Genomic DNA, 288358 nt, shown 5'->3' with positions numbered 1-288358 from the left:
GACATCCCAATCTATTAAACAGACATCTCCATATAGAAAAGAGACATCACAATCCAGCAAAGAGAAATCTCCATCCAGCAAAGAGACATCCCAATATATTCAGCAAACAGACATTTCAATCCAGCAGAGACATCCCATATATTCAGCAAATAGATATCCCAAATCCAACAAAAGACATCCCCTTACAGCAAAGATACATCCCCATATAGCAAAGGGGCTCCCCATATAGCAAATAAACAGCCCAATTCAGCGAAAAAACAATTCCATCCAGCAAAGAGACAGCCCGATTCAACAATGACACAGTCACAGCACAAGCCCACATCCAGCATCATTGTCGATCAATTTACCATTGTGATGTCTAACAACTTGTCTCCAGACCAGTCCATAATGAGCACTGAGCATTCCTGCAGGCAGCACCCCCACACCTGTAGGCACTCAGCCCCCCTCTCATCTGTACACACTCAGCCTTCCTCACACCTGTACACACTCAGGCCCCTCCTATACCTCAAACCCATTACATCTGTACACAATTAGTCCCCCCCACACACACCTGTACACACCCAGCCTTCCCAAACATCTGTAAATACACACACAAAGCTCTGGCCCCCCCATTCACAAACAGCCCCTCCCTTCACTTGTATACACAGCCCCTACTTGTAAAGGAGATCTTCCTAGTCCCAGCTCTTGTTTTCACAAAGCTGATACATGTCACTAAGACACAGAATGGAGTTGGAGCACAGGCCAACACAGTCTAGTATTCATTAAGCACAGGCAGCACACAGACAAGTAGTGCCCATACAGAAGGCATCCAGAGGTGGCAGTAAAAAGCCTAATGTGAGCAAAATCACAGAAGCAGCAGCTGTCGAGTGCTGACCCTTCTGTTGTGAATACATAGAGAAAGATAGGGCAGCCATGCTCCTCTGGTCCAGGCCCCCTTCGGTGTCTGGGCCCCTCAGGACACCCAGGCCCCTCCTGATGCCCGGGCCCCCTACGTGTGTATTATCTGTAGCCCCCACACCACCCCCACCCGATGGCAGCCCTATTTGTGTGAACCCAGGGTGGCAAGGATCTACACTCTTGGGGCATGTCATCAAGCCACTTGGGACTCACAGGAGAATGCTTTTGAAAATGGCGTAACATCACTTGTGACTTTGCTCTGTACTCCTGTCAATACATTCACTGTTAGCACAAGTACACACAACTGAGTTTGACTAGACTTCTCTCTCTCTCATCTGAGCGCTACTATACAGGGTACTACAGGAGCCTATTATCAGGGAAAATTCACATACTAGTTCTATTTTTTCATGACTACACAAACCCAATAACAGTGTTTTATAGGTCTATTCAGAGTTAAGTTTTCATGCTCTTTTGCTAAGAGAAGCATATATTTGGCATGATAAATCTGCAAGAAAACATCTGCATCTTGGTGATAGAAGCTATGAATAAAGGCTTTACAACATTTATTTTAAAACTGTAATATGCAGCGCTGTACCAAAATGAATTTTTAATCTTTTTTTCACACAAATAGTGCTTTCTTTGGTTGTATTTAATTGCTACTAGTTTTTTTTTATGTTTTGCTATATAAATAAAAAAATACAAAAAAGAAAGCTTTTCTTAGCTTCTGTTTTAAAAACTTTCAAATAAATAACCTTTCTTTATAAATTTAGCCAAAAATGTATACTGTTACATTTCTTTGTTAAAAATAATAACCCAAATTGGTGCATATTATATATATATATATATATATATATATATATATGTGTATATACAATATATAGCCTCCATGGATATGCCTCCCCAGACCATCACTGACACACCACCAAAATGGTCATGCTGAACGGTGTTACAGGCAGCATAATGTTCTCCATGGCTTCTCCAGACCCTTTCATGTTTGTCACATGTGTTCAGGGTGAACCTGCTCTCATCTGTGAAGAGCACAGGGCACCAGTAGCGGACCTGCCAATTTTGGTGTTCAATGGCAAATGCCAATAGAGCTCTATGGTGCTGGGCAGTGAGCACAGGGCTCACTAGAGGACGTCGGGGGCTCTCAGGCCACCCTCATGAAGTCTTTTTCTGATTGTTGGTCAGAGACATTCATACCAGTGGCCTGTTGGAGGTCATTTTGTAGGGCTCTGGCAGTGCTCATCCTGTTCCTCCTTGCACAAAGGAGCAGATACCGGTCCTGCTGATGGGTTAAGGACCTTCTACGGCCCTGTCCAGTTCTCCTAGAGTATCTGCCTGCCTTCTGGAATCTCCTCCATGCTCTTGAGACCCTGCAAACCTTCTAGCAATGGCACGCATTGATGTGCCATCCTGGAGGAGTTGAACTGCCTGTGCAACCTCTGTAGGGTCCGGGTGTCGCCTAATGCTACCAGTAGTGACACTGACCTACTTGGTGAACTTGTGAAAAAAAGTCAGAGAAGATGAGTAGGAAAAAAATGTCAGTGGCCTCCACCTGTAAAACCATTCCTGTTTTGGGGGGTCATTGTTGCCCATCTAGTGCACCTGTTGTTAATTTCATTAACACCAATGCACCTGTAACTGATTAACAATGTCCTCTGCTACTTAACTGACCAGATCAATATCCCAGGAGTTTAATTGACTTGATGCCATTCTCTGATTAAAAAGTGTTCCTTTAATTTTTTTTGAGCAGTGTATATATAGGTCTTGAGAAAGATGGACTGAGCTTCATCAAAACGTTGACAATAGAAACACTGCTGTTTTTGATCTTCCTCCTTTGCAAGACTGCAGGCTGGATGAACAATGGCTAGAGGGTCTCTTCATCACCACTGATCTTGTCTTCAGGTCTTTGACACAAAGACAGATGACACATCACAATCATCCTCAGGGGCCTCTGCAATTGAACTGCAACATTCGTATGGAGGCATCTTTAACAATAACTATATATACCCGGGTAATTACACCAGGTCTCCTATCGGGCCCTTTGCTGATAATACCTGTTTCTACATTGTGTGTACAGTATGTATTTTTATTAGTCTTTTATTATATGAATCTTGTATTATTTCTATACAGGTGTGCATTTATATGCATTTGGTTAATGTACTGGTTGCAGTACTTAATTAGATAACTTATTAATTTTCCAGAAAGGGAATCCCCTTTGCTCACAGAAACCCTGTCCTGGTTGGAGGCACTGCCAACTTTATTATCAAACCCACTCTTTCACTTAGCAAAGGTTTTGATTCTCTTATTAACCTACAGGTGTAGAGCAATATCCTGTTTGATGAGGTCATTTTTTATAACCCCCGCCCCCCCAAAGAGGGTTACACTTGCTAAGCTTTGTTTTAGCAACCACAGTATGGCAGCTGTATGTGTCGCAATATGTATGTTTGGCAGTAAAGAAATACATCCAATGCACAGTATTATTCAGATTATGGTTAAGGCAGTGAACTCCACAGAAACAATTGGGTTTGAGGTAGAAAAACTAGATTTATAGGGTATTCCTTAAAAATTAGACAGAGAAGTGGTCTAAAAAAATCATTAAGGTTGTGACAGAGATCAGAAATTTTTTTTTGGGTTTAATTAAATCTATGAGTTCCTGTACCCAACAGACGGTGGGAGATGAGGTTCATCTCAGTTGGAGGCATAGACAGTACAGTGTCCTGCAGCTGGAAAAAGCTAGACTTGTCAGCATCAGGTGTTTAAGGTTTGGTTGAAAGGACAATTACGTCAGAAAAGAACAGAGGAGCTCATGGCTGCTGGTCTTGCTGAAAGATGCATTGAACAGCTGAGACAGCTAATTCTGTAGAGGCTGTGCTTTGTTTTCTGTGCTACTGTGACTTGTAGTTCTGCATTGTCTGTGTGTATTTATGGACACTAGGACTTTCCTCTACCCTCTGCTCTTCCATCAACTATTGCCTGTGTGGTCTTCAAGCTGCGGCCAGGACGCACAGCCCTCCAAGGACCCATGATGAGTTGGTGAAGGACCTCTGCCCTTTGAACCTCCTTCTCTATGCCACTCTGCCAAGACTTCCTCTGCTGGGGCAACTTCTGGCTGGTGAGTCCCTAAATTGCTGCCCTGTGTCCCTCGAATTTAATTTACCAATTTGTGGCCAGCTACTCACTGGGCCCGGATTATTGCTCTTTGACTCTGGACTAAGCTTTGTTGTACTAGAGTGCCACCCTGTGCCAAGGACTAAGCCCCTGTTGTGCTGGATCCCTGTTCATTCCTGCTGTGTGTCCAGTTCCTTGTGCGGATTAACTCTTTGCCTGCCAGAACTCTGCCATCTCTGTTGTGTGCCCAGCCTGTGCTATGGACTTAACATTTTGTCTGACAGAGTTCTGCTATCCCTGCTTTGTGCCCAGTTTGTGATACGGACTTAACCTTTTGTCTGACGGAGTTCTGCTATCCCTGCTGTGTGCCCAGCCTGTGTTACGGATTTAACCTTTTGTCTGATGGAATTCTGCTATCCCTGCTGTGTGCCCAGCCTGTGCTATGGACTTGACCATTTGTCCACCGGAGTTCTGCTATCCTTGTAGTGTTCAGCCCTGTGTTATGAATTTAAACCTTTGCCCACCAGAACCAGCTATCCCTGCTGTGTGCCAGCCCGTATTGCAGACTTATCCCTTTGCCTACCAGAACTCTGCTATCCCTGCCACGTGCCCACTCCCTACCTTTCAATAAAAGCCTTGTGTGTACTCTTGTACTCCACGTGTGTTCTGTTCCACCCACACCTCCATCACAAAGTTATTTTGTAACTCAGTATTTTACCAGTTTACCAGAAACTTTATATTTCTATTACTAACAAACTTTCTATTTTTAGAAATTTAGAGTTTTGTGACATTGCCACTAAGGTTTCTTTGCAAAAAATACATGATGGAAAATCTGGAGCCCTGAGACAAATACTGCTTACTTTGTTACCAACAGATGGCAGTAGCACAATATTTTCAGTTTTATGCTGTCCCTGAGAATGTGGCATTCTGATTTCACTGTGCCAGACACTTAAATATGGGTTTTAATAAAGGATTTCTGTAAACTAATTTTGTACCTCTGAGCAAGACTGTTATTTTGTTATACATTTGTGTATGTTGAACAAATGTGTATAAATTGATCTCTGCTCTGTTCCTGACTTCTGAGGGTCTTTTTGGATCTGGATGCTCGGCACAAGATGGTAAAAAGTTGCCATTAACAGTTACAGAGATATAGCGCCCCTGTAAGGGACCGCCTGGCGGTACCACTAGCGCTCCACTGATTAGGCGCTCCCAGGGCACGGAGTCTAAGCCCCAGGGTACTTGTTCACCAGAGCCCCTGATGGTGGGGATGGACTTGGAGTACCCGGAGACCAGGTCGTGGCTCCTGAGTGCGCCTGTCAGTGGTAGGGGTATTCGCCAGGGGCTCCCACAGGGAAGAGCCTGATGTGAGGAGGTCGGGAGACCCCGGTGGGATGGATGGATGGATGGATGAGCAGGTGCAAGGTCAGACAAGCCGGGTCGGTAACAGTGGGGTCGGTGCGGTACAAAGCAGCGGGCAGAGAATAGTCGGGTCACACGCCAGGTCAGCAACAGGAGGTCAGATCTAGTAAAGGGCATCCAGGAGAGAGGTCAGGCAAGCCAGGGGTCAGAGTAGGAGAATACAGCAAGGGTCAGGTCCAATCCGGGTCAGCAACTTACAGGAAACAGGATCACAGATACAGGTATGAAGAAGAGACCAGAAGGCACTGAATGACAGCTCAGGGCCGTTTCAATATCGCGCCCTGCGCTGTCATTGGTGCCCTGCACGCGACCGCGGTTCCTACTGCGCATGCGCAAGCCTGAATGCCGCGGTCGGCCAAGAACTGGTGCCCGCGTCCCTGCAGAGAGCGGTGCACTGCGCCTGCGCTGGGACCAGCGCCGCGGGGATCCCTGACAGCCCCTCTGACTCGCCTGAAGACAGGATAATACCTTAAAAGGCAGGGAGTTTGCTGGCATCTACCCCAGGGCTGAGTTCATTGCTAAAAAGTGGAGATTAGAACAGAAATTGGGTGCCAGTCACTGCAGGTCTTTTAAAAAGCTTTAATGTTAAACTTGAAAGGAAGTGGAAGGAGAGGGTTAAGGGTGTCAGATGCCATTCAGATCACTTACACACTCCTTAGATCCAGAATTCCAGCTTCACATTGTCAGAACCTTTAAGCTGATCCAGCAACACTGCAAACACGTTTTCAAAGTCTAACACATCCTGCAAGCAAGTCACCAGGCCCTTCTGAGTGACCAGACTTCATCTTTGTCTCTCTCCAGCATGGGGCCTCCCCTGGATCTACTCACCTTGGCTTGGCTTCCTCCACTCTGAGCAGGACAGCCTCAGGACCAGTTCAAAGCAGGTAGGCCTAGACAGGGCCTCATACAGAGCTCTCTCCAGCTTTACCTCCTCAGGCCTTGGCCTGAGGCAAGAGAGCAAGCAAAGGCTGGTCCGTGATATTTATATCTTTTCTCAGCATGCACCAGCAGCATAGGACCTCCTATTGGGGTGACTTAAAGAAATATGAATATTCATAACTCAATATATGTATGCATTCTCATACTATGACCTGTGGTACCAGTGACACCTACTGATGACAGTGAGTAATGCACAACCTGAGTTTTGGGGAAAGCCAAATGAAAAAACTGTACAATCAGTCTGAGCTAACTACAGCCCAGCCCAGCCAAAGACAAAATTTGCATAGTAGCCCCAGTTTAAGACCAGGAGCTACATAGAAAAACAACATACTTTATAAAAAGATTTGCGTAATTACTCTTTCTCAGCAAAGCATTGCTGTCAGATAGGGCAGTGAACAGTATAGCTTCTACTGACTCAATCAGCATCAAATGTCTGGTTTATGAAATCATCTACAGCATAGCAGCATACTTCCAAGTTTTAGATATTCTAATAAGAAAACAAATATATATACTGTACTGATATATATATATATATATTTAATTAGAGTATAGCATCAAGTCAATTAAACTACTTGGATATTGATCTGGTCAGTTAAGTAGCAGAAGGGGTTTTTAATCAGTTTCAGCTGCAATGGTGTTAATAAAATTAACAACAGGTGCACTAGATGGGCAACAATGATATGACCCCCAAAACAGGAATGGTTTTACAGGTGGAGGCCACTTACATTTTTTTCCCTACTCATCTTTTCTGACTGTTTTTCACTAGTTTTGCATTTGGCTAGGGTCAGTGTCACTACTGATAGCATGAGGAGATACCTAGACCCTAGAGAGGTTGCACAGGCAGTCCCAACTCTTCCAAAATGGCACATCAGGAGACAGGCAGTTACTCTAGGAGAGCCGGACAGGGCCGTAGAAGGTCCTTAACCTATCAGCAGGACCGGTATCTGCTCCTTTGTGCAAGGAGGAACAGGATGAACACTGACAGAGCCCTACAAAATGACCTCCAGCAGGCCTCTGGTGTGAATGTCTCTGACCAAACAATCAGAAACAGACTTCATGAGGGTGGCCTGAGGGCCCAACATCCTCTAGTGGGCCCTGTGCCCACTGCCCAGCACCATAGAGCTCTATTGGCATTTGCCATTGAACACCAGAATTGGCAGGTCCACCACTGGCGCCCTGTGCTTTTCACAGATGAGTGCAGGTTCACCCTGAGCACATGTGAGAGATGTGAAAGGGTCTGGAGAAGCCGTGGAGAACATTATGCTGCCTGTAACATCATTCAGCATGACCGTTTTGGTGGTGGGTGAGTGATGGTCTGGGTAGGCATAACCATGGAAGGACTAGACAATGGCACCCTGACTGCCATTAGGTATCGTATTGAAATCCTTGGATCCATTGTCAGACCCTACGCTGGTGCAGTGGGTTCTGGGTTCCTCCTGGTGGAGGATGAAGGAATTTATACCATTGAATGGCCCCCACGCTCGCCTTATCTAAATCCAATAGAATACCTCTGTGATAACATGTTTCAGTCCATCCGAGGATGCCAAGTTGCACCTCAGACTGTCCAGGAGCTCAGTGATGCCCTAGTCCAGATCTGGGAGGAAATACCCCAGGACACCATCCGTCGTCTCATTAGGAGCATTCACCAATGTTGTCAGGCATGCATACAAGCACGTGTGGGCAATACAAACTACTGATTACCATTCTGAGTTGCTGTAATGAAATTTCAGCAAAATGGACTTACCTGCTGCATCATTTTTTTCACTTTGATTTTCGGGGTGTTTTTTAATTCAGTCTTCTGCAAGTTGATAATTTTAATTTCCATCAAACGATGGGACATCCTTAGGTTCCTAACACATTGCCCAGTCCATATCAGTATAGGTATCCAGCATGATATTTTTTCCCTATTGAGATCTGATGTGTTTTAAAAGTGTTCCTTTAATTTTTTGAGCAATATATATATATATATATATATATATATATATATATATGTATAAATATATGGCTTTTTTCAGTGGGAACATGGGGGAAAGCAGTTCCTGCACCTCCAGCACTGGATGTATGTGATGGCAAGGGGTGATGGGGTGTGCTGGGGGGTGTTGTTACTTGCTGCTAGGTGATCTATTGTTGCTGGAGGGGATCTATTTTCGAGTGGGGGTCTATTGTTGCTGGTGGAGGATCTGTTGATGCTACGGGGGTCTTACATTTCTGAGAGATCATTTGTTGCTGGTGGGATCTATTGTTGCGGGGGGGGGGAGGGGGGTAAGGGGCGGAGACAAGGGTGACTCAAAAGGGGGGAGTTCCTGCACCTATTCCTATGCCCTGTATATATATGTATTTTAGACCAGGTGTAGTCACTAGCAGCTATTACTTACATCAGCCAAGCAGGCCCTATTCCAAAATATAATTTAACCCCATGCTAAATTACAAATGCTAGCAGCTTCCAATAAAGCTGCAAGTCCTGCTGCTGTTCAGTAAATAAAAAGGGGTAAATGATAACCCAACAAATGTCCATTATCGCAACACAAAATTGCTTTAAAGTTGGACCATCAAGAGGCATGACCATGTGCACCACTGACCAGCAGTGCAGTCCTTCAATATAGCTTATCCAAAATAAGCTTCATCCTCTCATTTGCTTAAAGTGATATTAAAGGCTATTTTTTTTTTTTTTATAACAAACCTGTCATACTTAACTGCTCTGTGCTGTTTTGCACAGAGCAGCCCTGATCCTCCTCTTCTCAGGTCCCCACCAGAGCTCCTGGCCCCTCCCTCCTTGCAGAGCCCCGTACCCAAGCAGACTCCCTCCCAAGCTGCTGCTCTGTCCATTCAGACACAGACTGTGGTTCAGCCCTGTCCCCGCTCTCTCCTCTTGAATGCATGAAAGTAAAAAAACACTGAGCCTTTACAACCACTTTACTAGGAACATTACAGGAGTTGAACATTTATATCAATAAAAGTATTGCACAAATGGAATGCCTAAAGGATGAAGTAGGGACCCAGGAATGAACATGAGGCAAAGTTGTATTGACATTGCTGAGTTTGCTCAGTGCTAACAAGCAGATACCAATTGTAAAGGCACCTTTGCAATATATACTATATGGCCAAATGTGGACACCCATCCAAATTATTGAGTTTTCAGTTTGAGGGTACAGTTAATGCTACAGCATGTAATGACATTTTAGACAGCTGTGCACTTCCATCCTTGTGACAACAGGAAGACCGTTTTCTGATAAAGCAAGCCTATGCCCTTGTGCAAAAAGACAGGTTCATATACAAAAAGTTTGAGTTTTATATGGAGGGAGTCCAGGTACATAGCCCTAACCTCAACCCTACTGAACACCTTTGGGATGACTCAAAATGGCAATTACAAGCCAGGACTTTTCGTCCAACAGTCACTGACCTCACAAATATTTTTCTTGCTAACAGGCAAAATCTCCCAGAGATGCACCCCAAATCTTGTGGAAAGCTGTAGGGTGGGGGGGGCATTTGGATGGGATGTCCAACAAGCTCACATGCGTGTTATGGTTTAGTATCCACAAATGTCTGGTGTACTTGGAAAGTGATTAACATCCAATGGGGGTTGATTAATTATAGATGTAGTAACGTGCTTTTAACAAAGTGAATATTAACTTTGAAAAGAGAATGTTCACTAAGCTTAGTAAATTTGGAGAAGCTGTATTCATTCTGAGTACCCAGTCATGGACAAGATAATCTAAGATTTTTTTTTCTTGAACATGAGTGGATGGTTGAAGTAAGCATAGGCTCACCTTATTTACTATGCTTTACAAAGTACATGGCCTCTACTCTTTTAGCAAATAAGCCCAACTGTCTTAACCTCCCTGGCGGTATTCCCGAGTGTAGCCTGGGGTAAAGTTTCAGTACCACAAGCGTTAACCCCGAGCTACACTTAGGCTTACCATACAGCGCTCCTCCGTGATCCCTCGATCACTTACCTTGTCCTTCGCTCCCGCAATGTCCCTCCTGCAGTGTCCCCAGCAATGTAATCCAGCGGATGCCGGCATCAGTCATCTGGGTTACATTCCCTGCAAGCGTTGGGACGTACGGGGGACAGAACGGCGGGAGATTTGAAAATGACAAAAAGTGACATTCACTAAAATCACATAGTAAAACATTACTATATCAAACCATTTCACATACATTTTGTCCCTAGTGCTTTGTCCTGTGCCCTGCCTGCATTTTTACTGTTCTTTCTACCTGGAAACTGAGAAACGTCCATGGTGTCCAAAAAGTGTTCCTTTAGGTCAAAAGCAGTTTTAGACCAACTAGAGAACAGCAATAGTAAATTAGAACTACTTGCAGAATTGAGTGATAATGATTCGTGGGGAAATTCGTCATCAGACACTGAAAACGATTTTGCTCAGTGATGTGCGAACTTGGTGCTATATTTCAAATTTCAGTGTTTTTGGTTTGATTTTATTATTGAATTAAATTTATTATTATTGTATTATTATTTTTTATGAATATTTATTAAATTATAATTTATGATTTCGTGTTTCAAGTTTTATCCTACCCAGGATGTTTACTAGACTCTTGTTCGGACAGATATCAGGGAGTTATTCTTAAAAATTACAGGACTACAATAAAAAAAATCCATATTTCCATGCAAAAAATGTACTGCTTTGAGCACAGAAATATGGACATAATCAGACAGCTAGGGAGGTTGAAAAATCATTTGTGTTTAGGGAAAGTCCTCAATCTACATTGTCACTGAGTGTCCGTGCCTTCCCCACCCCCCTTTGCCTGTCCCTCTGCTGTATCCCTTCACCTCTCCCTCCCCCTTGCAGATTCCTCCTGTCCTGCCAGCCTACATCAAAGGGCTGTGCAGAATGGGAGAAAACGCCCCCTGTGGTGCGATTAGCACCTTTCGGGCCCCCCACCAAGAATCCCCAGCAAAGGGCTGCCAAGGTGTTCCGTGCATCCCCTGGCGGGCACGGCACGGGCACAAGGCTTTCCCGCGCTCTGCGCACACCGGAGACAGAGGCCACGCTCCCTCAACGCGGCCCGACATCCCGACACTGGGCCGGCCGATGTCAGGGCAACCCGGAAGCATCCCGCGTGGCTTTAGAAAGGTCGAAGCGGGACCAGGCCGGTCTCTTCCTCCTGTGCCGCTGCTGGAGTTACAAGCCGCTGGGAGGCCCACATGGGGGGACCGGGCCTCCTCAGCCATCCCCGCTGAGCACTCTGCAGGTGACTCCTCCAAAGGTCAGAACCATCCCAGGCACAGACCCCGCACAGCCAAGACCCTGCCGAGCCCCTGTAAGCCTGCGGTGTCCCTACCTGCTGAAGCCCGCTGTGTCCCTACCGGCTGATTGTTGGGTCCCTGGGAAGCCGCCCCTGTCTGCTGATTGCTGGGCCACTGGGAAGCTGCCCTGTCTGCTGATCGCTGGGGCCCTAGGAAGCTGCCCTTGTCTGCTGATCGCTGGGCCCCTGGGAAGCCGCCCTGTCTGCTGATCTCTGGGGCCCTGGGAAACCACCCTGTCTGCTGATTGCTGGGTCCCCGGGAAGCCGCCCCTGTCTGCTGATTGCTGGGGGCCCTGGGAAGCTGCCCTGTCTGTTGATCGCTGGGGGCCCTGGGAAGCCGCCCTGTCTGCTGATTGCTGGGTCCCTGGGAAGCCGCCCTGTCTGCTGACTGCTTTGTCCCTGGAAGCTGTCTGCTGCTGAGTGACTGCAAGCCGGCAATCGTGAGTGTCCCTGGAAGCCGCCTGCTGCTGGGTATCTGCAAGCTGGCTATCGTGAGCGGCCATGGAAGCTGCCTGCTGCTGAGTGCCTGCAAGCCACCTACCGTGAGTGTCCCTGAAAGCTGCCTGCTGCTGAGTGTCTGCAAGCCGCCTACCGTGAGTGTCCCTACAAGCCGCATGTTGCGGAGTGCCCTAGACTGCCCCTATTGTGTGCCCAGACCATGTTTGTAATGAACTGCCCCTATTGTGCGCTCAGACCACCCCTGTCATGAACTGCCCCTATTATGCGTGCAGACCACCCTCGTCATGAACTGCCCCTATTGTGTGGTCAGACCACCCCTGTCATGAACTGCCCTATTGTGCACTCAGACCACCCTTGTCATGAACTGTCCTTTTTGTGCGCTCAGACCACCCTTGTTTGAACTGCCCTATGGCGTGCCCGGAGTGTAGCTACTTGGACTGCCCCCCTGAGGGCTTGAGCTATCGCTACCTGAACCAGATCCTATCGCCAAAGTCCCGCTGAGTCCCCGTTAGCCTTATGTTGTCCCTAGTAAGCTGTGTGGGAGCTGTGCTGAGGCCAGGCCCCACAGTCAAAGTCCCATTGAGTCCCCGTGAGCCTGATGTTTTTCCTAGTAAGCTGTGTGGGAGCTGTGCTGAGGCCAGGCCCCACAGCCAAAGTCCCGTTGAGTCCCCGTGAGCCTGATGTTGTCCCTAGTAAGCTGTGTGGGAGCTGTTCTGAGGCCAGACCCCACAGCCAAAGTCCCGTTCAGTCCCCGTGAGCCTGATGTTGTCCCTAGTAAGCTGTGTGGGAGCTGTGCTGAGGCCAGGCCCCACAGCCAAAGTCCCGTTGAGTCCCCGTGAGCCTGATGTTGTCCCTAGAAAGCTGTGTGAGGGTTGTGCTGAGGTCAGACCCCATCGCCAAGGTCCCGTTCAGTCCCCGTGAGCCCACTTACCGTGGGTGTCCCTGCAAGCCGCATGTTGCGGAGTGCCATGAACTGTCCTGATTGAGTGCCTTTCATAGTTCAATAAAGCTTTGTGTGTTTACCATCTTCTTTGTGTGTTCTGTCCTGCCTACGCTTCCGTCACATACATGTACTATTAAAAAGAAAGTAATTTAAAATAGATTGTACTGCGATTGTAATGTCTTTGGCTATATTTGGAGATGCATACTCAGATAACTTGTATACAGCATTTAAATAGGTGTAGAAGGATAAAATAAAAACAAAGATTGAGACAACAGTAAAAATCTATCTTGGAAACAATGCATTTTTACATTGTAAGTAGTTGAGCATAGATCTGTCAGAAACCATTAATTAGTTTTGTCATAACACGAAAAAGTGCAAAGCATTAAACTAAAAAGTACAGGTGACCAACCAGCCCAGACAAGCTCATAGCCTTTTTTGCAGTTTTAGGCATGGTTTGATTTTTTTTCTCTTTTTCACTCACTGCTCAATGAAACATTGCACAGTCTTTTCAAATATAATATGCACAAAAATTTAATTTTTTTTTTTAATAACAAACCTGTCATACTTAAATGTTCTGTGCTTTAGGCTCTTTAAATAAGGGAAATATATAAACAAAATCCTCCTGCGCTTAAAGGAAGTAAACCTGAAAAATATAGCAGCTGACACTCTAAACTGATACCTTAACAGTGATATAAAAAATTATTCTTAAAACTACTGCAGCGCTTAACCTAAATATACCTCAAAATAAAACCTGACTACTGGGTTGAAATATATGAATATATAATAAAAGTGCATACAGTGCCCAAACCAATGTGACCTATGGTCACCTAAGTGACCTAATTATAGTGAAATCCAACGATACAAATGTGAAATCACTCTTATAGATCAATGATGTTGCAACCTATAATATAATAACATGGATCCCTATACACAGGGGATATAGAACAAAAGTGAAAAGTGCCAAATGTGACCACACAAGCAAATCACATACAAAACACAAACGTAGATCTCTAATTGTCCATGAATGTACACAAATTAGTGCTTCAAACAACAACAAAAACCATGCAACGTGAAGATGGTGATGATATCCGTGAAAGTGTCAGCACACTTTATCCACAGTGGCTAAATTGCCCCCTCACCTCCTTTAGGCGACCCAATGGGCCACTTCACTTTCAGGATCACTCCCGGATCCTACTCCAATCCTGGCTGGTATTATTTCAACTGTAGTTCCTCTCCCAGGTACTATATCAGATACTCCAGGCCTCTCAGGAAAGGTGTGTCTGTTAAATATGTTTCTCACCAATATTCATGGTGAGAAAAAAAGAGATCCTCCATAGTGTAGTATTTTAGTAAATACACCTTCTTTATTATAGTAAAATAAATGCCCACTCACGTTTTTATAGAGAGCAAAAACCGCACTGATATCCTCATGCTTGGGTGTACTGCATGGGTTAGGGGTTTTCAGGGTGTTCAAAGATGGCGTCCAACGCCAGAAGTGCTTCACAGTGCACCGGAAGCTGCGTCACGGCGTACCTATGAGTTTCGTCACTAAACCTCGTGACTTCCTTGGGGTATCGCCATTGGACCGCAACTTACTCTATTTATAGGGAGCCTAATGATTGACGCTAAAGATAACACACCACCGCTCCATAAGACTGAAGGCAGCGGCCATATTTTTGTAGTCCGAATGACGTAGGCCATATGCAAGGAGCTCAAGTTAACCCACTAATCATAATGTAGAAAAAAATGACATTATGCATGAAGATAAAAATATATCTCAACAATCACCATAATACCTGGTCACCCTTAACCATAATGAACCCACTAGTAAAGGAGGAAAAGCCCTAATATAATCATAAAAATAAATATATATGAAAATTAAGTAAAAAACCTTTATTAATATTACATAATAATAGGGCTTCACTAATGACCAAAAAAAATGTATAAATAAAAATAAAACAATATATAAATAAAAAATAAAAAAGGACTATGACAGGGGAGAACCTACTATAAATAGGTAAAAAGCAATTCAATATAAATATTGGAATAAATGTATAAAAAGAAATGTATTTAATTAGGATCTACTAACCCCACTCATGAAATATACCCTCACATTTACAACAGATCACTATACAATATTAAAAATAAATATATAGTAATAACAAATATATAAAAGTAACTTGATAATTTAGAATATATACGCATAATATATAGAAAATATATAAAACATATCAAATATCATAAAAAACAGCCAAATAAAATAATCCATTAAAAATCACTAATAAAACAATTAAGGTCGAACTCTACATTCAACCCTTTAGGAACCTGTGTTCCCATATGGTAAATCCATCTGGACTCCACCTTACTTAATTTTATTACTGCCTCTCCAGTGTCGCTTGAATTTCTCTATAACCCAGAATTTCATCATAGAGGGGTCTTTATTATGGTGTGTGGCAAAATGTGTGGATACACTGTGTTTAGGGAATCCTTTTCTAATGTTTTGAACATGCTCCCTTAATCTTTTCCATAATGGCCTCTTGGTTCTTCCTATATATTGGAGGCCACATTCAAACTCCAAACAATACACCACCCCCTCCGTCCTAAAGGAGATAAAATCTTTAATATCATATTCTTGACCAGTGGTATTGGCAACAAAACTCTTATGTTTAATATTCTGTCTTCTTGTGGCTAAGCATGTGTAGCAATTTTTACACGGAAAAAAAACATTATCTTTCAAAAACGTGGTAGTGTTTCTAATAGGGGGGTCTAATAAATTTTTAACTACCCTTGATCTAATAGTGGGTGCCTTTCTATAAATAAGGGGGCACCCTGATGCTGCATCCCCTTGTAAATGAGTAACCTACCCATTCACTAAAGGGTTACATTAAAAAAAAAATGATGACGCCAGACTTTTCGAAAATTCCTGTATTGAATAAAAAAACAAACAACTGGTTTTGACAAGTCCTTTATTTAAAAAAAAAAGTTTTAAAAAATGGTTCTGTCTTTGTGATCCATCGTCAGTCACGGCGTCCAACGTTGTCACGATGATGCCGACTCACCGGAATATAATTTAAAAAAACCTACGCCTGCCGACCCATTTGCACCTCAGATGTAAACAATTGGGCGTCACTGCTAGCGCCGCCCAATAGTGCTGTGATTGGCCAATCACAATGCACTGTGAGAGTGCAGTGCATTGTGGGGCGCGGCAGGCAAACAGCCCGCCGAACGCCCTTACCATTCATGTGTTTGACAAACACATGAACGGCCAATGTTCGAGACAAACTTATGTTTGACATGAACATCAAGCCCATCCCTAATTTTCACCTGATGATCTAGCCATTAACCTCCCTAGCGGACTGATTATGTCCATATTTCTTTGCTCAAAGCGGTACATTTTTTTTCATGGAAATATGTATTTTTTTTATTGTAGGCCTGTAATTTTTAGGAATAACTCACTGAAATCTGTCCGAACAAGAGTCTAGTAAACATCCCGGGTAGGATAAACCTTGAAACACGAAATCATAAATTATAATTTGATAAATAATCATAAAAAATAATAATATAATAATAATAAATTTAATTCAATAATATAATCAAAAAATATAGCTCCAAGTTCGCACATCACTGAGCAAAATTGCAAAATCATTTTCAGTGTTGGATGACGAATTTTCCCACGAATCATTATCACTCAATTCTGCAAGTGGTTCTAATTTACTATCGCTGTTCTCTAGCTGGTCTAAAACCGCTTTTGACCTAAAGGGACGCTTTTTGGACACCATGGACGTTTCTCAGTTTCCAGGCAGAAAGAACAGTAAAAATTAAGGAAGGGCACAGGACAAAGCACTCGGGACAAAATGTATGTGAAATGGTTTGATATAGTAATGTTTTACTATGTGATTTTAGTGAATGCTACTTTTTGTCATTTTCAAATTTCCCGCCATTCCGTCCCCCGTACGTCCCGACACTTGCAGGGGATGGAACCCAGATGACAGATGCCGGCATCCGCCGGATTACATTGCCGGGGACACTGCAGGAGGGACATCGTGGGAGCGCAGGACAAGGTAAGTGACCGAGAGATTGCGGAGTGTAGGCACTATAATACAGGAGGTGTGTTACTGGCCAAATCACCAGCTGAAAACAGGGAGAAATCCTAAAAAAAGGAAAACTAGCAGCCATCACATCTAATGATTGGTAAGCTGTAATATATTACATTTTTGGTTTAACACTTGCCCTCCTGAGGATTTACCCCCCTTTCTGACCAGGCCTTTTTTGCTATTCGGTGCTGCACTATTTCAATTGGTAATTTCGTAGTCATGCAATGCTGTACCCAAACAAAATGTATTTCTTTTTTTTGGCAGCACTGATGGGTGGCACTGCTGAGTAGCACTGCTGGGCACAGGTGGGTGGCACTGCTGGGCACAGGTGGGTGGCACTGCAAGGCACAGGTGGGTGGCACTGCTGGGCACAGGTGGATGGCACTGCAGGGCACAGATGGGTGGCACTGATGGGCACAGGTGGATGTCACTGCTGGGCACAGGTGGATGGCACTGCAGGGCACAAGTGGGCAGCACTGATGGGCACAGGTGGGCAGCATTGATGGGTACAGGTGGGCAACATTTATGGGTACAGGTAGGTGGCACTGATGGGCACAGGTGGGTGGCACTGCAGGGCACAGATGGGTGGCACTGATGGGCACAGGTGGATGGCACTGCAGGGCACAAGTGGGTAGCACTGATGGGCACAGGTGGGTATCATTGATGGGTACAGGTGGGCAGCATTGATGGGTACAGGTAGGTGGCACTGATGGGCACAGATGGGTAGCACAGGTGGGCAGCACTGATGATCAGTGACGATCACTTCTCTGACAATTGCCGGTTATCGGCGGTCCTGTAAAAAAAAACAATCTTCATCACCCCCCACAAGTAGTACAGTGTCACCATGGTGACACTGTACTGCTAGGGTGACAGAATGTAAAAAAAAAACAAATAATAATATAAACAATTTTTTAAAAATGTATTATAATTTTGGTTATAAACTAATTTGTTTGTTTGTTTTTTTACTAAAAAGATAACGGAATAAAATTTGGTCAAGATTTATGATGAAATACTATGTATTTGCAAAATTTTATAAAAAAAACACTTTTATTAAAAATTTTTGGACATTTTCATTTACATAGCAAAAAAAATAAAAATCCCCGTGGTGAATAAATACCACTTAAATAAAGCTTTATCTGTCTCAAAAAAATGCTAAAAAATTCATATGGGTACAGTGTTGCATGACCGCGCATTTGTCATTCAAAGTGTGATAGCACTGAAAGCTGAAAATTGGCCTGGACAGGAAGGGGGTAAAAGTGTCCGGACTGAAGTGGTTAAAAGCCTGAAGGTGCTTATTGGATTTTGGGGTCCTGTACTTAGCTAGACTGCCAAAACGTCTCTCACATGTGGTACCCTCATACTCAGGAGAAGTAGCAGAATGTATTTTGGGGAGTAATTCCACATATCTCCAAGATATGCACATTCCTCACCCCAGACACCACCAAACAACTCGTACACTCCCTCATCATCTCACGCCTGAACTATTGCAATTCCCTTCTCACTGGCCTACCCAAACGAACGCTATCCCCACTCCAGTCGATCCTAAACTCAGAGGCTAGACTCATTCACCTCACCAACCGCTCCACATCTGCCTCCCCCCTCTGCCAATCCCTTCACTGGCTCCCGAATGCCCAATGCATCAAATTCAAACTGCTAACTCTGACCTACAAAGCCATTCACAATGCCGCCCCAAACTACATAACTGACCTGATACTCAAATACTACCCTACCCGTGCCCTCGGCTCCTCACAGGACCTCCTGCTCTCTAGCTCCCTGGTCTCCTCCTCCCACGCCCAATTGCAGGACTTCTCTAGGACTTCCCCCATCCTCTGGAACTCCCTACCCCAATCCATCAGACTGTCACCTACCCTCCTCACCTTCAGGCGCACCCTGAAAACCCTCCTCTTCAGGGAAGCCTACCCAAACCTCACCTAACACCTGACCTCACCTAACAACTAACCTCATCCACTCCTCCCACCACTCCATCCCCCACAGCCATTTCCTTCTGTACCACCTTCCCCTCCCTCCTAGATTGTAAGCTCAAAAGAGCAGGACCCTCGAACCCCTCGTGTATTGTATTGTTACTGTCTTGTCTCATGTTCTGTCCCCCTTGCTACTGTACAGCACTGAGCATACCCTTTGGCGCTATATAAATATTGTATGATAATAATAATATACCCATGGCATGTGTGAGCAATAAATCATTTAAGTGACAATTACAGTATATGTAAAAAAATTTATTTTTTTTTTGTCATTTTCCAAAAACGTGTGGTAAAAAATAAATTCTTCTATTGACAAAGCATGCCTCTCAGCAAATAGTTTGGAGTGTCAAATTTCCAAAAAGGGGTCATTTTGGGGGGTGGGGGCATTTTATGCCGAGCATTAGAAGTTTATGCCACACATCACTCACTCTTCTAATCACCTGAAGATCAAGCCTTTTTCTGACTCTTTTTGTTCACATGAAAAAAAATTTGTATTCTTTGCTAGGAAATTACTTTGAACCCCCAAACATTATATATTTTTTTAAAGCAGACACCCTAGTGAATAAAATGATGGGTGCTGCAATTTGTTATGTCACATAGTACTCGCACAGCGATTTTAATACATATTTTGAGGATAATGATCATCAAGAATGTAGAAAAAAATTAGATTGTGTCATCACATGCACAGATATATGCATATGAATGCGCATATGAAAATGCATTAAATTCATTTCAAATGCATCAATGCATAAAAACCTCATATTTCAGAAATGCCCACAAAATATATGTATATATTTAGAAAATGCAAAGAGCGTAAAACATAAAAAGCGTGTGAGGTGATTTTTAAAAATGTGCCTGCAGTTATTATTGTCTTTGTTTAATTTTGTTACTTTACTTTACTTTGTACTGTAGGCTGACAGTCAACTCTTAAGTGCTCAGTAGTAACCATGCTTGTGCCTCACACTTTCTAGCAGAGATCCAGAGGTTTGGATTTATTAAAGATTATGGCTGATGAAGAGATTGTACATTTATAATAAATCACAAAGCCAGAGCTGTTGCTGTATTGTTGTTGGCACGCTGCCAATGGGCATCCCACCATTAATGCAATGGCACTAGCAGCCAATATGTTAAAGTACGCACAACCTGGGCTAAGATAACAATAATACTGAAGTGTGGGCAATGCTAGTACCTGTGTAAGGCTTTAAGTCATTACAAAAATCCCTATGGAGTCCCTTGGGGCTAAGGATATATACACAGGATCTTGAATTCTCTTCAAAAATAAACCCTGACTCTTCTGGTGCTAAGTAGTAAGCACCTTCCTTTGTCATTTAAAGTTAAATGCCAGAACCATGGGTACTAAGATCTCTGGCATTTGAAACTTTAATGATGGGAAAGCTTAGCATCAGGAGGTGGTGGGGTTTAAACTCAGCTTGGAGAGAAATCAAGACCTTGTGTTTAGTCTGAGCCAAGGATCCAAGAGTCTCTTCAGTGCTAACTTTTAACACACTTGAGGATCATTGTTACCTGAGGCAAATTTTAGGCCAGGCCAGGCCAGGCAGTATTAAGTGCTGTTAGCTCATTATTGTTATGACAGAGTTAAAGTGTTACTAAATCCAGGACCCTGCATTCACTATGTCTGTTCTCCCACAGTACACAGAACATGGAAGTGCAATTATTTTAGTAAATATAAACTGCTAAAGACCTTTTCTCATCAGAAGTATATAGCAGTCTTGTGACTACTATCCGTGTCCAGCAGAGCACTGGTTAAAGCTTGTGGGAAGAGTTTTCTTTTTGCTCTAGGTGGATGCAGAACCCCTGACCTCTGTGCGTACAGTTCTGATTGGCCCTGTGCTGATCACATGCACTCTCCCAAGAAATAAAAAACTTCTCTAGAAGTACACACCAATCTGAGCATGTGCAGAGTAAGTCCACACGATATGTCTTATCAAGATATAGGAGGGGGGCACTGGAAGAAGGGGAGAATCAGAGAAGTCAGGATCAAACAGCATTTTTATACAATCCAGAGGATTAACCCTTTAGGTTCCACACCAACCATTGTTGGAGTAGTTGGACATACCGACATTGTCTATGTAATCAAAATAGATACACAGTGTATCACAAATTAGACAAAACATGAAAACAGGAATCAAGTTGCTTTTGAAAAACACACCTTATAAAAAGAGTTGAGTAATATGGTCCAGGGTTTGATTCTTGGATTGTTCATTGAATTCTTCTTTTAATCTGCAAAACCCATGTAGCATTTACCTGTGCAGGAGCCACTGGCCATGATGGGTTCTCTATTCTGTTATGACTACTAAAGCTGCTTGGTCCCCACTGACACACCTGGTTGTAGGTTGGAGGCTGCTCTCCCCTGAGTAACTTAGTGTTTGTATGCTAGTTTAAAGATACTGTATTATATAAATGAGCACCAACCTGTAAGCCAAACATATATGTAACTGTAGCAATGTTAAACAAAAAATTATAACTGGTGGAAACAGGTTTAAAGTATTGGCATCAAATAATCCAAGAAAATAAAGCCCTCATTTGTGCACTATGCATACTGCCTCAATAATGGGTGTTTGTGACTAAGAGAAACCCCCAGAAGTGCCTGCAAAGTACCTGGCGCATAATTGTCAATGATGATCGTGTTTCATTGGGGCCCTTCTCTAGGTGGTGCACATGTAGCTGTCTCTCAGAGTGTGCAGTGAATGGCTAGTGGGCTGCTAAAGAAGAGTGAGTCTCACCCTACCTAGTAGACGGGTCCAATCCAGATCACTTGGTGGTCTTCAGTCCTCTGAAGTCAGGTCCCATATAGCTCAGTTTCTCTGCTCGGATCCTCACAAGACTCACAGGTCTTAGCCCTCTTGTATCTCAGTTCTCACAAAGAGGTCCTCACCATCAGATTTCTCACAAGACTCAGTCTGTCTGGTCCTAGCTCAGTAAACCATATCTCTGTGGTGCAGTCCTCAGGTTCCCTTGGTCATTGCAAAGGCACCCGATCTCTGCACAGGCTCTGTCTTGTTTGACGCTGTGCACAGACCCCAGCAACAGGTCTGTACTTTCCCATTCCCTGTGCTGATCTGCCCATAGCTCTGGCAATTTGCCCAGGAAAATACTGTGCTCTTCTCATTCTTGTGGCAGGGAATCATGGGAGTCCACAGCTCATTAGCCCCCATTCACTTGTATTGATCTGTGTTCCCGGGGGATTACATGTCCCAGTGTCCACTGTGGCAAGTCCAAGTCCTCTCCCCCTTGCTGCTGACTTGCCTCGCTGCTTTTAGGAGGGAGGGGGTGAGCTGGAAGGGATGAAACAAGCTGGCATACACAGTTCAGAATGGCCCAATCTCCACACACAGTTCAGCAGCACACCCGGTGGGGGTGGTAAAAAACAGCTATACCTGGCTACACCTGAATGTAGCTGTAATCCCCACTGACTTCTGTTGGGGGCAAATCTTGATACTAAATTCTGGTAATTTTCAAGAACAGGTAAGCTAGTCACAGAAAAGGCATGGGGAACTGAAGCACATATAACAAAGCAAAAAATGTTTTTAAAAATACTGTACAGTGGGGAGAATGTCAGTTTAAAGAGAAATTGAGGGGGACATGGAAAAAAACATCAGTCCTGCAAATAGCATGCTTGGGATATACCTTTAAGTTGTATGTGGTGTTACACAGTACAAATTTATTTTTACAGTGTCATTGTATTCTGGCATCACATATTTTGGATGTGTAATTGATTTAAATATGGCTGCAGCACTCCAAACTAATTTCAACTTGGCACAATTTTATTAGGAAGTTTTTGCCTTAATTGACTCTAGGAAAAGGTTACTCTGAATGAAAATAAAGCTAAAGCCCTGTACTCCGTACAAGTTGGTCAGTGGCCAGTTTAATAGTATAGTTTGTTAGGTTTTTTTTTCAGTACCACACTGCACTGTAAGTATAATAAAATTTCAATACAAAGTACACAAAAACACTTCAAAGCCTTTATTCCTCATTCCCCCAAAACCCTTTCCATTCCCAGCATGCACACGAAAGTCAGAGCAAGCACAGTTAGATCCAAACTTGTCTTCAGGCCGAACTGAGAGCTAATCCCTATTACTCACTGGCTGGACAAATTGTTAGCAGCCTGCTTAGGCTTCAATATAAAAAGGTGAGACAATGCAGGATTAATCTTGAAATAGTAATTAGCATGTATTTAAGACACAATAGCTACAAATATTGTACAATGGCTGGACAGAATGTAAGCAGCTTGGTAAGAGATGAGTCAGGTTTTATCTTCATACAAGGTATATGGGAATTTTACAAAAATTGTGAGCCTTAGATTGGGAAGGAGAAGGACATAGAGTAGCTTGTGAAGTATGCCACACTAAAATGGAAGCGATGGTCTAATAAAAGCACTGTGGCCAAATACACAGATGGAAATAAAACATGGACAGAGGTAATGTGCAAAAAAAGGCAGCCTGGCAGGATATTAAGGGGGGTTGATGAGTGTGCCACATGTCTCCCCTAGCAAAGCACCCTATCTTCATGTTGATGAGGAGTAGATACTCTCTCACCATCCCAGCCCAGTGGTTTAGGGGATCTGTGGAAATCTTTAAGCCCCCTTTATGAATATTTACATAGTCCCCTACTCATTCACAAAAACAAGTGTAACGTGTAAATAAAGACACAGAGTTTTAACAAGTTCTTTATTGAAAAATAAAATAATCCATAAAAGACCTAGGATGGAAATTCATTATCAGTCATATTGTCCAGCAAAGAAGATTCATGTCAATCACAATGAATGATGCCCGCCAGCTTGTCAAAAGAAAACCATTGGACATTTCAATCTCATCAATGCACTTGCAGTAATTGACAGCTCTGGTCACCGCTGCTATATGTAAACAGAGGGTCAGGGTATACTTAGTGATGTCATAGTACAAATATGGCCAGTGTGGTCAGTGATGCCAGTGCTCTCCTTGCTTATTTATTATATGGCTGGGAATTCCCAGCCAACAAATTTATTAGACTAGGTGGCATTACTGTCTGTTAAGGACACGGAAGGTGCCAGCTTCCACTGTTTCCTTTACAACCATTGACAGAGGAAGCTCTCATATACAGTGGGGATCGAACGTTTGGGCACCCCAGCTAAAAATTTGTATTAATGTGCATAAAGAAGCCAAGGAAAGATGGAAAAATCTCCAAAAGGCATCAAATTACAGATTAGACATTCTTATAATATGTCAACAAAAGTTAGATTTTATTTCCATCATTTACACTCTCAAAATACCAGAAAACAAAAAAATGGCATCTGCAAAAGTTTGGGCACCCTGCAGAATTTATAGCATGCACTGCCCCCTTTGCAAAGCTGAGACCTGCCAGTGTCATAGATTGTTCTCAGTCATTGTCTGGGAAATCCAGGTTATGTCAATCTCAAAGGTTTTAAATGCCCAGACTCATCTGACCTTGCCCCAACAATCAGCACCATGGGTTCTTCTAAGCAGTTTTCTAGAAAACTGAAACTGAAAATAGTTGACGCTCACAAAGCTGGAGAAGGCTATAAGAAGATAGCAAAGCGTTTTCAGATGTCAATATCCTCTGTTCGGAATGTAATTAAGAAATGGCAGTCATCAGGAACAGTGGAAGTTAAAGCAAGATCTGGAACACCAAGAAAAATATCAGACAGAACAGCTCGCAGGATTGTGAGAAAAACAATTCAAAACCCACGTTTGACTGCACGATCCCTCCAGAAAGATCTGGCAGACACTGGAGTTGTGGTACACTATTCCACTATAAAGAGATACTTGTACAAATATGGTCTTCATGGAAGAGTCATCAGAAGAAAACCTCTTCTACGTCCTCACCACAAAAATCATCGTTTGAACTTTGCAAATAAACATATAGACAAGCCTGATGCATTTTGGAAACAAGTTCTGTGAGGTTAAAATTGAACTTTTTGGCCGGAAAGATGAAAAAATCTCCAAAAGGCATCAAATTACAGATTAGACATTCTTATAATATGTCAACAAAAGTTAGATTTTATTTCCATCATTTACACTTTCAAAATAACAGAAAACAAAAAAATGGCGTCTGCAAAAGTTTGGGCACCCTGCAGAGTTAATATCTTGTACTGCCCCCTTTGCAATGCTGAGACCTGCCAGTGTCATGGATTGTTCTCAATCATCGTCTGGGAAGACCAGATGATGTCAATCTCAAAGGTTTTAAATGCCCAGACTGATCTGACCTTGCCCCAACAATCAGCACCATGGGTTCTTCTAAGCAGTTGTCTAGAAAACTGAAACTGAAAATAGTTGACGCTCACAAAGCTGGAGAAGGCTATAAGAAGATAGCAAAGCGTTTTCAGATGTCAGTATCCTCTGTTCGGAATGTAATTAAGAAATGGCAGTCATCAGGAACAGTGGAAGTTAAAGCAAGATCTGGAAGACCAAGAAAAATATCAGACAGAACAGCTCGCAGGATTGTGAGAAAAACAATTCAAAACCCACGTTTGACTGCACGATCCCTCCAGAAAGATCTGGCAGACACTGGAGTTGTGGTACACTATTCCACTATAAAGAGATACTTGTACAAATATGGTCTTCATGGAAGATTCATCCGAAGAAAACCTCTTCTACATCCTCACCACATAAATCATCGTTTGAACTTTGCAAATGAACATATAGACAAGCTTGATGCATTTTGGAAACAAGTTCTGTGGACCGATGAGGTTAAAATTGAACTTTTTGGCCAGTATGAGCAAAGGTACGTTTGGAGAAGAAGGGGCACAGAATTGAATGAAAAGAACCTCTGTCCAACTGTTAAGCATGGGGTTGGATCAATCATGCTTTGGGGTTGTGTTGCAGCCAGTGGCACAGGGAACATCTCACGAGTAGAAGGAAAAATGGATTCAATAAAATTTCAGCAAATTTTGGATGGTAACTTGATGCCATCTGTGAAAGAGCTGAAGTTAAAGAGAGGATGGCTTCTACAAATGGATAATGATCCTAAACACACCTCGAAATCCACGGGGGATTACATCAAGAGGCGTAAACTGAAGGTTTTGCCATGGCCTTCACAATCTCCTGACCTCAACATAATTGAAAATCTATGGATAGACCTTAAAAGAGCAGTGCGTGACAGACAGCCCAGAAATCTCAAAGAACTGGAAGACTTTTGTAAGGAAGAATGGGCAAAGATACCTCAAACAAGAATTGAAAGACTCTTGGCTGGCTACAAAAAGCATTTACAAGCTGTGATACTTGCCAAAGGGGGCAGTACAAGATATTAACTCTGCAGGGTGCCCAAACTTTTGCAGACGCCATTTTTTTGTTTTCTGTTATTTTGAAAGTGTAAATGATGGAAATAAAATCTAACTTTTGTTGACATATTATAAGAATGTCTAATCTGTAATTTGATGCCTTTTGGAGATTTTTCCATCTTTCCTTGGCTTCTTTATGCACATTAATACAAATTTTTAGCTGGGGTGCTCAAACTTTCGATCCCCACTGTATAGTATTGATAGAAAATATACTACTATATATGATGTTCAGCTCCTGTAGAATGAGCTAAAAGTCCAGTGTTTGGATGGAAACTTGAACAAGCAAAGATAGGTCTGAATCACAGAGCTAATTTCTATTGAACAGTGGCCAGACAAATTGTAAGCAGCTTGGTTGCTTCAATCTAAGAGGGGGAGACAATGCAGGTTTTATCTTGAAATAGAGATTAGAGTGTATTATTTGAGAGACAGTAGCCACAAGTATTGTACAATGGCTTCACAGTATGGAAGCAGCGTGGTAAAGCCGCAAAGTAAGAGGGACAGATGAGGCAGATTTCTTGTTGGAATAAACATAAAAGTGTATTATTTGGGCAAAAAATATTGTTCAGTTTCTAAATGAGGTAGGTTTATGTTTAATCCTTTTTATTGACTTTTCCAAGGTTTACAAACATCAAAGAAGACGTACATACAAGGAGAATATGGCTATGCATACAGAAAGGTATGTATCAATATTAAAGATTAGTATAACAAAAACAGACATTTAAATTAGAAAACCAGAGCTGATCTCAGCTATCATATGGCAATGCAGATACATTTACTGGGATAAAATATTTGTATACTGTAGTCACTTTAGAAAGTATGATGACTGGAAAGACCTATTATCACTATATGTAAAATAATCACTTTCTTGTAGGTATTTTGATATGTATAAATTATATGTCATAAATTCAAGAGTATGTCATTATACCACATCTAGTTTCAACTAGGATTAAGAAATTAAGTGAAAAAAAGAAAGAAGACGGGGGGGGGGGGGGTAAGAGTAAAGGAAATAAGAGAAAAAAACAAAGAGGAGAAGGAAGAAGAGGAAAAGAATGAGAGGAAAAAAAGGGAAGGGGGTGAAAGGAAGGTGGTAGAGACAACAAATCATATAACATACTGAAAAATATAACAATACTCTGGAGCCAGATAGCACCCACAGAATTGCCTCAGCAATGAAAGGAGTGCTGGCTAAATAGGGATTATTGAGCTGTATATCTCATAGGAATTACAGACAGTCAGATGAGTATCTGGAAATATTCCACTCTATCTAAGTAGTTTTAAAGGCCTCTTATTTACCATTTCCTAAGGTCATGCGTTCCATCGCACAGATGGAGACCAGTTCACATGTCCATTTCACTCAAGGAGGAGTATTCGGCCTATGACAAGGTCTTCTGATGATGGTACTTGCAGCATTTGAAAAATGGAAGAGCAGTCCTCTTTTAATTTGTTTGAAAGTCCCTGGTATTATGAATAGGACAGTGGGTTGAGGGGTATTTGGAATTATATCACGACCAAGCTTATAGTAAAGTCTTAAGATTTTGCCCATATAGGTGAAAATCAATGGGCGCCAGATATGTACAACCCCTGGTAAAAAGTATGGAATCTTCACTTTTAGAAAATGTTAATTTAATTGTTTATTTGTGTAGAAAAAAAACTAATCACAGACATGCCTCAAAACTATTCTCCTTTAACACTCAAACCTTCTGGCTTTAAGAAACACTTAAAAATAAAAAAGAAAGAAAACTGTAGTCAGTTGCAGCTGTTTTTGCAGATCAAGCAGAGGAAAAAATATGGAATCACTCAATTCTGAGGAAAATATTATGGAATAATGAAAAAAAAACACTACAGTATACCACTAGTCACTTTGATCCAGTCAACCACAAATTAATGATTGCTTTTCTTTAGCCCACTGTAACTTTGTTTTTGTTCTGTTTAGGTGTTAATGATGGTTTTCATTTGGTTATTCTGTATTTCCTTTAGGCAAAGTCTTACAGTTCGGTCACAGACATTGACTGCAGTTAGTTGATGCAAAAATGAATACACCCCACAACAAAAACTACTACATCTAGTATTTTGTATGACCTCCGTGATTTGTAAGAACTGCACCAAGTCTTCTAGGCATGGAATGAACAAGTTGGCGACATATTGCAACAATAATCTTTTTCCATTCTTCAAGAACGACCTCTTTTAGAGCCTGGATGCTGGATGGAGAGTGATGCTCAATTTGTCTCCTCCTCTCTCCATAGATGTTCAGTTGGGTTCATATCAGAAGACATACTTGGCCAGTGAATAATTTTCACCCTGCTCTTCTTCAGAAATGCAACAGTGGCCTTAGATGTGTGTTTTGGATCATTGTCATGTTGTAAAGTGCAGGACGACCAAGGATACAGAGTGATGGTAGCATCATCTCTTAGAAATATAGAGCTGTACATCTGTGAATTCATGATACCATCAATGAAATGCATCTCCCCGACACCAGCAGCCCCACAGAAGGACACTGCCACCACCATGTTTCACTGTAGGCACCATGCATTTTTCTTCGTATTCCTCACCTTTGCAATGCCATGCAGTTTTGAAGCCATCAGTTTGAAACACATTTATCTTGGTCTCATCACTCTAGAGTACAAAGTCCCAGGAGTTGTCTTCTTTTTCAGCATGGCCTCTGGCAAATTCTAGGTGGGCTTTTTTGTGCATGATCTTTAGGAGAGGCTTCCTTCATGGACAATACCCATGTATGCCATATTGTGTCACAGGGAACAATAACCCCAGTTTGGCTTTCTACTTCTTTAACTAACTGCAGTGAACTTGCATGGCAATTTTCTTCAACCCTTCTCATCAGAAGACACTCCTGTCGATTTGTTAACTTCCATGGATGGTCTGGACATTTCTGTGAGACGGTTGCAGTTTCATATTTGTTAAATACTGCAGTATTCTGACTGATAAGTAAAGCTTTTCTGATCTTATTTTAGCCTTAACCTTTCTTGTGTAAAGAAATTATTTTCTTTTTTAGCAGTGTGACATTTCTCTACCATGTGGTGTCATTGCTGACAGCATGAAAAGGTAAGGGTTTTTCTTTGTTAATTAACATCTTTTTATAATTAACTGTCTGCTGGACACGTGTGTAATGAATATTTAGACTCACCTGCAGTTGAATTCTTCTTAATTGGGATTTTGTTGTCTAAAATTTAGCTTTGCTCCTAAGACTTTCATTGGGGTGTGTTCATTCTTGCAACATGGTCTTGAATGAATTTGTTAGGAAAAATACTCCTTCGTGTGTGCAAATTAACAAATCTTGTTTGCAATTAATGGCCCGCATTTTTGTCCCACAGAAAATGTGGATTCTGACAGGAAAGTAAAGGTTTTCTGACAAATCTGTTGGGGTGTACTCATTTGTGCTGAGCGCTGTGTGTGTGTATATACAGTATATATGTACACACACACACTATATTGGCAAAAGTATTGAGTCACCCCTCCAAACTGTTGGATTCACCTCCATGGCCACAGGTGTATAAAATCAAGCACCTAGGCATGCAGACTGCTTCTACAAACATTTGAGAAAGAATGGGTCTCTCTCAGGAGCTCAGTGAATTCAAACATGGTACTGTGATGGGTTGCCACCTGTGCAATAAGTCCCTCAATGAAATGTCTTTGCTACTAAATATTCCATGATCAACTATTAGTGGTATTATAACAAAGCGGAAGCAACTGGGAACAACAGTAGCTCAGCCACAAAGTGGTAGGCCATGTAAAATGACAGAGTGGGGTTATCGCATGCTGAAGTGCACAGTGCACAGAAGTCACCAACGGTCTGCAGAGTCAATAGCTAAAGACCTCCAAACTTAATTTGGCCTTCATATTAGCACAACAACAGTGTGTAGAAAGCTTCATGGAATGGGTTTCCATGGCCGAGAAGCTGCATCCAAGCCTTACATCACCAAGTGCAATGCAAATTGTCAGATGCAGTGGTGTAAAAGCACACCACCACTGGACTTTAGAGCAGTGGAGACGTGTTCTTTGGAGTTACGAATCACGCTTCTTTGTCTAGCAATCCGGTGGATGTGTCTGGGTTTGGTGGTTGCCAGGAGAACGGTACATAGCTGACTGCATTGTGCCAAGTGTAAAGTTTGGTGGAGGGGGAATTATGGTGTGGGATTGTTTTTAAGAGTTTGGGCTTGGCCCCTTAGTTCCAGTGAAGGGAACTCTTAAGGTGTCAGCATTTGACTTTTTGAACAATTTCATGATCCCAACATTGTGGGAACAGTTTGGGGATTGTCCCTTCCTGTTCCAACATGACTGTGCACCTGTGCACAAAGCAAGGCCAATAAAGATATGGATAAGTGAGTTTGGGGTGGAGGAGAACTTGACTGGCCTGCACAGAGTCCTGACCTCAACCCAACAGAACACCTTCGGGATGAATTAGAGCGGAGACTTCGAGCCAAGCCTTCTCGTCCTGCATCAGTGCTGGACCTCACAAATGTGCTTCTGGAAGAATGGTCAAACATTTCCCATAGCCACATTCCTAAACCTTGTGGACAGCCTTCCCAAAAGGGTTAAAGATGTTATAGCTGCAAAGGGTGGGCCAACTCAATACTGAACCTTACAGACTAAGACTGGGATGCCATTAAAGTTCATGTGCATGTAAAAGGCAATCTATAGCTAAATCTACAGCCATTAACAACTTACAAATTGGCAAACAGTGGCAAAACATGTTTTACAGCATAACCTGTGATCCTCTTTTCAGTACCACATTGTATTGTAGACAATCTAATAAAATGTCAAAACCGAGTGCACCAAAACGTCTCAAAACCACAGATGAGGCAGTTGTTATATCAAATGTAAACATTTCAGTACCATGTTGCAAAGACAACAGCCAAATATATAACACAGTGGCTTCAGAGTATGTAAGCTGCCTGACTGGGCACAGGACAGCAATGTAAGAAGGAGATATGGGTTTTATCAATCAGAAACAAATACAGTGTGTTATTTCAAAGACAACAGCTAGAAATATTGTTTAAAACAGCCACACATTATATAAATCTTTGTATTTTGCCACTACATTAGAGAAAGTGCTGAGGAATATTTTATTGTGAAAAAATATGTTGTTTATTATGTCACAATCAACAGCCAGAAGTATTGCATGCATACATTGCGCAACATTCTTAAGGGCACAATGGAAGAGGAAGAGACTAGGCAGGTTTTAACATGAAATTATAATTAGAGTGTACCTTTTCAGAGCTAAAAGCCTGGTAAGATAGAACTTATTTTCAAGACAGTGAGGTTGAATTACTAAAACTGGAGAGTGCAAAATCTGGTGCAGCTGTGTATGGTAGTCAATCAGCTTCTAACTTCAGCTTGTTCTATTAGGCTTTGACAAAAAAAACTGGAAGCTGATTGATTTCTATACAGAGCTGCACCAGAGCTGCACTCTCCAGTTTTAAATACATCAATCCCAGTGTGTAATACTTTTTGCTAAGATGCAGTATCAGAGAGAGAGCAGGCTGCTTTCATAAGTAGTAAACAAATAATTTTTTTTCTGAAACTGAAGACTGAAAAATTGCACATATTTGCAGCAACATTTGCGAAACCTTTTTAATAGTCTACTATTTCAGGGGGCAGGAAAAAAGACAGAAAAAAATGTTCAGATTTGCAGCACACACTTTAAACCTTTACTGAATAGGCCACAAATTCTGAGGGGGAGAACCAGCATATTGCATCCAGAAATAAAAAAAGTGTTTTTTTTTTCAGAGATTAAGATGGAAAAATTTCACACATGTTCACCACAGCTATTTTTTTTTTTTGCACAGGCTAAAATCTCACAGCAAGTAGCTTGAACGTGGAAATAAAAATAAATGTATTTGCTTTAATTAAAAATAGTAAAATTGTACAGATTTTCAGCACACCTTTTAAGCCTTTTTGGATTGGCTGCTATTTCTGATGGAGATAGCAGGCAGATTTATAATAATTGTACAGATTTGCTGCCCATAATCTCCCCTATTTAATGGCATGCAATTTATAAGAGAGATATATGCAGATTGCATTAAATATTGTCCTTTTTAGAAATTTGAAGACAGAAACATTTTACAGTTTTTAAACCTATTTTGATATTTTAGAGGGATAGAGCAGACTAATTTTAAAATTGTACAAATTTTCTGGACATATCTCATCTGTAATATTGGGATGCAATTTCATAGGGAGAGAGCAGGCAGTTTTCAGCCCAAAATTTGAAAGTAGACTGTATGTTTTTCTGAGACAAGATATAAAAATTGTACAGATTGCTCAGATGCTGCACATCATTTCACCCTCCTGCAGGATGTGACTGATGCTGTGCTCGAATACTTCCTTCAATTCATCCATGTCAGTTTGCAGGTAAAAGATTAGCTGTGGGATAGGAGTAAAAACAGGGTGCTTTTGCATCTGTAGATGACATTATGCTACACTGTGCCTGATTGAAAGAATAGAAATATCTGGTTAATTACTTCATCACTCTTTCCCTTGCTCTGTCTGTATACATACCCACTTCCAGAAAAGAAAGATGTGCTGTTAAAGGTACCCTCCAACTACTACTTTTGTCTGTGGATACAAAACCTGCTAATAGCTGCAAGGTAACAACTTTTGCCTCTCCCTTTAGGCCTCCTAGACATGATGGAAATAGGTGATTCTCTTGTTTTGTAATCCCTTTTGGCAAGAGATGGATAGGAATGGGGTGCTTTGATGCACTTGACTTTGTGGTGCCTTTGTGAACTTAACAGGACTACAACAGTATGCAGTGCTGTGCTGATAACAAAGAGCAGTGTTTTTTTATTGTAGCCTTGCTATCGAATCCTGCCATTGGTCATTTGCATGATTGTATATTGCAATGATCTCTATTTTCTTGATTTGTATTTTTTGTTATATGATATGTTTATTATACCTTGTTTTTGCTGTAGCGCAGCGTGTGGCTTGTTTGTGCTTTGATACCTACTGCATTGCTTATGATGACTTATTGCATTACTTTTTCTCTGTTTTTATTCCTCTTTCTTTATGGCCTCCATCTGCTTCCTATTGTCCTTCTTTCCCACTTTTCCCCCTTCTCTATCCCCCTCTGTTCTCCTTGGTTATTATCTCTGGTATCAGAGCTTTGCTGTCCCCATTTTGTGTGCACAAACTGTTGCTTACCAAAACACATTTCCAAAAGACAGAGTGGAAAAAACAGCTATTTTTTCAGAGTAGAAACGGGCAGGAATCTGCAGCAATATTTGTTAAAATCCCTGCAATTACATTGATCACCCAGAGGAGTTATTTTTCTCAACAAATGTGGAATTACTCTTTAAAGGAACCTGTTCACTGCTAAACTATTTTCAAAATGAAAGATGCATTTTGCTTTAATACTTTTTGATTGACTCCCTAAAGGAATAGAGGCAGTTCCCTTAGCCAAGATGGTATTCACTAAGTTATAAATATGGTTAATCTGTGTGTATATTTAATACCCAATCATGTGCAAGGGGAATTAAAACTAAAATGTTTCTTGCAAATGTTTAATCGCTTGATTTCAGTGAATATTTAAATTGCTAAGAGAACAGTCCAATTCAGATTAGTGTCAGAACTCCTTATCTGTTTCTCGCTACAAGTCAGTGATTCAAGATGCATTGAAACTAATGGACCATTATCACATTTCTAAATGAAGGAGCCAGCAATATTTCTTTGAGTACAGGTTTCATTTAAGCGTAAATGATACATAAACTTTTTTCTTAGATATGAACAGAATGGAATTAGAACCACTGTCAGGTTTGTATTGCTGTCTATACCCCTGTTAGGGAGATATACTTTCTCTAATTGTCCTGATCATCAATGTCCATGGGAATGAACGCAATGGCAAACACAAAATGTTGAATTTCCACCAGAACAGGTATAAAGGGGAAATCTTTCAATGGAGACACTTATGAGGTGACTACCCTCATTCAGTCACACTTTATGCTGATGACAGGAAGTGAAGGGAAATCACTCTAATGAGACACAGATTACAAACATTGGTAACATTGGAATTGGTTGTAACCCTCCCATTGTTTCCAAAATGGAAAAAAAAATGTTTGGGCTTTAGATACAGTGCTGTGATAAAATATTTGCGCCGTTCCTGATTTTGATTTTTTTCTTTTTTGCATATGTGTCACACTTCAGTGATTCAGATCAAAAAAAATATATTAATACACAAAGATATCCTGAGTAAATACAAAATGCAGTTTTTAAATGATGATTTAATTTATTAAGGGAAAAAAACTGTCCAAACCTGCCTGGCCCTATGTGAAAAAGTAATTGCTCCCTAAAACTAATCACTGGTTGTGCCACCCTTGGTTGCAACAACTGCAATCCAGCATTTGCTATAACTGGCAAGGAGTCATTCACATCACTGTGGAGAAATTTTGTCCCACTCTTCTTTAAGTCGGCCACATTGGATGGTTTCCATGCATGAACAGCCTGTTTAAGGTCATTCCACAGCATCTCAATCGGATGTAAGTCTGGATTTTGACTAGGCCACTCCAAAACATTAATTTAGTTTTTTTATGAGCCATGCAGTGGTGGACCTGCTTTCGGATCACGTTCCTGCTACATAATCCAAGTGCATAAGCTTGAGGTCATGAACTGATGGCCAGAAGTTCTCCTTCAGGATTTTATAGTAGAGCACAGAATTCATGATTCCATCAATTAAAGCAAGTCGTCCAGGTCCTGAAGCTGCAAGGCAGCCCCAGACCATCACATTACCACCACCATGTTTGACTGTTGGTATGATGTTCTTTGTATAAAATGCTGTGTTAGTTTTATACTAGATGTAATGAGACACACAGCTTCCACAAAGTTTAACTTTTGTCTCATTAGTCCACAGAACATTTGCCCAAAAGTCTTGGGGATAATCAAGATGTTTTTGACAAATGTGAGACAAGCTTTTGTGCTCTTTTTGGTCATCAGTGTCTTTCACCATGGATGCTATTTTTGCCCAGTCTCTTTCTTACTGTTGAATCATGAACACTGACCTTAAAACTCTTCCCAACTGCCCTATTGCAGAACTACTGCTACAGGGCTGCCCAAAATCACGTATATATACTTTATTTTGTGCTTCCGGCTAGGGGGCGTGCGCATCGCCCTACCCATGCCACCATTGGCGGCTACAGCTGTCAATCACTGGGTCCCGGCCAGAGATTCCCCGCTGGCACCCTGACAGGGGAGAGGTCTCTCCTCTTGTTAGCACCAGCATGCTGCTTTGTATTACTCTGCATAGCAGAGCAACACAAAGCAGCACATTTACATTGTAAAGCATACACAGACAAAATAGTAAAACAGCACACAACAAACAGTTAACCCTTTGATCCCCCCAGACATTAACTTCTTCCTGCCCAGTGTCATTAGGACAGTGTCAGTGGTTTTCTTTAGCACTGATCACTGTATTAGTGTCACTGGGAATGTCAGTGGCAATTAGTTAGTTTCCACCCAGTGTCAGAATGCCTGCCACAGTCCCGCTGTTGTGTTATAAGTCACTGATCGCCGCCATTACTAGTATAAAAAAAAAAAATTCCAGTACATATTTCTGCCATTTGTAGATGCTATAACTTTCACGTAAACCAATTAATTTACAGGTATTGGGATTTTTTTTTAGCAAAGACATGTAGCAGAATACATTTTGGCCTAAATTTATGACGAAATTGGATTTTTTACTTTTTTCTTTTACTGGATATGTTTTATAGCAAAAAGTAAAAAAATAAAGATTTTTTTCTGAAATTTTCGGTCTTTTTTTGTTTATAACAAAATATAAAAAACACAGAGGCAACCAAATACCACCAAAAGAATGCTCCATTTGTGGGATCATTTGTGGGAAACAACGGACATATATTTCATTTGGGTGCAGCGTTGCATGACCGCACAATTCTCAGTTAAAGTAATGCAGTGCCGTATTGCAAAAAATGGCCTGGTCAGGAAGGGGAATAAATCCTCTGGAGGGTAAGTGGTTAACTGAGGTAAGTGAGGCCTACAGTTCTTTAGATGTTGTTTTGGGTTCTTTTATGAGCTCCTGGATAAGTCCTTATTGTGCTCTTTGAGTAAATTTTGTGGGCCGACCACTCCTGGGGGGTTCACCGGTGATTCAAATTTTCTCAATTTGTGGATAATGATTCTTACCAAGGTTCGCTGGAGACCCAAAGCCTTAGAAGTGGCTTTGTAACCCTTTCTAGACTGAAACATGTCAATTACTTTGTTTCTCCTCTGTTCTTGAATTTCTTTAGTTTGCTGCATTATGTGTTACTTTTTTAGATCTTTTAGAGTGCTTCACTTTGCCAGAAAGCTTCTATTTAAGTGATTTTTTGGATTCAACAAGTCTGGCAATAATCAAACCTGGGTGTGACAAAAAGGGGTAATTTTGGGGGGGCGTTGTTATCTTGGCATTTTGTATTAGAAGCTTATGCCACATATCACCCACTATTCTAACCACTTTTCTGACACTTTTTGTTCACATGAAAAAAATTCAGTATTTTTTGCTAGAAAACTACTTTGAACCCCCAAACATTATATATTTTTTTAAAGCAGAGGTCCTAGAGAATAAAATTGTGAGTGTTTCAATTTTTTATGTCACATAGTACTTGCACAGTGTATATTTTTTTGAAATAATAGACTTTTTTTTAATTTTAATCCACAAAAGCACAATACATTGGCCAATTGTTTGGTAAAATAAAAAAGATGATGTTATGCTGAGTAAATAGATACCAAAAATGATATGCTTTAAAACCGTGCATGCTTCGTGCAATGACAACAAACCACATACATTTTTAATACCCATAGGTGACGATTTAAAAGCCTTTACAGGTTACCACTTTAGATTTACACAGGAGGTCTAGTGCTAGAATTACTGTCCTCGATCTAATATTCGCGGTGATACCTCACATGCATGGTGCAACTGCTGCTTACATACTGGTATGGGGCCGAGGCCTGTGAACATCATTGCGCGTGAGCGCGGGGGGGACAAGGGTACTTTTTTATTATTTATTTTGTTTGTTTTTTTACACTGTCCATTTCATTATTTTTATCACTTTTTTTGTTATAACAGGAATGGATATATCCCCTGTGATATTAATAGGCAGTGACAGGTATTCTTTTCTGAGAAATCTGGGGTCTATTAGACTCTAGATAACTCCACTGCCCTTAAATCATTTGATCACCCCAAGATCAGTGTGATCAGATGCTTTCCCAATGTAAAAATAGCGCTGTTTATATCTAGTGAAACCAAAGTGATGAAATGCTCGTAGCTTTCGGTTTCTTAGACTATAGAGATGATTGGAGCCATTCCGGTCTCCAGTCAGCTCTATGGTCAGCTGGTGGAATTGGTGCCTGCATTCTCAGGTTCCCCAATGGGATGGGACAGCCCAAAAAAGCAGTGGAAGGCAGTGGGGGGGGGGGGCATCTCCTCCAGCTGCTTGTAAAAGCAATCCCGTGGCTAATTAGCTGCTAAGATTGCTTTTTCATGAAAGCCGACAAAAATTTATACCAGGATGATGCCTGTAGCTGCAGGCATCATCCTGGTATAACCAGTCAAAGACCAGTGATGTACCAGTATGTTGCTATTCCTTGTTGGGTATATATGTTGTTCTTTTTTTATGCAACCTGTGGGTTGCATAATATATGCCAGTAAAAGTGTGTGGTATGCCCACTATTAGAATATACCGCCCTGCATTAGCACATTCCTAATGTTGGGCATACATGAAATATTCTTTTTTTTCATTCAGCCCGTGGGTCTATTGATGTGGATGAAGAAATCTCTGCCAAAAAACGCGAAAAAATGATATGCCGAAGCATAAGTGAGATCCACCCAATGACCACCCCAGGCCCCCATGCTTGGGCATATATATTCTTTTTTTAACTGCAGATGAGAAATCTCATCCAGGAATGCTGCACGCATTGACGTATATTTTGAGAGCACACCCTGTTGCTGTCAAAATAAACTGGTCGGTGTTGAATGGACTTCCTGCAAAGAAAACAACAAGAAAACTAAATGGCCTTCCTGAAAAGAAAACAACAATGGTTGACGATAAAACACAGTAACAATATTACATTAACTCAACTAAACAACAACTTTTTTATTGAAATCTGTGTCCAAAAAAATATGAAAAATATATATGCCAAAGTATAGGAGCGATACACCCACTGGCCACCCAAGCCCCCATGCTTTGGCATATATATTCTTTTTTTAATTGTGGGTGATAAATATCATCCAGCAGTGCTGTACACACTGATGTATATTCTGAGAGCACACCCTGTTGCTGTCAGAATAAACAGATCAGAATGGTGTTCCTGCAAAGAAAACAACAGTGATTAACAATAAAAGACAGTAAAAACAGAATTATAACTCAATAAAATGACAACTATTTTTGGCTTTTTTTTTACTTTAATTTTTTTAAACTTTTTTTTCAAATTTGTAAAGTTTACAGATTTTAGGGTCTCTCAAAATGCGATAGCCAGTTTCCTGACTACCTAACATCTTTCGAGACCAGGGGCGGACTGACAACTCATGGGGCCCCCGGGCAATAGGGGATCATGGGGCCCCTGTGTCCTTGCCCAAACTCAAAAAAGCCTATGAAAAAGGTACCAGGGGCATCTCATGGGGCCCCCTACTGACCCTACAGTGCCCGAGTTTCCAAATGGTCAGTCCGCCCCTGTTCGAGACTCTGTATAAATGTGTACTCTAGACTGTGCCATGATGTACCCTATACTAATACTCCACTAGCGTGTGGTAACAACAGAAGCAGTTCTTGAGGCAGAGACCAGGTTGACTAGGACAGGAGGGACAAACAAAAGCTGGTGTCCTGTCTAATTCTGTATCTGCTACAGACACATCTCTTTTGGGTGACTTATGGGTTGGTACCAGGAATGGCAACAGGAAAATGCCTCTCATGCAGCCTGCTCACTGCATCTGGGTTGGGGGTTTGGGCCACAGCACCTTCTGGATACAAAAGGGCCGTGGTGATCTCTTACTGAAATTTTAGAAAGGATTCACTTCGTCCAGTTACTTTGTAAAGAACAAATGTCTTGTAGAGCCAACAGAACTAAATATACAGACACTTTTTTATACCAGTGTCCGGCTTTATGGGAAAATAAGTATAGCTTCATCATGTGGTTGTTGAAGTCCACCATGTTAAGGTTATAGTCGTGGACCAGAGGGGCTTCTCAACAACTCCTGCTGCCGTGGAAATTTGGACTGTCATGTCTGCATGAATGGAAGACAGGATGAAAACATCCTGTCCATCCTTCCACTTCACTGCAAGCAATCCATCATATTTCCAGCAGGCTTTTATTATTATTATTATTATTATTATACAGTATTTATATAGCGCCAACAGTTTGCTCAGCGCTGTACATTACAATGGGAGACAATACATGAGACAGTACAATAACAATACAGTGTGATACACGAGGGGTTCGAGGGCCCTGCTCCTTTGAGTTTACAATCTAGGAGGGAGGGGATAGTGGTAAGGGAGGAAAATCTGTGGGAGATGGAGTGGTAGGAAGAGTGGAGGAGATCGGCAGTTAGCAGAGGGTGGGGTAGGCTTCCCTAAAGAGGTGGGTTTTTAGGGTGCGCCTAAAGGAGAGGAGAATGGATGATAGTCTGATGGATTAGGGTAGGGAGTTCCAGAGGATGGGTGATGCCCTGGAGAAGTCCTGGAGGCGGGCATGGGAGGAGGAGATCAGGGAACTAGAAAGAAGGAGGTCTTGTGAAGAGCGGAGGGTGCGTTTTGGGTGGTATTTGGATATTAGGTCAGTGATGTAGTTTGGGGCAGAATTATGGACAGCTTTGTACGTCAGTGTTAGCAGTTTGAATTTGATCCGTTGGGCAATCGGAAGCCAGTGGAGGGATTGGCAGAGGGGGTGGCGGAAATGGAGCGGTTGGTAAGGTGGATGAGTCTGGCTGCCCTATTCAGGATCGACTGAAGTGGGGATAGCCTGTGGTGAGGCAGGCCAGTGAGGAAGGAGTTGCAGTAATCGAGTCGTGATATGATGAGGGAGTGGATAAGCTGCTTAATAGTTTCTGGGGTTAGGAACGGGCGTATTTTGGCAATGTTGCAGAGGTGGAGTCTGTATGAGTTTGTTAGCGATTGGACTTGGGGCTGGAAGGAAAGATTGGAGTCTAGTATGACACCAAGTACTCTGGCTTGCGGGGTGGGCTTGATGGTGGCATGGTTGGACGTGATTGAGAAGTCAGTGGGGGGGGGGGGGGGTGCACAGGCTGGGGGGAAGACTAGGAGCTCGGTTTTGGAGAGGTTCAGTTTAAGGAAGTGGAGCGACATCCAATCTGATATGTCGTTCAGTAGGCTGGTGATTCGGGCAGAGACTGAAGGGGTGAGGCCAAGGGGTGAGAGATAGATTTGCATGTCGTCAGCATAGAGGTGGTAGTTGAAGCCGTGAGAGTGTATCAGTTGGCCAAGGGAGGAGGTGTAGATGGAGAAGAGAAGGGGCCCGAGGACAGAGCCTTGAGGGACCCCAACAGAGAGGGGGAGTCGGGGGCAGGTGGTAGTGTTATAGGTAACGCTGAAGGAGCGTTGTGATAGGTAAAATGAGAGCCAGGAGAGAGCGGAGTCTCTGAGGCCAAGGGAGTGTAGTTTCTTGAGGAGGATGGGGTGGTCGAATGTGTCGAACGCTGCGGAGAGATCGAGGAGTAGGAGCACTGAATAGTGGCCATTAGCTTTGGCGGTTAGCAGGTCGTTTATGAGTTTGAGTAAGGCAGTTTCGGTGGAGTGTAGGGGACGGAAGCCAGACTGTAGGGGGTCGTGGAGGTTGTTGTCCTTGAGGTGGGAGCTTAGGCGAGTATAGACTAATCGGTCAAGGAGTTTGGATGTAAATGGCAGCAGGGAGATGGGCCTAAGGTTGTTCGGGTCGGTGGGGTCCAAGGAGGGCTTTTTAAGTATGGGAGTGATGTGTGCGTGCTTCAGAGGGGAAGGGAATGCGCCAGGAGAGAGGGAGAGATTAAAGATGTGGGTGAGGGAGCGTAGGATGGAGGAGGAGGGAGATCGTAGGAGTTGTGAGGGGACAGGGTCGAGGGGGCAGGTGGTGAGGCGGGCTTCAGAGAAGATCTTAGTGACCTCCTCAGTGGTGGTGCGGTCGAAGGAGTGGAGTGTTGAGGGGGCTACTGTGTGAGGGATGTTTGATGGGGTTAGATGGATGTTAGATGGGGTGGAGGTCTGAACAGTGGTAAGGTCAAGGGGGAGGGTTGTTGAGGGGGTTGCTGTGTGAGAGGAGGTAGGTGGGGTGGAGGTCTGAGCAGCAGACCCTGCGAATAGTGTCAATCTTGTTTTTGAAGTGATTGGCAATCTCGAAGGCGGTGAGTGAGGTACTGGGTGGAGGTGGGGGCGGAGAGAGTAGATAGTTGAAAGCTGAGAAGAGTCGGAGAGGATTGGAGGAGAGGGTATTGATGAGGGTCAGAAAGTAGGCTTGTTTGGCAGCATGGAGGGAGGAGGTGTAGGTGTGGAAGGCAGATTTATAGCGGGTGAACGCTAGTTGGGATCTGGTTTTGCGCCATAGTCGCTCCAGCGCACGACTGCGTCGTTTGAGAGTTTTGGTATGATCAGTCTGCCAGGGCTGGAGCTGGCGGGGTCTGATACTTTGTGTGGTTAAATGCGCTAGCGAGTCTAGAGGTGATCACAGCAAGTTGTTATAGGCAGTCGTGGCCAGGTCGAGGCAGGACAGGGGAAGGATGCTGTCGTAAAGTTGATCAGCTGCGGAGTGGAAGGGGGCAGGGTTTAGGTTGCGGAGGTTCCGGCTGGTAATAGTTTGACATTTGGGGGGGTAGGCGTTTGAGGACGAGGAGACAGAGAAGGTGATAAGGTTGTAGTCAGAGAGAGGGAAGGGGGTGTTAGTGAGGTTGTGGGGGGCGCAGAGATGGGAGAAGAGGAGGTCCAGGATGTTCCTGTCGGAGTACGTGGTGGATTGTATGCACTGAGTGAGTGCAAAAGAGGAGGTTAAGTGGAGGAATTGAGATGTAGCCAGGTTATTGATGTTAACAGGGATGTTGAAGTCTCCAAGGATGATGGTTGGTAGCTCGGAAGAGAGAAAGAAGGGTAGCCAGGTGGAAAAGTCATCAAGGATGCGGGATACGGGTCCAGGAGGCCGGTAGATCACAGCAATCCTCAGGGGGGTTGGAGAGAAAAGTCGGATGCAGTGGGCCTCGAAGAAGGAGAAGGATAGAGAGGGGGGGTTTGGGAGGACTCGGAAGGTGCTCAGTGGTGACAGGAGCAGACCAACCCCACCACTTTTTCGACCATTGGGTCTGGGTAAGTGGGTCCAGATGAGACCTCCATAGGAGAGTTCTGCAGGGGAGGTGGAGTTAGTGGCTTGGATCCAGGTTTCCGTGATCGCTAGGAGGTTGAGGGAGCGGGAAACAAAGATGGCGGTGAGCTTGTTGCAAACCGATCGGGTGCTCAGAAGTGCAAATGAAAACGGGGTGGTTTTGGGGAGCAGAGGGACAGGTACTAGGTTGAGGGGGTTGCGGCAGGACGTGGAAGTGGGAGGGTGCCTTGTGGGTGGGCGAGGTGGTGGAGGGCCAGGGTTCGGGGAGATGTCCCCGGCGGTTAGGAGAAAGGTGGCATGGGAGCGGAATGAGCAAGAGCGTGTGAGTCTACCAGTGGAGGTGTTCGGGTCAGCGGGAGAGTGGAGCATTAAGAGGAGGTGGTGGGCGCCGTAGAGGGGAGAAGGAAGCAGTGAGGGCACAACGAACAGATGTTTGGGAGGAGCAGAGCGATATAGAGAAGAGATTTTGGGAATGGAGGAGAGGAGTATGAGGAGGAGGAGTGGGAGAGGCATTTTAGGGAGGTAAACGGAGTGGCGGACAAGTGTGGTGGGAAGCTTGGTTGCAGATAGTCTAGCGTGCAGTGGCGTATCTCGTCGCTGTCTCTTCAGGTAGCTAGAGTTCTCGTGACTAGGAGCAGGATGGGTAGAGTTCAGGTCGATAGGTTGTAGCCGGGGGGTAATCAAGCTGCAAGTATCAGTTTGTGAAAGTCTGGTTTGAGGGGTGAGGTTTGGTTTGCGGAGATGAAGGGTGGTCGTCAGCAGCGGAGGTGTTTTCCAGGTGGTGGAGATGAAGGGTGGTCGTCAGCAGCGGAGGTGTTTTCTATGTGGTGGAGATGGGGGGTAGGGAAGGTTGTGAGAGGTGGGCATCAGATGTGGGTGATGGGCGTAGTAAGGCTGGGGGATCGCAGAACCAGCAGTCGGACCTTCTCCCGCACTGTGTTCCCGGGGGTCATCAGGAGGGTTTCAGGTCTGGGCAGGTCAGGTTGCACTGTGGTGGGTGATGGTAGGCTTCACCAGGTTGAGGCCGTCCGTTGAGCTCAGCGGTCCGGGCAGGGTTGCGTCTTGGGCGGTAATGATGGGCCTTACCAGGCGAGATCATCTGCTGAGCTCAGTGGTGTGGGAAGCGCTCGCTTCAGGACAGCCTTACGGATGTGGATGGGGGTGTGCTGGTGGGGCTCCTTTAGGCCAGGAGCATGCTCCCTTTGGGTTGTCCAGGGGGGGGGGCGTGGTAGGCCGCAGTAGGCCCTGCCAGGCCAGGTGCTTGGGTGCTGAGGTAGGCCTCGGCCTAGGTGGTGCGGGTCCCAGTTGCTTCACGGCAGGGTCGGGGGGACTTCCGGTGCCCTCACCCAGCCCTCAAACTACCTGGGTGGTAGGGTTGTGAGGTTGGGGCTGGGCGGTGCGATTGGCCTGATGGTCAGGTGGCTGGTGTGGCTTCGGGCCCAGTTGTGGTGCGGCCTGAGTAGGATGTGCGGCCTGGATATGGGCTGCAGTGGGCGGTGGGAGGCAGTAGGGTTGTGGGCTGGGGGCTTATTTGGTTGCCCCTGTGTTCAATAGTCCCTGGTGGGTAGTGGTTTGCAGTCCCTGGTGGGTAGTGGTTTGCAGGTGCCCCTGTTAGTGTCCCTGGTGGCTAGTGGAGTGACAGCGGCTGGGCTGGACCCTGCAGCGGCTGGGCTGGGCCCTGCAGCAGCGGGCGCCGCTGTAGTGGAGTCGGGGGCGGAGCAGCAGGGAGGCTCAGCTGGCCGCTTCCCCAGTGTGGCCGACGTACCTGGGCTCAGAGTGGCTGAGGAGGGCCGGGGTGGAGGCGGATCGGCATGGACCACGTGGACAGACGGATGCCGCGGACGGATGGCCGGGATCGTTCCGCCGGATTGTTGGATCATCCGCTGTGGAGGGCACGGCACTGCCGGAGGACTCCCTCTGCTCTAGGTGGGTGAAGGTGGCTGGGCTTTCAGGGGATGGCGGGTGGGAGCACAGAGGCAACCGGAGCATGTGGTTATGCGGCTGCTCCGGTCGCCATCTTGGGATATTTATGGCTTTCTCCCCCTTTCTAAGTCGGGTATTTACAAGCTGTTGGGGAAGCCCCAGTAATTAGGTCACACAGTGCCACATGATCCAATTCCAAGATTGTACAAATGTCTAAATAGTGGCATGCTTGTATAAAATTTGTCCACATATAAGTGGTACCCCATATGGAAAAAGGGAGACACCAAGTCCCAAACTACCTTGCCACTGCTCCCCATGTACTGTATTCTGGGCATCTGAAGGGCTCCACTTGACAATATTTTCCCTCTTAAGTCCGAAAATTACATGTATAGTTGCACTCTCACAGGTTTTATACATTTTGTCCCCGTATCTGGCAAGCTTGCTGGGGAGAAACTGTTTGAATGCATGGCGGCAAGCAAAATGAATGAGGAACTCATCAATGTAGATGTTTTGCTGGATTGTATACACATCTGCAAATTTCTAGTTAAGGTGATTTTCAAAGGGGCCGAATTTTGTGCAGCCTATCATATTCAGGTTCACCCCAAGGACAACAGAGTGTATTGTCATTGAAATGCATAAATCACATTATATTCTCATATCTATGCTTGGCCATGGCAGCAGAGACTAAGGGCGTATGATGAATTGAATCTGTAGACCAATATGACTGCAACTCACTCTTTTTAGTAAATGCCCATGTTGGGGTTATTCCCCAAAAAAACATTAAATTTGGAAACTATAATAGGTTTCCATGCAAATGGTCTGGCAAGGTTTAAATTTCGATTGGCAGCGATATATTGCTTTGGTCCACAATCCAATTATACAAATCATCTGTGAAAAACAGCTCCAAAAAATCAAGGGGAGTAGTTACATTTGCTGTTTCCACCTGGGTTGAGAAGTGAATAAGGGAATTACGGGTGTTGTACAATTTGTGGACTGCCAATCAAGATTTGCAACCACATCTGGAAGGACACTATGGACTCTATGGGCCTGTGTGTGAATTCTTGGTGGCTGCAAGATACTACTTGTGCTAGCCACTGCACCAGCTTGTACTGCACTTATGGGACTTGCCAAGTCACCAAGTGATACTGCAGTGCCAGTATGTAAAAGACCAGGATGTACTAGGCCGCTGGTGCTCGCCAGTTCACCAAAAGGTAGTGTGGCACTAATACTGGCACACTGCTGCATATGAGAATCTTCATTCAATTCTAACACCTCAACAACCTGGGAATGGGGTCGGGTACGTCTGACCTTAGCAGGGACGTCTACTCCATCATCTGAGCTGTCTGTCAGGGTGCCGCTGCTGTCTACAGGTTCATATTCTGAGACAGATTCTTTCTTCCCCTGCACTCTCATCTGACATACTCAGAATCCTGAAGACCTCTTTACTAGAGTACCTTTTGTTGGACAATTTGGCCACTAAATTTATAGGTACCTAGTGCGATTCACGGGAAAACTAACACCTGGCTGTCAGAGACTGCTTGAACCGCTACAAAAAAAATGTACCTGCTAGTGCTAGCAGAGATCAGGCCTGATCTTGCTAACACTGCAGTTTGTGTGCGATGTATCAAGTGACAGTGATCTACTGACACTGCACTTGGGCGGAGGCAAGGGGGAATTAAGTGTAGGGGCTAAACGCAGGTGCTAGCAGGTGTCGGGGCTGATTCTACTAACACTGCATTTTTGTGAATGTTAGTATAGTTCTGATCTGATCAAAGATATTGATCCGTTCAGACACTATACTAGCAATGGAGGTTTATAGTGTGTAGATGAGCGTGTTCTTGGAAATCAAAGGGTTAAATGTGATGGTAATGTAGTGGTGGGCAATCTGATGCTATCTGGGAGGGATGCTAACTGACGCTAATGCTATCTGCCGTCACCCATGACACTAATACAGTGATCAGTAAAAAAATTTGTACACTGTACTAATGAAACTGGTGACAGAGCAGAGAAAGATTTAATTGGGGAGTGATCAGGGGGTTAAATGTGACCTAGCTGTGCTTTTACTATGCCAGTGTAGTGCTTTGACTCACATGGATCTGCTTTCTTCTCTCTCTGGAACGGAATGTGCTCCAAGGAGAGAAGATGCGTACGTGTGCGACCCCCGGCCAGTGAACACGGCGGGAGCGCAGATCATATATGTATACGTGATTTTGTGCAAGGCGGTCGCCCTGTAGCAGTAAAGCTACAGGAGGTGGTTACCAAGTGGTGAAGTTCACCCAAAACTGTTTTTCTTTTTAGTTATGTATAACTTGGGGAAGGATTTGAACCCTTATTAGATTATTGTTGCTTTCTATAGTTTCGTTCTGAGAGATTTTTTCTTATTTACTTTTCCAATGCCAATAACTACAGCAGACAGTGAGAGAAAACAGTAACACATAAATGAACATGTATTTTTAATTAGTAGGGAAAGGCTTGAACTACTTTCTACATCTTTTTATTGCCTTCTAGGTCTCTGTCTCTGATTTTATCGTAACCAAAATAGTAATTGAGAGTAAATCTCATTAGCAAAGCTCCAGAAAGCAGTAAACAGGAGTGTGGAAATTTTTTTAAAAACTACTTGTCCAAGGACTAAGTTGGTGCTCTAATCTACTTGCCCTGATAAACAAAAAAATGTCTAAACAAAGCCGTATTTAAATATGAGGAGAGTTTATGAATGTTTGGGGCTTTTAAAAATGAAAGGGGCTTTATGGACACTAAAACATTTAATGTTTTTAACATTGTGCTGTTTATCGCCTCCCCCCTTCCCGGACTGTCTCTAGCACCTCACCTGGTGACAAGCAGGGAAGGGAGAGACCTTGCAAAATGATAAGCACCGATTGGGTGCTCATCATGGAAGGGGAGTGCTGGGCTCTCTTAACATTAAGATCTCAGCGTATCTGCTGAGCAAGTGAATAAGGTGCCCCAATGAGAGAAAAAAAAATTATTCCCTTAGTTTACCCTCGCACATGGAAACACTTGGGTGCCAAATCAGCCTCTGGTGTCCGCTCTGTTAAAGGATAAGTTATTTTTATAAAAATAAATAAATGTACATTTTTTGCAGTTAAAAAAATGCACATTTAATTTAATTTTTTAGGAGCCTGTAAAGCATTGCATCATCGATCAGAGGATCGCTGGTGCCATGCAGGGCTCCTGCAGACTGTCTGCCCATACTTTGAAGAACAGGAAGAATCAATGAACTACCACAGTGCTCAACAACTTGTGGTAGTTTATTGAGAACTACAAGCTGTCAGCCACAAAGGATGTCGGTATTCATAGTTGATTCATTCACAGAACTCTGTGAATGTATGATGCGGCCATGTGGGTGGAGCCCAGCACATCCACGCTCCTGTAAAAAAGTGACAGCTGGTATGGGGAGCTTCTCCATGTACTGCTGTCACACAGAAGGCAGCAGATCGCTGAGCAACCGGCAGGAGCAGAAACATGTTACATGTTCTACCCTAAAATGGGTGGAACATGTAACATGTTCCCGAAGGTGAATTTATCCTTTATCCCTTTTGCTGCTGGGGCCATTTTTGCATTTTGTGTACACATATAAACAATCATTTTAGGCCAGACGATTACTGGCATGATATGGGTTCTCTGCCAGTTCCAGTTATTAATTCCTTGTTTTTTAATCCCTTGTGTCCAGAGGAAGTGCATCCTCAAATTAGTATTCTACTCCTGTGTGCCAAATGCTTCTAGCTGTAATTAATGTGCCCCCTTCACCCTCCTCCAGCCAAAAGGTCCCCAAATTCAATTAATGTATTCTCCCCCCTGTTTACAGCTACAAATTCAATTATTGTGTTTCCTTTCCTGTCCATCCTGTCTCGTGCCCAAATGTAGTACATCCCCAAGCAATGCCTTACTTTTTGTGCCAGAGGAAGTGCAATTAGTGCCTTTCTTTCCAAATGTTCCCTAATTCAATCAAGACATCCCCTCCATTGTCATCCAAATGTCCACAAACTCAATCAAGCCATCCCATCCATTGTCATCCTGCTAATGACCCCCCTCCACCTCTCCTCCTGCCCCGTGGTTTAAGAGGTCAGTGCTGGTCTCTCCCGACCATCCATTCTGCTGTGCAGCCACTGAGGGATCCCAGCTGCAACGGGACCAGGGGCGGACTGACCATTTGGAAACTCGGGCACTGCCTGAGGGCCCGGGGTCAGTAGGGGGCCCCATGAGATGCCCCTGGTACTTTTTTCAAAGGATTTTTTGAGTTTGGGCAAGGACACAGGGGCCCCATGATCCCCTATTGCCCGGGAGCCCCATGAGTTGTCAGTCCGCCCCTGGGCGGGACTCCAGTGGCCAGACTCTGCCTGAGCCCCATTGGAGTAAAGGGGACCCCAGAAGCCACATCAGCTCTGCCTGAGACGCCGCCAGCTCTGCCTGAGACTTTCACATCAGCTCTGCCTAAAACTTTCACATCAGCTCTGCCCGAGACGCTGCCAGCTCTGCCTGAGACTACCACATCAGCTCTGCGTGAGTGTATGCTTCCCCTGTGTTATCCGAACTGTTTATGAACTGCCTCCTACCTCCCTGTTGGATTGCAAACTGCTGTAGAGACTTTAACTTTGCCCCCCTGGGGCTGGATTACAAAGTATTTTGGGCTCTCTCTCTGCACTACTTCCCATTGAGTGACTGTTGTCTGTTTTAATAATGCTTTAAGTGTTTGCCATCTGCCTTGTGTGTTCTGTCCTGCCTACCCTCCATCACAGTTACGTAATCCCCCTAAAACATTGTATATTTTCTAACAGCAGACACCCCAGAGAATAAAATATTTGTAGTTAAAATTTTTCCGTCACACATTATTAACACAAAAGTCTAGGAAATGCAAAATTTCAGTAAAAATCACACTTAAAATCATTTTAGGGCACAAACAGCCAATAAATTGCCCATTTTTTTGGTAAATATAAGAGATGAGGTTGTACCAAGTAAATAGATGCCCACATGTCAATTCTTAATTTGTGTGCGCTCATGAAACGGCGACAAACTTTAGTACTGTAACGGGGTTTGCTCGGCAGCAGGTGTGTATGACCCCCTGGGTGAGTTCACAACACAAAACAGGCACAGCAAAACAGTAGTTTTGGTGAAAAAACAAAGGTACAGTTTATTTACACTATTTACATAAGAAAAAATATCAAAACAAATAGAAACATGAAAATAAATCCTTGCCAACTTCGCCACTTCCTATACATAAAGCTTCTCTTGCTATCCACTAGGTGCAGCCTTGTGCTACACCCAGTCCCTATCTCCCTGTTATTCAGAGGCTAGGCACACAGGCATTTGTCTTACTGCACAGACAGATATGATGCTCCCCAGTCTACTCAGGCACAGAACTGGTTCCAGGATGAAGCAACTCACTAAGAAGTCTGGGATGTTTTATAGAGGCCCTAATGAGCCCACTACCTTCAGCTGAGCTCATTACCTCACTGCTTAACCATTAGCCACCCGGCCTATAGCCGTTTGGCGGCCGCAAAAATGCTGTAGCTTTCCGGGGTGTACACCATTTGGCGTCCTCCCGCGCATGTGCAGTTCGCGCGGTTGCTGAGCCACGCAGCGGCGCGATCTGTCACCGGCCGTGTACCTCGGACACGGCCGATGACAGATCTGAGTACCGGCCCCCGTTGCCAGTACCATGTGACCTGCTGTGACCAATCACAGCAGGTCACATGACAGTTGTATACAATGGATGGCTTCATTCATGCCATCCATTGTATACTAGTGCCTAGCTGTGAATGGTCACAGCAGGTCACATGCACATGTCCTGTGAATAGCTGTGGCCAAATCACAGCTAAGCACAAAAAAAACCCCCAAAAAAAACCTGAATGAATCGATGTCATTCAGGTAAATGCTTGCTTATAGCAAAGTAATTCTTTGCTATAAGCAAATTGTGTAAAAAAAAAAATACTGATCACTTCCCCAAAGTAGTACAATGTTACTATGGTAACATTGTACTACTTTGGTCATAGTAAAATATGAAAAAAAAATCTTAAAAAAAATTAAAAAAAATGTAATAAAAAATTAAAAATAATAAAAAAATAAATAAAAAAAAAATATTTTTTTTTTTCATACTGTCACCAGTCAGTGTCCCTGTCATTTAGGGGATATCTGTACTGTTCTGACATTCTTGGACCTCAAGAAATTAGATTGGCTGTCAGTACTTCAGGACTGATCAATATTCAGATCTATACCATAGTTTGTGAACTCTATAACTTTCCTACAAACTAAATAATACATCCTAATTTGGGTTATTTTCACCAAAGACATGTAGCAGAATACATCTTGGCCTAAATTTATGAAGAACAATTATTTATTTGTAAACTTTTATAACAGAAACAAAGAAAAACGTGTGTTTTTTTCAAAATTTTGGGACTTTTTTTGTTAATTTAGCAAAAAATAAAAACTCCAGCAGGGATTAAATACCACCAAAAGAAAGCTCTAGTTGTGTGTAGAAAATGCTAAAATTTTAGTTTGGGTACAATGTTGTATGACCGCGCAATTGTCATTCAAAGTGTGAGAGCGCTGAAACTGGCCTGGGCAGGAAGGTGTAAAATTGCCCAGTATTGAAATGGTTGAGGGCTCAGCACTTCCCCCTAGTGGAACAAATCCACATAGAGCCTAAATCTCGGACAACCTGCCTACTGTCACAGTACCCTATATTTTTTTTTAGGCAATACTTTTAAAGCCTCCTATAGGTTATCAGTTTAATGGTACAGCAGAGGTCTGGTACTAGAATCTTTGCTCTCATTCTGGCGTGCGTGGCAATATGTAACACATGAATCGCAATAGATGTTTTCATGCGTAGGTACCCCGACATGTGCGTTTACATTCGTATGTGCGTATATGTGGCGGTGCCTCAAATTTTTCATTTTGGGGGGGGGGGGTTATGTGCTTGGGTGGAATTTGAATTTTTTTATGATTACATTTTTTTTTTTTTTACCTTTTACTTAACTTTTTGTTGTCATCACATAGGGGATAAAATGTCCCCTATGTGATTCATTTTGGTGACACATTCTCTATATTGAGACATCCAGTGTCCAAAAGACCACTTTTATGTGCTCCATTATGTGCACAGCGCACTGCATTACATTCTTTCCCGGCCAGTATGTCTATGGGGGGGAGTCAAGAGGGGGAGGAGAGCGGTCGTGTGTCTGCTCAACTCCTTCTCCCTGTTGCACTTGCAATACTTATCCCGGGCCTGCAGATGGGCAAGTGGAGTCCAGGGTACATGAGGGAGGGGGGGGGGCGCACGCAGGGGCCCAAAAAAAAGCAAACCTGCTGCTTATCCGCAGCAGGGCTAAACGAAAAGAAACACCTGCCTGGCATCCGGAACTACTGTACATGTCCCGTGAGTCAGACAATACAAATTGCGCACCCCTGAGTAAGTCATAACAAGGATTCTAATCCACCCCCTTGCATCCAAATTAAAATAAATTTTTGGCAGAACATACACTTTAAAGTGATATGAAACCCTGTCATAGAGCTAGTCCCTCCCACCCCTCGGTTCCTGCTTGCCACCTCCCCCAGCATCCTCTCACTCTGCTGCTGCCAGGAGTCTGCCCCCCTGCTGAGGAGGCATCCTGCTACTCTGGCTGAGCACCAGCAAGACTACCCCCCTGCTGGACCTGCATGGGGATTCGCCGCATTCAGGCTCCCCTCCTGTCGCCCCCCTCCCTGTCTCCACAGGCACAGAGCTCTCCCGTATTCCATGCCCGCCAGAGACAAAGACCGCGCTCCCAGTGCGGGCCCAAAATTGAGGGGGCGGGGCCCGTTGCCATGGTAAGCCAATGCCAAGTGCAATGAGAACACACCTGGCGGGCCCCCGGTCTTGTTCATTGCTGGTTGCTCCCCCTTTCCTGCTGTTGAGGAAGGTCTGTGCTGCAGCCAGGCCTCCACTGACACCCCCTTTTTCACCAGCCTTCTTCACTGCAAGCTAGCTACAGACCTCCCAGCCCTCATCCCCTTCCAGGCTCTCCCCTGCTAGCTGCTGAGTGAGTTAATCCCACTGTGCCCGTATCTCTGCCTGCGTGGACTTAACCCTCTGTGCCCTGATCTGCATCCAGTGATTGGATTAACCCCGTGGTTCCTGGATCTCTGCCCTGTGTGGACTTAACGCAATTCTGCCTGAAACTCTTGCCCCTGCAGTGCCCCACCGCTCTGTCCTATTGAAGCCGGTGGACTATCGGCCCCCTGTTTTCTCATACTACCATCCTGAGAACCCTACTGTGTCACTGTGTCGTGTGTTGTTCTGTGGACTAGCTGTTTGATCATCTGTAAACCTACGAAACTCCCCAATAAACGCCCGCATGTCTGGTTCCGTGTGATCTGTTTTCATGTGCTCTTTCTCCGCTCCTAGTTCATTACAACTGGTTGGCAGCAGCGGGACGAGAGCGCTCGAGATGGGAGTCTGCATACAATGGACACAGAAGCCCCAGAATATCGACACTGGATAGTGAGCAGCTTACAAGGAAAGGCCAGAATATTGTGCCTCAAATACAGGAAACTTAATAAGATCAACTGATCCAGATGCTGGAGGAAGCCAGCCAACGGCAACGGGAAGGATCGGGCACGGATATGGGTCAAGCAGTCTCGAGGGAAGACTGACCAGAGCTTCATGGTACAAGCAGCAAGAGCCCTTGGGCTATATGGTATGAGGAAGAGATGGCCATTCTTGGAAAGGATGCTGCCACAGAAAGGAAGCTTGCGTCCATTGAAAAGCCTCAAATAAAGACAAAAAGAGCGGGAAGCCGCAAAGAACCAAGCAGCTGCTCCTGTGCCTGTCCCTGTGGCATGGGAGGCCCGGAGAATATCCAGGAAGGACTTTAAGCCCTACCAAAAACACATCGGAAATGTGGAAGGGTTCTTCAAGGACTTTGACTATCAATGCAAACTGTAGGAGGTCCCACCTACAGACTGGACTCACCATGTGGTAGGGCTATTTGATGGGGGGGCTGCATGTGGCCTACCGAATGATGGACCCCCTCAAGAAGCAGAACTATGAGCAGATAAAAAGGCTGTACTGGACTACTACGCTGTATCATCAGAGTCATATTGGGCCCAGTTCCGGACTAGTCCTAGAGACCTCCTTCAAGATGTTTGTGCACAAGTTGTCCTTAGCATGTCGCCGTTCACTGGAAGGGGAGAAGGCAACCTCCCCTGAGCAGATCATCTAGGCCATCCTAAAGGAACAGTTCCTTTTCAAGTGCTCGACAGTGGGTGCGGGAACGGAAACCTGTCACCCTTGAAGAAGTTGCAGCCTTAGCGGATGAGGCACTCCTAATTAACCCACAATGGAAGAAGCCCTGCACTGGTACCCTACATGCCTCCCCATTGCTGGATGGGCCCCCAAATAGTGCCAGCACCCCTGCTCCCACCTCGCCCAGCCACCTTGCAGCGGGTCCCCAGACCGGCCTTAGATAGGCATTGTTTTGGCTCTGGGCACACTGGTCACTATCAGGTCAGCTGCCCCTCCAAGAAACAGCCTCTCGGACCTAGCTTGCCCAAACCAGTACACTATGTGGATCTGTACCAGGCTCCCGAAGACCAACCTCCACCCCCTCCAGACTGGAGTTCCAATCCCACGGACATGGACACCCCTCCAGGACTCTTTGGCCTACAGCCTGTGGGAGCTCCTACCCCGAGTCTCCAAGGAAAGCACCTGCAAGAGGTCACTGTGGATGGACAAAAGATGGTGGGATTCCAAGATTTAGGGGCCTTCCTCACCATTGTGGGCCCCTGAGTGGTTTACCCTGACACTTTCCAGCCTGGCCCTGGGATAGTGATCCAACTAGCCAGGGGCACCATAGGCTTCAACACTCTTGCTACTGTCAATCTGGACTATGGCTTGGGGACTAAATGCTGCAATGTGGGAGTAATGGGAGGACTGACTGGGGATGTACTTCTTGGGAATGGTGTGGGTGATCTTCAGTGTCACTTTGTTGAAGCCGTCACGTGAAGTCAAGCCCACCAGGAAACCACTAAGAGGAAGGAGGCACCCCAGCATGTGGACGGAACTCTGCTACCTGCGGTGAGTGACTCATCCTCGACTGCTGACAATACTGGGGTGACATGGGATCAGGACAAGTTTCAATGGGACTTAGCCACCGACCCTACTCTGACAAGCTTCTGGGCCTGGGTAGGGCTGACCAGTCCTGGAATTGGTAAAAGAAAATGGGTTGCTGTACCGAGTTCTGGAGAACGTTGCCGAGGGGGGGGGCCCAGACGTGGATAAAAAGCTGATAGTGTCCCAACAATACCCAACTGCTGCACCTTGCCCACGACATGGCTGGGCATCAGGGAAAGCTACAGACAGAAAAGAGGTTGACCCAGGCCTTCTATTGGCCTGGGATGTCCCAATTGGTAGCTCGCTACTGTCGCACCTGTGATTCCTGTAAGCGACATGAGAGAATTGGTGGCCTTCAGGCCCCTAAACAGCCCTTCCCCATTGAAGAGCCGTTCCAATGAGTAGCTATTGACATTCTGGGACCCTTAGCTTTCCTGAGCAAATCTGGAAGGCAGTACATCCTGACCATCGTAGACTATGCTACTTGTTATCCCAAAGCAGTATCCCTGTCCAGCATCACAGTACCCAAAGTTGCAGAAGCCATGGTTACCGTCTTCACATGAGTGGGCTTCCCCACCGAAATCCTATCAGCTCAGGGACTCAGTTCATGTTGGACCTTAGATATAATATAAACTCTAAATATCCCTACGAAAAGTATCACTCTCACCCTTGAAAGTGTAAACAAAATATAAATAATATCTTTTCGATACTCCCTCAAACACGAACTTTACAACCCCCACCAGTGCAAAACATGTAACAGCAAATGTCCACATATAAGTCCAAAATAAAGTGCTTTTCCATAAATAGTGCTTTTTCAAACGTTGAGGACTACTCCACTTTGCTGAATTTCAATCCAGGAACCTCAAATCAGGATACCTCAAAAAAATATAAACTCAATATAGTGTATTATCATTACAACAAAAAAACACTCGTGAAAACTAAAAGTGATTCCTCCTGGACTCCCACCCGTGATAAATCAACACTCCAAAATGTGATAAAGTGCAACACTCCACACCAGTGTTACCATCCAGATAAACTAAATACCATTACCCTCTCATGAAAAGGACGTACAATACAATTTCAAACCGGAAGGAGCGGCTCGGCCATCTTGAATACTGGAGTTCAGCTATATGGACTGTGGGAGAGGATGGACGCTGGCATTCTTTATGTAAGCTATGAATAAATTTGTGAAATCCTTTTATATACTTCATTGAGTCTTGTATTATCTGCCCCTTTTGAGGAACGGGGAAGGTGGATTGGAAGCAATAAGAAGCTTCCGAAGAAGGGGAAACTTTGGACTGCCTGGAAGGAGTTTTGCTTGGTCTGCATTGGAAGAGGGTAATAGTATTTATATCACAAGAGAGATGGCACTATCTCATTTGGATGCATGTGATTTTTCATGAGAGGGTAATGGTATTTAGTTTATCTGGATGGTAACACTGGTGTGGAGTGTTGCACTTTATCATATTTTGGAGTGTTGATTTATCACGGGTGGGAGTCCAGGAGGAATCACTTTTAGTTTTCACGAGTGTTTTTTTGTTGTAATGATAATACACTATATTGAGTTTATATTTTTTTGAGGTATCCTGATTTGAGGTTCCTGGATTGAAATTCAGCAAAGTGGAGTAGTCCTCAACGTTTGAAAAAGCACTATTTATGGAAAAGCACTTTATTTTGGACTTATATGTGGACATTTGCTGTTACATGTTTTGCACTGGTGGGGGTTGTAAAGTTCGTGTTTGAGGGAGTATCGAAAAGATATTATTTATATCATGTTGGACCTTGTTCAGTCCCTCTGGCAGACCTATGGCCATACAGACCACCCCCTATCACTCCTAGACAAATGGACTGTGTGAACGCTTCAACAGGACCCTGAAGGCCTTGCTATGGGCCTTTCTGAACAAAGAGCCAGACTGGGAAAGATACCTGCCCCACCTCCTCTTTGCCTACCAGGACATACTCCAGGAATCTACTGGATTTTCTCCCTTTGAACTGCTGTATGGGAGGAAGGTCCATGGCCCCCTGACCCTTCTGAAAGAATACTGGGAGGGTCAACTACCGAATCCTGGGGTCCCTGTGGTGCCCTATATCCTGGAACTGTGGGAAAGGATGGGACAACTAGCCGGCCTTGCAGCTGACCATCTCCAAGCAGCCCAAGCGCAGAAAAAGACATGATATGACCACAAGGCCTGCACCCAGGAGTTTACCAAGAACCAACAGGTCCTCATGATTGTCCTAAATTCTCAGAACAAACTTCAATCCCCATGGGAGGGACCCTTCCAGGTCATTAAAAAGGTGAATGACACTAACTATGTTTTTGGACTAGATGATCGGGGGAGGCGGCAAAAAACAGTGCATGTCAATATGATCAAGGAGTACCATGACTGAAACCCCCCTGTCATGGCTGTCTGCCCGATATCATCCAAGGATGATGAAGAGGCCATGCCAGATCTCCTGGAAGCAGTGCGCCATCCAACTGACATATACCAGGTCCCCCTGAGCCTGCAGCTTAACCCAAGACAACAGAGGGCCATGTATGCTGTCATGGGCCAGCACAGTTTAGTTTTTTCTGCCCGGCCTGGAAAGACCACTATCACCATGCACCATGTGGAGACCCGGCCCCTCCAACAAGCTCCACATCATGTCCCCGAAGCCGTTAAGAACATTATGAAAGAGGAACTGAATGAAATGCTGGATCTGGGAATTATTCAACCCTCTCAAAGTCCATGGGCTTCCCCTGTTGTTTTTGTCCCAAAGAAATACAGCAGCATCCTATTTTGTGTAGACTACTCAACGATCACACAGTTAGTGATGCCTACCCAATGCCCTGTATCGATGATGTACTGGATCATCTGGCTAGAGCCTGCTATGTCACTACCCTGGACTTAAGCAAGAGCTACTGGCAAATCCCCTTATCCGCAGAGGGTCGGGAGCACTCCGTCTTCATCACCCCCTTCAGCCTGTTCGAGTTTCTCAACATGCCCTTTGAAATTAAGAATGCCCCTTCCAGTGCACGGTGGATGAGATGCTGCAGGGCTGTCATGACTTTGCCTGTGCCTACCTTGATGACATCGCCATCTTCAGCAAAACCTGGGAAGACCACCTGCAGCATGTAGGCCTTGTCCTGGACTGAATTGCAGGGGCCAGCCTCACCATCCGACCAGACAAGTGCCAGATGGGGATAGCGGAGCTTCAATATTTAGGACACCTGGTGGAAGGGGGTAAACTGTGCCAAGAACCGGCTAAAATAGAAGCCATTAGGGAATGGCCCATCCCCCAGACTAAGAAGCAGGTTATGACTTTTCTCGACACTGCTATCTATTATTGCAAATTTGTTCCTTATTTCAGCACGATTGCAAAGCCCTTCATGGACCTCACCAAGAAGGCCATGCCCCGTAATGTAACCTGGACCCCGGCCTGCCAGACTGCTTTTGACCTGCTGAAAGAGACCCTTTCCCATGATAATGTTCTGGCAGTACCCAACTACCAGCGAAGATTCCTCGTGCAAACCGGCGCCTCTACTTATGGGCTGGGGGTCATCCTCAACCAGGTAAATGAGGAGGAGTACCCTGTGGCCTTCCTTAACCAGAAACTACTGGACTGGGAAGTCACCTATGCCACCATAGAGAAGGAGTGCCTGGCCATAGTGTGTGCATTGAAAAAACTTCAACCCTATTTGTATGGCCGGGCGTTCACCATTCTCACAGACCATAACCCCCTCACCTGGCTGAATCGGGTCTCAGGGGATAACAGCCACCTCTTACAATGGAGCCTAGCCTTACAACCATATAACTTTACTATCCAGTACCGATGGGGAAGCCAGCATCAGAATTTGGATGGGCTGTCTCGTCAGCAAGACCCCCAGTAAAGAAATGCGGTCCATAAGTTCCTCTACAGGAACCTGTTGAGGCTCCCCTGGCAGAACTTGTAGAATGGAGGGGTTGTCACAGAGCTAGTCCCCCCACCCCCCGATTCCTGCTTGCCACCCCCCCAGTATCCCCTCACTCTGCTGCCACCAGGAGTCTGCCCCCCTGCTGAGGAGGCATCCTGCTCCTCTGGCCGAGCGCCAGCAAGTCTGCCCCCCTGCTGGGCCTGCATGTGGATTTGCCACATGCAGGCCCCCCTCCTGTCAACCCCCCTTCCTTGCTCTCCAGCGCTCTGTGCCCACCAGAGACAAAGGCCGCGCTCCCAGTATGGAGCCAACGTTGAGGGGGGGGCGGGCCCATTGCCATGGTAAGGGAGGGTGCGGCCCGTTGCCATGGTAACCTGACGCCAAGTCTCGGGTTACCACGGCAACGAGAATGCACCCGGCTCCGCATATAATGCCGGAACAGGCCCCCGGTCTCGTTCGTTGCTGGTTGCTCCCCCCTGCCTGCTGTTGAGGAAGGTCTGTGCTCCCCAAGGGATTTGCCACCAAGTACTAAGTCATGTTTTGTGAAGGAGATCAAATACTTATTTCCCTCATGAACATGCAAATCAGTGCATAATTTGTTAGACATGCATGTCTTTTGATTTTTTTGTTGCTATTCTGTCTCTCAGTGTTACAATACACCTACCATTCGATTTTTAGACTGATCATTTCTTTATAAGTGGGCAAACATTCAAAATCAGCAGGGGATCAAATTCTTATTTCTTTCACTGTATAGTGAATGCAGGGTCCTGGGTTTAGTAACACTTTAACACTACTTCCCCAAGACAGTAATTAAGGGTAAACCTTGCTAACAAAACCCCACATAGTAGTAAAACATGACTGAGGTTACATTCAAAATTAAAACAACATTTTGGCAGAACATACACTTTAAGCGTCTGGTTTCCTCCATTTGAATTTTTAGTAAACAGACATTTATGGACATTTGGTGTAGTTACTGGAATCATTGTCATTATTCACATGGACTATTTGTATGTTTTGTTTACCTCAAATGGCATTAGCTGTTTTCTTAAGTGATGCATTATCCCCGAGTTTACTTAATGCTTACCCACTGACTCCAGTATACAAACAATAATCTCAGTGTCTAAAAATCTCGTAGAGTACACTGGACAATGGAAAACTTCTAAACTCTTTGTAAATGTTATTCTGGTCACTTATCTGAATCCAGATAGAAATATGCATTGCAATGTAGTATCCAGTGACAGAAATAATGGCTGCATTTTGCATGAAAGATATGACAGCAGGCAGCGCGGGCCAGGTCTAATAATTGTAACTTCTGAATTTCTAAAACTCTTTCAGACATGCAGCCAAGAGGTTACATATTCCCCAAAGAGTCAGCCTGGAAAGTCAAGCTCATATTGCAGCAGTAGCTTGTTTTCTCCACCCATTCCAGCTCTCGGTCTATTTAACACAGCACAGCTTATGTTTCCTGGCTTTCAGTTCAGAGCTGTGAGAGTTCACAACCTGCACTTACTCCTCTCAGAATGAATCGCATTGTGCTGCTTGCCTTGGTTCTTACATTACTGGCCACATTGGTCACTACAGCCAGGTATCCGTACCAACAGGTCTTGCAGCACAGCCGGATTCGAGGCAGACAGCATGGGTAAGAACCTTTTTTTTTTTTTTTCTTTTTCTTATTTGCTTAGTATTTTCTGATTTTCTAGAAAAATGTATGTTTAAAGTTCTAACAATAAAATGCAATTTTATATCATGTGGTTTTTATTCTCTTGTGCCGGTAAGTGGATTTTAATTTTGCTAGCGTTGATGAATGAAAGTATACATCTTCGTATCATAAATAGGTGTATTACAGTGGTTATTCGCATTTCAGTGAAACTCTATCACTTTTAGGTGTTATTTGAGGGACTCCTACATAAGGAGAAAACAGACATAAAATGTGATTTTCTCTGATTTCCGTAATTATGTCTAGCATTGTCAGTTAGCATAGATGTTAAGAGTTGCTCACTGCTGATGTTTTGGAATTTAGCAATAATTTTGAAATCATTACTATAAAATGTAATTTATTCATATTAAAGGGATGATTATTATTATTATTAATATTATTATTAGTATTATTATTATTATCGCTATTAAATTGTCTGCCTACTGTTTATGCTTTAGCCCTAATGTGTGTGCCGTACAGAAGATCATTGGGTCAAACAAGCAATATTACACAAACTGCAAACAGTGGTACCAGAGAAAGATATGTGGAAAATCAACGTAAGTCTTCTTATATCAAGATATTCATTGGCTGACAGTAATTTTGGAATGTTGCACTGCATGCATACAGTATATTAGAGTTCGGTTGGCAGTGTTTGTATTGGCAGCGTCTGAGTTATGAATGGTGACATATCACTTTATGTGTACCAGCAAGCCTGAGCTGTATTGTGGGGGATTCGTGCTACTGTTTGCTGACTACTGGGTGTTAGGGAATTTGGATGTTAACTGTGGAAGTGCAGCAACCACAAACACCATGCTAATGCTAAAAGTTTCACTGCCAGTCAAACCGCTGACACTAGGCAAGTAATAAAAGTTTAGTGAGAGTGTAAATATGAATATGCCACCTATGTGGGGTATGCCCTTTATGAAATGAACTATGGCAGCAACTGCATATTTTACAAAAGAGATGCTATACCCGTGTTTCCCCGAAAATAAGACACTGTCTTATATTTTTTTTGACTCAAAAAAACACAGTAGGTCTTATTTTTGGGGTAGGTCTTATTTTTTAAATGTCCAGGTGTGGACAGGGGGTGCAGAGGTGAGCTGCAGGCAGTTGTGGATGAGGGTTACTATGGAGAGGGCCAGTTGGTAACAGCTGTGAGCTGCAGTCAGGTGTTGCAGGGGTGACTTGACAGGTGAGTTTCAGACAGGGTACAGATATGAGCCACAGACAGAGTGCAGGGGTGAGTTGCAGACGGGGAATGCAGAGGTGAGCTGTGGCCAGGGGGTGCAGAGCTGAGCTGTGGCCAGTGGGTGCAGAGCTGAGCTGTGGCTGGGTAGTGCAAAGGTGGGTTGCAACCAGGGGTGGACTGACAACTCATGGGGCTCCCGGGCAATAGGAGATCATGGGGCCCCTGTGTCCTTGCCCAAACTCAAAAAAGTCTATGAAAAAGGTACCAGGGGCATCTTAAGGGGCCCCCTACTGACCCCGGGCCCTCAGGCAGTGCCCGAGTTTGGTTAGTCCGCCCCTGGGTGCAACTCAGCTCACCTCTGCACTCCCCAGCTGCAACTCACCTATGCACCCTGTCTGCAACTCACCTGACTCAATTTACCTCTGCAACACCTGACTGCAGCTCACCTTTCCACATCCACATCCCCCCTCCACTACCCTTATATGGTTAGCTAGCTTTGCAAAACACAGCTGTCAACAGCCTGCCCCTCTCTATAGTAACTCCCGTTCCGGGTCCTATCTTTCCCACATAGTGCACCAAGCGCACTTACTCACCGCTCCGCCTCTTCCACACTGGCCAGTGATCACCCCAGGGGCATTGGCTTCCATGCATTAGGCTGCAGGAGGAGATGCCCCACCCCTAAACACACTGCATACTGCACCCGCAGATATCTGTTCCTTCCCTGTCCCACAGTGACTACAGAGGTAGGGAGGTTCTGTGGGAGCAGATGGTGCTGTCACTTCAGCCACGCTTCTGTGTTTATAAGAGACAGTAGGTATGGGTGTGCGCAAGGCCAGTGCCGGAGGTGGCGGAATGGCGTTCCGCCATGTTCCAGCTGAAAAAAAGCCCTGATCACAACTAGTTCTTATTTTCGGGGTAGGTCTTATACCTTAGCAATTCCCAAAAATAGCACTAGGTCTTATTTTCGGGGTAGGTCTTATTTTAGAAGAAACAGGGTAGTATTTTCAGATCTCTTACAACAGTCAATATAAAAAGACAAGATTATCAGAATAAATCTGCTGGGTTGCTAGCGTTTTATTAACCACTTGCCCTGCAGAGGATTAAGCCCCCTTCCGAACCATTTTTCTCATAAATTTAGGTCAAAATGTATTCTGCTACATGTTTTTGCTAAAAAAAATCCCAATACACATAAATTAATTGGTTTACATGGAAGTTATAGCGTTTACAAATGATGGTGTATATAAAATAATTTTTTTTTGTCTAGAAATGGCAGCGATCAGCGACTTATAGCGGGACTGCAGGACTGCAGCGGGTATTCTGATACTGGAGGGAACTGACTTGGTGTCACTGACATCCCCAGTGACACCAACATAGTGATCAGTGCTAATAAAAAGCACTGACACTGTACTAATGGCACTGGGCAGGAAGGAGTGTGTTGTGTGCTGTTTCACTATAGAGGCTGTGTGTGTGCATCGCTGTAAGCACACTGCTTTGTAGGCTCTGCAAAGCAGTGTGCAGGAGCTGACAGGGGAGAGATCTGTACTGTTTATATACAGGTCTCTTCCCCCTTGGAGATACTCAGAGATCACCGGATGCCGGAGAGTAATCACCAGCTGCGACCCGGTGATTGACAGCTGAGGCCGTAAATGGCGGCGCGGGTAGAGCGCGCGCGCGTGCCACCTGCCCGGAGCTGCAAAATCACGTACTGTACTATGTAAGCATGTTATGCAGAGCCATACAAAGTAGTGTGCTGGAGCTGACAGGAGAGAGATCTGTATTGTTTACATACAGGTCTCTCCCCCATCAGTGATACTCGGTGATCACCAGATACTGGCAGGGAATCACTGGCCGGGACCCAATGATCAAAAGCTGAAGTCGCCAACGACCCCTCTACCCGGAAATAAAAAATCACGTATATATACAGTACGTGATTTTACGCACCCGTGCTGCCCTGTAGCAGTATTTCTACTATAGGGCGGCGTGGAACTGGTTAATATTCAACTTAGTTTTTACTTTCCTCTTGTAATGTTTAAACACGAACTCTATAAAAAAAACTGTTCTTGAGGGGTAAGTTTACCTAAAAGCAATATTTGTGTTATAACTGTCCCAAGGTTTCTTACGTCACAGATATCTCCCTGACTTTGTTCTTGTCCACCTGGGAGTTTTGAATGTTCTAGACAACCTGTGTAGGACCTCCTATTGCATTTTCTATGATATCAAAAAAGTTCAAGCTCCAGTAGAGACAGTGGGGCTCACTTATATGAACTCACTTATATGAACACAACAAGCTTGAAGGCCCAGGCAGAGATATCTCTCCAATAGGGTTCCCATGAGATATAGAAATTGTCAGGTGGTTTAAGCTTCCATCATGCATTAAAAAAAAACAAAACAAAACAAAAAAAAAAACCTGAAATATATTTTTTTTGGTGGACTGACTCTATGGGATTGATTTACTAAGACTGAACAGTGCAAAATCTGGTGCAGCTGTGCATTGTAGCCAATCAGGGTCTGACTTCTGCTTGTTCAATTAAGCTTTGGCAAAAAAAAGGAAGCTGATTGGTTTCTATGCACAGTTGCACCATATTTTGCACTCTCCAGTTTTAGTAAATCAACCACCCCTTTAAGTCTACAATACCCACATAACAACAGCTTATATTAATTTAAGGGAAACCCCTTTTAAAAAGTGTTATCTCTATCAGGACTACAGTATGTATAAGGGCATGATCACATCTGTGTTGCTCATTTTAGCCTCGGTTTACTTGAATTTTAGGCGTGTTACCATTGAAAGCTATATGACATGCATTTTCAAGAAAGTGCATCAAAGTTGCAGTAAGCAGGCCATTTTTTATGCACCATTCCTAAAACAGACATAAAATGCAAAGGCTTGAATGGAGCCAAAGTGGAGATTGTCTGGATGTTCACACAGAATTTTGAAATGTTAACAAGAAACCTATTTGTTATTCTTATTGCTCCAATTCCAGGGACCTCTAATCCATGACATAGAAAATATCAGACTTATAGCCAGGGAGATTTCCCAAAAGACTTTAAAATTACTCTGAGGGTCACAACTGGCACCCCTAGAAGTTCTTATCATCAAGACTCAGCTCATCAGGAATGGGCAATAATCTACATACAGTGCCTCCATGTACATTGGCCCAACCTTGCCTGGTAAAATAATACATTCCCTGACATTCTGCAACAGTTTTTGCATGGGAAAAGGTGTTTACTGTAACTTTCTTATTACTTATCAAAGGGTTAATGCAGGGGCGTACTGACAACTCATGGGGCCCCCGGGCAATAGGGGATCATGGGGCCCCTGTGCCCTTGCCCAGACTCAAAAAAGCCTATGAAAAAGGTACCAGGGACATCTCATGGGGCCCCCTACTGACCACGGGCCCTTGGGCAGTGTCCGAGTTTCCAAATGGTCAGTCCGCCCCTGGGTGAATGTTGCTTTCTCTGCACATCCAACTGATATTGACTGAAAATATTTTATTTGAAAATATAATTCACTGGGGTGAGTTGTGAAGTCACTGCATTTTATATGTGAACCCTGATCATGTAAAGCAACACATTCAGTTTAAATTAGAAATGAAAGGCAAAACATTTGTTTATAGATATAAAAAACATTATAAATACCCTTTTTCCCTTTTTGTTTATAAGTGATCACATTCCCTCTGTTCTCAGCTGTATAATAGCTAGGGTAGGAGAAACAGCATAACACTGATCTTCCCAGTGAAAACCTATGTGGGGGGGAGGCATGTCAGCACAAGTCTGATCATTGGAGGAGAGCAGGCTGAGTTCTCAGCATAGCTAGGAAACTGATGTGCTCTCCTGACTAGTGTGGTCAGTTTGTAGTAGGAAAGCAGAGAACAGGATACATTTTCATATGAGTATATGGTACAGCAGGCATATACCAGGAATATGAAATTTTGAGTTGATATATTCTTTAAAGTGGAACTACAATTCATCTGAGTGCCACAAACAAAATTTAATTCATATTCAAAGCAATCTCACCCATCTATGCCTCCATGCTTTACTCTTCTGAGAAATCATTTTGAAAAGCACCCCCTAGCATTTCTGGCTGTGGCCAACTTGAATAAGGGCAGGTGATTTGTGTAACATTTATTTTCTGTAATCCATCTGCCCTTAGCTCAGGCATACATATAGTAGGGTCTGCTTAGCTGAGAAATCCCGACCTCTCCACCTGAAAACTCCTGGGATGTATGACATCATTTACCTAGGCCTGGAAACCAGGAAGTAACTAAAAATGCAAAAAAAAAGGTTTAAGACAAGTAAATATAATACACCTTTCTATCTATTTACTAATGCTAGCTGCATAAGGATTGAAAATAGTCAATGTTGGTTGAGAGAGTGAAGTTCCACTTTAAGCACTTCTAGGGCTTATCTTTTTTATAAAAAACGTTTTTATCTGTTGAAAGTGTAGTCCATATACCCATTTATACCAGTGCGCCTCAATGAACAAACAGCAGCTGGTGTGCGATCTGTGATACAGTGTTGATGCGCTGATCCAGGTACTTTTTTTCACAAACTTTTTTGAAATATCATCAGTGACAACATTACATACAAGACATTTTGCCTTGTCTATGCATTGTGGCTGAGCTGGAAATAGCTGCTAGCAGCTCCAATGCATCTGGCATAAACCCCCCTAAAGGCTCCTGTATCAAATCTAAACAAATACCAAATCAAGTTACTATGTGATGCACAAGCTTAAAAATAAACTAAACCTTCTTTTACCTCCCCTGACTGAACCAAATTTGCCTTCAGATGTGTGTCTTACTGACTCTTTTTCGGTTCTTGCCTGACTGCAAGATGTTGTGCCAAGTGTAAAGTTTGGTGCAGGGGGGATTATGGTGTGGGGTTGTGTTTCAGGGGTTGGGCTTGGCCCCTTAGTTCCAATGAAGGGAACTCTTAAGGCATAAACATACCAAGACATTTTGGACAATTTCATGCTCCCAATTTTGTGGAAACAGTTTGGGTTGGCCCCTTCCTGTTCCAACATGACTGCGCACCAGTGCTCAAAGCAAGGTCTATAAAGACATGTATGAGCAAGTTTGGAGTGGAAGAACTTGACTGGCCTGCACAGAGTCCTGAACTCAACCTGATTGAACACCTTTGGGATGAATTAGCACGGAGACTGTTAGCCAGGCCTTCTCGTCCGACATCAGTGCCTGACCTCACAAATGCGCATCTGGAAGAATGGTCAAATATTCCCAAAGACACACTTCTAAACCTTGTGGACAGTCTTCCCAGAAGAGTTGAAGCTGGTATAGTTGCAAAGGGTGGGCCAACTCAATATTGAACCCTACTGAATAAGACTGGGATGCCAGTAAAGTTCATGTGCGTGTAAAGGCAGGTGTCCCAATACTTTTGGCAATATAATGTATGTGTACAAAAAATGACTGAACTACATAAGATATGATAAATATCTGACCTTTAAATAGGGTTCATGATACTAACAGTATTCATACCTTTTACAGTTACTTATTCATATAAGCTATAACAAAGAGCAGTTAACGATTAATATTCTGTACATCTGTCTAGTTATGATGTATAATATTTTTCCACTCACTGCATACTGGATCATTTCCCAAACCATAATCCTAACATTGGTTCAGATGTAGCGGAAATCTTAATCCATTGCTCAAAGAGAATTATTATTCTCATTTTCTTTGGTATCTGAGTGCAGATATAAAGATTTGTTTTAAGTTTATTTTTTTTAAGGTTGAATAATCTGCCAAAACCCACAAAAAACATGCAGGTTGTGATGCAAAATTGATGATGTTCAGTGCTGCTAACAGTGATAAATGTGTATGCTAAAATGTGAAGGTTATTATTATAATACAGGATTTATATAACGCCAACAGTTTACGCAGTGCTTTACAAGGTAAGGGCAGACAGCAGAATTACAATACAAATTAACACATGAGGGATCAGAGGGTCCTGCTCGTTAGAGCTTACAATCTAAGAGGGGATGTCAATTGATACAAAAGGTAATAACTGTGGGGGATGGACTGATGGAGACTATACATGTACAGTTGCTAGGTGGGGGCAGGATAGGCCTTTCTGAAGAGATGAGATTTAGGGATCATCTAAAAGTTGACAGAGTAGGAAATAGGTGGACACATTGGGGAAAGGAGTTCCAATGGATAGGAGCGGCTCTGGAGAAGTCCTGGAGGTGAGCATGGGAGGAGATGACAAGGGAGCTAGAGAACAGGAGGTCTTGGGTGGAACGAAGAAGGTTACATACCTGACTGCTTCAGTTTGGGACTTTTTTTGTATTTTGGCAGTAATAACTATGTAGTAGTACAGTATTGTACCTATGTTAGCCTTGATACCCTATATTGACTTAAAGTGGTAGTAAACTAATTTAAAAAAAAAAATTTCCTGCATTGCATACTACCACGCTATGAAAGGCTTACCTTAGAACGAAGCCCTCCAGAGGCACATTGTCACCAGTTCAGAAGGCTTCCATCTTCACCCGGTCTGCCTTCTGGACCCGCGGGCTGTGATTGCTTGAACGGCTGAGCAGCCGATGACGTAACTTCTGCACAGATGCATGGGAGTTTCGACCACAGCACACAGCTCTGAAGGAAGGGCACGGGTATGCAGTTCCTTCAGAGCTCGTGGGCAAATATTGTCACCGACTACTGCTCTATAGAATATCTCCTAAATGGTGATCATTTAGGAGATATTAATTTTACTTACAGGTAAACTTTATTATAAGCTTACCTGTAGGAAAAATATAGAAAGAGACTTTACTACCACTTTAAATATACAAACTTTTGTGATGACTAGATCCCTTCTTGAACGAAGAATGGATCTAAGGCATATCGAAAACTTGCACATTTAGTAACATAAGTTAGCCCATAAATGGTATCACCTAAATTCCAAACGTTCTGTGGCGACATCATTAAATATGATGAGTCTTGTTAGATAACTATTTATAACCGAGTGAGTGATCTTCCCAAACTATTTCTGAAACATTCTTACAAAAGCAGGCAGAATCAATCAGCCACCAGGTTTAGGTATAACCTGACCAGACCTAAAAAATAAATTGCAGCTCAACTGGTTACAGCAAAGTCATACACTATACTTATCTAGTTCAGGGCAGGGTGCTACAAACACAATTACATCTAAATGATAAATTAGCATGATTGTCTGACAGCAGTCATCACAACATGTCTGGCTAAGGTACCTTTTGGTTCCAGAAAATCATCATGGTTGTCTTGTGTCCATTGGCTTCAGCATCAGAAATTTGGTTGCATATATTTTGGCATCAATACTGTTTTAAATGTGTGTTACAGTATTTGATCACAATATTTCACATGTTCATTCTAAGGCTGTCTGATGTTGAGAATAAGCTTTATTTTAAAAATGTATATACAAAGTTCAAATAGTCTAGGACTACTAGGATTATAGTATAGAAGATCCAGTGTTTACAGGCCACTATATGATCATATTGCAGAGTACCAATATCTAAAGCAAATACTGTACATGTAGATACCTGCAGTGCTGGATTTATAATTTTTACTCCCTCTCCAAGACTAAGCAAGAATCCAGCCATGCATTCATTTTTTAGGTTTTCTATCTTTTATATGTGTCATACAATATAGTTACCCTTTTAGTCATGATGCCCAGCCTTCAGAGGATTCACTGATACAGATAATGGTCTGTTGGAGAGCAAAGGTAAAACAGATATAGCATCAGGCCTCTCAAAGCTCATATACCTGTTGTGGGTGGACGTTTGTCATGAAATGGAACTTTTCTTACTACATAATGTAAATAGGATTAAAAGCCCGTTTTGTAATGGCTTTATTGGACATGGTAACTCAGGTGCAGCTGTTGGATTCCCTGACAAATATAAACAGCCTGAGAGTCCTTCATCCTGGCAATTTCTCATAACTGAAATTTTAGTTTGGGTGTATTCTGAAAAAAACAATACAATCTCTACCAAATGATTTTATATTAGGTGCAGGCTGATGTGGAGGTTGCTCTGTGTAAACTTATTCCAAGCAGCTTTGCATTTTATTGGTGGCGTTCATGCATCAGACTTACCATGCTACTCAGTTGTTCTTTGCTGTCTGGTACATTATTCTGACAGCAGAAATCAGTGCAAATAGGGACATAACAATGTGGAATCTAAATGGCTACACTATAAAATTAGGTAAATCTTTATTTATCAAATCTAAATAAACATGTTTTTACATTTTGTATAGAACAGTGAGGGTGTTAGGACCCTTGTCATGTTTTAATTTCTAGAAAGAGAAAATTAACTTTCTATTTTTTGTCCTGGTGAACACTGACAGAGGGACTTAAAAAGAAGCAAAATTCAAAAGTCTGATTTGTCAAGGTGAAAATCTTTCAACAGGGTCACCCTTTCTGGCGACAACTGTTTGGTGGGACATTTCTCTAAATTTTGAGAAATTTCTTACCCCCTTTTGTGGCTACAGGACTGGAAGTGATGAAAAATCTTGCCAATGGGACACACAAAAAAAAACTGAGTTTAAACTCTCCTCTACTCTATTCCAAGCAAAAAAAAGGTTTTGCTTTAGATTTAATATAAGCAAGCTTTTCTGTTAACCTAAATGTTATTTTAAAAATAAAAGAATATTATTAAAAGGAGTATTATCTATCTCACATTGAGAGAACTAAATATTAAACAAACAACAAAGGAAATGGGTACACACAGATCTTATATGAGCATAATTAAGGCAAATGTTTCTAAGGGCTTGATAATACAATAGAGAGAATTCAATACTTAGCACACTTTTCAGGACAGGCTAACGTAATTTGTATATGGTGTTAAAGCTGTTTGGGGATAGAGGGAGACATAAGGGATGTGTGAAATGTAGAACTGTGAAGTGAAGTAAGCAATGAATGAAGAATGGATTGGCCAGAACCAGAGGAAAATTAACAGACTCTTAACAAGGAGTCATTTACCAAGCATGACGGCATTAGCAACTGATAAATTCATGTTCTTAAAAGGGAGGATAAAGGGAGTAGTTAGCATATACCAACAGAAAAAGTTGGGGAAATTCAGAAAATTAAAGGACAAGTTCACCTTTAGGAACATGTTACATGTTCCACTAGTTTTTATGGTTGGAACTTGTAACATGTTCCCATTGCTGTAGCCGCTGCATCTAGTGACAGCTAGCAAGGGATCTGCCTGGCCACGTCATTCATTTACAAAATTCTGTGAATGTAAAAATACAAGTTCCAACAGCCTTTGCAGCTGTCAGATTGTAGTTCTCAATGAACTACCATGGCGCTATTGAGCGCTGTGGTAGTTCATTCACTCTTCATGTTAGCGTGTTTCTGCTTGCCTGTACAAGGTACACAGATACACTGGCAGATCTGATGGACTCCTACATGGCACCTGTGATCTGCTGATCGTGAGTGCAATGCTTCCTAGGCTCCTAGTAAGCAAAAATAATAAACTCGCATTTTTTACCTGCAAAAAGATGTGCATTTATTTATTTATTTATTTTTGTTTTTGGTGAATTTATCCTTTAAAGCATGTCAAAAGCTAATATATTACTTTCAAAGAGAGAAGAGAATGGTTAAAAATCCTATTAGTTTTTTTGTTTTGCTTTTTTTTGTTTTTTTGAGTCCTGGGAAAAATCACCTATCCAAGAGACAAAATGGGAAGTGAGAGGAAACCTCTGCAAACTTGGAGGAAATCCCTAGACAGTTGTCACCAGAGTGAGTACTCCAATGGAAAATTTCTCCTCCTCTAATCTTGTTCTGGTGACAATTGTAAATGTTGGATTTGCCCATATCTTTTTGTTCTGCTGACAATGGTTAGATTTACCAGATTGCTGGTAAATCACCTCAGCAGGGACATAGGCAGCAATAAAAAAACCTAACACTTCCACACTCTGTCCAACTACAAAAATGTTTTGGTTTTAGACACTTTACCCAGTCCGTCCCAGCACCTCAGGAATACCAGGCACAACAAAAAATACTTTTATGACATATCTTGTACATACATGCCATGCCTTAGGCCCTGACTCTCTCTCCCTGCCATGGCTCTAGAGTTCAATGAAATACCATTTGACAGCTTGGCAGCTCTAGTATTAAAATAAGTTGTTACAGTATTATTATTACAATGTACTTAAAAGTGTTCTTTTATGTGTAGAAAAAAGGATTTTTCTTTTATCTTTTTTTGTTGCCAATTAAAAAAGACACAGTTGGCAGACCATTAATTTTCACAACAATCTTCCCATAATATAAAATGTGCATTTTAAAGTTGAGCTGCACTGCATTTGAGCAACGCAGACAAAAAATGCCATTTAATTAATTTTAAATATTTAAAGCAATCTCCCCCATCCATCCATGTCTCCATGCTTTATTCTGCTGTGAAATAATTTTGAAAAGCACCCCCTAGCATTTCTGGCAGTGGCTGTCTTGAGTATGGGCAGATGATTCATGTATCATTTACTTCCTAGAATTCATCTGCCCTTAGCTCAGGCATAGGTTGAGCTGAGAACCCTCCTTCCTGTCCTGAAGACTGATGGAAAGTATGGCATCATTTGCTTAGGCATTGAAACTGCCTTTTTACTTCAGAAGTAACTGAAGAAATTAAAAAAAAAGTGTAATAAAATGTAAATGTATGATATACTTTCCTATCTATTTACTAATGCTAGCAACATAATGATTAAAAATAGTCCATGTTGATTGAGAGAGTGAAGTTCCACTTTAAGCATGTTATTTTCCTTTAAAAGCCTCCCTCGCATAGACTTTAAAACGCCTTGAGACTGTTGAGATGAGTGGCCGCAGCAAACTCACAACTGTCATTCAAGAAATACTCTGTAACATTGCCCTTCAGTCCTCTGACATTTACACAGAGGTTTGTATAGGGAGGTGTGCAGAGGGGCAAAGGAGCTGCCAGAACTGAGATTAAATAGACACTACCAGAAGAAGAGAAGGTTGCCATATGTACGGAGGGAGGGGGTTGGGGATTGACTCTTCTGTAGAAGGCCAATTAGTTAGCAATTAACAAATTAATAAACTTTTTTATTAATAAATTAATTAAAATATTAAATAAAAGATAATTGATGGACTTGAAAAAGGTTCATGTAAATAGTACATGCATTGAAGTGTTGCAGTGCCATTAATTTTAAATAGCACTCAAATGCATTACAGCAACGCATATGGTTTGCAACACACTGCAACGTTTGGCAACCCACCATAGTGTTTTGTATCAAAATAGTTTTACCATGTCTGATATTTTGGATGTTTTGGGCTTCCTTAATGTAATGCACCTTAAGATGCAACATAGCATGCATTAATGCTCAAAAAGTAAATGGACCCTCAATGCTTCCATCCAATTTCAAACTATTTACAGGTCCATGTAAAGTACCAATACTCTACTTCAGAATTGCTACACAATGAGTGTGGTCATAGTTTAATATTGTACAGTATTATAAAGGTAAGATATATATTTAGAGCTAATGTAAGGGTGTGAGTCTGTAATATTAAGTCGGAACAGCAGAAGGAAGTTCAAAAAAGTTGATCTGTGAAAAACGAAGGCTTAATTAAATAACACAGACCGAATGTTAGTATTAAAGACTTTGTGTTGTCTAGCTGTCTTTTATACTATATGCTGATTGTGTTGCTTTATTGTTTAATGTAAATATTGGCAGTCAATTGATAAGTAAGTTTATTTTAGAGCAGAGGAACATATCCTGAAAGATGGATCAAATGTCCAGAATTATTTGCATATGCTTGCTTTGAACAGTACGTATCAGGACATATCACCAGAACTTGAACATACTTGTTGAATCCCCCAGGGGACCAAGTGCATGTAGTACTGGGTCAATTTCAGATCCAAGACTCAGTGCAATTAAAGTACATCTTTATGTCTGTCTGTCTGTGATTGCTGTAGCCTCATCCTAGGCTGAAGCCCAATTTATGGGTGTTTCACATGGGAGAGCTACAGCACAGCACTATAGTAACCACCCACCAGTTACAACATGTCTGTTTCTAGGGTGAAGATATTGATCAGCACTATCTTGTTAGGAATAATTCCTGGGACCTATAGTTCATAGCGGTACTGAGGTCCTACATCTAAACAATTGGAGATGGGGCAAAGCATCTACAGCTCTGCTATATAATCTACATCTTTCTGCCATCTCATACACACACACAAGGGAGGGGGGATAACAACTGCAGTTCTGCCATCTAATCTTCAACCCTGTCCCTATCAAACCTGCAATTTCAGGGAAAGGGACTACAGCAGTAGCTGTCAGCTTGTGTTGTGAATGATAGCTGTCAGGGAATGGGAAGATCGCCGCTGCGATCGAATCTGCACATGCGTAGAATCCTGACAAAACGTACAGGCAGGCAGGCACTAGGACCCAGGCGTGCCTGTCACAAATGACGGGCTAGGCAAGCACTAGGACCCAGGAGTGCCTGTCAGGAGTTGGGTGGACTATTTAAACCCGGCTCTTGCAATGCTCAAGTGCCATATGGTCTTATCTGTGTTCCTGAGTTCCTGTGAGTAGATTGTTTGTTGCAGAACCTGCCTGACCCTGATTTTCTGTCCGTCTCCTGCTCTGATCCCTGGCTTTGTCTGACCATTCTCCTGCTTAACCCTGTACGTTCTGACCTCCTGCTAACGAACCCGGCTTGTGACCTGTTAATCCCTCTGCCTGCTGATTTTGTACTACGCCGCCACCACTGTTATCGACCCGGCTTGCCTGACGCTGCTCCTGTTACCTCCTCACATCAGACTCTCACCTGCTATACACCTCCAGCGGTGCTTCTACCACAGCTGGGTGAACCCAGGGGCCGCGACCTGGTCTCGGCCTGCTCCAAGTCCATCCCCACCATCAGGGGCCCTGGTGAACAAGCAGGTCGGAGCTTAGATTCCGCGCCTTGGGGGAATCCAGTCTGTGGAGTGCTAGAGGCTACCGCAGTGGGGTCCCTGACAGAACCATACGGCCATGTCAGAGTCTGGAGGAGGACCTTCACCCTGGGAAGAGATGTGCCAACATCTGGCGGCACTCACACAGGCAGTGAAGACCCTGGAAGAGGGATACAAGCACCTGGAGGGACAGGTCCAGAGCCTGGCCGCACCAACACCCACAACTCCAGGCCCAGTGGGTGCGCCTCCGACCATGGGTGCAGCGGGGTCTGCAGTTGGAGCAGCATTTACCATCCCCCCGCCAGAGCCAAGAGTGCCGACCCCTGAGCGGTTCAGTGGGGACCGAGGGAAGTTCAGGGCCTTCCAAAATTCCTGCCAGCTGTACTTTGACCTGCAACCCCGGACCTTCTCTTCTGAATCGGTGAAGGTAGGATTTGTCATATCCTTGCTGCAGGGGGAGCCCCAGGGATGGGCTCATCGCCTGATGGAGGCCCACCACCCACATTTAAATACTGTCACCACATTCTTTAAGGCGATGGCACAACTGTACGATGACCCGCATCGAGCCGCCTCGGCCGAAGCAGCTCTCTATTCATTACAACAGGGACGCCGGGCAGCGGAGGACTATGCCGCTGAGTTCAGGCAATGGAGTGGAGACACACAGTGGAATGATGCAGCTTTACGCCACCAGTTCCGGTTGGGACTGTCAGAACCATTGAAGGACGAGTTAGCGAGAACAGAAATTCCAGACTCCTTGGAAGGTTTAATCGATCAGGCCATACAGATCGATCGCCGACTGCGGGAAAGGAGACAGGAGAGGTCCAGCCAGGGGCAGAGAACTTCATGGATGATGCCCAGAGTACCAGTCATGCCAAGGGTCAGTGTCGGCAGTCGGAGCTCCTAACCGTCCGAGGGGGCCGAGCCTATGCAACTCGGCCTGATGCGGCCTACTCTTTCTACTGAGGAACGACAGAGGCGTCGAGCCAATAACCTGTGTCTTTACTGCGGAGCAGCGGGTCATATGGTGCGTTCCTGTCCGAAGAAAGACTGTAAGTTCTCTTCTATTCCTTTTAATATATCTGCTGTATGTGAAGGCAACCCCACTCGCTTGGCTGTACCTGTGTCCTTTCAGCTTCCCGGAGGAAGCACACAGGTGATGGCTATCATTGTTTCTGGGGCCTGTAGTTGCTTCGTCGATCTCGGTTTCGCTACCCAGCACCAAATACCGTTGCTCGCCAAAGAACACAGGGTGAATATTTTTCTGGCGGATGGGTCTCGGATAAAATCGGGGAAGGTAGACCGGGAAACCCCTCCTATACATACCACAGTGGTGGGTTATCACCAGGAGTTTCTCCGCTTGGACGCCATCGCGTCCCCCCTATTTCCAGTTATTCTGGGGCTCCCTTGGCTACGAGCTCACGACCCCCAAATTGACTGGAAGACCGGGTCAATCCAGTTCCACTCACGATACTGTCAGGAACATTGTCTACCTAGGGCATCACTAGATACCCCGGCCTTATTAACTGTAAGCTCCGAGGCCAAGTTAACTCAGATGGTACCTGCAGCTTACCACAAATTCCTAGACGTGTTTAGTCCACGGGGGGCAAAGGTTCTTCCCCCACATCGGGCCTATGATTGCCCCATCGATCTGCTCCCGGGCTCCGAGATTCCTTTTGGCCGCATTTTTCCCTTATCTGAGCGGGAACTAGGGGCTTTAAGAGAATATATTGATGAGAGCCTCCGGAAGGGATTTATCCGCCCTTCCACATCCCCGGCCGGGGCAGGGATTTTCTTTGTTGAAAAGAAGGACGGATCCCTAAGACCGTGTGTTGACTACAGAGACCTCAATAAGATTACTGTCAAAAACCGCTACCCCCTTCCTTTGGTCCCAGAATTATTTCAGAGATTAAGGACGGCATCCATCTTCTCCAAGTTGGACCTCAGGGGTGCCTATAACTTGGTTCGGATACGTGAGGGAGACGAGTGGAAAACAGCGTTTCGCACTCGGTTCGGACATTTTGAATGTCTTGTCATGCCTTTTGGGCTATGTAATGCACCGGCCACCTTCCAGCACTTTGTCAATGACATTTTCAGGGACTTTCTGGATATCTTTGTCATTGTCTATTTGGACGATATCCTGATATTTTCCTCTTCCCTGGAAGCACATCGGGGACATGTTAAGAGTGTGCTGGAACGTCTCCGTCAGCATGGCCTTTATGCGAAAGCCGAGAAATGCTGCTTTGAACAGGAAAGCATTTCATTTCTTGGTTTAATAATCTCCACTACGGGGATCGCTATGGACCCACAAAAAATCTCAGCTATCCTGGAATGGCCTGCCCCCACGGATAAGAAGGGAGTTCAGAGATTTATTGGATTCGCCAATTTTTATAGAAAGTTCATAAAGAACTTCTCAGGCCTGGTAGCGCCCATTACCCAGCTCACCAAGGTAGGAGTTCGTTTCCAATGGACTCCAGCTGCAAAGGTAGCTTTTGACGCATTGAAAAAACTATTTACAACGGCTCCCATTCTGAGCCACCCTGACGCATCCCTACCCTACATACTAGAGGTAGACGCATCAGAAGTGGCTGTTGGAGCAGTATTGTCACAGAGGGTAGGGGCCAAGGAGCTAATGCATCCAGTGGCTTTTTTCTCCAGGAAGCTATCCCCTTCTGAAAGGAACTACGATATTGGGGATAGGGAGTTACTAGCCATTAAGACAGCTCTGGAGGAATGGCGTTATCTGCTAGAGGGGGCCCTACACCCCATTCTGGTCTATACTGACCACAAAAACCTGGAGTATTTAAAAACAGCCAAACGCCTCCGTCCACGCCAGGCCAGATGGGCACTGTTTTTCGCGAGATTTAGTCTTCACATAACGTATCGTCCTGGGTCAAAGAACACTAAGCCTGATGCCCTTTCTCGGATGTTCGAGGATCCTAGGGAGACGCCCCAGCCAGACACCATCCTGCCGGCAGGTAGCTTTCTATTGCTACAGTCAGAACTGCTGTCTAAATTGCAGGCGGCCTCCAACCGGGTTCCTGACCTGCCTGGGGTCTCCCTGCTGAACAAGGAAGGTCTCTTTTGGAGAGGGGAACAGGTCGTGGTACCCAAGGAGGTCCAATCCCTGGTGTTGGGGTTTTGTCATGACCATCCCCTAGCAGGACACTTCGGGATACATAAGACGTTAGAGCTGACACGACGCACATTTTGGTGGCCAAACATGGCCAAGGACTGTGAAGCATATGTGAAATCTTGCCCCGTCTGTAACCGAAACAAACCCACCAGAGACAAGGCCTGGGGCCTATTGAAACCACTGCCAATACCTGACCGACCTTGGAGTATGATCTCGTTAGATTTTATTGTTGACTTGCCACCCTCACGAGACCACACTGTGATCTTTGTGGTTGTGGACCGCCTGTCTAAAATGGCCCATTTTCTGCCACTAGCCAAGACACCATCAGCTTCCGAAACAGCCCAAGTATTTATCAAAGAGATTGTGAGGCTGCACGGAGTGCCAAAAGAGATTGTGTCGGACCGTGGAGTACAGTTTACTTCCAGATTCTGGAAAGCATTATGTGAGGGGCTGGCGATTAAGTTATCTTTCTCGTCAGCATATCACCCCCAGACAAACGGGCAGACAGAACGAACTAATCAAACGCTTGAGCAATACCTGAGATGCTATACATCTTTCCTGCAGGATGACTGGCTGACACTTCTACCAATGGCAGAATTCGCATATAACAATGCGAATCATTCTGCCACCAACCAATCCCCGTTTTTCGCTAATTATGGGTTTCACCCTACCTTCCTGCCAGACCTGGTTCCTGAGAACTCAGTCCCAGCGGCCCAGGACACCTTAGAATTCTTCACTGCCAATAACAAGCTACTACAAGAGACAATGGCTAAGGCCCAAGAGGACAGTAAAAGGTTCTGTGACAGGAGGAGAAAGGGAGAATTGGCTATACATCCTGGGGATCGGGTTTGGTTATCAACGGTCAACCTGAAACTGACTTGCCCGTCCAGAAAATTGGCACCCAAGTTTGTGGGGCCCTTCCAGGTAGAACGTAAGGTTAACGAAGTAGCGTTTAAATTGACTCTCCCTGAATCCCTCAAGATACACCCAGTCTTCCATGTATCGTTGTTGAAGCCTGTGATTGCTGACCCCTTTTTAGACCGCAGGTCTAGACCTCCAGAAGCCATAGACATCAATGGGGAGGAGGAATTTGAGGTGGAAGCAATTTTGGATTGTAGGAGGAGGGGTGGTCAGGTACAATATTTAATTAAGTGGAAAGGCTATGGGCCGGAGGAAAACTCGTGGGAACCTGCCCAGAACGTCCATGCCCCCAGATTGATGCGGGAATTCCTACGTAACCAGCCTCAAAGGAGGAATCGGGTGGGCATCCGGAGGCTGCCCGTAAGGGGGGGAGCAATGTCAGGGAATGGGAAGATCGCCGCTGCGATCGAATCTGCACATGCGTAGAATCCTGACAAAACGTACAGGCAGGCAGGCACTAGGACCCAGGCGTGCCTGTCACAAATGACGGGCTAGGCAAGCACTAGGACCCAGGAGTGCCTGTCAGGAGTTGGGTGGACTATTTAAACCCGGCTCTTGCAATGCTCAAGTGCCCTATGGTCTTATCTGTGTTCCTGAGTTCCTGTGAGTAGATTGTTTGTTGCTGAACCTGCCTGACCCTGATTTTCTGTCCGTCTCCTGCTCTGATCCCTGGCTTTGTCTGACCATTCTCCTGCTTAACCCTGTACGTTCTGACCTCCTGCTAACGAACCCGGCTTGTGACCTGTTTATCCCTCTGCCTGCTGATTTTGTACTACGCCGCCACCACTGTTACCGACCCGGCTTGCCTGACGCTGCTCCTGTTACCTCCTCACATCAGACTCTCACCTGCTATACACCTCCAGCGGTGCTTCTACCACAGCTGGGTGAACCCAGGGGCCGCGACCTGGTCTCGGCCTGCTCCAAGTCTGGTGAACAAGCAGGTCGGAGCTTAGATTCCGCGCCTTGGGGGAATCCAGTCTGTGGAGTGCTAGAGGCTACCACAGTGGGGTCCCTGACAATAGCATACTGGTGGTGTGCTCTGCCATTTTCAAAATTACAAGTGCACAACACAAGCCAGAAACTATTACTCTAGTCTTTCCGACAACCCAGACCCACCTGACTACTTTTCCAGAACAGGGACCTGAGCACTAGTTGCTGGTTTTGTGCTGTTGTGAAGGATGGCACTCGTCTAGCGCGCTGTGATTCACAACACAAGCCAACAGCTGGTATTCTAATCCCTCTCTCTGGAATAGCAGTTCGGCAGGTATTGGCTCAGTAGTCTTTTATCTGTGAACAATCCAGGGGGGTAGGTCAGAAGAGGCACAAGGCTGAAGTTTAGTTGGCAGAGCTGCACAAGGTATCACTCTCTCTTCTGTGTGTGCTGTCACTGCCCCCTCTCCTCTGTGTGTACTGACCATCATTGCCCCCTCGGCTCTGGGTGTTTGTCAGTCAGACTTAATTAAACATATGTCTCCTTGCTAGCAGCATTGTCAGAAAACAATGGAGAAAGGGGAGGTGCTGTCAACCACGCTAGCCCAGCAGCAACCAATGCACTGATCATATTGGGACCAAACTCCTCATGCACTAGGTCCCTATTGGAATGCCACAAGGTTTTAAATATTATAGTGATACTTCTTTAAACTTTTTAATGAATGTGTTTGAAAAATTCAAATTGTTAAATTCAGATTACAGTGTGTGTAATAAATCATAGGCTAGGTCAAGTCACCAAAAAAGGCCCCCAACTATTATTCTATTATTAGTCTCAAGAAACAGAAATAAATTATTCTCACTGTATTTCCCTAGTAAGAGACAACAATAATGTGTATAGAGCTGTGAGTGTAGGATAGGATGCCTAGATTGTAAGCTCCAAGGAGCAGTGCTTTCCTATCCCTCTTGTATTGAACTGGATTGTTGCTTTATTGTCTCCCATTATATTGTAAAGCACTGAGCAAACTGTTGGCGCTATATAAATCCTGTATAATAATAATAGTAGGAAATACCACTCAAAAGGGAATTTATTTGCTTCTATTTTAGTTTTTTATCTGGCTATTCCCTTGGTCATGATTATGCTGGTGGTCACATCCTGGCTCTAGTTGTGTTCATGATCAGACTCCTGTTATAGTTAGGTTTGAAGTGAATATCTGGATTTATGGGTTTTTTTTAATATGCATTAATCATTCCCAAATTGTAGTGGTTTTAATATGGTAGCCATTCCCTAGCTTTAGTGCTGTTATTATGGTGGTCATTACTTAGATCTAATAGTGGTATTTTGATGCAATATAGTTAATTACTCTTTGACTGTAGCTATAGTTCTTCCATGGCAACCAAGAAGTTCCATTTTTGGCTGTGTAGGAGTGTAGTAGTCATCAATCCTTGTCTATAGCCATGATAAGTACATATGGTGGATTGTAGTCCAGTGTTACAATGATAAATTTCTATCACTGCCAAGTCTTTGGGTCTTGTGTTTAACAATTCCTAGTTTACAGTAGTATCCCCTCCTTCTAGATGTATTCCCTGATGTCCATTGTTGTTCGCTGTGCCTAGTGATGTACCTTGTATTCATTTCCAGCTTTGTGCCTAGTGGGGACAGCTCCATGTGTGTAATGTCACAAGATGGTTTTGTCCCTCAATAGCAGGAAGTAGCTGAGCAAGGACCTTTATAACAGGATCACCTAGTATTCTTTTAATTAAAGTTACATTCATCTTATTATTAAGACCCATCCCTTGCCTGTTTTAGAGCTTTCCCTATTAAGGGGAATGGAGTCTACATATGATTTTGGCTGTAAGCAGGACAGACAGCAAGGGTACAAATGACCGGATGGGCCTTACAGATACTTTCCTGTAAATCATAAAAGTAACTAGATGTCAGATGTGGTTGAAGGTACTGTGTATCACAAACTATTGACATTTGTTAACAATTTTAAATGTTGATTATAGTCTCAGCGCGAGCGTCATTATGCTATTATTATGTAAAACACTGTTTTACTGAATTTTGTTTTTACCAGTAATCATGATTATAGGGGACAGTAGTGTTATTCTGTATGGAGGGTTGTCATGCCAAAAATTTGCTGGGATAGTATTACCTTATATATAGCCCTGTTGGCCACATTTGTGTGGCTTTATCTCTTAGTTGAGGAATAACCCCACATTTTTATTTGTTAGGATGCCTTTTTTTTAATAATTCAAGGTTGCTTAGCGGCAAACACTATATCACTATATTGTTTGTAATCTATCCAAATAACTAGTCAAAACCCAGAAGATTGAAACCCATTGAGTAAAAATTCATATAAGCTTTAATATGTTAGGATCATTTCAAAAGTCATTTTCAGTCTTTTAAATGGGTACCTTTGATTCAAATGATACCTGATGATCCTATCATGAAGGTCGATGATCTTCATGATATGAATAGGGTGACAACTCCCTATCCATCTTATCCAAATTTTCTACTGCATTTTTACCCTGCTGCATGGGTTTCCTGTGGGGGCTATAAACAGCCATGTCAACACCCATTGCAAAGGCATGTTTCACCATTGTCACCATCTCGAAACTGGCATCCAGTTAATTTCATAATTAGTGAACATTAATGGCAAAAGCCCCTGTTCATTACCATCATTGTAAGACCCACTGGGTCATGTGTTTCCTTTTGCTGCTTATTCTACTCCTGGACAATATTCTATGTAAATTCCATTAACCTCAAAACTACCAACACAGCAAGAGCTAAATTTCAGTACTGTAGCTAATAAAATAAGTAGTTACAACACACAAATTTTAGTTTCCAATAGATGCCAGCAGATAGAATTACCCACCACCCTTATCTATCACTTTACAAGTAGATATCTGTACTTGTATTTTCCACCATCCTGCTATGGACATTAAACAGAAATGTCACACCCTTGTTGTATGTTTCATTCATATTTTATTTCAGGCAAAAGCAAGGAAGACAGCTTTTGCAGTAACAAGAGGAGTGAGACTCCACGGGTGGGAGGGGGAAAAAGTCCAGAGGGTTGTTTTGAGAATTTGTATCCCCAAATCACTTTAGCAAAACTAAGTTAACAGATGTTACCGAATTTATTTAAAAAAAAATATATACAATATACTTTATACTGTGTGTATATATATATATATATATATATATATATATATATATATATATATATATATATATATTCTCTTAAAATACTTTTACATGTAAATTTAAGTGTGATGTGTTCAAGTGAATAAATATTTATTTTGGATGTAACACTAAAATAACTATGTTGGTGGTGGCTTATACTAACACATTGTATTGTGTTATGAATGCTGTCAAACTTCACACACTGGTTTGGAAAAATGTACATCAATAAAAATCTGTGAATAAAAGGCATGATATAGATTCAGAGAGAACTGTGCAGAGTTGAGCTGTCCACACAGACAAAGAAAAGGATTTCTTTATGCAAGCATTTTCCACATGGAATTTTCTATGTCTAGACTAAATGAGTCTGGTTTTGCATTGTAGTTTACATTATGAAAGTGTGACACATACATATCTTTTTCTATAATACAATGGCATGAATGTTACTGTGCACAGCTTAAACAATATACTTACTGCTAGTCACTTCATAAATCTAGACTAAAACTAAGTATCTAAATTATTTAACCACACTTGTTTAGGCAAAACTCTTGAGACCGTATCCCCATACTTTATATCTATCTCATATTTTTTTTACTATGTTTTTTTAATATACTATATTAAAATGAAAAGATTTGTTATAAACAACAAGTGCAGATGAGTGGATTTAATGTTCCAGATTCTGATAAAGCAGGTTTATACAGTAAAATTGAAATTTTTAATAATTTGTAAGTTGATTTGCTCAAAGAAGGGGAAAGAAAAGAGTAGGAGCCAGTCAGTTATATTGCAGTGCAAGAAGCATGCTGATAGGAGGAGAGAACAGAGTGACAGAGAGGTGAGTTTATCAGTGTGCTTTTTTCTCCTTTCACTGTCCAGTCAAAGGATGCAAGAGGGGAGGAAAACTGTGAAAGTGAAATTGTAGCAGGAAAAGATGAAGTCCCCTCCCCTGCCAGGCAGGACTGTGATGTGTAGCAGGGTTGTGTACATAGCATGATTAGATGGACAGAAAAAACAAATACTTTTTATGGGCAAAACAGCTTTATTGTAGCTAGTAGTATATTTTCACGCTCCGTTTGATGTGTTCTGTAATGTTGAAGATGTTTTTTATCTTCTTCAAGACACTTCTTTACAGTATTTCCAATGATTGTTAGGAAGATACCCCAGCATTTACTGTATATCCACACAGGTAGCAAAGACACCCATATCCAATCAACACTGAGTGTGTAGATTCTGACTACCAATATCAAGGTGATTGATGTTGATTAGATATAGGTGTCTGTGCTATTTGTATGAATATATCCCAACCACGGCACCACCTGCTTTTAGTTTGCCTGTCCTCCCTGTGGCTGCATGGGTTTCCTCCAGGTACTCTGGTTTCCTCCCACGCTCCAAAGACATGCTGGTGGGTTAATTGGCTTCTAACTAAATTGCTCCTAGTATGTAAATGTATAAATGTGAGTTAGGGACCTTAGATTGTATGCCTCTTGAGGGTTACAATATATATACAGTATATATATATATATATATATATATATACACTATATTGCCAAAAGTATTAGGACACCCCTCCAAATCATTGTATTCGGGTGTTCCTATCACCTTCTTGAACCTTCGTGCACCTAGGCATGCAGACTGTTTCTACAAACATTTGTGGAAGAATGGGTTGCTCAGTGAATTCAAGCGTGCTACCTGATTGGTTGCCACCTGTCCAATAAGTCCATCCGTTAAATTTCCTTGCTACTAAATATTCCACGGTCAACTTTTAGTGGTATTATAACAAACAAGAAACTGGGAACAACAGCAACTCAGCCACGAAGTGGCAGCCCACATAAAATGGCAAAGCAGAGTCAGGGCATGCTAAAGCGTACAGTGCTCAGAAGTTGCCCAATGTCTGCAGAGTCAATAGCTAAAGACCTCCAAACATTGTGTGGCCTTCAGATTAGCACAACAGCAGTGCGTAATGAGCTTCATGGAATGGGTTTCCATGGCCGAGTAGCTGCATCCAAGCCTTACATCATCAAGTGCAATGCAAAGCGTTGGATGCAGTGGTGTAAAGCAGGCCACCACTGGACTCTAGAACAGTGGAGACGTGTTCTCTGGAGTGAGGAATCGCACTTCTCTGTCTGGAAATCTGATGGACTTGTGCGGGTTTGGAGGTTGCTAGGAGAACAGTACTTGTCTTACTGCATTGTGCCAAGAGTAAAGGTTGGTGGAGGGGTGATTATGGTGTGGGGTTGTTTTTCAGAGGTTGGCCTTGGCCCCTTAGTTCCAATGAAGGGAACTATTAAGGCATCAGCATACCAAGACATTTTGGAAAATTTCATGCTCCCAACTTTGTGGGAACAGTTTGGGGATCGCCCCTACTTGTTCCAACATGACTGCACACCAGTGCACAAAGCAAGGTCCATAAAGACATGGATGAGTGAGTTTGGGGTGGAGGAACTTGACTGGCCTGCACAGAGTCCTGACCTCAACCCACTAGAACACTTTTGGAAGGAATTAGAGTGGAGACTGTGAGCCAGGCCTTACCTCACAAATGCCCTGGATGAATGATCAAACATTCCCATAGACACACTCCTAAATCTTGTGGACAGCCTTCCCAGAAGAGTTGAAACTGTTGTAGCTGCAAAGGGTGGGCCAACTCAATATTGAACCCTATGGACTAAGATTGGGATGCCATTAAAGTTCATGTGTGTAAAGGCAGGTGTCCCGATTAGTGATGGGCTGAACACCCCCCTGTTCAGTTCGCAGTCAAACATTTAAACCTAACGAAAGCTTGACTGTGAACATCGAAGCCAGAGGACAATTCACTAAGCAGTATATTACCGCATTCACGTATGCGGTAAGACACCACACATTTTTCCAAAAACTGTTGGAATTCGCAAAAACCGCTACTAAAATACTGCATTAGTTATTTTATTTTAAGTCTTGCGGTATTTTAGTAGTGGAAACATGCGGTCCCCACTGACAGTTGACTGCAAAAAGAATTGCCGGCAATTAAAAACTTAGCAAAATAAAATGTGTGTTCCCTCCCCCCCCATCCATGCCAAGCCCTTCGGGTCTAGTATGGATTTTAAGGGGAACCCGCATGCCAAAATTAAAAAAAAAATGTTGTGGGGTCCCCCCCCCAAAAAATCCATGCCAGACCCTTATCCAAGCATGAAGCCTGGCAGGTCAGGAAAGGGGGGACCGCATGTTTTCACTACTAAAATACCACATGACTTAATAAAATAACTTGCAGTATAGTAGTAGCAATTTTTAGTGAATGCCAACTTTTTTTGTACGGTATCTTAACACATATTTGTCCCCAAATACCTTTAAATATCATGTCTGGGGGGTCCCCTTAAACTATCTGCAAAGTTGCACATCTGTACAGTGCATAGAACCTGCTGCAGCAGGACTGAGATTTTTTTTAAATTTCCATGTTTATAGAAAAAAAAACAGCATGGGGTCTCTCCCATAATCAATACCAGATCCTTTAGGTCTAGTAGAAAGTTTAGAATGGACCCCACAGTAATTTTTAATGTGTGGGGTTCCCCCTAAAAGCCATACCATGCCTTTTGTTGATGGGACAAGGACCTCTTCCCCACAACCCTGCCCTATGGTTGTGGGTCTGTGGGGGGTGAATTATCAGAATCTGAAAGCCCCCCTTTAACAAGGGGGCCCCAGATCCTGCCCCCCCCATGTAAATGAGTATGGGATACATGGTACTGCTACTTATTCACAAAAAAAAAGCTGCAGTGTAAAAAATGACAGTAGATGGTCTTTGACAAGTCCTTTATTTAATAAAAATGGTTCAATTGATGTAATCCATCGTCAGTCACGGCATCCAGCATTGTCACGACAATGATGACTTACTGTAATTTAAAAAAAGATGTTCGCAGACCAATCCGCACCCGCCGAGGACTTGCCACTATCTGACATTTGCTGGTCAGATGTAAACAATTTGGTGGAGCTAGCTGTAATGTCACCTGTAATGTGCTGCAATTGCCCAAAGTATTGCACTTGACCTGTGATCAGGTGCATTGCTTTGGCCAATCACAATGCACTGTCAGAGCACAATGCAATACACAAACACCCAATATTTTGTGTCATCAAGGACATCCCTAGTCCCAATACTTGTGGCAATATAGTGTATATATACATATATAATAAATAAATAAAACAAAATATATGGTAAATGTTGGTGTATCTTAGAACTGAAGAATTGGGTTTGAGAAGCTACGAAATATTACAGAACATGTCCATCTGAATGTAACTAACTATTACTAAGCATACCATGACATGCACAATGAAAACCATCAGATGCAGCTTCCTTATATGTAATCAGCTGTTTACTTGGAGTTCAGCTGGAGTTCCATGGATGAATAATCTGATATACAAATGATTGATCAGTAAATAATAACATTATCAAAATAAAATGTACCTTCAAAACAACAACAACAAAAAAAAACAGATCATAAGAGAACACTGAAACATGGTTTGCTGGTACAGCACATATTCATATGCATTGTGTGTGACTGAGACATCCTAAAAAGTGATCATTCCCATGGGCACAGGCTATGATTGGCCAGAGAATGTTGGCAGAGACTAATGCTCAAAAATGAGTCAAATGACATGCCACCAGAGGGGAGAAGCATTTATCAGACTGAGACATTAAGACAAATATTTTAGATCTCATTTTACATTTTGCATGATGCCTCAGAGGCGTGATATGGCTGAGTGGATTTTATATGAATGACACCAGAGCTCGGCCCTTCATTATGTGAAAGAAGTCATCTTAGCAGAGCATTCAGTTGAATTATTTGTATATAACTGTGTTGTACTAACGATATAGTATGTAACTATAGAATGTATTTTTATGAACTGCATGCTTTTATATAAAGTACTAGAAACTATTATAGTTCTCTAAAGACATTGGGGTTGATTTTAAAAAAGGCAAACAGGCTGTTCACATTGCAAGGGAATTTTCCCTAGAGCTTAGTGAATGCAGAGAAATCACATACAGAGAAAATTTGAAGATACAGAGAAAAAAAAAACTGTATTTTTGCTTGCACATGATTGAATGACGGAAGTCAGTAGAGCTTCACCTCGTTCACCAAGCTCTGGAAATAATTCTCTTTTAGAGTGAGTCTATTTGTATTAAGTAAATCAACACCATTGAGTTAAGCTGTTAATGTCAGGACTTTCTGAATCAGAGTTCAACTACTATACTTTTTTTTTAATTTAAGAAATGGCTAATGCTTTTTTTTTAGTATCACTGATTCATTATACTAGGGTACTGTATTCCCGGACCTCCAGCTTGCCTGGGGACCAGATGCATGCTATGCCTGGCTTCTTATAAAACCAGCTCTTGTCTTAAGGGACCATAAAGACTACTGCAGTTGGATGCACACAGACAATATGTTTTAGGGCACATTCCTTTAGGGCTATAAGGAGAAATTAGGAAACAAAGAAATCCCATAAAAGATATTAGTAAAAGCAATACAAGAAAAATAATTAAGAGCTTGGAATAATCGAAGCATCATAAAAGCCTTCCAGGTGTGCAATTTTTATTGAAACATTGTATACACTGTGTTATAAGCAGCAGAAAGTTGTTAGTTGAGGGTTTAGGGACTGGAGACCCTAATTGCCTGTAAATGAAAAGGAATAAAGACATCATTGTAAAATTCTGAATTAATACTTTGCATTTGCTGTACACCCTTACATGTTTCCAGCCAACTTTTGCATAAAAACAGTGACTGATGGATCATATACATTGCAATACATTTTCAAGCTGGCTAACTGCCCTAAAGGCTTGGGTAACCATGAACAAGGCATTGGGGTTTGTCAGGTGTGCCTGCTCTGCACTGAACCCTCACAGACCTGAGGTTTTTGTTCTGCCATATGACTCTCTCGGGATGCAGCCCTTAGGTTTGTCCCAGTAGTGGCAACTGACAGGTATCCAAAGTGAGCTATTGAAATGTCAGGCAGGAATGTATTCAATAAACAAACAACAGTCAGAGCAAACAAAAGTCAGCTAAAGAGAATCTTCATTTAAAAGCTGAAGCAGACTGAGTTCAGGTAGATGAGAATGTATGAAGGTTGATTATGATAGGTTTGCAGCCAGTCCTAACAACAAGATCTGGATACCAGGTTGAGACAGTTGTCAAAATAGTGATCAGCACTGAAAAACATAAAGGAAAAGTGGTTACAATCCACACAGTGATTCCTCACTCCCCAAAGGTAAGTCCTTTTATTCCGTTTGAGACTAATTGCAGGTACAAGTGAGAGGTGGGTGGTGACATGAATGTTGTGCAGTAGGTAATAGGTAAAGACCAAGGAGCTTTTCAACCCTCAAGAAATTAGTACCAAGAGTGCAAAAAAAAAAAAAAAATCACTGGATGACAGCCGGTCATCCTGTTAAGCGGGGGTAGCCCACACACTGATCAAAATTCATCCAGTTCCTGCCAAAACATACACATTTTTATCAGTGTATGGCCAGCTTAAAACACTAAAAAGTCACAGGACAAAAATGTTGAATATGACACAAAATATATCAGAGAAAGCCCAATAAAAGTGTGTAATGTTGTCCCAAATAGTTTTCTTTTGTGTGCTTATGAGAGTGTTTATGAATTTCCTAATTTTTCAATACAATATCATTATATCAATATACATTGGATTGGCCACAGAGAGGAAAATATATTAAATGACTAGTATCATCTTCATTCATTTTCTCCAAGAAAAAGGACAACTGACTGTCAGTTGCAAAGAGATTTTCCAATAAAGTATATTATAATTATATATTTTTTTCATTTACAAACGTTTTTATTTATTAAGAAATAGGCTGAAAAAACAGCTTAACAGCATAAGGTATAACATACAATAGAAAAAAAGGCACATCTGTAATATACATTACAAAAAGGTACAGTTATGTAGTATAATGATCATTTTTAGTGTCCATACACACTGGGCTTAAAAGACACTGCTTCTACAGGAGTTTTGTGTCTTTTCCATAGAAGCAGCTCAATGTTATCCTATGTGTCCATGCACATTAGGACTTTTAGAGGCATGTATTAAGCTCAGCATTTAGAAGCAGAAAAAACCCTTCTGGATTGTGTTTTTGAGAGGAGTTTTCTGATAGAAATAAACTCTAAAAGATCCTAAACACTTGTACAAAAACACTCTATATGAGCTGTTTTTTTTCTGCAAGAATATCTGGCATTTTTTTAAACCTAGTGTGCATGGACCCTCAAAGATTAGAAGATCTTGTAAGTACATGGTCTGGTGGTCAGAAATAATGCCCAGATAAGCATTTGGAACTTACTATTTTTAATCTTGGCTGAAAAACATAGGAAGCCACAATAATATTGATTCTATATTGTACCCATACTATACAAAATTTATCATCATAAACCCATGGTTTTATTAACAGCACTTGACTTTAGTGTAGTCCTATTGAGAGCCTTCCACCTTGATTACACTACAATGTTCTTTGTTTTATCATCAGAATTCTACATACAGTATATACATGGCAGAACTGGACAGTGTTTTTTACAGACTTAAAAATTTAAGTAGAAATATTAATCATATTGATATTAGAGATGAACAGTTAGTTGAAACATACTGAAAAACAGTCATGCAGAACATTACATGCAAGTCAAAAACTAATAATCACTTTAGAAATCATGAAGACAGAGCGGTTACATATTCATTTTATTTATCTGTCAGCATTGTACTTTTACACTGGCCAAAATCTTTAAAAACATTCTTCTAACACATTCCAAACAGCTGAGTTTTAAATCACAGAACATTTATCCTAATATTCTGTTGCCAGTTGGTGTCTGTTAAAACAATGCAGGGTGATTACACTGACAATAACACCTCCGTTTCGAAGTAAGATCATTCACTTAGCTTGTGTTTGGTAACTTTGCAAATTAAAACCACACTTTAACACAATTTCTTGAAATGTTATTTAAAAGTCTATGACATCAATGAGTAGAAAAGTTATACAAACAATTTTCAATGGATGTCTGAGGAACACAGTCATGGTTTGGCTTATACTGTGGATATTTTGTTTTAATTATTATAACTATACAGGTTTTCATTTGAAAAATGAATGTGTTCCTATTTTACCTTTACTTTGTCTTTACTGATTTTGAATCTTTAGCTTGAGAGTAATGCTAGGGTTATACTGTTCAGATTTTGTCTAAATCGTACTGAATAGGCTGAAATTCAAGTTGTTGGTGGTCCTGTTGGCTATTGACAAAAGTAAAATTCCTAAGGAGCAAGGTGGAAAATTGGCAGAAAAGTTACTGAATTAAATTTGATGCCCTCACTGTTCAGGTATACCAAGAGCCACATGTTCTGGTTGGCTCTATACAATAGCCGGAAGGGAAGATTCCTCTATCCATACTGTTTACCGTGAATGAGGGAATTGGGTGATTTTCCTATAGGCTCAACTAAGAAGATCTAAATGTGCATGACTAGCTTTAGAGATGAGCTTAGCTTCTAAATATGCATACAATATGTGTATCAAATTTTAGTTGCTTACATTTCTTTTATATATGGGGCTGAGTTATTTATAGCTGACAAACACACTTGTGAGCTGGGAAGCAGCATGTTATCAGTAGGAGGTCAGGAAGTTCATAGGGTAGCAATTGTCCATTTTGGGTGACCTACAGTTGTGGCCAAAATTATTCAACCCCCAATGCTGTAAAGGGGTTTAGGGACTATAGTGTACATTTGGAATTGTATTCAGAATCAAATCCTACAAGGACGTTGTAACTACCCAAATGCAACTAAAATGACATCAATTGTTTATGTAATACAGTAGTAAATGGTTCTTATGTGGTTTCTTCATTGCCACAATTATTCAACCCCTTAAAGACTACCACTCTGAAGAACAGAGGTTCATACAGGTGCTTTCCATCAGGTATTGAAAACACCTGTGGATGTCACCGAGCAGCAATCAAGCATAATAAGCACCAATTAGGCAGCTTTAAAATGACTGTGATACTCAGCTCCTTCTAGACATTTACTGGTGTGGTTACAAACATGGTGAAGGCAAGAGAATGGTCCAGGAAGACAAGAGAAGAGGTGATTTCTCTTCACAGGAAGGGCAATGGCTATAAGAAGATTGCAAAGATGTTAAACATACCAAGAGACACCTTAGGAAGCATCATTCGCAAATTCAAGGCAAAGGGCACTGTTGAAACGCTACCTGGTCGTGGCAGAAAGAAGATGCTGACTTCGACTGCTGTGCGCTACCTGAAGCGTAGAGTGGAGAGAAGTCCCCGTGTGACTGCTGAGGAACTGAGAAAAGATTTGTCAGATGTGGGTACAGAAGTTTCAGCCCAGACAATAAGACGCACACTGCGTAATGAAGGCCTCCGTGCCAGAACTCCCAGGCGTACCCCCTTGCTGTCTCCAAAGAATAAGAAGAGTCGACTGCAGTATGCCAAAAGCCATGTGGACAAACCACAAAAGTTGTGGGATAGTGTTCTGTGGACTGATGAAACAAAATTAGAACTGTTTGGGCCCATGGATCAACGCTATGTTTGGAGGAGGAAGAACAAGGCCTATGATGAAAAGAACACCTTGCCTACTGTGAAGCATGGTGGAGGGTCAATCATGCTTTGGGGCTGTTTTGCTTCTGCAGGTACAGGGAAGCTTCAGCGTGTGCAAGGTACCATGAATTCTCTTCAGTACCAGGAGATATTGGATGGAAACGTGATGCAGTCCGTCACACACCTGAGGCTTGGGAGACGTTGGACCTTTCAACAGGACAATGATCCCAAGCATACCTCCAAGTCCACTAGAGCATGGTTGCAGAGGAAAGGCTGGAACATTTTGGAGTGGCCATCGCAGTCACCAGACTTAAATCCGATTGAGAACCTCTGGTGGGACTTAAAGAAAGCAGTTGCAGTGCGCAAGCCTAAGAATGTGACTGAACTGGAGGCCTTTGCCCATGAAGAATGGGCGAAGATACCCGTAGATCGCTGCAAGACACTTGTGTCAAGCTATGCTTCACGTTTAAAAGCTGTTATAACTGTAAAAGGATGCTGTACTAAGTACTAAGATTGAATGTCACTTGGGGGTTGAATAAAACTGATAATGCTGTGAGCACAGAAAAGACATTTGTGGTTATTTCATTATAACTGTTATGTTATATTTGTCTGACCTACAAGTGCCTCTTTAATGTAAATGTAAGCAAGATGACTGAATGATCAAAAGCAATGTCAAACTGGCCAAAACACTCAATTTCAGTGGGGGTTGAATAATTTTGGCCACAACTGTACCTTCTTTGACTCTCCAGATTTAGGTTAAGACAATATAAGTTATAATGGGGCATAATAATTAAATAATTAAAATAAGCATAAACAAATAAAATCATTTTAGACTGAATACTCAGATTAGTGCATAAATTGTGTAACTTTAAAGAAAATATTTTTTGCTAAATATGGAGCTGCCATTGCTGACCTTTTTTCTAAAAAAAATACTGCTTGTTTGGGTATTATGTTGAGCCCCAGACTTTTCTTTCTGAGTCACAATTAAATATCAGGCGTAATATCAGCATTGCTTTTTTTGTGTGTGGTTAAAGACTGGAACTATTGAAACCAGAGGGCCAGGAAAACAACCAGCTAGCATTTTCAGAATAAGAAGTCCACTATGGCAGCCTCCATGCTTTTATGAAGAATGTTTCCGTTAAGATAAAATTAGTTTCAGGTGGCACATGAAGACACAACCTTGCATACCTAAGTTTAACAGTGGCTAATTACGGATGCATTGAAGAACCACAATCATTTCCCAGTATTTTCAGCTTGCTCATATTTCTTTAATGCCAGTCAGTTGTTATAAACCTTTATAGAGTTGTTATTTATTATAGGCTTTGAAAGATTATGCATAAAACCAGGCCTAATAATAAGTATACAGTGACAGGCAAGGAAAAGCTTAGCTATTCTTAGAATGAATCAACCATTGCCATTTATTGACTCTATAAGGGCATGTGACTGGTCGGTCTTTAACACTTGCCTTTTGTGAAATGCAGAGAAAATGCTGAAATTTAAAATTTTTAAATAAAAAAACAACTGTTGTATAATTAGTTCATTTGAGAAGACCCATGGTTTTGAATTATGGCTACAAACAGTACAGCATGTTGCTTTTTTAGCATGGTTTCTTTGGGTGGAAACCCATATAGTTCAGTTTGTTTAGAAGATCCATGGTTTTGAATTATGGCTACAAAAAGTACCGTATGTTGCTGTTTTAGCATGGTTTCTTAGGGTGGTAACCCATATACTTCCCTATAACTGTAGTTAGAAACACAAGCTTATTCCCCCAGAACCTAACTCTGCCCATTTTTCACATTCACGTGAATATGAATGGAGGAGGGGAAGCTGTCAATGATCTCTCTCCCTTCTATTTACAAAATGTGTTGTATTCTGTGAAAACAATACAAGGAGTTTCTTAACAGAAACTCAGTTTAACAGAAACAGTTAAATTTCAGCTTTAATAATTCACATAGCATTATATATTATGCAGACTGGAAAAGATATCTAATTTTTTTAATTCATCACCACTCTCAACTAATACTGCTTTGACAGTAAGAACCTCTTTCTCCATTTAAGATTCAGCCTTTTTTTTGTGCAGTCTTACAGAGCAGCTTCAGTCTTCCCCTTAAAAAATTAAAAGTCAGCAACTACAAATACTGTAGCTTGACTTTTACTATAAGGACACTTACCTGTCCAGGGATGCAGCGCTGTCTTCACCCGAGCTGGCTCTTCACTGGGCTTCTGGTCCCTAGTGCTACCATCTTAACTAAGGGGAACTGGCTGTGAAGTCTTGTGGTTTCACAGCTGGCTTCTCACTGTGTATGCAGGAGTCACGCTGCGCTTTGTGAATGGTCCCACAGTCTTCTGGGACCTGTGACATCCAAGAAGGCTGTGGGCAAAAAGGAAGGGGTGAACTTCCACTCGGATCTTCAAGGCGATCCAGGTGAAAATGGGAGTGGTTACCTGTCAAAATCAGGTACCCACTCCCCCCAAAATTAGGGTGCCAAATGTTAAAGAGGAGGGGCAGAAGAGGCAGATAAGTGGATCTTCCCCTTTTGGGTGAAGTTCAGCTTTAAGTTTGTGACCACATGTTTTATTTAGGGACCTTAGAGTAAACTAGTTATTGCAGTTTTTAAAATAACCTTTGATATATTTATACATTTTGATAATAAAAGCACATCTTCTCTAAAATTAAATGTAATTTTGTAATTGTTTCTCATAACCGAGGTCCTCCAACTCCTTTATAAATTTTACTGTCTTTTTCTGAACTCTTTGTAGTTCAAGGACATTATTTCTGTGGATTAATGTTCAAAACTGAACTGACAATGCAGTTCAGCGTTTTATATAGGGACAGAACTATGGATTTATCTTCTATATATATGTCCTTTTTAATACAGGGAAGTATTTTGCCAACTGTGTTAGCTGCAGATTGGTATTGCATGCTGTTGCTAGTCTATGATCACCAAAATCCTTTTTCCATTACAGATTTACCCCAGGGAGCCTACAGTGTATGTTGCATGCATGTTTAGCAGCCGAGTGTATAACTTTATATTTTTCAGTATTGCACTTCATTTGCCATGTACTGTAGCTGTTCAACCCCCTAATTTATCAAGGTCTTCCGGTAATGATGATACATATTGTTCTGAATTTATTTCTCTTTATAATATCCACTCCAGTCCAGACACTTTCATCCCCTTCTAGTCCAGGCCAATATTTAGCTTTCAGCGCTGTCATACTTTGAGTGACAGTAATTCAATCATGTAACACTGTACTCATATGAAATTTAAAAATGTTTTCATCTTTTTGAGACAGATAGAACTTTCTTTTGACAGTATTTATTCACCACTGGGTTTTTATTATTTGCCACATAAATGAAAAAAATCTTGAACATTTTGAAAAAAAATTTTTGTTTTTGTTTTAAAATGTTGCAAATAAATAATCTTTCTTCATAAATTTAGACCAAAGTGTATGGTGTATGGTGGTGATTAAGATGCTGGTATGTGATATTGCAATAATAAGAGTGCTGGCATAGCATATGGCGGTGATCAGGGCACTGGTATGGCATAAGGTGGTGATCAGGGTGCTGGTATGGCATACGGCAGTGATTATGGCACTGGTATGGGGTATGACAGTGATCAGGACACTGGTATGTTGGTGATCAGGACATTGGTATGGTGTATGGCGGTGGTATTGTGAGCACTGGGACAGGTGAAAGGGGCTGGCTGCACTGTTTATTTACATTACACTGGGACAGTGATCAGGGACACTGCAGTGGCTGGCACTGCAGTCTGTAAATGTACATGCAGCCTGAGAGGCTACTGTACACTCACAGGCTGCAGCAACAGTTCTCTCTGCTATCACAGCCAATCTGTATGAGAGCAGAGAGAACATATATTTACTTTTGATTTCTGTTGTAATGTGATGCACTGTGTCCGATTGACACATGGATCACTGGGATCCCAGGTACGCACTCCGTGTAACAGGTATGTTAGCCCACACCGGTACTGCTTCCCATCAGCCATTTATAGGCTGTTGGCAGACAGAAAGCAGTTAATATAATTAATAAATACATTTTTAAAAACAAACATTTTAGCAAATGACAAAGCATTGGCAGCACATTTTTTAAGAGAGGGCACATCAGCAGGCTCCTCATTTAAGCCATGCCTGGATCGACATTCAGCTGGTTCAACAGGGGCTGGCTGAATTTTGATCCATGTATAGGCAAGCTGGTTTTCCACAAGTGGATCTTATCAATCCAGTTGTGTACAACCTGCCTGTTGGAACGTTTTCTCTCCATCAACGACACCAGTTATAGCCAGAAGTGCTGATCAGTGTATTCTGATGGATGGGAAGTCTCCCTGCTGTCAGAATACAAAAGGCTCAGTGGGAGTGATTCCCCCATCCACACTGAGTGTGTGCTGGGGAATCAAGTAATTTTCTTCTGTTCAACCTGCTGGTTGAACAAAAATAAAAATGGCTCATGTATGTACAGCTTTAGGCACACTGTCTCTGAATAAAACCTCAGAGTTGTATGAATGAGGCACTTTGCTGACACTTTTATTCGTACTCATCTCAGCTTGGCTTACTGATCTCTGTAAACAACACTTTTGTATAAGAATGAACTGGAAAACATTTGAAAGGAGTGTAAAGCTTCTGGTTAAAGTGAAGATTATAAAATATAGATATGCAATATTTCCTATTTACCTGATCATAATAGTAAGCTATGTGTACAACCATTATACATTCCCTTTCAACATGTATACATATATCTATTAGTATAAGAATAATGGTCCTTTGTATAGATAATTTGCTTCCCATTTATTGCCTACAGTGAAGATCTACTCTAACCATTAGACCATTAGCACAGAAAAAATGGCTTCTAATAACTGTTCAGCTCAGTAATCATTTTGATAGAGTTACAGTAGAGTTTTAAAAGACTTCTGATGTTTGTTATGTATTTATTTTTTAATCTGTAAAAATAGTTAATCCATTAGCCTTTTCCTATAGATATTTGACTGTCAAGGAAGGAGTTAGTCTTTAGAAGCTATGAACTGACTAGCAGCTCCTCTGTCTGCATCTTAATCTCAGCAGGAGAGGTCTACTGCATTAGCCTCTAAGGTCAAAAGTTAGAAACCCCATTGCAACTTTATTGAAGACTTCTGTTTCATGTCAAAATTCTAATGTCTATGACAGCACTAACTTTTCCTGCCTTTGTCATCTGCAACTATTTATTGGAAGTACTAAAGAGTTCTACTTTTACCCAAAAGCTTTGAGGAAGCTAGCATTAAATAAAACAGTTTTTTGGCATGATTTCCTTCTTCAGCCATTTGTCTTGTGTCCATCAAAACAAAGCTTAATTTTAGCTCTAAATACATCTTGAGAAGTGAGAACTCATCTAAGCAATGAATTGTTTATCCACACAGCAGGCCATTTAGTAATATGTAATGGAATCACAAGGCTGTTTAACTCAGCTATTATTTATCTTCAAGTAAAAATTTCCATATAACTTCAACAATGAGAAGAAAACACTGAAATACATACAATGTCCGATGTTTCTTAGACACAAGCTAACTAAAAACTTCTTGCATGTTAATCCAGTAATATAGGTATAGTAGGTAACTATGCAATTTAGCAGACAGTTCCAAGGGTAGCCACAACACTCTATGTTGAGGTAAATGTCCAGGTGCTCACCCACAAAGAAATCCATACAAATATAAAACTCGTATAAAGGCACTGAGAGGTCTTGCAGAGGAGATAGATCAAAACAGCAGCATTTTTATTCCTGACGTTTTGATGAAGCTCAGTTCATTTCTTTTAAAAGACAATCTAACGGACACATTCTGCTGATCTTCTCAACACTCTGTGGCACAATGACCACTTCTCTTCAGCTACACAAAAAAGTAACAAGAAATAACAAAATAAAAAAAACCAAGAAGGCTACACCAATCTTTTTTTTTCAAGGGCATGTGAATGGCAGAGTGGCATGCTAAACAAACTGCTCATGGCGAGGTCTGATTTAATGCCTCCAACTATTATCACAATCCATTTGAACCCATTCCTTTTTGAGATTACGTAACTCATAAATTCTGATGAAGCAGAAGTATCTGAAACATGGTGGCTTTCCTATTCGACTGATTATCTAATAAAAATGGACTCTGACCATTGGTTTGCAGCAATTCCTGTTTCTTACATTTTTGGACTACTCTCAAGACCCCCTCCTCACTGTTTAGGTGCATGTGAGCAGTCTCACCAAAACAAATCAGTTTGATCAATAAGATGTTCTTTCAGAACACTGGAAAAAAATATTACGAGATCTGGTGCCTCCTATCCAAGTACCCCAGGTTGCTATGACTGTCTGTGCTTCTGCTAGTGAAATTCACTCTGTCTATTTTTCATGGTGACTGCTGTCTCTGTAATCGTGAAGAAAACTTTTGAGCCGTCTCCATATCAGGAATAGAGAGGAAAATCTTCTAATATGGACACTTGTTCTGAGGAAAGCCCACTAAGAAGGAATTTCCCTCTCCTTGAAAAGATTTACCTTTATTTTTTGTTGTGTCCACAAGGCTAGAAATTAAGGCAAAAATCCTAAATTGGAAACAGGTGGCAAAAAGAAAAAACTGACCGAGGTTTTAACCGTTTCCTACTCAATCCAAAATGAAAAAAAGTTGTAGGTTTATATTTACTTTAATTGTAGTAGGCAGGTTCCACATATAAATACTTATCGTGAGTAGACATGTGCATTTCGTTTCATAACAAATACATTTTCAGACGATAAAGTGTTTGGATGTATTCAAATCTCTGAATGGACATAGTGACGAATGTCAACAAATCCAAAAAATATTTATAATAATAGTAACGAGAGCATTTGTTTCACATGATGCGATAGTAGTTCGGGCCCATGAGGAAATGAATTAAAGTTATTCATTCATTTGATAATTCGGATTCAAGTAAATTTGTGATTTAAATTGAATTTGAAGTAATCTATCGGCCTCCTGGACCCGTGTCCTGCTTCCTTGATAACTTCTCTTCCTGGTTAGTCTTCTTTCTCTCCTCCGAGCTACCCACCATCATCCTTGGAGACTTCAACATCCCTATCAACATAAATAACCCGGCTACATCCCAACTCCTCCACTTAACCTCTTCTTTTGTTCACACACAGTGTATACAGTCCACCACCCACGCCGACGGGAACACCCTGGACCTTGTTTTCTCTCATCTCTGCACCCCCCCACAACCTCACTATCACCCCCTTTCCTCTCTCTGATCACAACCTCATCACCTTCTCCGTCTCCTCGTCCTCATACACCTACCCCCCCAAAAGTCAAACTATCGCCAGCTGAAACCTCCGCAACTTGAACCCTGCCCCCTTCCACTCTGCAGCTGACCAACTTTACGACAGTATCCTTCCCCTGTCCTGCCCTGACCTGGCCACTACTGTTTATAACAACTCTCTGTTGGCCGCTCTTGACTCCTTGGGACCCCTAACCACACGAAGCATTAGACCACGACCGCTTCAACCCTGGCAGAATGACCATACCAAAAATCTCAAATGACGCAGTTGTGCGCTGGAGCGATTATGGTGCAAAACCAGATCCCAACAAGCGTTCGCCCGATATAAATCTGCCTTCCTCACCTACACGTCCTCCCTCCACACTGCCAAGCAAGCCTACTTTGTAACCCTCATCAATTCCCTCTCCTCCAGTGTTCGCCGGCTCTTCTCTACTTTTAACTCTCTACTCTCTCCACCCCCACCTCCACCCATTACCTCACTCACTACCCACAAGATTGCTAACCACTTCCAAAGCAAGATCGACGCAATTAGCATTGACATCGCCATTGCTCAGACTTCCACCCCACCTAGCATCCCTCACACGAAAACCCTCTCAACACTCCTCTCCTTCGACCTCGCCACTGTCCAGACCTCCACCCCACCTAACATTCCTCACACTAAAACCCCCTTAACACTCCACTCCTTCGACCTTGCTACCACTGAAGAGGTCACTAAGGTCTTCTCTGAAGCTCGCCTTACCACCTGCCCCCTTGACCCTGTCCCCACACAACTCCTACGATCACCCTCCTCCTCCATCATATGCTCCCTCACTCACATCTTTAATCTATCCCTCTCTACTGGCGCATTCCCCTCCCCTCTGAAGCACGTGCACATCACTCCCATACTTAAAAAACCCTCCCTGGATCCCACCGACCTAAACAAAATTAGACTCATCTCCCTGCTGCCATTTACATCCAAACTCCTTGAGCGCTTAGTTTATAATCGCCTAAGTTCCTACCTTACTGACAACAACCTCCTTGATCCCCTACAGTCTGGCTTCCATCCCCTACACTCTACCGAAACCGTCCTACTCAAACTCACCAATGACCTGCTAACCTCCAAAGCTAATGGCCATTACTCAGTGCTCCTACTCCTTGACCTCTCCGTGGCTTTTGACACGGTTGACCACCCCCGCCTCAAAAAAAACCTATATTCTCTTGGCCTCAGAGACTCCGCTCTCTCCTGGCTCTCTTCCTAACTATCACAGCGCTCCTTAAGTGTTACCTATAATGCTGCCACCTCCCCCTCATGCCCCCTCTCTGTTGGGGTCCCTCAAGGTTCTGTCCTCGGATCCCTTCTCTTCTCCATCTACATCTCCTCCCTTGGCCAACTGATACACTCCCACGGCTTCAACTACCATCTCTATGCCAACTACACACAAATCTATCTCTCTACCCCTCGCCTCACCCCTTCAGTCTCCACCCGAATCACTAGCCTACTGAACGAGATATCAGATTGGATGTCACTCCACTTCCTCAAATTAAACCTTTCAAAAACCGAGCTCCTAGTTTTCCCCCCGCCCCCCCCCCCCCGACTTCTCCATCACAACCAACAACACCACCATCAGTCCCACCCCGCAAGCCAGAGTACTAGGTGTCATTCTAGACTCTAATCTGTCTTTCCAGCCCCAGGTCCAATCACTGACAAATTCATGTAGACTCCACCTCCGCAACATCTCCAAAATACGTCCATTCCTAACCCCAGAAACTACTAAGCAACTCTTTCACTCCCTTATTATATCACGACTTGACTACTGTAACTCCCTCCTCACCGGCTTACCTCATCACAGGCTATCCCCGCTTCAGTCTATCCTAAATTCTGCGGCCAGACTCATCCACCTTACTAACTGCTCCGTATCCGCCACACCCCTCTGTCATTCCCTCCACTGGCTTCTGATTGCCCAACGCATAAAATTTAAATTACTAACATTGACATACAAAGCTGTTCAAAACACTGCCCCAAACTACATCACTGACCTGATATCCATATACCACCCAAAACGTGCTCTCCGCTCTTCACAAGACCTCCTACTCTCTAGTTCCCTGGTCTCCTCCTCCCATGCCCATCTCCAGGACTTCTCCAGAGCTTACCCCATCCTCTGGAACTCACTACCCCAATCCATCAGACTGTCACCTACCCTCCTCTCCTTTAGGTGCATCCTAAAAACCCATCTCTTCAGGGAAGCCTACCCCGCCCTCACCTAATTGCCGATCTCCTCCACTCTTCCTACCACTCCATCCCCCACAGCTATTTCCTCCCGTACCACTATCCCCTCCCTCCTAGATTGTAAGCTCCAAGGAGCAGGGCCCTCAAACCCTCGTGCATTGCACTGTATTGTTACTGTACTGTCTCGTGTACTGTCTCCCATTGTAATGTTCAGCGCTGAGCAAACTGTTGGCGCTTTATAAATACTGTATAATAATAATAATAATTTGTAATTGTCAAAGTCAGTCAGTTCAGTTCCACAGTCTAATGCATTTCTTAGATTTGAACAATTCGGGGGCCGCCAAATTTTGCACTATTTATTTCTTTGCATTTGAAAATATTGAATAGTTTCAATATATGAATATCGAATCCACCTGAAATATTAAAACCAAAAACTAATATATAGCAATCTGTCAAATACATGAAACAAATGCCAAAGATACGAAAAGAATCCTGAAACCTGAAAATCCTGAAAACAAATCAGTTCAACATAATGAATACGATGAAATTATATTCTTCATTGGATGAATGAATCCGAAACATAACAAAACAAAGGCATGCACATGTCTAATTGTGAGACTCCGCAGAAAGGAAAAATTTATATTTATACATACTTGACAGAATATTTTTATATTGTATGCTATTGTTCTCTATATTTGCTTTATACATGCTGTAGAAATCCAGTTAAAGTGGAACTGAACTCAAAATGAAAATTTGCTATGTGATAGAGAATACCTAGAAGTTTTAATTGTGCCAAATAAATATTTAGAAAAATCAACCTTTTGTCTTAAATTTCTCATAAGAAATAGCAGTGTACTTCCTGGTATGTGTGTGTTCCTACTGTATGTGACTACAGACTCATGGCTGTATAGCTGCAGTGTGAAATAAGAGGCACTGCTGCATCTGACTGTTGATTTCTGAATATTTTGCATGAGATTTGGCAATGTCACTACTGTGCTGCTCACTGTTCCTACATGTAGCCTCTGAAATAAGGAAGCAAAGTGCTGCCTCTACCAAGATGACCATCCCTGCACAAAAACACACACAGTCAGTAACAGGCAAATATAAATTGCTGGGAAACCATAGGCAATACCAGTGACTAGTCCTTTGCCCTATGCATGCATTTTCTGGGCACTGCTACCAGAATTGAGTTCCTCTTTAATGTCACTGGTACCACACCTCAGGACAGGTCCCCTTATTTATCCATGTATAGGGCCAAATTGGTATAGAATGCATTCCATTGTGTTTCAAGGCATTGACCATAAGGCTTTCCTTATGTACATATTTGCTCTAGGTAGGTGACTTGGAAAGTGTTGGAGCAAGGTGAGCAAAACAGCTTGGTATGCAGCATTTTCAGAAGGAGAATAGCAGACCACATATAGTATACAACAGAAGTACAATATAAAATATTTTCTGGTGTAGTATTCAATGAAAAATGCTTCTGTTTATTTTTTTTATAGAATAATCGCCTATGAATGTTGTCCTGGTTATGAAAAGGTGCCTGGAGTGAAAGGGTGCCCTGCAGGTAAATGTTATAGTGACTTTCAATGCCTTGTCTTCCTCCTAATTTATGGTATATTTTATAAAATATTATCAATCTCTCTCTGTCTCTAATTTTCTTCATTTTTATTTTGGAAATGTTTTGTTTGTTAAAATATGATTGCTCTTCTAATGTATTTGTGTTTTATCCAGAAATTAAGACTACAAATATAACTATATGCAATTTTCGTCGGGTTATAATACACCTAATTTCTTGTTCAGCATTTTTATTACAATAATATCTTCAGAATTACAGACATTGCCTGAGAGCAGTTTTACAGTTAAAATACCAAATCTGTTAATGTCAGTTTGGACCAAATGAGCACCTATTACAATGAACCTGAATACTGAGCTCTAATTGCATACATACTGTACAAGCTTTAAAGATGGTTCTATAAAATTACCTTTTTTTAGTCAATAGCAGGCACAATACTCACTGTATGAAATTTATCAAAACTGGAGCAGGCAGAATGTGGAACAATTTTGCATGGCATTAAATGAACTTCTATCTTCAGCTTGTTCAGTCAAGCTTTAAAAAGGAAAGAAAGAAGCTGATTGGTTGCCATGCACAGCAGTTTCTGATTCAGGCTGCTTCTGTTTTTGATAAATTCTCCTCATTGTTCCTTAATACGGCAACTAAACTAGTAAAGCAAGAACTTTCCAAGCGTGATATTAATCTTCTACACCAAGGCCCAGTTAATATCTTGAGTCAGACATGGACATCAAGTGCTGTCCTATGCAACTTCTGTATATAAAGACTAAATCACAGCGTAGAATGATTTACTCTAAACAGATTGCAGCAGTATAAAAACACAGACTTAAATTTGTGGGCCACATATGACACTAAATGTTGGTGTGCACGGCCCTAGGCAACATTTGTTCTAGGCCCTAGCTAAGCAATGGTTTACTTTTTATGCTCACCTTGTGGGTTCCACATTGGGTCTTCTATATGACAATGTGTTCTTTGTGTCACCATGGCTGAAAGTGTGACTCGCACTATGGGTAATTATGTAACTTGTGGTATCCTTTGACTATCTGTACCATTCTCTTGAGTAGGGTGGTGATGAAACGTGTATGTGGATAGAAAACTATATTTCCTGTGGACTCTTTTTAAGACTTAACTTGAATGTATGTTTTTTTTTTATATATATGTCTGACAATCTCTTTTTCTCTTTTTGTTCACTTTTATATTTCTGCTAAAATATCCTTCCATTACTTTGTAGCTGATAAATTTTCCTAGGCCATAGAACAGTGCCTGAATGGCAATGCAGAGCTAATGCCATCATTTTGTTAATAGTAATTAAGTCAAAGCTTTTTTTTAAATTTTGGATAGAATGATAAAGGATGAGAACCCCTGTGACATTTTCACTGCTATCTAGTGAGATTTTCCCTTACGTACCATAATGGTGACATTAGTTTCAACAGGTATGAAGAAATTCTGTAACAGGGACCCAAAAGTTGACAGGAATTCTAGCCCTCCACTACTCTACAAAAAAGTAATTATTCTGTGTATTTTGCTGTTGGAGATTGTTCCCAACTTCTTGTCTGGGGAAACCATTGTCACCATGGAGAAAACTCTCTAATGGAGCAGTTAAAACCTAATGGTGGTTCATATCCTTCCCCATTCACCCAACACTAAAACACAGCTTTGGTTGCACATACACTATAACATGCATTAGTCAAACCACTTTTTTTTTTCAAAATGAGCATGCTGTGTTAACCTGGCATACTGCAGTATATGCATTGTTTAATTCTAAACATGTGATTGAGAAAATAATTTTAGTTCTAGTTCATTCTCAAAATGGCTCAGTGGACCAATGCTGATATTAAAATCAAGGCTTGCTAGTTGCATCTACAAGTCAAATTCAAAACAGCCCTTTTGATTATTAGCATGGGTAGCTTATATGCAAATTAGAACTTTGATGTAGAATAAAAAATGGATTATAAGGACACTACATGGAAAGCAAAATAATTTACAGTTAACATCCTAATGACTTTCTGCTATTTTACAAACTTTCATATCATTCACAGCACTTCCTCTTTCAAACATTTATGAAACCTTGGGAGTTGTTGAAGCAGCTACAACACAAATATATTCAGAGAAAGCCAACCTAAAACCTGAAATTGAAGGTCCTGGCAGTTTTACCATTTTTGCACCAAGTAATGAGGCATGGAAAGCTTTGCCAGCTGTAAGTACACAGTTCTCTCCAATAAGGATAAGACAGGATTGCTCTGTTGAGTATATTAGTAGACAACACGGTAAATAACAAACATATGGGCCATTTTTCTACCTTCCTTTATCATATTTATTTCTACATAATGTTCTACAGGAAATATTAGATGCCTTAGTGAGCAACGTTAACATTGAGCTTCTGAACGCACTCCGTTATCATATGGTCGACAGACGCCTACTGACAGATGAGCTGAAACATGGGATTACCATACCATCAATGTACCAAAACCTTGACATACATGTACACCACTATCCCAATGGTGTAAGTATCTTTTGATTCTGCGCAAACGTATAGTTTCATGGTGAACTACAACTGTCACATAAAAATCCACAATCAGAAAAATATAAATGAACAGTCCATATACGTAAATGTACACAAAGTTCTTTACACATGCTTTTGATTGTGATTCGTGGACCTTCATCTCAAGATTATAGTTAGCAAAACACGTTAAAGCATTTTATAGGCAAAGCAGAATTATACCTGGCAAGCTTAATATGCTTTATTACTGTTCTAACAAAGAAACAATTGTTACCTGTTTGTGTCGAATTTATATAAATTCTGTAGGTGCTATGCTTATTAAGAGAAAAGTATAATGCATGCATTGCATTTTTTACCTTAAAGTGGAACTTCACTCTCTCAATCAACATAGACTATTTTTAATCCTTATGCTGTTAGTATTAATAAATAGACAGGATAGTATTATTATTATTATTATACAGTATTTATATAGCGCCAAAACGTTTGCTCAGCACTGTACATTATAGTGGGAAACAATACATGAGACGATACAGTAACAAAACAATGCACGAGGGGTTCGAGGGCCCTGCTCCTTGGAGCTTACAATCTAGGAAGGAGGGGATAGTGGTACAGGAGGAAATGGCTGTGGGGGATGGAGTGGTAGGAGGAGTGGAGGAGATCGGCCTGTTTTAAACCTTTATTAGTACATTTCTTCAGTTACTTCTTGGTTTCAATTCCTAGGCAAGAGACATCATACATCCCAGGAGTCTTCAGGAGGGGAGGGAGGGTTCTCAGCTCAGCCAATGCCTGAGCTAAGGGAAGATAGACTCCAGGAAGTAAATGCTATATGAATATATGAATATGTGAACTCAATATGGCTACTACCTCAAATACCAGGGGGTGTTTTTCAAAATTAATTCTCAGAAAAATAAAGCATGGAGACATGGATGGATGGGGGAGATTGCTTTTAATATTAACAGTGAATTAAATAGGATTTTTGATTTGTGGTGCTCAGATACAGTGCAGTTCCAATTTAAAGTATATCCGAGGCCTAAAACAAAAATGAAATAAAGTGCAGCTTACCATTCACATTGTTGTGCCCATTCACACTATTGCATTTTATATGTATTGGTGAATGGGGCGCCATTCAGATCAAATGGCACTCCAATGCAGCCTGCGTACGGACGTGCATTGCAGGACTGCACAACACTCTGGTTTGTGTTGCGGTGCACTGCAAAAAATGGTACATGCACCTTTTGGTGTGTTTTGGTGCAGTAGGCAGCCCATAAAAAAGAATGGACTGCTTTGACACAACACAAATTAAAGCACAGTTTAATATGCATTAATGCACCCTAATGGTGTGAATGGGCCCTATAGTATAACTAGAGGTTCCTGTATCACAGGAGCCAAATCCATTTACTATGTGATTCACAAACCTCATAAAGTAAACCATAAACTTCCTTATCTTCCCTGACTGAGCCAAATCCTTCTTCTATTGAGTCTAACATGCTTCCCCTGTAGACACTGCAGCTGCCAGTGGGAGAATTTCAGCAACAGACCCAATGCTGTAAATCCAGAAAACAGTGGGCAGGACTGGGAATGGTCAGTTGCTGAATGGAAAGCTACAAGCTTCTGAATCAACAATGACAATTGATAGCTATGCACCTGGAACATTTTTTCATCCTATTTTAGTACGAGTAGACTCAGCCTACATGAGAGTGGCAACACTTCTCTGAATTCAGAAGTGCATCATTGTTGCCACATCAAAGGAAGCTGCATTAAGATGACATTAAGTGGTGATATTCTTATAAATTACCGTAGTGCTACAACACATTTAATTTTAATGGGAGGCTATAGTTCTGCTATGTGGTGGCCACATGAGTGTTTTTCAGGCTAGGCATAGACGTCTTTTGCAAGTACAGAAAAATAGATTTGATCCTGATAGAAATCTTTGTGTGACTTTTTTATATGTTTACTCTTCTGTTTTTTTTTAATTCTATTTAAAAATAGCAAAAAGTAATCCAACTCAGACTTGTATTGTGGGAAAGAACAATAAAACACAAACACTGAGTAATGTTGCTAAGCAGAAAGCAGAACTAGTGTTTATGCTAAGTAAGTCTGGTTGCCCTTTTGTACTTTTATTAGTAAAAACTATAGAAACAAGGTTTTTTTCAATATTACCATAGACTGACAACAATGTTTAAAGTACATGAAAGCCTAAGAATCAAAATGCCTGTACATAGGGTAAACCAATGGAAGAAACGCAAACCAATCTTAAAAGTTAGAAAATAAAGTATTAGTTACAATGTGACCATTCACTGTACTGCAGGGATTTCTAGCCAGAGACACTTTGAAAACACAAGTCTGTGTCACTTGCTGTGTTGTCCATGATTCAGATTGCAGTGCCTTCAAGGCCATGCATAAACCCACACTGCTGTAGGGGAGAGTAAGGCTCCATGCACACTGGCTTAAAGATCACTGCTTCTAAAAATTCAGTTTTGCCTATAGAAGCCGTTCAATATTATTCTATGTGTCCATGTATAATAGGATGATTAGAGGCATATTTTAGGCTCAACGTTTGGAGGCAAGAAAAACCCCATTTGGTTTGCATTTTTTGATTGGAGCTTTCTGGCAGACAAAATGCTAAACTCTCCTAAACTGTGTATAAAAATGCTCTATATCAGTGTTTTGTTCTGCCAAAAGAACTGGCTTTTTTTTAAGCCCAGTGTGCATGGAGCCCAAGGAGCATTTTTTTTTTTTAATTTTCAATGCCATACATTTAGTTATCAGTCTATGAATGGGAGCTTCCAACAGCAACATATAGCATGTGCACACTCTTTTGCTGTCTTTTTGAGGTGGTGGGCAAGCAACGGTGATAATGTCGCCACTATTACTACGCAACAAACAAGCATTTTCATCTCTACAATACTGGTGACAGTATCTAGCAGGATTGGCAAGTAAAATGATAAAAAGACACAGAGATGAATCATAAGAATTGGCAGTAACACAGCAGACATGTATTGGGTAGCCAACCTCTGCAGTTTTAAATTTTGGGTTTGCATACACTACTGATCCCTTTAACATATGTATAGATAATGGAAACAAAATACATCTGCAGTTTGCATGTTTAAATCGGTTATAAAGGCAGAAGGTTTTATACTTTCATGCGTTATTTGCATGTTGGTAAAAAAAACCTTCTTAGTGCAGCTTCCCCTGCAGCCCCCCTCCCCATCCCCACATCATCTCTCCTTATACTCACCTGAGCCCTATCCCAATCCAGTGTTATGTATGAGAGCCAAGGCTCTCTTGGCTCTCTCACATCTCAGTGGTTTATAGACAGTAACTGGAGCAATTGGCTCCCACAGCTGTCAGTCACAGGGGGGGAAGGGGGTGTCTGAGTTTCACTCTGTGAATCTAATGGACGCACAGAGGTTGCTTGGGAATGAGCATGCACGAGTGCCCTCAGAGCAAGCAGCTTAATATGGGGGCACTTGGCGGAGGGGAAGAGCCAGGTTTGCCGGCGAGGGATCTTAGAAGAGGAAGGGGCTGCTCAGTTCAAAGCCATTGCACAGAGCAGGTAAGTCTGACATATTTGTTATTTAAAAAATTAGCCCTTAGAATCATTTTAACATCCTATTGTTTTCTTTCAAGATCGTTACAGTAAACTGTGCCAGACTTATAAAGGCCGACCATCATGCAACAAATGGCGTAGTCCATGTGATTGATAAAGTAATTACAGCCGTCACAAACAATATTGCCCAAGTGGTTGATACTGAGGACAGCCTGGAGACTCTACGAGTAAGTTCCTATTTCCCATATTAGAAAATGTTGGACTTGTATAAACAGTACTTTAGTCAACATAAAATTTATGGAAAGTTACATTTTATTGAGCTGACAATGGTGGGGAGAATAAAAACCACTTCCTTGTAAAGCAGTATGACTGTTCTTTTTGCAGAAGTTCAAGAACAGCTGTTGGTAAGAAATGTTAAAGCAAAAAGGAACCATTCTGTAAATAAAATGTTTGTAGTCTGTGAATATAAAAGGTTCACCTGAATAAACTGTGACTGAATAAGGCACAATGGGCTCCTGTGCATTAATGCTTTTCCACTAAGGATCATCAGTATTACACCGTGAGCACTTTTAGATTTTCAGTGGTCATTTTACAGAGAAGGTTGAAGGCTCCTTTTTAGGGTACATTAAAGCGTGTCTATGGTCAAAAGTTAAAAGTAGATATTCATTTCTGAATTTAATCTGAATGATCTTGAACTTTGTGAAGATTCCCACACATTGACTTCCTTGAATGCTGTGACACGTAGTCACTATGCTCTGAGAGTAGGCACACACATTTGCTCTGTGAGTAGACTGTGCCACACATTTCACAAGCCTGCCAACTACAGAGGTGCTGAGAGGAGGAAGAGTCAGTGCAGGAATCCCAGCTATCAGGCAGCAAGGTACCATGGAATATGTAGTCTTTAGAAATGTAAAATAAACAGCAGATGCAAAGCTGTAAAGAATGCAGGGAATCCAAGAAGTTGTGGAATGAGATGACCAGCAGACAGAGAGAACTGACAACATGAAAGGGGATTTTTTTAAGTACGTTTATAATGGATTGTTAAATAAAACTATCATTTGTATTGTTATAACAATGCTGCTGTTATAAAATGAAACTATGCTGTGAGCAGAAATTTCCTTTAACACTGGTGTGCTTTAATGTGTGCCTATGCATGGACACAGGATAACCATCATTTTCTGTGGTAACAGTTTACATCTGTGCAATTAATTTATGTTTACTAATTGTTCAGAATACATGGTATATAGTACTTGCATAACATACTGTACATTTGGTTTCAATTATATTAAGCAATGATTTAAATTCACATGTACTTACTCAAAATCTGATCTAAATAGCATTGCCCTTTATGTGTGAAAGTGCACCCAGGACTTTAGAGCAGGGGTCTTCAAACTTTCTAGGCAAAGGGCCAGTTTACTGTCCTTCAGCCATTAGGAGGGTGGGATTGTGGCCAGTGGGAGTAGAAAATATCTAGACTTGGTGGTCAGCAGGGGTAGAAAAAATACTTTATTGCCTGTGGGCAGTAGGAGGAGGAATAGTGCCTCATTATTGGTATTAGAGGGAAAAATAATTTTCATCATTGGTGTCAGTGGCAGGAATGATGCCCCATCGTTAGTATTATTGGGGGGAATAGCATCCCATTGTTTTATAAGAGGGAGAAATAGTGCCCTAACATTGGTATTAGTGGTAATAATAGTGGTATTAGAGGGAAGAATAAACTTGATCATCGGTGACAGTGGGAGGAATAGTGCCCCATTATGGTTACAGTGAAAGGAAGTGTGCACCATCTCCGTCATTGGGGTGAATAGAGCTCCAACTTTAGTGTTAGTAGGTGGAATAGTGCCTAGGTAAGAGGAATAGTGCCCTAGAGGCTGGATAATGGCAAACAAAGGGCCACATCCAGCCAGCGGGCCACTGTTTGGAGACCATTGATTTAGAGATAAGGATGTGCCAAAGAATTAGTGGAACAGCTCGAAAAATTAAGACTTGTATGAAGCCTTGCATGAGAATTATTTGTTTGTAATGTGTTAAAATGCTCATCTCCCTTTGTCAAATGAGCTACAGCAATGACATTCCACATAACATACATAAAGGGCTTACTACGAAAAGAATTGAAAGTACAAATCCTACACATGTTTCTTTTTAATAAATTATTCTATTTAAATATTTGTACAGTAATAACATTTTCAATGAACACTTTTTATCTACTAAACAAATAACATAACAACTGTTACATTTATTTAGTTTTTATTCCATCCCATTAAAAAGATTTAAAAACCAATGCTATATGTTAATATAGTGATCCCAAATTGTGCATATAGCATATACGTAGATGTCGTTCATGGATTATCATTCATACAATCTCACTTCAGTATCTACTCATCCATTATTATTATTATTATTAATCTCCTAGATTGTAAGACCCAAGGAGCAGGGCCCTCCTATCCCTCTTGTATTGAACTGTATTGTTGCTGTATTGTCTCCCGTTATATTGTAAAGCGCTGAGCAAACTGTTGGCGCTATATAAATTCTGTATAATAATAATAATTATTATTATTATTCAGGATTTATATAGCGCCAACAGTTTGTGCAGCTCTTTGCAATATAAGGGAGACAGTGCAATTACAATACATTTCAGTACAGAAGGAATATGAGGGCCCTGCTTGCGGAGCTTACAATCTAAAGGAAGAAGGAGGTGATACAAAATGTGATAGTTGTGGGGGATGATCTGGTGGAGGTGATTCAAGTACCCATCTTAGGTGGAGGTGGGGTAGGCTTCCCTGAATAAGTGAGTTTTCAAAGATCACCTAAAGGCAGACAGGGTGTGGGCTGACCGGACATGCTGTGGTAGAGAGTTCCAGAGGATGTGAGGGGCTCTGGAGAAGTCCTGGGGGTGAGCGTGTGAAGAGGTGATGAGAGAGCTAGAGAGGAAGATGTCTTGGGAGGAGCGGAGTGGGCTATTTGGGCGATATCTGCCTATGAGGATGGCGATGTAGCTAGGGGCAGTGTTGTGGATGGCTTTGTAAGCTGTGGTTAGTATTTTGAATTTTATACAGTGGGTTAGTGGAAGGCAATGAAGGGATTGGTAGAGAGGGGCGGCAGTCACTGATTGGTTGCTAAGGTGTATGAGTCTAGCAGCAGCATTCATAATAGACTGAAGGGGGGATAACATGTGTAACTGTAGACCAGTGAGTAGGGAGATGCAGTAATCAATGCGGGATAACACCAAGGTGTGGATAAGTTGTTTTGTGGTATCATTATATTTGTCATCCCTTAAGGTGTATGTCATACCAACATTTCATATTTCTGATGAGTGGCTGTTGTACCATATACTTGTATGACAAAGCATCATGTTCTCTTTATATTGCTTCCTTTGTGTGAAATACCTGGTGATCCTACTAGCCCCCCCCCCCCCCCCGCTCTCCTATTTCAAACTAACCACACCAGGTCATGGAAGCACATCCATTGCAGTTTCTTCAGTCTGCTTCTTTGCATTCCACTTAGGAGCACATCTTGTCTGTAATCTAGCGGTCAAGCTTGGGCTGACAGCCCCCCACACAGATAATCACTGGGAAGATCAGTGTCCTATTGTTCCTCTGCCTCCAGCTGGCATGCCCCATCCCCCTGCAATCCTCATCCCCTCCTCTCAAAGCCTTTATGCAGCTAAGAAGAGAGGTCATGTAATCACTTATAAAAAAGAAAAAATGTATTTATAGTGTTTTAATTGTATGCTGTATACACATTTTACCTTTTATTTCAATTTTAAACTGAATTGGTTGTTTTACAAGGTAGGGGTTCACATATACTTTAAGTCACATAGATTTAACTACTTGCTGACCGCGCTATAGCCAAATGACGGTTACAGCTTGGTCATCCAGTTTTGGGAGGGCATCATATGACGTCCTCCCAGAATCCCGCCCCCGTGCCCCCTGCACACCCACTGCGGCTCTGTGATTGCTGTTTCTATTAGACACAGCTAATCAGAGATCACTGTAAAGGTGAAGTGTGTCCAGTCACAGCTGATCGTGATGTAAACACAGTTGTCGATTATCGGCAGCACTTTCCTCACACTGTCAGAACATGAGGAGAGGAGAGGTGGTGACCGGCAACTGTGAAACGGGACATTTACACTGATAATCAGGGCACTGATTATCAGTGCAGCCCCAACAGTGTCCATCAGTGCTGCCCGTAGTGTCCATCAGTGCCACCTATCAGTGCCCATCAGTGTTGCCTATCACTGCTCATCAGTGCAGCCTATCGGTTCCCATCAGTGCTGCTTATCAGTGTCGCCTCATCAGTGCCTATCAATGCAGCCTATGTGCGCCCGTCAGTGCAGCTTCATCAGCACACATCAGTGGAGGAGAAAAATTACCTGTTTGCAAAGCTTTATAACAGAAACTAAAAAAATGTTTTTTAAATTTTTGGTCTTTTTTTTGTTTGTTTAGTAATAACATAAAAAAAACCCAGTGGTGATTAAATACCACTAAAAGAAAGCTCTATCTGTCTCAAAAAAAGATGAACATTTTGGTTGGATACAGTGTTGCATGACTGCAATTGTCATTGAAGGTGCGACAGCGCTGAAAGCTGAAAATTGGCCTGGGCAGGAAGGGGGTAAAAGTGCCTGGTAGGCACGTGGGTAATTATTACAATATTGAATTTAGGGTGGTTGATAGGAAGATGCAGAATTCTCTATGCATTTTTTAGACTAACAGTCCACTCTCTCAGCAGTGGGCTTGGAAGTAAACTATCTAAAGTAAAACAAATACATCAGTTTAGCGTACCGTATTTCAATAATTTTTTGTACAAGTTATCCAGACTTTTTCTTTAACTGTAACAACATTTTTTGAATGATATACAGTAATAAAAATCCCTATCAGCATTCACATGTACAATAACCCAAGTATCCTGGCAGTGAAGACTGCAGAAGATCATGGAGGAGCTTGTCCTTAATGTAAAGTGTCTGTAAATGTGTTTCATAAAAAATGCATAAATGCTGCTACAACTTTAATAAAATTGTAAAATTGCTTAAGACCTTTTATACATACCCCAAATATTGACATTTTGCATCTCTTTTTTTTTTTAACAAAGGAGCAGAGGGACCAAAACAAACCCATTTTCAAAATGGCTAAATATCAAGGGATCAAGATAATTAAATTAAAGATGGCTATACATATCCCCAAAGAAAATGTTGTTTAATCCTACCTACTATAATAGTGTTGTGTTTGAAAATAGAAGTCACCAGCCCTTCCACCAGACCAATGGTTTTTACATGGAAGCTTAGGGTCCAATTGGAGCTCCCTCATTTAAAATTCCCCTGTCAAGCCACCAGGTCATGTTTTGTGGTATAGAATAATGATGTAAGATGTCCAGCATACCCACATCGGTGACATGATTCTGCATATGCAGCAGTATCAGGGAGGAACAAAACATTCTCAGGGAGGAGTTCCAAGGGTGGATACTCAATACAAGAACTAGTTCAAGATAAAATTTTCCTACCTACAGAACCATGATGCAAAGGGCCAATATGGTCAACCCTCCTAGGCAAATGTCAGTAATCCACCCTCTGCAGGGATAAGGTGAAACTCCATATCCTGATTACGTTTGGGGAGGTGTAGTTTTACCCTATTCCTGAAGTGATGGGACGCTACTATTTGGATGACAATAGATGACAAGTACAATGAATGAGTAGATGTAGTATGTATAGTAGTATGATTAGTAATCCATAAATAGCATCTATACAGTATGTTTTTATGCACAAGTTGGGATCACTATATTTTATCAGTAGCATTGGTTTGTAAATGTATTTAATGAAATAGAAAGAAAACTGTATACTTTTCACAGTAAGTTGTGATATGATCTGTTTAGTACCTGGAATGGCCCTCGCTTTTTGTCTGTTTCTTAGTGTAAAATACAGGAGCTTGGTACATTTTGATATTGCTTTACGATGGCATATGTCATTTATTTTTTTAGAGTGGTGTATTTTTTTTCTAAAAAAAACTGAACAGAGATTTCTTTTAATATATTCAAGGCTGCTGTAGCTGCATCACAGCTTATTGATATCCTGGAATCTGAAGACAAGCAGTATACACTTCTTGCTCCCACCAATGAAGCCTTTGAAAAAGTTTCACCAGAAACACTGAACAGAATCCTTGGTGACCCAGAGGCATTGAAAGGTACCCTATCTGTGCAAAAAGCTGATCAGATGCTTAATATTAGATTAGTCCTTTTAACATTATGTTGTTTATTCTCACTGAGAGAAATGCTTTGCATAGTATTCCAAAGAAGTCACATAAAAATCAGCATAGTACACCTCTATTTATGATAGGTTACATTGTGCAAACAGCCAATCCCATTTATCAGTATCTCTGATAAAAATATGCTTGCTAAATCCACAATCACAAATCTGCATAATACAGATTTTTTTTTCTAGAAAAAGGAGTATAACGAGCGCTGGACAGTTTTAGAGCGAAATATAAAAGCAGCTGGCATGAAAGGCAAGCCTCCAAAACGCCTCGTGGTGGACAATCATATACAAAAACATGCAGCGCTAGAGTGAATGGATCTATCTCATGATACGGAGTGACCACTTAATGAGATATAAACGCAGCTACCATAATAGTCTTAAGCAACCAATATTATAACATTCTCATAGTTACTTATTTAAACGCATAACAATAATCCACACTCCCTGAAATTCATAGGAATTGACATGATCCATAGACATTGGAGAGGAACACACAAACGTAGGGCAGTCTCTAAGATAGAAACCAAATGGATTTTTTTACTCAAAACACTTGCCCCACAAGGGTTAAATGTGGATTTGGATCTTAACTGTTTTTTAGACACAAGTTAACGGTCTTTTATTGATTGATTTTATGGCATTTTAGTTTATGTCTCTGACTTCAACCGAATTGCAGGGTTACCGTGTTTGAACAATCCACGGGGCCCAGCATGGTTACCAGATATCTAAGGCCTAGATTGAATTGTTACACTCAACACTTTATTCACCCAACCCATTTTACATTGGTTGTTGTACTGTGAGGGTTCATTGTGTTGCCATTCTTCGGCCATATTCTCAGCATTATCATTTATATTTTACTTTTAATTGCATTTACATTTTATGCATGTAATGCTATTTCATGCTTACATTTTTATATTTTTATATATATTAAATATGTATATATTTCCATATGGCCACCTGTATAAGAACTACGCGTGGCATCACCTATGTAAGTATTGCACTGGGTGACATCATTATCATCCATGAAGATCGGTTTCTCAATAAATTAGGAACCGATTCTCTGCTATTAAATAACAAATTGTATATGAATGCCAGGTGTTGCCCATATTCCTATATATATGTATGGTATAATTTTAACATATATTATGCATTGTTTATCACTTTAATGTTTATCTTTTACTAGTGTATGCCATGTCCATGTATATATGTATAACTGTACACAATCTGCCTATATTAACATACTTCCATAAGGACTTATTTGCGGTACATCTGTCCTGAGACTTGTAGTCCTACTAAGTTCATCACAGGATGACTGTGCTCCGGATATATATAATGAATTTCCTACATTCCCTGAGCACATTAAGCCTGGGAGGTTAATATTAACATCAGCCCTCTATACCGCACTGAATTCTTTCCCCCTGGGTTGATCTGTCATCCTAGACAGCAACCATAGATTGGGGTCCTTCCTCCTGTTATTTCTGTCCTTAGTGGCAGTATCCATAGACTGGGTCTCCAGGAAAATGGCCGCCGAGCGCGATCTGCGCATGCGCGTAATATTGGCGATGACGCGATAGCGTCGGACTGCGCATGCGCGAGGCACCCGATCCGCGCATGCGCAGTAGCGGTAATTTACCGCGATTAGCGTCCACAAGCTTTTTAGGCACCACACTATAAATAGGTGTCCTCCAACAGTAGCCCACTCCCTTTGATAACGTGCAGTTGCCACGAAACGCGTTAGGGAGATGCTACTTGACCCACAACCACTACCCACATGGTCCACACCTTGACACGGGCGGCCATCTTTGGAAGTGTATATTGCACCATGTAAGTGCGTTTTTTTGTCTACTACTCCATAATAAAAGTTATCGCACTATCGGAAGCCTCTCTTTTGGGTTTATTTCTGAGCCCTGAAGGTGATTCCTGGCCCTTGAGCGCACATCGCACCCCTGGAGGTCGCTGACACAAGGATTCTACTGCATACCGGATGAGCGTTTATTCCACTGGATACCTGGGAATTCCATAACTGGAGAGGACACGGATGACTCTGGTGACCACAGTAGAGACGACCACCATTCCGGCAGGTCCCCTGATCCAGTGACCAGGAGTAGGTCATTTTACTCCAATGCGCTTTTATTTGCGCTATCTGGTTAGTGCATTCTACAGCCACATTTCCTACCACAGATGTCACAAATTTACGTCACTCCTATGATAGATTGACTTTGACACCTTTATCACCATTTACACCTTCTTAACTATGAGAATGTTATAATATTGGTTGCTTAAGACTATTATGGTAGCTGCGTTTATATCTCATTAAGTGGTCACTCCGTATCATGAGATAGATCCATTCACTCTAGCGCTGCATGTTTTTGTATAAGATTTTTTTTTCTGATGTTTTGAATGTTAAAAGCTACAGTTATTTTCTACACATACTGGTGTTAGAACATGCTGGTGAAAACTAGGTCAGGGTTCATGTAGACCATGCAAGCAACTACCAATGATGCACTTCTTGCCCTTTGAAATAAGGTCAGGTGATTTACAATGTCCTATAATGGGGGACTTTCTTATTCACCAGTATCCTCGCTATAAAATGCGGGGTTCCCATCAGCCATTTGTCGAAACAGAAAGAGTGAACTGACAATGTGTGGTTTACTGAGATAGCAAGTGCTTTATACTGTGAAATGTGGTGTGGACCCAACAGTACTTTATAGTGCTTCTTTTTTGTGTGTGTTCACAAGGACTTCAGTTACCTCCGCCCGCCTCCTCCCGTGTTTTTTTTACACAGTTGATCTCTAACCTGTCTCCAGGGGTGGACTGACAACTCATGGGGCCCCTGGGCAATAGAGGATCATGGGGCCCCTGTGTCCTTGCCCAAACTCAAAAAAGCCTATGAAAATGGTACCAGGGGCATCTCATGGGGCCCCCCACTGACCCTGGGCCCTCGGGCGGTGCCAGAGTTTCCAAATGGTCAGTCCGCCCCTGCCTGTCTCTGTATTTGACCTGTATATTATCACTACACCCCCCCCCCCTTATCCTGCACATCTGTACTATAACCATTACATCTCTATCCTCCCAAGTATATGTGACCTGTGCATTAACCCCATCAACCCTTCCTGCCTTTGTTTATGGCTTGAACAATAATGTATGTAATGCACCGTTACCAAGCTCCATGTTTTAACCTCCTAAATGCCAGCATGTTTATTCATTTCTTTAAGGTGTCTACTTTACAAAAGGGTTTGGGGGATTTTCAAACTGTCCTGGCATTTTTGTTTTGACAAGGACATTTTTTTTTTTTTTTTACATTTTGGGGGATTTTTACTGTTTATAGTAAAAAAAAAGTGGTTATTGCATACTACCAAAAGTAAGCACTGTCTCAAAAAAATGTATAAAATTAATTTGTGTACAGTGTTACATGACCAAGTAATTGTCAGTCAAATTATCACAGCACTGGAAACTAATAAAAGGGTACTTAAGTGGTTAATCTCTTCCTGTCCACCCATTGCACATAGACAGTGGACAGGAAGCTTTGTGGGATAACGTACCAGTCCACATCGATGGCTCCTGTGCGGCTTACAGAACGCACACCCCGGAGCCCGGTGATTGGTATGTCACCCAGACACAGTGGATCACATTACCTCTGTGACAAATCACAACACTCCCATAGTAAACAATGGAAAGTGAAAGTAAAGATCACTTCTCTCTGCTCTCAGTTTGAGATCAGAGAGAAGCGATCCTGCAGTCTGTGAGTGTACAGGAGCCTGTTAGGCTGCTTGTACACTCACAGACTGCTGTTCCAGCCACTCCAGTGTTTCTGATCAGTGCCCCTGTGTTCCTGATCACTGCCCCAGTATATGCATAATAAAACATGCAGCTAACCCCTCTCACCTTTCCCAGTGTGCACAAAAACACCTACATACACCATACCAATGTCCTGATCACCGCCATACCCCAAACCAATACCCTGATCACTGCCACATGCTATACCAGCACCTTGATCACCGCCATACGCCATACCAGCACCCTGATCACCTCCATACACCATATCAGCACCCTGATCACCGCCATACCCCATACCAGCATCCTGATAACCGTCATGCACCATACCAGCATCTTGATCACCCCATATGCCATTCCAGCGTCCTGATCACCACCATTCCCTATACTAGTGTCCTGATCATCACCATACCCCATACCAGCGTTATGATCACTGCCATACCCCATACCAGCGTTATGATCACCGCCATACCCCATACCAGAATCCTGAACACCCTCATACACCATACCAGCATCCTGACTACTTCCATACCAGTGTCTTGATTACTGTCATACCTCATGCTAATGTCCTGATCAGCACCAAACCCCATACCAGCGTCCTGATCATTGCCATACGCCATACCAGCATCTAACATTTTAGGGTCTCAACTGGTCAATTTGAAAATGTATGTCCCATAGTTTGTAGACTCTATAGCTTTCACACAGACTAAATAATATATACTGTTTGGTTATTTTCAGCCCAAAAATGCAGTAGAATACATTTTGGCCTAAATTTATGAAGAAAAATGATTTATTAGCAAAATTTTATAACAAAAACTAAGCAAATTTTTAAGAATTTTTTTCAAAATGTTCTGTATTTTTTCATTTTCATATAAAAAAATAAAAAACCCAGTGGTGATCAAATACCACCAAAAGAAAGCTATATCTGTCTCAAAAAAAGGATACAAATTTCATATGAATACAGTGTTGCATAACTGAGCAATTGTCACGTGAAGTGGTTAAAGAAGAGTGAATTTATTTGATTTTCCTGTGGCCCATGTCTTGAAACACAGTTGCTTTGCTGCTCCCCAGCTGCTGCAATTACCAAACCCTTTGGTGGGTCCAATACCTGTTTTCCAGACTGCATGCTGTGGTTCCTCCCACTGGCTTGTACATCCTTTGGTAAAGGAGAAACCACAGTGTGCAGTGCGCAATTATTCCACATGGCCAGAATATAAAATACTTGCAGTGGCCAAGGCCAAGTTTTCCAAGACATGGATTTCCACAAAGCTAAGTATATTGTCTCTTCTTTTAATGGGGGTGTGGAATAAAACATCCAAGTGGAGAGCCTAGTCACATGAACCATGAAAGTTGTGTTCCAATAAAGGAGTTCTCTCTGCTGTGTTAATAATTCAATTTTATGTGCAGCAGCACATTAGAAGATGCTGCAGTGCATTGACATGTAGTGATATATGTTGTGCTGTATAAAAATGCAAACATGCTGCATTTTTACACAACACACACCAATGCACATATATGGTGTGAACAGGGCAATTGTTCTCTCTGTGCCCTTCTGTTGAGCCTGTATTGATCAATGCAGCTCAGCACACCTAGTGTGAATGAGCCCTAAATCTGCCTGTCAGTGTATCCTTGGTGTGTTTATCCATGTATTAATAACTAATTCTGTTTGATGTTGATGTTTCTAGTCTACTGACTTTCTGTATATATAAACAGATAGTTATAAATTATACCCAGGAAAACACTGAAAATGTGCCATACCACTGATTTCAAATTTCAAGCAGAACCTTTTTAAAGTTTCACATTTTGCGTGCTGACATGGCACACTTTTATTGAGAGATGACAACATGCCAATTTTGGGACAGTGATGATTGTTTTATCTTTTACAGTTTAAGATTAAGCCTGTGAAATATGTGGCTGACTATTACTCAGTGCTGTGAAACATTTGGAGGCTCAAGCTTTTTTCAAAATGATCTCCTTAGTAGATGAAGATAGAAATTTAAAACGAGTTAGGCAAAGGGAGACACTGAAAACCATTGCTTTTGACTCACAACACTCTATGTGCCATATACAAAATGTCTGATTTGAAATGGAATCCTTTTTTAATGATCCCTTCAATATTTGTAAACTTTATAAGATATTTCACATGCCACTTGCGTGCTATAGTATCAAAATAATGTATATTGTCACAATACTATACTATACTATGCTACACATAGATTTAACCTGCAGTGCTCTGTGGAGCATAAAATACTTTGGTATGTAGTTTCTTTCTTTCAGATGACTTATAACTATGTTTACAGATCTGTTGAATCACCACCTCCTGAACAATGCCCAGTGCTCAGAAGCAATCATTGCTGGATCTTCTATTGAAACGGTTGAGGGAACTCCGGTGGAAGTTGGCTGCCATGGTGATGAGCTCACACTCAACGGAAAAGCTATCATCTCTAAAAAAGACATTTTGGCTACAAATGGAGTTGTTCACTTTGTTGATGAATTGTTGATTCCAGATTCAGGTATGTATTTTTTTTCAGAATGTTTTATTAAAATTAAAACTACCTACAAGCGGTAAAAAAAATAGTGGATGGGACAAATATTTTCTCAACAGTAGTATTTATGAAGAGCATAATGTCAGAAAAGTCAAGCCTTTGTCACAGACTCATAGACAAGTAAAAGTGAGCTAAAAGACCACTGTGACTTAGAGAGAAGTAAAATTGGGCCACTGTGTTTTCGACGTAGGACCTAAAAGTTCATTCAGTAGATAATAAATGCATCTCTCCTTTTCTCAGTAGCACATGAATGTTGCTGTTGGCATTTTCACACAAAGCTGGCATGTGTTAAGACTGGTACCCACGGGCTGAATATTGGCTGGTATTGGCTGGTTCAACAGAAACAGTGTGCAGCAGCCTGTCCTGTAGAAGCCAGTCTAGTGGCCATTTTTTATTGAACGGACATGCTGGAAAACCAGTATCCAATCAGCGCTTGCAGCCATTGACTCAGCAGGGAGATCGCTGCACTTATATTGCTTAATTAGTACGGCGACCTCTCAGTTTTTTTTTCGTTCAGCCCCATGTGTACCTAGCATTAGGCTGTCCATAGACTTCTAGATTAATCTTGTTTTGCCTATCAATCTATTCCCCTATCCACACTAAACAATGTGGATGGATTAATCTCCCCTTCCAGCTATTATATTCCGACAGCTGGAGGTCACAGGTGTCACAACACCTGAAAAGGGACTGCAGCTGATTGGCTGAAGTCATTGTTCGCCTAGCAATATTCCGCCCGGTTTCTTTGATGTTTTAGATCAAAAAATGTTTGGTGCAGTGGTGCTGACAGGGCCACCTACGGTTCAAATTTCTGCTTGTCCATTAGAAACCAGTAGAATTCTCACTGAGTATGGCCAACTTTATTCAAGGCCAGTTTTAGGCTGGGTTCCATAACCTAAAGATTTTCCTAAAAAAGTGACTGATGTGATTCTCTACTAAGAATCATTTGTGTTGTATGTTTTCTTTTCATATTCTAACACAAGGGTAAAGCTGTATGTTCCACAAGCATGTACTGCATATATGAACTTTAAGATGCATTTACAAAAACAGCTTTTCTTAATTATTAAGCAAGCTGCTAACAAAAAAAGCTGTTCTGTCCCTTTTACCCACTTCTCTTGACCAAGGGGTATTGATCACTGGCATACCCTGCAGCCCATAGAGATTGTTTCTAATACATGCTCAGACCCCTCTTTTGCACCATGTGAAGGTTTTAATTGTCTTTATATTGTTTGAATGAAGCAGAAGGTCAGAGGGATTACCAACCAGTGACATTGAAGATTTATCAAACAAAGCCCTTTTGACCTGAAAATATAATAGGCTCTTTACCTCTGCAAAGTGTATCTGTGAGCACAGGTGAGGGGCACAACACTGCATTTTGTGGGTATTTTCACACAGAGGTGTTTCTGAGGATAAAAATAATACAAAAAAGACACATTGGGGTTGATTTACTAAAACTGGAGAGTGCAAAATCTGGTGCAGCAGTGCATGGTAGCCAATCAGCCTCTAAGACCCCGGTCGCCTTGGCATGCGATTTGCATGTCATGTGACTTGCATATTGCATGCCAAGTTGCACCCTATTGTCCGCAATTAAAGCAGTTATTTAACCGTACCGATTTCTAAAGTAGTACATGGGCTAGTTTTGGTGCGATTTCCATAGACATCTGTATCAGATGTCTTGCAAATCACCCCTGAAATTGGCATGTCCTCTGACTTTGAAACCGTGTGACTTCACTGTAAGTCGCACGATTTCAAAGTTGGGCTTGATGTGACCGGGGCATAACTTCAGGTTGTTTAATTAAGCTCACAGTGAGTATGAAAGAGCCCTTAGTGTATTAGGTGATACAAAAGGGAAACTTTTGCAAAGAATACCCAATCATGGGCAAAGAGAAAAAAAAATTGCATTGGAAAGAGAAACGTCACTTAAACAGGTATTAAGCAGGCAGCATAGACTGCAATTTTCTTTCCTGCAACCACGGATATCAGGAAAGAAAATCTCTCGATTCCCCCATCAACACAGTTACTGTTGTTTGGGGAATCCCTCCCGCAGACCTGTTGTGTTCTCCTGGAAGGGGGGAGCCATTTATGCCAGGAATACATAGTGATTGTTGCTAGCAGCTATTGCCACTGGAAATAATTGTATGAAAAATCAGACAGGCTAGTTGTACCCAAGTCGTGCAATGATCGAATTGGGTACAATCAGTCTGTCCATAGATGATTTGAATCTCAGCTGGTCTCTGCTGAACAAGCCGAGATTTTAACCATCTATGGTTATATATAATTAGTATGGCTGAAAAAAAAAACAAAAGTCCATCCAGTTCAACCATAAAAAAAAAGAAGTTATGATCCTATACCCTCAGTTGATCCAGAGGGAGGCAAAAAAAAAAAAACAGCAAAGAATGAGGCAATTTGCTCCAGCAGAGGAAAAATATTCCCTCCTGATCCACCGAGAGGCAATCGGATATTCCCTGGATCAATTTTACCTATAAATAATAGTATCCAGTTATATTATATGTATCTTGGAAAGAGTCCAGGCCATTTTTAAAGCAATCTACTGAGCTGGCCAGAACCAACTCTTGAGGGAGTCTATTCCACATTTTCACAGCTCTTACTGTGAAGAAACCTTTCTGTATTTGGAGATTAAATCTCTTTTCTTCCAGGCGTAGAGAGCGCCCCCTTGTCCTCTGTGATGACCTCAGGGTAAATAGCTCTATACCGAGTTCACTATATGAACCACTGATGTATTTTTACATGTTGATAATATCCCCCCTTAATCTCCTCTTCTCAAGAGAGAATAAATTCAGTTCCTCTAATCTCTCCTCATAGCTGATCTCCTCCATGCCTTTTAGCAGTTTGGTTGCCCTTCTTTGTACTTGTTCCAGTTCCCCAATGTTCTTTTTGTGAATTGGTGCCCAAAACTGAACTGCATATTCCAGATGAGGTCTTACTAATGATTTGTACAGGGGTAAAATGATATCTCTCTCTGGAGTCTATACCTCTTTTAATAGAAGAAAGGATTTGCTCGCTTTGGAAACCGCAGCTTGGCATTGCATGCCATTATTAAGCTTCTGATCTAGAACTCCCAGATTTTTCTCCACCATTGATTCCCCCAGTTGTACCCCCAACTAGTATGTAAGATGCATGCATATTATTAGCCCCCAAGTGCATAACTTTACATTTATCAACATTAAACCTCATTTGCCACATAGTTGCCCAATTAAACAGTGCATTGAGGTCGGCTTGTAAGTTGAAGACATCCTGTAAGGACGTTATTCCACTGCACAGCCCGGTGTCATCTGCAAAGACTGAAATGGGATTTATAATCCGAGACCCTATATTGTTTTTAAATATATTAAACAGTAAGGGTCCCAATACTGAACCTTGGGGTACACCACTAACAACCCTAGACCATTCAGAGTATGAATCATTAACCACTACTCTCTGAATACGATCTTTTAGCCAGTTTTCTATCCATTTACATAACAATTTTTCCAAGCCCGGAGACTTTACCTTACACATTAGCCATGTGTGGGGAACTGTGTCAAACTCTTTTGCAAAATCCAAGTATACCACGTCCACCGCCACCCCTCTGTCCAAGGTTTTCCTCACCTCCTCATAAAAAGAAATCAGATTGGTTTGACAACTTCTGTCTTTCATGAATCCATGCTGTCTGTTGCTTAAAATATTTTTTTTCCAGCAAGAACTCTTCTATGTGGTCTTTTATTAAACTCTCCAGTATCTTCCCAACTATAGAAGTTAAACTAAAAGATCTATAATTACTTGGTAAAGATTCTGATCCCTTTTTAAATATAGGCACCACATTGACCTTACGCAAATCCAGTGGTACTATGTCAGACATTAAAAAATGAGAAACAATGGCTTTGAAATGACAGAGCTCAATTCTTTAAGGACCCGTGGTTTATGCCATCTGGTCCAGGTGCTTTATTCACCTTTATTCTATCTAACTATTTCTGGATCATATAATTTGTGAGCCAATGTGGATCATCTGGAGCTGTGTCAATACCATTCCCATTATGGACAAGAGCTCCCCCATGCTCCTTTGTATACACGGAGCTGAAGAAAGTATTTACTGTAATAAATTTGCCTTCTCTTTGTCCCCAGTCACCCATTGTAGATTATTTTGTAAATGGCCTACATGCTCGGTCCTGACCTTTTTACTATTAATATATGTTAAGATTTTTTGGGGGTTCATTTTCAAATTTTGCGGCCTTGATTTCCTTTTTACATATTCTGTTATATTCTTTGTAATATTTAAATGATCATAGTATTCCTTATTTTTATATTTAATAAAAGCTCTTTTCTTATTATTTATAGCTTTTTTAACTTTGGCCATAAGCCACATAGGTTTGATTTTTAGCTTTTTAACCGCCTCCCGCCCACCATTTAAGCTAATGCCAGGTGGGCGGCGGTTCTCTCATTGTGGGAGGATGTAATATTAGAGGATGTCAATCTAACTGTGCATGCACGCCCTCGTGGGCGCGCGGAATGGTGATCGGTGGTGAGCTGTGTCCCTGGAACACATCGGATCACCAATCACTGTAAGAGCCGATGACATCGGCTCTGTCATGTGATAAGCTAAGTCCTATCACAGCTGATCAGATATAAATAGGAAATGGCAGTTATCTGCAGTCCTCTCCTCCTGCTTACAGCTCGTGAGGAGAGGAGAGCCAGTAATAGGCATTCCTCAGAGGGGACATCTACACTGTTTTATTTATTTATTTATTTTCTTACACGTGATTGGATATTCTATGTAAAGTGAATTTTCAAATAATTTCACCTCATTCACTGAGGAAAATTTCACTTTGAAAATTGAAAATCTATTTTGAAAGTGAACATGCTCTACTGCTTGGTAAATCAACCTCAATGTTTTGTATATTGTATTACACATTTCCTTATCGCTGCATATTAGTAAATATATTCTAGCATTTTATACATAGGGGTGGAGTGCCTTGTAAGCCTGGTGGACAGAAACAGTGCAATATTAATACGTGTGGGTGTGTGTATAAATATATATATGTTAAAGCGTGAATTTTTGGTATTATGGTAGAGTATGATATATGTTTCCCAACAACAAAAACTGCATATAACCAACTAATGTGCTGCCAAAATAATATTTATTTCATTTTTTTTATACTTTTATTATGGAATAGCAGCAGCAGTAATTTTTTAGTTCATAAACAAAAATCAGGGGGGTAGTTTTGTGAAATAGCAACATTAAAGTAATTGTTTATTTATTTCTTTAGCCAGGTTCACACTAGAAGGTGGTGCAGGAAAACTGTGATCCATGCACGTTTCTGCATTCAAAACATACTGCCTTTGCAATCTGAAGCACATGTTCAATCCTAACGACACCCCAAACGCAGTGTTTACCTGCACAGGATCCGTGTACAAAACGACCATGCAATCCAGTTGAAGTGCGGTTCGAAGATTGGTGCATGTACGACTTTGGTGCAATGCGGTGTGATTTGAGCCCATTCAAAAATGACTGGGCTCAAATCGCACCACACTGAATCACATGTGAATTGAACAGGAATGTGGTTCCTATGCGATTCATATGCAGTTTATAGTGTGAACCAAGGCTTTTTCTTTCATTATTAGTAGTACAGCAATGTGCCTTGGATATTAGAGGGTAAATTTACTAAAACTGAAGCACTCAGAACCTGGTGCAGCAGTGTATTTACCGTGAGGCAAACAAGGCGTCTGCCTAGGGCGGCAATTTTTAGGGGGTGGCACCGCTCCCCAGAAGAAGGGACCTGGTGAGCAGCGGTGGACTGAGCCATGCAGGGCCGCCATCTGAGGGGTACCACCGGTACTCCTGTTGGGGGTCTGAACAGCAGGAGGATCGGTGTGGTGGGGCGGAGCAGTTGCAGAACGATGCCCTGTGTATCTCTCCCTCCAGTAGCTGAAAGCTGGTTTCTCCCCCTCTCTCTCCTGATGACTTTCTATTGCTGGAGGGAGAAACAGACCTGGCTGCATCGATGGAGTGCTCTGTGTGACGATCGCGGTGTCAGACCCCAGCCCTTCTCACCAAACTCGTGACCGAAGGACTAGCCAATCTAAAACCGCGCTGTACGTGCGTAACAATACCACGCCCAGCTGCACCCTGCACAAAGATTTTCCAGCTAATGGACTACAACCTGTGTGCCGGCAGCCTGGGAGCGATTGTTACTGGGTCAGGTTAATTACGCAATTAACCCTTCACACTGCCACCACCTCCTTTTTGTACAGAGAAAGAGGAAACTCGGCAATATCAGCAATAACACTATGATGTTTGAATAATCGTCGGTATACCACTGTCACCGCAGGCAGAGATATACCGAAGTTTAAAACACACACAGTAGCACTTTTCAGAGGCAGGGATTCTTAGTTCGCATTAAAGAGCTTTAGAAACGGTTGAACGCTTTCAGAAAGTAAGATTTATTACTAAAAGGTCAAAAGGGTGCAATAAAAATATTTACAGAAAAAGATGTAGCCAATATATATAAATATACAGAGAACAATAGCAGAGCAAAGAGATAACAGAAAGAAGTTTAGAGGGATAAAATACTTGCCGTCCGCCTTGGGTTAAGCAGATCAGGTTTCAGAGCCAAAAGGGTCTTATCTCTAAAAAGGGAGATTCTTCAACTTTGCTCAACTCAGCTCAGCTTTACTTCAAGCACCATAGCCTTTATCTAGGAACTCAGCAGGGTGTCTCCCTGAAGCAAAGAACCAATCGCCTCACTTGGGGAGGGGGTTGTGTAGGCAGGGGGCTCAGGCTATGACCAAAGCCTTCACAAATTATACTATGGCCAATAACTTTTCCTAGGTACATATAACATTATATCCACAAGTAGATTAATACCCAGAATCTTCTGCGGAACGTCTACATATGAAATATGAGATACCTGCTTGGATGGTTAAAGAGATATAATTTTCTGCTCTCCTGTATATGCCAGCTAGGGGTGTAATATACCAGGCGACTTGTCTTAAAGTGAGCCATCCGAATATGTGCTTCATGTTTGTGTAATTATTTCCTATTTGAAGATATATTATATGGAAAACTGGGTTTTAAAATGTAAGTCTGTTTTACGACTCCCTGGCATGTCTTTTGAAGCTCCGTGAGGGCTTGGTTTATGGTCTTACAATATCCCAGATTGCGAGCTAACAGGCTTCTAGGCACCAGATCAGCTGGGGGTTTTATAGCCATAACGCCCTCCCAATGAGTTTGCTGCCTGTGATCTCTGCAACAAACAGACCACATGTCACTCAACAGAGAGGGAGGGGGGATGTCGGAGGAATCTTATTTGGGAGAGAGAGATACAATATGGAGGGATTTGGAGCAAAATGGATGACCTCGTCCATCTCTGTGTGCATGATTGTTACACCCTGTGTGACGGACACGGCGTCAGACCCCCAGCCCTTCTCACCAAGTCGTGACCGAAGGACTAGCCAATCTAAAACCGCACTGTCACGTGCGTAACAGTACCACTCTCAGCTGCACCCTGCACAAAGATTTTCCAGCTAATGGACCACAATCTATGTACCGCAGCCTGAGAGCGATTGTTACTGGGTCAGGTTAATTACGCAATTAACCCCTCACACTGCCACCACCGCCTTTTTGTACAGAGAAGGAGGAAACTTGCCAATCTTAGCAGTAATACTATGATGTTTGAATAAGCGTCTGTATACACACTGTCACCGCAGGCAGATGTATGCAGAAGTTTTTTAAAAACACACAGTAGCGCTCTTCAGAGACAGGGATTCTTAGTTTGCATTAAAGAGCTTTAGAAACAGTTCAACATTTTTCAGATAATAGGCTTTATTACTAAAAAGGTCAAAATGGTGCAATAAAAATAGTTACAGAAAAAGATGTAGCCAATATATATATATATATATATATATATATATATAAATACAGAGAGCAATACCACAACAGAGAGATAACAGAAAGAAGTTTAGAGAGGTAGAATACTTGCAGAAATCCTGGTTTAAGCAGCTTCAAGGGTCCTGAGCAAAAGGGTGCCTTTTCTTCCAAAGTTGGTTCCTGATGTTAAAAGGGAGATCTCTTCAACATCTCTCTCTCAGGCCTGACAGCCTATTTTCTAGTCCACCAGCAGGGTGTCTCCTTAAAGCAGAGAACCAATTGCCTCATTTGGGGAGGGTGTTTAGGTGGGGAACTCTGCAATGACCAAATCCCTCACACGTTTATGCCATCGTCAATAATCTACATGGAGCATCCTATCCACTGGTAGGATAATATGCAGGATCATCTGCTGAACATCTAGATATCAGATATGACATATCTACCTGTGACGGTTAAAGAGATATCGCTTTCTGCTCTTGGGTAGATGTAATTTAGGGGTGTAAGATATCACGCGACTCGCATTAAACTGAGCTATCTGAATATATGCTTTGTTCGATTGTATGTATTCCCTATTTTAAGTTATGAAAAGTGGTTTTTAAATGGGATGTATGTTTTACTGCTATCTCGGAATATCTTTCATGTCCAGTATAGGACTGGTTTATAGCTTTACAATCATCTCCAAGCAAGAGTCTCACAGACATACTGGGCCCAGGCTTATTGGGGTTTATAACCATGAAGCTATCCCGCTGTGCCTGATGCTTTGTGAACTCAGCATACACACAGACCACATTCCTGAGGGAGGGGGATTGGAGGGAGAGAGAATGATAGAAGATGGCGTCCATCTCTGTACGTACAATTGCTACACCCTGATTTTCCTAAGTGGCTGCTGAGCTCCTTTCCCCACCCGCATTCAGAGCTTGGACCAGGGGAAAGCCTGGAGCAGGGAGAGAAAAGAGCCAGAAGGAGGTGATCTGTGTTGTGTTCATTCCCGGGGCTCTCCCTCCAGTCATCCATGCAGCCTAGAGAAGAGCAGCCCTTGGAGGAGGTAGGGGGTGGTAATCATAGTGTGTGTGTGTGTATGTGTGTGTACAGTCCCATACGGTCTCTTAGTGATCCTGTCTAATGTGCTGCATGGGTGACAGGAGGGAGAGCTTAGAGAACATAACACAGCTCACCTCCTGTGCTGGCTCTTTCCTCTCCACTTTTTCAAGGAAGCTTAGTGGGGATTTTGGGTTGGGAGGGGGTGGTATTTGCTAGGAGGAATGGGGGGAATATGTGCTAGTAGGGGAGAGAGAGAAAGCGAGAGAGAGAAAAGAGAGGGAAAGGAGAGAGAGAGAGAAGAGAGAGAAAAATGAGAGAGAGAGAGAGAGGGAGAGAGAAGAAAGAGGGAAAAGAGAGGGAGGAGAGAGGGGAAAAGAGAGAGAGATAAGAGAGGGAACGTGACTTCTATAGAAGAGAGGAGGAAACTCCTAATTCTACTGTGAGAAGAGGAGCCAATGGTGAAAATAGCTGCACAATATGTGACAGCATGCCACAGACTAAGAGGGACATGAAAAACTGAGGACTTAAAAAACTTTTACATGGACCCTTCCCCCACCCCCTTTATATTGCCCCTCCCCCCCTCCACCTTTTCCCATACAAACTGCTTTGACAATGCTACATTTTTATTTGTTCCTGCCAATAAAGCTCTTTTGAAATTGAAAAGAGAGAGGGAAGAGAGAGAGAGAAGAGAGAGGGAAGAGAGAGAAAGAGAGAAGAGAGAGGGAAAAGAGAGAGAAAAGAGAGGGAAAAGAGAGAGAGAAAAGAGAGGGAAAAGAGAGAGAGAGACGAGAGAGGGAAAAGAGAAAGAGGGAAAAGAGAGAGAGATAAAAGAGTGGGAAGAGAGAGAGAAGAGAGAGGGAAGAGAGAGAGAGACAAAAGAGAAGGAAGAGAGAGATGAGAGAGGGGGAGAGAGAGAAAGAAGTTAGAGAGAGAAGAGGGAGGGAGAGAGATGAGAGAGGGATAAAGAAGGAGGGAGAGAGAAGAGAGAGGGGAAAGAGGGAGAAAGAGACAGAGATAGAAGAGGGAGGAAGAAAGAGTGGGAGAGAGAGAAGCGAGGGAGAGAAGAGAGAGAGAGAGAAAGAGAAGTAGAGAGAGAAGAGAGAAAGAGAGAGATGGGTAGAGAGAGACGAGAGAAAGAGAGCGAGAGGGAGAGAGAGAATTGAGGGAGAAAGAGGGAAGAGAGAGAAGAGAGAGAGAGAAGAGAGATGGAGAGAAGAGAGAGAGAGGGGGGGGGAGGGAAGAGAGGAGAAGAGAGAGGGAAGAGAGAAAGAGAGAGAGAAAGAGAGGGAAGAGAGAGAGAAAGGGAAGAGAGGGAGAGTGAAGAGAGGGAGAGAGAGAAGAGAGATGGAGAGAAGAGAGAGAGAGAGGGGGGGAAGAGAGGGAAGAGAGAAGAAGAGAGAGGGAAGAGAGAAAGAGAGAGAGAAAGAGAGGGAAGAGAGAGAGAAAGGGAAGAGAGGGAGAGTGAAGAGAGGGAGAGAGAGAGGGAAGAGAGAGAAAATCATATACACACACACACTCATTGAACTCTCTTGCTCTCTCGTTGGGGACACACACACACACACAATTTTTGTGTTGCCTAGGGCAGCACAAAACCTAAGTACACCACTGCATGGTAGTCAATCAGCTTCTAACTTCAGCTTGTTCAGTTAAGCTTCGGCAATAAAACCTGGAAGCTAATTGGTTTCTGTACCAGCTGCATCAGATTGTGCTGTCTACAGTTTTAGTAACCCTTCTACTGTCAGAATTTGACTGACACTGAGCAATAATATTATTTTTTTTACTGGAACTGTTCAGTAAAATTATGTTTTCCATACTCTCAAGTATCCAAAACTACCTGATAAATGTTGCTCTAACGAAAAAAATGTTTAATGTGGAGTTCCAGCCGTTTTTGTGGTTATTAAAAGTCAGCAGCTACAAAAACTGTAGCTGCTGACTTTTAATAAACACACACTTACCTGTCCCGGCGTCCAGCGATGTACTCACGTCCCTTCTCTCTTTCTGTCCTCCATGGTGCCGGCATCTCTACTGTGGGCACCAGGCTGTGACAGCTTGTGGCTTCACAGCCTGGTGCCCACTGCATATGAACGAGTTGCGCTGCACTTCCTGATTGGTTAGGCAGTCTCCTGGGACCTGTACAAGCTCCCAGGAGACTGAAGGAGCAAGGAGGGGTGCAAACTTCCAGCTCAGTTTGTCGCTGCCTGGTTTTGACAGGTACTTGCTCCCCCCCCAAAAAGATGCCAAATATGGCAGTGGAGGGGGGAAGGAGAGAAATAAGTGGAGTTTCCGCTTTTGAGTGTAACTTCACATTAAGTTTTAGCATTTTATATTTTTATATGTCCGTTATATTTTTACCCAAAACAAAACATGAATGCTAACAATAAAAGGCTCTGACCTTTCCAAATAATAGTATGATACTTTCAGCTGGACTTTTTCTAAGTGTGTGCTCACATAAAAAAAGAAAGAATATTATTGTGGGAGTTTAACCGCTTCCACTGCTACAGGGCGGCATGGGTGCGCAAAATCACACATATATATACGCCATTTGTGGCCTCAGCTGTCAATCACCAGGTCCCGACCGGTGATTTTCCGCCGTCACCCAGCCATATCCGATGATTTCTAATGGGGGAGAGACCTGTAAGTAAACAATACAGATCTCTCCCCTGTCAGCTCCTGCACACTGAAGCACAGCACACAGCCTCATAGTAAAACAGCACACAGTTAACCCTTTGATCACCCCACATTTTAACCCCTTTATGCCCAGTGCCATTAGAACATTGTCAGTGCTTTTTATTAGCACTGATCACTGTATTGGTGTCACTGAGGATGTCAGTGACACCAAGTCAGTTCCCCCCTGTGTCAGAATGTCTGCCACAGTCCCGATATAAGTCGCTGATTGCCACCATTACTAGTAAACAGAAAAAAATCCAGTATACATACTGCCATTTGTAAACGCTATAACTTTCACGTAACCCAATTAATTTACACGTTTGTTTACAGTGCATAACATAAAAAATGCACAAGTGATCAAATACCACCAAAAGAAAGCTCTATTTGTTGGAAACAAAGGACGTAAATTTCATTTGGGTGCAGCGTTGCCTGACCACGCAATTGTCAGTTAAAGTAACGCAGCACCATTTCGCAAAAAATGGCCTGGTCAGGAAGGGGGGTAAATCCTCTGGGGGGCAAGTGGTTAATAGCAAATATTTGCTGGTATTTTACACACTATAAAATTCTTTTATAATTAACTAAATAATTATTTTTTATAAATATTCACAATTGCAGGGATGAATCAGATAAACAATGTCCTGTTTAGTGTTCATCATGCCAAAGGAGTTTAAATTGATTTTTTTAATCACTTGCCCTCCAGAGGATTTACCCCCCTTTCTGACAAGGCCAATTTTTGCGGTAAGGTGCAGCATTATTTAAATTGGAAATTGCGCTGTCATGCAATGCTGTACCTAAACTAAATGTATGTCCTTTTTCTTAACAAATAGAGGTTTCTTTCAGTGGTATTTGATCGCCTGTGTGTTTTTTATTTTTTGCACTATAAACAAAAAAGAGACCGACAATTTTGAAAAAAAAACCACTATGTTTTACTTTTTGCTATATAACATATCCAGAAAAAAAAATAAATTAAAATTTTATTTCGTCATAAATTTAGAACATAATGTATTCTGCTACATGTCTTTGCTAAAAAAAATCCCAATACATGTAAATTAATTGGTTTACATGAAAGTTATAGCGTCTACAAATGGTGGTATATATACTAGAATTTTTCTTTTTCTTTTTTTATACTAGTAATGGAGGCAATCAGCGACTTATAGTGGGACTGTGGGACTGCGTTGGGTATTCTGACACTGGGGGGGAACTGACTAACTGACACTGACATCCCCAGTGACACTAATACAATGATCAGTGCTAATAAAAAGCACTGACACGGGGCAGGAAGGGGTTAACATCTGGGGTGATCAAAGGGTTTACTGAAGTGCTGTTTTACTATGTGTGCTGTGTGTGTTTTACTATGTAAGCATGCTGCTTTTTATTGCTCTGCTATGCAGAGCAATAAAAATCTGTATGCTGGTGCTGACAGGGGAGAGATCTGTGTTGTTTGCATACAGACCTCTCCCTTGTCAGTGTTCCTCAGCGATCGCCGGGTGCCGGTGGGGAATCTCTTGTTGGGGCCCAGTGATCGACAGCTGTAGCCACCAATGGCAGCGCAGGTAGGGCGGCGCACGCTCCCCCTACCCAGAAATGCAAAATCACGTATATTTATGGGATTTTGCATAGCCCTGCTGCCCTGTAGCAGTAGTTCTGCTATATGGCGATCGGGAAGCTGTTAAAGTTTAGTCATCTGGGGAATTAACGTAAGCCAGACAATATGCAGTAATTTGATACATCTGTATTCATAAGTGCAATAACCATTTAATTACCATATCCCTGCAAGTTGATAATACTAAGTGTAGATATCGTTATGATAGTTGTCTATTGCCAAAAGATTTTGACTATTTTATTATGTATGAATATATTAATAAGTGTTTTTTTCTTTATACTTTTTACTTTACAGCTAAAACTTTATCCGAACTGGGGAAAGATTCAGTTGCCTCTATAGTTATTGATTTGTTCAGTCAAGCTGGATTGGGTTCTCACCTTTCTGTAGATGAACGAGTTACAGTAATAGCTCCACACAACAATGCGTTTAAAGGTTTGTCCTTTTATTATTGTTTATCTTTTATAGTTCAGATGACTGAAAAGGTAGTGATAACACAGGTCATGAAGCTGGGTAAAACTATTATAATTCTATGTCCCCTTCCAATATGGCATCAGATGTAGTTGGCTTGAATGTATTTAGCAATGGTATACCAGTAATGGGGTTGATTTACTAAAACTGGAGAGTGCAAAATATGGTGCAGATGTGCATGGTAGCCAATCAGCTTCTAACTTCATCTTGTTCAGTTAGGCTTTGACAATAAAATCTGAAAGCTGATTGCTTTCTATGCAGAACTACACCAGATTTTGCATGCTCCAGTTCAACCACAATGTTTGATTTTGATTGAGGGACTAGAGGGACTTCAGGCCTGTTCAGGAAGTGGTGATGTAATAGGATATAGGTTCTTTAGGATAAATGTAGAAGTTGTGTGAAGTTTTGCTTTAGTTACAAGAATACATATGAATAGTACAACCACTATATGGAAAGCACCGTAACCCATAGGGGTTGACTTACTAAAACTAGAGAGTGCAAAATCTGGTGCAGCTCTGCATAGACACCAATCAGCTTCCAGATTTTATTGTCAAAGCTTAATTGAACAAGCTGAAGTTAGAAGTTGATTGGCTGCCATTCACGGCTGCACCAGATTTTGAACTCTCCAGTTTTAGTAAATTAACCCCATAGCTTACCAATTAGATTAAAGGGTACCACAATCACATCAACGAAAAGATTCATTGAAATGCATTACTATTGGAGAAATTTACAAAAACTACAGCAATAAGAATCTAGTGCAGCTGTTCATGATAGGCAATCAGCTTCCAACTACAGCTTGTTCAATGAAGCATTGACAAAAAACTGGAAGCTGATTGGTTTTTATGCAGAGCTGCACCAGATTTTTCTCTCTATAGTTTTTTGCCAAGATGTACCACTTCAAAATCTAACACCATATTTGTAAATTCCAGATTTACTCCTCATATGTATTCCATACTCTTGCAGTAATTGGTCATATTTTTCCAGTTTCCACTATTCTTCACTCTTTTCCTCCTTTTTTCCTCTGTTCCTGTTTTTTTGCCTACTCCACTCTTCCTATTTTGATGCATGGCTCCTTTATTTCTGTCGTTCCTTTAGAATAATATATTTATTGAGCTGAGGACTTATCAGCAAAGCAAAGTATATGGTTATGCATAAAAGCTTGTAAATTCACTTCTGTTTAATATAAAGTAAAACACGTATTATGTTTTTCTCTCATTTTCACTTTTACACATTTTTATTGAGAAAATGATTTTAAGATATAAAACACAGTGTAAGAAAATGGCTTTATTGTTCATTTACTATAAACTAAGAAAACTGATCAGTAAGCTAAGCATGCGGCATTTCGTGCATTTTCTTTAGAAAGAACATTATATCACAGGCATGTTTCTTTGTATTTTTATGGTTCTGAGCTCCTACAAGCAAGTACTTGTCATAAATCTTTATTATAAAGTGTGAAGTAAAGGAATGGTTCACTACAGCTGTATCCTCTGAGGTGCCTCACACTGAGATCTCTAAAACTGATTCATTATGCCATAAGCAGAATACTTATGTTTTTTTTCTATTACTACTAAAATGCCTTAGAATACTTTCTGAAATGCTTGAAGGGTCAGTAGACATAAATCACAAATTGACCTACATGAAAGAGTTTGTTTTGGCATTTATGGAAATGTATCCAGCACTTATTAAATGTATCCAGTACTTATTAACCACTTCCCTTCCAGCCCATGTAGATAAACGGCCAGACAGGAGTGCTGCCGATGCAGGTTAATGTTTGTAGATGCCCCCCACATCCATTGCCTGTGCGTGATCCCCAGGAGTGCGCAGCACTGCGATTGGTGCCTGCTGTGTCCAGAGGACACAGCGGAACACAGATCACTGTACGGGACCTCTGTGTGAGGTCCTGATTCATGTGATCACTGATTGGGCAATCAGTGATCACATGAATAGTAGTAAACAAGATGTCACTTCTGACATCATTGCTTACTACGTGTGAAATCTGTGAATGATCACAGAGGTCACATGGTACAAAGCTATTCACAACAGCCTTGTACCATGTGACAAGCTGTGACCAATCATAGATCTCACTGTATTTATCAATGGCTGCAGGAATGCAGCCAGAGAGAAGGAGAAATTATTGCTTTTGCAGCCTTTAACGGTGTAAAAGCAATCAGTGCAAAAAAAGAAAAAAAAAATCTTCATCTCCCCCCCACAAGTAGTACAGTGTCACTACGGTGACACTGTACTGCTAGGTTGACAGTATGTTAAAAAAAAAAACATACATAATAATATGAAAAAATAAAGTAAAAATGTAAAAAAGATTTTTGAAAAATTATTTAAATAATTGGTTATAAACTGGCCAAGATGACGTATGAAGAAAGATTATTTATTTGCACAATTTTATAAGAAAACACTTTTTTTTTCAAAATTTTTGGACTTTTTCATTTATATAGCAAAAAATTTAAAATCCCAGTGGTGAATAAATACCACCAAAATAAAGTTTTATCTGTCTCAAAAAAATGCTAAAAAATTCATATGAGTACAGTGTTGCATGACCGTGCAATTGTCATTCAAAATGTGATAGCACTGAAAGCTGAAAATTGGCCTGGACTGGAAAGTGTCCAGACTTGAAGTGGTTAAATTCCACTAATATAAATATTATCATAGGAATTTGTATTCTCCAACACACTGTCTTGTTTGGTGTTCTCGTAAAAGTCCACTGTCAGTTGTAACTTCTTTTTTGCTTCATTTAACCTTACATGACAGCAAACATTAGGTATGAGCAAAATTTTCAGATTTTGGTGAAATGTTTAAAATTTTTAAGGGTGCCATAATAAATGGATGTAGACGCTTGTATAAAACATATTCTTGAAATGAAAAATAGCTCCTAATTTGCTTTATTACTTTACATTTTTCGCAAGTAAAACACAGTACAGATATTAAATACATAAAGTACAAACACAAAAAATGAGGAGTTCACATGAAATGCAGCATTCAAAAAACATGCAGGCTGATGACATAAAGCCAATGCTTTATCATTATCATCAACACTGTCAACTGTATATGCTGCTTCAGTTGGCCATTTGACTGCCTATGAGGTCAGCTTACATGGCAGCCCAATAGCCAATGGAAGAAGCACACACAACTGGCTGATAATGCTGCCAGTTGGAAAAAAAAAGGCAGTGGTTTAGCATTGTCAGCTGTGTTGTCAGAATGTGTTTGTTATTGGCAGGATGCTCAGGTAAGAAACTCTGCAATCAATTCATAAAAAGCAACAAAAAACAAAATGCAATAAGACAGGATGACAAACATACTGGAAATAGATTTAGGATTTACATAGACTTTAGGTTGTTGTTATTAATATACTTCCAAAACCTTTTAAAGTCAGTGTAAGTCTAACCCTATGTAAAGCTAACACCTGAAGGGGCATCGGATTTGCCCAAGTTCATTCCCATATAGTGCAGAGGTAGCCAGGCACACAGCAACAGTTCACTCAATCAGGCTTAATAATCAGTCTTTTCTTTTTTTGGAGGTTTCTTGTTGTAAACTTCAACTGAAGAAGAACAATGGGGAATGGGATATGCCAAAATACTCAAAACAGTTCAAATGCAAGCTGAGGACACTTCTTTCTATAACGGCAACACAGTCACTACGTTCACAGCCGAAGACCGTGATTAGAAGTATTTTAGAACAGTTTAAAGTAGAATGGAGCAGTCTAGACCCCTTGCAACTGAACTGCAAACAATCTTAAAGAAATTTAGGGCTAACTCTAACAGTCACGATCCAAAGCTGGGGATCTTGGGGAGTGCTGCTCAGTACTCTAGCTCTACTCACAGACCTGGTTAGAAAGATCCAGAATTTGATCTATTTGTGTCCATAACACCAGTCCTGGATGGCTGCAGGGGCAAGCAGCCCCCTGGAGCATCAGCAGTCCATCCCCATGTAGGTAGGACCAGGCACCAACTAACTCTTCTATCCGGTCGTTAGTCTATTTACCCCTGACCACCTACTGGGCACACCCCCTTCCCAGGGACTGGTCAGAGGGTAGTAAATATTCAAGCTGGGGATTTAATTTTTCACTTCCACTTTCGGCTCTGGACGTTTTTCAGCAGAACTAGGGGGAGGCAATCAACCCACATCCTGTGGAGCCACAGCAGACCAAAATAGACAATCCCACTCCTCTGATTATAGCGTGAGTAAAATAAAAAAAATACATTTAACAAACACCTAACTAGGAGGGTGCTACAACTCAATCAAAAGATGTTAACTGTGTATCTATGTCATAAGAACAGTTTGCAAAGACTTCCGGTTCCGGCGCCGCATGAGCTAGGGAAGGGATCCCGCAGCTCCGGAATTACTGGCATATAAAGTCCTCCCCCTGCACCGGGGGACTTACCTGATTGGCACGGGAGTGCCCCCTAAGTCTCCCCCATCCGATCCCGGATGGATTGGTATCTGCGGCCGGTGACACCTGGCCCTGATCCCGCGGGTCGGTCCCTGGGGAACATCTCTCCCTCTCTCGCAGCCAAGATCGCCGCACATGATCAGTGTAACAGCAACAGCACCAGCAGCAGCAGCACAGATGCCAGACTATTGAGCATGGACACAGAGCCTGAGGCAGACCCAGGAGCAGGTAGGGGGGAAACACAGCCATCACATACCTCTCCACTAGGGCATGCTGATACTTGTAGTCCTATGGAGCAATATGAAAAAATTGCACAGGCTGTAGCCTCAATATTGTTACCTGCCATTACACAGGCAGTAGACAGGGCCGTAACACAAGGCATAGAACAACTGAGAAGGGACCTGGGAGAAAATGTCAAATGCATAACTGAAGCGGAGCATCGCATCTCCGATCTGGAGGATGAAGTCCAAGCTATGCAGGCGGGGGCCACACAATCTAATCGAGCACAACAGAAGATACTGGACAAGCTAGATGACCTAGAAAACCACTCACGCAGACATAACCTGCGCGTCATAGGCCTTCCAGAATCCTACAATTCAGGTTCATTGTCCGATATCTGTTCTAAACGCATTCCTGCAGCTCTAGGTATTATACCTCCATGTCAGGTTGAAAGGGCACATCGCTTGGGCGCACCCTCCAACGACAGACGCACACCACGTTCGACAATAGTCAAATACCTCAATTACGCTGACCGGGTAGCCATACTCAATTCATTTCACAACTCATGTTCCTTACAACTAGACAGTCATAAGCTATTACTATTTGCTGACTATTCTCAAGAAGTCTCCCGCAAAAGAAAAGCGTACCAACAAATTTGCAGTACACTATTCCAAAAAGGGATCAAATTTACCCTAGCATATCCAGCTACAATCCGCTTCACTACGCCTACAGGAGAACCTAAATCATTTGTACACCCAGAGGAAGCCCTTCTAAACCTACAAAATAATCTTTCTGATGTCACGGGCCCTCAACCATCACAGCGTTCACAGGATCCTGCCCCCCCGAGAGACCAGCGTAGCCCAAGAAAAGAACCACCAAAATGCAAATGTGTCAACTTTACCTCGGCAAAACAAAGACCGCCCTGAGAACTGATGCTCACCTCACCTAGGTACATGCTCACGGGTATTTCATACCTCAGGTTAATGTTCCCTTGAGCCTTACAATGCTCTTAATTTGATGCTAAGATAAGAAAATAATTGGGCTCTGTTGCCATGTACTTTTCTAGTCATTACATGTTACTTTAGATACTGCATCTTAGTGCAATTTGTGACTGCGATACTGCGGTTGAGGCTAGGGTGAGCTGCCCCTCCTTCAAAGATGGTCCAGGCGACTATCGGGTTTCTCACATGCCACTATTATTATTGCATTGGTCTATGCAGCCTCCCGGTGCAGAATCCACACCCTACCGTTTCCGGTAACACAGGCAAAGATAGGAGTTAACATGCGGAATAATGTGAAGTCCTTAATGTCTATGCAGTTTATTGTTTATATTTTATTTTTGTTGGACCCCTGTTGGGTCATCCTGAGATGTGTATCTCTCCCTCCCCTCCCTTCTTTTCTCTTTCCTTTTATCTCTACCCTCTGTTTACCCGGGGACCCTCCAACGCCTCCTTCTTCTACAACACACCGAGAAATCAGAACATATAGCAACAACCCAAGAGAGTTGATACCAATTAGCAATGCTTCTAATTACCTTTTGAACACTTTCATATCCAAGTCTCCATGACTCGTATAGTATCATGGAACGTCAAGGGCCTGAGATCACTCCACAAACGTATGGCCATTCTCCGCCATCTTAAACGATTGAAAACGGACATTGCGTTTCTGCAAGAAGCACACCTGACACAAAAAGACTTTTCGCGCCTCAAAAATTGTGGGTGGGTCAGGTATTGGGATCACCCTCACATAGAGGCAAAGCGGGAGTAATCATTCTCATACATAAGCGTCTTACTCCAAACATTATAACACTAGCTGCAGATGATGAGGGACGATATGTTGCGGTACATGTCAAACTGGGCTCCTCTTTCCTAGCATTGGTCAACATATATGCCCCGAACTCTTCACCCAAGCCCTTCTTTCAAGATCTGGCCTTGAGAACCTCTTACACCTCTCACTTGTGATGGGAGGAGACTTTAACCTGTGTATAAATACACAGGAAGACAAGCTAAAATCTTCCACCTCAATTCACCTTTCTCCCCCCAACACACATGATATTGAATAACTTTACAGAGGTATTACAACTCACAGATGTATGGCGTCTGAACCATCCAGAAGGAAGAGAATTTAGTTTCTTTTCTCCTGTTCACCATACTCTGTCCAGAATTGATTACTTTTTTGTCAATCACATCTTATTAAAAAATGTTACGGAATCTAACATACACAACATAGCAATCTCTGACCATTCCCCGATCTCTATATCAGTGCAGCTAACACAACCTCTTCATCACCCATCTACAATGCGTTTCCCTTCCTATTTAGCAAATAGTCAGGACCTGCTCCGGGTACTGAACACCGCCTGGAACGAGTTTTGTGATACTAACGCAGAGCATCGAGATAACCCCAATCTATTTTGGGAGACAGGCAAGGCAGTGTTGCGAGGCAGAATCATTGCGTACAATCCCGTACAAGAAAAACCTACTTCGAAATTATACAGAAGCAAGCGCTAGTCTAAGACAGGCTCAGAAAGATTTGGTAAGTCTCAACTCTCCTGATCATAGGAAAGTTTGGTCGGAGGCCAAACAACGCTTTGACATATGGGCAGCAGCTCAAGAAGCTACACGACAATCCTTTAGTGACCTGCAATTCATAAATTGGCAATAAGCCAGGCAAGCTGCTAGCAAGACTATGTAAAAAACCATTCACACTTACCCTCTTTACATCTTTGAAAGACACACAGGGACAGTTAAAAAGTGACCCTTCAGATATTATTTCTATACTAGAAAAATTCTACCAAAATCTCTATGGCCCAGACCCTATAGACATCGCTAGGGCCACCTCCTTCCTGGATTGAATCTCATTACCTCAACTAGACCCAACTGCACTTCAAACTCTAAACGCTCCCATTACTCAATCGGACATTTCCCTAGCCATTAAAGCACTTATGAATGGCAAAACTCCTGGGTCTGATGGCTATACAGACGAATTTTACAAACTTATGGCCAAAACCCTTTCCCCCACCTTACAATCGGTGTTTCAATTAATCCAGGGAGGAGGGGACTATTTACTCTCCGGATTTCAAGCCCACATAAAACTGACTGCCAAAAAAGACAAAGATCCATCGGACCCTGGATCATATCGGTCGATTTCCCTACTGAACCTAGACGCAAAACTCCTGTCAAAAATTATTGCTTTACGACTTGCAGCTATACTACCCACACTCATACATCCCTCAGAAGCAGGTTTTGTACAGGGTCGATCTGCGACATCGAATATTCGTAAAGTGATATCGGTATTGAACCAAGCCTCTAGCGGCACATCTCTAGATTCAGCAATTGTCTCATTAGACGCATTCGACAATGTTAATTTTGAATGGCTTTTCTTAGCATTACAGAAGTTTCGATTTGAGGGCCCTATTATGCATCTGATCCAAGCCATGTATTCATCCCCAACAGCTCAAGTGGTAGTAGCTGGCCTCATATCTAACCCAATTCAGTTGCACAAGGGCACTAGACAGGGATGCCCTTTGTCCCCTTCACTTTTCAACCTGGCCCTGGAACCATTAGCACACTTTCTGTTATTCCACTCTGAACTCCATGGTATCACAATTGGTCAACAGGAGTTGAGACTTGCTTTATTTGCAGATGATATTTTATTCTTCCCCTCTCACCCATCCTTAGACTTGACATACATACAGCAGATTTTCTCCTCCTTCCGCTTATGCTCAAGACTCCGAATAAACTTTTCTAAAAGTGAGGTACTCCCACTATGTCAATCTCGCCCTCTGTTATGGACTCAAAACTCGATCTTTAAAATTGCTCATAAACATATCACCTATCTAGGCATAAAAATAGGAAAATTAGCTTGCTCTCTATACACGCTTAACAACACGCCAACGATTGCTAAAATCACTGGGGAACTGGAAATGTGGAGGGAATTACCGCTTTCACTTTTGGGCAGATCACATCTTTTTAAGATGGTGAGTTTCCCAAAACTTCTTTATCCTCTCCAAACCGTACCTCTCCTTCTCAAACACAGTGACATAACTAAATTACATCGGGCTCTCTCAAAATGTTTATGGAGAGCCAAACGTCCCTGTGTAGCACTCGCCAAATTAATTCTACCACAAAGCGAAGGAGGCTCTGGCCTCCCAAATGTGCGACTCTACAATCTCTCCTGCATGCTACGTGTTGGTTTAGACTGGTTTAGACTGGCTCAATCACTCCTCCAAATATTCCAACTACTACATTGAATCTGCAATAGCATATCCCCCGCAATCCTATGATGCTTACGAAACTTGGTCAAATAAAAATTTAACTCTGGTACAACACCTGTATGACACCTCTACGGGTTCCCCAAAACCTCTCAACGAAATTCTACAAACCTATGAACTATCAGCACACCACTTCTTCTATATCCTCCAAGTAAGGAAGTACGTCAATTCCATTGCACCCATCAAATCTAATAGATTTTGTACAACATTCCTTGATGCCTTGGCGAACTCTCAAAAATATAAAATATCATCTATATACAGACCCCTGAACTTACTATACACCAAACCCTTCGAGTCATACAATCCTGCGAAATCTTGTGTCAAAGATTTTGATGCTTTTACAGCTGAACAGGCTTCAACTCCACATGTGCCTTCAACCACAATGAATTCTGGCATGAACAGCAACTCAAACTCCTAAACCGTGCCTACATGCCCTGTCAATACTCAAGGAACGACCCGGAACTGTCTACTTGCCCTCTTTGTGGAAAGCAAAAACCTTCTCTACACCATAGACTATGGCTCTGTCTTATTATCTCCACATTCTGGAAGCAAGTGGTCAACTTCATATCAAGTATCACTACCTTTCAACTCCCCATCCACCCGCTACCTCTTCTTTTTGGATACATGGATCAACCAGCTATCGGTTTCTTCTCTTCTCAAACATCTTCATTCAGAAATAACAAACCTTGGATATCCACATGCCTACTAATAGCAAGACGGGCTAATCTCCGTAAATGGATCTCCAACTCCCCTCCGACTCTATCAGACATCAAACAAGAGCTCAGCTCTCTTACGCCTTGACAGACTTGATTTAATCTCTTCACCGACATCTTCAAAGGAGTCTCTTTATTTACGGAAATGGAAATTCTACATCACAGGATCCATGCTCGCACCAGAGCAGTCTTTCTTTCTCCAGAATTTCAGCATCTTGAGCCGTCCATGGTAATTTTCCACGAGTCCCGTGTCCCCGAAGCCTTGGTATTATTGAGCGCTTATTTGTGGGTTTGATAGCTATGCCACTAAATGGAACTCTCTTTATCGTACTGGCTTTCTCTCCACTTTTCTGCACTTTTCCTTTACCTTCTTCCTCATCTATATCTTGCCCTTTGATTCACCTTTTACTTTAGGTTCGTACATATACAAGGCTCTCACAAGGTCGCAAAAGCATACATCATGCAATTGGAGTTTGACATGTCCTTCATTCCACTCTACCCTAGGCGGATCCCGCGCCCGATAACTTCCCTCTATTCCCTCTAGTCTCTATCTCTAGTCCTCTCTCCTCTCTGTTCTCTCTCTCCACCATCTCTCTGTAGTCCCAATAGGTCCCTGGACAACATCTCCATCTCCTAGTATTTTCCTCTACTCCAGCCGACACAGCCCTTCAATCATCTTTTACCACTATCTTCCGTCACTGAACTACTTCATTTATTACATCTACTCTTTATCCTCTCCCCTTACACTCTCAGTTTTTCTTTCTGCTCTATTTCCCCCCCTACCCCCTTTTCTAGCCCCAGTTAATAAAACTATAATTGTTTCTTCTCTCATTACCCCCCCCCTCTATATTTGTATTTGTTAAGGATGAATAACACCTGACAGCCGTGTACACCTCATTCATCCAATTCTAATTCTACTCTCTAGCTTTTTAACTCTTCTCTCTACATACATCCTATTTCCTCACCATTTTCTTTACGATCCTCTCTCAATACTCCCCTGGCCACTGTTGAGGATGCTTCGATGTTACATTGATGTCATATTTCATTACTTCATTAGTGTTATATATACTCTGTAAAAATCCAATAAAAATCTCTTTAAAAAAAAAAAAAGAACAGTTTGCACTAATACAGGGAGGCACCTTCATTTGAAAGCAATAGGGTTTTCAACCACCTCAAATTAGAGGTTGGTATAGGACGATGCATCTGTTGTTCTCATCATGAAAGTCAGTACAAAGTATATCCTGAAATGTGAAAATATTGCCATAAAATATTTAAACAGCTGTAAAATAGTGATTGCTATCCTGACCATCTTTGTTCAGCATCTCAAGAACTTTACAAAAGAGGTCTTCTTTGTGTCGTCTGCTTAGAAATAAATCTGGCTTGGGAAGGAAATCCAGCCAGCAGCCTAAGCAATGACAGCATACTCATAAAGCATAAAGACACATTGTTCAAAGAATGACACAGAAAATAATATGTTACCAGTTAAAAAAACCTGCACATAAGCTGCTCACATTATCTCTTTCTTTTTAATGTGAATATGAAGGTTTTTGTTAGCTAAGCCCTTAGACAAAGAAGGAGGTTTTGGTAATCATACATGCTATCAGAAGACTTCTTACAGTGGATATTGCACCAGTGTGTACAGTAAGTGCCACTATTTAGCCCACCCCTTTTCCATGCTAGAGAAAAAAAGTTAAAAATAATTAGGAGATAAATGAAATACGTATTAACCTTATCTCAGCTTTAGTGTTTTCACCTAGGCAGCACCAAAGATCCAAAATCTCCTTTGAGAATCACTCTATAGTAGGGGCATGCTGCACTTGCCCAGGCTGTTGAATAACGTAACCCTATCAGAAGATACCTTTCAGTTGGTCCTTCTAAGCTTCTAAGTATCTGTGCCAAAAAATGAAAAAATTTTTAAACAAACAACAGGTTGCGAAAGAGAGCAGGACAAACCCAAATAAATTCTTCAGATATAATAATAGTAAAAAGGTCAAGTTTGAGCATGTAGCTAGGCTGTTTCCTACATAATTTTGAGTGGTTTACTGGGGAATAGAGAGGCTAATTTATTAAAAACATTCTTCAGCTCTGTGTATACAAAGAACAATGGGGAAGCTCAAGTAATTAATGGGGATACTGTAGTACTGACATAGCCCAAAATGATCCACAAAGGCTCAAAATGTACATAGTCCAGAAACATTAAAAGAAAATAAAGGCAAAGGAAGCACCTGGACCAGATGGCTTATACCCAATGGTCCTTAAAAAGCTGAACTATGTTATATCTAAGCCATTGTTTCTAATTTTTAGAGATTCTTTAATGATTGACAAAGTACCACTGGGTTGGTGCAAGGCGAATATGATGCTTATATTTAAAAAGGGATCAAAGTCATTATCAAGTAACTACAGACTGGTTAGTTTAACTTCTATAATTGGGAAGATACTCGAGAATTTAATTAAATATCAGGTAGAAGAGTTGTTGATAGATAATAATATTTTAAGCAATAGTCAATATGGATTCATGAAAGAGCAAAGTTGTCAAATAAATCTAATTTCTTTTTATGAGGAGGTAAGCAAAAATTTAGACAAATGAGTGGCTGTGGATTTGGTACACTAGGATTTTGCCAAAGTTTTTAACACAGTTCTCCACATGCGGCTAATTTGTAAACTAAACTCTACAGGCTTAAAAAAATTCAGTTTTAAATGGATAGAAACTTGGCTTTTCAGAGAGTAGTAATTAATGATTCTTTCTCTGAATGGTCTAAGGTTATTAGTTGTGTACCCCAAGGTTCAATGTTGGGACATTACTTTTTAATATTTTTATAAATGATATAGGGTCTGGGATTAAAAATACCATTTCAGCCTTTGCAGATGACACCAAGCTATGCAGTGGAATAACATCCTTACATCATGTCTCCAACTTACAAGTCGACCTCAGTGCACAAAGGGTATCTTGCTATATGACAAAATAAGATCACACACCTCCCAACCCAACTCCCTTAGGCAAATCATCCATTACAATGGCCTTGTAGCGGACTGGAGAAGCTATTGCTCAACATTTTGATGGTGGCCAGCAGCAAATATGTTGCATGTTTTTCCACAGTGGGATCCTGAGCAATTATTTCTTCTGAATCTCTGTTATAGGTATACATTAAATTGAAAGTAAGTTAATGTTTGGAGTTATATTTAGTGTTGATGCTCAATAATAAATGCTACAACTTCTGTACTTAGATGGAGCACCGAACATTGACAAAGACATGACCAATTTACTTCAGAATCACATTATAAAAGATCAGCTTTCTTCCAAATATCTTTATCATGGTCAAGTTTTGGAAACAGTTGGTGGAAAAAAACTGAGAGTATTTGTATACCGGAATGTAAGTATTTATTATTTATATTTCAGAATTATTGATTTCCTTTAAGTCTCTTTGTCAGTAACACGTGGAAGATATAACTTACTTGCATTCAAGGGCGGTCTGACCATTTGGAAACTCGGGCACTGCCTGAGGGCCCGGGGTCAGTAGGAGGCCCCATGAGATGCCCCTGGTATCTTTTTCATAGGCTTTTTTGAGTTTGGGCAAGGACACAGGGGCCCCATGATCCCCTGTTGCCTGGGGGCCCCATGAGTTGTCAGTCCGCCCCTGCTTGCATTTACAATTAATTACAGTATATGAGTACCAGAATAAAATAATTATAACTGAAATATTTTTATCATGGTGGTAAAATGTGGTGACAAGATTTCATGAATGACTGACCCGTTTTCTAATTTAATGTCTTATAAATGCCACTATTGATATTTCCACAAAAGTGTATATGTTTTTCTATGGATACTGGTTAATTAAAGCTAAACTCCAGGAAAATGGCTAATTACATGGATAACATACATAGAAACAATCGGTTTTACCTGCCAAAGGAGTTGTGTTTCTCTCCACCTAGTCCTGATTTTTACACATGATTGCTACACTGTAAAGTCTTAGCTGCCAGAGCTGGAGACCTGATTATTATTTGCTGCAGCTATTTAACATTTACAGATCTTGTCAATCCGCCAGCTGGCGAATGACAAAGACCAGTCACCCTGCACAAGAAAAGACAGCAGCAGTGGCTGGTCTTTATTACAGTAAGTTCCTGCACAGAGGTAAAGTTTCACAATGGATTACTGCATAGATATGGAACAAATACACAAAGCGCAGCAAGATTCAAATAAGAATACACATGTGGAATGTATTTAAAAAATATTTGCTTATCCGGGAGTTCAGATTTTAATAACATGTTTGGTGGTGTCCTAAGCCTGTCTGTGTACATCTGTACAAATGTAGAGAAAAATAAAAAGAAAGAAAGTTATTTAAATTGCAGCAATTAACAATTCCCTGTTAGTTTCTTTTATTTTGTAACAAATGGCCTCAAGACCTCTTTGGACCCCCCAAATGCGTACCAGACCTTAAGAGTCAGGTATGTATTTTGGGGGGGTTCCAGTGTTGTTTTTCACAAAAAAAAGATAGCAGGGAAATGTCAATTACTGCAATTTAAATTTTTTTTCTTTCTAAATTACACTTTTGCTTCTGTACATTTTAAAGCAAAAACATTGCAAAAAAAAAAAAAGACAATGACATGGGGTTCCCTCCAAAATACATAACCAGACCACCAAATCTGGTATGGATTTTAAGGAGAGTTTCACCCAGCAAAATACAGTATGGGGTCCCTTCAAAATCCATTACCAGAACCTTAATCCAAGCCCACAGTCTGCCAGACAAAGAAAGACGGGACCACCAAGCACCCTACCTGACTCCCATAGCCATACCAGGCCACATGCCCCCAGAATTGGGTGGGTGTTTTGCCAGGGCGACCCACCTGCCCAAAGCAAGCTGTCCCCATGTTGATGAAGAAAAGGGCCTCCTACCCACAACCCTTGTCCAGCGGTTGCAGTTCTGTGGTGGGTCACTTATCAGAATCTGAAAACCCCCTTTAAAATAGGGTGTCCCATAGATACAACCCCCCACATTATTAAGTAAAGAGCACATTGTACCTGCTTATTAACTCACAGAAAAGAAAAAGTTGAAAAGTAAATTAACACTTAATTTAGAAAAAGTACTTTATTGAAAACACACACACACACTTTCTTTAAATCCTTTATTAAAAAATATAGATCCATCATCAATCATGTCATCCAGTGATGTAGATCCAAGTCAATTATGACAAACAACATCCGCTGAATCAAAAAACACATTAAACTGTTCATACCTGCTGACTACCATGTGCAAATAACTCCCCAAGCTTTCATCTGGAATGTAAACAAAAGTGCAGGGATAGTGGCTGGCTTTGGCCATATTTGGGTAATGATGGCAGCCCCTATCCCCTTCCCTTTTTTTTACATGGCTGGGTATCCCTGACTAGCAAGTGAATGGGGCGGGTGATATAATTCTCAGCATCTGCTATTTGCTTAATAATCCTTGAAAGAGAAGAAAGAAGCTCTCATATATAGCAGCTGTAGTGGTGCCCCATAAACATAAACACACAAACTTTAGTGCAAGCCTGGGTTCAGACCAAACCAGGTGCTTATCCCTACAGTATAAAATCTTTCAGAACTGATACTGCATTTCCATTGTTTAAAGTGCACCTGTGCCCAGGCTTTAGACAAGAAAGTATTTATATATTATTACCACGTAGTAAAAGAGCTTAGAACAAACCAATCCTGATCTTTTTAACTGCTTACATGGCATTCTAAAATATCCTCATAGATCACAGAAAACACTCTAAAGTCTCTTTCAGTTTTAAAATACATGATGTGTGTTTACAATAAACTGGTAGACAGACAAGATTATGCTGCAATAGAAGGTAATAGGAAAAGAGTTAAGAATTCAGTGCCTTTGTTGTGATTTTTAAAGTAAATTTCTCCACAATGCCTATTGCTACAGAGGTGAATAATGGCTTGTTTTAAAGTAAATGTACTGCTTGTTCAGAATATGTAAATAACATTTTTGTGCATACACTAAACTCACAGGTTTACTTTAAAGCAGAGGTCTCCAAACTTTCTAAGCAAAGAGCCAGTTTACTTTCCTTTAGGTTTTGGGAGGGCTGGACCATGGTCAGTGAAAGCAAGCAATGCCCCATCATTAGTAATAATATAAATTCCCTGTGCAACAACAAAGAAATCAAATATCTAGTACCTTATGTATAATGTTGCTGCAATGCACTATTAGTGACCCCACAAAACAAACCAGTATACAAAACTAAATAATATGTGCTTACATTATAACCCATTATTGACCTAAATCAACTGAACTTTACCTGTGCGTAAATGAATATATATCTTAAAAACAATGTATAACTTAAAAATGACAAGACAGTCCCATCACCAATTTGATGTTGCAAATAATGACAGTATTGCAAACTTGATTGTATCCACTAATTGCCACTTATCTGTGACATATAACCATTATACAATTATGGTATACATGATGCTATCATAAAGGAGTAGAGTCACCCCTATATAATAGTGAAAAACATCTAAATTACAACTTTATTCCTTCAATCAAACAGTTCCAACAAATGAGCAAATAAAGAGTGACGTTTTCTCCAGTGACTCTCACCACCATTCACTCTCCGCTCTCACCTTAGCTTTTGACCTATATGCAGGTCACCATGTGCTTTACCCTTTGCGGGGATTAAACGGTTAACAGAATATTTCCTCGTCCTTCCTCCGATGGCTTTTGAGGATTAGTCCATATCATGAGCTCACCCAGATATACTGTCCTCCACAGTTAGACAGATAAGACAAGAGACTATACATAGTGATTTATCATTTAAAGCCACCATGAAAATGCATTAAACCAATACAAAATACACTCACAGAGCAAATGCACTCATAGATAGTAGTGCACTGCTTTAAATCACAGATTATCATTGGAAGGAATAGTGGCCTATTGGTGCTGTTAGTGAGAGGAATGATGTCCCATCATTTGGTGTCAGTTGGAAGAGTAGGGCCCCAAGGGTTGGCTAAAGGCAAGCAAAGGGCTACATCTGGACCCTGGGTTGCAGTTTGGAAACTACTGCTCTAAAGTGTTATTGTTCATGAATGTTGCATGGATTGACCTGGTCATCTTTTATAGGCTCTTTGCATTGAAAACAGTTGTATTGATGCACATGACAAAAAGGGAAGATATGGCACAATGTTTATTGTTGACAAGCTGTTGACTCCACCATCAGGAAATGTAATGGATGTTCTTAAAGCTGATAATCGCTTCAGGTACAAATTCCTTTGTTCTTAAAATGTGAAACTTTGTGAAGTTTTGTGTGAAGGGTTGGTTGCCACAGTTAAGATTACTTATGTCACATTTTAATATTGGGAGTTGTATAGTTATATTAATGACAATCCCTAGACCCACAAATCATTCTGCAATTTTCTTAAAAAAAAAATCAAGTGCTTTATCTTGAATCATATGTATACCTTCCTTCTAGCTTATTTTTCTCTACAGCAGCATCCAATTTAGGTCTCAAGGGTCATAAACCCTCCAATATTTTAGCATTTATCTTGAAAAAGATGCATTTAGTAAGTTTTAGTTTACCAAACAAAATTCATTTTCTTACCCAAATTCCCAGTCTGTATGCTAAAACAACTTTCTCTACAGCACATTTTGTTTACAAATTAATGAATATGGGACGCTTTCTAAACAAATGTGGAGTGCAAGCTCAATTTTTGCATAAGTTACAACTTGGGTCAGTCAGAGAAAGCAACAACATTGTGCTGGATTTGTAGTTATGTTTTTAATATCCATTAATCTCCAGCTTTAAATGTAGTCCTTAACTTTTTGCTTTTAGCCAATGATATTCTGAAGGGATTCTTTTGGGTCTGGTGATGTACTTCTTTTAAAATGATGTCCTAAAAAGCTAGTCTCACGCTTGTTTTTTTTTTTTTTTTAGCTTATTAGTGGCTGCAATCCAGTCTGCTGGACTTACTGAGACACTGAACAGAGAAGGCACTTTCACGGTCTTCGCTCCAACAGATGAAGCTTTCCGCGCTCTCCCAAGAGCAGAATTAAACAGATTGTTAGGTATGCATAGTGGCTTGAGCTTTCAACAAGCTACACAGAGAATGCATTGCTTAAAATATATTCCATAAATTAAATGGAAAGCATCCAAATTGTGTATGCATAATGAAAGTGAAATCCGGTCAAGAAGATTTGCTGCTGGTTTCTTACTGGTAAAGTAGGACCACTTCATGTTTCCTTAGATTAAAAGGTTGGTAAGTAAAATGTTAACTTGTTCCATCACTGATAATAAAAAACTGTCATCGCTAGTGTTAGCTACATGCAAAGTAATGTATCAAATAGTAAGCAATCATTACCAAGCAGTCACTCAAAAGACAGGAATGCTATTGAAACAATCCATCTGGATTCCATCTTGCTTTTATTGGCTTTCTGTGTGATTCCTGTGCTAGTTGTGCTTTAGTTTCTTTTCACTTCTTCCTTGGCTTTACCTCTATGCCAGCTTTTTGTTTGTTGTCTATCATGCTGTTTTTATTTCCATCTCTGCTACTGCCTATTTGTTGATTTGTATAGGGAAAAACAAACTGGGGCAGCACAATGGCTAAGTGGTTAGCACTTCCACCTAGCAGCACTAGGGATGTTGGTTCGAATCTTCGCCACTGCACTACCTGCTGGGAGTTTGCATGTTCTCCCTGTGCCTGTGTAGGTTTCCTCCAGGTACTCTGGTTTCCTCCCACACTCCAAAGACATGCTGGTAGGTTAATTGGTTATTGGTCCTAGTATAGGTATGTATGAATTATGAGTTAGGGACCTTAGATTGTAAGCTCCTTGAGGGCAGGGATTGATGTGAACATACAATATATATGTAAAGTTCTGCATTCATTTTCAGGGCTATATAGAGCGGTTTGGAGAACCTAGCAGAAAGTCCACAAACCCTGAACGTAGCTCTGAAGTCTATGGGGGCTGAATTTGCAAGCTAAAGGCATGAGTAGCTGGACACTGATATGGGGGACATGTGCCAACAAAAAAAAAATAAAACAAATAGCATCCAGTGGGATGAACGGGCAACATTGAAAATACAGAAATCATTTAAAAACATGCTTGGGAGAGGCCCTAAAACTGCATGGAACAATGTATCCCTTTAAAAGTGACATTTAAATCACAGAAAAAGTGCTTGGGGTTCGCCTTACAAATTCAGACCAGAGGCTTATCCAGTCATACAGCGTAGATGGCCAAGAAAGGAAGGCCAGTAAATGTGAGCCCTTCATCCCTCTTTTGAACCATATCAGGCCACATACCTTTTAACAGGCCTCTCACCCTTTGAAAGGCATCTTCTCTCAGTGATGTGGGACAAGGGCTTCTTCACCACAGTCCCCAAAAGTATGTGAAGATTTGCGTGTGGGGGTACTTTAAGTGGTCCCCTAAATATTAGATATCCTGCTCCAACCCTCCCCCCAGGGGGAATGAATATTGGGTACATTAGTCCCCTATTACCCATTCCCCCAAAAGGTAAAATGTAAATAAGCACACGCAATGTAAAAAAAAAGTATTGGCATTAAAGATTCTGTGAACAATATTCCCCAAAAGTAAATCCTCCACAATCAATTCACACACCAGTTTAGATCAGTTATCACTCTTGATATTCCTCTGCCTGATGATGTTGCCTCACCAAACTAATACTATTAAATAACAGATCCATGGTTAATAGTGTGTAAACAAACAAGATGAGGACCTGAGTAATGTCATGGACCAAATGTGATTGTAGGCTGGGTAAAGCCCTTGTAGCTAAGCACCTTATTCCCTTGTTCAGGGGAGAAGTTCCTCTTCTCCACATCCAGTCCCAAAGATGATGTCTGGGTTTGTGGAGGGGGGGACTTATAGGAATCTGAAAGCCCCCTTTGTAATTCAAAAATGTTATATATTTTATTTATTTAAAACACACACACACTGTGCCTCCATAACCATGGTATTTATTGGTGAATGCCCCCTTTTACATTGGTGTTCTGCTGTGTCTGTGCAGAGTGGCATCACAACAAAACTATGCAGGCATTGCCTGGCAGAACATCACTTTGACAGGTGCTGCCAGCATACAGCAGAGAATGTCATTATGACAAAGTAGTGTGCTCTTTTAGAGGTATTGCTGCGAGGAACCCTGCCTGAATTTAGTGAAGCCTATTCTTTCTCCACATAATAAATCTAAAGTGTCAGTTATCATTTCTTTTAATGGGGTATTGATATTTGAACATTGGGTTTCCACCATTGACTGTATAAAAAATCATTTTTTATCTTAATTTGAATGTGCACCTACAGCCAGAATTGAAAATAAACACTCAAATGCATACATAGAGCTCAGCCTACATATTCATTTTTTACTTCAGGCATGGTTGTGGTGCACCAGGCCACTCTGTTTTCTTTTTTTAGTAATCTGGTGATCTGAGGTTCTGTGTTGGTAATGTAAGAGATGAATTGCAAAACACATCCACTGCAAAAGACAAGTGAATTTAACTTTCTGACTTAGCATAGCCGCCATGTTAAAATGAGCAGCTCATTAACCGATTTAACTTTTTGATTGCAATTGGTCTTTAAGAAATGCAAAAAGTAATATGTAAACACTGACAGCCAATAAAAATTAAAAAAAAACTATGGTTAATTTGTGTAAAATTAACTAAATTGCAGAAAGTAGATATTTGACTACCAATTATCGGTTGCTGACTGGCGCTGTTATTTGTATAATGTTATTAAACAGGGACATTTGTGCTCATTGTATACATAGGAGACATCGTAGGCTGCCTGCAGTGGATGAACTATGGTATAGACACCTATTGAAAACATTAGTCAATAATTTGTTACTATCTTGCAATCACAGTGAGGCGACCAGTGCAATATTTGTTATTTCCAACAGCAAGTCTAAACAGCCACAAATCCATAAGCTAAAGAATAGCAATCATTGTAGATCAAGTATTTTAATACGAGCTTGACACTTTAATGGGAAAAATGTTACCATACTAACCTTCTGTGAAATGGGACTGTCTAGGCAAGAAATAATATGACACTGCTGGAGGGGTCCATAAAAATGCGTAGCGTGAGGTCTAAATCCAGTCAGTGATTAAGCCAAACTGACAGCAAAGATGGATTCAAGTAGCATGTTGATTGCTTTTCACAGAAAGCTGCAAAAAAAGTGTCTATGCATGGTTTACATTTTCTCCAGATTAGCCAGATATACTATACTTGCGTATGATTGCTAATTCAGTACAGCTTATGCCTGTTTGCAATTAGGCATAGAGGACACCAGGAATATACAGAGCATTTACAGCAAAACCAGTATTCTATCATTTCAGTTGCTAGTACATAGTTAGAACACAGCAAACTATTCAAACAGTGGTTCAGTTAATTAACCAATATCCAAAGCCATACTACTTTTTTATTTTCATTTAGGATAAAGCAGGGAATGGTTAAAATCCCTTGGCAGTTTATTTATTGCATTCTGTGTCCCATCTATGCCATTTTCCATTACTTCCTCTCCTTTAGTCACAACAAAAAGTTGGCAAAATATCTAAGCTGCTTTTCCGCTGCCCTAGAGCAGAAATACTGCTACAGGGTGGCAGGGCTGCGCAAAATCAAGTATTTATACGTGACTTTACATTTTTGGGTAGAGCCCATTGGTGGCCTCAGCCATTGAGCACCAGGCCCAGCTGGTGATTCCCTACCGGCACCCAGTGATAGCCAAGTATCACTGATGGGAGAGAGACCTGTATGTAAACAATACAGATCTCTTCCCTGTCAGGTCCTGCACATTGGTTTGTATTGCTCTACATAGCAGAGCAATGCAAATCAATGTGTTGACACAGTGAAACACACACACAGCACACAGTAAAATAGCACACAGCACACAGTTAACCCTTTGATCGTCCCAGATGTTAACCCCTTCCTGTTCAGTGCCATTAGTACAGTGTCAGTGCTTTTGATTAGCACTGATCACTGTATTAGTGTCACTGGGGATGTCAGTGACAGTTAGTCAGTTCCCCCCCCCAGTGTCAGAATGCTTGCTGCAGTCCCACAGTCCTGCAATAAGTCGCTGATTGATGCCATTACTAGTATAAAAAAAAATTCCAGTATATATACACTCATTTGTAGACACTATAACTTTCACGTAAACCAATTATTTTAAACATATTGGGATTTTTTTTTTTAGCAAAGACATGTAGCAGAATACAATTTTTTTGCTGGACATGTTTAATAGCAAAAAGTAAAAAATATTGTTTTTTTCTCAAAATTGTCGGTCTTTCTTTGTTTATAGTGCAAAAAATAAAAACCGCACAGGCAATAAAATACCCCCAAAAGAAAGCTCCATTTGTGGGAAAAAAGGACATAAATTTTATTTGGGTGCAGTGTTGTCACTTAAAGTTACGCTGTGCTTTATCACGAAAAATGGCCTGGCCAGGAAGGAGAGTAAATACTCTGGAGGACAAGTGGTTAAAATTAATTAAATTCCTTTGTTGACAATTGAACTAGTGTTGCCATTGGATAAGGTCAAGTCTGATTTTGTTCTAGTGATAACTCAAAATTTTGGATTTTTCCATCACTTTCAGTAACAGTGAGGAGTCAGCTTCACCAATGGAGAAATCAGCGCTAAAAATGGCAGGGGTTCTAATACCTCATATCTAGTTTTAACTTTACACTTTAAATATGTAACAATCTACTCAGAGTATTAGTCATAAAATACCCTAATATCTGGTCACTTTTGTCTAGTTAGTTAGTTTAGTTATTGATATTGGAGCCTGCCATTGATTTACATCAGATTTTGCATTTGTCCACTGTATCTTAGTAAAGTCAGAGGCAAACTGAACATAGAGACAAAAGGAGATTTAAAAAAAAAGTTCCTGATCTCCTATACTCCAACAACCCAGTGTAACCTAAATAACAAAAACATTTTGTCCTCTGAAATTTTTCCTCCACCAAGAATACTTTAGAGGGTAGCCATAAACTGGCTATTTATCCTCCTCCATATAATATTTCCCAGCTGTCATGCAGACCTCAGATGAAGACAAACCATGCTCCCATTGACTCAAGCCTGTGTGGGGCTTTGCACTCTTTACATCCTCTATCAGTGATGTAAATGGTAAATACAGCTAGCAAACTGTTCTATTTGGTTTTTAAACAGAGGTCTTGTTTGCATACGTTTATTAGAACACCCAGAAGAAGCTTGCACAAAAAATCAACTCCATGCAGATAACATCCCTAGTGAGTGCTAACCACTTGGCTAACATGCTGCCATATAGCTGCTGTAATGTGGCTGTTCTTTTTTTCAGCATAGTTATCAATGTATCACTTCATTCTACTAACAGACATACTGCCACAAATATATTGTGCACTGTTCTGTTCTTATTTGCATTATTAGAGTAGTTAATTGATGGAACCTTGAGTAAGGCAGGCCATAGACGAGGCGAAAACTGGCTGTTTTTTTTTAAAACACGAAAAATCGGTTGTTCAATCGGCCAATGTTACCACCATTGGTAAAAAACAAATCGGCTGATTTTCGTCCCGTCTACGGCCAGCAAATATAATAGCGGTGTCCCTGCAGAGAGCTCCGCTATTATATTCGACATTTAAAAGTATAGCAAAGTTGCAACATTGTATCTATTTGTATCCATTTCAGATACAGATGTTTCTATTCGGATACAAATAGATACAATGCTGCAACCGCAATACTTTTAAATGTCAAATATAATAGCAGAGCTCTCTGCAGGGACACTCCGCTATTAGTTTTGACATTTAAAAGTATTGCGGTTGCAACATTGTATCTATTTGTATCTGAATAGAAACATCTGTATCTGAAATGGATACAAATGGATACAGATGTTCTTCTTCTTTTCCTTTGTCTTCATCTTCTTTTTCTTCTTTTCCTTGTTCTTGCAGGTCACGGCTCGTGCGCATTTTTTTTAATCGGTAAAAAGATCGGCCAATTTGCCCATTATTGTCGTGAAAATCAGCCAATCGACAAAATCAGCCGTTTTTTTTTCCAACATGACCGATTTAAAAAATGTGTCAAAATCACGAAAAAGGGTCGACAAATTCACCCACTAATGATCAGAAAATCGGCCAATTATTCTTTTGGACGACTTTTTGGCCGATTTTCGACCCATCTATGGCCTGCCTAAGTCACACTTTAGTACTTAAAATTAATTGTATCAATGCTGTTCTGATGGTGTCCCTTTGGGAGTACCACAGGAACCTCGGGTATAAAGATTGCATTTAAATCTAAAAATCAAAGCTGCACACCATAGTATTATAGTCCAAAGTAAGGTTTTAAATCAGACATATACTGAGTGCAACAGGCAACACATTTCAGGGGTTATATATCCCCCTTCTGCAGGGCAAGAACATAACATGAACATTTTATATAATAATTCATCAAAAATAAAAGAATGTAAGATCTCATTCATGTAATTTAATCATATTTACACATATACATATAAAAGCCTATCCAAAACTATAAAAGGCTTTGATACATGAACAAAACAATATTTTACAGACATATCACTTACTAATAAATTGTGATTTTTTTTTTTTTTGTAGTGGGATGGTGCAAGAATTTGTAACTTCCCTTTGTTAAACATATGTTGTTTTTACAGTGTTTTTGTTTAACTGTCTTCCTCTTCTCTATAGTATCTATTCACACAAGTCATAACTAGCAGTCATCAAGTAAGCAAAACGGGGTTTTTTCTAAGATGGCATTCTCAACAGAATAATGGACATTCATTCTTAATAACAGTGTTTTTCTAAAGTCTCAGGTGACATCTGAATCTTCTTCGCTCTGATGTCTGGTTCTCTTAGGTTAAAATGACTAGACACTGATATGTCTTTTGATTGACCATTTTTTCCCATGCTTACCAGCCATGGTCATCTCTTGAATGCGGTTTACTTTGCACAAAAGAATTTAACAGGATTATTGGCAAGAAGATATTGACTTTGTCGATTGTCTCTCCATTACCATGGTCAAGAATGTTACTGCAACAAAAATATTCAACATATTGGTATAGAAGCCTTGTGTTCATTCACTCTATGTGATGAAAAAGTGACCAAACTTAACAATAGTCTTCTGCTTCCTAAATTGGAATTTATCTGACATTATCAAATTACACTAACAACATACAGTTTTCCACAGTTTCTTGATGCAGACAATGACAAATTGCAGTCAGGGATAGACAACAGACTCAGACAGCTTGGCAAACATGGCAAGCAGCATTTTCCTACAGTTTGTTTGCATGTTCCAACAGTGACAAGTATATTGGATATTAAACAGAAAAGTATTACTGGGTAGCCATGCTGTTGCACGCTTAATATAAAAAATGATGGCAGGATTTTTTTAAGCCTTCCAAAAGGCTCTTTCACTCATTCACTGCCAGAGCTGTGTTTGCATTTTTGCACACATATTAAAATGCATATTTTAGGCCTGAAGATTACTTTAAGCCCCAAAAACAGTATATATTCTAAAAGCCTGAAACCCTGGAAAATAAAATAATGGTATTTTTTTGTCTACACAATATTATCGTAACTGTTGAGTAAAAAATACAATAACATTAATTTTAGTGCACACAAACACAATGGGGGTGGATTTACTAATGGCAAATTGACTGTACACTTTGCAAGTGCAGCTAATTTTCCCCAAGAGCTTAGTAAATGTGCTAAAGCTCTGCTGATTTCCATCATCCAATCATGTGCAGGCTTATTTTTATTTTCCTTGCACCTGATTGGGTATTCTTTACAAAGTGAAGCTTTACTACATTACATTTACCGCTCTTGCAAAGTGCACAGACTGTTTGCTATTAGTAAATCAACCCCAGTATATAACCTCATTTTTTTTTTGTAAAACATAAAAGATGAGGTTACATCGAGTATACATACTAAACATGTTAAGCATTAAATTTGCACAAAGCTGTGATATGGCAACAAACTACAGTACCTAAAATTGTCATCAGGCAGTGTTTTAAAAGTATTTACAGGTCAGAGTTAACTGTGAAGGAAATATTGCTTTCATTCCTGCATGAGTAGCAAAACCTAATATGTCTAATGCAATTTATATGTATGCCCACCCAACATTTTTTTATTTTTTTAAATTCATATGTGTGTATAGTACATGGATGCAAGGGGTTTTAATTTTTTTTTTGTAACTTTGCTTAATTTTTTTTTTAACTTAAAGCGGACCTTCAGCCCCCCTCATTTTTTTTTATACCCCCTCGGTATAACCGGGTTGTGTTGTAGGCACAGTTCGGATACTCACCCCGCAAATGGATCAAGCATGGATATCCTTCTGTCAGTAGTCATCGCTCAGTCCAGCACTGCCATCTTACTTGTGACATTGTCGAGAGGTCTGTCAGCTGTTCTAGGTTCATCCAGCGGGGCCTTGCAATGAAATGCCGCTAGGCTTGCCCTCGCTGAATTAATGAAAGGCTAAAGACCTCCTGGGATATATGACATGCATTTCCCAGAAGGCTCACCGACCACTGCGCACGTCATTCGCCTAGGCAAATAGAGGGGTGGGGCTACGCTGTTTGTTTAAAAAAAAGGTAAAAAAAAACTGCCATCGTTGTGTAGAGAAAGGGAGGGATGAAGACACGTTATAACTTTTTTTGTTATCAAATGAGTTGACAAGACCCCCCCCATGTGATAGCACAATAAAAAGGTTCTCTTGAACCTTGAATATTGAGACATCAGGGGACTATTAAACCAATAATGTCTTCCCTGCACTCCATGGAATCTAATCAAGCACAGATCAGGCTTGATTAGCTTCTTCCTTGGCCACAGAGGATGGGAACTGATAGCTCGCAAACCAAAAATTACAAAATGCATGTTGTTTCTAGGTTCATTCACCATAGGGAATGTTCGCTAATGTCCCTCTGCTCTACCAACTGGCACCAAGGCATGGTAACCAACCTGGGATACATGGCAGCGGGGGGTGGAGTCAGAAACAGCAAGAAAGCATGTTCCAGTGTGTATGGAAGTGACCTGGTAGGTGTAAAGCCACCCAATTAACTTACAACAGAAAACCAAAAGTCGGCTGAAGAAGATGGTAAACTAAATTTGAACTAAGCAATTCTCTCAGCCAAGCTTGTGGTTGTATTTGCAGACAGTGCCAGTGCTAAAAACATCAGGACCAGTTAACTCTACAGCTGGACCCTAATAATACTTTGGTGTGACTCAGTTCTTCATCAAACTGCTTGATAACTTACCTTCTGATGTAATTTATGAAAAGTATACACTAAGGCTGGAGCCATGATCAATCCGAAAAACAAAAAAATGTTTCAATGCAAAAATAATCTATATATAAATTAGAATTTGCATGCATTGGTGCTTTAGAGCACTATAATGTATCCTGTAGTATATCAGTTTTAAAGCAAAGTATAATATATATTTTTGTTGCTTTGAAGGTAATGCCAAAGAGCTTTCGAATCTTTTGAAGTATCACATTGGTGAGGAGATCCTAGTCGGTGGATCAGTTAGTCAACTTGTAAGAGTAAAGTCTCTGCAGGGTGGGAAACTGGAAGCCAGCTCGGTAGGTTAATTGTCCTGTTGATCTATATGCTTTTTGTTTTTTTTTTTAAATGGAATGCATGACTTAAATCCCTTTTGCTTTAGTATTGTGATGTCATTTCTCTGGCCATTACTGGAGACCACTGACTCTGAAATTATTGTTCCCCCAGAAAATGAAGGAGGTAGAAATGTGTCCATTTACAATACAGAGCACATACAATGCATATAGCATACAAAGGACACACAGAGTTCACATCATAAATCATACCCCAGATACACTGCCCACAGAACCAGGGGCGGACTGACCATTTGGAAACTCGGGCACTGCCCGAGGGCCCGGGGTCAGTAGAGGGCCCCATGAGATGCCCCTGGTACCTTTTTCATAGGCTTTTTTGAGTTTGGCCAAGGACACAGGGGCCCCATGATCCCCTATTGCCCGGGGGCCCCATGAGTTGTCAGTCCGCCCCTGCACAGAACACAAAACACATACACTCTAGGGCACACACAAGAAAGGTGCAAATAACATGGATGGCAAGGTGTTAACAAAACATGCACAACACAGAATGAACACAGTATACATAAGATAGAACATATACATATCACACACAGAACATTCATATCACACAGCTCTCACGACACACAGCACACACAGCACAGGCAGTACACACATTATACACACTAAAGCTTGCCATACATCGATCCCTGCTGAACCGGCCAAATTTTGATCCATGTACTGTATGGGCTAGCTGGTTGTACAGAAGTCAACTTGTGTACAACCAGCCTGCCAGGTTTTTTCCCGAAATATCAGGGCTGCTGGCTATAGCTAGCAACACTGATCGTTGTATTCTGCTAGTGGGAAAGGCTCCTACAATAGCTTAGCAGGAATGATTCTCCCATCCACATCAAACTTGTGGACGGAGGGAATTGGTTCATTTTTTTTTTCGTGAACACAAACAAACACAAAAAAAAAAAAATAATGTATTGCCTGCCTAAGACCAGCACACACAGAGAACAGCATACATAACCAACAGCACAGACAGTATACAACATACACAGAGCAAAGAATGCATAACAAAGAGCTTTAAGTAATGTCATAGGAAGAAATGTCAGCAAACATTGAGATGAATAAATGCAAATAAAGGAGCACACCATTATAAGATGGAGAGAACACAACATGCACAATACAGAATGCACACAGCATACACAGTACAGAAAATACATGCCATACACAGAATGTTTTAAACACACAGCCCATTCTACACAGAGCAAACACAGCACAGGCAGTACACGCAGTATAACCACTAGGCACACCACACACAGCTCAGGGCATACAGAGCAAACAACACAGAATGTACACTGCATGGTAGGTTAATTGGATCCTGTCTAAATTGGCCCTAGTATGTGTATGAATGAATGTAAGTTAGGAACCTTAGATTGTACTTCCCTTGAGGGCTAGGGACTGATATGAATGTACACCCTTCACATTTTTGTAAGTATTTTATTCTATCTTTTCATGTGACAACACTGAAGAAATTACACTTTGCTACAATGTAAAGTAGTGAGTGTAGAGCTTGTATAACAGTGAAAATTTGTTGTCCCCTCAAAATAACTCAACACACAGCCATTAATCTCTAAACTTCTGGCAACAAAAGTGAGTACACCCCTAAGAGAAAATGTCCAAATTGGGCCCAAGGTGTCAATATTTTGTGTGGCCACCTTTATTTTCCAGCACTGCCTTAACCCTCTTTGGCATGGAGTTCATCAGAGCATCACAGGTTGCCACTGGAGTCCTCTTCCACTCCTCCAATGATATCATGGAGCTGGTGGATGTTAGAGACCTTGCGCTCCTCCACCTTCTGTTTGAGGATGCCCCACAGATACTCAATAGGGTTTAGGTCTGGAGACATGCTTGGCCAGTCCATCACCTTTACCCTCAGCTTCTTTAGCAAGGCAGTGGTTGTCTTGGAGGTGTGTTTGGGGTTGTTATCATGTTGGATTACTGCCCTGCGGCCTAGTTTCCGAAGGGAGGGGATCATGCTCTGCTTCAGTATGTCACAGTACATGTTGACATTCATGATTCCCTCAATGAACTGTAGCTCCCCAGTACTGGCAGCACTCATGCAGCACCAGACCATGACACTCCCACCACCATGCTTAACTGTAGGCAAGGCACACTTGTCTTTGTACTCCTCACCTGGTTGCCTCCACACACGCTTGACACCATCTGAACCAAATAGGTTTTTCATGGTCTCATCAGACCACAGGACATGATTCCAGTAATCCATGTCCTTAGTCTGCTTGTCTTCAGCAAACTGTTTGCAGGCTTTCTTGTGCATCATCTTTAGAAGAGGCTTTTTTCTGGGACAACAGCCATGCAGACCAATTTGATGCAATGTGCAGCGTATGGTCTGAGAACTGACAGGCTGACCCCCCACCCCTTCAACCTCTGCTGCAATGCTGGCAGCACTCATACGTCTATTTCCTAAAGACAACCTCTGGATATGAAGCTGAGCACATGCACTCAACTTCTTTGGTCGACCATGGCGAGGCCTGTGCTGAGTGGAAACGGTCCTGTTAAACCACTGTATGGTCTTGGCCACTGTACTGCAGCTCAGTTTCAGGGTCTTGGCAATCTTCTTATAGCCTAAGCCATCTTTTTGTAGAGCAACAATTATTTTTTTCAGATCCCCAGAGAATTCTTTGCCATGAGGTGCCATGTTGAACTTCCAGGGACCAGTATGAGAGAGTGAGAGCAATAACATCAAATTTAACACACCTGCTCCCCATTCACACCTGAGACCTTGTAACACTAATGAGTCACATGACACCGGAGAGGGAAAATGGCTAATTGGGCCCAATTTGGACATTTTCACTTAGGGGTATACTCACTTTTGTTGCTAGCGGTTTAGACATTAATGGCTGTGTGTTGAGTTATTCTGAGGGGACAGCAAATTTACACTGTTATACAAGCTGTACACTCATTACTTTACATTGTAGCAAAGTGTCATTTCTTCAGTGTTGTCACATGAAAAAGATATATTAACATATTTATAAAAATGTGGGGGGAGTACTCACTTCTGTGAGTATACAGATGTAAAGCGCTGTGTAAATTGACAGCACTATAAAAGGAGCAATAATAATAATAGAATGTTGAAAACAGGCAGCAAACAGAACACAGAACACACTCAGTGCAGGCAGTACAGCAGGGCCAGCACACACATCAAAGAGCACACATGGCAAACAACACAGAACTTAAACAGCATACACAGAGCAAAACATGCAGAATAAAGAGGTTCCAAGAATGCCTAGGAAGCAATATCAATGAACATGAGACAAATAAATGCAAAGAGGAAGCACACCATCAATAGATATAATGGCGTATAGTATATTTAACAGACCAAAAGAGAGCAAATAACACAGGTTCATGTTTAGGGTTTACAAACACGTTAAATAATGTTAACATTGTGGTTATGTTTACTTCCCTTATACCTAGCAGGTGTTAAAGAATATGTAAACCCAACATTCCATATTCTGATATGTGCCTGCTGTACCATGTACTCTACTTGTATGAAAATGTATCCTGTTTTCTCTCTGTATTGCTTCCTTTGTGCGAAATCCCTGGTGAGCCTGCCAGTCCCTCTGCTTTCCTATTAAAACCGACCACACTGGGCATGAGAGCACAGCATGGTCAGTTTTCTGGCTGAGCTGGAAATTGAGCCTGCTCTCCTCTAATCGAGATTACACTTGCGCTGACACGTCACCCCCCCCCCCCCAATGCACAGCCATTCACTGGGAAGATCAGTGTGGTGCTGTTTCTCCTCCCTGAGTGCCTTATGCAGCTGAGAACAGAGGGTATGTGATCACTTATAACAAAGGGGAAAAAGGGTATTTTGATTATCTATATACAAATATTTTACTTTTTCATTTCTAATTTAAACTGAATGGGTTGTTTTAAGGTGAGAGTTTACATTTAGTTTAACATATATCACATATTTCAACATCCAGAGAGTAGGACAATATTATGCCATATACAAATACAATATATGTCATATTATGGAGAGTAACCAATTCAGTCATTTTTTTTTTCACTTTTATTACTGGAGGCTATACTATGCTGATGTTTAAATGGCCAAGTTAAATAACTATTTCAGCATGAAAAAAACATCCTCCTTGCAAGAGAAGCCCATTTCACAGTGCTACTCTTTCTTTCCCATATTTCTTTAGAAAATTGCTTACAAGTCAGTGATATCAGACATTACATATTCCACGTGACACCATTCCAAAGTAACTGTTCTTGTAGTTTAACCCTGTGATGTTTTTACAGAAAAACTCCACACTACATGTCAACAAACAGCGTGTTTCTGAAGCAGACCTGATGGCAACGAATGGTGTGGTCCATGCTATCAGCACCATGTTACAGCCACCAAGTAAGAATAAAGCAGTGATTCATTTGTAGATATCTTTCTTTTATTTCATATTTACATGTTAGAGCTGGCCTTCCATTAGAAAAGTAATGGAAAGCAATTGGACACAAGTGCATTAATTATAACTAGTAACTTACTGAAAGATAATTAGGTGGATTAATGCTGCCATTTGTATTATGAGTGCAGTGAAGCTTGTATAACAAGGGGGGATACACTGGTTAAAAAAGGATTTCCCCAAGGATCTGGATGATCCAAAATGAAAAAATACAACATATTAGTAATGTGGGTTACATACATTCACAGTCCTATCGCATTAGATGGCTAATAGAGTGTATATAATAAAGTATATGCAGCATATTTAGTATAATACATTTAAGCCATTAGTCTGGCTAATCAAATTGGCCAGAGTTGATTAAATCTGGTTTACATAAAGACCTTCTAACTCATTAAAAAGTAAGAAACTTTGGAGCTACCAATTATGTTATCTTAAATAAACATCTTAGCAATTTGTTTGGTTCCAGTTCAAAGTCTGTGCTGTAACTGGCCACATGGAATGTACATTATACTCGACTTCGTGTAGTTTTACATCAGTACTGTCTTCAATACTAAATTGATTTATATGTGCCAGGCCGAAGTAATGTGTCTAGTGGGGAAGTAGAACCCCCATCTGTTGCAAATTAAATATTAAAGGGTTTTCTGTTTTCAAGTATAACTGTATGTTATGCGTGCAAGAGAGAGTAAAATACCTATGTAGAAGTTCTGCATTGCATCTAATGACAGAGAAATAAACATATACCTAAAAACAAAGTTCTTCATTAAGGAATGAGAGAAATGAGGAATTACAAAAGAATGTACTATATTTAGACAAAAAGCGATTTTTCTAAACAGGCTGCCATCAGCTTCAGTGTGAGTCTGCTTTTCTCCAGGCGCCTAAAAAACGAACGTCTGTCTAAAAAGATAAAGAGAGCTCATGAAAGATCCATCATGTCTGCTTGGCCAGATCACACCTAAATGGGATAAAATCAGAAGTATATTGTAGATTAACACATATAATATTCAACCTGTCTTAAAAGTACCTCAAATAATTAATGTCTTGTGGATATTGAAAATATTAGGTAGATCACATTAATGAGACATAGTTATTATGATTATTATTATACAGGATTTATATACTGTAGCACCGACAGTTCTCTCAGCACTTTACAATGTAAAGGGAGATAATACAGCAAGAATACAGTTCAATACAAGAGGGTTAGGAGTGCCCTGCTCCTTGGAGCTTACAATCTAAGAAGGAGGGGCTAGTGGTACAAAAGATAATAACTGTGGGGGACAAATTGATGGGAGAAAAAGAAGATTTGGTTATTTGCTGAAGGCATGACAGGCTTCCCTAAAGAGATAGGTTTTCAAAGATCGCCTAAAAGTAAGCAGAGTAGGCAGTAGTTGGATAGATTGGAGTAGAGAGTTCCGGAGGATGGAGTCCTGGAAGATGAGCATGAGAGGAGGAGAGCTAGAGAGCAGGAGATCATGGGAGGAGCGGAGAGGACGGTTTGGGTGATATTACTTCCCCTGATATACAGGTATAGTCTGTACTCAGAAATTATATGTTCCTCCCTTCAAAAAAGACAAACCACTAAGGCCTCTTTTACACTGATCTAGAGCAGTTACCCCACTGCATAAGTGCAGGGCAGTGTACCTGCATTTTTTGTGTGAGTTACCCACACTTTGTCATAGACCTCCATTAGGTTGGGTTGTTTTGGCGTGTTTTCTGAAAGCACACCAAAAGGCCTGCCTGCATCTACTGGAAGTCTATGGCAAAGCATGGGTAATCTGCACAAAAACCATGAATACACTGTGCTGCCTTATTATGACCCAACCACTGCTTCATAAGCATGAACTGGTATGTTTGCCCTCTGGAAATGTTCACTTTTAGGGAATTATTTTCTGTTAGCATGAATATTCATTGGATATATTGGGTGCAAATAGGCCAACCACCTTTGGGCATCTGTAGGCAGCTAAACTGTTTCATTCTGCAATGACTCTGCAAGATCTTGTAATACTTATTATTTTATTATCTTTTATTACTCTCCAGAGTCCCAAGAACGAGGAGATGAGCTCTCAGATGCTGGGCTTGATATTCTGAGGCAAGCTGCTGCATATTCAAAGGTAAATTTCAGAAAACAGAGACCTCAAATAGCCTATTTATATTTTCATGCAATTTTCATCCAGGATTCACATATTATTTTAGTTGAATCCAATTATAAAAATTGGCAGATAAGTAACAGTTATGTGAATCTTGCATGAAAACATTGATAAGTTGAGTGATGTTGGATAGGGTTCCCCATACATCACATTGGCTCTTGACACTGCTAACATAGAGAGATTTACTTCTATTAACCACTTCCAGTCTGGACACTTTTACTCCCTTCCTGTCCAGGCCACTTTTCAGCTTTCAGCGCTATCACACTTTGAATGACAATTGCGCGGTCATGCAACACTGTACACATATTAATTTTTTAGCATTTTTTTTAGACAAATAAAGCTTTTTTTTGGTGGTATTTATTCACCACCGGGATTTTTTTTTTGCTATATAAATGAAAAAGTCCAAAAATTTTGAAAAAAAGTGTTTTTCTTATAAAATTTTGCAAATAAATAATATTTCATCATAAATCTTGGCCAAAATTTATTCAGTTATCTTTTTAGTAAAAAAAAAAAATTAGTTTATAACCAAAAATTATAATTTTAAATTTTTTTTTACATTTTTATTTTATTTCTTTATATTATTATTTGTTTTTTTTTTCTACATACTGTCACCCTAGCAGTACAGTGTCACCATGGTGACACTCTACTACTTGTGGGGGGGTGATGAAGATTTTTTTTTTTTTTACACTGATTTCTTTTACACCCATAAAGGCTGTAAAAGCAATAATTTCTCCTTCTCTCTAGCTGCATTCCTGCAGCCTTTGAGAACTACTGTGAGCTGCTTGTCACATGGTATAAGGCTGTTGTGAATAGCCTTGTACCATGTGACCTCTGTGATCATTCACAGATTTCACACGTAGTAAGCAATGATGTCAGAAGTGCCATCTTGCTTACTACACTGCATGTGATAACTGATTGGCCAATCAGTGATCACATGATCGGGACCTCGCACAGAGGTCCCGTACGACGATCGGTGTTCCACTGTATCGCGGTGCTGCGTGCTTCCAGGGAGCGCGCACAGTCCATAATGGCAGGCGCCGTTTATGAACGGCAACCCGCCCCTGGACTGCCACCGTCCGGCCATTTATATACAGCGGCCGGACGGCAAGTGGTTAAAGGGTGTCCTGCTGATTGCTTCTTACTAATGTCATGCCCTTCTGGCAGCTGTGGACCTCATGCATTATGTGTGTTAAGAGCAGTGGCTGTGGCTGTGAAAGCTGCTCTTTAATTAAGAAACCTCTTGTGTTCCTTTCACATAATGCAACATGTTCTGTGAATGGGAGAGGGAAGGATGCATGTCAGGATCCTCCCTTTCACTAACAGAACATATTTCACTTAATTTATGTGTATATCTTCTCATTCTTAAAATATGACTCCACAGAGCTGATTATGCCAGCATTTGTGGAGGTAATTGCTGGAAATGCTGTTGAAAACTGTTAGTTCTCCCTACTGCCTGTGCTTTTCTGGCCTTGGCCTACTGCTCTGCATTATTTGTGCTTATGTAGTTGACCCTGTAGGATGCTTGTATAACATGTTAGCATACACTGGTTAAAAAAACTTTTTTCAAGGATCTGAATGGTGCAAAATGAATGAAACATAACTCCTTAATGAATGTTTGTTACATTCACAGTCCTATCTCAACAGAAGGTTAATAGGTCAGTTCCAAATCCCTCATCCCATGTTCTAATACAAGTACAGAAATTATTTTACAGGTGGAGGCCACTGACATTTTTTTCCCTACACATCTTTTCTGACTTTGCTAGTTTTGCATTTGGCTAGGGTCAGTGTTGCTACTGGTAGCATGAGGCGATACCTGGACCCTACAGAGGTTGCAGAGGCAGTTCAACTCTTCCAGGATGGCACATCAATATGTGCCATTGCCAGAAAGTTTGCTGTGTCTCCCAGCACAGTCTCAAGAGTATGGAAGAGATTCCAGGAGACAGGCAGTTACTCTAGGAGAGCTGAACAGGGTCATAGAAGGTGCTTAACCCATCAGCAGGACCGGTATCTGCTCCTCTGTGCAAGGAGGAACAGGATGAGCACTGCCAGAGCCCTACGAAATGACCTCCAGCAGGCCACTGCTGTGAATGTCTCTGACCAAACAATCATAAACAGACTTCATGAGGGTGGCCTGAGGGCCCAATGTGCTCTAGTGGGCCCTGTGCTCACTGCCCAGCACCATAGAGCTTGATTGGCATTTGCCATTGAACACCAGAATTGGCAGGTTTGCCATTGGCGCCCTGTGTTTTTCACAGATGAGAGCAGGTTCACCCTGAGCACATGTGACAGATGTGAAAGGGTCTGGAGAAGCCATGGAGAATGTTATGCTGTCTGTAACATCGTTCAGCATGACTGTTTTGGTGGTGGGTCAGTGATGGTCTGGGGAGGCATATCCATGGAGGGATGTACAGACCTCTACAGACTAAACAATTGAACTCTGACTGCCATTAGGTATCGGGATGAAATCCTTGGACCCATTGTCAGATCCTATGCTGGTGCAGTAGGTCCTGGGTTCCTCCTGGTGCACGACAATGCCTCATGTGATGAGAGTATGCAGGCAGTTCCTGGAGGATGTAGACATTTATACCACTGAATGGCACCCATGCTCGCCTGACCTAAATCTAATAGATCATCTCTGAGACATCATGTTTTGGTCCATCTGACGCCGCCAGGTGTGCAGGAGCTCAGTGATGCCCTGGTCCTGATCTGGGAGGAAATACCCCAGGACACCATTCGTCGTCTCATTAGGAGCATGCCCCTACGTTGTCAGGCATGCATACAACCAGGGGCATATCTACTGCGAGGCAAATAAGGAGTTTGTCTAGGGCGGGTGGCACCACCCCCCCGGAAGACGGGACCTGGTGAGCAGCATCGGACAGAGCCATGCAGGGCCGCCATCTGAGGGGTACCACTGGTACTCCTGTAGGTGGCCCGGACAGCAGGAGGATCGGTGTGGTGGGTGAGAGCAGTTGCAGAATGATGCCCTGTTTATCTCTCCCTCCAGCAGCTGAAAGCCGGTTTGAGGTTTCTCCCCCTCTCTCTCCTGTCGGCTTTCTGCTGCAGGAGGGAGAGACAGACCTGGCCAGATCGACGGGGTGCCCTGGTGTTCCTGAGTGGCCGCTCTCCACTGAGCTCCTTCCCCCATCCGTAATCAGAGCCAGGACCAGGGGACAGCCTGGAGCAGGGAGAGGAGAAGAGAGGAAAGAGCAAGGAGGAGGTGAGCTGTGTTGTGTTCTCTGGGCTCTCCCTCCTATCGTTCATTCAGCACATGAGACACTGATAGATCGTATGGGACTGTACACTCACAGTGCAATTAACACCCCCTGCCCATATTTCCACATTTCCTGCTGCCCGGAGATCAGCAGCCCTTGGAGGAGGTAGGGGGAGGGGATTAAACTGTGTGTTTGTATACAGTCCCATAGGATCTATGAAAGAGAGAGAAAAGAGAGAGGGAAGAGAGAGAAGAGAGACAGAAGAGAGAGGGAAGAGAGAGAAGAGAGGTAGAGCATCATATATATACACACACACACTCATTGAACTCTCTCGCTCTCTCATTGGGGGGGCGCATAATTTTTGTGTTGCCCAGGGCAGCACAAAGCCTAAATACGCCACTGCATACAACACAAGCACGTGGGGGCCATACAAACTACTAAGTACCATTTTGAGTTGCTGCAATGAAATGTCAGCAAAATGGACTAGCCTGCTGCATAATTTTTTCACTTTATTTTCCGGGGTGTCTTTGAATTCAGTCCTCTGTAAGTTGATAATTTTCATTTCCATCAAACAATGGGGCATCCTTTTGTTCCTAACATATTACCCAGTTCATATCAGAATAGATATCTAGCATGATATTTTTCCCCATTGGGATCGGATGTGTTTTCGAAGTGTTCCTTTGTTTTGAGCAATGTATTATCTTGAATAAACTTCATAGCAACTTATTTGGTTCCAGTTCAAAGTCTGTGCTCTAACTGGCCACATGGAATGTACATTATAATCTACTTTGTGAAGTTTTGCATCAAAACTGTCTTCAATACTAAACTGATACATATGTGGCAGACCAAAGTAATGAGTCCAGTGGGGAAGTAAATTCCCCCATCTGTTGCAAATTAAATGTAAAGGTTTTCTGTTTTAAACTAAGATCAGTGGTAATTGCATAAGACAATTTTACCTAAAGTAATATGTTTGTAGTACATTTTGACACTTCATGAATGCATATATCATGTCATCCTTAAGGCTCCATTCACACCCAAGTATTTTGTAGCTCAAAGCCTTCAACATCCAAAATCCCAGTAGTGGTCATTCACACAAAAGAGCTCAGACCTCTGTAGCTCAGTGCCTGGCACTCTAAAACCTACATGAGCTACTTTTAAGGCATATTTGGCAATTCTCAGTCCCATATATTTCAATGGGAATGGCTGTAAAAGCATTTTTTTATCATATATACAGGCATATCTCAGGGTTGTTTTAGTATTTTTGAACTGCCCCCCCCAGTGCTTTTCATTGACCAGAACAAATATGCAAGAAGCTTGAGTACACATGCAGAATGAAATATGCTAATACAATACTTCAAAATCCTCAAATTAAAATGCCTAAAACTTGCTCTGTTAAGATGTATAAACAGCCTAAACCAATCACAGTGATCGCAAGTGTAAATACTGGCGGTGTTTACACACAGCCACCACTCCCCTTTACTCTCACAGCAGAAAAGAAAGGAATGAGAAGAAGGGAGGGTTGCTGTTCTGTATGCAAATATATGTATTCACAGGAGAAAGGCAGCAAATGTTTTTTGGGTGGGTGATTCACTCAGATGTAGTGCTTTTCATCACCTTCAGTCCAGTCAGTGAAGTACATTTCAGGGTTTTTGCCTACTTTTATTTAAAAGTACAATTAAAAAACTCAAGAAAGGTTAACCTTGTGCGTGTTTTCAGCACAACAACAACAAAACAGACGTTTTCCAGCCTTCTGGCTATCCAGTCTCTGTAGTCCTTGAGCCTTTCTCCACACAAACCCCCCACTTTGTCACCTCCAGCTTTGTGCCAAACAAACTGCCCCACTTGGGCTGCACTGGCTCCTAGCTGATTATACACAGTATCTTATATCATCTCTTAAACAAGTATTTTCTAACCTTTTTTAAGTCCAGCCAGCCTTCTAAAATTATGCATAGTCTTGGGGCACACCAATCTAAGGCCTTGTTCACACAAGCATACTTAAGTCTACACCTGTGCTAGGACCATGTTTGCTTCCACGGGGATGTGCAGGTGTCCCATGCATCTGTGTACAAGCATTCCCATCCAAGTCAACTAAGATGCAGTGACTGCACAGACACAGCCGTTGCTCCCAATTTGACATTTGTGTGGGTGCTTGACACTGAACTCATACTATCTGTGTTCAGGGACATGCATCCACACCCACACAAATGTAAAATTGAGAGCAGTGGCTGTGTCCATGCAGCTGTGCATCCCAAATGACATGGGTGTAGCGTTAGGGGTCACAATGGTGATACCCCCATGCTCCAGGGAGCCCGTGTGGCTTCCCTGTTACTAGCAGACAAGGAAAGCCTGGGACACCAACCTCCCACACATCAGCAAAGCTGGCCAGCGGTTTCAGCTGGCTACACAAGAGGGAGCATGGCTGGTTGTGCACTTCATTTGCTATCTGCCTCCATTCCTGCACACCTCATTTGCTTGCCAAAATATAACACTGAAGCAATGTTGAGGACAGCTGGATCTAAGGGGTGGTGCGCTGCCCCCCATGGATGCCAGGATTGGTAAGTTCATCCTCCCATTTTCCTACTGTACTGATCCTGTATGCAGGACATACTGCATACAGCTGCTCCCACCCGCACTGCACACAGCCTAGGTTGGATTCTTGTACAGATAAAACTTCAGTCTGCACTGTGTGTAACTGGCTGTTGCAGTTATGAAAAGAGAAATTCTCATATCGAAAAGGCAGCACAGCTGAAACAGCCAGCTACACACTGTGCATATTGAGGCTGTCTCTGTACAAGAATTCAACCTCAGCTGTGTGCATTGTGGGAAGGAGAGCTCTGCCAGTAGGGACTCCATCCTTTGCACTACTGACCCTGACCTCTGCCCTACTGACCCCTGTCCTATACCCTGCTGACCCCATCCTCTGCCCTGTTGACCCCATCCTCTGTCCTGGTGACCCCGTTCCACCCTGCTGACCCCTGTCCGATGCTTTGTTTACCCACTTTTCTGCCCTACTAACGCCTGTCCTTTGCCCTGCTGATCCTTGTACACTAACCCCTGTCCTTTGCCCTGTTGACCCCATACTCTGCATTGTAAACCCCTGTACACTGTCCTTCTATCCCCTGTTGACTGCCCTGTTGAACCCTGTTCTTTACTCCACTGATCCTGACATCTGCTTCACTGACCCTTGAACACTCCCATTCTGACCTCCCATTCTCTGCCCTGCTGGCCTCTGTACCCTACCCTAAAAACTGCTGACCCTATCCTCTGCCCTCCTGACTTCCTTTCCTTTGCATCCCAACATTTTTTTACTGCACCTCCACATCAGACAGGCTAGATTTGGTCCTGTTGTTGAGTCGGACACCCTGAGCTACCTGCTCTCATTTTGGACTGGTAATTAACCAGCTATTAGCGACTACTAATTTATAGATGCAGGAATTGGGACTGATCTGTCATGTGATGATGCAGGAATTGAGGCTGATCTAGGGTGTGAAGGTGCAGGATTTGGGGGGATGTACCAAATCCTGTGAAGATCCAGGAATTGGGGTGATCTGAGGTGTGATGGTGCAGACATTGGGGTGATCTGAGGTGTAAAGGTGCAGGAGTTAGACTGATCTGAGGGTGCAGCCACTCCGTCCTGCTCTGTGTGTGCACCTGTGACTGCATCGCCCAGTCTACAGGATGTAACTTTTGGCTGTGCAGAGCAGGGTGAAGGCAGTGCTCCAGTCATCTGCTTGGATATGTCAGTGACTGATGGAGTGCATTCAATATAGATTCTGTATAAAAGTTTTTAGAAACTTGTTAGATAACTTGAAATCCCCCACACCTATAAAAAGAAAAAATCCCATCATCATTGGTGGTCAAGTGACACTTTAACCCTCCCCCCTTTCCGGTTACACTTATACAGGGTGTCATGGCAAGCCCTTTTCCTCATCATCGCACTCTCTGCTCAGCCGCCCTGTCCAGCCCAGTACAGCCCCTTCCGACCCTGGTCAATCATGCAAGTGCACACAATGTGGGGGCAAGCAGGCCACACTCTGAGTTGCTGGGTAAAAGCTGTGAGCTTGTACTGTATGTGAATCTGGAAGTCAGGGAGGCCTCTGAGTTTCCTCTTTTACATACAAGCATACCGCTTTCATGCGACAGCTCAGAGTTTGGCCTGCCTGCCCCCACCTTGTGTACATGTGCAGTCGGCAGCAACTTTGAGTATCTTGGCATGCAGTAGAAGCAGAGCGTGGTAGAGTTGGGAGCCCAGGTCAACCTTTGCATTGGGGCCCACAAGCTTCAAATTACACCCCTGTGAAATGACGTGAATGGGACTGCCTGCATGTGGATCTATGGGATACCTGTGCATCCCCGCATAGGCAAACATGGCTCTTACACTGGTGTATGCTTAAGTGCGCCCATGTGAAAAAGGCCTACAATTTAGTTTGTGCCAGAATTCGGTATTATAGTATTATAGTCAGTATTTTGTGATGAAGAATTGTCTGTGTACAATATTCGAAACATGAGCATTAGTGGCAGAGTGGTCAGGGAGCAGAAAGTAGCGGCAGGGCAGTCAGTGAGTAGTATGCAGTGGAAGGATAGTCTAGGAGCAGTAAGCAGTAACAGGGCAGTCAGTGAGCAGTACATAGTGGCAGTGCGGACAGTGAGCAGTATGTATTGGTAGGGCTGTGAGTAGGCAGCGCGTAGTGGCAAGGTGATCCCTGAGAAGTATGCAATAGCATGGAGTTCAGTGAACTGAACATAGGGACAGGGTAGTCAATGAGCAGTATACAGTGGCAGGGTGGTCAGTGGTCAATACGTAGTAACAGGGCAATTATTGAGGAGTAGATAATGCCATGGAAGTCAGTGAGCTGTATCTGGTGGCAGGGTCCTCAGTGAGCAGTACATAGTGGCAGGGCAGGCAGTGAGCAGGACATAGTGGCAGGGCAGTCAGGGAGCAGTAAGTAGTGGCAGGGCAGGCAGTGAGCAGTATGAAGTGGCAGGGTACTCTGGGAGCAGTACGCAATAATAGGGCAGACAATGAGCAGTATGCATTGGTAGGGCTGTCAGTGGGCAGTGCTTAGTGTCAAGGTGATCCCTGAGCAGTATTCAGTGGCATGGCAGTCAGTGATTAGTACACAGGGGCACAGTAGTCAGTGAGCAGTATACAGTGGCAGGGTGGTTAGTGGTGAATATGTAATAACAGGGCAGTTATTGAGGAGTAAATAATGCCAGGGAGGTCAGTGAGCAGTACCTGGTGGCAGGGTCGTCAGTGAGCAGTACATAGTGGCAGGGCAGACAGTAAACAGTACATACTGGCAGGGCAGTCAGGGAGCAGTAAGTAGTGGCAGGACAGGCAGTGAGCAGTATGCAGTTGCAGGATAGTCTAGGAGCAGTACACAGTAACAGGGCAGTTAGTGAGCATTACGTAGTGGCAGGGTAGATAATGAGCAGTATGTATTGGTAGGATGGCCAATGGGCAGTACGTAGTGGGAAGGCAATAAGTGAGCATTATGCAGAGGCTTGGTGGTGAGTGAGATGTACATGGGGCAGGGTAATCAGTGAGCAGTATGTAGTGGAAGGGCAGTCATTTGTTAGTACATAGTAATGGGGCAGTCAGTGAGCAGTACCTAGTAGCAAGGTGGTCAGGAAGAAGTATGTGGTGGCAGGGCAGTCAGGAAGAAGTATGTAGTGGCAGGGCAGTTAAGGAGCAGTATGTGGTGACAGGGCATGTAGTGAATTGGAACAGCATGCTGCTCATTGGAGCAGCATGCAGTGGTGGGGCAGTGAGCAGTATGTAGTGGGAGGGTGGTCAGTGATCAATACATGGTGGCAGGGTAGTCTGGGAGCAGTATGCAATAACAGGGCAGTTAGTGAGCATTACGTAGTGGCAGGGTGGACAGTGAGCAGTATGTATTGGTAGGATGGCCAGTGGGCAGTAAGTAGTGGCAGGGCAGTCAGTGAGCAGACAAACACAGGGCTGCAGACTCTACACAGGTGCCCGATGTGCTCCTTAGTAACCAATGACATCATCAGTTGGTAGATCATGAGAAGGCTAATATTTGTATTGCAACCTATGGCTCTCTGTAAAATAAAGCAGGCTTGGATCATGCTACTTTGTGCAGTTTTTAGCATTTTGCAAAGGCTCAGCATCCCGAAGAGCCCAGATGGCACCCTAGGGTGCTGTGGCACACCAGTTGAGAATGGCTGTTTTAAATTGCCTCTGAACAGTAATGATTGTGGCATTGTTTTTTACTTCTTTCTGACTACATTATGCATATATGGGGTGGCAGGAAAAGTAGGCCTTAACGTCCAGCCGACACACATATGCATCATGGTGGTCTGAAGTGAGCTGAAGGTACACTCCCAACACACTGACCAAGCTGTTTCTAACACCGTTGGCCATGGTTTCTGATAGGAAGCCATTTGCAGAGCCAGTCACAGCAATCAAGTGATCAGAAAACCGCTCTGTCCCTTGGCAATAAAGCTCACCCAAAGGGCAGCCAGGAGGTGGCCTGACAGGGTTAAAATACTACTGACCACCAATAATGGGGTAGATGGGTGGATAAAATGTTACTGATCACCAATGATTGAGGGTATTTTATTGCCATAAAACATATTGGGAGGATTTGGCGCACTCACATCTTGCCTATACACCTCGGTTTTAAATGCCAACCTAAAACTTTATGCCAGGAAGCAACTCTAAACATTATCTATTAGAAATGAAAATATACTATAGATGAAGTTATATTAGAAGTGAAAGCTAAATGTAAGCAATCCCAATGTATGGTCTTTTTTAATAAATCACCCCAAAAGATAAAATCTATATCTCTTTCAAAAACACTATTGCATCGCTGAGAAATTGGCAAATTATCACAGCACTGAAAACTGAAATGGTCTGGAAACGAAGGCACTATATCATGCTGATATTGAGGTGGTACTCAACAAAGCTGATTGCATTGAACTTGCAGCATTTGTGGAGGTAAGTGCTGCAAATACTGTAGAGAACTGTTGGCTCTCCCCACTGATCATGGTTTTCTAGCCTTGGCCTGCTGTTCTGCATTATTTGAACTGAAGGAGTTGGCCCTGTAGGCATCTTTGGGAGATACTGCTACAACCTGAATAGAATTGGGGGAGGAAGCCTGCAGCAGCAGGTGGACTGCAGGGAAAGCTAATATTTGGATGTAGCATTTCCTGTATAGCATATAACAGAGGGACTTGGAGCTCACAAATTATACTCACCTCCCAAAACTCTGCTGGAGTTTTCCAATAGGTCTACAAAGACTTGACACTGGTTACTGCATACAACAAAGGCTAACCAATTTTTGTGTTTACCAACACTCAGTAGACCTCTTTGAAGGCTCTGAAACCAAGATATAATATAAGGTACATGAATGTGGCTCCTTCAACAAAGTTAATTATGTGTCTCCTAGATTGTAAGCTCCAAGGAGCAGGGCCCTCAAATCCCTCTTGTATTGAACTGTATTGTTGCTGTATTGTCTCCCGTTATATTGTAAAGTATGAGCAAACTGTTGGCGCTATATAAATCCTGTATAATAATAATGTGTGGTGCTATTTACTTAGAGGAAATCAATTAACATTATATATGCTGTGTCTTATCCCTGTAAGGCTTTATGTGTAGAGCAAACACATTGTATTTGTGTTTTATCCTTGTATGGATTTATTTGTAGAGCAAATACATTTGTATACATTTTGTGTAAGCATACCATTCATTGTGCCTGTGCTACCAGTGTGGAATGGATGTTTCTGTTGAGCTTTCCTAGACTGCATTAAAATATGGAGTCATCAGTCTTAGGCTGGAATGCCATTATTTCCTTCAAGTACATTTGGTAACAGATCTGATTGTTTGTTTTTGTTTCTTTTTTTCAGGTGTCCCAAAGGAGCGCCCGATTAGGTAAAGCATACCATAAGAAACTTCAAAATATTAATTTATTGTTGTGACCACACATACTTTCCATTTCACCATAACCCCTCCCCATTTTTTAATTGAATGCCTATTCCAAGAAATAATTTTTTCTCTTTACACAAGATTTTCGTCTTCATAAGAATTTCTGTAGAATTTATTTGTCTGTAAAGTAAAAAGAAACAGTCAATTGCTAGGATTGCAAGGATTGTTTTATAACAAAATAGATTTCACTGATTTTCTTTTTCACTTATGCAATAGCCAGTTATGTTGACTGAAGCAAAAACTTTCTCTCTGGTGTACGCATAGCATTATCTTTGTTTCAATTTTTATATATCTCCTTGAAAAATTTAAAGTGGAAATATGGCCAAAACCTAACTAAGCTTAAAGCTGCTTTAAGGCAAAATGAAAAGGTATGTGCAAAACACCCCTCTTCCCCTCAATCACCTAATATCAACCTCTCCAGCCTCCCCCATCATTTCTTCTATGCCAGCAACTAACCAAGACTTGGTGCTTCTAGGTAATGGAGAAACAATGGCATCCTCCCATGATGCATTGCTGGAGCCTATCAGCCAATTGCTAGACCCAAGCACTATCACCTGTCGGAGAGGATGATGTTACTGCTCCATCAAAGCTCTGATATTGATGGATGGTATTTTGCTGGTGGCTGAAACAGAAATAGGAGTGGTGGGGGAGTCCTGTAGCGGTGAATACAATGTGGTCAGGTGTTGGCTTTATATAGGCACTGTCACTGCACCCTGAATAGGCAAAGTGACAATGTCCCTTAAAAATATAAACCTGATCAAAACCTAGCTAAGCTTAAACCTGATGCTACCTCATAATCACTATACTAACTACCTCATATAGGAAAGATACTTTTACTCACTCAATCTAAAGACCCCTTTGTTCTGGTTATGTGATCTTTCCAGCAGCCGACTTCAGGCTGAGACTTTTATAGTCTCACTAATTTAATACCATAGGGGGGTACCTGAAGCCATTTTGCCCAAATATTTTGAAATTTATAAGAGCTCCACTATGCTGAAAATTAACTATTCTCATTTCAAATTTAATAGAATGCTGCTATACAATTTATCACTGTACAGGTGCATCTCAATAAATTAGAATATCATCAAAAAGTTAATTTATTTCAGTAATTCAATTCAAAAAGTGAAACTCATATGTTATATAGATTCATTACACACAGAGTGATATATTTCAAGAATTGCTCTACTTTAATTTTGAGGATTACGGCTTATGGCTAGTGAAAACCCAAAATTCAGTATTTCAGAAAATTAGAATATTACATAAGATAAATAAAAAAGAGGATTTTTATTACAGAAATGTTGGCTTACTGAAAAGTATTTCCATTTACAGTATAGTATGCACTCAATACTTGGTCGGGGCTCCTTTTGCATGAATTACTGCATCAATACAGTGTGGCATAGTGGCAATCAGCCTGTGGCACTACTGAGGTGTTATGGAAACCCAGGTTGTTTTGATAGTGGCCTTCAGCTCATTTGCATTGTTGGGTCCGGTGTCTCTCATCTTCCTCTTGACAATACCTCACAGATTCTCTATGGGGTTTAGGTCAGGCGGGTTTGCTGGTCAATCAAGCACAGTGATACCATGATTAGGTATTGTTACTTTTGGCAGTGTGTGCAGGTGCCAAGTCCTGCTGGAAAATTAAATCAGCATCTCCATAAAGCTGATCAGCAGAGGGAAGCATGAAGTTTTCTAGAATTTCCTGGTAGAGTGCTGCACTAACTTTGGACTTGATAAAACACAATGGACCAACACCAGCAGATGACATGGCTCCCCAAATTATTACTGACTTTGGAAACTTCACACTGGACCTCATGCAACTTGGATTTTGTGCCTCTCCACTCTTCCTCCAGACTTTAGGACCTTGATTCATAATTACATGCACATTTTACTTTCATCTGAATCCACAGAGCAATAGTCCAGTCCATTTTCTCTTTAGTCCAGGTGAGACAAGGAATATGACAGTTGTAGCCGATGTCCTGGATAGGTCTGTGTGCAGTGGCTCTTGAAGCACTGACACTAACCGTAGTCCACTCCTTGTGAATTTCCCCCCAAATCCTTGAATGGTCTTTGTTTCACAATCCTCTCAAGGCTGTAGTTATTCCTGTTGCTTGTACACCTTTTTCTACCACACTTTTTCCTTCCACTCAACGTTCCATTAATATGCTTGGATACAGCCCTCTGTGAACAGCCAGCTTCTTTAGCAATTACCTTTTGTGGCTTACCCTCCTTATGGAGGGTGTCAATGACTGTCTTCTGGACAACTCTCAAGTCAGCAGTCTTCCCCATCATTGTGTAACCTACTGAACCAGACTGAGAGACCATTTAAAGGCTCAGGAAACCTTTACAGGTGTTTTGAGTTACCTTTGTCACAATATTCTATCTTCTGAGATACTGAATTTTGGATTTTCACTATCTGTAAGCCATAATCATCAAAATTAAAAGAAAAAAATGCTTGAAATATATTAATCTGTATGTAATGAATCTATAGAATTTTTTAAATTGAATTACTGAAATAAATGAGCTTTTTGATGATATTTTGATGATTACTGAGATGCACCTGTAGATGTATGTGGCAAAATTTAATTTTGTACAATCAAATTTCTAGCAGGAAACAATGTTCTGTTAAACCCAATCTAAAATCAACTTGCCCCAAAATAGAAATATATGGATTGCATGCAAAATGTATTATGCTGAACAACATATTTCTAATATCTTACTAGTTTAGGATATCTTCAAGTCAAACACATCAGATACGATGTATGAAATCTTCTGGGCTGGCCCACTTCTAGTACAATCAGTACTATCCCGAGGGCTAGTCCATCAAAGTCAATAGGGGTTCTATATGTCTAATAGTCAATAAACAACTGGGTTTTGAGAATCTGATATCAAGATAAAAGCCTTTAATATCTCTGACCATTCATCCTCTTAGACGTTGCATATATCAAGACACCATTGCTCTCTGGATTTCAGGGAATATTTAATTAAATATTTAGGGATAAGTATGTTGTACACAGAGGAAATAATACCCTTTTATATAATCAGACTGCATCACATCCTCTACCACTGGGATCTTATATTATCTCATAGGTGTTCTCCTTGGAGCCTACTGCATAATGCAGTTGTAAATACTAATAAAAACCTTGTTTAGGTATAGAGAACTCTTCCCAGAGCTGTTGAATTGATATTAAGAGAATCATTGGGATACAACTGGTTAATTCCTAAAATATCACAGTATTTCCATAGGGCAAATTCTGCCAACTTTGCCACCTCCTTTTACATATAGTTACCCAAAATAGGTGTAGACAAGGAAACCCCTTTATCCCTAGCGTATTCTTAACCAATTTCAATGCTGTATTCCACAACTAGAAAAATGGGGCAGCACCTACAGAATAGAAAATCCATTAACTCTAATAGATCTAAGTTTCCCTCACAGGCATTTATCAATTGATATAGAGGGAAGATCACCTTACTACAGCCTTCAAAATCTGGTGTTTGTTTGGCTATATAATATATCCATATATTAGGGGTAGCAATGCCACCCTTTTCAGTCAGATGCTGAAATGTCTTTATACATAATTTAAGGGTTTATGTCTTCTATGTAAGATCTCTAAAGATACCCTTCATTTTTCTTAAGGTTTTCTTTGTAATTTAAATTGAACTATGAAGTACATACTGTATAATAATTGAGGCGCCCAGATTATATTTACTACACTAAATATGGCAGCTATAGATAAAGGGAGGTTACACCACAAATTACACTGCCTGAAATTTAACAATAAGTGAATACAAATGTATTACACTTTAAGACTTATTTAAATTATCACTCCTAAATATTTAATAGTGGTAGCCATCTTATTGGATGTGGCAGAGATAGGTAAAAGGGATATTAGTTTAGCAATGGGTAATAATACAGACTTACGTATTTACTCAATTAATAATATTGAAAAATGACCAAAGGTAGAAATTATAGCCATAGCATTTCCAAAAGAACGACATGTATCACCTAAATACAAAAGAAAATCACCTGCATATAAGGCTATTTTTCCTCTATAGGAGCTAATTTAAAGCCATTGATGTCTGAGAAATGTCTGATCATCGCTCTTCAATAGCTATTTAAAAAATAATAGAAGGCATCCTAGAGGAGTGCCACATTGTCATTTAAATTGAGGAGATAAACAGTTCTTTATTCTGATTTATACACTGGGATCTTGATTTAAATGTAAAGCCATTTGATAAACTAGGGGCTGAAATAAGTTTTTATTCATCACTGCCCATGAATAATGCCCTTAATACTAATCAAAGGCTTTAGATGCATTTGGAGATAGTATCACTATAGCTTTCAGATTATTAGAAGGTATTTGTACATTAAAAAATGACTCTAAATGTTAGATTTATTAGGCATAGATGAGTCAGGATTTATTTGTTTTTTTATCTATTACAATAATTAATCACTTGACCTCTGGAAGGTTTTACCCCCTTCCTTACCAGAGCATTTTTTTTTTTGCTGTTCAACACTGTTTAATTGGCAATTGCTCGGTCATACAAAACTGTACCCAGATGAAATTTATATAATTTTTTTCACACAAATAGAGTTTTCTTTTAGTGGTATTTAACCACCACTGGGTTTTTATTTTGGGCTATATAAATGAAAAAGAAATACAATTTTTCTTAGTTATATATAAAATTCTTAGTTAGCTATAAAATTGTGGCCAAAATATATTCTGCTATATTTCTTTGGTAAAAAATACCCAAATTGGTGTATATTATTTAGTCTAGGTGAATGTTATAGAATGTTATACAAACTAGGGTATATACACAGTATTTGAAAAATGAGGCCCTAAAAAGCCAGGACAGTACAAATACTCCCATAATTACCCCTTTTTGGAAAGTAGACAGTCCAAGGTATTTAGTAAGAGGCATAGTGAGTTTTTTGAAGTTGTAATTTTTTTTCACAGTTTTTGGACATTGAAGAATTAAATTAGTTTTTGTTTAACATACTGTTATCAGTGCAGTACTGCATCATCATTTAACTGGAGTGGTGGTGATCAGAGATACTGACTGGTAACTAGTTAAATTTACAAAAAAAATTTTTTACATACTTTCAACAGAGTAGTTCAGTGTCACCATAATGCAGTGGTCACAGGAGCTGCACACTGCGTGCCCCTAACCCAGAGCAGGTTGGATCATGTACATTGTACATGTATGTGATCCAGCCTGCCCATAACACCCTGCCACAGTGAATGTACTGTGCTGGGCGGCAACCTGTTAATTTAACAGTGTAACATAGGGACTGGCAATACCCTGAGCTCAAATGATGCATTATTAGTGTCTAATAATGATGTAAAAATATTCTTTTTGTAAGTCTTTTATATGTCTGCTAGGAGGACCCCCCCCCCCCCCCAATTTCCCAGAGTCTTATTATTAAGTGTTGCCAAAGCTCTTTTGAGTTATTCCAGTCACACCCGACTCGTATACTATTAGTTTTGGACCACCACTACTGAAATGGAAGGTATCATGCTTGCAATGTGCTTTCATTTATATTGCAAGATTAAAGCTTCCACCCCCTCTTCTTCTTTTTCAGCACCTGCATATTCCAGGCTCATGTCTAGAATGAAGCAATAGAAGTGAAGTCTCTGGGGTGAAAAACAAGAAGAATCCATTGCCCTAAGTGCCTTTTTGTTTTTAAAAAGAAGAACCACATTTTGTTTCAGTACATTGACTTTGTAAAGTAACAATGTTTTTGTTTAAAACATTTAAGATCTAGCCAAAATCTTTCAACAGTTATCCTTGCTCGAGGCTTATGTGCTAGATACACATGGGGGTGATCTAAAAAAAATATGCTTGTTAACAATAACGTGTTTATTTCTTGGGATGACATCTCTCATGAACTATAGCCAAGAAATCCTAAAAGAACAGTACCTCTTGAAGTGAAAAATGTTTTTTTGTGTGATTGTAATTCTACTAAGCCGAATATATATGTGAAAAAACTGATCTTTGGAATTTGAATTACTTTCTTTCTTTTCATGGATGGATTTATGTATTTGTTTACTACAACCTTGGCAATGTGACCTCCTCCCTCATGCCAGTTTGTACTAGTCAATACATTTAAAAGGAGCCAGTGAAAAAAAAATCAAGATTAACATTTCAATAAGTACTGAGAGAAGTTTACCTATATATTATTATTAAAATATCAACGAAAAAATATACAGTCTGTAAATAAACTTATGTCAATGTTCCTTTCTAATAAAAAGATAACAAGATAGCTGACACAGTACGTGTTAAAATCACATTTAAATTCCTAATTGGTAATAATATACCTACAGTATGTTGCTTCAGAATAATCTATAGTAGAGATAGTAGATTATAGCAATACATGCAGCTTCTATTTGACAGGTGGCTTTTGGATTACACCATCCCTTGCCTTCTACATGTGGTATCAAAGCAGTGAACATCATACTAATCATGCAACCTGCCTCTGATCTTGCCATGTGCAGACTGATTACTTGGAAGAGATTCAACCAACATGCCTGTCCAAATGGGTAGAAAATGGTTTATTCAAATGGTTTTTATGTGGTTTTTAGTCTTGCCATGGCATAATCTCCTTTCTACCCAGCAGATAATACAGCCAACTATATGCATTCGGCACTGCGGCTATGAAAAGCTGCAGTTCCCATACAGTGAAGGATCCTGTCATTGATCCTCTCCTTCCTCTTCTCTTGTTCATTCTTCACAGAGTACAAGGTGCTCTTTGAATGAACAAGGGGAAGGATTCTTTCACTGTATGAGAGCTGCAGCTCTCATTGTGCTTGTAGTTGTAGTGCTGAATGAACAGCACTGGTTGTATTATTCAGCAGGTGCAGATTTAAATAATTCTGTGGTTAAAAAAAATACTAAACTGAGGATTTAGCACACCTAACAGGAGGTATTTTTTCCCTTAAGAGCTTTAAGGTTCATCTGTCACTTTGATAGCCTAATCATAGTCGAGTAGCTGAGGAGTTGTTGAAGGCCCTTTTGCAAGGAGAATTGCAATGTAAACACTGAATAGAGATCTCCAGGAATTTCCTGCAGAAAAGATAGTAAGAGGCAAGTGCAATATGTTAGCTACACCTATCTTAGTGCTATGCTTTCCCAATTTCAACTCTTAAACTCTGCAGAAAATAAATTGCTACTGTAAACCAGTGTTCTGTGGGCTTGCTACTTCTTGTATCTGGTATATTATATATTATAAAATAAGTTGTGCCTTAAACATCTATGGGGCAACTATTTGATACATCTAATTCCATTCCCAAAATACTGGGGACAGGAAGTAGGCTGCATGTTTTCAAAGTGGAGAGCTAACTCTACTATTAGACTCTCACAATTTTTGGAAAGCTGTGCCTGAGAAAATATAATTAAAGTGGTTCTAAAAGCACATTTTTTTTGTACCTTAATGCATTCCCTGTGCTAAGGAAAAAAATGTCTCAGTATTTGTATCACCCCCCTTGCCTCCCTAATTACTTACCTATTTCAGTCCAGCGCTTTGCCCATCTATAGCAGCGCTGATCTCTGTTCCTCTCCTTACAGGATACAGTGGCAACAGCGGGAGCTATTGGCTCCTGCTTCTGTCAATCAAATTCTGTGAGGAGGGAGCGGGAGATGGGGCCAAGCTGGCTTTGTGTGTCTATGGACTCACACAGCCCAGTTCGGGAACAAGTCCACAGGTGTGCCCCCATAGGAAGCAGTTAGCTATGGGAGCAGGCACAGAAGAGGAGGAGCTGACAGTTCTGGCAGGGGACCCGAGAAAAGGAAGTTGGGTGCAGCTCTGTGCAATACCATTGCACAGAGCCAGTAAGTATAACATGTTGGTTATTTATAGAAAAAAATAAAGCCTTTACAACGGCTTTAACTCATTACACTTGTCTCCAGCTGTCCTTTGCAAAGATAATTCCTGGAGATATATTTTAAGTATCAGGAAACCTAACCACACTATGGGTTAGAATGCTAATTTACAGTTTGATACTTACTTCTGATAGAAGTCTGAGAGATTAGTCTGATAGAAAATACAATTATGTAATCTGCTATGCAATCTACTGTAGCACAGTGAACAAAATACTTTATATATTGGCTTGGTGAAGTTTTCTTGCACCTTTTAATACATAATCTGCTTTTCCTTTGTAGCTTTTCCCTGTTTTTTGTGTAGTTATATACAGTATATTGACAAGCATTTATTTTTATTGTTTGCAGTTCAGATAAAAAAATTACTTTCACAGAATCTTGTGCAGAGAAAATATTGGTGTCTTTGTCTATTAGGTAAAGGAAATAAACATTGTTATTTGAACCAATTTTAAATCCAAAAAAATAAGGTAGAAAACGTTGGCAGTATAATTAAGTAAATAGGGAAGTTCAACCAATTTTAGTTGGAGAAATTACTATAAAGTTAGCTATACACTAGTATAATTTTGTTTAAAATTTTTTGTTTAAAGAACATTTGTTTGACTTTCTAATTGATTGTGATCTTAAATCTCCATTATTTAAGGAAGCAGCATAGACATTTTTTCTTGAATGAACAAATTTATTACAGCATATGTGGTTTTCATTTGGGAAATTACATTATTTTAAAAATCACATGTTAATCTGACTACACCCACTGGTTGATATTTGTGTTGCTTCTTTTTTTCGTTATTTGGATATTTGTTTTACATTGATGCACGCAAACTATTGATAAAGTTATGTACTGCGTATGCCTTTCTATTGAGATTGATTTCTCCTGTAGGTCTTGCATAAAAATTACAAATAGCAATTAAAAAAAAATCACGTTAAAAGCAAAAAAAATTTTGAAGTACTTGTGAACGACATTTGCAAAGTCATTGATTTTACTGAGAATTTTCATAAGAATGTTTGTTTGAAATTTCACTAGTGTGTACCCAGCTTAAGGCACTTTGTTTGAAATTTTGATTTTGAAAATTTCTTTGGGCTGTTCATTGTAATAGCCAGGTTATATTAATGACAGACTGCACAGCATTTTAGAATACATTAGGAAGCTATGCTTAAAATGCGCAGCTTATAGACATAAGGCACTAGTTTAAAAACAAATATATAAAAAGTTTATTGGCATAACTATCTTAGTTTGGGTCATATGATGTAGTTCAACGGCTCCAAAATTAAAAAAAAAAACAAATAAAAAAAAAATATATATATATATTTACTGTATCTCTGGGAGTGCTTTACAAACAGGCAAACAGCTCCTACTTGTGATGTCACTAACATTTCCAGAACTACTTGTCCCATTTTTCTTGAAGCTCACTACTCATGTGGGTTTGCATGGGCATTTACTTGTTGAATTATGAATAACAACAACAACACAGCCCGTGAAACATATAGCTACCAAGAATGTAGTACCAATCAATAAATGGGCAGATGTTCTAATGGGTGCGGCAACCATAGTTCTCAATTTTTAACTTTGACCACAAAACACCTTGGAATGCAGAATAAGCTACGGTACACAGGCAAACACAGGGGTGGGTAGCGGGCCAGACTGAAAAAGGACATAAAGTTAGAAGGGTACAATCCATAGCACTAGAACAATAGGATGATTTCAGCACTATGCTTTTGAATTTCTTAAAGTAAAAGTATACTTCACCAAGAAAAGTACTAACCTTCTACAAACTAGCCCTTCAGGCTATACTGTGCCATAAACCCTTCACATCAGCTGCTCATGACACAGCCTTTGCCAATGTCAACATCTTCCAGCCAAACTCATATTCACTTATTATCCACATCTGCAGTTAGCCTTCATACAGATGTATAATCTCCCACGCATCTCTAGTCTCTGCAGATAGCCTGATCCAAGACTATGATGGCTTACTGCATAGGTGTAACCAGCACCAAATTAGATTTTGGCCAAAGAATACAAAAATCAGAACAGGCCATGAATGTTCTGAAAGTAAGCAGCTGAGTTTTAGCGTCTGATAGAATGGTTTTAGCTTAAGAGTTCTGGCTGGGGTAGTGAATATGTGTAAATATATGCTTGTCCTGTAAAGACAACACAGCATTTATCAAGTGAACCACATCTGTCGCTATTACATGGGATTTTGATGGATGGGTTTTCATTTTTGCCTGGACTTTGAAGGTATTTCAAACATACTTTGCCAAGTACAAACATCTGTAGGAAGTAAGGAAGCTTCAGATTCAGGCTGGGAATGGAAGATATTTAAACTATCAAAAACATTTTTCATTTTTAGAATTTATGTGACAATGGCAATACTAAGTTTTTTATTGTCTGTTATTTCTGTATAATTATATATTGTTTAAGTTCATTCTGTATGCCATTTCATTGCTTGTATTAGAACTGTTTCTAGATAGCTGTCATGATTGTATGTTCCCCTTGATTTTCTTGAATTTTGAGTTACAGGTATGTGAAAATGTATGGCATAATAAAGTTTTCATCACAACCATCTGTCACAAAATACTGAAAATAAACACATTTTAATATTTTGTTATTTCTCTGTGGATTGCATTTCACAGACATTCACATATGAACTAGACAATACATTTGGAACAATATAGAATTTGAGACTTATACAAAAAAAAGGGGGGGGCTTTTGCTTTGGCCAGAAATCTTTTGTTCGGATTTATTGCTAGGCAGAGCTGTTCCTCCATGAGATGAGGTGATAATCTTGTCTCACTATTCCTTGTACTGAGCAGTTAAGGTTCTTTCCCTGCCTTTTGAGATGGTACACTACTATTGATTGCAGAGTAGAATCCAGTATGCTAGATTTGAATTAATTTCTGATTCCTTAAGAACAGGTCATTTCAATAGCATGAAATCCTAAAAAAATTGGGTGCAATATTAACATTACATTTCATAGGAGACAATAGGCTCAAATATTAAGACAAACCTGTGATGAAAGAAAAGGCAAATAAAAAAAAAGTTTTAGATCACATTATCCCATGTTCCCATTATTTACCCTCTCCTTTTATCAGGTGTAGGATTGTCACCAAAAGTGAAAGTGAAAGAAAATTCTAATTTTTGGATTGTCACCAGAACAGGAATAGAGAAGAAACCTTCCAGAAGAAAACTGACAGGGATTATAACCCTTCCTTACTCTATCCAAACAGCAAAAAGTATTGCCTTTAGTTTGACCTTAACCCAGAATAAATATATAGAACATAGAGACTAGAGCAAAGTTTTCTCACACAACAGGTTCATTGTAAGGACAGCTGGTACCGCACATATTATTGTACAATAAAGCTGAATTCCAGGCAGATATACAAGACACAGATAAATGCAGCATGCTCATTCATAAATAAAAAAAAATATTTTTAAATGAAGATATTGTAAATACATACATTTACCTGGTAACTCCACCTTGCAATTCCCCATACTACGGTGCTCAGACTGGAAGATGAAAAGATGGTCAAGTGAGCTGCATGCAAATGCACTGACAAGGAACAACCTGACAGGAGGGGAGTGCAGAATAAGCAGAGATATGTTCTGCTGCTCCTTCAATGTCCAATCAACATGTTGGGAGCAGTGTATTGCTTAACTGCTGTATTGTGGGAAGCACTGTAGCTAAGTGGTTAGCACTTCTATCTGGCAGCATTAGAGTCATTGGTTAGAATGCCAGCCACAGCACTACCTACCTGGAGTTTGCATGTTCTTCCTGTGTCTGGGTGCATTTCCTCCAGGTACTCTGGTTTCCTCCCACACTCCAAAGACATGCTGGAAGGTTAATTGGCTCCTGTCCTAATTGGCCCACTTATGTGTGTTAGTTAGGGACCTTAGATTTTAGGCTGATTGATAATATGAATGTACAATATATATGTAAAGGCTGTGTAAATTGTCAGCGTTATATACGTGCCTGAAAGGAATAGCCAGTGCAATTTGTATAATTTTTTGCAAATATATTAAATTCTGCATTTTTGCTAGAAACTATTGTAATCCCTCAAAATAATATATATTTTCTGAAAGCAGAGACCGAGGAGAACAAAATGGTCACAGTTGCAATTTTTCATGTCGAACAATGTTTGTGCAGTTATTAACCCCTTCACGCCTAAGGGTAAAACAAATCTAAATGCCTAAGCACAATTCTGCAACGTTGACGTGTTAGTAAAACCGTACATATCGTCACAACTACTTTGTACATCCAGGTGGATTATACCTTGTTTTTTTCAGGACAAATTGGGCTTTCATTTGGTGGTAAATGGTCATGGATAGCTCCTAATTTTTTTTTATTATTAAAGGAAAACTGGGCCAAAATAGTAAAAAAAAATCATTTTTTTAAATTTAACTGTGTGTTTCTTGTTACGACCATAACCTACCACCAAAGTACAACTCAAAATACATTCTCCAGTTCTTGACGATCGCAGCGATACCATATATGTGTATGTTATTTGTTGTTTGTACCCGTAGTACAGTCCAGAAACAACAGTGCGCATTTTGTTTTTGTCTTTTTTTTTTTTATATAGAACACACTGTCACTGACATTGACATTAACACTAACTGACACTGATACCAATTTTTTTTTTAAATCCTGACCTTTGACCCTGACCTTTGCCCTTGACCCTGACCTTTGACCCTGACCTTTGACCCTGACCTTGACCCAAACACTAACCCTGGTACTGAACTAGATCAAACCTTGATCTAGGTATTTTTCTTTATTTTTTCTTTTATTTTTTAATATTTATTTATCTTTTTTTTTTTTTTTTACAAACTTTTTTTTCTCTCTCTGTGTCAGGAGTTCGAGAGATACAATGTATCTCTCTTCTCCATTCATAGAGAGAGAGAAAACAAGGGGGCCGGGCTGCACAGTGATTGATCACTGTGATAGCCAATCAGAGGCTATCACAGCGATCACGTGACCCGGAATCGGGAGTCCCGGGTCCCGATCGTTAGAACGGGACCCGGGGCTCTCAGTGACACCGCGGTCTTGGTGCTGGGAGCGCGCCAAGCGGCGCGCTCCCAGCACGAAGACAGGTACGCAAATATGCGGCCCCACGGAAAAAAGCCCAGGTCCGTGAGGCCGCATATTTCTGTTACGTCGGCGTCAAGGGGTCAATGAAACGTCACCCATCCTCTGGAACGCCCTACTCCAATCTATCAGACTATCACCTACTCTATTTACCTTTAGGCGATCATTAAAAACCTATCTCTTCAGGGAAGCCTATCCCGCCCTCTGCTAATACTGGAATCCTCTACGCTTCCAACCACTCCATCCCCCACAGTTTGACCTATTGTACCACTCACCCCTCCCTCCTAGATTGTAAGCTCCAAGGAGCAGGGCCCTCAATTCCCTCTTGTATTGAACTGTATTGTTACTGTATTGTCTCCCACTATAATGTAAAGCACTGAGCAAACCGTTGGCGCTATATAAATCCTGTATAATAATAATAATATAATAATTTCAGGAAAAAAATACACAATAAAGAATTTTAGTGCAAACATACACAATATTACAAAATATTTTGGTAAAATATAAAAAATGGGTTTATGTAGAGTAAATAGGTAGCATTAAAATTGCGCACAGTCATGGAATCGCAAAAAAACTATGGTAACCAAAGTTCTCCTTAGGCAATGTTCTAAAAGTCTTTACAGTTCATCCACTTAGAGTTATGGCCCTAGATTTATTGCTCTCACTTTGATGTTTGCAACAATACCTACATGTGTGGCACAATTGATGTTTACATTCACTTGCTTGCCCTATGCTGCATTTTTTATATGGTGTATGTGCGGGGGGGGGGGGGGGTGATAGGGGTGTTTTATGTAATTCTTTTTAAAACATTTTTCAAACATTAATGCTTTCAAAAGGGAGCTAACAAGCCCCTTATGTGATAGCATAGGCAGGTGCCAGGCGCACCTTATGGAGACACTGGGGGTCCCTAATTTCTCCCCTGCCTTCCAATGCAGCTGTTTGATAAGCTGCATCCTTGGCTACACTAGGAATGATAGATGTGATGTCACTTCTGGGGTCATTAGTCGCACAAGTGGGTCATGAAATGAGTGTTCCCCGATTTCCTCCTTTCACTAGTGAAGCTGTTTCCTGCAGTCTCCTTTGAAGAATGGAAAAGCCTGGGAACCAACAAGGGTACTGCTAATGCTGCTGGTGGGGATGGGCACCCTTTTGAGAGCTCTGTAAACGTGATCTAGAGCTGCTGAATCACTTTTATCAGGAAGCTCTTCACTTATTTTTAAAGCCAGTAACAAGCTCACAAGCAGCAGCTGTGAGTTTGATTTAGCCACTTGTGTAACATGTCATTTATAAACATACCTTGGAGGACAAGTGGTTAATTGTAACAGACAAAGTAGTATTATCATTTTGACTCTGTGGCCACTACAAATCATTTTGTGGAAAAAACAGCTCTCATATGTTAGTTTCATCTTTACAATACGTGAATAAGTAGGCGCTATGACAATTGCATATAATAAATTATTAAAAATCATATACACAATGCAATGAACTCTCTACGTCATCTTTCAGATGATGTTCCTATACAAAAAGCAACATATACTGAACATTATAGTGACAGTCCCAAAAAGATGTAGTCCCATGGAGCAAAATTGTGCTCTCTCACCACATGCAGGCAATAAGTGAATGGCTCACTCACCAGAAAATTAGACCCTGGTTAAGGTGGTCAAATAGGCTTCATTATCACTGATGTGGATAATCAACAACAGGATCTCCTTTATCAAACCTCCCAGTCTCCTAGTATGGGATAGGGGTCCAAGAAATCAAGGATAACTGCCCCCGATTGGGTGGTCATATACTTCTGAATAGTTCAGAAGTAGATAAATTCAATAATCTTCTCAAAGTGAAGGTGGTGCACCAAGTAGCTCAAATAAACTACATGATTAACTATATTCTAAGTGTAGAATTTATTAGAAAATTGTCACGACAAACAAATATAAGTCAGTAAACTCACATGTAGTGGTGCCCAAACAACCAGTTTATGCGGCATGTGTGGGTATGAATACCGGCCGGCATGCATTCCAAGCCTTGCTTTCAAAAGTGACGTCACGAAAGTGACGAGATCACGCTTCATCTTTACATTTAACTCTTTGCCTGAAGTGCAGTTTTATTATCACTGAAGGCAGACCACTTCAAGTGAGCAATATGGGTAATCCCTGGCACCAGGAACCTCGTCCCTTTTTCATGAACATTCTCTACCTCTGGGGACAGTTGAAATTAAGCAGTGACAGAGGAAACACATTTTTATTCATGACTAATTATCCAAGGGTTGTCTGCTTCTAGTTGTCTAAGGCCTGCAGTACTCAGAGAAAACCACCCAGATAGAAAACAATCTTTCTTTCCTAGTCAATATAACTTAAAAGTGCAGAACAAACACACCATGCATGCAATATCCTGGTTACTGTAAAGTCAAACCAAAATGACCAGTGTTCCAAATGAAAATAAAATAGTAATGTCCAGCATTCCAAATTGTGACTCCCAATGCCACAGAAAAAAGTGGACAATTTATATTAACATATCCTCTTCAGTGCCTTCTTAAAACACCCGTGCTCTCCACCATGTACTGTATTCAATATGCTCACCTTCTCACCCCTAAATCATTCTGAGGTCAAAATCAGCATGATTTACTTTGTGTCACAATTCAGGTGCAAGCCCCCTTTACATCGCTCCTCATATGGATCCCATCCAGCTCATCCACAGTAAGATTTTACCATATACAAAAGAAGGGACTGATAGTGTTCACCGTAATATTTATTAAATGCAGGTAAAAGATTAAAGCCAGCTGTTGGGGCGTAATGCATACAGGGGGTGGAGCCTAATGCTGAAGCTGCCATCACGCTGTGAGATCAGGATTGCTGGTTGTGGAGATCAGTACAGAGTTTGAGACTGGGTTTTGTACTAAAGCACTGTATATAACTGTTGTGCTGATTTCTCTTTAATAATAATAATTGTTACAGTGTTGATATACTGTATATAATCAAGCTTTTGTACAACTTTAGTTCAACTTTACATTTGAAAAAGCATCATTTTAGACTACAAGGAAGCATTCCCTCAGTATGTTAAGCAATCAATTGTATTGCTAGAAATCATGCAGTGTGGAATTTCCTATCCAAGCTTTTATTTTTATGGAGCATTTCGATGGAGGTGAAAAGACATAGCTAGGAATTCCTCATAAACTGCTTCATAGACCTAGGCATCTTTCCAGAGGCTCCTAATGCACAAAATGTAAACTGTTTCCTGTTCGTTCTAGGCCAATGCTAATAACAGTGTAAGAAAAAGGAATTTCACATGCTGCCAGTATATGTCTCTATTTCACACATACTGTATATAAATATAAGCAGAACAGAAGCCACGTATCCTTCACTATTTTTCTAAATATGCATAAAGGATTTGTCTTAAAATAACTTCTGTTTTTGAAAAGTGCACATGGGCTTACATTTTAGCCTTAAAATGAAAGGGGTGTTCAGAAAGTCTTGAGCCATCAGTCTTCTGCAACCTTTTTTGGAGTTCGCATAGATATTCCTAGAAAGAACCATTATCACTGAGTTGAAGAAAATCATCCCACAGGAAGTCATGGCATGCAACACAAAAGAAACGAGTTCAGATGTCTGTCTTCTTGATCCTAAATAAGGAGCTGAATTTTTCCACTAAAAAAAAAAAGCTCAAAGAATGCTGAAAATTGTTTTGCCAGCTGACTTGCAGCACCTTGACTGAGGCCCTTAAGTATTTGCAGAACCACAGGGGCCCCACTGCAAGGGCTTATTTTTGTTGTGCCTGGAGTCACCCTTGAAGCAGCATCAAGTCAGCTTCTGTCAAGTCATTCTAGTGACCTTTCAAGATCAGCTCTTTAAATTTTTGTTTTTTTGGTGATCGGAGATGAGTCCTAGTTTGACTTTTTTTTTAGTCTGAAACCAAAAGTCAGTCAAAAATGTGGCTCCCCAAGGTTTCCAGAGCCCCATTCAAGGCTAGGCGCTACAAGTCAGCTGGCAAAACCATTTTCATCATTATTTTCTTTTTGGAAACATTTTTTCATTTCAGTGACATTGGAGGAATGGGCCAAAGTGGAATTCAAGTGATAATCCTGTGTCTGCTTGCCAAAGTTTACAAAAATCAAAGAACCTCTGCATGAAAAAGGTTTTCAAAACTTGAAATAAGCTCACTGAAACTGTGACTATGAAGTAGGATACATTAACTGAAAAGAAGTTTGGTGTCATTGTTCATGGTTTGACCCATGGATTAAGTGCCTAAAAATGTTTTGATCTTAATGGCAACTATGTTGAAAAGTCATGAATAAATGAGCATTCTGGTGGTTGAAAAACATTCTGTTCTCAAATTATTTTTTTTATTGCAAGGTTCAAGACTTTAAGAATACCCTTGTCAGGGGCGGACTGACCATTTGAGGGCCCGGGGTCAGTAGAGGGCCCCATGAGATGCCCCTGGTACCTTTTTCATAGGCTTTTTTGAGTTTGGGCAAGGACACAGGGCCCCATGATCCCCTATTGCCCGGGGGCCCCATGAGTTGTCAGTCCGCCCCTGCCACTTGTATGTGTTTTATTACTATGTATCTATTTTCATCAAGTTTCAAGTAATCTTGACATTATGCATTTTAGAAATACTGTATCATGTTTGTGGCATTTTTAGTGCAGCTTCTGGAAAACGCATGAGATTCTGTATTGTGGTAATGGGGATATGGCCACTGTGGTGACTTGGTCAAAATATCATGTTTGACAGTGATATACCTTTACAGGGGGTTCAGTTATAGTAATATGGGCCACAAAACACAGATGGCTGAGTGGTCACTAACATACACACATAAGACATGTAGGCAATCCGGATAGTACATGAGAAACAAATAGGCAAAAGTTACAATATGCAGGTAAAAAATGGGTAACTATGACAATACATTGGCAATAGATGGGTATTTGTGACAATAGGTGAACAAACAGACACTCATGATGATATGTGCACAATACATAGGCAACCATATATAGGAAATAAACAGGAGATCATGACACTATGTGAGCAACAAAAAGTTGTTTACAATATGTATATGTTTGGCTGTCATCAGTGCAGTGTATGGGAACCATGGCTCCTGTGGGTCCCAAGCCCACATCCATAGAAGCCATGATTTCCATACATTGTGCTGATGATGGCCAAATAGCCTGGACCAACTGTATGAATAACTAGCTCTATAATATTAAGCTATATACATATTTGCACTATACAGCAGCAGTTCTGAATGTGCATCTGGGCATGGGATGCAAAGCAGTGATTTTCATGGCTCTGCCCAAAGCCCTGAAATGATGAATAATACTCTTATTTTTGAGATATGTGATGGAATGAGATGTGTGAATACCTTCTGTTTGAAGAAGGCTTTACTGTGCCTTGACTAATTAGAGTGAGAGATTTTTAATTGCTTTAGGCAGGCCATACATTAGAAATTTTGTGCATTTTGTAATCCGATGGTGCCATCATTGATTTCGAAATTTTTGATTATATTTCTGTCGGGGATCGCCGCGGCGCTGGGCTCGGCGCAGGCGCAGTGCCCGTCCTGTGCAGGGACACGGGCGCCGGGACCTGGCCGACCGCGGCAATCAAGTTCGCGCATGCGCAGTAGGAACCGTGGGCGCGCGCCTTGCACCAATGACAGCGCAGGGCGGGATATTTAAACGGCCCTGAGCTGTCATTCAGTGCCTTCTGGTCTCTTGAATCCTGTGTACCTGTGAACCTGTTTAAAGTAAGTTACTGATCCGGATTGTGCCCTGACCTTGCTGCTTTCTCCTGTTCTTGACCCTTGCTTGCCTGACCTCTCTCCTGAATGCCCCCTATTGGATCTGACCTGCTGTTGCTGACCTGGCGTGTGACCCGACTATTCTTTGCCCGCTGCTCTGTACCGCACCGTCCCCATAGTTACCGACCCGGCTCGTATGACCTTGCACTTGCTCAGCCATCCATCCATCCATCCATCCATCCATCCCTCTCAACGGGGTCTCCAGACCTCCTCATACCTGGCTCTCTCCCGTGGGAGCCCCTGGCGAATACCCCTACCACTGACGGGTGTCCTCAGTAGTCACGACCTGGTCCCGGGGTACTCCAAGTCCATCCCCACCAGGGGCTCTGGTGAACAAGTACTCTGGGGCTTAGACACCGTACGCTGGGAACGCCCGATCAGTGGAGTGCTAGTGGTACCGCCGGGCGGTCCCTTACAGTACCAGGAGGCCATTACTGAGCCTAGAGGAGGGCCCTCCCCGCTAGAGGAAATTTGCAGGCACCTAGCTAATTTGACGCAGGCCGTAACGGCCCTGCAGGACAGATGTATGCAGCTGGGGAATCGCTTTCAGACTTGCTCTATATCTGACCCTGCCCCACAGGCCCCGGTTTCTGCACCCCCGGCCCTGGTAGCTCAGGAGCCAGTCTCAGGGGCTTCCGCCCCGCTCCCTATGGCGGAACCCCGAGTACCCTTACCGGAGCGTTTTCACGGGGACCGCACACGCTTCTGGTCATTCCGTGATTCCTGTCTCCTGTTCTTTGAGCTACAACCCCGTACCTTTCTGACCGAAAATGTGAAAGTAGGATTCATCATTTCACTATTGCAGGGTGAACCCCAGGATTGGGCCCACCGGTTAAGGGGAAACAATGATCCTCATCTTGGATCGGTCAGTAGTTTTTTTGAAGCGATGGCCATCTTGTATGATGAGCCACAGCGGGCAGCCTCTGCCGAAGCGACCTTATATGCGCTCCGACAGGGCCGGCGGGCGGCAGAGGAATACGCCTCTGATTTCAGGTGGTGGATGGGGGACACACGCTGGAACGAGTTTGCTCTGCTGCACCAGTTCCGTATGGGGCTCTCCGATCCCTTGAAAGATGAGCTGGCCCAGGTGGAGGTTCCCGAGTCTCTAGAAGACCTTATTGCCCTGACAATTAAAATTGACCGAAGACTGCGGGAACGCAGGCTCGAGAGGTTCTGCCAGGGTCGCGGAAATACCTGGGTTCCATTCTTAGGCCCCAGCCAATCAACCTGACCAAGCATCCAGAATCTACCACCAGGAGATGTTCCGGAACCTATGCAGCTAGGCCTGGCGCAGCATAAATTACCACCGGAGGAACGCCAGCGCAGACGAGCCCAGAACCTCTGCCTTTACTGAAGCTGGTCATATGGTGCGATCCTGCCCTCAGAAAATGAGTAAGTGCACCTGTTCTTCTTCTTTGTCTATTAGCAATACCTGTCCTTCTCAATACTTAGTAGTGCCCCTCTCCTTTCAGCTTCCAGAAAGGACCGTGGAGGTGACAGCCATAGTTGATTTGGGGGCATGCAGCTGTTTCCTGGATTTAGATTTTGCTCACCAGCAGGGTATTCCCCTCCAACACAGACAGAAGGGCTTCAACATATTTTTGGCCGATGGTTCCCAGATAAAATTGGGGGTAGTTAATCAGGAAACTCCCCCCATTGCCACTACCATTGCCAACCAACACCAGGAATTCTTCCGCCTGGATGCTATTGCATCACCTCTTTTTCCAGTCATTTTGGGGCTCCCATGGTTACGGGCCCATAACCCCCAAATTGACTGGGAAGCTGGGTCAATCTCGTTCCCTTCCCCATACTGTCGGGAACATTGTCGCACTTCGGGCCCCGCGGGGCCCCGGGTTCTCCTATGCTCTGAAGGAGACTCTGATTTGAAACAGGTTATTCCCACAGCCTATCATGGGTTCCTGGATGTATTCAGTAAGCGGGGAGCCGATACCTTGCCCCCCCACCGCCCGTATGACTGTCCAATCGACCTGTTACCAGGCTCTGAGATTCCTTTTGGGCGAATTTTCCCCCTATCTGAGCTTGAATTGGGGGCCTTAAAAGAATATATTGAGGACAGCCTCCAGAAGGGATTCATCCGCCCCTCCATTTCTCCAGCAGGAGCGGGAATCTTCTTCGTGGAAAAAAAGACAAAACCCTGAGACCTTGTATCGACTACCGGGAGCTGAACAGGGTCACGATCAAAAATCGTTACCCGTTGCCATTGGTACCAGAATTGTTTCAGAGCCTAAAGGCTGCGGTTATATTCACAAAACTTGATTTAAGGGGGGCCTATAACCTGGTACGCATAAGAGAGGGGGACGAGTGGAAAACGGCCTTCCGTACCCGGTTTGGCCACTTTGAATACCTGGTCATGCCATTTGGGCTGTGCAATGCACCAGCCACCTTCCAACATTTCCTGAACGACATCTTCAGGGATTTTTTGGATATCTTCGTTATTGTCTATCTGGACGACATACTGATTTTTTCACCCTCCCTGGAGGATCATAGGATGCATGTGGCAAAGGTATTGGGGCGGTTGCGGCAGCATGGGTTATATGCCAAGGCAGATAAATGTTGCTTCGAGCAATCCAGCATTATGTTTCTAGGCATGATTATCTCCACCGCGGGGGTCGCGATGGACCCCCAGAAGGTCTCTGCAATTTTAGATTGGCCTGAACCCACGGACAAAAAAGGCGTCCAACGGTTTATTGGGTTCGCAAACTTTTATCGGAAGTTCATCAAGAACTTCTCGGGTCTGGTCTCCCCCATTACTCAATTAACCAAATTTGGAACCCGGTTCAAATGGACACCGGAGGCTCAGGAAGCCTTCGAAGCTCTGAAAAAGCTATTCACCTCGGCACCCATTCTGGGCCATCCGGACGCGGCCCCGCCCTACATCTTGGAGGTAGATGCATCGGAGAATGCGGTAGGATCCATCCTGTCCCAGCGGAAGGGCACCAAAGAATTACTCCATCCCGTAGCATTCTTCTCGAGGAAACTCACCCCAGCGGAGAAGAATTACGATATCGGTGATCGAGAGCTGTTGGCTATCAAAGCAGCGTTAGAGGAATGGAGGTACCTGCTGGAAGGTGCCTCACACCCCATATTGATTTTCACAGATCACAAGAATCTGGAGTATCTGAGGACCGCCAAGCGTCTACGCCCACGACAGGCGAGATGGGCCTTGTTCTTCTCCAGGTTTAATTTTCATATTACTTACAGGCCCGGATCTAAAAATACGAAGCCCGACACGTTATCCCGTATGTATGAGGACTCCGAAGAAGAACTGGTACCCGACACTATCCTGTCTTCAGGGAACTTCTTGGCGCTCCAGACGGACCTTCGCTCCAAGCTAATGGAAGCATCTACGGCCACGTCAACCCCAGTTGGGGTATCCCTCCAGAACAAGGGGGGACTCCTGTGGAAGGAAGATTCAATCGTGGTACCTGAAGAAGTCCGGACCCTGGTTTTGGGGCATTGCCACGATCACCCGCTGGCAGGACACTTTGGCCCAGTCAAGACTCTGGAGCTTCTCCGGCGCTCTTTTTGGTGGCCAAACATGGCTAAGGATTGCAAGCGCTATGTGAGATCCTGTACCATCTGCCAGAAGAGCAAACCATCGAGGAGCAAAGCCTGGGGGCTGTTGCGGCCTTTGCCGATTCCCGAACGGCCTTGGCAGAGGATCGCGATGGACTTCATAGTCGAGCTCCCACCGTCACAAGACCACACAGCAATTCTTGTGGTCATTGATCGCTTATCCAAAATGGCTCACTTCGTACCACTAAGGAAGACTCCGTCAGCAGCCGAGACGGCGCAAATATTTATCCGGGAGATCGTTAGACTACATGGAGTACCTGAGGACATTGTCTCTGATCGAGGGGTCCAATTTACGTCTAAATTTTGGAGGGCTCTGTGCAAGGCCCTGGACATCAAGTTGTCCCTCTCCTCTGCGTTCCACCCTCAGACCAACGGTCAGACCGAGAGGACTAACCAGACCCTGGAGCAATACTTGCGTTGCTACACGTCTTTCCTGCAGGATGATTGGTTGTCACTCTTACCCCTGGCGGAGTTCGCTTATAACAACGCAAGCCATTCTGCAACGGGGCAGTCCCCATTCTTTTCTAATTATGGGTTTCACCCTGTCTTTCTCCCTGATTTGGTCTCTGAATGCCCAGTTCCGGCAACGCAGGATGCATTAACCTTCTTCTCTGCTAATAACAAAGTACTCCAGGAAGCCATCGCTCGGGCCCAAGAGGACAATAAGAATGCGTTTAACAAGAAACGAAGAGGGGATTTGGCATTGCGGCCTGGGCAGAAGGTGTGGTTGGCCACAACCAATTTAAAGATGCTCTGTCCCTCGAAAAAATTGGGACCTAAATTTGTGGGGCCTTTTCGGGTAAAGCGGATGGTCAACGAGGTAGCATATGAGCTTATCCTTCCTGACACATTCAAAATTCATCCAGTCTTCCATGTGTCCTTGCTGAAACCAGTGATCCCAGATGCCTTCCCAGAACGAGAATCCAGACCTCCGGAGGCCCTAACTGTCGAAGGACAAGAGGAATTTGAGGTGGAAACAATCCTTAAGTGCCGAAGAAGGGGGGCCCAGACCCAATTCCTAATTAAGTGGAAGGGCTATGGTCCAGAGGACAATTCCTGGGAACCGGCTCATAATGTCCACGCACCTAGACTAGTCCGGGAGTTTCTTCGCGATCACCCGTAGTGGAGAGATCGGGTGGGCATCCGGAGGTTGCCCGTAGGGGGGGGCAATGTCGGGGATCGCCGCGGCGCTGGGCTCGGCGCAGGCACAGTGCACCACCCTGTGCAGGGACGCGGGCGCCGGGACCTGGCCGACCGCAGCAATCAAGTTCGCGCATGCGCAGTAGGAACTGCGGGCGCGCGCCTGGCACCAATGACAGCGCAGGGCGGGATATTTAAACGGCCCTGAGCTGTCATTCAGTGCCTTCTGGTCTCTTGAATCCTGTGTACCTGTGAACCTGTTTAAAGTAAGTTACTGACCCGGATTGTGCCCTGACCTTGCTGCTTTCTCCTGTTCTTGACCCTTGCTTGCCTGACCTCTCTCCTGAATGCCCCCTATTGGATCTGACCTGCTGTTGCTGACCTGGCGTGTGACCCGACTATTCTTTGCTCGCTGCTCTGTACCGCACCGCCCCCATAGTTACCGACCCGGCTCGTATGACCTTGCACTTGCTCAGCCATCCATCCATCCCTCTCACCGGGGTCACTAGACCTCCTCATACCTGGCTTTCTCCCGTGGAAGCCCCTGTCGACTACCCCTACCACTGACGGGTGTCCTCAGCAGTCACGACCTGGTCCCGGGGTACTCCAACTCCATCCCCACCATCAGGGGCTCTGGTGAACAACTACTCTGGGGCTTAGACTCCATACGCTGGGAACGACCGATCAGTGGAGTGCTAGTGGTACCGCCGGGCGGTCCCTTACAATTTCTAGCATGATTTTCCCATCAAGGATTAGAAATTTGTTTGTTTCTCAAAAAGTTTCAGACATGCCACTCAAATTCGATGGTCGCACAAAAATTGGTCGATGTTGTGGCCCACTAATGGCTTGAAATTTGAACAAAAATTCTTAGTTACGATTCTTGAAAGAAAATTCTTTCGAAATTCGAACCATGTATGGCCTGCATAAGTCCCATCCTACCATAACCTGCAGGATTATACTGTATATATTTGTAGCTCTCTTTCGGGAGGTTATGAAAAATGGCCCACCCCAAACAGGATATTGTACTAAACTTGTTAAATGGAAGAGCAGTTTATGATAATAAAGTTGGCAGTGCCTCCACTCAGGACAAGATCTCTGTGAACAGAGAGGATTCTCTCCCTGGGAAATTAATCCGTAATCTAATTTAATGTGGTTATGAAACTGTACATGTACCCAGTGAAGTGACTAGCCTCAGGCGATTCCACAGAGATGAAGAAAATCCTCCTACATAAGTTGTGCCTATTTATTGGCAGCCCTCTCTTCACTACAGCTTTCTAAAACATGTTTTCCACAGCATCTCTCAGCAGCAGAAAGCAGGGAGCAAACACACTGCAGTGCTAGAACACAGAGCTCAGTGAAATCTGATAGCTGATTGGAGAGAAAGGACACATCCCCCTCTAGCAGGCTTATAAAAACACAGAGCTGTATTTATGAGTCACCTTCTGTGTGCTGGGGGTGAGGGGCTGGCCATCTCCCAGGAGGCTGATGGCCAGTATTGGCTTAACTGGGGTTCACAAAATTATTAAATTTTAGTAGTGTGTACACAACTTTTGACATCCGATTCAGACTTTCCAAACAAAATTTTCCAAAGAGACAAACTTCAAATTTTTTCTCGTACATGAACAGAACTAACGATTTACCTTTAATGTGTGCTTTTTTCAAATGAAAAAAATCAAATATGAAAGACTGTGCATGATCAGAAACAATAAATAACAATAATCTATGCTACAACATTTCTAAGTCAACCAAAAAAAGCCTTTGTCATTCGAGAATTTTCATGCAATTAGTACCATCCTCGGGTTCGACTTGCTGTGTAACATCAAGGAAAACCATACGATTGCCTGCCCGATTTTCTTATAGTGTATACTCAGCTTAAGACCTCTGTCAGTGACATGCAGATAGCAGAGGGATCATAGACCAGAGACAAACAAGACATGGTGCTTCGGATTCAGGCTAATACACACTATAGAAGAATGTTCTGTGTTTACTTTTTATGTCTGAGGTTTACAACCTCTTTTGGAGCTTCACCCAAATGGGGAAACTTCCGCTTTAAGTCTTTGTCCCACGCTCCCCATTAAGGATTGGCACCTTTGGGGAGCAGTGAGGAGCGGGTACCCGAATTTGACAGGTACATGCTCCCACTTTTGCTGCAATCGGCTAAGGCAATTGGAAGCGGATGTTGTCCTTCCTCCCTCCCCGTAGTCTTCTCGGACACGTGACAGGTTCCAGAAGACTACATTGCCATTCACAAAGCGCAGTGCTTCTCACGCATGCGCAGTGGGCACCCATCTGTGAAGCCGCAAGCTGTCACAGTCAGGTGCCCACACTGAGGATGCCGGCACCAGGGAGAGAAATGGCTGGTGAAACCAGTAATGGTGAGGACACCGCTGGACCAAGGGACAGGTAAGTGGCTGTATATTAAAAGTCAGCAGCTACAGTTTTTGCAGCTGCTGACTTTTCTGACTTTAATTAATTTTGTTTCTCAGCTGGAACTCCGCTTTAAGTACAGTCACCCGGGAGTGACACACCCCTAGGTAACAGAATGTACATCAGCTGTGCCAGGCTGTATTTGGGGAAGAGATCAGAAGTCTAAACAAACTCCTTATGTTTCCCCGTGAGCTTAAGAGATCAAGGACACAGGATCCTCAGTCTCCTCCTCCAAACAGCATACTGTTCATTCAGAAAATGCTGAAAAACCTCAGCCCGGATCCTGTTCCCCTACTGTATCCCTCATATAGTGCACTGCTGCACACTGCAAAAAAAAAAAAATCTGATAATGTAAGTTGACTCTCTTGTAAATAGTTTGGTTTACATGGATATATAAATACAGTATATATAACAGTCAGTGTTTACACAGTTAAAAAGCAAGTATCTTCTTTCTGGGAACACACTGATTAAACAGACTTAAATGGAATTCTGAACATTTGCCTGGAAAAACGAAGGTATCTTCAACATCAACAATAACGGCTCAAATGCAGGCTCAGCTTCCTTAAAAGTGTATCTGTTTGAATATTTATACATTTAAAAAAAGAAACAGCTGTTTTTGTGAAGTGCATTGAGAGTCACTAACTTTTTGATTTTTGAATAACAGGAAATTGCAGTCCAGATTCCCTAGCAAGCTTCCAGCACAGGGGTTATCTTAAGTGCAAGATCAACAGAATAAAAACATTAAGAAATGTGTTTACATGGTGCATTCTAAATCCATCAGCTATGCCACATTATATAAGCCATGCTTTCATTTTGTTTTATCCCTTTATGTGGCTATGGGAATCTTTTGATTCTTAGGCCTAATTCTAGTCTAGACTATTGATTATACAATGCAAACACCTGCATGCTATAACCAACAAGCTGTCTGCAAATAAGCTTTAAAACTACATCCCTGCTATCCTACAGTGTGTATGAAAAATGTTTTGTTTCAAATTAATTTGAGTTTGAATGTTATTATACATGGCACTGCCCTGTGTAATTTATAATTGCAGGGATTTTACAGTTATTTTTATAACTGGCTATTTGCATTTCTTATATGCCAAGGATGTGTACAGACATTGCACATTTGTTGAGCAGTAATGGCATTGTGATCACAAACTGCATGTAAGCACCATACAATTATTTTTCTGTTACAGTTCAAATGCACATTTTGTGCCATCGAACATAAACTTACATAAACCTAGTACAGTCAGATATAAGCTGGCCATTCATGACAAGAATTCCAGCTGATTCCTGTAGAATTGGCTGAAATTCAAACTGTGGGTGACCCTGTCGGCACATACTGGCTCGACAAATTAAAAATTTAGAAAACTGTTGGATGAACGAGAACCACAGCAAATTAGATGATCCAGGAGGCGAGCTAAATTCCACACAGGGCAACATCCATACACCACAATAACTAGCTCTGGACTAGAGCCAGGAGAAACAATTTAGTGGCGTCACTCCTTGGGTGTTATCATTGTGGTGTAAGAAATTAGGCACAGAGAAGGGGGACTAAGAGACGGAGCAAATTAGAAGAAAAACAATACATATGGCTGGAAGGGAGGCAAGAGTGGTGTCTGTAATAAGCTTGTAAAGCCCCCTATGAGACAGCATTGTGCAGGTCCTCTTTATGAAGACATCATTAGACCCCTAGGCCCTGATTCACTATTGGGCGTGGGCGCATATTTATGGGCTTAAGCCCAATTTTCATGGGCGTCCGTCCATTTTTGACCCTGCAACCTAATTCACTATTGAGCAGAGCCCATAAGCAGACGCCCAATCTAATTCACAAAAAGACACACGCCCGGAATCAGACTCACAAAAGCAGACTTGCTAAGAAGCACGTCTAACACCATGAAAAATCACTGTAGAGACATGTTCACTTAGAAATTTGCTTTGCCAAATATCAGGACTTCACTTTAAACAATATCTGCTATTTCCAAAAAAATTAAGAATGTGTTAAAAAACGTTTTTCTCAAGGAAATCGACACAGTAAAAATCTAGATGCCCGTGCAGTGTCTTTGGCAGATAGAACTGAGCATGTGCAGAACACATTTTAGTCCTCTGCCATGGGCGTTTGCTTTTTAGCCACTGACTAATAGTGAATCTGATTGTGGATTCCTCTGACAGCCGGCACTCGGTCGCGACTATTGTGTTTAATAAACAGCATTAAGCATATCTTCATGTAATCTAATTAGATTTCCTTCGTTTTAGTGATTATATTTTTGTTTCTTATCCTTTATAATTATTTCTGTTATGATTTTACTTATTTTGAAGGTCTAGATAAAATTTATTTTGAAAGCTGAATGTAAAAATAAAGGTCCGCAATAAAAAAAAATAAAATAAAAATAACAGCGTGGGTCCCCCCTCTCATCCATACCAAGCCCTTCGGGTCTGGTATGGATATCAAGGGGGAACTCCATGCTGAAATTTTAAAAAAAAACAGCGTGGGTCCCCCTCAATATCCATACCAGACCTTTATCCGAGCATGCAGCCCGGCAGGTCAGGAAAGGGGGGGGGGGACGAGCGAGCGCCCCCCCCCTCCTGAACCATACCAGGCCACATGCCCTCAACATGGGGGGGGTGCTTTGGGGCAGGGGGGCTCCCCCCCCCAAAGCACCTTGTCCCCATGTTGATGAGGACAAGGGCCTCTTCCCCACAACCCTGGCCGGTGGTTGTGGGGGTCTGCGGGCGGGGGGCTTATCAGAATCTGGAAGCCCCCTTTAACAAGGGGGCCCCCAGATCCCGCCCCCCCCTACGTGAATGATTCTGTGGTACACGGTCCGCAGACTCATTCACAAAAAAACTAAGTGTGGTGTAAAAAAAACACAGTACAGGGTCTTTGACAAGTCCTTTATTAAAACAATGTCCCCCGAAGTAGATCCAACGTCAATCACGGCGGCGGCGGCGGCGGCAGGGACCCGAAAAAAGAAAAAAAAAAAAGGTTCCGCTCCAGTCTGAGGCTTCCAGCCTAGTGAAGAAGAGGCTAGCTGACAGTTCTTATATAGGTATGGGGCGGGGCCAGCCGGGCACATCATCCCCGCCCCTTACCTATTTGAGAAATGTCACCCTGTCTCTCCACTGAGGCTAACTAGCTGAATGCAGGAGACAGTCTGACATTTCTTATATAGGTATGGGGCGGGGCCAGCCGGGAACCGCAAGCATGTGACATGGGGCGGGTCACTCAGATGATGTCCCCGGCTGGCCCCGCCCCATACCTATATAAGAACTGTCAGCTAGCCTCTTCTTCACTAGGCTGGAAGCCTCCGACGGGAGCGGAACTTTTATTTTTTTTTTCGGGTCCCTGCCGCCGCCGCGATTGACGTTGGATCTACTTCGGGGGACATTGTTTTAATAAAGGACTTGTCAAAGACCCTGTACTGTGTTTTTTTTACACCACACTTAGTTTTTTTGTGAATGAGTCTGCGGACCGTGTACCGCAGAATCATTCACGTAGGGGGGGGGGCGGGATCTGGGGGCCCCCTTGTTAAAGGGGGCTTCCAGATTCTGATAAGCCCCCCGCCCGCAGACCCCCACAACCACCGGCCAGGGTTGTGGGGAAGAGGCCCTTGTCCTCATCAACATGGGGACAAGGTGCTTTGGGGGGGGAGCCCCCCCTGCCCCAAAGCACCCCCCCATGTTGAGGGCATGTGGCCTGGTATGGTTCAGGAGGGGGGGTGCTCGCTCGTCCCCCCCCCCCCTTCCCTGACCTGCCGGGCTGCATGTTTGGATAAGGGTCTGGTATGGATATTGAGGGGACCCACGCTGTTTTTTTTTTTACATTTCGACGTGGAGTTCCCCCTTAATATCCATACTAGATCCGAAGGGCTTGGTACAGATGGGAGGGGGGACCCACGCTTTTTTTCTATTATTTATGCAATAAAGGGAATTATTTTACATTCAGCTGTCAGTGGGGAACCCCGCTGACAGATGAAACATTAACTCATGGCTGTCGCTCCTACAATCCCGCATGAGTTATGTTATCAACTCATGCGGCGTTTTAGTAGTGAAAACCAATGCAGCGCTCATGTTTCAGCTGTCGGCGGATTTCCCCACTGACAGTTGAATGTCAAAGTATTGCAGGGATTTAGAAACAGTTCTTTAAATAACTGGCGTGGGGTCCCCCCTCCCATCCATACTAAGCCCTTCGGGTCTCGTATGGATGTTAAGGGGTACCTCCACGCTGAAATTAAATAAAAAACAGCATGGGGTACCCCCCAAAATCCATAACACATACTTATCCGAGCATGCAGCCCGGCAGGTCAAGAAAGGAAGGGGGACGAGCGAGCGCCTCCCCCCCTCCTGAACCATACCAGGCCACATGCCCATACCAAATTATTCAAACATTTGTAAACAGACCAATTAACTGAAATGGTTTGGCATTTGTACCCCAAATATGACGTTCCCTGAGGCGTTGGTAAACCGAGGTACGCCTGTATTAGTATTGCAATCCTTTGTATTGGGATACATAGAACCATCATACATGTGAATTGGCAACATAGCACAACATTTGTGTCACATTGGAGATATCTGGCTAGTTAAACTGACCATGCCCAGGGACCTAGGATTGATTCACAGCACAGAAATACAGGCTGGGTTAGCAATGTAGCTCCGTGGGTTAGTGGTTAGCACTGCTGCCTCACAACTCTAGGGTTGTCGGTTCGAATCCCAACCCCGGCGAGGTAGTAGCATGATCTCCGTGTGTGGCTGTCTTCACATACATGTTCTGGCAACATCTTTGCATTCTGTCTAAATGATCCCTAAAATGTGAATTAGAATGAGGCCTTGTCTGTTGAAACACCTTCAAAGCTGCACCTTATGTGAATGTCATACAATGGTATAAGATAAGGGCCTGAATCACTAATAGATTTGATAATGATGGTTTACACTCCACCCACTTTTGTGAAGGATTTGGCAAGCAAAGAGCTGACAGAGAGAGAGAAGAGTGAGACGAAGAAGAGTGAGCAAGAGATACATATGAAGAGTGATAAAGAGAGACATTCAGAAGAGTGAGCGAGAGAGAAGAGCGAGCCAGTGAGACGAAGAAGAGTGAGCGAGAGAGAAGAGCGAGCCAGTGAGACGAAGAAGAGTGAGCGAGAGATACATACTGAGGAGTGATAAAGAGAGACATTCAGAAGAGTGAGCGAGAGAGAAAAGACTCGGTTGGTGAATCCACACATCAAACTTGTCACAAATCCTGGCGTGCATTTTTCCCCCAAATGCATAGCAGACCCTTATCCCAGCAGGCAGGTACCGCACGCCTTCAAAGATTTATTTCCTTTGTTGATTTTCCTGCTTCGCTCACACTATATGCAATTGAAAATTACTCTTTAAGTTGCCAATTTTACTGTGTTTTCTAGAGAATTACTAACTAGTTGTGTTTTCAATTGTGTGGAGCATTGCGATTTCTATTTGAGTCTAGATGTTAAATTGCTAATAAATGGCCACAATTCTCAAATACCTTTGAACTCTCGCTGCAACAAATGGTGTATGTTAATACACTCACATTCATTATATCCAATATCAGGTACGATGTCAATGCACAAATCGCACCTGAAATTGCACACCCTGGATGTGACTTGTCATGTGATTGGCATGGCCAGCAGCTTGCTCTTTGCATGGCAAATTGCACCCAATGTTACTGGGGGCCAACACCACTGTCACATCTAATCCGATGCGGCAATTGTCCAACTTACAGTGAAGTTGCACGAGTTCACAATCCAATTGGATGTGAACAGAGCCTACAGTGGCCAATAGGGTGCGACTTGGTCTACGATTTGCAAGTCGCCTGTCATGCCAATTGCATGGCAATCGCAAACAATGTTACTGGGGGCTACCCGGTCACATTAAAGCAGATTTCTAAGTGGTGTTATTGACACCACAGTCACATCATGTGACTTGCATAGAAGTTGCATGATTTCAAAGTCGGGGTACATGGTGATTTCAAGTGCAATTTGCAAGACATTCGACATCGATCTCTCAGCAAATTGCATGAAAAGTAGTGTATTCATTACTCTATTATTACTTGCGGCTCCTACCAAGTTTGAACCACAACAATATGAACGCTCCAATAGCGTGCTCATTGAGTGGGACTTGGCATGTGATTTGCACAACATGCAAGCTGTAAATCATCTGCAAAGTCGCACCCTATTGTCTGCTATTAGAGTGACCACATGGGTGCGTTTCAAACACTGATTTCTATAGTAGTACATGTACTACTTTAGTGGCAATTTGCATAGAGATCTGTGTCAGATGTCTTGAAAATTGCATTGAAATGGTCAACTTTACTGTAAGTCGCATGATTTGTAAATCAGCTTTGCCCAGAGTGTAATGTTTGGTGATGTTTGATTTCTGGAGTGTTTTACCAATTGATGGGAAATTCACCATACTAGTCAAATCGATTTGTCATTTTCAGTATTGCATACAAGATGTGGTCATGTGACTGTCTTAACTCATGCGAGAATCTGGAGGGAATTGTGACCATAGTAGCAATAACGGTTCCAATTGGGGTTCCCTTTTACATCCCTGCTCAATGTTCTGTTGTATGCTGCACACGTACATTTCACTGTATATATCTTTCTGATTTGTGGGGCCTGTATACCAAGGGTTAATGCAGGTAGGAAGCGGATTCATCAGGTGAAAACACTTTCACTGACCAAACTAAGGTCAGTGGTGGGTGTGGCTTCATTGGGTGTGGGGCCTTGTTTGGCACGCTCCAAATACAACCTAGCTTATATAAAGATGTGCAGTAGGGAGTGATTTGGCCTGTTACTAGGCTGGGTGGTTTGTGACTAAGTCCTTGCTTGTAGTGGTTTGGGGGAGGAAGAGATTTTGTGCTGAATTGCCCCAGACACCACTCAGGCTGTGTTTGGAAGTGGGCTGGAAATGTTTGCATATTTTTGGCCTTGTAAAGTGTGTTTGTGTGTTATTGCACAATGATTGTGTTTTTTTCTCTTTGCATTGAAAGCCTCACACATGTCAATCGTTTTGTTTAAAATCTGCTCTTGTTTTAATTTTGCTTGCTTATTTAGACTCAAATGCTTTTTTCTTACAAACCTGCTGACAAATGTATGTGTAGGGGATTTGTAGAGGTGGGAGGGGTTTTGTAGAGGTGGGAGGGGTTTTTCACATATGTCTTGTTTTCTTTATATTTTGATGTGTAGACTTTTTTTGTGAATGGATCTTTATACTAAATGATTGTGTAAGTAAACCTTATGTGCACGAAAATGTTACTTGATTCATCTTCCCCTTTGTTTCCTGCTATAACCTGAGCACACACAGTTCATTAGAAGTATCTTTAGATTGTAAGCTCTTATGAGCAGGAGTGTTTTATTTTTGCCACATCAATCCTATTTTTGTGACTCACCAAGATATTGACTGTACCTACTTGTTCCTGCTGACCAAATAAATGAAGATATATTTGATCAATAAATGTTTCACCGATGTTTTTGTGTTTATTTTATGTTCAATATATGAACAACCTTAATAGTTACTTTGTATACTAATATAATCTGCTCAAATGTAGCTTGTAAGAGCGTGAATATGCAAGTGGGTGCAAACTGGCTTTTTCAAAACCAAACAAAAAAATAAAAAACCTGCTTGCACCACAATATTGTTATGTACTAATGAATATGTCACATTCACTGTGCAGCCAGCTACAGGTTTTCTACAATTTGATTTACAGTAATAAAATAGTCCCCACTGTATGTTGATTTTTGGCCTTTGGCAACAAATATATATTAGCCAAGGTTTAAAAAGAAAAAAATCACTAAAACACACATTCGCGAAAGCTATCATAGCCGTGCATAGAAATGAGCGATCGTGCACAAATAAACGCCAAACAGGTGTCCCCCATGGCGCACGAGCAGCTATCCTCCTGGAAGTCCGTCATCTGGTGCGCGCGCACCCGGAAGTGGTTGTTGGGAGTGTAAGTGGATGAGAAGTGGTTGGAGGTTTTGTGTTGGTTGAAAATTTTGATTACTTTATTGGCATTTGAACATGGCGAGAGCACAGTTCTCAACTGAGGAGATGATCCTTATATGTAAAGTAACTGTGGCCATTGCAAATATGTTTATAACATGTGAGGGACAAGTAATTGTAATTTTGTGGGTGGGGCCTAGCAGAATCTCACTTGGTGCACATGCTACTTATCTGTACATTAGCTCCTGGGTATTGATGGGTCAATTATATTAACCACTTGCCTACTGGGTACTCATACCCCCTTCCTGTCCTGGCCAATTTTCATCTTTCTGCACTGTTACCCTTTGAATGACAATTGTGCGGTCATGCCACATTGTACCCATCTTAAATTTGTATCAGTTTTTTCAGACAAATAGAGCTTTCTTTGGGTGGTATTGACTTGCTGCTGTGAGTTTCACTTTTTGCTCAATAAACCACAAAATAGCTCATAATGAATAAAAGTCTGTTTATATTATAACATTTGGTAAACTGGTAATTTAGCAACACTGATGTGCGTTGATGAGGCGGCACTGCTGGCCACAGGTGGGCGGAACTGTTGGGTGGCACTGGTGGGCACTGATCATCGGGGCCGACCCCTGCTTTGATAACTGCTGGTTCTCAGCAGTACTTTCCACACATTCTGACAGCGTGATGAAAGTGCAGCCAAGACCCGGCAAATGCATTTCCCGGTGATCAGCGTGTCATTGGACATGGCTGATCACATGGTAAAAAGCCGCTGTGATTGGTCTTTACCACATCACGTGATCAGCTGTGTCCTTAGGACACAGCAATCATGGAGAGCGCGTTCTGCCAGGATGTCATATGACACCCTCCCAGAGCTGCCTGGATGCAGTGTAGCGTTATTCGGCTATCTGCGGTCGCCAAATAGGTAACCAGCTAGGCCTTCATGGCTAATCTTTGAATATCTGGACATGTATACTGCGTATAATGCATTACATTCTACAATGTGTTGGTGTACACGGTATCACAGTGTGCAATGTGTTGCTGGATTCTGCATGACAGTGGACAGCGTATCACAGTGTGCAATGCGTAGCTCCAGCCTGCATGACAGTGTACAGTGCATTACAGTCTACAATGTGTGGGTGTACACGGTATCACAGTGTGCAATGCGTTGCTCCATCCTGCATGACAGAGTACAGTGCATTACAGTCTACAATGTGTGGGTGTACACGGTATCACAGTGTGCAATGCGTAGCTCCAGCCTGCATGACAGTGTACAGTGCATTACAGTCTACAATGTGTGGGTGTACACGGTATCACAGTGTGCAATGCGTTGCTCCATCCTGCATGACAGAGTACAGTGCATTACAGTCTACAATGTGTGGGTGTACACGGTATTACTTTGTACAGAGTATTACAGTGTGCAATGCGTTGTACACTGCAGTGTGCACTAAAGCATTTTACACTCATGCACTGTACACACTAACGCATTTGACATTTCTAGTGTGCAATGCGTTCGTGTGCAATGCCTTGGACAGTACAATGCATTTGCAGTATTGGTGTATGTTTATTAAGCACAGATAATTCATCTGATTTTAGTTATCAAGGAGAAGTCTTCTCTGTCCCCCTGTTTATGAGGTGGAGGACAATTGTTTTCCGAAGAGGAGAGGAGACTTTTTTTCAAGGAGATCTGTATAGATTTCCAGAGATATGTGTAGATGGTTGAGGGGCTGCATGTGATCTCCGGAGATAATTGTGATTAATGATCACCTGAGTTAAACCAGTGAATGAAAAGTGTAAAAAAACATGGATTGAAAATAATCTGCACTGACCACTGTGCTTTGTCAAGCCACATATTGGCACATTCTGGTGTCACACAGATGCGATGTGAAATTTGCAGTGTTTTCTGTGCAAGCGCTGCACCGCATCACAACCGCAACCCCTTCATGCCACCTGCTGCGGCTTTCTAGGTGAAGTTACCAACACACCAATATTGGTACACAAAGCGTATTGCGATTTGCCAAATTGGATGGCATGCCTATTCACACCCATGTGCATACCCTGAAAAAGGGTCCTGCACATTTTTGGCCCGGATGCGGTGCAATTTGAGGTGTGCAAAATGTTTGTCTCTAATTGCAACGCACACAAATTGCATGTGATTTGCCCAGGAGTGCGGTGTTAGACCACAATGCATGTATGTGAAGCCAGAATAAAAGGATGTGGATTTTGTCTATTTTTACTTGCGCATGTTAACATTATGGAAGTGCGTTATTCTTCTGTTTAACATGCTATAGAAATGCAACATGCATTTGGATGTAGTGTTTTTGTATGTGCATTTTGGAAGTATTCTAAACACACATTGACCCTAGGGCCACACCATATCTTATGCAGGCCATAGATGGGTCGAAAATCGGCCGATTTTTCGGCCGAAAATAAAATCGGCCGATTTTCGGATCGTTAGTGGGCTATTTGTTCGGCCGTTTTTCGGTATTTTGGCAGATTTTTTTTTTTGGTAAAGTTGGAAAAAAACGGCCGAATTTGCCGATCGGCCGATTTTCGCGGCAATGATGGGCAAATCGGCCGATTTTTTTACTGATAAAAAATCTGCACATGAGCAGTGACCTGCAAGAGGAAGACAAAAAAAAGAAAAAGAAGAAGAGGATGATGATGATGAAGAAGAAGAAGAAGAAGATGATGAAGAGGAAGAAGAGGATGATGATGAAGAAGAAGAGGAAGAAGAAGAGGAAGAAGAAGGATGAAAAATGAGAGGAATTCCAGTATGGCAAAAAGTGTCCCTGCAGAGAGCTCCGCTATTTCTTTGACAGTTCCTTGACATTTACAGCGGTTGCAACATTGTATCTATTTGTTTCCGAATAAAAACATCTGTATCCGAAATGGATACAAATACATTGTTGCAACCGCTATAAATGTCAAAGAACTGTCAAAGAAATAGCGGAGCTCTCTGCAGGGACACTTTTTGCCGGCTGTAGACGGGATGAAAATCGGCCGATTTTTTTTTTACCATTGCTGGTAACGTCGGCCGCTTGAACAACCGATTTTTCATTTTTTAAAAGAAAAATCGGCTGTTTTTCTCCCCGTCTATGGCCTGCATAAGCATTAGTGTGCCTGGGGGAGGGGGGGGCCTTTGGCCTTTCCAAACACAGTAGATGCTCCAAGAATGTTTCCTTGAACTCTTGAAATGGTTAAAAAGGAAAGACACTCTAGATAGCCTGCACTGAGAATTGACTGTCATGATGACGTGTCAATGATTATTTGCTCTCATTTTTCAGGAGTGGTACTGCTTGCGGTTGAAGCTGGTAGAAATCCACCTTCACGTCCTCCACTCACCTTCACTTGTGGCCAGTGGACATTTTGTGGCCGCAGGCAAGAACTGGCATCAAGGACCTGCATAATGACCCTGGCATGCCAGAGGTGGTTTGGAAGCAGCACAGCAATTTGACCATCCCTTTCCTCTATGTTGGTTTTAGGGTGCAGAATTGCTTCTCGTTCGTGAACGGACTGTCGCCGGATATCAGAGTCCCCATATTTTCAAGATATGTTTTAGCCATGTTGGCTTATTTTTATGTTATTTTCCAAGTGTGTCGCACCTAACCGCACAATAGTGTGGTGCCATGCGTATTTGTGGCTGTGAATGGGGCTGTTTTTAATAGATGTGTGTAGGTGCAACAACGTTTTCATCATGGTACCTGCGCACATCTACATAGGGCATTGCATTTCTTTGCTGTGCTGGAAAATGTGTGTTCTTGCATGCGTTTCTGCACCACCAATGGTGTGAACAAGTCCTAAGGGCTGGTTCACACTATAGAAACAGTCTAGATGTGTTCCTGATGGGGTTTTTTCATGCCCTTTTGGCATGCATGTTTAGTGTGTTCCAGTACATTTTGGATGCGTTTTGGACATGTTTACATTGCATTTTTGTATCCCTTCCACTTATTTTTTTCTATTTTCTTTGTATTCAATGTAGTTAGGGACATGTGCGTTTTAGTACATTCAAGGACGTTTCAATGTGTTCCAGTACAGTTCTGTGCAGAAACAATGCAGCGCTGATGTGAACTATGACATTGACAACCATATAACCTTCTTTCTGTGCGTTTGTGATGCTGAAAAAGCAACTGAAACACATGTAGTGTGAACTGGCCCTAAAGGTTATTAGAGGTCAGGGAACAGGACTGACCAGGAATTGTGAATTCAATCAGACTAGTGGTGAGATACAATCAGCAATTGTATAATAATGTGAGATCTGAGCTGTAGCTGATAGAAAATGAGACACATTCACTTGATCAGTAAATAGATAGTTAAAGAGTGGGGCGGTGATCCATAGATTTGCATATGGGACAGGTGATGATGGGGTGGGGGAGGGGGTCAAGTTGTATAAGGAGACAGATTTAAAAGAGAAAAAAGTTACAATGAAATATACACGGCATGAAACTTGCACATGACCTAATTGGCAGAAGAACAGTACGCAAGTAACATTCATCCACTTTCTAGTCACTAGGCAAAATCATAATTGATTGATCAATATTCCTGCCACAACCCAGAAAATTGATCTCCATTTTTTTGGGATGTTGCTAAGACTGGGATTAGAACCCATGACCCAAGTGCTGTAAGTTCTGAGCTCTAACCACTAAACCACTGTGGGAAACACAGTTTGAGCTATAATGTAGAATAGTTACATTGTTTAAAAATGATAAAGCGAGCGCTGGTCAAATGATATAGACTAGTAAAATGGTATTACACAAGATAAATATAACCACGAACAGTAGTGCATGAACTCGTGAAAGGTCATCCACCCCTGTGACAGTGTACTACACTATTGAGCACCTTTCTGGCTCCTGTGGCTGAGCTAATTCCTCCCCAGGACCATTTGGGCACCCACCCTGATGGATGGATGGATGGAGCTGGATGACTAACCCATAGCTGCCAGCATACCGCTGCACCCCCAGATGTGCGATGTGTATAACCCATGCACATTAATACTTTTTTTCTGGTGAGTGTAGACCAGTCCCAAGGGTGGTTTACCTTTCACGAGTTCATGCACTACTGTCCGTCACGGAGAGACCACACGTGCCATTCATAGGCACTCTCTGAGTTGGTACTCTCACACGAAGGACATTCCATTATTCAGGAATGATTCTATGTACTTATTTTAGCACGATTTACCAGTTTACATCATTATTGCAATTCTTTGCACTTTTTGGTTTTTACATGCGTTCATTATTGATCACATGCATTTATAGCGCTGCACTTGTCTTTAACATAGAATAGTTATGTGATTAAAGAGAATGAAGATATATAACTATATTGGGAAATTAGAAGTATATAAATTATTTGAGATATAAGTGTGAAAATGTTTAACATTTGAATATAGAATGTATGACATTCATTAGTAAATGCAATACTTTCCTGATCATTTTGGAGAAACAGCAAAAAAAAAAAAATAGCAAAAGAGAATTTTCAGAATGTAATAGTACAGCTGTATTAGAATTTTCTATCAGGAAAACGCCAATGTTAATAAAGCCCGCGCTTATGCGCCATCTAGCGAATATATCCGGTATTGCACCTAAAGATGTGCCAGACGGGATACCTCATTCACTAATGGCAAAGTAGTCAGTAGACGCTCGTTAATGAGCTTGCTAGACGCTGGTCAGACGACTGATTGATTGACCGGAGTCTGCCTGAATGGTCAGACTCTGCTGATAGACTCACATCTTAGTGAATCAGGGCCCTAATGTCTCCCCTGCACTTTGGCCTATCAGGTCAAGTACAGAACATACTCAATTTGTTGTTTAACTAGGCAAAGCCTACTGTCATCAGACAGTAGTGAACATGAAAATGCTCAGAACAGAGCCCTTGCGCCTCTGGGGACACTGTATAAAGGAGAGATTGGACATAGGATCTCCCCTCTGTTCGCCTTGATTGTCATCCTGACACAAGATTGGGTACTGGACTCCAGAATGAGAGGGAGATCCAAGAACGATGATGGGGAAGTGGGTTAGGACTGGATTGATGGTTCACACCTAGGGGTTGTGGTGTGCAAAAACAAATGGTCTCTTTCCCACAAACCTGGCCTGGTAGTTGTGGGGGTCTGTGAACTTGCAGTTTATTAGAATTTGGAAGCCACCTCCCTCCCACCTCCAAAAAGTCCCACAATGTAAATGCATTGCCAATCACACCTTACAGCGATGCAGAACCTTGCCAATCATGATGAACAATGCTCACCAAAAGAAAAAAACGACAACATGTCTAATGCCACTGCAAATGACAGTTCCCTAAGCCTTCATCTGGAATGTAAGCAAAGGGGTGGGGTATACGTGGTGATGTCATTGACCAAATATGGCCATATTTTGCCAATGAGGTAATCCACTATACCTGCTCCTTAATTTGTATGAATGGGGATTAATGACCAACAAATGAATGTGGCCAGCACCTGCCATTTCCTTAACAACCACTGACAACAGAAAAAGGAAGCTGTTATACGTATTTTTGGTTGAAAAAAATGCTAATATGTATTGCATTCAGCTTCCATGCCTGTGTTTGGACCAAATAGGAAACTCATCCCTAACCCCCACCATTTAACAATTTGCTGTGGAAGAACTTTGTTGTCAGTAGAGGCTTTTGAATTAGATTGTGGGTTTACCTTAGAACTCAGAGGTGGTGGGGCTTAATACTCAATTGGAAAGTGATCCTGTCTAGTCACTTAAGAATTGAACAGCCATACTGTAGTAAAATCTATTTCTAAAACAGCACTCTAACAGGACAGTCTTAACAAAGTGACTTTCTTTTTATTAGGCATAACAAGACAGTCTGACAGGAGGTCTAATAGGATCAGCCAGGTTTATAACTGTGGAATTCTAAGGTGACAGGTTCTTTTTAACCAATAGCTGCCTGGCCAATAGCCGTTTGGCGGCCGGCAAAATGCTGTAGATTTCCAGGTGGACGCCATATGGCGTACTCCCGGGCATGTGCAGTTTTCGCGTTTGCAGAGCCACACAGCGGCGCGATCTGTCACCGGCCGTGTACCTCGGACATGGCCGATGACAGATCTGAGTACCGGCCCCCGTTGCCGGTACCATGTGACCTGCTGTGACCAATCACAGCAAGTCACATGACAGTTGTATACAATGGATGGCTTCATTCATGCCATCCATTGTATACTAGTGTCTAGCTGTGAATGGTGACAGCGATCACATGCACATGTCATGTGATTAGCTGTGGCCAAATCACAGCTAAGCACAAAAAAAAAGCCTGAATGAATCGATGCCATTCAGGTAAATGCTTGCTTATAGCAAAGTAATTCTTTGCTATAAGCAAATTGTGTAAAAAAAAACCAAAAAACTGATCACTTCCCCAAAGTAGTACAATGTTACTATGGTAACATTGTACTACTTTGGACATAGTGAAATATGAAAAGAAATCTTAAAAAAAATTAAAAAAATGTAATAAAAAATTAAAAATAATAAACTAAAAAATATATATATATTTTTTCATACTGTCACCAGTCAGTGTCCCTAATCACCGCCAGTTATATTATGATGCTGTACTGTACTGGTGACAGTATGTAAAAAAAAAATAGTGAAAATAATTTTTTTTATTTTTTCATTTTCCGAAAAATTATGACAAAAAAAATACAACTTCAAAAAACTTGCCATGCCTCTTATGAAGTACGTCGGACTGTCTACTCTGCAAAAAGGGATCATTTGGAGGATATCTGTACTGTTCTGACATTCTTGGACCTCAAGAAATTAGATTGGCTGTCAGTACTTCAGGATTGATCAATATTCAGATCTATACCATAGTTTGTGAACTCTATAACTTTCCTACAAACTACAAAATACATCCTAATTTGGGTTATTTTCACCAAACACATGCAGCAGAATACATCTTGGCCTAAATTTATGAAGAACAATTATTTATTTGCAAACTTTTCAGACTTTTTTTGTTAATTTAACAAAAATAAAAACTCTGGCGGTGATTAAATACCACCAAAAGAAAGCTCTAGTTGTGTGAAGAAAATGATAAAATTTTAGTTTGGGTACAATGTTGTATGACCGCTCAATTGTCATTCAAAGTGTGAGAGCGCTGAAATCTGAAAAATGGCCTGGGAGGGAAGGGGGTAAAAGTTCCCGATATGGAAATGGTTAATATGTACATTCTTAACTGATTGTCTTAGCTGACAGCTGACTCCGTCTAACCAAAGCATTCAGAGGGGCACTACTACAAGACATGAAGCATGCTTGAAAGAGTAAGCAAATTACCCAAAATAACACAATCTTTGAAGACAGAGTTCTATTAACTTTCTTTATTTGTACTCGCTATTACTTGATACTTGGGGAAAAAAGTTCCTTTCTTTGTAAAATATGTGACCAATAGACCAATTTTTTATTTGCTCCAAGTGGTGCCTGAGTGGGTTAGGCTGAAGCACAGTAGTAGGTGTGTTGTATTGCAGAATAACTTAATGGATTGTTGGGTTGGGCTGGAGACAACCCAGTGTTCATGGTACACATTGGCACCGATGACAAATTTAGGTGGCAATAGAAGGTTCTCCAAAATTATTTAAACCTAGTACCTTCAAGACAAAATTTTTAAGAATGTTGCTAGTTCTTCATGTTACCCCAAAAGGCATTGACAATTTTAATTTTACAGGTAAAAAAAGGGATGCTAGCATACATGCAGTAGTAAGTGGCAAGTATGTTTTATTGCTGATAGGCAGCACACATGTCAGGGGCTAATCCAGAGAATTAAGATGGCAGACAACAGTGTTAGTGCATGCATGGAACAGTGTTTGGTGATGGTTTCTTCTGAATGAAGGCGTAAAACCCACGGATATCTACAGAAGACTTCAAGCACAGTACAGTGATGAGACGCTCAGCCACAGTAAGACATTTGAATGTTGTAAATGTTTCAAAGATGGCCATGGGTCCATCAGTGACGATCCCTGCCGTGGTGGTTCCCAGCCCACAGCAGTCATTCCTGTGAACCAGGTGGAACACCTGATCCTGGATAATCAACACATAACCTATCTTGAAATTGCACAAGAGACAAACCTTTCTATCGGAACGGTAAACACAATCATGATGAACTGAAGCAGGCTGTCCTAGGTTGGTTCAGGTGTACTGACAAATCTTTCTAAGCTTTACAGGCAATAGTTAAACACTGGGATCGATGTATAAATGTAGCAGGGAAGTATATTGAAAACAAAATGCAGTTTTCACTCCTTTAAATTTGTTCTTTTATTATATAAACTCAAAAGTCCCATTTCGACTTAAATGCTCCATTTCTGGCTCAAGTCAGTTGGTAGTTACATACTTCTGTTGTGTTTTCAGGTATTCTGATTATGCAATGCTTTCAGGTAAATAATGGTTGACAATAGTGTGACCTTTTGACATATATGACCTATGGCATGTATGATACAAGAGTGCCATCTAGACATTGAATTGGAGAATGTTTACATCACATGTAATAGTTGGAAAAGGATATGCCCATGTGGGAATTTCTACCTATTCTTTTTAACTAAAAAGCGAACAACAGAGACTGAAAGTAGGACGATGACTTAACACCAAGGAAGGTCTGTACCAAACAGAAGCTTCACCTGAAACCACTTTGCCTGATCTCCAGCAACTGCTTATAGATTAAGCCTGGGGTCCTCGTTGCCTACAGAGATTGAGAAACTGGATTAACCTGAGCTCAGTAACTTTTCAACATATTTCTATTGTAAACAAACTTTAGTTTCTGCTTATGTGCTAAGAAGTAGGTAGCAATTTGCTTGTTGTATGTATGTATGTATGTACAGTCAGGTCCATAAATATTGGGACATTGACACAATTCTAACATTTTTGGCTCTATACACCACCACAATGGATTTGAAATGAAACGAACAAGATGTGCTTTAACTGCAGACTGTCAGCTTTAATTTGAGGGTATTTACATCCAAATCAGGTGAACGGTGTAGGGATTACAACAGTTTGCATATGTGCCTCCCACTTCTTAAGGGACCAAAAGTAATGGGACAGAATAATAATCATAAATCAAACTTTCACTTTTTAATACTTGGTTGCAAATCCTTTGCAGTCAATTACAGCCTGAAGTGTGCAACGCATAGACATCACCAGACGCTGGGTTTCATCCCTGGTGATGCCCTGCCAGGCCTCTACTGCAACTGTCTTCAGTTCCTGCTTGTTCTTGGGGCATTTTCCCTTCAGTTTTGTCTTCAGCAAGTGAAATGCATGCTCAATCGGATTCAGGTCAGGTGATTGACTTGGCCATTGCATAACGTTCCACTTCTTTCCCTTATAAAACTCTTTGGTTGCTTTTGCAGTATACTTTGGGTCATTGTCCATCTGCACTGTGAAGCCGCGTCCAATGAGTTGTGAAGCATTTGGCTGAATATGAGCAGATAATATTCCTGAAATACTTCAGAATTCATCCTGCTGCTTTTGTCAGCAGTCACATCATCAATAAATACAAGAGAAGCAGTTCCATTGGCAGCCATACATGCCCACGCCATGACACTACCACCACCATGCTTCACTGATGAGGTGGTATGCTTAGGATCATGAGCAGTTCCTTTCCTTCTCCATACTCTTCTCTTCCCATCACTCTGGTACAAGTTGATCTTGGTCTCATCTGTCCATAGGATTTTGTTCCAGAACTGTGAAGGCTTTTTTAGATGTCGTTTGGCATACTCTAATCTGGCCTTCCTGTTTGAGGCTCACCAATGGTTTAGATCTTGTGGTGAACCCTCTGTATTCACTCTGGTGAAGTCTTCTCTTGATTGTTGACTTTGACACACATACACCTACCTCCTGCAGAGTGTTCTTGATCTGGCCAACTGTTGGGAAGGGTGTTTTCTTCACCAGGGAAAGAATTCTTCGGTCATCCACCACAGTTGTTTTCCGTGGTCTTCCAGGTCTTTTGGTGTTGCTGAGCTCATCGGTGCATTCCTTCTTTTTAAGAATGTCCCAAACAGTTGTTTTGGCCACGCCTAATGTTTTTGCTATCTCTCTGATGGGTTTGTTTTGTTTTTTCAGCCTAATGATGGCTTGCTTCACTGATAGTGACAGCTCTTTGGATCTCATCTTGAGAGTTGACAGCAACAGATTCCAAATGCAAATAGCACACTTGAAATGAACTCTGGACCTTTTATCTGCTCATTGTAATTGGGATAATGAGGGACTAACACACACCTGGCCATGGAACAGCTGAGAAGCCAATTGTCCCATTACTTTTGGTCCCTTTACAAGTGGGAGGCACATATGCAAACTGTTGTAATTTCTACACCGTTCACCTGATTTGGATGTAAATACCCTCAAATTAAAGCTGACAGTCTGCAGTTAAAGTACATCTTGTTTGTTTCATTTCAAATCTATTGTGGTGGTGTATAGAGCCAAAAATGTTAGAATTGTGTCGATGTCCCAATATTTATGAACCTGACTGTATGTATGTACATCTGTCAGTCTTGTACTGTTTTTTCCTATCATTGTAGTAGTTTGTATATACAAGATTTTTGCTTAGTAAAAGCACATTAATACACTGCAGAGGTCTAAGCTTCTTTGAGTTTACTGCAAGTACCTTTAATAGACTCCAAAGCAAAACATATTCCCGTGATGAAGATATCAGCACTGCAAAGTTGTGGCTTACCAATTTGGCAAATTAATGGAAAAAGGTGATGAACAGAGTACGTACCTCAAGAAGCAGAAGTTAGCTTAGTATGCCCTCATTTCACAGTATACCATACCTTAGTATATCATGTAAACAAGGAACCCGACCAAGTTGTACAGCAGTTGGTGGTTCTTCAGTCTCATGCAAGGATGGCATTGGATCTAGCCCATTCTCATGTGCTGGGTGGCCATTTAGGGGTAGAAAAAACAAAATTGTTGGTTGAGCAGTTTTTTTTTAATGGCCCAGTACTTAAAAGCAGTTAAGGATATTATTATAAATTGTGCATTGTTTGTCAAATGAATGCAAACCATCCATATTTTCAAAGTCCACCAGTACCCTTGCCCATAATTGTAGTCACTTTTGAAAGGGTTACTATGGATTTGATCAGGACACTGATAATGCCCTCCAGGGGGCACCAGCACATACTGGTAATCCTTGGCTATGCCATCCCCTCCAAATATGCAATAACCTAAAAAAAAGAATGATCAGAAGGCTCTCTTAGCAGAAAGCAACCTAAAGTGTCACCTGTGAAAGGTATACCACAGATTAGCATGCCAAAGACCCTATCTGCTACTCAGATTTAGGAAGTGAAAGAGTTCTTGCAGCAAAATTGACAGGTGTTTTCTGAATTATCCAACTGAACTAATGTGATTTCCCATGGCATTGTGACTGAATCATGACAAGCTAAAGTTAAGACCTTATTAAATGAGAACCCATTTCAGAAGACCTACAAAAAATGTTCTGAGATGACAACAGGAAACTAAACAAAATATCAATTTTCATCAGGGTCTGATCCAGTCTGTCTGATGTGGAGATGCAGTAAAAACTGTCAGAGTGTCAGAGGATGAGAGGTCAGCAGGGCAATGTACAGGGGATTAACAGGGCAGAGGATAGGATCAGCAGTCTGTAGGCCAGTGTACTGGATCTATTCGTTTTTAAGACAGTGTACAGGGGTCAGCAGGGCAGAGTATAGTGAGTCAGCAGGGGAGTGCACAGGAATTGGTAAGGCAGTGTGCTGGGAATCAGTAGGGTAGAGGACAGGGGTTAATGTTGGCTGGGCGGAGGACAGGGTTCGCCCCTGGCAGGTGAGAGGACAGTGGTCACTGCTGACAGGAGAGAAGACAGGGGTCACCACTAGAAGGAAAGAGGACAGGGGTCACTGCCGGAAGGATAGAGGACAGGGGCACTGCTTGAAGGATAGAGGAAAGGGGCTACTGCTGGAAGGAGAGAGGGCAGGAGTCACCGTTGGAAAGATAGAATACAGGGGTCACTGTTGGAAGGAGAGAAGGCAGAAGTTACCGCTGGAAGGATAGAAGATGGGTCACAGCTGGAAGGAGAGAGGACAGGGGTCACTGTTCAAGAAGAGAGGACAGGGGTCACCACTGGAAGGATAGAGCATAGAGGTCACTGCTAGAAGAATAGAACACAGGGGTCAATGCTGAAAGGATAGAGCACCACTGGTAGGAGAGAAGACGGGGTCACTGCTGGATTGGCAGGGGTCACCACTGGAAGGAGAGAGCACAGGGGTCACCGCTGGCAAGGCAGGGGTCACCGCTGGAAGAAGAGAGCACAGGGGTCACTGCTGGAAGGATAGAGCATGAGGTCACCGCTGGCAAGGCAGGGGTCACCAATGGAAGGAGAGAGGACAGGGGTAACTGTTGGCAGGGCACCCATCATTGCTCCATTGTAAATGCACAATCTGAGCACAGGCAGCAAGATCTCCTCCTCAGCTCTTCCCCACACAACACAGAGCTGACATCCGATTCTCTCACTCAGCTACGATCTGCACAGTGTGTAAATGGCTACTACAGCTGTGCTGCCATTCTGACCAGGGAATTTCACAGATCAGAAGTGCAAAATAGTAACTTGCTACACACTCTGCAAATCATAGCGAGAGTGAAAGAGAATCGCATTTCAGCTCTGTGCTCAGACTGTGCATGTACAGTGCAGGGATGAGAGAGGGGGGGTTGTGGCTTGTGAGTGGGAAACTTTCTTTAAGGGGGAAGGGGGGCGCAACTAGAATATGAGGAGGATATAGCATTCCCCAGTACCCCCCTGGATCTGGCCATGATTTTCATGTGCAATCATTGACCTAGCATCTCAGTCTACAATGAAAATGCTGACCCCAGAAAGTGCCTGACAACATTTTCCATATTTCTGGAAAATAAAATGAAGGCATTGTCAGATAGAGTGCTTTAATCATTTTCAGAGACCAATAAATACCTGTGTTCAGTGGCATACCTAGCACATCTGGCACTGCGGCCAATTTTGTTTTTTATACTCCCTCCAAAAAAAGGCACACAGAAATAACGCAGCATGAACAGTGAACTGCACCAAACTCTGGATGTGGTAAAATTGCACTAACAGTAGGAGGCACTTAAAAGAGCATAAAACATGAACCCGCATCACGTATACTCAGCAAACATATGCCACAGTCCTTTTACCACCAAAATATGCTTTCTAGATGGACTGCTTTTCTTCTTAATCATCAAGGACTCTGACTTTTGGAAAACCTCAGCAGCTCAGGTAGGTGAATGGATGGCTGATTCTGTGTGTATTTACATATAAGACAATGAGAACCTATATAGTGCTCACTGTTATTACATTTAAAAAAGCATAAAAATAGAAAACTGTGTATTAAGACCAGACATGAGCCTATACAGCTTTAAAAAGTTCCCATCTGCAAACGTCAGGGTGGATGGCAATGGCATTGGATCCTTCATCCTCTCTCTCTCAGTACCATGCAGCCATGCCCCAGACATGCTCCTAGCCCTTTTATTGTAATGACGTAATCAGGGGGCCAGCTGGGGCAGAGAAAGGGAAACAGCAGGAGGCAGAGAAACAACAGTACATTGATCTTCCTAGTGAAGAGTTGTGCAAGGGGACAGGTCAGCAAAAATCTGATCACTGGAGTACAGGCAGGCTGTGCTTCTATGCAGAATTAAAAAAAACAAACTGATCACACTGGTATGGATGCCTAGCATGGTCAGTTTGAAATACTGTAGGAAAGCAGGGGGGGCTGTAATCATCACCAAGGATTTCACAAAAAGGAAGCAATGTAAAGAGAACAGGATACAGTCTATCTATGGTACCACATACACATATTGGAAATATTAAATGTACCATTCATTTTAAAATTGTAAGCTCTTAACGAGCAGGGCCCCCTGTTTCCTCTTGTACCAAATTATATTGTAATTGTAATGTCTACCTTCATTTTGTAAAGCACTGTGCAAACTGTTGGCGCTATATAAATCCTGTATAATAATAATAAGTACTTTGGGTACTGCACATCATTGGCTTTTGTACTACGTTGAAAAAAAAAAGCTCCTGATCATTTTGCAACTCTGAACTTAAATATTTATGACTCATGGGTTTAAATGCAGGTTTCGGAAACTCTTTCAGGAAATATTGTTGTGCTAATGGACCCCAATGGCACACATGGTACTATTTGTTTTGTGTATCCAGAAAATTACCTTCCTCTATGTTCTATTTCTTATTGATTTAATATATGTTTTACTGATTGTACTGTATATTTTTCACTTTCATGGTTTGCTGATTGGAAAATGACAAATAGGTGCACAACTTCAAATCTCTGTAGCTTCTTGATTTTTTACCAACAATAAAATATCTTTGATGACAATTTCCTTGTGTCTTTTTATCCTGTCTTTGCATAATCCTGGATGTTTCCCCTCCAGCAATTATTTATAAGCTTTTTAATTTGCGAACTCATGACTGTTTTTCCACGAGGAACTTTACTGTCCTGTGGCCATGATTTGCAGTCCATGAACACAATAACCTATCCACCTTCCCTTCTAGATTGTTAAGAGTTTGTGCCAACAGACTTTACTTTCTCTGATTTTCATAGACAATATAAGGTTTTCAACCACTGTCCCTGGAAATGTCTGTGGCCCTGACCAAGTGCATGAACAATGCTGTTCTTTTTCTTCATCATAGCCATTTTGTGTTACTTTATAATATTTTTACACATAAATGTAATAATTATCCCTACAGAGCATTTAAAGTAAAATTAGTTTTTCTTTATAGCAAGCACATAGCTGAGCTTCCATACACTATTGTTTGTGACATAAATAAAGAATGTTTGACTTTTGGTCTTGGACAAAATTAAAAAACCTTGTTGTCACACTATGGTGGCTACTAATGTTTCTTTAAAGATATCTGCTTTGAAAAAAAAACAAACTGGGTAGCTACTAACCAGAAATTGACTTGAGTGGTCTTATTTATCTCATAAGATGGAATGAGGCAGTTGTCAAGGGGACTCATGCTGAGTGAAATTTATACAGTGTCACAGTGTTATATCCATTTTTCAGATGTGTTTCCATTTTACCATATGGCAAACAGTTCAAACACTGATGAGCTACAGGTTTTCCTTAGCAGAAATATGTTGTACTTTGCTTTTTGTAGAAAATACTAACACTGTGCAATAAACTGGAACAAACATTCTCAGTTTATCTGTTTTTGAATGTCTCCATATTATTTGGACTGCTACATTGAATTCTTAATATACGTATATTGATACTACTGTTTTCTAAAGCAACCTTGTACTGTGATCTACAAAATTATGGCAATGAATGTATTGTAAAGCAGACTTACTTTTACAAGGTTTTAATGACATATCCTTCTGCCACTACAGCACTATCAAAAACCTTGTACTTTAAGGTATGGGTTGCAGGAGACCCCCCCCCCCCCCCCCATCCCTTTCCCCACTTACCACAACTTAGTACTCAGTGCTTGAAGGGCTTGCCACAAGATCTGAGTGTGGTAAGGTAGTTGACAGGTGGATAGTTAAAGTCCTATTTTCAGAAAATCTGAAGTTGAAGATGAGAGTAGGCACTGTAAAGTTGCTTTAAGTTTATGAATTATACATCTAAAATTTCCAGTTCATGAAAAGCAATATATACCTAACTTGAAGATAAACAACGACTTTAGGTCTAGCATTCCTCTTTACTTGTTTTGTTTAAAAAAAAAATAAAATTTTTATTCTGAAATACTCATCTTTGGCAGCTTTTCATTGTCTTTGCCAAAAACAGTACTATATAGATGAGGTACAGTACTACATCAGAGATGCAGAAGTTGGTTAGGAGCCACTCCGGCTAATGAGTAAGTAATTTACGGTTCCTTTGTTTATTTTATGGAAGTAGAAAGAGGGATATAAGGTTTACTTTACTATAAAATGGTGGGGTGAATGATTGAAAATGTAAATGATTTTATCATACATATTTATTTGAAAATATAAGGATATGATATATATATTTACACTTTTACATAAATTAGATGCTTCAAAAATGCATGTCATTGGTTCCATTGAATGTAAGCCTCCAGTGTGTAAATTTTCTTCCAAGAAAGAATTTGGATCCAAAGGGAAAAGAACTGTATGGAGCAGCTGCCAGAACAAGTAGAATCTGCTTATCAGAGAGTGATTATTTGTGAAATGTTACTTGAATAAAAACTATCTTGTACATAAATAGACCATATGTTCAATTTATTTTCCCAGAAATGGTAGGAAAAACAAAAGAGCACTCAATGCAGAAATGCAGTAATCAAACCATAAAATGTCTTAGGAATAAAAAAATGACCATAATGAAGTTGTTCAGCAAAATAGCAGGCAATGAAATCAAATAATTACAATACCTTAACAATTTTTAATGTATGAACTTTATTTGACATTGCTGTATCTTACACTGCAATCTTACACATTAGTGTGTTGCAGTGGCATTCATTTTCAAAGCAACTCACAAGGATTACACTGCACCGCAAGATATGGTAACACACTACAGAGCCTTTGCGGTAAGCTGTGTTACACAAAATGGTTCATCTGTTTTTCTGTGCATTGTGTTACTTTGATAGCCCATTTAAATCACTGGACTGTCTTAACCACTTCCAGACCGGACACTTTTATCCCCTTCCTGACCAGGGCAATTTTCAGCTTTTAGCGCTATCACACTTTAAATGACAATTGCGCAGTCCTGCAACACTGTACCCAAATGAATTTGTTACCATTTTTTTGAGACAGATAAAGCTTTATTTTGGGGGTATTTATTCACTACTGGGATTTGTATTTTTTTTGCTATGTAAATGAAATGTCCAAAAATTTTGAAAAAAAGTGTTTTTTTAAATAAAATTTTGAAAATAAATAATATTTCATCATAAATCTTAGCGGAAATTTATTCCGTTATCTTTTTAGTAAAAAAAAAATTCTATATTAGTGTATAACCAAAAATTATCATTTTTAAACATTTTTTTTAATTTGTATTTTATTTTTTTATATTATTATTTTTTATTATTTTTTTTTTTTACATAAAGTCACCCTAGCATTACAGTGACACTGTACTACTTGTGGGGGGTGATGAAGATTTTTTTTTTTTCTTTACACTGATTGCTTTTACACCCATATAGGATGTAAAAGCAATCATTTCTCTTTCTCTCTGTGTGCATTCTTGCACTCATTGAGAAGTAGTGAGTGAGTTGTGATTGGTCACAGCTTGTCACATGGTACAAGGCTTTTGTGAATAACCTTGTACCATGTGACCTCTGTGATCATTCACAGATTTCACACGTAGTAAGCAGTGATGTCACAAGTGACATCTTGCTTACTACTTTGCATGTGATCACTGATTGGCCAATCAGTGATCACATGATCGGGACCTCGTACAGAGGTCCCGTCCGACGATCGGTGTTTCACTGTGTCCGGAGGGAGCGCGCACAAGCAGGGTGCGGGGAGGCCGTTTATAAACGGCCACCCGACCCTGCAGTGCCACCATCCGGCCGTTTATATGCAACGGCCGGTCGGGAAGTGGTTAATGTGATGCATGTTGCATTAACACATCATAATGGTTTAGGACACTAGTTCTGGTGACCCTGGTGACAGCCATGGATTCCCTTGCTTTAGAGGGATTTCCTCTAACCTTTTGTCTTGGCTATAGAACAGGAAATCTTCCTGATGGGACACAGGTGAAAAAAAAACCTGAGGGGTGTATATAAACTTCCAAGATTTAAAAAAAAGTGTGATTATAGTTCTGCTTAAACTGTTACTAAACCCTGGACCCTGCAATCACTGTACAGTATCTGGTCTCCCACAGTACACAGAACATGGAAATGCAATTATTTCAGTGAATATAAACTGCTAAATACCTTTTCTCACCAGCAGTTAGAGCAGTCTAGTGACTTTTATCAGTGCCCAGAAGGGCACTGGTTAAAGCTTGTAGTAGGGAGGAGTTTGCACTCTCCCGATTGTCCTATTAGGTTGCAGGACCCCTGACCCTCTGTCTGGACAGTGCTGATTGGCCCTGTGCTGATTACATATACCCTCCCAAAGCAAAACAAAACTGTCTAGCAATACGCACCAAAGTGAGCATGTACAGCTTGCCCCCAAGGCAAATTAAACAATAAACAATGAATGATGGTGCTCCGGTGTCAAATGCAACTTTTTATTCCATTTCATTCCAGTGGCAGTATTACTATTACTTCTAATACCAGCTCACCCTCCAGCTTTTTTCACAAAGTAAACACACCAGTCAGTCTTTTTACTAGGTACATTTCTTAGTGAATGAGTTAAAAAGTATATTATGTACATCTTCTGCACTCACAAAGGATGGGGGAGGGGGTCTGGGGGCCACCTTATGTTAAAGGAGGGCTTCCAGATTCTAATAAGTCCCTACCAAAAATTCCAGAAGATCTACTGGATTAGTGGGGAAGAAACACTTGTCCTCATCAAAGTACCCTTCCCATGTTGAGGGCATGTGGTCTTGTATGGCTAAGAAGGGCAGGAGAGGTTCAAATGCTCACCGCCTGTTCTTTTCCTGGCCAGCCAGACTGCATGCTCAGGTAAGGGGCTGGTATGGATTTTTTTGGGGGGCCATGCCTTTTATAATTTTTGTGATTTGCATGGGATCCCCCTTAAATCCCTTATCCTGGATAAGGATCTAGTATGGATGTTGAGGGGGAATTCACTGGCTGCTTTGTTTACAAACAGAACAAAGCTGGCCAGGAAATGTTATTTAGTGGCAATAGATTTTTTTTTAATGTCACTTTTGCTGTAGTATATCCTACAGGTGTGCCAATTCATGTGCAGGTTTAAGGCTTCCCCAGGCATGCTATTTAAAGGAAGTGTGTATGTTTAATGTAGCCTTTTAAGCCCTTTTAAAAGACTTGCTCCCTAACGAACGGTAAACAGGAATACCACTGCTAAATTCACTTCCTGTTGCAGCAGGAGGTCCTGTCTGAACTTACAATAAGGTTAAATGCCCCAAAATGAAAAAAATTAACAAATGCAGTAATAAACATGCGTTCTTTTGCAAACTGACTCTTCTGAGATAAATACCTCATTAATTATTTTACCCTAATTCTTAGCATTTAACTCCTAGTGAATTGAGCCCTGGATTGGCACAAGTGATGCCCATACTCAGGGAGCATTTACAGGCTGCACAGAAGACTCAAAATTAATTGCTCTATCAGTTTTCTAAAGTCGAAGAATTTCAATCTGGAGATTGGGTCTTTGTGTTGGTACGAAATGTTGACAGCAAATTCCTAGCAAAATGGCAGAGACCCTTTGAGATAGTCAAAGAGGTAGGAAATATTAACTACGCATCACTACCTCCACAGGGGCTGCAGATTTTAACTGGTCCTCCCCCAACAGCTTAGAGGCCACCATCCACCCAAGCAACAGTACATTCACTTTGGCACCAATAAAAAGTCTAGGGGGTGTCTTTTCTGTGATTTGGTACTGAAAAAACTTGTCACAGGAGAGGGATTAGGGCATGGGATACTCCAAAACAGTTAGCAATGGCTCTGAGAGGACAATCTTCTTAAGCAATTGCAAATATTGGACAGTCTACTGCATCACAGCTGTGCACCATAAGGCAAGTCTCTGCCATTTGGCTACCCTGCACCACTGCACAGCTATTGGTATCCAGTGCAATATCAGGAACACTTCTCAATACAGGAGGGGACTCTTCTCTAAGCTCACAGTCCAGGACACTGCTGAGACCCTATGAGAGCAGTCTCCATCCAAGCAACCTATGGCACTTATATCCCAGAAGCACAGTCACCAGGGATCAATTTATGGACATTACTCACAAGTCCCCAGGACAGCTGTCAACAACTGCAAAACCCAAGACTCCCATAGTTTAGAAAGATCTCCTCTTCACTTTCCTGAGGGAAATCTCCACAATGTGACAGGGATTATACCCCCCCCCCCCCCCAATCTATCTAAAATGAAAAAAATAAGTTTTGAAATATCTCCTCTTCACTTTCCAGAGGGAAATCTCCACAATGTGACAGGGGTTATACCCCCCCAGTCTATCTAAAATGAAAAAATAAGTTTTGCCTTTAGCTCTACTTGAAGCCATACCACATTCCTGAAACCCACCACAAGATTATATCAGTGGATTTTAAAACTATGTTGGACTTTGGGCACTAGGACTATAGGGCTTGAACAACTTATCATGACCCCAAACAATATTCTGTAATGATTTCCAAAAATTAAATGAAGTCTCAAAAATGAATGAGTTTCCCATGTCCATGGTAAACAAAGTAATTGAAAGATTAGGTCCAGCCCAGTACACTACTGCTCTTGAATAAGGGAGTTGGTACATCCCACTATTCGAAAGAGGCTAAAAAAAAATGTTTTTTTAAGCACCAGATGGCTTGCGCAGTATGCCAGAATGCCATTTAGGTTACTCGGGGCCCTGGACACTTTTCAGAGAGCCATGGAAAAAGTCCTGAAACCCCCATAGTAAATTCTTAGGAGATTATCTAGATAGCATTGTCTTCCTAACCAGGACTGGGAAAATCATCTAAAAAAGTTCAGTTGGTCCTAGTTTATCTATGGGAGACAGGGTTCATGTTCAACCCTGAGAAAAGCAAGATTGGATTGGAGGAGGTCTGCTATTTGGGATATGTTTTAGGCAGAGACATGATCAAACCCCAACTGAACAAAGTGGGAGTTATTGTAAAGTGGCTCACATCCCCTCACAAAAAAGCAAGCATGCTCCTTACTCGGCATTGTGGGTATTATAGTGTGATGGAGGCATGTTTGGAACAGGACACACACGGAGAGCAGGAGTACACAGACAGCTGTTGTGAGAGAAGTAGAGGCATGGCAAGGAGAAATAGTTCATGGAATAACACTGTGGAACCTCAGGGTTAAGTAGTCCACAGGGCAGTAGGCAAAGCCAATATGGAACTGCAAGTCACAGCATTCCCACTGTCCAGAAAGTAGGCCACAGTACATCTGGGCAGCAGTCCTCAACTCCCTTCTAGTTGCCTTCCAGTGGAAGCTCCAGACCTGGTTCCACTGTGTCCATCACTGGAGCAAGCTCTCAACAGTCTGACCCCTAGTTTTAGCACAGGGCTGCTATATTGTACCTTGGGATCAGCAGAGACCTCAGCCAACATGGTTGGTGGTGGGATATCTGGCCATTCTGATACAACATTCAGTGGAGTTTGTATTCCCTACTGAGAAAGACTCCATACCTCCAGACCCTCTGTTTAGTCACAGGAACTCACTAACCAATTATGCAGATCAGCTAACCTATTTACATACTGCTTTTCACTTAGTTTCAAGTAACACTTTTTTTAGAGGTATTTTCCTCTTTTCCTATTTCTGAAAACCCCACTCCTTCCCAGGAGAGAGTAGAATTTGGTCAGTGTGGTCCACGTATGCCAACAGCGAGAGGGTCTTAAAAGGGGCATAGTTAAATAAAACCAGAGCCTATTCTCTGCATATGTGGCACACACATGCCACAGTTATTGTACCCACACAATATTCTTTAATTTCCAGGCCATAAGCAGGAGTCTAACAGACATGTACAACAATCAGCACAATTTGTATATATGAAAACAAAACTCATCTCTTACATATTATTTTCAGCCTACCTTAAAGTGGAACTTTACCAATAACAACATGATAAAACTAAGGTTCTTTAGCAAGGAACATACATTCCACATTAATAATTATGCTACCAAAATTAGTCTGTGCTGTAAATTGCCTCCAGCATTGCTCTTGTTTCTTCTTGCTGGAGGCTGCCATTTTGCTAAAGCCCAGAGCCCCTGAGCAGCATTAACTCTTTAGGCTGTAAGCAGATCAGCCTCTACATTTTTGGCACAGTGTCAAAAAATAGAGAGCAACTGAGCATGTGCAGAGCAGAGTGAGACAATGTATTACTAGATTTTAAACAATATAGGAACTTACAGTATTTGTAATCTTTTTACATTGCTATACCTACAAAAGCAGCCAGTCTGAAGCAATCTAACAGGACTTAGTTTACTGACTAAAGTTCTATTTTAAAGATTAACTTCACAAAATGACTACTTAGCAACCAAAAGACTGTTGAGACAATAAACACTTTGGTAAGACAAATATGATCTAGTCAGTGTAAACTATAGCATTAGTAGTACAGTGGTCAGAAGTCTATCATATACAGTCAAGTGTACAGGGTGTGGTGGTCAGGAGTATGAAATGTACAACAAAGTCTATATAGTGCAGGACTCAGGAATACCTAATGCCCAGGGTGCAGGACTCAGGAGTATGTAATGTCCAGAATACTTGGCTCCGAAAGGTGTAAAACATAGAGCACAGTACTCAGAACTGTGTATTGCACAGGGCACAAGACTTAGAAATGGGTAATACAGGGCAGTGTACAACCCAAAATTACTTTCCCTTCTAAACAGCCCAAGTACAGAGGTCCCCCCTACCTCCCCCAGTACAGAGCTCAGAAAAAGGTGCATGTTCTGAGGGCCCATTGGGAGTGCTCTTAAAGCAGGAAGTCAGGAAAAAGATTTGGTGAATACATAAAAATTATTCTGCTGTTATTTTAAAAAAGATCAACATTGATAAAGGATAGAAAGACAAGATCAAAAAAGTGAAATAAAAAATGTGTAGGAGGGAGTGTTATCCCACATACTTTTTGTAACTGCTTACTAACCTTTGCTACCCTAGCTAGTGTTTTGTAGAAAGCATGCCAGAAAACTGAATAACAAAAAACTCCACCATACATGGGACTTTAAATGTGTCTGACACTGTATTAAATCTGCACTACCGGTAAAATTTTACTGATTTATAAAATTCATACAAAACATTAAAAATTTTAAAATGCATATGTGAATAGGCACCACCATCCCTAAAATTACAAAACAAAAAACTCCACCATTCATAGGATTTTAAAAGTGCCTTACATATTTGCCACTGTTAAAATTTCAGTGATTTATTCAGTTCATGTAAAAACAATACCATGTAACATGATATAGCCTAGCATGGTTTCCTTTATATGTTCAAAAAAATATATTACATAAAAGTTTTGCAGATTTGTTTTATAGCTTGTCAAAGATCAACGACAAGCTGTGAAACAAATTTGCAAAACCTTTATGCAATATATTTTTTGAATGTATAAAGAAAGCCATGCTGGGCTATGTCATATTACATTTTTATTGTTTTTACATGAACTAAAAAAATCAATGACATTTTTACAGTGGTATATACAGTATGTAAGGACTTTTAGAATCCCATGAATGGTGGAGTTATTTTGTAATTTTAGGGATGGTGGTGCTTATTACAGAAGCTCTGGCAATATACTGCATATGTATATTACTTTATACCAGAAAACTGTTCAGATCTTTTCTGCTATATGGCTGCAATTGGTGACACCTATAGCGTACACAAAGGCTCAGTGTGGCTGTGCTACAACAAGCAATTCTGTCAACAGAAGGTCAATGAACCCATTGTTGAAAAAAAGGATGACACCAATAAAACATTCTTCATGCTACCATATCTAAATAGATATCCTAGGGGGAAGTAGTTTTTTTTTTTTTTTGGTAGATGGTTTTGAGCACAGTATTAAGATCCCTTGTTCAACAGCAAACAAATTGAAGTCTGAAGTCAGAAAATTTTGCAAAAAAAATGGAACTAGGGCGAACGATAGGCCCATTTGACAAAGTTCCCATACCTAACTTACAGTTGTGCTCAAAAGTTTACATAAGCTGGCAGAAATTGTGAAATTTTGGCATTGATATTGAAAATATGACTGCTCATGCCAAAAAATGCTCTTTTATTGAAGGATGATGATCATATGAAGCCATTTATTATCAAATAGTTGTTTGGCTCCTTTTATCATAATGATAACAGAAATCACTCAGATGGCCCTGATCAAAAGTTTACATCCCCTGGAATGTTTGGCCTTGGTACAGACACACAAGGTGACATACACTGGTTAAAATGACAATTAGGAGTTAATGTCCCACATCTGTGGCTTTTTAAATTGCAATTAGCGTCAATGTATAAATAGTCAATGAGTTTGTTAGCTCTTACGTGGAAGCACTGACTAGACTAGATACTGAGCCATGGGGATCAGAAAAGAACTGTCAAAAGTCCTGCGTAACAAGGTAATGGAACTTTATAAAGATGATAAAGAATATAAAAAGATGTCCAAAGCCTTGAATATGCCAATCAGTACTGTTAAATCACTTATTAAGAAGTCAAAAGTTCAGGTTTCTCTTGATACCAAGCCAAGGTCAGGTAGACCAAGAAAGATTGCAGCCATAACTGACAGAAGAAGTGTTGGGACTCAAAGAAAAACCCACAGGCAACCTCAAAAGAAATACAGGCTGCTCTGGAAAAAGACATTGTGGTTGTTTTGAAGGAGCACAATAGGATGACACTTGAACAATAATGAGCTGCATGGTCAAGGTGCCAGAAAGAAGCCTTTACTGCATCAATGACACAAAAAGGCCTGGTTAGGCATGTCAATGTGTTGTCAGTCATATTGTAACTGGGCTTTTTTGTGGCATTGGTGCAGTAAAAGCTTTTTTCTGGCACCTCGACCAAACAGCTCATTTTTTTTCAAGTATAACTGTATTGTACTCCTTAAAAACAACCACACCATCTTTTTCCAGAGCAGCCTGTATTTCTTTTGAGGTTGCCTGTGGGTTTTTCTTTGAGTCCCGGGCAATTCTTCTGTCAGTTATGACTGCAATCTTTCTTGGTCTACCTGACCTTAGCTTTGTATCAAAAGATCCCCGAACTTTCCACTTCTTAATAGGTTATTTAACAGTACTGATTGGCATATTCAAGACTTTGGACATCTTTTTATGTCCTTTTCCATCTTTATACAGTTCCATTGCCTTGTTATGCAGTACTTTTGACAGTTCTTTTCTCATCTCCATGGCTCTCTATCTAGTCTAGTCAGTGCTTCCACGTAAGAGGTAACAAACTCATTGACTATTTATACACTGACACTAATTGCAATTTAAAAAGCCACAGATGTGGGACATTAACCTCTAATTGGCATTTTAACCCGTGTGTGTCACCTTATGTGTCTGCACAAAGGCCAAACATTCCAGGGGATGTAAACTTTTGATCCGGGCCATTTGGGTGATTTCTGTTATCATTATGATTTATAAAGGAGCCAAAAAACTATTTGATAATAAATGGCTTCATATGATCATCATCCTTCAATAAAAGAGCATTTTTGGCATGATCAGTCATATTTTCAATATCAATGCCAAAATTTCACAATTTCTGCCAGAGTATGTAAATATTTGAACACAACTGTATATCTATCTCCAAATAAATACAGGCTAATCCACCATTTGCATATCCAACAGGGGCATCAGGGAATAATTCTACTTGGCAAGAATTATGTTTGGTGTCATTTACTTCATTTGATACAGCAGTGGCCTTGTTGCAACAGTAATAGACAAGGCCATTCATAGGGTAAAGCTGACACTGTGGCGACATTTCATATTTTGATGGTTCACACCGACAATCAAAATTTGTTAGGTTGCCATAGGGATTGGCATTTTTTTTATTGATCGCTTTTCCAATGATTTGTTCATACTTGAACAGGTGCATTCAGTCTTCCATTATTTGGACACTTTTATTCCTAAACCTGTTAGATTCTGTAGATTGCTCCGTTTTGTTGCACATTTTGAAAAGTGATGTAACAATTCAATTATTCCATGTGGTTCCAAACAAAGTTTACATGTAATTTGCATGCAACATTTTTTAAGGGCAAGATAGCATGAACAGGGGACAATATTGCATTGTCCAGGTTCCAGTTTGTGGCGGTTTTATAAATATAAAATAAAAAAGTGATGCTGCGCCTCCCTCTTTTCTACTAAATACATACAATATATATTCTGTATGTATATGTAAACAAACCAATTTAGCATAATGTGAATAAACATAATTTTAAATCATTTTAATCTTGAATACGCATGCAACATAAACTTATTCTTGCAGTGTCCTTGTAAATAGATAAACATAAATGTCTCTTCAAATGTTAAATTAGTCTTGTGACTTCAGACAAATATATGTAACCTTCTCTACTTTTATGACACCTCCTGTGATTAATCCACACCATGCAGGTTGTGCTCACTGCCGTTCACCACTGCACTCACATCCACATGTGGGCCTGTTCACTTACAGGTCATATACACCTTTTTCCCCTTTTGATGGATTCCTCAGGTAATTCACCTTTAAGCTCCTGCTGTCTCCAGGGCTTGCACCTCCACTTGTTCACAAAGACCCCCTCTGGGATCCAATCCTTGTCACTATCACGAGCTTATGCAAAACAAGGGATTCCCATAGTACAGCATGTATGGCAATGGCAATTGCTACACAGTGAGAACACTTTTGTTGCTAGCAGCCACCCTATAGATTGCACTCTAATTGGATATTAATATGTGTTTGTTGTTGTCACATTTTTTTAGCCATGGGCACGGGGTAATATATTACATTTATTGGTTTTATAAAGATGCCTGGACAGAATAGGCAAAAACAGCTAGCAGTTAAAGTCTTGTTCATTCAGATTGGGGGCAGCTATAGAAGCAGTCAGGTGCTACTGGACCCTGAAGTAGTTAAAATGATAGGTAGATGGGTGTCAGAATTATTCAAGGTTTATATTCACCCACATCTTTTGCAAAAGTTATTGGGTTTGGTTAAACTATAGTGACACTTTCTTTTGGACATTTGCATGTTTTTGTTGCAGATTTTCCCCAAGGGCATGTGTGAATCATGGATGACACCTATAATTTTACTTGCAATTAGGTCAGAAGCAAGGTGCGAAGGGAGACAATTGAGGTGGGCTTACATTAGTTGAGATTAGTTGGCTAGGAATTAGATGCATGATGTAGGATTGAGTTTTGACAAAATGACGCTATTTTTACGCTATTATTCCAGAATAAAAAGACCCCCTTGACATAGTGTTACTGCATGTGGGAAGAATAACATAGGAGTTCAGGCCCCAAGGGAATGAATCAGGAAAATAAATTCAGCCTGCTGTGACTACAAATAGGATTTAGTAATGTATATATGAGATTTGAGTAAGCGCTGATTTACCTTTACATTAAGTTTTTTTTTTTTTAATTATTGTAAATTTTTATTAAGGGCCAAAGCCCATTTTTCAAGACAAGGTTACAACAACACTTTAGGTGTAAATGTTGCATTAAAAGAAAATCACAATAACAGAAACATAAGAAATATGAACGTAAAATAATTAGACAGCATGGTAAACTATATAATGCATAAGTACAAAACGACATGCATCTGCACATTGTTGGGTTACGTTATTTGTCAGAAGCTTAACAAGTAGAGCTATATAAGGGGGGGGGAGGAGAGGGGGGAGGAAGGAAGTCTACTAAAGGGAGAATGGTCCCATGGTTCCCAAATAGATTGTATATGACCTGAGTAATCCCCCACTAGAGCTGTAAGATATTCCATTTCTGATTTCAGAGATTGCTCTTAAGAGATGATTTAGTGTAGGGATATCAACTGATTTCCAATGTCGTGGTATCACCCATCTAGCAGCCGTCAGAATATGTATTCCCAACCTCTTAGAACATTTAAAGATACCCCTAAAGGGTAGCACCAGAAGGTAGTGTAAGGGGTCTAGGGCAGCAATGGGCAAACTACGGCCCGGCGGACCTTTTAATCCGGCCCGCGGAGCTAGGCTCCTCTCACAGTCTGCCCTGAAGACCGGTGTACCATGAAAATCTGTCTCCTATGAGGATCTGTCCCCCTCGACGTATCTGCGCATGTGCCGGAGATCGCCGATTGGCTTCTAATGCCTGAAACTGGCACATGCGCAGATACGTCGAGGGGGACAGATCCTCATAGGAGACAGATTTTCATGCTACACCGGAATGGCGCGGGACACGGCGAGAGGAACGCGCGGAGCAAAGGTAAGTGAATTGACACAGGGGGGACTTGGGGACTTAATATTGGGGGATGAATTACTATGGGGAATGAATTACTATAGGGGGGATGAATTACTATATGGGGGAGGAATTACTATATGGGGGATGAATTACTATATGGGGGATGAATTACTATGGGGGATGAATTACTATGGGGGATGAATTACTATATGGTGGATGAATTACTATATGGGGGATGAATTAATATGGGGGATGAATTACTATAGGGGGGATGAATTACTATATGGGGGATGAATTACTATATGGGGGAGGAATTACTATATGGGGGATGAATTACTATATGGGGGAGGAATTACTATATGGGGGATGAATTACTATATGGAGGAGGAATTACTATATGGGGGAGGGATTACTATATGGGGGATGAATTACTATGGGGGATGAATTACTATATGGGGGATGAATTACTATGGGGGATGAATTACTATGGGGGATGAATTACTATATGGGGGATGAATTACTATGGGGGATGAATTACTATATGGGGGATGAATTACTATATGGGGGATGAATTACTATAGGGGGGATGAATTACTATGGGGGATGAATTACTATATGGGGGATGAATTAATATGGGGGATGAATTACTATATGGGGGATGATTTACTATGGGGGATGAATTACTATATGGGGGATGAATTACTATAGGGGGGATGAATTAATATGGGGGATGAATTAATATGGGGAATGAATTACTATGGGGATGAATTACTATATGGGGGATGAATTACTATGGGGGATGAATTACTATATGAGGGATGAATTACTATATGGGGGATGAATTACTATGGGGGATGAATTACTATATGGGGGATGAATTACTATGGGGGATGAATTACTATAGGGGGGATGAATTACTATATCGGGGATGAATTACTATATGGGGGATGAATTACTATAGGGGGGATGAATTACTATAGGGGGGGTGAATTACTATGGGGGATGAATTACTATATGGGGGATGAATTACTATATGGGGGATGAATTACTATGGGGGATGAATTACTATATGGGGGATGAATTACTATGGGGGATGAATTACTATATGGAGGATTAATTACTATGCTTACTATGGGGGAATATTACTATACTTACTATGGATGACACATACACATAATTCATCTACTCTTGGTCCGGCCCCCGGTTCCAATATATGAACCCATTGCGGCCCTCAAGTCAAAAAGTTTGCCCACCCCTGGTCTAGGGGAAGGTTAACATTAAGCACTTGCTCCAAGACCATCTTAACCATAGCCCAATAACCCGTAATCTGTGGACAAAACCAAAAATGTGTGCCAAGGTGCCTACTCCTCCCATGCACCTCCAGCACCTGTCAGACAGATTTGGGTTGATCGCATGAAGCACTAAAGGGGTCTTGTACCAATGCATCGATATCTTATATAAATTTTCTTTGTACACAACACAACGAGAGGTCTTAGTAACAGAGTCCCAAATCATCTGTCAACATTGCAAAGAGATTGGGCATTGCAGTTCTTCTTCCCATCTCTTCATATAATCGTGAGGGTTATCAACAAGGGAACCTGTATTGAAGAGTAGTTTATATAAAGAGGTTACATTTACTTTTTTAATGTTCCTGTCATACCTGTGATATAATTTTAATGCTTTAATAAAGAAAGGAGTGCAGCAGCATTCCAGATGTGTGCATGTTACTGAATCTCACAGATGAGCTGTGCAGCACCCTGGATTCCAGTGCACAATATGTGAGAGTCGGTCACTCACCTAGAGGTTATTGGCTTTACAAATGGAATTTCCTGAAGTGGTTATAGTCTGGTCAGATATAGTAGCCAGGAATGTTTGGAGATATACTACAACACGTTAACTGCCCAACTGGCACTCAGGACAGATAAAACCAGTATTGCACAAAGTGTGAGTCTTAAACACCAGCGCAAAGCAATACACATTTAGCCTACGTAAACACTATAGAGGATTCCTGATGTTGCCAAATTCTGAGAGGAAGGGGGTGGGGGGCTGTCATGACATATAGAAAAGAACCAAAAAGGGAAAATCAGAATAAATACAACATAGTGCAGTATTTATTACATATGGATAAAATCCAATAGGGCTAAATGGACTGCACTCAAAAAACACTGAGCTCAGAGAAGGCATTGGCTCTAAAATAAAAGTACATCTTCATTTAGTGAGTCCTGTGCCAGCAGAGAGATGAGACAGCATGCAGCAGTTAACAGCTAAACAGATCAAAGCTGGAGGTCCATTATGAAGATCAGGATGTGATTCCAGGAGCACTTCAGCCTTCACCACCTACAACATTGATCAGGACATGTTTGGGCTCCTCCCCTTCCTCAGCCTGACTAAAAAAAGCTGCCTCTGAGATTCAAAAGAGCTTCATTTTCATCCTCTATTAACTCTGCTAGGCAAAACAGCACAAGGCAGCATAAAGGTAGAAAAAGCAGATCAATCCCATCTGAAGTGGTCTTGATCAGCGGATTGATCTGCAACTTTCACCTTTATACACCTTGGAGGGACGTTTGTTAGTGTCCTTTTATTAGGTGTATGGCACATGGGTAAACCCTTTTTGGATATCTGCTTGGTACTAAATCTCTCAATCTGTAATATGTAATTAATAGGAAATAAAAATAAACATTAATTTTTCACTTACCATTATACAGAAATCTGGTTGTATCTACCCATGTATGGTCTATGGCATAGTCTATTTTTTATCCACTGCTTTCACACTGTTTCTTAACACCCGGATCTATGTGCACATATACTAACATTTCTCCAATAATGCCAGAGTCATATATCTTTTATTTATACATGGTTTTAAATATATGTTGTCTACTGCTCCCTTGTGTTGTTTTGCGTAGCCAGGTTTAAAGGAGGATCGCGATGGAGCTCTTATAAGTCTCAGAGGCAGCCCTTGTAGTCAGGTTGAGGAAGGAGGGGAGCCCCAAAGCACATCCCAATCAATAATGAAGGGTTGAAGGCTGAATCACTTCTGGAATCACATCCTGATGTTCACAGTGGGTCAGCAGCTTTGGTCTGAGCAGCTGTTGAACTTATCTCTCTGCTGACACAGAACTCATAAAATGAAGATGTATTTTCATTTTAGAGATGATGCCTTCTCCGAGCCCAGAGTTTTCTGAGTGCAATTCTTTTAGCCCTATTTGATTTTATCCATATGTAATATATATTTTACTATGTTGGATCTTTTTTGTGCTTTCCCATTTTTGTTTCTTTTTTATATGTCATGAGGGTTTGGAGATATGCTCACCACATGGATCACATCAAAAAGGCCAGTATCAAAGACAATAGAATAGTTGTGGCCAGGATCAAATTGAGATGGAAGATCAAATTTTCAGATTTTGAAGGGATGATAGAGTACATTTGAACATGGTTGGCGTAGACCATAGATACTTGGTTTTTGGATCTACAAGAGGGAGTACAGAGGGCTTTGAAAGTTGAGCATGATTGGATGATTGGCTTGAAAGAGGTCTTTGGGGATCTACTGAACAGTTGGGTGGTCTATAAGATAGGAGCCCATTGTATAGTATGGAGCTTTCCTTTACTCAACTGGTGATGTTTCTACTGGTGGCTTAGTCCCTTGGAAGAAGAAGGAAATATTCTGTTTGGAACTCTGTCATCAAGAAAGTGGTGAGTGAATGGAAACAGGGGTAGATAATAGTCAAGCCTTTAGACTAGCAAATACCCAAAGTACCCCCCCCCCCCACACACACACACACTCTATCCCCTTCCCTGTTACATTTCCTGACAGTTTGTATTTGTGTATGGTTGCTTATAGTTATTTTATTCTAATAATTGTGAATAAAGGTACTGCTATGGTCAATTTTGACTGTCAAGTATGGTTGGGATAGTTGATGTGGATTTTGTACAAGCTGCAAACTTATTGATATTTGCAAAGCTATTGCCCTCAACATAAGAGGGACTTTTTGCTTAAAACTATTGTCACAATTTTTCTAGTCTCTCTTTTCTGTATCCTAAAGACAGTCACTTCCTTATTTAACCTTTTCATGGACATCTGTTAAATAGTTGAAATATTAGTTTAAGTGATATTCACTTTAGGTTCTTGTAATGTCATTATCTGGTCATATGTTATTTTTTTTAATTAGAACACCTGCATAAACTCACCTTCAACTGGTCATATCTAAAAATCAGTCATCACAGTTGTTATAAGTGGCCTTCAGCTGGAAGGCAACAGTTGTTTTGAAAAATATGTACATCTCATTGGCTCTGTAATATGTTACGTAATATCAGCTCATATCTTTGGGTCATTATCAGTGTATGAAAGCAGTGTATATCTGACATAGAATCAGAACAATAACTTACTAGCCTACTGCTTTTATTGTTTTCTCACATGTGGTAAATAAACCTTTGCTTTACAGTACAAGGCAAGAAGTCTTTGTTCTTATATCAAGGGGTATGTACAGCCCAGACATAGTGGACCCTCCATGCAGCCTGCATGCATGGATAGTGGTGTGCTCAGACAGCACACCCATGCAGGTTACAGCTGACCTGGAACAGGGAAGCACTAGAGACAATGACCTGATGGATTCAAAAAGTTTCAAATGATTTTGATAAGTTTGTATTCTATTTTCAGACAGATCTGAATTAATTGTGAATAATAGCTGGTTGTGAAGGATCGGGCAGTGGCCACGTCCTTAACAACCATGACTCATCCTCAGATTATAGGGACACAAGGAATCTTCTTGGAAACACAAAGTCACTGGGGGAACCTAGCACTAGGAACACTGCTGCTGCTCAGGCCATGCCTGAAGGAATTAACCCAGCTTAAAGTGCAAAATGAGATGGCTTGGCTGGGCTGGGCATGTAGCTTATTGAATTAACAGCAGATGGTTAAAGGATAAGTTCACCTTTTGTAGCATGTTACACATTACACTCATATTTAGGGTGTAATGTATAAAATGCTCCAGCACATGTCCTCCTCATCCCCCTCTGTCCTCCCTGTTGGCACCTTTATTGTCACATATGCCCACACAGCCATGTCATTCATTCACAGGGATATGTGAATGAGAGAACTACAAGTGCTGTCTGCCACCATGCAGATGGCTTGTAGTCAGTGGTGTATTTTGGTTTTGTGCTGCCCTAGGCAAGACTAGAATCGAGTACACACCCTATCTAAATTCATCCCACCCCTTCCTGTTTAAGACACACCCTTTCATCTGTAAACTCCACCCTTCATCTTTATGCTCCACCTCTTCCTATTAGAGCCCCACCTCTTATTTTATTCCATTATCGGTGTCATTTGGAGGAATAGTGCCCCATCATTGGTGTCACTGGAAGAATAGTGCCCCACCACTGGTGTCAGTGGAAGGAATAGTGCCCCATCATTGGTGTCAGTGGGAAGAATAGTGCCCCATCATTGGTGTGAGTGGGAGGAATATTGCCCCATCATTGGTCTGAGTGGGAGGAATAGTGCCCCATCATTGGTGTCAATGGGAGGAATAGTGTCCCATCATTGGTGTCAATGGGAGGGAGCCCAGGCTGGAGCAGGGGTCAGCAATGTAAGCATTACTGGTGTCAGTGGGAGGAACAGTGTCCCATTATTGGTGTCAGTGGGAGGAATAGTGCTCCATCATTGGTGTCAGTGACACCAATGATGGGGCATTATTCCTCCCACACTGACACTAATGATGGGGCGCTATTACTCCCACTGACACTGATGATGTTTACATTGCTGACCCCTGCTCCAGCTCGGGCCCCCTCTCTCTCCCATCCAGAGCCAACATACCTGGCTGCAGCAGCACCATCTGCTCTGCCGTCATCCCGGCCGCACGGGCCCAACACAGACATTTACCTTACCGATCAGCTGTCTTCCTTCTCCGGCAGCTCTCCTCCTCTTCACCGGCTCCAGCCGGTCGCTCACTCTGATCAGCTTCTTTGATCTTTGCGCTCCTCCTCTCTGCCTGTGTGCTTTCCCTGAGCTACAGATCCGATGGTCAATCACCAGTGAGGAGGCGGAGCTTGGAGAGGGAGGGGCATGCTATCATAGGCTGTCCAGTGATCCTGGGGGTGTGGCCAGATGCGAGGGGAGGCATGTCATTCCACCCACGTCACGATCCAAGATCCAGGGAAATGAAGACATTAGACTGGACAACCTCTTTACCCCCCCTCCAGCAGCGCCTCATGAACCAGATCGAAGAGGGACACAGAGTCACGGACACAGGTAAGACACAGCAGCCCCTGACCTAAGTGTCCCTTCTGTGGGAAAGGGGGGGTGGCACGCCACCCCCCTGAAAAGTTCCACCCTAGGCAAACACCTTGTTTGCCTCGTGGCAAATACGCCCCTGCTTGTAGTTCTCAATGAAATGTGAGGGCATTGATGAACATTCAAAAGCCCTGCAGCTTTCACGTTGACAGCTCATACAGAGGCACATGCTGAAAACTGTAGGGCTTGTCTGCAAGAGCCTGACATTGCAACTGTGATCCCCTGGTCAGAGGTGCAATTATTTGCAGACTCAAGTGGGAAAAATAATAAATGTACTTTTCTGCAGAAATAGGTGCATGTATTATTTTTTTGCTGAAAGGTGAGCTTAGCCCTTAAACAGTCTTTAAAACTAGTCTTGTGGTATAACAGGAAACAGCAGAACCTTGCAAGTTAAAGTTGTGGAACTATATGTACCAGCATGCCTGCTAATCTTTGGGAACAGAGGTGACACATCAGCAGCAAAACTTCAGATATGGGACATGTTACTTGTCAGAGTCATGACAAATCTGTTATCACACACTCTACCAGGGGTGTATTTACCTCAAGGCAAACAAGGCATTTGCCTAGGGTGGCATTTTTCAGGGGGCAACAAAGCTGCCCGAACGAAGGGACAGAAAAAGGAACACACGCTGCATGGGAACCAGGTGGGATCCGAGTGAGGTTGCGGGCTGCTTGATGGTGTATGCAGAGCCTGACCCTCATTCCAGGGGATGTCTGGAGCTGTAAAGGTGAGTGTATTTCCCTCTCTCACTGGGGAGGGAGGAGGGTGGCCGGTGTATGGAGGGTGGTGGTAGTGGAAGGCTTTCTCGGGTGGGGTGGTGTTGGTTGGTGTCAGGCTCTCTCCACGCGGGGGGGGGGGGTGATTTTTGTGTTGCCTAGGGCAGCACAAAGCCTAAATATACCACTACACTCCACCACTCCAGCTAGTGGCATATCCTGATTCTGCCAGGGACTGCGGAAGCATTACAAGTTGAAGTTGCAGACATACAACTCCCACAAAGTCCAGTGCCTCTGAAATCATCAGTTTATAACACTAATAAAAGAAGCATACTTTCATCCTGGATCTCAAGATAGAGTTAAGAAAACAGGTAACAAATCAATTACATTATAATCATTACAATTTTACTGTACAATCTCTGTGCAATCAACTTTACATCTACCAAAACTATGTAATATAAGGACTTACCTAAACTAATCAATCTGTATACAATCAGTCAGGCTCTTGCATGACATACTTGTTGGTTGATCTAACAGAAATTGTACAATCAGGTAGTGACATGTTGTGAGCCATAGGCAGGACTATTTAGAAGTTTCATTTGGCAAAGGACATATTCCATTTCTTAACCACCTCCCGTCCAGCCGTTGTATATAAATGAGTGCTGTGCGAGGTCCCGATCATGTGATCACTGATTGGCCAATCAGTGATCACATGCAGAGTAGTAAGCAAGATGTCACTTCTGACATCATTGCTTACTACGTGTGAAATCTGTGAATGATCGCAGAGGTCACATGGTACAAGGCTATTCACAACAGCCTTGTACCATGTGACAAGCTGTTACCAATCACAGCTCACACAGTAGTTCTCAATGGCTGCAAGAATGCAGCTAGAGAGAAGAAATGATTGCTTTTACAGCCTTTATGGGTGTAAAAGCAATCAGTGTAAAAAAAAAAAAAAATCTTCATCACCCCCCACAAGTAGTACAGTGTCAAATAAAAAAAAAAGTAAAAAAAATGTTTACAAATATAATGTTTGGTTATAAACTAATTTGGGTTATTTTTTCTTTTTACTAAAAAGATAACAGAATAAATTTTGGTCAAGATTTATGATGAAAAACTATTTGCAAACTTTTATAAGAAAAACACTTTTTTTCAAATTTTTTGACTTTTTCATTTACATAGCAAAAAAATAAAAATCCCAGTGGTGAATAAATACCACCAAAATCAAGCTTTATCTGTCTCAAAAAAATTCTAAAAATTTCTTATGGGTACAGTGTTGCATGACCGTACAATTGTCATTCAAAGTGTGATAGCGCTGAAAGCTGAAAATTGGCCTGGACAGGAAGGGGGTAAAAGTGTCCGGACTGGAAGTGGTTAATGATAATACCAAACTGATGAACAGAAACCCAAATTGCCAATATATATTCAAATAATCAGAAGGCCTGTTGTGTGGACCAAGGATTATTATTAAAATTAAAACACAAAGTACTTGTAGTGATATCCCCATATTGATTACCTTCTGCCCTGCACCTGTGGTGACTCACACTTATCTGGACCTAAGAACACTGGAACACCTTAAACAGTTTTTTTTACCCAGATAATTTTATTTGAAAAGGTTTTTGCATACAGTTTATACAACTTTTTTGGCCTGACAACACTTGGCCATCATACAAGAATACAAAGAAGAATAGGAAAAAGACCAAAAATATAAACATTACCAAGTAGGGAACTTAACCCCTTGGCGCCGGTGCCTCCCGGCCCTTTAAGGGTTTCAGAAGCTAGGAGGCGGGGTTTTAGGGTCTCTGTCACGGCAGTCACATGATCGGGAAAGGTCCCGATCGAAAGAGGAGATCAGGACCTTTCCGTGGGTACCGGACTTGTGTGCTGGGAGCACGCAGGGCACGCGCTTTCAGCACATATGTTTTTCTTAATTGCACGAAAATGTGCGGCCGCTCGGCATCAAGGCCCACATTTGCGTGCGGCTGGCGCACAGAGGTTAAAAAGTGATATGTGTGCATAAATAGTAAGTACAGTTAAAAATACACTCTATTGCCAAAAGTATTGAGACACCCCTCCAAATCATTGGATTCAGGTGTTCCAATCACCTCCATAGCCAGTGTATTAAATCAAGCACCTAGGCATGCAGACTGTTTCTACAAACATTTGTGAAAGAATGGGCCACTCTCAGGAGCTCAGTGAATTCAAGCATAGTACCATGATAGGTTGCCATCTATGCAATAAGTCCATCCGTGAAATTTCCATGCTACTAAATATTCCACGGTCAACTGTTAGTGGTATTATAACAAAGTGGAAGCAACTGGGAACAACAGCATCTCAGCCACAAAGTGGTAGGCCACGTAAAATCACAGAGCATGATCAGCGCAAGCTGAAGTGCATAGAATATACAGCAACGTATATATTTGTTGCTGAGCCTGGGGAAGCCACATGCCTACAGATAAATTACTGTGGGTGGGTGTAAAGGGTTAAAAAGTAATTTAAAACTACTTAAAGTGTTACTAAATCCACAGCAGTAAAATCAGGCTGTATATGCAGTAAAGTATGCTTGTTATTCTCACTGTGGAACCTAAGGGGTTAATCCTCTGTATTGTGTAAAAAGGCCATTTGATCCTTTCTTCTCTGTTCCTTCCACCACCTCTTATCGCCTGATAAGACAGACTGAACCGTAGGCATTTTTACATGCTCAGTTTGGTGTGTATTGCTGGAGAGTGCATGTGATCAGCACAGGGCCAATCAGCACTAGTCAGACAGAGGTCAGGGGTTTTGCATTCTCCTAGAGCAGAAGGAAAACTACTCCTACAAGCTTTAGCTAGTGCTTGGCTGGACACTGATAGAAGTCACAAGTCTGTTATATACCGCTGATAAGAAAAGGTATTTAGCAGTTTATATTTACTAAAATAATTGCAATTCCATGTTCTGTGTACTGTGGGAGACCAGATATAGTGAATGCAGGGTCCTGGGTTTAGTAACACTTTGATGCCCCCAAACATTATATATTTTCTGAAAGCAGAAACCCTGGAGAAAAAAATATCAGTAGTTCCACATTTTGTGTTTTTCACATGATATTTGTGTAATGAATTATAAAGCACATTTTTCAGTACAAAAATGCATTCATTTAGGGCATACAGACACAATACACAACCCAATTTTGGTAAATTACAAAAGATGATGTTGTGCCAAGTAAATAGATACCCAACATGTCAAGTTTTAAAATTACATGTGCCCGTAAAAAGGCAACAAACTTCAGTACCCTATATTTTCCATAGGCAAAAACTGAAATGCCCCTACAGGTCAAGATATATCCAAGAACAATGCCCTAGAATAATTGATCTCACTCAGACGTGTGCAACAATATGCAACATTTGTAGCACAAATGCTGTTTTCATATAATACGTACCCCTGACAGGTGTGTTACACTCATTTGTATCTGTACATAGATGCAAGGTTCTGCTTAATATTGTTTGGGGAGGGACATTAAGTGCATGTGTGCAACTTTATTTTTATTTTTCAATATACCACTAGTCACCTATGCGATATAATGTATAATTGTAACAGGTTCTCTTAATTGAGACAACATTGTGGATATTCACCTGCCAGCTAGATACCATACCAGCAGAGATCCGAGCCTGAGACTGGAAGTGAGGACAACCAGGGGCAGCGCAGCACCACCCACATCACAGCACCTGCACCGCTGCCTCTGGGAGACTGGAGCATCCACTCACCCTCTGCCTCACAGTGCTGATCACTGGAGGGTTTCAGGGATAGACCCAGTGAGATCATCACAGTATCCTGGATCTGGTGAAAGGGCTTTGCACCCTTTGCTGATACTGCTAGCAGTGACTGAACCACTGAAAGTAGGACATGAAGTATACCCAATCCATGCAGCACCCTGTATTGCACTCTATACTACACTTATTCCAAACCTAGACTGCACCTATACTAACCATATATGTCATATTATACTGAACCTTTACCACACCTGAACTGCGACTACCTTGCACCTGTGCCAAGACTATACTGTACCTCATGCAGGTTAACTGGGACTGTCATTAAGTGCACCAACACTCTTAAAGGGCCCCAACTTTAGCCAACAGAAGTACATCTCAAAGGAATCTAGTAATAATTATTCTGCAAGCCTCCTTTGTTTGCCCTGCACTTTCTGCTATCACCCAACCTTTGTTTTAGACATTGCATATCCAGTCAGTCTTGGACTAGCATGGTTATATAGACTGTTATTTGCATGTCAAGATGATGAATGCTCATGGGCACTCCTGCTATAGGGATATTAGAATCTGTGATGGACAGGAATGTATTTTCAGGAAGGAGATTTTTATAACTACCTCTTAGAAGCACCCATTCTGTGCTAAAGGGCATAGGGCATCCATCCGTGTGGATACTACTAATCCATATGTCTGGTTTGCTTGGTTGTTGTCCATTATGATTTGGGAAGTGGGGGAAGGTTTTGTATTTAACATCAACAAAAAAAAAAAAAGAACCAGATATAATAAATTACTGCTGATTCTAGAGATTTAAGGGAAAGTACGTTATCCTTTAAATCCAGCAAGCGGGTAAGAAAAAAAGCTGTTTGAGCAGATTTTTTAATTATTTGCTCATTCTCATGTTAATAAAGTATCTGTTCTTTTTCAGGAAAATGAATTTTAAACTGCTCCAGATGAAATGTTTTTTTATACTCTGGTCTTTGGTAGCCTGTAAAAGTCACACTTACATCTTGCTGTTTTGCTGAAATGCTGTCTTTTTTACACTCCTGAACAAAGTGCAAGTCGATTCAAGCAATTTAAACAGCCTCCCATGTAGACAGAATGTAGCTTTAGCACAGCAGGGAATGCTTCAGGGAATCAATTTAAGACAAATTCAGGATCCTTAAAAGGTGCATTTCCTTTTAGGTATTAAGTGGACGTAAAATATATACCAGTCAGCGGTGGTATGACACCTTATAGTTCTAAAGAGCTGTACTGAAAAACATATTCACATTTTGTGATAATACTGAATACTGGTTCCACAGGTCCTTTTTGTCCTCTTAGAAAAATGAATATTGTTCTTCACCCCCCCCCCCCCCCTCACACACACACACACACACACACACACACCAACTGCCACTTTATTTCTTCATAAAAATAAAGGTGTTTCTCAATTTTCTCAATTTATATGTTCAAATAAGTTTACATTGCTCCTCAAATTTCTCACCATTTCCTCTCTGAAACACCCCATTTAATAAACTCCCCGCTTTTTTCCTCCTTTAGCTCTTTAGAAGTGTATTTTGTACTTAACACTTTGGATGGATAACAATCTTTCCATCTTTCCCTATGGTTTGATCAAGAGTCCAGCTACCTCTTCTGGGTTCAGGCACTTGGTCCCCAACAATGCACACAAGGCTAGTCCATTGGCTGCCGTAAGTCCCTGTAACCTCCATGGGATATGTGAAATACATATACTAGGAAACTGAAGTGCTAGTACATGGAGTTCTTTTTAGGTTAGAATGGTTTCAGGTAAAAAAAAAGAATTCAGTAAAGTATATTTATTTTTTATATTTATTTATTTTAAATCAATGCTATCTAGTGTATACTACTACTACTACTGGATACTACATGCACCTATTGTGTATCACCAAATGCAATAAAACATAAAAAAGTGTACCACAAAAACAAAAGTAATCAACAAACTGATTATCACATTTGTATGTAAATCAAAAACACAATGACACAAAGGTCTATTTGACAAGGTGAGAGTGTGCCCACTGGGGAACATTTAGGTCACAAGTGTTTTGGCACCAGCGTATATTTATGACTTCACATATTGCACAAGGATATTAAAAGATGTAATCTATGGACACTGTCATTTGTTTGCAACATATTGCCATAAAATTTTTGACCCTCTATGTTCACATTTGGTGATTTGCCCTGGTGTTTTGTTTTTTATATCAATGTAACACACAATTTGTTAATGCAATTCATTTATGTATAATATGTTATGTATTATTGCAATTTGTGATACACAATAAATGCATGGGTATGTAGAATATCATTTGGTCAACTACATAGGTTTGATTTATTTGCATTTAGCGTAGCATATTTTATAAATACACTTTTGGGGTGATTTTTTTCAACTGCCTGCTGCTTAGGTTAGGTTAGGTAAACAAGCAAAAAATTATAAAAACCTGCCATTTCGTATTGTGGACAATAGGGGGAGGGGTGGGGATTTGCAAGGACTCCACCAAAAGCAACCTCTGTTACTTTTGGTGGGTGCTACAGCCTGCAATCATAACCCATTCAAGTAAATGGGGCCACTCTGCAAGCGCCTTGCAACTGCATGCTTTTGCAGGGTCCAAGGGCTTAAAGCAAGTGTTGAGAAAGCAACACAACGCTGCCTGCTTTAACCCCTTGTTTGCTGTACTGCTCAATGTTGCGGGTCACTTGCAGAGCGGCCTCAGTTACTTGAATGGGTCATACTTGGCAGGTGCTACACCCACCAACCATGACAGGACATATAACTCCTGCTGCGACTGAGATATGTGTACACCCCTGTCCACTACAGCTAAAGGGGGTGTGGTTGGGGCGGGGTGGAAAAAACATATCTTAAATTTACTGACCCTCAAACTGCAAATGTAAATTAATCTTTACTGTTCTGAACCCCCTATATGGCTGCTATCACACTGATATATTGCAGTCTACCTGCACTGCGGGTGCTGCGCAGTGCATCTGTCACTTTCCTGGATTAGCTGTGCTTTGCCAAAGACTTCTATTATATCCTGCTGGTGTGGTGTACTTTCTGAAAGTGCATTAAAACTCCTACATTCATGAGTTAAAGTGCACTGTCAGAAAGTGCACCAAACCTGCAGCATTTAGAAGTTTTTCGCTAAGCACAGGAAACCTGCAGCAAAGCTGCAAGTACACCGCACTGCACCCGCAGTGTGGGTAAACCATAGCGCATCAGTGTGAAAGCAGCCCTATTCTATTATGCCCAGTGTATTGCTGCACACTTACCTGAAGATCTCTTCTTTCCTGCTGATGGCACCACTCTGGACGCTAGATAAGAGGTGGAGTGTAGTTGGTATCACTCCGCATGGGACAGGAGCCAGAACTACAGAGGAGGCATCTGCTAATGTGGCTCTTGCTCCTTACTACAGCTCCAACTTTATAAGTAGTCCCTCTGCATTGCATTCTGTTTGATGCTCTGGGATGGTGGGTCAGCAAACCCAGACAGTGATCTACCAATCACATGGCCATGATCTACCAGTAGATCATCATCTAGAGGTTGCTGACCCTCACTCTAAATGGTGGCAACTGGCAACTAGCCCTGTTTTCAGTGTACAGAGGGTAAGCTGCTAGAGCAGCACCCAGATGATCACTGCTATCGCTACATATTGCTCGGGCTACTACAGTGATTTTCAGCATCCCCATTAGCCCTCCAGATATCAGATGAACCAATGTAAGTATGGAAAAAAGATTCCTGGAGTTTCTCTTTTAAGTAGACGGAAAGGCAGTGCATGCTGAACAGCTCACAAGGTACCTCTATCCTAACTTCATCATCAGTCTTATTTCTTTCAACACTGGAGTTTTCAGCACTTTTTTTTATGTGTTTACATGTGGTCACATGGCCACTAACCCCCTTTCTGGGTCTTTTGCACAGTGAGTGGCAGAGTAGAGATCTCTCTATGAACCATCACAGGCCCAGAAGATTTGTTGGTGCCCCATCATTTCAGTCCTTTGCACAGTGAGCAACAGTTGCTGCTTTCTCTGTGGGCCAGCAGATGTGCAATAGCACTGTCAGAGCTCAGAAAATATCAATGCATGCTCAATAGACAAAAAAATCAGGAGGGCATAGAGTTCATGAATGAATAATGCAGTTCAAATAATTCTGGGTGCCTTTGATCAGGCGATAAACTTTGAAAAATGGGCTGTGTGAGCCACAGCACAGAAATCCAGGAACATATAACAGTAGGCAGGATCTGGACGTAATTTATATACATTAACCAACACTGGTAAAAATGAGCAGAATAGCAGTGTAAATAGAGGATGGAAACCTTACATGTGATATTTTAAAATTATGCCTGGAGAAACACTTTAAAATGAGAAGCTTGTGAGTTTTTATTCAGTCCAGATGACAGTATTTTCCATTGTAACAAATAAAGACCAGGAAACCAGAATCTATGTTTTTATGAGTTAAGAAATTAAAGTTCATAAGTATGAGATTATGTAGCTGTTGAACACAACAAAGTGTCGGGAAACAACATTGTAATTCATTGGTTGGCAGACAGAGAGGAAGTACCTTTGAAATCTTTGAGCAGACAAAGGGACTGGAACCTTCCCAAATAGAGCAGCTTAGGGTATAATGCAGAGGTGGAGACAGCTGCAGCTGAGGACAGCTACAAAAAAAGCAGTGGGCTGAGTACTGCCGGAAACAACAAAGCATTTGATTTTTTTCTCCAGACATCAGAGATTAATGCTATCCATACAATTGGCTAGGGATGAGTAAATGCATCTAGAATCAGTCCATGGGGTGTTCGTGTAGCCCATCATGAAGTCCAAAAATTGCTAAATTAAATTCAAACCCCACTGAAATTTATGAGGGTGAATCTTGAAAAACAATTCTGGACATTTTTAAAGCTAACATACAGGGGTTTGTAAATAAAGGCATGGGGTACTGGGCACTGCCACTGGAGACATGTACCAATGCAAAATAAATCTTTTCAGCACATGTCTTTTTTTCAACAGTGGGACTTTGCGGGGGCTTCTTGCAGATAGCTTGGCTTCACATAGGCATCTTCTAAATGTAACAGTACTCACAGGTAACTTTAGACCTTCATTGATCTTCCTGGAGCTGATTGTTGGCTGAGTCCTTGCCATTTTGGCAATTCTTCTATCCATTCGAATGGTAGTTTTTCGCTTTCTTCTACGTCTTTCAGGTTTTGGTTGCCATTTTAAAGCATTTGCGATCATTTTAGCTGAGCAGCCTATCATTTTCTGCACTTCTTTATATGTTTTCTCCTCTCCAATCAACTTTTTAATCAAGGTACGCTGTTCTTCTGAACAATGTCTGGAACGACCCATTTTCCTCAGAATTTCAGAGAGAAATGCACTGTAACCAGCATGTACAACATTTGCTGCCTTCCTTCCTTAAATAAGGGCAATAATTGCCACCTGTTTTTCAAAGAATGAATGACCTCACTAATAGAACTCCACGATGCTATTATTTTGAACATGCCCCTTTCAATTAGTGATTCAATTACACAGAATCAGCAGCATGCATGTCATGACTGTTGGGTCTGTTGGATTTCTATTACTCTACTACACCTGCTAGTAAATTTATTTGCCATGTAGAAATATCATTTCTACCGAAAACAGTGATTGATCCGGTTAGTGATGTCTGACTGCTATTATTTTGAACACAACTGTAAAAACATCTAACACAATAAAATCAAGTGAAAACAAAGATACCCTCTACTGGATTGGTATAACCGCTAGCCTATTGTTATGTGCGCATTAACAAAAGATAAGCATGCTTGTCCAAATCCAGATAGAGGATATCGTTGTTTTCACTTGATCTTATTCTGTTGGATATTTATATGTACCAATAAATTGTAATACAATATTTTTATATTTATTTATGTCTTGTGTTGTGCCTTTAAAGTCTGTTCAGTGATTGCTGGTGAAGATTTTTCTTCTCCAGTTTACTTTTCTATTGTTCAGTATATTTGGACGTGGCACTTTGAAAGTCCTATTTTTTTTAGTTTAAAAGTATAGTTTCTGAGCTTCTATTTCTACAATACAAACTACATTGTCTTAAAAGTTTAACAAAATGTCAACAAGAGTACACAAAAACACCTCCAAACCACAGCCCCACATTTCCTTAACCTTCTCCCATCCCATGCTCAAAATATAAACTTCAGGTACAAGTTTGTTAGAAATTGTCTAGCATCAATTTAGTACATGGGCACTTACATGGGCAGCAAACAGAAAGAGATCTGCAGTGTGGGCCTTTTTTAGCATATTTGTTGTCAACAGCACCATTAACTGTCTATTGGGTTCCACATGCATGAGAAAATGCATGGCACTGCACCAATGAGCTCTGTGGGAACAGCACCTCAATGAGCCATGTTGGTAGAAAATAAAGCTTGCACTCTTTTCCTTTAAAGGCACATAGAAGCCACTTTCTTTTAGAGTATTGCTATTGCACTCTTTTCCCCCTCCCTTCTCCTGATGGGCACACACCTGCCATTTTTTAAGGGCTCCTAATGTGGCCTTTTCCTACTCCTCCTAAAGGGCACACATCAGCCATGTTTTAGTGTCTCTCAATGTGCCCTTTTCCTCCTCCTCCTCCCCAAGGTCACTTAGTATCCATTTTTGTTTGAGCCTGCTAATGCACCTCCTCCTTCCAAAGGGCGCAAAGCAACCATGTTTCTGTACTTGCGGATGTAGCGTCCTTCTAGATAGGGGCTAGGTTTAGATAGAAAAGATTTAGTTTGTGCTTTGATAGGTACATTTAGTTGTCCCACTGTAGACAGTGTGATTGCAATTGTTTTTTATGTAACAGCATAACTTGCACACTGTAATCAGTGTTGCAGTGTTCTGCTAGTTAGGTCTGCTCAGTATGTTCAGCTGCTACCATCCTGATAGCTCCGTCTGTATCCAGAAAGCTTGAGAAGCTTCTGGATAATAGGTGTGGTGCTATGCAGATTGCAGCATGAATATTGATACAGCCCTGCCCTATCCCAGAGAGAGAGGCTCTAATGGCATGCTGGGTAACTGTATATATTCAGTGAGCACACTGCATTCTGGGTCTTTTCCTGTATATGATTGGTCCAGCCTGGAGAAGGCATGCTGTCCTCACAGGTAATGCTGCTCTCTTTATTGCTGTAGGCCTCAGGTGGGTGACCTAAAGCCCTGAATGCTGAAACCCAGTTTCTGTCAGAGGTGACTGAGGAGTTGTCTACTGATCTGGTCTGGTATTGCAGAGAAAGGCAACCATCTGTCTTTGGGCTTTGGGAGTACAGGCACCTCTGTAAGAATCTTAGAAACCTTGTACTGCTAAAACTTCTCTGGTGCTAGAGAGTCAGTTGCGGGTCTTTTAAAGGGGATACTCTAGTTTTATGTGGCTTCTATTGGAGTAGCGCTAGCTAATGTTACCTTTTCACCCCCCTCACCTCCTCAAGGGCGCATTACAGCTATTTTTACCCGGGCAAGCTAATACACCTGACATGAATTGCCGTTTGGTCTCTCTGTGTTCCTGATCCTGCATACTCATGATTCTTGATTGTTGCTGACCCGGATTGTCCCTGACTGTGCTGTACTCCCCTGCTCTGACCCCTGGCTTGCCTGACCTCCCTCCTGGATGCCCCCTATTGGATCTGATCTTCTGTTGCTGACCTGGCGTGTGACCCGACCATTCTCTGCCCGCTGCTTTGTACCGCACTGCTCCCACGGCTACCGACTCGGCTTGTCTGACCACGCTCCTGCTCATCCATCCATCTTGCTCTGGCACATCCGCCTCTTCACATCAGGCTCTCAACCTGCAGATACCTCTGGCGGATCCCTCTACCACGGGTAGGTGTACTCAGGGGCCGCAACCTGGTCTCAGTTCGCTCCAAGTCCATCCCCACCATCAGGGGCCCTGGTGAACAAGCAGACCGGGACTTAGACTCCGCGCTCTGGGGAATCCTAACTGGTGGGTTGCTAGAGGTACCGCCAGGTGGTTCCTTACAACACCTCTTATCTCCTCCTTGTCATGTTTTTGTGCCTGCTAATGTGCCCTTTACCTCCTTCTCTTTCTAAAGGACACATAGCAGCCATTTTTGTCTGGTTTATTTATACACCCATTTCTCCTCCTCAGAAGCACAATGAAACCACTTTTTTACAGTACTGCTCATGTGCCGTTTTCCTCCTCCTCATAGGCACAGAGCCTGAACTTGCTCCTGTACCCTTCTCCTCCTCCTTTTCAGCTAATTCAACCATACCGCTACAAAATGGCTATGAGGGGTCATCAGAATTTTTTCAATGCTGTTCCAGGGGTACATCCACAGGCCTCTGCAGTGCTAATGCGGAAGAAAACAAATACCCAAATCATCCCCAAGCCTAGCATCTAGACCACAGGGTCAAAAGTGATTAGCCTCTATTATTTTGATCACAAGGATATATGACAGCTACCATTACTATGGGCAACATGCCATCTTTCAGGAGATAGAGGAAGAGTATGAGAGGGAAAAAAGAGGCTTGTTGTGCTGGCAGTAAGGATGAAGCAAATAGGGGCTTTGGCAGCTAGAAGGAGGAGGAGGAGAAGGGAAGGGGTGCTGGCAGTTAATATAGGGCTTCAAGGGAGTTGTTTCACTTGTGTGGTACAGTTGTGTGCACAAAACATCACATATTTATCCTCCCTACTGCCATAGTTGCCAAATGCAGCAAATCCCCATAAAAAAAATATTGTCAGGTAGACATAAAATGAGAGGCAGAGGTTCTTCACACTAAGGCGGAAGCTTTTTTTTATGTTGTATTAAACAGTATTTTTTTTTTACTGATTTGATTTTTAATCAATTTTAATTCTTTTTAAAAATTATTAACTTTTTGTTTAATTGTCAAGCCATTCCTGCATTTTGCAATAAACAAGGGCAAGGAGGACAATGCAACCTGTGTACTGTTTTAAAAAAAAAAAGAAAGTCCTAGGACCAAACAGCACCTCATCCCTGCGCAAACATTAAAAGATAGGTTCTTTGCAAGATAAAGTTGTTGGCTCATACACTGGCCTTGCAGATGTGATGGATAAAAGGAATTCTCTTGGTATAATCTTCACATGGTTCTCTGATGTAAAACAGCTTTTTGATCTAGTCTCAACTGCATCATTGGGCTCTTCTGACAATGAGGAGTGTATTGACAGAATAATGGACAGGTGGACACTGAGGTTTCAAAGAAGTTGGAATTTGCACTCAGAGAACCCAATGAAAGAGGACAAAGAACAATAAACACATACAACAAATTTGTAAAGCATATCAATAGAGATTTGTCTTATTTACATGTCAAATAAAAGTATTTGTCTAGTGTTAAATTATTGAAGAATAAGAAGACAAAAAAAGGACTTAAAGGTCAGCTGAGGTGGCTAGAAAATAGAAATATGGAAGAGTATTTGCTTAGCAGCAAAAAAAACCCCAAAAAAATCTTAACACTCAATTGGCAGCTTGTAGATAAAAATAGAGAGAAATCTATAATGGACCCACTGTGGTTGTGAAGAACATGGTGCCCAACCCCTGCCCTTCTTACCAACTTGTGACAAAGGACCAGCCAATCTCACAACACACTGTCACTTGCATAACAATGCCACCCTCAGCTGCACCCTGCACAGAGAATTTCCAGCTCATGTCTAGGTGCCAGAAGCCTGTGAGCGATTGTCACTGGGTTAGATTAATTAGCAATTAGCCCTTCAAACTCCAAACTGCCTCCAGATAGCTTTGGGTCTATCAACCCTTCACAATGTTAGCATGAACAAATGTGAACAATAAACATATGTAACATACACGTTCACCAGACAGGTATATTCAGAGGCCTATTATATACAGTAGTACTCTTCAAGAGGCAGGAATTCTTTAGTTTGCATTAAAAGCCTTAGAGATAGTTTTAACACTTTTCAAAATAGGGTTTATGAATGAAAGGTCAAATGGTGCAATTAAAATATTTACAGAAAAGGAAAAGACATAAAGAGAACAATAATGCAACAGAGAAATAAAAGGAGGTGAAAATGGAGAATACTTGCAATGTCCTGGTTTTAGCAGAGTCCAATTGTTCAAACAAAAACATTGCCATGGATCTCTTGGGTGTTCCTTGGTTGATGTTAAACCGAGAGCTACCTTAACAGGTCCTGTTATCCCCTTTTCTGTGATTTCAAAGGGATGTGGACATAGACCCTCTGACTAATCATCTGGTTTAAGGGATGGGTGCTGGGAGGTCACCACATTTATGACCAAGTCCCAAATACAGTTTTATACTAATATTAATATCTTCCAACATGTGCAGGTTGTATTCTAGAAACTGGCATATTATTATTCAGAATTATATTTCATATCCAGAGATATTAAACAGGAATTTGTCACCTATGAGTCAGGAGACTGTTTTCTCCCCTTTCATATGTGCTAACATAGTCCTGTATGACCTTAATTTACTTGCTATGATATTCCCCATTCAAATATATACCTAATATTAATGTGTCCTGTTTCTGTTGGATTTTAGGAATTGTGTATGGATTAAGTTATGCAATAGACCTTTTATGGCACGCTATGCATTCTTAGAGCTTTAGTGGCCTTACAGGTCATGTGTGACAGGCTTGACTGAGTTATTATGGTTTTTACGATAGGGAAGAGGGAAGATATTTTCATGTATAGTGGAAAGTAAACATTCTGCCAAGACTAATTAGTTATTCACAGCTGGCATCTAGGCCTGGACTCTGGTGTGTGCTTTAGTGGAGATAAGAGGCTCTTTTGAAAATTGTTAAAAGTTATGGCTACAAATTCCATAGTACACATAACAGATCTTCACCAGAGCACCATGCAAGGAGTTATTTAGTTTATGGGTGAATATCCCAGGATTCAGCTGTCAGACACACCTGTGCAGATGGCAGCTGAACAGAAAACCAGAGTGTGGTACAAAGTCAACAGGCAATATCAGAAACAGGGAAAGGCAAAAGATCAGGCTGGGCAGCAAACAAAACCTAATTATAAATCAGTGCAGCCACTAAGTGATTAGCCCTTACAACACAAAAATCATCAAACATACAAACATAAGACTGCATATAAATCAATAAGTAAACATAAGGTTGCTGTTTGCACCATAAAGTGGTTTCACTACACCGCTCTGTAAATAATGCAGCAAAAGATACAGTGTAACCCACAAACATTCACTATAAAATGATAATAAAATTAAAATCATAAAGTCCAAAGTAGTATGATCTTCCATCAAATTATCTACATGTACCACCAAATTATCCATGTGTTTCAATGTCTCTGTGCACTAATATCTTCTATAACTGCTCACCAATGCTACTCCTGCATACACCTCCCATGAAGAATATATGCTCAACTCCAGACTAGACCCTGAAGGCTAGTCAAGGGTCACACGTGCTTGTACCCTCTTCACAGGCTGCAAACAGGATGGCTCCAGATTCACTCCACCACAGATGGCTCCGACTGTTCCACAGATCCTCCACTCACATAGGAAGTGTTTTTTTAATTCATGAAAGAAGAATAGGGACTGATAGTGTCTCCGTACAGTAAAAATATTTCAGTAAACATCAAGATGGCCACCGACTGACCCCACTCCACACTCTTATACGCATTATGCCCAATCAACAGGCTTCATCAGTAGGCAAGCAAACAAGTCTAGTCATATACAAGCTAAAGTCAGTAAATGAAGAAACAGGAACACATGAAATAACATAGACAGGGGTGAGGAAATTAAGCCAATGCCTAGGCAACAGGTGTTGGCATGAACATAGCTAAATAGCGAGCTTGGCTGACAGGCTGGGTGGGGTCTTATCCTGTATATGCAATATAAACCAACAGGTGAGTTCTGATGTTGCCTACACCTCTCAGTCTTGGAACAAAGCATACTGTAGCAGGGGAGGAAACATCATTTGTTTATAGAACCACAAGTAGCATATTTTTTATGTATTATTGTTATTATTTTTCTCGTAAAGGGCAAATGTGTCCTGTTTAAGCAAATATCTTATCTTATTACAGCTTAACAAAAATATTCCACTCAAACCAAATAGAACAGCAGATGTAAAGAAGCATGATGGGGATGCAAATGTCAAAGGTCTTCTATTGCTCATGATCATTTTCTGATTGCCAAAGCAGACATTACTCTCTTGCCTGACAAAGATGAAAAGTTGGGGCGCATGCGCGGCTGGGAACTTTGATGGCCGCATTCCTGTGAGCTCCGTACATCCCCTGACCTAAGAGACTCACCCACGGCGCACCGCTGCTCCATATTCGTCCCTTGGTGAGTCACAGTAGCAGGGCACCCAGCGCGCCAGACCTCAGTCCTATAATGGGGAAGATAGGGCGCTGGAAGCCCCCCTCCCCTCCGCCACGTGAGCCGCGGCCGTCACCGCTGCAGCGGTTTCTTCACAGGCCACAATCCTTGGCCTCAATTACAACAGGGATCCCACAGACGAGCTCCGACGGGCCCCCAGTGGCGGTCGGAGGAACTACACCAGCTGCCTCCAGCTTCCTCCACAATGCCTCCACAATGCAGCCAACCTCCTCACTCCCAGGGATGAGCTCTGACGGGCCCCCAGTGGCGGCAGGAGGTACTACACCTGCTGCCTCCACAATGCAGCTAATCTCCTCACTCCCTCAGCACCAACATATAGATGAATCTGAATCCCAAATCCCTATAGAGGGGACAGCAGAGCATCCTTTGATGAGCCTTTCCTCATCCGCTCTCACAAATCTCCGTGTGTCACCTGCCCTCACGATATCTACGCTAGAAGAAAAATTGCAGGTATTCTTGCGCAATATTACCGCCACTATTGCCGTTGAAGTGGGCAAATTAGCCTTGGACCTTCGTGGAGAAATAGCGCAGATTGGGGAGCGTGCAGATCAACTGGAAAATAAATTTGATGAATTGGTGCAATACGTTCATGTCTTGGAAGAAGACAATGCGTACCTGAAACACACCATGTCCCAAATTCAGCTCCAGCAAGAAGATTTGGAAAACAGGGAACGGCGGCAAAACGTCCGTATTCGAGGTATATCTGAATCCATTGCCGATTCCCAACTTCGCCGACATCTCCTGTCTTTCTTCACCACAACCGCACCCTTGGTCCCAGAAGCGGAGTGGCGCATGGACAGGGCTCATCGTTCTTTAGGTCCCAGACCTGCTGATGGCACCAGACCACGTGATGTCATCGTCCGCTTCCATTTTTTTGAGAGCAAGGAAGCCTTGTTGGCCTCTGTACGCAACGTTCCCTCCCTGGAATTTAAAGGGGACCGGCTTCAACTCTTTTGTGATCTTTCTCCTATTACCCTGGCTAAACGGCGAGCGCTGAAACCACTCACCACGCATCTTCAACACCTTCGTATCCCTTACCGCTGGGGTTTTCCCTTCAAGCTGGTCGTCTCCAAAGATAACGCCCAAGTTATTCTACGTGAACTTTTTGAAGCGGACTCCTTCCTGCAGCAACTGGGACTACCCCCCCTGCCGGACGACAATGCCTCACTACCATCTACTCCATCTCGTCCTTCCACTACCCCCAGTAAGATCTGGACACCAGTTCGTAGGGGCCGGAAGCGTCCTTCCCGTACTCCACAACACCCTCGCCCTGCTCGTTGTAGTGATGATCCTGCTTGATGTTTTTTTGAGGTGTTCTTCAAGGTTGTATCCCTATCTCCTCCCCTCTCCCCTTTCCATCCCCCCTCCTTTTCTTCCCCCCCCCTTCTTCTCCCCTTCCCTTTCCCCCCCTTTCCCCCTCTCCCTTCTTTTCCTCACCCTCCCTTCTTCCTCCCTTTTTTTTTATTTTATTTTTGCGCTGGGTGCCTTTTTATGCTGTATCTTTTTGGCCGGGTCTGCCGATTTCTATGTTCCGGTTGTCATGTTGCGCCCGGTCACGTCCAGACATTTGCCTGGACGACTTGGGTGCCGATGTCTTTCCCAAGTTCATATCCATACGGATATCTATGTTCTTTATTGTAATTTTTTTGGTTTGTCTATTAATGTTATTAGTTCTAATGTTTCATGTCCCTACTGTTCTTCGATTTGCCTCATCGATGCTATCTCCATTATTCTTTATCTGGGTACATTTGCTATTTGTATGTTTATCTAATGATGGCTTTACGGTTATTATCGTACAATGTCAAAGGTCTTAACTCCATCCAAAAACGGTGGATGGCTTTGAAGGAATTTCGGTCCTCAGGAGCAGATATTATTTTTGTCCAAGAGACCCATTTCAAGTCGACTGGCTCTTTTCATTTTGCCTCAAGGTTTTTCTCCCACTCCTACTCGGCTTTTGATCCCACTGGGAAAGCCGGAGTGGCTATTTTGATTCGGACACACTGCTCCCTTCGGGTCATTTCCTCCAAAGTCGACCCACGGGGTCGTTATATCATTTTGGAATGTATGTTTGCTGGTTCCCCCCTTATCCTGTTAAACTTGTATGCCCCGAACGCAGGTCAATTACATTTCCTCTCCCAAACCCTTGCTAGATTGAATGCCTTTACCACACCACATATGATCATTGGAGGTGATTTTAATTTAATCATGTCCCCCCACAAGGATAGGAAAGTACTATTTGAATCCACCCCCTCGAAGCGGCAGTGTTCCTCTTCAAAATCTTTTTGCAAATTGATAGGGGAACATCGTCTCTTTGATGCTTGGCGGATCAAACATCCCCTTCATAAACAGTATACTTTCTACTCCATCCCACATCAGAGTTTCTCCCGCTTGGACCACTTTTTTATCTCTTCCCCCTTACTCCCTCTCTTGGTTTCATCCGAAATCAATCCCAGTACATGGTCCGATCACGCCTCTTTGTCTCTGAATCTTTTCTTCCCTGATTCTTTACCGAAAGCTTGTCATTGGCGTCTCAATGGGACCTTTCTCACTACTGCCTGTTTCCGTGAAGAACTCTCTCGGGGATTGGATATGTACTTCCAACACAACGTTGGCTCGGTGACTTCTTCCTCGACACTTTGGGAAGCCCACAAGGCCATTTTCCGGGGAATATGTATCTCTATAGGCTCCCATTTGAAAAAGTCCTCAGCCAGTGCCAAGGCTTCTCTCATCCACCAATTATCCTCGGCTGAGCGTCAACTGCTAATCAAGCCGTCCATAACCCATCTTCGTAGGGTTACTTCTCTACGCGACCAAATCAAAGCTCTTAACTCACATAGAGCTGTGCAATCACTTCTTTGGGTCAAACAGAAATTTTATGAATTTTCCAATAAGCCCCACCGTATGCTAGTCAACAGGCTTAAAACGCAATTTTCTCCCTCGTTACCAGACCATCTTCTTCAATCAGATGGTACACCTACATATGACCCTCATGTAATGGCCTCACTTTTTGGATCATATTATAAGACTCTCTACAACTGTTTAACCCTAGATCTCCATCCTCCTTTTTGTAAAACGTCATTCGATGCCTTCTTTGAGTCATTCTCTTTGCCGCAGATATCACCTTCTGACCTTTCGGCCCTTAATGCCGATATCTCATCTGAGGAGCTGTATGATACAATTAAGCAGCTCCCTTCTCACAAATCACCAGGACCTGATGGCTTGCCTTATTCTTATTACAAGACGTTCATAGACATTTTGGCCCCCCATCTTCTCTCTTTGTTTCAGGATCTCTTAAGAGGTGTCCTTCCTCAGGCTGATTTTTCACGTGCATATATTTGCGTTATCCCCAAGCCTGATAAGGATCCTTCTATTCCGGACAATTATCGCCCCATTGCCCTGTTAAACTCTGATTATAAAATATTTACTAAGATTTTGGCCAATAGGCTTTCCCGATTCCTCTCCAAGCTCATACACAGGGACGAAGTGGGCTTTGTGCCCACCAGACACGCTGCGGACAATACCAGGAGGTCTATTGACCTGATCGACCTGATTAACAGAACTTCATCCCCTGCTATATTGCTGAGTTTGGATGCTCAAAAAGCTTTTGATCGCCTTAGCTGGCCCTATATGTTTATGATCTTGGAGAGATATGGTTTCCGGGGCCCGTTTGTGATGGCCCTGAAGGTCCTTTACTCCTCCCCGTCCTCAGAGGTCCGATTGTCTTCGTTTCTTTCACCTTCTTTCAGGATGTCGAACGGTACAAGGCAGGGGTGCCCACTTTCCCCTTTACTGTTTATCCTCTGCCTAGAGCCGCTGGCCACTGCCATTCGATCTAATCCTGACATACGAGGGATACATTCCCATGGGCGTGAATATAAATTGTCCCTATTTGCAGACGATATCCTTCTTACTCTAACTAGTCCTTGCACCTCTCTTCCGGTTCTTCATAAAACCTTACAATTATTTGGGACCCTGTCAGGCTACAAGGTAAATACATCCAAAACCGAAGCACTCCCACTTCATATCCCACCCGACATGTTAACCTCTCTCCAAGCATCTTACCAATATCGTTGGTGTACCCACTCACTGAAGTATTTGGGTACCAACCTTACTTCCTCCTACCATTCCATATATGAGGCTAATTTTCCCCCCCTATTTGTTGCTATTTCCCGTTCCTTAAAAGTTTGGGACACCCTACCTATTTCCTTTCTTGGACGTATAAATGTTATAAAAATGACCGTACTGCCCAAACTTTTGTATCTATTTGCAACTCTCCCCGTCCCCATCCCTATGTCCAAGCTAAATTCTATCCAAAAATCTCTCTTACGTTTTATTTGGCAGAACAAACAACATAGAATTGCACGTACTGTACTCCTTTCTTTACGCTCTAGAGGAGGCTTGGGAGTACCGGATATTGTGACCTATTACTATGCCACCCACCTTCGTTTTTTAATCTCCTGGTCCACCAGACGCCCTTCTAACAAATGGACTGAGATTGAAACCTTACAACTTACTCCAACCCATTTATGCTCTCTGCTTTGGGATATGCCAGCGGTGGCCATCGCTTCTCACCGACACCTTTTACTTGGACCCATGCAATTCTCCTTGTCTATCTGGAAGAGATGCAGGGCTAAATTCGCTTTGTCCTCCGAGTGCTCCCCTCTGACTAATGTTCTCTTTAATCCCTCCCTTCCAGATAGTTTGTCCTTACACCGAATGCTCCCATGGGCCTCAGCCGATCTTTTCCAACTACGTCATCTGGTCCATCCCGTAACTCGGAAAATTAAATAATTTTCCGACATCCAAAAAAATACCCAAATACCTCCTCAGCACTTCTATGTTTATTTGCAGATACGCCATTTTTTCTCCACCCTGTCACCCTCATTGACTCTGCAGAAGCCTACACCCTTTGAGCGCCTGTGTATTCAGGGCCCACATCAAAAGGGCACAGTCTCCAATACATATAAGCTCCTGCTGGATGTCCCTCCCTTAACTATTGATACCCATCGCTATATGCGTAAGTGGTCCCAGTTTCTCCGCTTTGACATTGACTTGTTGCAGTGGAAGAAAATATGGGAGAACGCATCCAAATCCTCTATGTGTGTAGTTTATAAGGAAAATGCTTACAAAATCATAATGTTGTGGTATCGAACCCCTGATGTGCTCCATTCTTGTAACTTGAGTGCTTCTCCTGCTTGCTGGCGATGCGGGAGGGAAACCGGCTCCCTTTTTCACATTTTTTGGGATTGTAGGCTTATCACTCCCTTTTGGAAAGAGGTTTTGGCCTTATTACAACTGGTATTACATTCCTCTCTCCCTTTTGAGCTTCTTTATTTTTTATTGGGCCTGCCCTTTCCAAGTCTCTCTAGACCATCGAGGAGACTCTCTGTGCATATTTTGACGGCGGGCAGGAGAAGCATTCCAATGAGCTGGCTCTCCCCTACACCTCCCTCAATGTTGACATTATTTAAGATTATTGCAGATATCAGAAAAATGGAATATCTAACCGCTTCACATGCCGATTCTATAATCTCATTTGAAGCTGTGTGGAACCCGTGGGATGTTTACACCTCTGGTCAACCTGCTTGACTTGTGCGGACTTGATCATCCTTCCAATGTTGCCCTATTGTCATCGCATACTTTTATTTTTCTACCCATGTTACTAGCATCGATGATCCCTTTGTTTTTCTTTATCTTTATTTCTTTTTAAAATGTCATGTATGTATATACATGTGGAAAATTTAATAAAATGTTATTCATAAAAAAAAAGATGAAAAGTTTAGTGAGAATGCACCACCTAACTTTGCTTAACCAGTTCAGCTTTTTGAATGTAAATCCATCAGCTTGTATCTGCTTTCCTCAGTTGGCTCTTGGTTGCAATGTAAAAGTGATCCCTGCTGGTGTTCCTGTCAGTCCCTCTGCTTTCTTAGTCCTCACGCACGCTGGACATTTTTACAGCTGCTGTTTTTGGCTTTTGGAGTTTTTTTTGGAGCCAGTAAACTGCCCAGCATGTTATCCTATGTGTCTATGCACACATAGACTTTATTCAGTGTTTTTTGCCAGGGTTGTTTTCTCGCTGGAAAAAAAGCCTAGAACTAATGGGTTTCTAGAGGAATGTTTTAGCTGTTAAAAATTTCTCTAACACTGGTAAACATGGCAAAATGTGGCAAACTGCGTTTTGGGGCATTTTTTGAGCCAAAATGTTGTTTATTTTATTTTTATGTAAAAAAGCTTTAAAAATACCAAAGAAATGCAGAAATGTGGAAAAACGCGGCTAAACGCTAAAAAATGCATAAAAACTTGTGTTTTTAATGTGACTTTATACAGCTAACGCTACTGGTGTTTTTAAAATGCCCAGTGTGCATATGGACTTATTATAAACAGACCGCACTAGGCATGAGAGCACAGCATGGTCAATTCTCTAGCTGTGCTGGGAGCTCAGCTTGCTCTCCTCCAATGGTCAGACTTGTCCTGGCACCCTTCCCCCTGCACAGCCTTTCACTGCATAGGAGTGGACTTTGTTTGGCCTTGGTATTACTTTTGGATTGCCAGCAGTTTGGTGGAACCAGGGTGGAATGCATGCCAGCTCCTATGACAACTTAGTGGACTGCTTCCCCTTTAGATGACTCAGCTTCCTACCTGTGCCTATATTTAAAAGGCACCTTTAGATGTGGGTGCAATTGTTTCTTAATACATTTTAATAAATTGTTTTAAAGGTGATGAGTACCATTCTGTCTTCGCTCCCTGCCCCATAAGTGAAATACTGTAGGTCTATGGAGAGGCAGATTACCCCCTGAAATATACTCAGTGTATCTGATCTTTGTATTTCTATAGAGGTTCAACTGTTCTGGTGAGTAAATGCTGTCCAAAGCGTATGCACAGAAAACTGACATTTTCACTAGAGATGGAGCACTATTGAAAATACCATTGCGGGTGAAGCACTTATTATTTGGATCAGGTTTTCTTCACAACTTGGAACTATATATTTACAGTATGTTGTGTTATCACTACTTGGAACTGTAAAATTTTACGGACATTGTCCCAGGTGGAGCACTATTATTTGGAGTGGTTGTTACTATTTTGGTTTATTTTATATTTTTAAGTATGAGTTATTGATTGCTTATCACTGTATTTCATTTAATATGATTTTACCTAGTGCTGCCTCATTTCACTTATGTATTTTTGGCTGGTATACACTTGTAAGGGTAGCAGCATGGATGGTTTGTCTGATTTCAGATTATTGATCAAATTTTTAATGTGTAGTGCTGCCTCACATTTAGTAATTTTACAGTCAATCTAATCACTTCCAGCAATTGTTACAGAGGCATAAAAAGGATTTTTGGGCAAACGGGTCTGTGCACACAGGCAGGGCACATGAGATAATGTTCCTTAGCACTTTAATTCAATTCAATTCAATTCAATTCAAAGACCTCATACATAGTTTGTTAAAGAATATGTAAATGCAACCAACAAAATGTCATATAGGCTTTAACAGCTAGTGATATTGATATCAGAATTCTTATGTAGGCACTTGGGGTGGATTTACTAAATGCAAATAGACTGTGCACTTTGCAAAGTGCAGTTGCTCCAGAGCTTAGTAAATGAGGTAAAGCTTCCCTTTGCCAAGAATATCCAATCACATGTAAGGAAAATAAAAAAAAAATCATTTTTTTCTTGCACATGATTGGATGATGGAAGTCAGCAGAGCTTCTGCTCATTTACTAAGCTCTGGAGCAACTGCACCTTCAGAGTGCACAGTCTAATTGCCTATAGTAAATCAACCCCATTATGTTAAAGGGTAACAACACGCTGTACCCCCCCAATCTCCTGCCTGAAAATCATCCTGTCACAGGGTCCGAGGAATAATATACTGTTTGTTTGTTTTTTTTTACAAAAATGGCCTATTAGAAACATTGCAGCTAGGAACAGTTATGATATATGTCCTATGAAAATACACATGCAGCTTCTTAGCAGTGAAATGCTTGTGAATTCAGGGACAGGCTGTGGAAAAAAATGGTAAACATTATAATGTATGCCCCTTTAAAAAACACACATGCAGCTGGTTATGACTGTAAATAGTGCATGTGGAAAGGCTGTAAAGAGGCTGCAGGAAAATCATGTAAAAATCCTTCACTCAACCATTCCCCAGGATACACAGCGTTTTTGTCCTTAAAGTACATTCTTGTTCAAATATTTTATGGAGGAAAACGGTAACAACAACCATATCTAGGTATACAACTTGGGTACAAGTGGCATCACTTTGCGTTTGACTGCAAGGGTGCGGAGGGTTGGAGACTTCCAAGATTTCAAAAGGATTTGTTTGGCCGCTGTGGAAACCTGCAGAAGGAATTTAAATTGGCGTTGGGATAATTGTTGTGATTTTAGATTCAATGATGCAATAGCTTTGGGGGAAGGGGCACAAAGAAAAGTGAGGATAAGATATCAAAACCCTCCGTCCAAAAGACTTGAGCTATTGGTTCTGACCACCATGTGTGGAAGTAGCTGCCCACCATCGCACAGCCTCGAAAAACAATCAGTAGAATAGTTAGGAATATATTTGGTAATGCTGGCTGGGATCAAGTACCATTTGGTCCCAATCAGCTGTGTCCAACTGGGGACCAAGGTCTTCTTCCCACTTAGCAACATAGGAGGTGGTGGAGGAGGGTCCGGAGGTCAGGAGTTGTGAATAGAGTGCCGAGATAAGGCCTCATCTATGTGGGCCACTTTTGCAAGATCTTTCAAAGAAGGTCATAGACAGGGTAGAGGAGTCTAGTGTGGTCAAGGGGGTGAAGAAATGTTTGAGTTGGAGGTATCTGAAGATTTTGGAAGCCGGGAGAGAATATGATTCACGAAGGGAGGGAAAGGATTTAATTGCATTCAAAGTCAACAATTTATAGGCTTGGATCAAGTTTGCTGAGGACCAGGCTGCGAAGGAGAGTGGAGAGGACCAGGCTGGATAGAAGGCAAGGTTACGAAGAAAGGAGAGGAACGGATTATGGAGTGATTGAAGGGCATGTCGGGTTTTGAGTCTGTCCTAGAGGGCAAGGGAATGGCGTGTGATTGGGTTGTAGATTGTTCGACAGTCTGAGGGTCGGAGCCAGAGAATATTGGTGGCGGATCACAGTCTCTGGACTCCAAGGCTACCCATAGTGGGGTTTCAAATTTCACATGGTATTTAGATAATTGTGCAATATGGGCTGCGTAGTAATATTTAGTAAAATTGAGGAGGCTGAGCCTACCAAGTGGTTTAGGCACTTTAGAAGTGCATCGTTGAAGGATGTGGAGAAAGTAGGCCGGCACTGGGATAGGTAGCAGTCTGAATAAATACAGGATTTTTGGTAGGACGGCCATTTTTATTACTGTGATTCTACCCATCCATGATAGTGGGAGAGTGGACCATTTGGTCATAAGATTAGTAATATGGGTTAACATGGGATGGTAATTGGCTAAGTATAATTCAAACAGGCTAGCCATCAGTTTAATGCCAAGATAAGAGATGGGGGGACCAAGAGAATGGTAGAGCATCTTGTAATTGAGTTAGCTCTAGTGGAAGCATAGGTATATTTAACACCATTGATTTTTGGGGCTTAACTCGAAGGCCAGATATTCAACCAAAGTTATCTAGGAGATGGAGTAGCTTGGGGGCTGAGGTTAGTGGGGGATGTCATAAAGAACAAGTAGTCATCTGCGAAAAGGCAGAGTTTGTGGTGTTGTCCACCAACCTCTAGACCCCGAATATTGGGATTGGCTCGAATTAAAAGGGAAGGGGTTAGATGGCTACAGCGAAAAGCAACAGCAAGAGCGGGCATCCCTGACGTGTGCCTCTTCTGATTGGGAGGGGATCTGATTTTTGGCCCATGTATCGTATGCTGGCTACGGGGTTGCAGTAAGAGGAGATCCATGAGAGGAAATGAGCCTCAAATCCCCAACACTGGAGAATAAACTGAAGATAGGGCCAAGATACTATATCAAAGGCTTTTCTAATATCTAAAGAAAAGTAACAGGTGGGGGTGTTGCTAGAGCGAGCTAGGTGAACTAGAACTGTACATTGAATATTATCCCTCGCCTAGCGGGTGGGGATGAAGCCTAATTGGTCTTTGTGAACAAGAGGCGAGTAGAGAGAGTCTTTGCTAAGATTTTAATGTCTAGATTGAGGAGAGAAATGGGCCTGTAGTTTGACTAGGAGGAGTCATCCATGTGTGGTTTCGAAATCATGGATATTGTAGCTGTCAAAGTTTCAGACGAGAATAGCGTTAAAGCCATTCTTCAGTACGGGGGAGAGGAGGTGGGCAAATGTCTTGTAATAGGTAGCAGAAAACCCATCCGGGCCAGGGTGTTTGTGGGTTTTTAAGGATTTGATAGTGGCTAAGACCTCAGTTAGGGTTATTGGCTTTTCAAGTCCCTCCTGTTGGAGGGTAGATAGTTTAGGGAGGATGACACGAGAGAGGAGATTTTCAGCTCAGGCTTGGTCGAAGGACTAGGAGTGGGAGTAAAGGTGAGCTAGGTGCTTACAGAAAGTTTGAAGAATCCATGTGGGGTTACTAATATAGATATCTTTGGATACTTTCAGATGGATAGGATTGAGGGCACAATCTAGCCTATGAAGTGAAAGGGCCAAGAATGTATCTGGCTTGTTGGCTTTGCTGTAATATTTATGATGGGATTGTTGTAGAGATTGTTCAGCTAGATTTCTCAGAAAAGGGTCAAGCTCCAATCTTGATTTCTGAAGGGCCTGTCGAGTTTTTGTGGAGGGTGTAGTTTGAAATGCTATATGGGAATCATTGTAAGTTGTGGACAAGCAGTCTTCAATCGCTATTTCCAGGTCTAGACAATGGGATGGATGGGATAGTATTTTGTCATTGATAATCCAGGCAGTATCCTTGGTTGTCGGGACCAAGGAAGACAGGGTTGTGACGACCGGGCTATGATCAGACCAAGGTATAGGAAGGATGCTCGAGGCTAGAAGTTCGGGAGAAGAACCAATTGTAATTAGAATATTGTCAATTCGAGTGAATGTTTTATGTGGGAATAATAAGTGTACTGACTTTTTTTTTTTTTCTTGGTTCTCTTCTTTCTCTCTCGACCCTCAGGCCCCACCTTTGTTGAAATGGTAATCTCCCGGGAGCTTCGGTTGAGAGGGGAAGTAAAGATTTTTTTTGCTTTCCTGTGGATAGAGAGAGGGGACCTGGGGAGGTCGAAGAAGAGGCTAGTCGGCCATGGGTGGAGCTTACGCCCAAAGCATTAAATCAGTGGTGGAAATAGACCCACAAATGATTTATAGTCAGTATTTAAGCCTAAAAATGGGTAGGGGGAAAAAAAAGAATGAGGGAAGGGGGGACGGGGGGGATGGGTGTTGGGTTGAGGGAGGGAGGGGAGGGGGAATTGGATCAACACTCTGCATGATAGTAGGGATAAAGAGGAAGAGGCAATTTGGAAGAGAGATAGAGTGAACTAAGAAGGATGGAAGAAATACAGTTTATAACCTATAATGTGAATGGGTTGAGTTTTCCAGGGAAAAGATTTAAGTTGTTTAAGGAGTTACATCATAGGGCAACGTCAGTGGTATTTTTACAGGAGACACACTTTGAAATAGAGGCAAATGTGAAATTGAAATCTAAATATTATTCAACATGGTATTACGCAGACTCTCCAATTAAAAGAGCAAAAGGGGTTGCAATAGGATTGGCAAAGAATATGAGATTTGAGTTGGAGGATAGAAGGACCAATCCGGAGGGGAGATTTTTATTCTTGAAAGCTAAACTTCAGGGGATTGAGTGTACATTAGCCAATATATACTGCCCTAATAAGAAACCGGAGATGTATATGAAGGGTCTGTTGAAAAAATTAATGGAATTTAAAAAAGGGCGTTTGATAGTAGCAGGAGATTTAAATTTCTGTATGGATCCACAAAAGGACGCTACCTCTTCTGTGCAGCGAGAGGGGGGTAGGTCTCTGGGAGCTTTGAAAAAAGTGATTCACGAGTATCAACTGGTGGACACTTGGAGAATAATGCATATGAAAGACAGAGACTATACCTTCTTCTCTAATGCACACGAGACATACTCGAGATTAGATTATATTTTAATTGACCATCAACTTATAGAACTTCTGGTTAAAATTGAAATAGAGACAAGAACGTTCTCGGATCATGCCCCTGTCATAATGAAAATGGGATGGGGAAGAAGGTGGACTGGAGGTTTAGGGTGGAGGTTAAATGAGGCTCTTCTTCTGGATGAGGATATAGCTCAGAAAATAGAGAAAGAGATTAAGGTATATTTTAAGGAGAATGAAACAGAGGAAGTATCGATAGCTACAGTTTGGGAAAGTCATAAGGTATTTATAAGAGGAATCTTGATTGCGGCAGGAGCAAGGAAGAAAAAAGAAAGAAGAGAGAAGGTCAGTGGGCTTCTAAAAGAAATACTGGACCTGGAGCAGATCCATAAGAAGAAAATAACAAAAGATACAAGTCAGAAGTTAACGGATAAAAAAGATGAGCTAGAGAAGTTGATGGATGAGGAGAAGAGAAGAGTATATAACAAAGTCTTAAATGAGAGATATAGATGGGGTGATAGACCAGGAAAATACTTAATGAGAGCTTTGAATAAAAAGAAAAATAGGAACTATATAGAAAAGATAAAAAGTCCTAAGGGGGAGTTGGCCCACTCAACTAAAGAGATTATTAAAGTGTTCACGGAGTATTACAGAAAGTTATATAACATTGGTCCCCAAGGCTCTCTAAAAGAAGCTCGAGAGGGAATTAATGAAAAAAGGATGATATACTTAAAAAATGCGGGATTACCAAAATTAAGTGAAGCTCAGCTGAACTCCTTGGACGTGGAAATTTCCCGGGAAGACATTAAAGCAGCATTAAGAAGTACAGGGGGAGGAAAAAGCCCAGGCCCGGATGGTTATACAGTTAAGTATTATAAGAAATATAATGAAGTACTGTTACCCAAGCTGAAGAAGTATATGAATGCTCTGGGAGGTGGGATGGAGGTGAGGAGAGAATCTTTACAGGCCCATGTAGTACTTATTCACAAGGAGGGAAAAGACCCCTCTCAGTGCTCCAGCTATAGACCAATCTCATTATTGAACACGGATACCAAACTGTATGCAAAGGTTCTAGCAAACAGGTTGAAAGATCTAATGCCTGATTGGATCCATGGAGATCAGGTGGGCTTTGTACCAGGGAGAGAGGGTAGAGATAACGGCTTTAGAACCCTGATGCTTATGCAGAAAAGTAGAAAAGGGAAAGCCCCGGTGGTGCTCTTGTCAATTGATGCAGAGAAGGCATTTGATAGAGTGGACTGGGGCTTTATGATGGACAACTTAAAAGCGCTGGGGATAGGTGATAGAATGCGTGAGTGGATAAGTAAATTATATAGAGAGCCTACTGCTATCATCACGGTAAATGGGGAGAGATCAGAACCCATTGGAATGTCTAATGGAACAAGACAGGGCTGCCCACTGTCCCCTTTATTATATGTGTTGTCACTCGAACCTTTGTTGTCAATAATAAGGAACAGTGGAGCGGTAAAGGGAATTCAGATAGAAACTATAGAACATAAAGTAGCGGCCTTTGCGGACGACTTACTGTTCTATGTGGGGAATCCCCGAATAACACTCCCAAATATAATGAAGATTCTGAAGGAGTACGGTGAATTATCAAATCTAAAATTTAACCCAACGAAAACAGAGATCTTGAATATTAATATATCAAAGAATGAAAAAGAAAAACTACAAAAAGAATTCCCCTTTATATGGAGAGAAAAAGATATAAAATACCTAGGAATAAAACTCACTGTCTCATCTAAGCATTTATATAGATTAAACTATATTTCTTTGATAAACGAGATCAGGGAAGATTTTAAAACATTAGAAGGAGGAAACCCATCCTGGATAGGACGTATAAACCTAGTCAAAATGGTAATTATGCCTAAAATACTGTATAGATTTCAAATGGTACCAATTAAAATTCCAGAGGCCTTCTTTAAGATAATAAAAAAAATGGAAGAATAAAAAACCTAGAATATCATATGAAACATTAAGTAGGACTAAAGAGAAAGGGGGAATGGGTCTGCCAGATGTCAAGAGATACTATAAAGCAGTGGTCTTAGCAAGAATATATGACTGGACATTTAACCATAAGGGAAAAAGTTGGGTAACAATTGAAAATGATCTTAGTGGAATTAGATTGAGTCAGATGATATGGGTACCAGCACAGTTTAGAGGAATTAAAGAAAGCACAAGTATTTACACTTTAAATGTTTTAAGGGTATGGGACAACTTACACAAAAACATGAAATGGGAATTTAATTCTATATTAATGCCTCTTACAAATACTGAGTACTTTCCCCGGGAAAGGATAAGATATCAGGGAGATGGTTTAGAAAGGAGGATATCCAACTGAGAGATGTTTTGGTGGAGGGGGAATTGAGACCACTTAAAGAATTAATAGAAAAGAAGGGAGATATCTTCACTAGAATAGATGAGTGGAAATATCATCAATTGAAATGTTTTATTGGAAATCTTCCTAAACCCCTGAGATTAAAACAGGAGTGGAATATGTTTGAAAGGTTGTTAGAAACACGAAGGGATGGGAAGCACGGTATTTCAAAAATCTATAGAATACTCACAGAATTAGACACAAACACAAAGTTAATTTTTATAACAAAATGGGAAAGGGATATGGAAGTAGTGTTCGACGAGGACAAACAAAGAAAGATATTTAGATTGATACACGAGAACGTTAGTATGAGAGAGGTTGAGATTAATTATAAGTGTGTGACACGATGGCACATTACACCGAGTGTTGAGCACAAGATGAATGGGGAAAATTTAAAAATGTGTTGGAGAGGATGTGGAGAGATAGGCACATAGTCAAATTGATTGAAGAAATAACTGGAATTGACATAGGGTTAGACCCAACGATGTGCCTCCTACATAATGTGGAGACATCAGTAAATAAATACAAAGAGTCAGGTGTATGGTACTACTTAAATGCGGCGAAAGGTTTGATACCCAAGTTTTGGCAGAAATCTGAGGTACCGAAGGAGGAAGACTGGATTAATAGAGTAAACCAGATTGGTAGAATGGAAAAATCATTCCATATGCAGGGAGATAGGATGGGAGTATATTATATGAGATGGGAAAAGTGGGAAAAAGCAGGATTGAAAGAGAAATATAGAAAATTATAAACTAGGACGTTATCTAAAAGTTAATAAGCCTCGAGAGATTAGAATGGGTTAGTGTCTGCAGAGGGGGAGGAGGGGGGAGGGGGGGTGGGAAGGGTGGGGGTGGGTTGGGAAAGAAAAGAGTTTTTAGAAGGGGAAATGTAGAAATGTTATAAATGTCTATTGATATGTGAATTGTCTCCTTTTATGGGTATTTGTATTAATATGAAAAATTTAATAAATATTTAAATTAATACGAAAAAAAAAAAATAAGTGTACTGACACCTGACCAGGTTATGTTCATGCCATGAGTCTAATAGGGAGTGGCGATGAAGTAATTGTTGGAAGGAGAGTTTAGAGGTAGAAGAGGGAGGTGGTTGGGGGGATTTATCAAGGAAAGGGTAGAGGATATGGTTTGTGTCTTCCCAGATAAGCAGGGTACCTCGCTTATGAGAGTCAACAACGGTCAGTAAGTGGGAGAGGAACGGGAGTGGACTAAGATTGGGTGCATATTAAGAAACAATAGTGACTTCAGTGTCAAGAAAAAGACAGACAATATAAGGTAACAACCCTCTGGGTCTTTGATCTTGGCCAGAGGTGTAAAGGGGGGCTGTGCAATGGAAGGCAATGAGGACTCCCCTTTGCTTGGTGGTGGCAGAGGCCATGTGCACTTGTGGATAATTAGGGCCAAAGAATTTGGGGGTAGAGCTAGGGGTAAAGTGGGTTTCCTCTAGACACACAATATGGGCCTTGTGAGAGGTAAAATATTTAAAGGCTTTGGTTTGTTTGTGGGGGGTGTTAAGTCCCTGAACATTGAGGGTAAGTATGCTCAACAGTCCCATAGTGTGACTTTGCAGTGTCTGATGGTGAAACATCTCCTAAACAGGGTGTTATCTGGGTGGTCCTGAGGAGGGGTAAAGAATGGGGGGGGGGAAAGGAAAAGGTAGCCACAAGAGGAGAAGAGAAGAATAAAGAGGGCGAAGAGTAGTGTAGTACATACAGAAGAATAAACTGCAGAGGCAAGTAGTTGGGCCCCTCGGACCAATACAAGGCAAAAGGTCCAGAGGACTGAGTATAGTCCATGGAGTACATGTCTATGGTACCCCATGGGCTAGCGGGGGGAGCGCAGTGGCTAACACTAGGGAGACAACAGCCAAACTTAAAGTAGCAAACAACTGTTAAAACAACTTATGCTGGAAACACCCAGTACACTGTGGGAGTCAGAGACTCAGTAGCTATAATTGTGGATAATAACTGAGTGAGAAGCTCCAATGGAGCTAAGTCAAAAGGATGGAGGAAGGTTTGAAGCCCCAGACTTCCAGAGATACTTGCTAGTGTTTCAGTAAAAATTCAAACAAGGCAGTAATCAGTCAGGTATGACTCGGTGCCAAAGCAAGGTATAAAAACTATATTACGTTCTACAATCAGAAGAGATAAGGCTAGAGAGAACAAGGCACAGATCATGTAAGGTCCCTCCTACATCCGCTGGCTGAAGTATGATATTCAGACAAGGTGTAGGAATGTATTAAGCTGGTCGGGCAGAGAGGGAAGGAAGGGACAGATCCAGGTGAGAGGGAGGGGGACTCGAATAGTTGCCACAATACAATCGGCTGTGGTGTGGACCACATCCTGTTATGAGATCTCAGGGATATTTCAGGTGACCCAACGGAGAGAGGGGTTGGTTAGGTGTTAATTAGCTTCCAGAGAGGGGGAGGGAGAAAAGGGGAAACTGGAGTAGGTAGGTGCAATGGTGGAAACCACCGATGGGCTGCAGCAGATTAGGCCCATTGCATATCCCAACAGTTGGGTTGACTAGGGAACTGGGCCGTGCATAGGTGGTGCTTTGGAGACCAGTGAGCACCAGAAGGTCTGACTGAGTCACTGTAGGGTAGTTGGATATTAAAGGTCTCGCCTTACAAAAGAGTGCAATCCAGACAAAAAAAAATGGAGGATCAAGCAGATCATTGTTGTAGATCAGTCCATGGAGTCTAGATTAGCAGGGGCTGGAGAGGAATAGTGTCCTGTTTGTGAGAGCCCAGCTGGCCATTAGCCCTAGGAGAAGCCTGAATCTTTTGTGGGGAGCAGGAGACTGAACAGCAAAGAGATTCATCTGGTGGTGCATTCAGGGGTAGAAGCTGTAGGTTGTGGAGGGTTGTGTGGAGATCCTCAGGAGATCTGCAGGTGTAGTCACGAGTTTGGTAAGAGAAGCAGATAGAAAAGAGGAAACCCCATCTATAGGTGATGTGTTGTTGTTGCAAGATCTGTAGATGGGGCTTCATAGCTCGTCATTTGGTTATTGTGAGTGGGCAAAGATCTTGGGAGCGTTGGTAATTGTTGGCCTGGAAGACTAGAGTGCCTACATTGCGTGCCACAGAGAGAAGTTGTTCTTTGGTGCGTAAGAAGTCAGATTGGCATGGGGCGAGAGCCTGGTGAACTCTGTCAATCTCTAGCCTTTCAATTGGTATCACGGATGCTAGCACCTGGAAGAGGGCTGTGACGGTGATCTGGATGTCGGTAATGGTTTCCGGGAGTCCGCGGATGCAGAGGTTAGAGCATTATGCCCTGTTCTCAAAATCCTCTAGGAGGGACTGCAGAGTGAGATTTTCATCGCGGAGGGCTTCAAGCTCATCTGAGTGATTATGCATGAGAGCGTCTAAGTCATCAACTGCTCCAGGTCAGAGGTGCATTGCCCCAATTCTCTGATTTCCCTAGACAACTTATCAGTAATGTGGTCAGAAGTCTGTTTAAGGCCTTATGTAGCTTTCTTTCAAATTGTCTGAAGAGGTTAGGGTAGGCAATGTCAGAATGGGATGCCAGCAGTGCGGTCCCCAGGTCTGTGTCAGACTCACCATCTGATGTGCAGATAAGTTGCGACGGTTCAGCAGGCCATGGTGTATGCGGCTCTGGAGCTGGTGCCGTCGCCTTCTTGGAAGAAGCCCATGCCAGCACTTCCTTGATAGTTTTGGGCTTGGAGTGCGGTTTGGCTACTCCATGGACCATCCTACCTTGTACTGGAATGATCACCAAGGCTGCGGGAGGTAGCTGGTGTCAGTGGCGGGTCGGGCGTTGTTTGTGTGCGGCTGATTGTTCTCGAGCGGTGCGGATATGTCTGGTCCAGATGGCTTTGTGCATGCACCCCCTCCTTAAAGTTCTTTCAATAGGAGGGTTGCATTCAGCAGGGAATGACACAAAACAAAGCCCACCTTACTGGCTATTCTAGTCCTCCTGGTTCAGAGGACAGGAAATGCATTACTGTTAGCTGGTTGCTATGTCGGCAAATGGCTGAATTAATTTATTGTATCTGTGAACTGCAAATAAGTTAGGTTTGCTGAGTACCCATGCTAAACCCGAACCTTAAGCTCAGTCCTATACTGGAAATGTTATTGTCTTGGACCTCTTTATCACTTTTTACCTACATCTATCTGCCACTAGCAGTTTCAAACACTTTCCAGTTTCAAGAGATCCAGTGATTAAAAATGGCATAAAAATCCAGTGAAAACACCTTTTAAGTAGCACTGCAGTGATTTTGATTACATTTTCCTGCAATTTAGATTGTATGGTTACTTGGAACTGTGAAAATAGTCAGTAAAATTTCCAAATGTATGACCAGCAATAACTGTCTATTTTTACTGCTGTGTGTCTAGTGGTAGGCCGAACAAACCACTGAGCACAGGGGACTGGTGTGCACTATGGCATACTAAATTAGTAACCCAGAAAAGCCAATGCACTAGCTTTCACGGCTAGGACATCAGAGCTGGTAGTTTTGTAACAGGATGGGTAATCTGCTGAATGATCAGAGAGTAAGGCTGACCATAGATGGTTTGAGTCTCGACCAGTGCAGCAGAAACCAGCCAAGATTGGAACCATGTACGGGCAGGCTGAATGTGCCCAAGTTGATGATCGGTTGATTTGCTCTGTGTATTGCCGGCATAACTGTAACTGGAAGATTGCTAACAGGTGCAAAATCTGAATCAATAACGTAAAACTGTGTCAGAATGCACAGGGTCAGCAACCAGTAGTTTGCGATCTACCAGTACATCTTGGGCAGGTGATCTCAATTTGGGCTTGCTGACCCACCATCCCAAAGCAAACAAGAGTGCAATGCAGAGGGACTACTTATAAAGTTGGAGCTGTATTAGGGAGCAAGAGCCACATAAGCTGATGCCTCCTCTGTAGTGCTGGCTCCTGTCCCATGCGCAGTGTTACCAACTGCACTTCACCTTTTAACCCAGCAAGTGGTCTTCAGAGAGGTGCCAACAGCAGGAAAGAAGAAATCTTCAGGTCAGTGTGAAACAATACACTGGGCTGCTTTCACATGGTTTTACCGCGGTTTACCCACACCATGGGTGCAGTGCAGTTTACCTGCAGCTTTTCTGTGGGTTTACTGCACTTAACTATAGACTTCTATTATATCCTGCGTGTTTGGCACACTTTTTGAAAGTGCACCAAAACTCCATATAGTTGCAGGGTGATTGCAGAGTGGCCCCATTTACTTGAATGGTTCATGATTGCCGTGCAATGCACGCAATTGCGACACAGTAGAGGTCTAAATCAGGTGTGAGGAGGTAACACTGTGCCCAGTGATCTTTGACTTCTATGCTGTTTAGGTAAACCTCCACCTCTTTAAGGTTGCCTACCCCTGCACTAGAGAATAATACAAAAGAGATTATGATAGCTGCAAAAACATGGATTCTTCACAGCTAGGACTCAATCAGGGTAGCATGCATAACATACTGGAGTCCCTATAAGAGTTGATTCACAAATATGAAGTGCGGAATGAAGCTCAGGTTTTACAGATAATTGATACAGTAGTTGTTCAGTCATGCGGATTGAATGCGGTTCATACCACATCCAATCCACACCGGCACCAAGACTCTGAGGGTCTAGAGGAGAATCACTATGTCAGTGAAACAGTTGAGAACACAAACAACTACGTGAAATTATCCTCACAAACAGTCATGTCCAGGGTAGCTCGGGTGACATAGGTAAACAGTAGAGATGAGCGAATTTCTCAAAAATTCGATTCGGCTGATTCGGCGAAATCCAGTATGAAATTCGATTTGATGCGAATTAATTCGCTACGAAGTTAACTTATTAAAAGGGTTTCTAGGCTTCAGAGAGCCTTTAAATTAGTGCAGAACACTGTACCTTTAATTTAAATGCCCTTGGAGATGAGGAAGGAGAAGGAGAAGGAGAAGGATGAGAAGAAGGAGAAGGATGAGAAGAAGGAGAAGGAGAAGGATGAGAAGAAGGAGAAGGATGAGAAGAAGGAGAAGGAGAAGGAGAAGGATGAGAAGAAGGAGAAGGAGAAGGATGAGAAGATGGAGAAGGAGAAGGATGAGAAGAAGGAGAAGGATGAGAAGAAGGAGAAGGAGAAGGATGAGAAGAAGGAGAAGGAGAAGGATGAGAAGAAGGAGAAGGATGAGAAGAAGGAGAAGGATGAGAAGAAGGAGAAGGATGAGAAGAAGGATGAGAAGAAGGAGAAGGAGAAGGATGAGAAGAAGGAGAAGGATGAGAAGAAGGAGAAGGAGAAGGATGAGAAGAAGGAGAAGGATGAGAAGAAGGAGAAGGAGAAGGAGAAGGATGAGAAGAAGGAGAAGGATGAGAAGAAGGAGAAGGAGAAGGATGAGAAGAAGGAGAAGGATGAGAAGAAGGAGAAGGATGAGAAGAAAGAGAAGGAGAAGGAGAAGGATGAGAAGAAGGAGAAGGAGAAGGATGAGAAGATGGAGAAGGATGAGAAGAAGGAGAAGGATGAGAAGAAGGAGAAGGATGAGAAGAAGGATGAGAAGAAGGAGAAGGATGAGAAGAAGGACAGTTCTGTGACAGTTTCTGTCTATTTCTGACAGTTCTGGGACATTCACTCCATACAGCGGTTTCAACCGCTGTATGGAGGGAATGTCCCAGAACTGTCAGAAATAGACTATTTCTGACAGTTCTGGGACATTCACTCCATACAGCGGTTGAAACATTGTATCTATTTGTTTCCATAAATGGATCCATTTATGGAAACAAATAGATACAATGTTTCAACCGCTGTATGGAGTGAGTGTCCCAGAACTGTCATAAATAGTCTATTTCTGACAGTTCTATGACATTCCCTCCATACAGCAGTTTCAACCACTGTATGGAGTGAATGTCCCAGAACTGTCATAAATAGTCTATTTCTGACAGTTATGGGACATTCACTCCATACAGCGGTTGAAACATTGTATCTATTTTTTTCCATAAATGACATTCTGCAGATACACTTAGAGGAGCGCTGCAGATACACTTTTTGCCGGCTTGGAATTATTCTTATTTTCATCCTACTTCTTCTTCTTCTTCTTCTTCTTCATCCTCATCCTCTTCTTCTTCTTATGAGGATGAGGATGAAGAAGAAGAAGTAGGATGAAAATAAGATTAATTCCAAGCTGGCAAAAAGTGTATCTGCAGCGCTCCTCTAAGTGTATTTGCAGAATGTCATTTATGGAAAAAAATAGATACAATGTTTCAACCGCTGTATGGAGTGAATGTCCCAGAACTGTCAGAAATAGTCTATTTCTGACAGTTCTGGGACATTCACTCCATACAGCGGTTTCAACCGCTGTATGGAGGGAATGTCATAGAACTGTCAGAAATAGACTATTTCTAACAGTTCTGGGACACTCACTCCATACAGCGGTTGAAACATTGTATCTATTTGTTTCCATAAATGGATCCATTTATGGAAACAAATAGATACAATGTTTCAACCGCTGTATGGAGTGAGTGTCCCAGAACTGTCATAAATAGTCTATTTCTGACAGTTCTATGACATTCCCTCCATACAGCGGTTTCAACCGCTGTATGGAGTGAATGTCCCAGAACTGTCATAAATAGTCTATTTCTGACAGTTATGGAACATTCACTCCATACAGCGGTTGAAACATTGTATCTATTTTTTCCCATAAATGACATTCTGCAGATACACTTAGAGGAGCGCTGCAGATACACTTTTTGCCGGCTTGGAATTATTCTTATTTTCATCCTACTTCTTCTTCTTCTTCATCCTCATCTTCTTCTTCTTATGAGGATGAGGATGAAGAAGAAGAAGAAGTAGGATGAAAATAAGATTAATTCCAAGCTGGCAAAAAGTGTATC

The 288358-nt window shown here is 41.8% G+C and overlaps 1 protein-coding gene across 1 annotated transcript; it reads left to right on the top strand.

Annotated features, from left to right (window-relative positions):
• Positions 1–60074: 60074 nt before the first annotated feature.
• On the top strand, positions 60075–190763 carry TGFBI (transforming growth factor beta induced). Its single transcript, XM_089694081.1, has 17 exons — positions 60075–60252; positions 60768–60866; positions 103075–103139; positions 105185–105342; positions 105484–105648; positions 109276–109422; positions 115224–115368; positions 121511–121723; positions 135220–135357; positions 148223–148368; positions 152098–152234; positions 152909–153039; positions 162402–162526; positions 166829–166931; positions 169018–169091; positions 180212–180236; positions 185872–190763. Exons 1-17 carry the CDS (start codon positions 60134–60136, stop codon positions 185910–185912), a joined length of 2031 nt encoding a protein of 676 aa, XP_089550207.1. The 5' UTR covers positions 60075–60133; the 3' UTR covers positions 185913–190763.
• Positions 190764–288358: the final 97595 nt, after the last annotated feature.

This window comes from Staurois parvus, unplaced genomic scaffold (assembly GCF_062004578.1).
Source record: "Staurois parvus isolate SC_StPar_1 unplaced genomic scaffold, SC_StPar_1.0 ptg000648l, whole genome shotgun sequence".
Taxonomy (NCBI): domain Eukaryota; kingdom Metazoa; phylum Chordata; class Amphibia; order Anura; family Ranidae; genus Staurois; species Staurois parvus.
Note: the sequence above shows the minus strand (reverse complement) of the source record. Positions and strands in the feature narration are given on the sequence as shown.

Excerpts from the sequence above, each read along its gene's own strand:
- TGFBI (XM_089694081.1), top strand. The coding sequence starts at position 60,134 with ATGAATCGCATTGTGCTGCTTGCCTTGGTTCTTACATTACTGGCCACA. Across the intron at positions 135,358-148,222 it reads ACACAACAATGCGTTTAAAG|ATGGAGCACCGAACATTGAC; the intron begins GTTTGTCCTTTT and ends TTCTGTACTTAG. Across the intron at positions 152,235-152,908 it reads AAAGCTGATAATCGCTTCAG|CTTATTAGTGGCTGCAATCC; the intron begins GTACAAATTCCT and ends TTTTTTTTTTAG.